Source organism: Lonchura striata, chromosome 4 (genome assembly GCF_050655825.1).
Source record: "Lonchura striata isolate lonStrDom1 chromosome 4, ASM5065582v1, whole genome shotgun sequence".
Lineage (NCBI taxonomy): Eukaryota > Metazoa > Chordata > Aves > Passeriformes > Estrildidae > Lonchura > Lonchura striata.
The window spans coordinates 28865997-29154354 of NC_140706.1; the positions used below are offsets into that span (position 1 = coordinate 28865997).

At 35.1% G+C, this 288358-nt stretch overlaps 1 protein-coding gene across 2 annotated transcripts; it reads left to right on the forward strand.

Annotated features, from left to right (window-relative positions):
* The first annotated feature begins 5213 nt into the window (after positions 1-5213).
* Positions 5214-120742, forward strand: TUSC3 (tumor suppressor candidate 3). 2 transcript variants are annotated; one of them, XM_021534976.2, is made up of 10 exons: positions 5214-5356; positions 42733-42902; positions 50531-50648; positions 53036-53176; positions 53768-53908; positions 63614-63703; positions 99025-99088; positions 111084-111158; positions 113916-114006; positions 120457-120742. In XM_021534976.2, exons 1-10 carry the CDS (start codon positions 5231-5233, stop codon positions 120470-120472), a joined length of 1032 nt encoding a protein of 343 aa, XP_021390651.1. In that variant the 5' UTR covers positions 5214-5230; the 3' UTR covers positions 120473-120742. The 2 variants fall into 2 exon arrangements, with proteins under 2 accessions (XP_021390651.1, XP_021390734.1); XM_021535059.2 differs by lacking the exon at positions 113916-114006 and having other exon boundaries at positions 120457-120602.
* Positions 120743-288358: the final 167616 nt, after the last annotated feature.

The following is a 288358-nucleotide window of genomic DNA, read 5'->3' on the forward strand; positions in this document are numbered from 1 at the left end:
ACACACCTCATGATACTTGAGGTAGTGACAGTTCAGTAACATAGAAAACAGATTGTATATTGGACTAACTATAAATTACACATCTTGTATATCTATGTATACTAGAATATATGGCACTGATGGAGAATATAATTTGTGATTATTAGATTAATTAGACTGCTAGGATGAATTTTTCAAGATACTCTATCCTTTTCGTGCTTCTAAACCATAAACAGTGATTAAACCATCATATTAATACAGAGCTAAAGAACACTTGCATTTCTTATTTTTGAATACCCCCTAACTGGGAGAGATGACTCAATTTAAGATTCCCATTAAAGCACTTAATAAAGAGTGCCAATTTTTTTCATTTGCTGTGATAATGGTAAAACAAGCATGACATGATAGGTACCTTAAGCATACATCCACATAAAAGTTTAAACTGTTAGATATAATATATATCCTAAGAAAATTATGCTTAGATTGCTGGTTTAGTTTCCCTGACTATGTGGATTATTCTATTCTATATGTGTCTGTTTATCCAAGATAACATGCAATGCATTCATCATAATATTATGAAAGTAATTTATGAATAAAGCAAAAGGAAAATTTACAAACCAAAAAAAATTAAAATGTATTGAGTGTTGGTGTAGATGTAAATTATTTCATGTTGAATATTAAATCCAACTATTAATTCTTTGCCCAATATTTCATGGATTCCTCGCTAAAGTCAGTGAAATAGGATGATAGAAATTTTTGCATCAGTACAAATGTATATACAAATAAGAAGTTTACTAAAACTAAACGTCATTAAAAAAACATAGTGAAGTTGGTATGAGCTTTTCTAGTCAAAATGGCTTCATAGTACTTATCTTTTATATGAGGGGTATAAAGCATGCTATTAAATTAATTGCAAAAGCAAACACAGTGTGCTTTGTTGCAACTACTATAGCTGTATTCCCAAGGAAGAGATTGGTGTGTCTTGTTCAGGAACAAAACATTATGGCAAAAATTGTTAGTCTGGTTTTGATTTAGGATGGTATTTTTCAGTATTACCAGCCTGACTGAATGTTCCTTTTTTTTTTTTTTTTTTTTTTAATTATTTTTTCCTTTCCCCCTTTTTCCTCTTTTCCCCCCTTTTCCCTTTTTCTTTTCTTCTTTCCCTCTGCTCCTCCCCCCCACAAAAAAAAAAAAAAGGAATGGTGAAATAGGTCACTCCATAAACTGATGACTTGGGATGGCTGACAGGGAGCTAGGCAATTTTATCTTATTTATGGGGAGTAAACAAAGCTCATAATAGAAATCAGCAATTGCTACACTACTGCCAACTATTTGCATGAGCAGATTTTTTCCAATGGCATGCATCAAGATCTGTGCAATGCCAAAACCCTCAGTATCCTGAAAAGCACATCTGTGAGAAGTAATAGTCCTATTAACACCAGCAATTGATTAATGGCAACTTGCCTCTCTGGGGGGCAGCTTCACTCAGCAGCTCTTAAGTTTTGTTGTGCACGTTTCATCTTCAACAGCAGAAAGAGAATATATAACTCAGTACACCACCCTTCAGACCTGAATTGGATGTGATGTGGCTCATTGGGTAGGGAGAGATCAATGGGGCTTGAATGAAAAAGGGCTCTCTGAAGGTTGACGGATGAAAGCCAAAAGAGGATATCTTTAACTTTTATTGTAAGAGAAATTCCATTTTTCAACATTAAAGTTTGCAGCTTCTGACTTGTGACTGTTAAATGACCATATAAAAGTAGTAAAAGATTTTCCTAAAGAAATGGTGTTTGTCCAGAAGTTTGTAATATATTCTCTTGAAGAAGTCCTTACTACCACCTTTGACTCTTCATTTGTATCATCACCTAAACACCAGACCTATCTCCTTAAAAGCAGGATTATACTAACTTGAATCACTTTGCAAGCTTATTTCTACAAATTTTAGATGCAAGAATTAGAACAGAAGACTGAATTTCTTGCAGAAAGTTCTGACGCACTATTTATTTTGATCCCAGTTCATAATGAAATTCATCCATTTTTTATATATATTTGCAGGTTTAATGAAAAGCATCATTAGTTTTAAGGAAACATATAAGGACTCCCAGAGCTAATATAGTTTGTCACAATTCAGTAAAATGATCACACTGTATCATTTCATGTCAGTTAAATGTTAACTAGTATTTGGCAAATGCAATTCCTCTTTCCATGAAGCTGAAGCATATAAGTTTCACATGACATTTCTCTCTTTGGGCCAGGTTGCTACTGTAAGTAAATATTCCATAGATAGGCTTCATAAAATCAAAGTGCCTGAATAAATTTGTCATTTTGGAGGTTGTAATGCTGTACTGCTACATAAAATATTTTTAGGGTAGTGGAAACTTTTTCCAGTTAAATCTGGAAAATGACAATATCTGAAAAACCGAGCAGTAACTTTTATTATACATGTCTGTATATGGCTGACACTAATTACTTTAAATCTTCTGTCAGGACTTGATAGGCTATAACAAAGGTCAGATTTAAATTTAAGGACACTACAAGAAAAAAAAATGCTGGCTTGAGTTCCACCTATAAACCTTAGGATCTTTCTGGTTCTGTGAGAGCTGATTCTCTTCACTCATGAATCAATAACTAAATATTCTTATAAAAAAAAGTATACACAAGATAGGAATAACTAATTTTCAAAGCATTACTAAAATGCTTTTAAACAGTTCGTGATTTAATTTTTTTTCTCCTAGGAAAGTGTTAGGCTAATGTTTCCCCTTCATGCAGCTGTCTTCAGTCTTTAAAACTTTTTCAATGTTTCTGGATTGCAAGGTCTGATCTGATCTGTTAGTGATCTGTTGACTTGTCATGTTCATGTTAGCTGCTTCTCATTTCATTCTCCCTAGCCAAGCTTCACATCACTCCTTGTCTCCAGAGCCACATATCAGGCACCTGCTTACTACTTCTTTTCATTTGCTGTGGTTTTAGGTATTCTCACTCCATTGTCTGCTCCTGAACTCTGCTATCTGAGCCTCGCACTGCTTTTGTTTTTGCTCTGATACCTCCTCTAGGCAATTCCCACAGCTCCTCCCTGGTTATTCTAGCAAGTCTTAGGAGGGCTCGTGTGATCCTAAGAAAGGCAGTTTTCCACCTCACAGGAGGCTTTTCAGCACTTTTATTTAACACATCTCACAGGAAAATTTAAGTTCAGAAGACGTGCATAGTTCACATTTTTTCTTTATTAAGCCTTTAGAAGTCTTTTACCCAAACTATACTTCCCTTGTTGTCCCAAGGTAATTTTCATTGCATCCGCAGTTCAGCACCCAAAAATGTTCTATTTTCTAAGGTAAGTATGCCCATTCCCCTCATTAGTCTGTTAACAGAGGTTAACTCTCAAGACCAATAAAACAGCAAATGTAAACCAGTCAGATTTCATTTAATCCTTTGCATTAATCTCACTTTCTCTAGCACTGCACTTCTTTCCAGGCTTATACTCCTTCCTCTGTCATTCCTTGAGGAAATAATAAAGAGATGTCTTCCTTTCATTTAAGGCCTTCCTTACATACCAGGTCCATGTTCACACACACCACGGAGCAGCAACTGTGGCTGCACACACAATCTGTGAGCTTCATTCTATCAGCATAGAGTATTACACACATGGGAAAACACTTTGCAGTTACAGGTTCCTTGGGTCACTTTTTGTGTGCAAATACTTCCTGTTACTGCATCAATTGTATGAAGTCTTCTTTATCCAGTGAGCTAGATAAAAACAGCCAGGCTGGGAAAGTTCTGGTTTATATGAAACTCTGAACAGAAAAGAAATAAAACTGTCCACATTGCTGTTCCTGCTTAAGGTATGGACTTCAGGTGATTGAGAATTGAGATTACTGATTAAAAATAAGTGTAAGAAATTGACAGAGTTGTGTCAAATGAGTTTTGTAGTCTTTTCAAGGAATTAAGATCTCCCAGTCATTTTCATGTTCTCAGTAGTTTTAATGCTCTTTTCATACAGTGACAGTGTGAAGGGTTCATGGTTTATTTGGCTCAGGAGGATACCAAGAGTTTTTCAAACAAGGTTCCAGTGAAATCACCTTCTAGATTTAGCAAGAGTGGCCTGAGATTTTCTAATGAAATGGTTTTTTAGCACACTAACTAACACACTAACTCTCTTGAACTTATTGTTTGGTAGAATATTTGAATACATTCCACTATTTCTAGGGATAGATATAACATCTGAAAGACACGTTGCAAATATAACTGAAGAGAGAATAATGGCATATTTAATGTTTTAACTGCTAGGTGCTCAGATGTCAACTGAGTAACATCTGACATTACAATAATACCACCTAAAAATTCTCTGCCCAAAAAAAGGAGATATTTTTGTATACATTCTTGGGGCCTCAGCTTTCTATTTCATGGTGGTGTTTTATTATAAAATGCACAAAACTTTCTAGTGCTACAGCAAGATCTCCAAAGAAATGAATAGTTCTTCTTTCTGAGTCTTCAGCACAGCTGTGTGTAAGTAACTAATGTAGCATAGAGTGTACTTGGAATTCTAGAGGAAAAAAAGGGAAGTCTGTGCTCATTAATTTAACATTACCTATCCTGTGCACTGCAGTGTGCACTTTCAAGAAATACACAATCACTGATTTGAGGACTGTGTCGTGAATCAGAATATCAATTTAGAGCTGCACAGTTAATGCTCTGGGATTTAAATTCGTATTAATTGTATCGGCATATTGCATTAATATTATTTTCTGCAAAGATGGCTTTGCGTGTGCATAATGAAATCTGAAAAGTGTATGCGCATAAACGTATAAGAAAGAAGTCTTCATAGTTTGGGTCGTTTTTTGGCGGAGATTTTTTGGTGTTTTGTCCTGTCTTGTTTTACAGTCTTGATCCTGAATTGCACGGCACGCAACCGGGAGCAGCGGTGAAGCTGTGAGCCCGGGCAGGGCAGAGCCCACGGACAGGGCAGAGCCCACGAGCGGGGCAGGCAGAGCCCACGGGCGGGCAGGCAGAGCCCACGGGCGGGCAGGGCAGAGCCCACGGACAGGGCAGAGCCCCCGGGCGGGCAGGGCAGAGTCCCCGGGCGCGCATAGCCCCAGCGCTGCCCGCAGCACCCGCGCAGAGCCGAGCGCGACCTGGCCCCGCGGTCCCCGCAGAACTACATTTCCCAGGCGGCGCCGCGCCGCGGGGCGCTGCGATTGGCCGGGCGCGGGCCGGCTCAGCGTGGCGGTGCGGCAGGTGCTGCCGGCGGGGGCGGAACATGGCGCTGGGTGCCGGGGCAGCGCGGCGGCTGCCGCACCTGCCGGCCGGGGGCTGCGTCCCCCTGCTGCTGCTGCTCCTGCTCCTCCTCTGCGGACAGCTCGGGGGAGGACAGAAAAAGAAGGAGGTAGAGACGTTCGCTTCTTTGGCCATCGCGCCCGGCCAGGGGTGCCCTGTCGCGCTGCCTCCCTCTCCGCAGTCCCCGCGTCCCCGTCCGCCCGGCGCCCCCGCCCGGCCCCCCGCGCTCCGCCGGCCCCTCTCCCTCGCCGGCCCCGAGCGGGGCGCCGGCGGGGCGGGAGGCGCCGGGCAGGCGGTGCCCCTGCCTGCTCGGGAGGTGATGCCGGCGGCGGCGGCGTCTCCAGGGCAGCGGCAGCGGCGGGAGCAGCGGCGGGATGGCGGTGTCCGGCCGCTGCCCGTGCCCAGGCCGCTGCCGTGGGCCCTGAAATGAAATGGCAGGTTCTGAGCACAGAGGGGCACGGGCCCCCCGCGCCGGGCGCGGCTGGGCCGCCTCTGCGGTGGGCCAGGGGGCTGGCAGCAGAGCGGGGCGAGGAGCCCGGGCGATGGAACTTAGACCCCTGCTTGTGGTGCCAACGGAGCGGAATGCCCAGCGTTAATAACCAGCATGAAAGTGATGGCAGCAGGTGTGTGTGAGTGCAGGTGTAGGTGATGGTACTCTCTGGGTAAGAGAGATGTGGAGGAAGGAGCAGTTTTAATTCAGGTTCATATCAACGGCTTATCTTCACCAACTCTTGTGTTTAAATAGGGAAGTGTGCAAAAATGTGTGGTGTACATACTTGCCTTTTCCAGATTTCAATGCTGCTAGAGCTCCCTACACTTCTCTTCCTAGGTTGCCCTAGATTTCAGGCTAGGCTTTTGCACACTATGTGCTAGGCCACCCAGTAGTGTCTCTTTACAGTGTCACTATAACTGCAGTTATGGAAGGAGTTAGCTTTTAACCAAACTGTAGAGTTGTTTTATTTTTTGATTTGTTTTGTGGTTGGTTTTTTTTTTTTTTTTTTTTTTTTGGACATCTGTTGGTATTGCGGGGAGGACTCATAAAGTCATTTCCACCTCTTCCAGGCTCATACAACTGATCCAGACACCTCCAGTCATTCAGACTTTATGCATACTTTTCTATGTAGTCAACACTTAAAAAGATAAATTGGTGGAGGAAAAGGAAGGAACAGTTTTTATAGCTGATTCTTTCTCTGAACTAGCAGCTTAGATAAAGAGAGTGATGGTCAAAATTTTTGTGTTTTGCTTGTTTTGTTTTTCTTTAACTATGTAGGTTATTAAGGCTTATAGGCCAAAGATGTAAAACAACAGGGATGTCTTACCACTTGTGTCCAGTGACAAGAAGGAAGGAATGGCTTAAATCTACTTCAGAGGGAGTTCAGATGTGATATTAGGGAAGAGACCCTAACTGAGAGAGTGGTTAGGCACACGAAGTACCCAGGGAAGTGGTCATTGCCTCAAGCATGTAGGTGTTCAGGAGACGTATGGACATGTTTTTGTGCATATGGTTTGACTTTTAGATTGCCCTGTGTGGAGTTGGGAGTTGGACTCAATGTCCTTTCCAACTCAAAATATTCTATGTTTTACTAAGCCAAAGTTAATATGTAAAATTCTTATTTAAGTATCTAAATAATGGTGTGACTCTGGTCTTACCAAGATAAGTAATCTGATCACTGAAATAAATGCCTTGGGTGTCATGGTGAAAAATTAATACCTTCATTCTAGGCATTCATTGCCTTTTCCACTTTTTCTGGAATGAGTAAGCAGTCAACGTGTTGCCCTTCTGCTGCTATAATTAACTTATTTTCAAAACTTTAACTTATTAGGTTTTCTTAATAAAATGTGTTTAATGTTTGACACTTGATTCTCTCTTGCTGCGATGTGCTGGCACTGCAACTTTTGTTGACACTTTCATGTGGAGTACCAGCTGTGCTACCAAGATAGCTGAAATAATCTTTCTTTTAAGTGAAATCCTTTTCCTAACAAGTAAATAACAGCAAATTAAAATGGATATGTACAACTACATTTTAGAAAGTTTCCCAGTCCTACTGTGGAGGTGGTACATAAAAGGATGGAAATGTTTGTTTGTCCATTTGTTTGGTATTACAGTTGAAGCAGGTATTTCTCCTCTGTAAAACTTGTTATTCAGTGTTTTCCTTTTTAACTGATTTAAGCTAACACATCTCAGTCTTCTGGATCTTTTTGCTGTCATTTTTCATTCCTGTTTAATATTTTGCTTTTAACACAATGGACTGCTCATACAGACAAACCCTTGGCTTTATGTAGACATAGCGTATCTATGACTCCATCTTTACAGAAACTATTAGAGTATTGTAAGTTCTTGCTTGACTTGAAATGCAAGCTTAAAATAAAGTGTAACTTGTTTTTTTCCCGGGGTTTTATACATTGTATGGTTCTGTGTAGCATATGTTAGGGCTAAAATCTGACTCTTCTTGCCCTATAACCTTCGTGTCCAAAGCTGTAATAGTTTACGTAATATATATATATATATATATATATATATATAATGAGGAAAACATCTGTATGTGAGAAATGAAACTTGAACTTACAGTAAGTAGTTTGGAAATAATGTTTTAAAACTGTTCTTAGGAAAATTTTGTGAATTGAAAGAGTGCAGGATCTTGTGCTGTGGGATGTTACTGTTCACACCACTGTCCATAAGCACAGTGGTAACAGGTAAAGGTGATGGAAGTTAAATGTGTAGAGTGAACTGAAGATGTTTTATAAAAGACTGGTAAGATTGACAGCTTTTTTCTGGAAGTTGGAGAAATGGTTGAACACACACTGAATTGTTTCAAAGTGAACACTGCAAGAGAAAAGCTAATGTAGTGGGGTTAAAATGTGTATCAAGTGAGATAAAATCAACTCATATCTCAGTTTCCTGTTTTCTCTGCGCTTTGTGTGTGTTTTTGTTTGGTTGTCCAGAAAGAGAGGTAAAGGACTAGAGAGAAGAAACTCTTAAACAATTTTTTTATAAAAAACTTGATTACTTGAAAAGTACTTCAAAATTACAAGAACTTGAGATGTTGGAGATTAATCTTAAGGAAGGAAGGTATTCTTGGTGAAGACATTGATTTTATTTTTTTTATTAATTTATCTTTTTAAGTGTTGACTACATAGAAAAATATGCATAAAGTCTGAATGATTGGAGGTGTCTGGATCAGTTGTATGAGCCTGAAAGAGGTGGCGATGACTTGGCAGGAAGAAGAGGACTGAGTTAAGATATTAGATGTTTCTGAAGGACTTGATGCTAGCAGTGAAAATAACCAGGGAAACTGGGAAAGATTGTTATAAATTTCTATGTTGATTGTGAAATACTACATTAAAGCTGTATTTAAAATATATGCAAGTTCTTAAATTGCTAAAACATATCATCCTATATAGTAAAATATTCTTAATTATAACTAAAGAAACTGTCTTCTCTGCCAGATTATTGAGAAGTGCCAAGGTAGGTTTTAAATTTGATTAAATCTGCAAGAATTTAAAGAGCTGTTTGGAAATACATTTGAATTAGATTATTAGTCACCTGGTTTCATGGAAGCTATTTTTAGAATGACTTAATGAATTTATAAACACAAAACATTCCTGTTGTTTTGCTTTATTCTTGCTATACATTTTCCATATTATGGACATTCCTGACAGCCTTCATAAATGAGGAGATAAATAGAAAATTGGAATGTCTAATTTGAAAATGAGATGAAGAACAACACTGCAGCTTTCCCCCATAGGTCACACTTAGAAGCTAATTAGATTTGAAAAACCTGCTTTTTATTTGGGTGCTAAAGAGTATTAAAAATGAAGTAAAAAAAAATCTTGTTCGTGAAGTAGCAGCAAGACACTGGAGAAGGACTGTTCTCTTGGACACTGTATGCATAATAAGACAAATAATAATTGACTCTTTTCACAGCATTTGAGATAATTGTATTAATGTACAGGCATTTTCCGTTCCCAGTCCTTGCAATGCTTTTTATATATGTTATACAAATTTGAGGTTGGTTAAACAATTAAAAAATTAAAGGCATCAGAGTAATTAACTTTGAAATATACTACTTGGCTTTCTGTTATAGATTTTTTTGTGACTGAAACACATAGAGAACATTGTCTTTGAAATACTAAAAGCATTTCTCATAGAAGATAATGTTTATTTTTGAGCTTTCATGTGGGTGGCTTAGAAGGTTAGTTAAACCACTGATAGGCAATTGGAGTAACTGTTTTTCTGCAGGTAGTTTGTCATTACTGCTAAATCTGACACAGGGAAGAGATCTGTTTAGATATAAGCTTTCTTCAGGTGGAAGTATTTTGTTGGGCTTGAGTCTACTAAAAAAGATGCTGAACTCATATAAAAATATTGTAAGGCAAGCTTCTGTGATATCTTAGTTTGCCCTGATTAGTTTTAAAGGATTTCAAGACACATACATTTATAATAGTTCTTTTCCTTTTTCTCCCTGTGTCATTTCCCCAGCTGAGTGTAGAAGCTATGGCAGTTGTAAGAAATTGTGGGAGATAGAGTTGGAAGGCCAATCTAATTGATACTTTATCCCAAAGCTCAGCCATACTTTTATTATTCTTGACAAATAAAAGTCTTTAGTGGTGTTAACTCTACAACTTCTGGCTTTTTCTTCCCCCCTAAAGATCTAACCTAAATTTCTGTGTGTTCAAGGCCTACATTTTTGCACCTGTTAATTTTTGTCCTCATCACATCCATAAAGAACAGGTTATTGTTTGTTTGATTGTTATTTTTTGAATTAAATAGAAGTAGTTGTGTATATTTTTGAGGCTTAAAGTACTAAATATGATAATTTTTCTGAGAGAATCTTCAGTCCTGATCATACTTCCCTGTTTTATTTGAAATGAACTGGGATAGATTGGCCCTATCCTGTTGTTTCTGCACCATGTGTTTTGGTTTTCCTTTAGGGTTTCATAGTGAGTCTACTGTGTTTATTTGCAGTTACTGATTATTACCATGTTGCAGCCAGAATGGCATCTTAACACTTTAAAATGTCTTTCCCATCTAATTTCTGGTAGTTGTTCACCATAAAGGTAGCAATTCGCACCCATTCAGAACTAGAGCCAGCAAAACATGTTGTCCTTAGTCTTGCTCCAAAATGGAAAGAATACTACTTAGTTTCTTACTCTATCTCTTGGTGCTGTTTTCAATGATCTGTAGCATTCTTTTCTTCTGTTCAGTGTTCTGCATGCTTATTTAATTGAAAGACATATTAGGAAACGTGGTAGAGCAAGTGGGGAAAAAGAAAACAGGAAAAAAGGTTTGTAATGAATGGAGAGTGTTTAGCATATATTCAATTTCACATATAGTTCAATAAATAAATTCTTCATTTTTCAAGATCTCTGATACTATTTAAAAAACAATGATAATTGAAACTTAAGTTTCTTCTCTTGGTCTACAGAAGTTCTGTTTAAAATTAAAATAAAGCCTTCTTCATCTTGTAATTGTAAAAATTTTGAGTTTGGTCTTCAGACTGGAACAATGCATGTTTTTGCTTTTGACACAGGATGCATGAAAGTGTTTGGCAGTTACACCAATTACAGATTTCTCATTAAAAACTTTATAAAAAATTGAGATGTGGCAAAGGTTGAATCTGTGGAGAGAAATTACTCACTGTAGATTTGCCTTCAAGCCATTTTAAAGATGTATTTTAAGTGGAGATTTTGTATGCATTTATGTAATTGGACATTTTAACTGTTGTTAGAGCAGAGAGAGGCTTTTTTAAAACAATGCTTTAAAATAAGTTGTCAGTTTGAAGTGAAATAACAGTTCTAAGCCATGCCTGAGAATATAAAATTCATTAAATGCAATTCTAAATGTTTTCCTCTACTCTGACCTAAAAAGAATAGGGACACTGTAGAGGAAAAAAAATGTTTGCAAAAATTCCTTGTTTTCTACTCATTTTGTACAACCCCATAAAGCATCTATATCCCTCTCTCCTTTATTTCTAATTAACTAAAGTTTTGCAAAAGCTTGACAAAATTGACTAGCAGATCTGGCTTTGACCAATCTGTGTAGAAAACTTCAGTGACTGCATACACTAAGTGAAATAAAGGATGCTTATAGCAGCCCAGTAGCATTTTGTGATTCGATTACTGAAAGTTTTCTGCCCCAGATGTCTCTGTTTGGCATCCTTGCTATCATAAGACAGATCAGTGGCATAATTGATCTTTTCCCCTGTTCTGTTCTATAACCATTTATACAGCACATCCTGTGCAACCACATGGAAAATACAGATTGTATCTGCTCGAGTTCTACATGCTCTGGAAAAATCAGTCAGTAAAATTAGAAAGCACTGGGTTTTTTTGATATTGGTTTGGGTCTTCAGATTTATTACCTTAATTTTTAGAAGTGTTTTCAAGGTCACATTTTATTGGCTAAGATAATGGTCAGAACTAAGGACATACCTTTACCTGGTATTTGGTTTAGGCCTTGTTCTCTTGCTCTAATAAATCTACAGATAAGAGTAGCTAAAATCACAAAAAAAACTATATTTTCTTTTTATCTAATGCTATGGGGTTTTATAAAAATATATAATAATATATTTTTCATTGTTTGTATATATAAAATATAATAGCTTTTTTGGTTGTTGTTTTTGTTTTTTTACAACTTTCAATAATAAGGGATTGCCATTAACCAAATGGAAAATATTTTATAGTGAACCTGAAAGTTACATTTCAGACAGGGAAACTCATCTTTTTATGTGTGATTATCAGAAGTCCTTCATATTCTAAGGTGGATAAACAAATCTATATGTGCATTGAGTGGATTGCTTCTGACAAAATTAAAAAAAAGGATTGGAAATAATTTGGTTACAGAAAATAGTCCTGTGACATGGAAAAGATTCGTACCCTTGCTATTCCAGGCTTCTTCATGAAAACATTCTTCTTCCTGAGTGCTAAAGTAGTGGCAGAAGTTGAAGCATTTCTCTGGACAGACTGTTTTCCCACTTAATAGGATTTGCTATTAGGATTTTACTTTCTTCTGATGATTGTATCTGATAATACTGTTCTGGAATACTGCACATTCATAATCTCTTCTTAAGGAGTTGTAGTCCTTAGCCTAACTATGCCATTCCATTAATTTTTCTTATCCTTTGCTGCTGAATCTAAAGCAACTAATTTTTGTAGTTTGGATGAACTGGTCATTAAGCTTAGCAGAATTTGGCTGTGTTGCATAGAACATTTTGTATATCAAGTTCATAACAGAAGTGGTAATTACAGTTATGCAGTCCCTCTGGAATGACATTTTGAGCTCACAGAGCTGCTCAAGGTTATAGGCTGTAGCATCTGCTGCTTGAAGGATAGAAACCGTTTTCTACTCTGCTTTTACTCTGGCTTTTTCATAGTTTCAAATCACTATTGCTGTCTTCTCTACTATTAAAAAACTAGCATATTCAACTGTTTTTGTTAGCCAATTGCCTTAAAAAGGCTGATTATGACAGTCTACTGAATCTTGGATATTGGCATTTCTGTTTAGCTTTATGAGATTTCGTTGTGTATGCATTAATGTCTGAGCCATATAAATATCTCTTCAATGTAGATTTTTGAGCTTATCAAGCAAAAGTTTAGGTAATACTGTAAAATTCCCATTTATAGTTTAAGGTTAATTTATGGGTCTTTTTTTTGTAATTATTACTAGGCATTTTTGTCAACTTGATTGTTTTGTGAAATCTTTTGATATCTAGCCTGTTTTTCATGAAAAATAATTGACAGTTGTACAGTTAATTAATTAGCTAATTCCCTTTATATTTTCCGATTTTGAGGTCATACATACACATTCAGACTTCTTCACACATTTTGTTTCTCAGATCTTGTTAGTGGCTGGATACATTCTGAATATAAAGTTAGGCCTTTAACTCAAGACTTTGCTGTCCTGCAAGAGTCTCTTAAGTATAATGAAGTGTTATATTGCAGTGGTTTTTCTGCACTAGGCTGAGGAATATGGTTATTTTAACAATAGAGTAGGAGAGGTGTTTTTTGGTTGGTATTGCTTAAACTTTCTTTGGTAATTGTAGCTGCTTTGTCTTTGTTTGCTTTGGTGGTTCAAATTGTTGCTTAAAATACTTTGTTCTTTTTACTTCTCTTACTTATCAAGTGCATATGACTATCTTCTATTTTTGGTAGTAAACTGCAGTGAAATACAAATTACATTTAATCCATAATTACTAGATTCACTGGGGTACTCATGCACTAAAAAGATGAATATTAAAATTATTTTTATTTTTAATCCTTTTAAAGTATTTTAGTGTGAATCTTTGTCTTTTTATAAAAGACATAGCTAGACATTCAGATTCTGCACTGGAGATTAATACAGGGAGTGAGAAAGCTGAGCAGACAGATTTTTTTGAGACACAGTTCCTTTCTCTACTTTGTTTTTTTCAAGGTTATCTAACAAGATAAAAAAGGTATTTGAATACTAAAAGAATACCTGTGTCTGTTTTGACTAACCCAGGTAATGCTCTTCTAGATACCCTAGGAGTTCCAGGGCTAGGACTGCATAGAGTGAAGGAATAAATTAGCTGTATCTGCATATGTTTAGATGTCTTTCCAAGGAGAGGAATTCAAGCTACAATAAGGTGAGGGAATTGTAGAGTAATTTAGTTAACAGTAGAGCACCTCATCATAGGTCACAGTAACAGCAGTCTTTGTAGTTGGTGATCTTGAACTAGGGAATACAAAGTGCAAAAGGATGTTTCTGAAATCTTGTAATTCTCCAGAATGTGGATGCTAAAGTCAAAACTGTAAAAGCTGTACTATTCAGAATATGTACTGGTAAAATATTGTGTACTTTTCAGCTACAGGAGGAGAAGGTAGTGATGATGACTGAATATACTGATTCTTCAGTGATGATTATGTACATGGTCCTTAACAATAATAATTAAAAAATAAAAGTAATAATACAATAACTTGGTTAGAGTAGTGTTTTTCCTTCATCACATAGTGATGTACTTAAGGTGATGTTTTTAAGGTATTATATATTCTGGTTTCTGTTCAGATCATGTGAAATTGTAAAAGTGTGCCTATTGATTATGGTTTATAGGATAGGTTTCAGGGATTTTGAGTTGTGAGACCTGAATACTTCCATGTGGTTGAAGGTGGTATCGAATACACTTCCCCTTACTTGAGTCAAACACTGAAATTTAGAAGAGTGCACAAACTCATGCAGCAATAAGTGGTTTTTGTTTTCAAGTGAATCTTTTGTGATACCTTTTACCAGGATGTCTTCCGATATCAGGTATTTTCAGATGATGCCTAGGGGAACTAATGCACTTTGCACTTTCTTTATCTGACTCTTAAGTGGGGCTACAGCTGGATCTCAAAGCCAAGTCTGACATGTTAAAGTGTAGGGCATGTTCAGAGGCTTAGAGATCACTGAGAATTCTTTCTCTTCCATTAGTGCTATGTCTGTGCTAATTAAAAGTTGGATGTGAAGCAGAATTACTGTGTTGCAGATGCCTGTGGTTGATGAACTTGGTTAGCTTCTATCCTCAGATCTAGTCAGTGATAAACAAGATAGCCTCATGTGCAAATCTTCTGTCTGGTGTAACATTGCACATTCTTGTTACTTAAATGGAAATCCCATCACATGTTTCCTGAATATTGTTTCCTGTTTTTCCTATGTTTTGGAAAATAAAGGGAACTTGCTGAACTTCTTTGGTAGAGCAGGATTTTTTTAAATCATTGGGCCGAAGGATAGAAAAAAATCTGCATGGGAAAAAAAAAAACTATGAAGCCAAGTTCAATGATCAAATGTACTCAGAAGTAAGTGTCCTTAAATCCTTCTGAAATCTGTTAGAGGGTAGAAACTAGTAAAGTTATCTGAATTCTACATTATTTTTGCATCACAATTCTAAATATTTAGCCATTATTTGTACTCTTGGTAGCTGATGGCTCAGCTCTAAAGCATTTCAGTGGAAATTTTTTCCATTTTTCTGTTTTATGCCCGATTTCTACTAAAGCTTCAACTGAAATGGAAAGTGAAGGGCAGGAATTTCATAGGAACTTCAAGAATTCCAGTCCCAGGAAGTTCAGTCCAAAACTGAAGTTGTATGACTGTTGTGCCTCTTACTTGTCTGGTGGATTCAGTTAGTGACAATGTGATAGCACATGGAGTAGATGACACGGGAATTGTTATGAAAAGGACACAAATGGTGCATTCATGCTGAAGTTATTGTGTAAACATTTTCCTTCTGTTGTGGCATACTTTTTCTTCTAAGCTAGGTATGAATAGAAGCTCTTGTCTATTTTTTTTTCAAATCTCTATTAGTTATAGAGAGCAGTGCACTAATTTCTTTAGTGAACAATTTTTTAGAAGAAAAAATAAAGCTATTGATATCTGTTGGACAAACTGTAGATATTATATTTTTTTTTATTTCCTTTATGCTTTTTTGGTTTGGGGTGATACTGAAATCATCCAGAAAATAATCTTTCTATCAGAATTTGAAGTATTTGAAATCAGGCATTCTTTATTACAGTGCTGCACACATTCACAGGATTTTTCCTCTTATTGAATGTGTATCGTGAAATTTTACAACAGGGTATTTATTCCATCATAACCGTAGTCATATGGTCACTACAACACCATAGCCACTACAACACACTTCCAAGCTAATACATAAATATCAGAATTTACACGCCTTTGCTCCTTATTGGAAGTCTTTTTATGGTCTTAGAGGATCATCTAAAGGTGGTTGTATTCACTGAGAGCCCCAAAATTTTAAGGGACTATGGCTTGAACTTCTCTTAGGGCATGCACTGTTTTGTTTTTGGTTTTTTTCTTTTACATAACTTCCACAAAACCACTTAGCTTCCTCATTTTCTGTTTATGCACTTCTTCCAGCTATGTTTACAATGTTCTATCTACCTCTACATTCTTTCACCTAATTTCCTGATTACTATTTAAGCTCTATTTTGCGACTTCAAGGGAGCTGAACATTTTTTCCTGTAGTCTGTCAAGGACATTGCTAATTGTTTTGCACTTCAAATGCATTGTAAGCCTTTTCATTTTTTTTTTGTTTCCTGTAAGCTGAATAAATTAGTCAGTGGAGATGTGGGGGTGTGTGCCTGTATATGCACACACATATACCTACACACATTGGTTTGCCCTGGTCTAGATGAAATAGCATTTGTCTTGGTGTTGACATGTGTGGGTTTTTGTCCTGTAACTCTAGATGCTATAATTGATCAAAATGCTTTAACCAGATTTATGGAGAATGTAGCTTTCAGAGTAAAACTTTAAACTAAAATGCCCTCATGTAAATGCATATTGGTTTGTGAGGCTGCTAACATAATGCAATTTCTTTAAAGGTAGTAGTTACCTGAAGTTCTACTTTAGTGCATAAAGGACAGACCTCATCTGATTTGACATCTTGTATTTTAGCCCACTCTGTGCACAGAAACTAAGCTTCTTTAAGTCATTCTGTGCTATGAACTTGTAACATTCACAATAGGAGTTAAATTTTCAATTAAATGTGGCATCTCAGCCTCTTCCACAGTAGAATTATGGTTAAAGCATGTCTGGGAAACTGATACAGTGTGAACAGTTGATACTAATTTGATTTCTGGGAAATTTTATGCTGCTTCACATAAAGTACCCTGAACACTTGTCTGTCTGTTCCTTTGGGTGCTTGTATCCTCTTAAGATGATCTTCGTTATTTTATTAATTCAAAAAGTTCCTGCTCTGAAGTATATCGGTTGTTTTACCCCTCTAGAGCATTGTTTGCACTCTGAACTGTCCTCTTACACTGACGCAGAGGTTTGGAGAATGTCGCAGAATTCACTGGGCCACAGAGGAGTGACAAGAGAGAAGTTAATTTTGTAGCTGAATGATGATCATTTGAAAGAGGAAAGTCCTGGGTTCCCACAGCTATTTATACATTTAATCCAATAACTGTTCAGTGTAAAACATTGTAATACAATCTGTTCAAGTAGGTTTACTTGTCCACCATCTGGACGTGAGTACTGCCTGCCAAACCAGCTGGGAGGGCAATGAATGAAATCAAGGTTACTTTAAAGTAGTGAAGGTTTCTCAGGGTAACCTCTGTACACTTGCTTTCTCTGTTTAAGTAGCTGTCATCTTCTCAGTTGTGACTGTCTGTGACAGTGGAGGTGGCTGAAGAACTAAGTACAGTGCACTACACCCAGTGCTCACAGAGCCAGCCCTGGAATACTTAAAGGTAATAGAGGTCTTGGTGGGAACATAAAGGCTCTAAAATCTGCACTTTTCTTTCAGTATTCCAGGCCATTTGGATATTACAAAAATGTAATATCCAAGCAAGGGGAGATTACACAAAATCTAAGTATGTTTTGTAAGTACCTGGTGGCAGACAGGAGAAGTTTGTTCAACTTTAAAATTGCCCACTCTGGTTTCCATTTCTGTTTGCTGTAGATCGAAATTCCTCAATTAACTGCTCTGTGTGGATTAATCTAAGTACCTCATTACTTCTACAGATAACAAGCAAAAGAGAGTATAGCGCAAGATTATAATGATTTCATCTATAGGTTGTCAAATACCACATTATTTTACTTTGTTTTAATGAAATGATAAATGAGAGGAGAGGTACTAATGCTGATAAATTTTAGTGCAAAATTTTTTATACTGTAGATAATGTATTAGCAAGTGAGCTACACCTAGAAGCAATAAAGCATAAAGTCACCCTACTCTAGAATTCTGTTATGTTAGTATTGGAGCTTTAGCCACCTGTAGGGCACAGTACTGATGAAGATGGTCCTATCTGTGTAACAACTGACTATTTCCCTCCTTATCCCCTTCATAAAGTTAGGACAGATATGATGACACCTTAGGTGTGTTCATTTTACAAGAGCTTCAAGTGAGCAATGTTAGGTTGTAAATTCAAGTATATATTGCACATTCAGATGACATGTAGAATCATAGACAATAAAACTTTAATCTTTCATTGCATTTTTTTGTTCCACCATATTAAAGTGATCTAGTTATGGCTGTGTTAGTATATTTGTCTATTGGCATGTGTCTTAAGTGATTCAAAAGTCTATCTGAAGCTGTTCAGTTATAGCTACATAATTTTTTTTGAGCAATGAATGCATTGTGCTGTCATGCAGAACTCATGCTTGCTTGGCTGTGAGGGAGAAAATTACAAGTTCATTAGCTGATACAGCAACTTTGTTTTCAAAAGTAATTTGATGTCTGTACTTCTCCCAAGTGAAAATGGAACTTTTTGTGAATCTAATGAACTGTTTTGATAGTAAAAATATTCTGGAGGAAACACATTTTTTACTCAAGTCTTTACACTGAATCTTGACTCTACAAAAACCTTAAAATATGTGCTTTAAAATGGGCTTAGAGAGACATTTTCAGCTGATTTTCATCATTAGAACTACAGCAACTTTTTCTAAGAATGAAAAATGGATAGAATTGGAAATTTAATTTCATGTGGATTTTAGAAGATGATTTCAAAAGTTAAAAATATAGACTTCATGATAGTGTGAGAATGTTTTCATGAGAATGAAATGTAATTTTGGTAAGCACATAATATTTTTATTTTTCTAATGTAGATATTAATTTCATTCCAAGTTTCCTCAATGTGATTCATTGAGTTATTCACTATAAGGTACCTGAATTTTTAATATTCAACATAGAAAATAGTGCTGAGTATTGCTGTTTAAACAGCAATAACATATTAACGGATGAAAACTATTAGGTTTTTCATTAAAGCTTCCTGACTGTTTGTACAGTCATGATTTAATATTCCACAATGAACTTCTGCTTTGGTCTTACCAATCTCATTTTTTAAATTTAGACAAACTTTATGTGGTACTATCTATGAATAGTTTTTCCTTAAACTACTCAGAAATAGATCTAAAAATACAAAGTAATTATTTTATATTAAAAGGATTAAGTGCTTTATGTGCCACTAGAGATTTGCTACCTCCTGTTTGACCATTGAATCCATTAATTAACTTAGCAGCATGCTATGTCCTTTCTGTTCTAATGAAGTACTTACGGGGAAGGTAGTATTCTGATTAAAGGAATTCCTGCTCAGGAAAGTGTGATACTTCTGTTTCTTAATGTATGAGTAAATGGCAAGTGTGCCAGAACCTCATGTGGATGGCTGAGAGAGGTTAAAGGTTTAGTTGTTTGAAAATGCTGAGGTACTAGGCATGAAGAAGAACGCTAAAATTCATGGTTCTATCATATTTATGTGGTTATGCCTCCTGAGAAACAGAATTTGCTAGGAAACTGTGACAATAAAGTGACCAATGAATGGACGACATAATAAAACTATGGAGAGTTAATGTCAGAGGTGGCAAAGAATTTATCAGTAATCATTAGCAATCAAATGACAGTGAAATAATGTGAGGTTAGATGAAGATTTCTCTCACAATGACGATGATGAAAAGTTTGCAGAAAGTATTAGGAGACCTAGTACTCTGAAACATACATTAAAATAGGTGCAATGGCTGTAATGTATGTATTTCCTAATTTTTAAAAGTGAAGCATAGACTCAATTAATTGTGATGCCTTCAAAACGTTTTCTACTGCCTACTTTAATAGCTTTTTAAAATTGCTTGTAGAATCTCTTTACTTAAATGTTTTATCATAAGAAAAAAAAGGATGAGGATGGATTTGCATATCTTGAAAATAAAGAAGGAAAAATCAACAGTTTTAATTTGTATCCAAACTGTAGTGATTAAATAGTTGTATCATATGAACATTTCTGTGTTACAATTTGTAATTTCTGGCAAGAAGAGAAAATGTGAATTTTCTTTAATACGAAGAAGGAGTTTTATTAGTTTGCATGCTTTGCTTTGGACACTTCCCTTTCTGGTCTGATAGTAGGTTGTCCATTAAAGTGTCTGGATCATGTTGCTATTGTAGACCATGTCAAGTGATGTATATATTTTTGATTGTCTTTGGTAATTACTCTTAGTGTCCTAAAACAGATTGACTGATATTTGGAGAAAAAAAAATTGGAAGTGTTGACCTTGAAACCAAAGTGGGCTTTCATTAATTTCGTGTGAAGCAATGAAACAATGTACTACTTTCTGAAGTTCTTTTAGAAGAAAGAAATTTGCTGTCTTACCTTTTCAGCTTGAGAGACAGACATTGCTAGGACTGCCCCTAATGCTGGAGTCATCTGCAGGCTTTAGGTATTTGAATTCAATTGTTAGATATATGACTGGTTTCCTGTGTAACTTCTTTAGTTGCTTGTCCATTTTATAAACTGTAAAGGTTGGTACTTCTCTTTTTTCTTGCTTTTTCCATTTGATAGCAAAGAAAGGGGTATACATTGCATTTTCTTTTTTTTTTTTTTTTCTCTTTTTTGTTGTTATTTTCAAGGTATGGCAACACAAATTCTTTTCAATTCTTGGAAAAAGTGGTCTTTATGTGCTCTGTGCCTTTCTTAGTAGCAAATAATGTGTCAAGTTTAGTAAATTTAATTTTGGAAAAAAGTTCTGTAAGTGCTCATGATAGGCAAAAGTCTGTTAGACTTAAAATTATTTATGAAATGTAGTTCTGTATGTTATGACTTTTTTTTCTAAAAGCAGAACAAACTGAATGGATAATAGAAGTCCATCAAATATTTATGATTGCACATGGTCAAAAAAACCCCAGTTTCCCTGGTGTCTTTTGAAACTTTGACAATGCCAGCATGATATGGTCTTGAAAAAGTGTGGATGCAAGGGTGCATATTTTTCTAATTTTATACAAATCTAGCCATAATGCTCAAAAAGAAAAAGCATAATAGTAGATCTGTCTCTTATAATCTTGTATCCTTCCTCTGATAGGGATTCTGCAAATTTTTGACATTTTTAGTCATCTTCTAATACAGTTTTTATTGCCTTCCCCACCTGTTTTTATTTTTTATTTTCAAGGTATAACTTGTTTTCCAAACCCTCTGGGTTTTTATAAAATGCAGATTCACCAGCTGCAAACTCAAGTTGGTACAGTAAAAGTTACTTCTGTTTTTCCTGTGACTACATTCATATTCTATTTAACCTAAAAGTCTCATTTCCTTCCTGTAACCCAGATGGTCAGGTTTTTTTTGTTTGTGTATGGATTGATTCTTATTATTCCATTTTTTTTATCTTAGCTTTTTCTGTTTTCTCTAGAAATAGAATATTCACATATATTGATTGCAAACTTAAAGTCTGCTCAATTCAGAGAGCAGGCTTCATCCTGGAACATTTGTGGCTGCTCTGGGGAAAGTTATCCATGTATTTTCTGCCAAAAATTGTTCTCTAGTCTGTTCATAGTCAAATTTCAGGCTGCCTACACTCATTTCCTCTATTAGACTGTATGTCTCTTGCCTTCAGTGTAATACTGCATTCTTTTTCTTTCAGTCTGTTTATTCATGTTGCAACTCCCAGTGAGTCTACTTTTTCCTCATATAATGGTTTTCCTTTGTATGTTCTTTGTCATCATACTTCTGACTTTGTGTCACACTTCTGTGATTATCTAGATATTTTTCCTTATAACCTTTAGTTGCATCTTTTCTACAATTTTTACAACATTCTTCTCAAGAATTTTGGTATTTTTAAATTTTCCCCTCCTTTTGATATTCTACTCTTCTTGGTATGTACAGATGGATTTTAAAAGTATTCCCACAATCTGTTTTTTGTCTGTTGTTCTAAGATAGATTGTCAGATTTTGCTATCCTCTATGGAGAGAGATGAATGAAATGCAAAAGTAGGTTGAGTGAAATTTTGATGTCTCTGAAGAAATTTGTATTTGTTAGAAAATTTTCTTTCGTTATTTCCCATAAAACCCTCTGGATTTCTATGGAGTGGGAGAGGAAAGCACACCTGTAATCATAATAATATCTGCAGACAAATGTGGAAAGGAATCAAGGGTTTGATTTCATTATTTGGTACTCATCTTTTCTCTTACCTTCTGATCTGTGTGATTTATTCTAAAATCAGAGACCACGTGCACATTTAGTGCTGGTATTTATACAAATATATCCTGTCAGTATCCAAATGAGCTCAGTTGACCACATTCAAGGAAGACTAGATCATACTATTTTCTTCTTCCTCCTAGTTGCCATCAGCCTATTTCAGCCACTATTCAAGTTCCTCCCCATTTCTGAGTTGACTGAGTGCTCTATTTGTTCTTAATTTAGTTATTTACCTTTAAGCTTTCCTTCCAGGTCTATGCACCTTGCAAGTAAAGATTTAAATTTAGGAATTCCTTTTTTTTATTATTTATTTTTGGCTTTTAACTTTTTAAACTTGCACTTGAATCAATCATTCATTTGTTTCCAGGTTGATAAATCATTGTTTTAGAAAGTTGTCTTGTAACTCACACTGCAGAAGGAAATGCTCGGTGACTATTTCATGTGATTCAGGTTTTCTCTGTGGAAATTCCTACTCATACTGTTCTGATTGTTAGTGTATACTAACAATCAGAATTGTTAAGTGTCATATGCTCTTCTTGTGTTTCTAAACACTGCAAAGTAACAAAAGAATAAATCCTTCAGATAAGATACTAAAGGACTTTCAGTTTTACAGATATTCAACACAGATTGTTATTCTGTTGGACCTGACTTTACTTATCATGGCATAAAATGTAGTAGTTCTCAGAGACTCAGTGTGATTCGTTTTGTCTGTGACCTCCTTTTGTCTTTGAGATGAAATAAGTTCCTTGCTTTTGGCTGAAGGTCTTCACTTGACTTGTAGGTTTTGATTTTGCATTTCTTCCCTGAAAATTCAAGCTAGGCTGTATGAATTAGCTCTATAAATTCTTTTTACTTTGCTACACTAGGAGAGGAAAAATGGGATGACGTGGTGTGAAATGCTATCACAACAAGTATGTTCTATTTCAAATGCTTTTATTTTTTCTGTTTCAGTCCTTATTGCAGTTCCCTGAAATACATAAGGCTAGTAATGGATTCTGATCTCATCATGACCACTCTTTGCTCTAATATATAAAAGGGATGATTCTTATTCATTAAGCTCTAATTGTTGCCTCTCTTATTATCCATCTATTGACAGGAGCCGTCATGGAAGGGATTTTTGTCCTGTTGCTGTGTTCTGTTGCATGAAAATGGTTCCAATGATATCTCTTCCCAGAATAGGAAACCGTGTGCCATATTGTGATAATCAGAAGACATATTTTCTTTTTTAATTTCTTTTCTGAGCAGTGGCTTAAAATTACTTTGTGCTTTGAATATTTTATAACATCTGATCATCTAGGATCTCAATATAATATGGGTTAGAATGGCTTAACTAATTCAGACTGAGTTCACCAGATCCAGTATTTTTTTTTTTTCTAACAACATCTGCAAACCGGTACCCAGAGAGGGGAAGCGTTACTGCCTCACCAACCTGTAATCTTCCACCCTTCCACTGTTTTCAGCTCTGGTGTTCTTGAGCCTTATGTTTTTCACAAATTGATCTCTCCATGAGGAATGCTCAGTTGTTGAGTAGTTTGTCAATCCTAGGTCTTGCGTGTCTCTTTCCATGCTTTACAGAATGATGCTGTTAAGGAATCTACATCTGCAGTTGCAGCTGCATCGAGAGAGGATTGACAAGTCTTATGGCTCATGCCTTGTCATTTTATTAATCTTCATCTTTGCCAAGTATTTTGCTGTCAAAGAAAGTGAATGCTTTTCATCTCCCCTACTATCTAGTGTAGTGTTGCCCATTTCACATACATCTGAATTTACTGAATAGAGTTACTATTCAAAAGACTTCACAGCTACCTTGCTTCGTAGTTAATTTGTTCTTTTACAAGAACTGCTTCTGGCCTGAAGTAGATTTTTTTCTGTCTCTTAGCCATGAATATTGAATGAAGTGAAGCTGCCAAATCATTTATATTCAAACTTATTATGTAATCAGACCTATATTTTGCCATGCACAAATTGGATTGCAATGATGTTTTTCCCATCTCCATGGAGGGAGTTTGTTTACATCTTAATCAATGTAGTATGGAAACATGTTCTTCACAGTGTGTCAGCATTCTTAAGTAAGTAAGAGTAAGTCAGTTCTCCTTTTCCCACTGTATACTGCATTAAGACTCTACCAAATATTGGCTTCTCTACTGCAGATGCTTAAGAGCCCATTCTCTTAATGAAGCACATACTTCTTTAATGATAATTGGGTTGATATCTGGACCTTTTACTGATGATGGTCTTAGACAATGAATGCAGTTTCAGCTTTCTGGGACTGAGAGTAATTAAGGAACATTGACCTAGGAGTAAATCTGTGGTTGTTTGACCTTTGAATTGGACATTACCCATTTGACTTAGAAGAGATTTAAATTTGTAGAACTGGACTTCTATGTTACTATTATGATAAACACATTTGGTTCTTCCTGTGCACACAAAAAGATTATATGGCATATCGTACTTAATCGGTTTTTAAATCATTTAAGTTTTATATTTTACGTGCTTTGAGTAGGGATTCTTCCCTTCTATGGATAACTGTCAATCTGCAAATCATGCGGTTTCTGAATTGGTGAAAGATGAGAACTCTTCATTTTTTCCTTAAGTTTTTTTCTAAGAAACATAAGGAATGTTATTCATAATCTAGTAGTTTGCATAATGAAGTGACAGAGACAGCCAGAAGGTGCAGGAAGAAGAAAATTTTCAGTGGAAATTTTTGGGAAAAAATAATTAATAATGAAGAGGATGTCTGTGGAAGTTGCAGAATCTCCATCCTTGTAGACTTTAAAAACTCTACTGGACAATGCCCTCAGCAGCCCATGGAAACTCCTGAATTTAACCATGATTTGAGGTGACCGTTGAATGGAATGACCTCTACAACATTTAAAATTGTAGAAACAGTAAGTATCAAGAATGTATGATTTTTAAAACCATTTTAATTGAAACTATATTACATTTTTATAAAAGGAATGGTGCTGCAGTGAATATTCATTAGGTCTTGAAGTAACTGATAAGAGATGTTCATTTCACTTGACTGTTTTGAATGAGATGATTCTAGAAGTCTTTTTTCAGTCTAATATATTGGTCATCTTACATCAGATATTTGGAGAGAGACAAGTAGGTTTATGCATGACATGGGTTATTTCTTGTGATTAAAAACTAATGGTGCAGTATCTCTCTATGTTGTACTCACCCACCTGATTGCTCTGTGTGCTTGGGAACAAAGTGTGAAAGTCACTTCTGCAAGACTCTCCTGGAATACTGTGGTCAGGGGGAATAAGGGGAGAATTGCAGCCATTTGAAAATAAATACCAGTTCTAAGTTGATGAGGAGAGGGCAATTTTTGAACAAAGAAATGAGGAAGTAATTAGCCAATTATATTATTGCATATGCTTATCATACTGGCATGGGATAGACCATCAGTAGGTGATGATAACCATTTCTTATATCACTGCTGATGAACAAAACATGCACTGCAGAGTGATAGACTAGATCCACTATCTTGTTAGTCATTGGGCTTTGGGTATTTGAAAGGTGGTTGGATATAGTTTTTTAGAATATTAGGCAAATGTTTTATCAGAGTGCTCAGCACTGGAATTTGGTGCTGACATTATAAATGCCATTTGTAGATCTCAGAGTTAGACCAGATGAATAATGCAAGTCATTCTTTCATAGTTGTTAAGTTTTCCACAACCTGAGGAAATCAACAGTGTGCAGTTGTCTAATCAATCAATTAATTTATAGGGTTTTCATGACAAGCCTCAAAGTTGGAATTAAGATTAATTTCTTTTTTTTAGAGCTCATGTAATTTCTCTAAAACTACTGCAGTTTTTCAACTATTTGGAACATTTGAACATTTTGTCCTCCTCTGTCCCCATGGCTTAAATATGTTAATATTATTTGAAAGTAGTGTTTGTTCTTAGGATAAAATTATTTGCATGCATGCAGTCATTAGTATTCAGTTGAGTGATCTGTCATATCTATCTTATGATCTTTGCTTGTGAAAGAGGTCTAATGAGTTATCTGAAGTGATTGTATTGGATTGCACTTATACTATCACCAGTTTCAACACCACAATTCATATTTATACGGTGTTAACACCACTAGAATGTCATTGGTAACTTCCTTGATGATCTTAAGCTGGTTTATATGCTAGCATATGAATTTTGTGCAAGCATATGAAAATAAGGCTGTCCACTTGCTGAGGGTGGGTAGATTTCATGCTTAATTTCACACAATGATTAAAACAGCATGATTTTAATCAATTACCTGAGGAAATGATCAGCTGTGGGGTTGATACCAAGTTCTGTAGACTATATTCAGATGCTCTTTTGTACCATGGTCCCTGCCATGAGAGCTAACAGATGGAATTATTGCAAGAAAAGAAATTGCTAGGTAAACTTAAACCAATTTTTTCCATACCATTAATTTGGGGAGAAATGCTTTAGGGTTTGCAGAAATTTAATAAATATGCATAAGGTGATATTATATTTTCCACATCCTTTACATTTATACTGGCTTATTAAAGATTTAATTAAGTTTTATGAAAAGGGAGAGGATGCAGTCTTGCAAAAAGTGTAGATGACAGTGTGGGTTCACAATAATTAGGGCTTCGGGGATAAAATAAAGATTCTCTACAGTTAATGAATATTAAGGTAATGTCTGCTTTGAAAACTTGCAAAAATGGCAGTGTTTTACTTACCACATCTGTCTTCTGTTTGTTTTCTAGCCCTAGTTCATCAATATATGTGACAGATTACATACCATTTACTTCTGCAGCTATGAATAGTAAAAAAAAAGTTACTGAAGATATTTTACTTTAGTCTTTTCATGCCCAAGCAATTTTTGTACCAACTTCTAGCTCTTAATTATCCTGCATCTTCTTTGTTGTCCATTCATTTAAATCCTAAACCCAAGTGGATTAATTTTATTAATATTTTCCTATTGAAACAGCATATCACAAAGCACTGCAAAAACTGATTTTTTAAAAATCCCTCTCTGAGTCCATTTTGCTTTCAAGTTTCTAAAATTTTGTCTGTGGTTAGACAAAAAATGTGGCAAAGCAGCTGTGGACCATGTTAATCCATGATCTTCATTGGTCTCTTGTATTCTGTGTGTAGAAAATATATAAATAAGCAAATGACATGTGTTTTGTCTTCTTTGACTTGCAGCTTCCAAATTCTTAGGGACCAGAGCTGTCTCTAATGTGCTTGTCCAGTAACACACAATTAAATTGTGCTCCTTGATTAGGATTTCTTAGTGCTCTGATAACATGAATAACAATACTGAAAGAACAATTCCTTTGCACAACTGGTTCAATGTAAACGGAACTCCAATATTACACTTGAATGCTGAACAATGCATTTTGGCCTATAGTAATATCAAGGACGTATATTGTTTTGCAGTTCAAAAAGTTGTATTCAATTGTGAGTTCAGTACAGTTGTCATGGATTCTGTTGTAGGCTTTTATTTAACACTTTAAAAGTAACTTCCTGCTTCTTTCAGCTTTGTAGCACTTATTGGAGTATACTGTTCAGCTATATGCTGTATACATGGCAGAAGCTTGCATCCTTTATCCTTATACCCCTCGACCATTTTCCAGGTCTCCTTTCCTCCCCCTATTATTGTTGATCCTGTGCTCCTTTTAGAATATCTCCTGGAAATCTTCCTAGAAGAAGAAATTCAATTTCTTTTTCATTGTGTATTCTGCTTCAACAGGTTCTGGTAGCCCAGTCTGCCATCAGTAAGTCAATAATACTTACCTCTCTTCACATTAATATCCATGGGAAAAGTGGATATTTTCCTGACAGTGGGTGACGATAAAGGTGTAAAATGAAAAAGGAGCAGTAGTATGGACTATGAGGAAAGATCAGCAGATAGTGGAGCTTTCTCTAAGGGATTTCTACAGTTTATTGAGGAACTGAATTCTCTCTAGGATAATTTTCCTTTAAAAGCTGCAGCCTCTCTGAAAGCATTGTCTTTTTCCATTAATGTTTTTAAAATATACCCTTTCCTGAAACTTCTTGTATTCATTGAAATTTTGAGTTTTAATTGTCTGAAAACTGCTTTATTTGCATATTGCTACTTCTCCCTGATGTTCTGTTTAAATGCCTTTTAGAAGTACCAAGAGAGTAATTTTTTCTCATTGATTAACTCTATTCTAAATGGGAACTGTTAATATGCCACTAATAGAGTATTTGATTTCATATAAATATGAAGCTTTACTTTAGTGTTACAAATTCTGCTAACTTATCCTGAACACAGAGCTGTGTATCTGCAAATTGACTTAGTCATGCTACAGATTATTTCTCCCAGTCCCTTTTACAAGCAGCTGGTAAAAAGCCATCTGGCTCACAAGCCATATCTGTTCTATATTATGATATCTTTAAATAGTTGCCTTTCTGCACTCTTATTTGTTATTTGAACCATTCATTTACATAGTTTTTGACAAAGCATTACTTTTTCAGAATAAATATAGTCTTTTCTAACCTTGTGCCTCAAAAATAAATTATTAGATATTTATGTGAGCCAAACTAATAGTAAGTCACTTAGGCAGTCACTGATTTCAGTCAAGTTGGATTGTGTGTATAAAGCAACCCATTTTTGTTCTTGGTTAATAATCATCCAGTTTCAGTCCTGCAAATGTACCTCCATGTGTATACATAATGCAGAATATTTAACTATGTTATTTCTAATTTCTTTGTATTTCTTGTGCCCTATATACATTGTTTTGCAGAGTAAATTCAATTCAGTTTAGCTACATTCTTGGAGTGGGAGATAAGGGCTTGTGTACCAGCAAAGTAAATTGGAAAGTAATGCCTCATACTTATTTTTAAATGTGATTCAGACCTAAAACTTTATAGCAAATCATGTTGTGTTCTTGTAAAACGATAGGTTTCTGTCAAATGGAGATAAAGTGTATTCTCAGTCTTTGTGTCTGTAGGGATTGGGGCAGTAATTGCATCTAATTTCTGGTGATGCTTTCTCCTCCCTGTGGTCACTGATGTATTATTTCACTGAATGTTCAGGGAGGAGTTGAAATGTCTGCAGTGTATTTCTTGAACCTGAATGTAATTCCTATTAATTTACTCATCTCTAAGCTTGTCAGAATGAGAGTTTTTCATAACTGTTTTCTTCTAAATATAGAGGGGGCAAACTAATTGTGTAAGTTGAGAATTTTAGTTAGAGACATGCACATACATAATGCAGGGGAAAGGAAATTTTGACAGCACAAATAGTACAGTTCTGTAGAAAATGTATTCTTTTTTAATGTCCAGTTCTTGATCTGTGAAACCCTGCCTTCCTTGAACAACGTGTAGTGTAAATTGTGCCAGATGAAAACTGGAATAAATTGATAAGAACTAGCTGCTTTTTCTCTGGCATGATTTTAAGACTGCAAGAAGTTTCTGTGATGAAAATCTCCCAGACTGACTATATTTAAAGAGGTACAACCAATGTCAATATTCCTGATTGGCATTTTTCCTTGTAATGAGGTGATTTACTGTTTGTTCTTGCATGTTCCATGAATATTCACCAATTTTGTTGCTAAGTATATTGATGTGCTTTGCACTTACTTATCACGTACAGTTGGGTTTGGGGCCATCTAACCTTCCTCTCTATTGCAATTATTCTTTATTTATCAGAAGATCCTCCCTCTTACTCTACTTCAGGGAGCAAGAGGGGTGTAAGCTTATCATAGATTTTTTCTCACTTGATTTTTCACTAGTTAACATGCCTCTTAGGTTACCTCTATAAATGATTTTGTCTTGTTAAATTGAGAAGTGAACAGATCAGAACCATTCTGTGCTTTTGGGTCAGTTTTCCTTCCAATAGCACCTGTTTTAGCTTAGACCATTGTGCTACTGTAAAAAATAGTAGTGGCAATGTATCCTGCCTTCTAAATGGCAAACTTTGTTAGTTCTTTATTATGGCTACTGTTGCAACATTTGTAAGGGAACTAGGGAAGTGGCTGTCAGTGTTCCATGGCAGTAAGTGCGGTACTGAAGACCTCCACACTCAAGAAGGAAAACTTTTTGTGGGGAAACTATTTCTGTTTTGTTCCCCAGGCTATAAGTAAGCATTTCTGAGGTGCATTTTTTATTTGCCAAACTGACTTCAAAATCTAGATTGAATGGGAGTTAAAAGGGGGGGAGCTGGAAAGTGGCGTACTTAACTAGTGTCTAATATTGACCTTAAAGAATGCAGATATCAAAACTAGAATATTTAAATATATAATATGTTAGCCATGTTAAATCTTTTTCAGCTAACTTCAAACCAAGGCAGGACAAGAATGTGTGTAAATTTTATTCACATATTAATTGTTTACCTTTTAAAGATTATGTTGCCTTTGACTTCAGTAATTTTCCATGTTAATTATTTGTGGAGTTATTTGAAATACAAAGATAGTGTTTTCTACCTTAGCATGTCCTTGACATGAAAATGATGAGGGCTGGGAAGAAATATACTAGTATACATGTTTGCTTAGTACTTGCAATAATACCTGAGTTGTGTGGGAATCCACTATTGCATGTGAACTAGGCTGGCTTGTGGCCTGAGCTTGTGTTGCCTTTGTTATAATCCTATGATGATGGACCTGGGATGTAAAGAGGACTTCAGAATATATCTGTGTTCATTAAGGTAATCAGGAAAAGTGATTCTTGGGAAAATTAGGAAAAGTGTCTCTTTTTCAGCTAGGAAAAAATAGGGGAAGTGCTTCTCAGATTTATTATTAAACTTGTTTTCAAAGCAAAGCTCTAGGATGTTTCTGTGGAATATTACATTTTATAGTCATGCTTCCTTTCTCCTTAATATTTTTAATTATTCTATATCAACAGACGCCTTAAAATCCACCACAAAAAAACAAACTGCAAAATAATTTTTTTTCTCTCTCGTTTTTCTCTGTCCTTAAGCACCCTACTGTTTCAAAGTGCAAATATTCTTGTTCTTTACCTAAATTTTAGATGCAGAATAATCAGAGATCTCTCCTTGGTCTGTTACAGAATTGAAGCTTATTAGTTCTTGACTGGTTTAGGTCTTGAAATTATGTTCCTCTTTAGCAAAAGAGTAATCTAAGAGGGTTCTTTGCTTTTTTGTTTGGATGGTGGGTTTTCATTGTTGTTGTTGTTGTTTGTTTTGCTTTGTTTTAAATCTATAATTGTTTTAAACCCTGATAGGTCTTATATTAGCCAAGTCTGGAGTTATCATTTTTGTTTAGTGAGAATAGTAATGATATTACGCACAATATTAATTTCTTTTCTACCTATGGGTACTTGGGTTAATGGATAAAACATAAAGAACAAATGGAATTTTAAGGAGGAGGTAAAAATTGTCATAGCTAATTACAAGATGTTCCAGTGCCTTCAGCAGTAACAACTTTTTCCACTCTAAAGATTAATTATTTTGTCTACAATTTTTCATTATAATTTTTTAAATTCTTTAATTTTACACAGACTAGTTTGTGCATAGTTAGGTATTTTATTTCAGAAAGTACTTAGCTGCCTTGTCACAAGACAGAAAATGTTAATTACTTATCATCACCACATCTTTCCTCTGGCATTACTCTCTTAATTCACTTCTTGTGAAGAGGCAAGTGAGAAACTTAATATTGTTTTTTTAGCTTCCCAGTGTACGAATCAGCAAGATGTCCTTTTATATTAAGGTGCCAATAAGAAATAGGTTCTTGAGGATTCTCTCAGTAGTACCAAAAAGACAAATTCATGACATCTGCCAATGTGTTGATTTTGGGATTTGGCATTTTTGTTGTTGCTCTTTTTTGTGTTTGATTTGTTTTGTTGTTTTTTTTTTTATTTTATTTTTTTAAATGTTTTGGAGGATGAAGAAGTCAGAGTACTCATACCCAAAATATGTTTCAACCAGATGCTTTCTGTATTTTCTGTATGAAGCTAACTAGTTGTTCTGTGCTTGTATGGAGAACTCTGCTGATTTGTTGCTTTTGTTAAAGGTCACTTAGCTTCCTCTAAAATTCTTTCATGTTATATAATCTCATTTAAAAAATGTGTTATATAATAACAAAGAAGGTTGAAGTACTCTTGTATTCCTTGTTGGAACAATTTTAAAAAAAAAAAAGCAAGCATTATTCTTAACGAAATTCTGTCAAAATAATTTCACTATACTTGATTGAGGTCTCATTGTTTTCCTGTTCAAGCAGTTATATTTTTGATTACTGAACAGTGCTTATGTGCTTTGGAACAATTTAATTTCTACCCCTTCATTCTGGTATGTTTTCACTCATAGAACCAAATCTTCTCTGATTTATTCTGTATTTACTCTGTGTTATACGTTGTAAATGGTTGTTGAATTGATTTGTCCTTAACTTTCTTTTAACAGTAGCTGCTACTGCCACTTCCCAGTCTTCCTTTATAATCTAATTCACTTTAAGTTCTTGATTCTTTCCCTAGCTAGCCTTTAATATTTTTTTTAATACAACTTCTTTTCATTGTAGTAGTTTAGTCATTTATTCTGTACTTCCAGGGATTGGAAATACAGCATCTGTGTTTTAACCTGGTGTTTGGAATAACATAGAAAGGTGAAGAAGAGGAAGAAAGTTAGTGGGGTTTTTTTGGTTGTTTTTTTGTTTTTTTTTTTTTTTTTAGCATTAGCCATAGTTTGGTTGTTTGGGTAATTTTTCAGTGTAGCACATGGCTTAAGGGCTTTGAGGGATTAGTCTCTGTGGTTCTTCAGAGAAGAGAGCTGAATTATCAATGGCTTTGTAAAATGTCTCTCTAGCATGCCTGTTTACAGAGAGCAAAAACAATCCAGATTCTATTTAATTTTTTAATTTTTCAGGGAGAAAATCCAGTAATACCCTGAATTTTTGCTGCTTTTTTGGCTTTTCGACCCCTTTCAAACTGTGATTTATTGGTAGCATTCCACCAAAGTCAAAGCAACCTCAAATTTCTGAGGTGAATTACCTCTTTGTGAAGTTACTATCATCATTACTTTATCAGCTTTCAGCATAAAATCTTATCATTACACAAATATGCAGAGAAATGGGCAGTAAGGGATAGAAAGAGAAAGATGATTGGGAGTATTTCAACAGCAATTCAGTTTGTGAATTACTTTATTGTGAAACAGGGAATAAATGCACTTAGAACAAAAGAACAGTTTTGTTGGTGTCTGTCCAAGTCACATTTTCCCTAGATGCTACCTGCTCTGTAAAGTAGAACTTGCTTTACATTAATAAAAAAAAAAAAACCAAAACAAAAAAAACCCACAAAAAATAGGATGGAATCACTCTTCAGTAAAGTTATGTCTTTTCATGCACATCCTTTAAATATCATGCTTTCTATCTAATGTTCTGAAGTTGAAAATGTTCTGAGGAAGGGCTGAGAGAGTTGGGAATGTTTATCCTAGAAAAGCAAAAGTTTGGGAGGAGTTATATCGATGTAAATAAATGCCCGAAGGGTAAAGATGACAGCCAGAATTGTTGGTGCTCAGTGACAGGACTGAGCACAAAATGAAACACCAGAGGTTCCACCTGAACATCAGTGAACACTTCTGTACTGTGAAGATGATTGAGCATTGTCAGGAGTTGCCCAGAGGTTAGGGGTTGTTTTGTTTGGATTTTGTTGTTACTTGATTTGGGATTTTATTCCTCCTGCCCGCCCACTCGTTATTAAAATTTTATTTGTTTTTGGTTTTGTTTGCTTGCTTGTTTTCCATAAGGAACATACTACATAAGTTATTTGAATTTTTCCCAGGGCAGCATGTAATTTGGGATATTTGGGGTGCTAGAGCTACATGCTCTGGTGTGTACAAAACTAGTATATGAGCTACCTGATCCTGTATTACCAGGTTCTTATGGCTTACTCTGTAACACTTGCTTTTTCTAATAGTGTAAGTGATTCAGCTGGCAAAAATATTTTGTGATAAAGCTGAGAGGGAACAGTTGGTTATATAGTACTGACTGTAGAACATTCAGCTTCACATACAGTACTTGAAAGTAAAAGAACTCATTTTCACATTTTTGAAGACACTGTGGACTCTAGTTTTAGAATGAAGAAAACAGAGAAGTATCTGTAGTGTCAAACCTTTGCTTTTAAGAGAAATACAATTTCTTCAAATGATCTAGGTTAAATAAGCTGCCTGCTGATTTCAGTGAATGCTGAAGAAGTGAAGGGAAGAGTTACTTATTTTTAAACATAAACAATGTTAATAATGTATTGAGAAGTCAATAGTCTATGTAACAAGGGAGAGGTACCCAAAGTATATATTAGTTCCCGAGTGGCTTTAAGTAGTTAACTCATAATTCTACTCTGTAAATTGAATGCTTGGAGATGACTCTTGCAGAAAGCTGAACTTCACAAAAAAACCCTTGGGGTCCAGAAACTCACAATGGCAATCTAAATAGCAACTAGCTTAAAAGGCTGTCTTAATTAAATTTAATTTTACCTAAAAATCAGAAATATTTAAAAATGGCAGGCTAGAGAAGTTGATATTAAACATTTTGATAATCTGCAGCTTTGAAATGTGTTCCTGGATTTAGAAAAAGTTTTGATTTGGGAAATAATAATTGTGCATAGAGCTTGAAGTATCTGCATAAAAATCAGAAACGTAGCACTCTGAAAGGTATGGCTGAATCCAATTCCCAGGAATCTGAAGGTTCAGAATATTGAAAAAAAATATAGTAGTTTAAAATTAGGAGTTTGATCTTAATGAATTGAAATATATGTGCAGAATTAGTTATAACTTTTTGTGCATAATTTTAATATTTAGCTAAAGATTTCTTCCCATCTTTAAGAACTTCTGCAATATTTTTGCTAGGTCACCCTGAATTGTTTTCCACTGAGAGTAAATGGAGCTTTTTTAGCTTTTGTGTATAGCAAGAACTCTTGGCATCATCCTGGATGTCCTATATTATGCTCTCCTGAGACTAATATCCTTCCAGTATAAAGGTGACCTAAGCAAAATGTACTTTGAGGCTTAGCTAGTGCTTTTGTTGTAGAATCTTTTCTCTAATTTATAATTCAACCTTTTGATATTTCTCATTATGTAATTAATTACTTTCATGCTTATAAAAAAAAGTAAAATAAAATAATAGGGGAAAATCCTATAGTCACATAAGTAATCTTACTTAAATTTATTTCTATAAAACTTAAATAGTTTAAGCTGTGTTTATTTAATGCAATAGAGTAGGTATTATCTTTCCTGAAATAACCTGTGTACTTTTTTACAGTACTAGAGTCTTATTCTGTAATTCATATTGTTGATCTTATAGGCTTTATTTAAATCAGATTAACTTTCTTTTTAAATGAATGTAAGTTACTCTAAAGTTTGTGACAAATTGTGAAAATTTTGAAAAGTAAATACAAAACGGTGAATTTCTTGATTTTGAAATCAGTTGTCTATTTTTGATTGTACTTAATGGAAATTGATGATCTTTGTAAAATCAACTGGACAAAATACATCAATGTAAACCATTATGCAGGTTATTTTTAATGTTACATCTTACACAGTGTAAAAAAATATTAATGTTAATATTTTCATAATGTTCATAAAATGACAACTTCATGTAATAGGAAATTAACCAGATTTTTCTGAAGCTGGTAATAGAACAACTTATGGGCTAAAACAATAATGAAAAAAAAAATCAAAAAGCCACATAGTTTTGGTTCTCTGTTCATTTCTCTACTCAGCCTGAAAAGGACATTTTTTGGTATAATGCCGCTATGTAGGCATTTTACATAAAGATGAAAATCAGTGTCTCATTTCAAAAAGCAAATTCTCAGTCACAGCTAAATGACTTTGAGTCAATGGAGCATAATATTAAGTCAGTCATACTGTGCCAGCTTACATGGCTTCTCAGTTATGTTCTGGCAATGGCTTTTTGTAAATAAGTAAATAATCTGGGTAGGAAAAAAGTGTCCAAACAGATTTTTGTATATCTTAGTCGTTAGTAAAATTTGCATTAATTCATGCTTTTCTTGCAGAAGAGAAAGCAGAGAAGAAAATATTTGCTGTACTGATAGTCATTCTCAATAGAAGAATTAGTTTATGGGTGCAGAATAATGTGTTACTGGAATATTCAGAAACTTAATCCTGGAGTTCTCTATTAGGCCTAGGGTTGAGAATCAAGAAATTACAGTTTGTAACTTTGACGTGACCTATGGTTTCTATTCCTGTTTAAAGACAAGTTCAAGATAGGGATTAAATATTTTTGATTAAGCTACTGGTGCTGCTTGCATTAATTTGAAGCTGAATAAATTTTGACAAAACTGAAATATATTTAGTTTCTCCAGGTTTTAGAACAGTGTAAAAAATATTTGAGAGAAGAGTGAAAATGTGGACATATCAAAGAAATTACCTTTCTTAGCACTTTCAAGTCCATGAGGTATTTGAGACTTTGTTTAGAAGACTTATGCAGGAAAGCAGCCTTCTATCTTCTCCCTTTTTAGTGTGTAGGAAATATTATATTAAATTATCTAAATAAATGCTGTGATTGTGTGTTGAGTTTTACAAATGATAAAAATATTTTTTATATATTCAAGGGTATGGTAGCATAAATGACATTTTTATGCAGACATCAGATGACCAAGGGACAGCAGAGCCTGTAAGAACACTTTGAATGTTGAATCCATCATCTTTCTGCCACCAATTTAATGGGGTCAGTAAGTTCATATCTGTGAATGTTTATCAGACACGCTTTTAGAGAAGTTAAATGTTCTTACAACATACTAGTGAAATGTGTTTATTAGTGCAATTAGTTTCTCTGTACTATTATTCTTAGTGTAATTAAAGACTAAAATGGAGACTGTTAAAGTAAATTGGAATTTAAGCTACATGCATTAGATAGATTTATTAGATACTTTACATGGAGTATCAGTGCAACCTTGTTTTGTGGTTTGTTTTTTGTTTGGTTCGTTGATTTTTTCCACAATGAGTGTTGTCCTGAAATAATTGTGTACAGAGCTAGCATTTTTTGGGGATTTGATCCACCTGAGTAAACAAAGCAGAATTTTCAAGGGTGATTTTTCAATCTGCCTCAGCTAGTGTTGGTAAAATACACATAAAGGGAATGTGAAGTCATCTTTTTTTTTTTTTTTTTAATTTGCAACATCATTTCAGAAATACTTAACAAAATCTGTAGTTAGATTAGAAACTCCTTTCTTTATTTCTTTCACTACGGAAACTGAAATTTGAAGTACTGGAATGAATTTGAATTTTTTATTAGGAAAGGGAAATGGCTTCATAATAACCAATACTTCAGCCTTATTAGTAGGTTGAGTCCCTGGCTATTTTATAATTCTCCTTGTAAAGTAGCTCTGCTTTTGACGCAATCTTTCTGGAGCTGAGGTCTTAAGTCTTCCAGGTTCACATATTCAGCAATATTCAGCAATATTCAGGACCCTATTACATCAGAAAAACCTGAAATATGTAAAGTGTTAGAGCTGGTATGTTTCAAAGGGAAGAAGTCTAATTTGAACACCAAATCATTGAGTAATATCACTGGGACTTTGTTTTTTTCCAATAGCCCTTATGTCTTAGGGGCATGCCTGTGTCATGTTCTAAAGGAAGGCAAAGTAAATGAAGTCTAAAGAAGAAATCTTGAAAATATCAGGGGCATCCACTGGACAGACAGAGCAAGCAGCACTTAGGATTTTGTTTTTTGTTGTTTAGTACCCCCTACCCACAACAGTCTTATTTGGACCGAAAGAAATTTAGAAAATCTGGCCAAGAAAGATTAAAAGTCAAGTGAGGCAACACATGTGTATACAAGGTGATTCCTGTTGTTTATGCTTTGTCTTGTAGGCACTGTGTCTTGGGAGAGTGAATAAATAAAGCCGTGTTCTTATTAGCTAATCTGCTAGTCACAGAGTATGAAAGGAAAGGTGTGTAGATGTCAAGCTCTATTGGGTTAAGAAGCAGAGGAGATATGGGGGATCACTGGGAAGCAGTCCCTAATAGGGAATTGCTTCAGGTGCAGATGCCAAAAGCTTGGCCTACCAACATCTTTAGTTTCATAACTTGTCACACTTAGCTTTTTGACAGGTAGCTTGGTTGTTTCATCACATCACTGGAAACCAAGATCTGTAACAGATTAAATTTACCTTTTTTTCTTTTGCTTTCTTTATGACTCAATAATAGGGACAACTGCAGTTGGAAAAATATTTTACTAGCCTTAGTGATAAAAGAGGAATTTTTTTAGAATTGTTTTCCCAAGCAGCTTTTATTTCAGTGGGGAGTGCTCATCTCCTTAACAGGATTTAGGGAAAGGTACCAATGACTGTCACTATTTCAAGAGCAAAGACAATTTTCATAGGTGGTCACTTTATGAAATAATCTCATTTTCTAAAAAATGAACAGGTTTATTGTTTTGTAAGAAAATTCCTGGATTTTGGATTTTCTCAGATTTTTAAGGTTTATTTAGTTTTGTAAAAATGTTGATGTGCCATATATTTTCACTTGCTACAAAATAGTGTAGTAACAGCAAGTAATGTTGTAGTTCTGTTTACAGAAATTAGCATTCATTTTGTTTCCACACATAGGTCATACATGTTCTTATATACTGCTTGGAACATCAGCTAATGAAAATAAGTCAATGATACATGGCTACTTCTTCATTCATTGATTTAATGTTTTTAGTGCTTTTACAGACTGTTTTCTGTTGATCCTTTTGTAGCTATTTGCAACATCACACCTGGAGTTTTCTTTTTACAGGAAGAATTTCCTTTCTCATACTTAGGGTTTTGGTTTTATGTTTTTTTGTTTGGTTGGTTGGTTTTGGGGTTTTTTTTCCCTTATTGTTTCATCTAAAACCCTTTCAGTTATCAACATAAATCTGGTAAGTGCTTAGAGGAATTCTATAAATGAATATATTTAAATATATGTAGGGTCTTTACTTGCAGGGACTATGGAAAGGAGCAGAAAATTAGAAATCTGGAGTGAAAATGAGGTAATGTCCCTTGTTTTCTGGATTCGAATAACAGTTGTTGTGTTTCTGTCATCACAAGATGTGTTTTGTTAGATTTAGTCGTTCTCTTTGTCTTCTGGATTTTCTCTGGCAGAAGACTTCCCAGGGCATGGAAAGAGGCAAGTTAATAAAAATTGTGTCTAGCATCTTAATGGCAATTCACTTTGGTGACATTTGTATGTATTGATTGTATAGTTGGATGGTAAAGGTTGAAAGAAAACATGTTTGGTTTCAGTATCTTCACAGCAAGAAAAATTTGGGATAGACCATTGTCTTTTCTACCAGTGCTTTCTAGGATATTAGTAGATTATTTTTATTAGGGTAATATGAAAAATTTTGCCTTTTTGTTCTACGTGGTTTTTTGTCAATTTTTCTTCACTTTTCATCACTCTTCTTTCTCACAGGAGAAAATTTTTGGCTGAGTTAGACCTCATGCTTTTATTCAACAGCATATTTTTCTGTTTTCTACACTTCTATTAAAAAAAAAAATCTTAAAAAAAATCCAAATTAATTCTAGAATTATGAAATCCTTAAGACTGGTCTGCTGGTTTCAGTATACTTTAAAACACACTTTCCCCTGCCCTCTGCCTGTTAACACACTGACCAATTTTCTGAGTGTAGTGTCTGTTAAGTGGGTGCCTTTTTGATCCAAAGCTGAATTAGACAGTTGGAATTGTAAAATGTGCCATATTTCCTTAAGACTCAGCTTTAATGCATGGCTAAAATGCAAACTTTTATTTCTCAGATGTATTTCTTAGATTTCATTATCAAATTAAATGAGGAAAAGATTACTAACTTGCTCAGGAGCATACACTGTGAAAATATTTTGTAAATGACAAAACCAATATTGCACCTTCATCTTTTTCTAAAGAATTACCAAGTCAGAAAGGCAGTGCTGTGAATTCTAGAGATGTCAGTCCCAAGGTCTTTTCGCTTAATTATTCTGCAAAAGAAATCCTCTGAAATAAGTGTACAAAAAATTGGTAGGATATTGAAGTGCAGTCAGTTACCTAAGAGAAGTGTAGCCTATAGTAGAATGTTTTATGATGCAAACCACTCTCTGCAGTCTATTTAATAACTTTCTATTTAAAAAAGATAGATTTCTTCAGAATGCAGTGAAGCAAGTGTATACATTGTACCTGAGGTCTACACTCCTGAAATATTAGCTTGATTTTATGTAGTGTAGTACACATCTAAAGTTAGTTCTGTTACTAACTTTTTACTTGTGCATATAGGAAAAACAACAAAAAGTGATAAAATGGTTGAGAATATTATAATGAATATTGCACAAGAACTATAGAAAGGTGACGTTACACGTGGCTGAATCTAAAGGAATCAAGACTAATTTTTATTGGCAACTAGCTTCCAAGTAAAACTAGAATTGGGAATTCTCTGAAAAGATTCTTCTATATAACTGTATTTTATAGAAGCAAATTATGTGTCACTAATAGGGCTGGATTTTTTCTGTCAAGATCATGCTTTTGCTTTCATACCCTTAATGCTATTTCATGGGTTTCTTTTCTTTGAATAAGGCCTAATCTGAAAAGTATTTGTTTTTCTGTACCAAGTAGGATATTATGCATCGTTCCTCTGATAATATAAGTTATAGCTTTTTATTAGTACTCTTTGCTTTATCTTTTTGCTTGAATAATTAATGCTTTTGGATATGCTAGTTCCCATCCTTTTTAGCTCCTTGTATTTTATTGTGCCTTTACTGGCTGGAGTGCCCTGATGCAAAATGAATGAATCTTTTGAAACTAACAAAGATTTAATCCTGATACTGCTAATTGAAGGAAATGTTACAAATGTGTAAGCTTCATGTTTATGTAATTTGCTTTATGATTCTTTTTAAAGAAAAGAACTTACATAATACCTTCTTGAGGCAAAACCACCAGAAACATATATCTTTTAGAAGAAGAAAAGTTAAAGTCTTCATTGAATCATTGATATTCTCATGATAAACAGAGTTGTAATCTCTCCTTCACATTCATGATTACAAATACCAGCTAAATTCTGAGAACAGGAACAAAAACCTAAATACTTGACCCTATTTTTTTAATAGGGTCAAGTAAATGCAGATATTTCAGAACTGTTCATGAACCACACTCATCAAAGCTTCTTTTGGACTCAAGCCTTCTAATTACCTGTGCCTAAGAGGCACAGCCCCTAAGGGGCTTTGATAATTTTGAAGGTGAAAGTTCTGATGTAAAATATAATTTTTCTTTATCCTTGCAGTTCATTCCTTCCTTCCCCTCATATATCTGTCTCTGCTCTCATAGCATTACAGATTTGTTAAAATTTTACTAGATGACCTAATTTTTATATTTTATTCAGTTTTTTAAAAAACTCTCAGAATAGCCACCTTGTCTCCTTGCTCAGTTGTTCTTGCACAGTGTTTGGCTTTTACTTGTCATCTGGCTCTCTTTATTGAGAGTGTCCCTATTTCAATATGTTCTTTAAGCTAGTTCTACCCCTCCACAGTGGAGCCTGACCAATTTGTAAACCTTTTCACTAATTTATATGTATTTTAACAGAGTTTTCGCATCTTCAATTTTCTGAAGTTAGTTTCCTCTTTGTTTGGGGTGCCTTCCTCACTTTCTGTTTCTGTCTGTCTGCACTTAGCTTCTGAGTTGTAATATTCCAGTTTCCTCCACTCTTATTTTTAGTTTTCATTTGGTAAAGGCAGCTTCCAGAGGGCCAGCGAGCAGGGAGCTGAAGACTTAAAGCAAGATAGATGCATTAATCCTGATATGCTGTATGCAGCAATCCACCTAGAGCATGGTCAGTACAACCTTGCTGAACCTAAGTAACATAGGAAACGAAACACTTTCTGCTGAGCATGTGTGGAATCAGGCTTACTTGATAAAAAAATAACCAAAACCCTAAATAGATTTTCACAGGAATAATTAGATAAAGATGGCTGTCTTTTACTGTGTCTCGTAGCTTGCTTTTAAATCATTCATGTGATTGAATGCTTTCAAGCAAAAGACAATGCACAAGCAGATTTTTCTTATACAATGGTAGTTCAATCAAAATATTTTGTGCTTCTCAGTCTTGAGATCAGCTTAAAATGTTGATCTAATAATGAAATGTACCTAGATGAGTTTATATGACAGTACGGTCTTGTCTCTAGTAAAATATAAAACTTGCATGAATTTAAATTCACTATGATACATTTGTAAGAAATTATAAACATAGTAACTATTTCTCTCTCTTTGTAGTTACATTTTTCTTTCATCTTTATACTCGAGTGACTTGACAATACTCTACTGTGATTTTTACTAAATAGAATAAATACAACATCAGGCTGCGTTTTTTAAAACTTCAGTTTTTAAAACAGAAGGTAAATGATTGCTGTACTGCTAACTTCTAGTTAGGCAGTGATCATTAATCTACTGCTTTGCCTTTGGTAGCAACCTGTTTGGTTTTATTTTATGTGTTCTTTCTGTTTAAGACCACACTGAGTTACTCTTTTATATACTTAAAGTCTTGTTGACTATATGAAAATCTAAATTATGCTATTAGCTAAACTCTGCTACATACAGCTATATATAACTTCCATCTTGAGCCCATAGGAGTTTTGAGAGTGCAAAGGCAGAATATAGGTACAAAGCACTTAAATTTTAAGCTTAAACATTCCTCATGCTTGTCCTCAATTACAGAATCTTTTGGCTGAGAAAGTGGAACAGCTGATGGAGTGGAGCTCAAGGCGTTCAGTCATCCGCATGAACGGAGATAAATTCCGAAGATTTGTGAAGGCTCCACCTCGTAACTACTCTGTGATAGTGATGTTCACTGCTCTGCAGCCACAGCGGCAGTGCTCTGTTTGCAGGTAATTTATACCTTTGTGACCTTTCTCATCTTCCTTACCTCGGTTTTCAAGGGAACGTTGGCATCAATGTGCAATATACCAAGTAGGGTTGTTCTTTGCATGGGATAGATGTTCACTAAGCAGCAGGCTCATGTGCTTTGTTACAGCATCTTTTCAACCACATTTCATCTACATGTCACACTTTAGAATTCTTCCAGGTTTTGATTTTTAAATTGCTGTTGAATAAAATGTACATAGCTGAGGAAGACTTTCTCTTTAATTATCAGTTAATCTGATCTTTCCAAAGACATCTTGTGGCAAAAGTGATTCATTGCCATTTAATAATACGACACTTCACTGATTTCTTGAGTTAAGAGGTGCCCAAGGTCCTCAGGCAGATGTCTTCCCCTCTGATTTCACAGTTTTGAACAGTTCTTACATGCTAGCACATTTTTCATGAGGTCATAGATATTGGGGAATACTGTCTGTCACAGAAATTTGATGTGTTCTGGTAGCTCCATTCTGAATATGTATTAGAGTGCCTCTGGTAGTCTTCTAAGTTCAAGATCTCTCTCTGCAAGTTCTTAGTGCAATAAGTTAATCCAAAAATAACTAAGTATAGGGAAAAAGGGCCAAGGCACTGAAAGGTAGTCATACACTTAAGTACCTCACTAAATGAGAAACTGTGGTAATAAAGCCTTCTTCAGCCAAAATATGCATTAGAAATTACTGTGTTTAGCAATAAATGGGATTATTGAGCAGGGAGCTCTAAACACTATTTAAATAGGCAGCAAAATATTTTGTAGGACTATGAAAAATGTAGGTTGTATATGAGGTAATACTATTTCTTGTTTTTAAATACATTTATTTAAATTATATGTGAAGTTGGCAAATGCAGCAGTGTGTTGGATTTCTGCTGTGTTGCAATGTGACATTTACAACTGATACTTTTAACTTGGATATCTGTAATTGTCTATTTCTTAATTAGATTTTTGGGTTTTATACATTAATTTTCTCTGATTAAAGTCAGTTGGTCAGTTTTGAGGGAGAGTATGTAAATTGTCTTTCCACTTCACCCTCCATATATGAACTGTGAAGCTGAAGGATTAGGTACAGAAATTGTCTAACATTCTTTAGTGAAGATAATTTTTAGCTCAGCACTTTCTTTGCTGTTGTCTCTTCTTTATGTTGCCAGAGTTCAGCTTCAGGAGATGATACAGGAGTTGAAAGTTTACCATATTGTTTTATATCATTCCTTATTTATCCAGTGGGTAAAGCTACAGGAGATGCACCAAGTTCAGCCTTGCAAGGGTCATTTTATTTATCATTATAATGGCCATGGCAAATTCTTTCCCTGGTCTACATACAGATCTTTTGTAGGGCATGTTAAACAACATAACTATTGCTGTTACTAAGGAAGTTCATTTTTCTTGCAATTATTTACTGTACTGAAAAAGATCTTATAAAATTCATCTTAGGTAAGACCAGACTAAATCCGTTGTACAGAAGCAACTGGAAATCTTTAAGCATAAAATGAAGGAAAAATAAGCATACTACTTTCAGTTAGGTTTGCTTAAATAAATGTGAAGTTGTGATCCACTTGTTCACATGAAATAAAAGGAATTTAACGAGGTTGATCATACTGCACATAAAACCATTATCAGGAAAATGGACATTTTCAAATCAATGGTTAATTAATGGACAGGAGCATTGAAAGGATATATAGAACTGAAATGCATGCATTACTTGATTGTTAGCTATTCACTAACCACTTTGCCTAAAGGATAAATTGATTTTTTAACTTAATCTGTAATGTTCTGTGAAGATGCTCTTGTTCAAGATTTAAGTTAGCTGCTACTAGTCAAAATACTTTCAGAATAATTGCATAGAAAGAAAAAAAATCTATTTCATATTTCAAGTGAGTGTATGAAGAAGTACCTAGTCTGAAATCTTTGACTTTGAGTAACTTTGTCACAATAATGAGAACTTTTTTCCTCTCTAAAAATTGAGTGTGGTTGGTTTATGCACCACAAGATTATCCAAAAAAAAAAAAAAGTTTTCCTTTTGGTGTCTAGATTTGACACTTCTGTATTTTATCTTTCTATGATATATGTGGAAAGCTGACCAAATTTGTCTCAGACAATCTGAGGATTTTTTTCTGTGCAGCAAGGAGAATGTTACACCATCAGTCACACAAATCACATGTTTTGTGAAAGTGTATGGAAATCATATCAACTTAGTGTTAAAATGCTGCATACAAAGAAGTCTTTGGGACACTAGATATTTAGATAAAGCTTTTCTATTTAAAAAATATCCTTTCAGTCAATCCTATCTGAATCAATCTAGTCCTAACATATAACTTCTGAAAACCAGCAGCTATGTATATGTATTAGTAGAGCCCCTAGTCATGCTTCTAGAGGTTTTTTTAGAGAAATTTTGTCTTTATTCTAAAGCAGAACTCTTTCATCTACCTTTGTGGACAAATAAGTTCCAGTTTTCTGGTCTAAAAGAGAGTATTGAAAGATATCTGATCCCTTTACAACTGTGTTAGTGGTAGCATAAATGTCAGTTTTCCTGTTGTTCCAGTTATTTAAGTTCAATATGACACAGCTGTTGTTAGGAAATTAAGTAGGAATAACTGATTAAGTATTCAATGTGCTCTTGAACAGGGCTGAAATGTGTTTCTCATGGCTTAGGATGGGTTTTTTTCCATGCATGTTTGGAAATGTGTTTGATTAAACTGTTTTGGTTCCAGGAAATTAAACTTAGTTAGTTTTAATTGATTTACCTGTTACTGCTGTTCTTGGTGTATATATTCTTCAACAGTACATTGGTAGATAATGAAAGGTCCTTTGATGCATTGTGATGATGAATCAGTTTGGATGAGCAGTCAGACATAAATAGTGACTCTAAATAGTGATTCCTCAGGATGTAAGATTAGCTTCCTTTTTCCCTTTGTCCTTCAGTCTTCACTCAACCAGATAGTTTATCTCACTCACTTTATCAGTCTCACAACTGAAAAAAATTACTTATGTATAAGGAGAAAAAACCACGTTCACTCTGACAGGACTATCTTCACAGAGATGAAGGGACTGTTCCTCAGCCTGTACTTTGTATTGCATGCAACCAAATGGTAACTACTGGACTAACTTGAGTGCATTTTCAGCTGAAAATTTGCTGCCAGCTTCTGTGACTTTCATCTTATTGCATCTTAGAATCTGCTCCCTCATTTTATTATCACTACATTTTTCTAAAGTAATCAGCACCTTTTATCAACCAGAATTCAGTGAATCCCCCCTGCCTCACTTGATTATTAGTGTTTTGATTTTCACCTACAGAAGGGCTTTAGCTCAAGCCTGCTGATGCTGACTGCTCCTCTGCATCTTCCATTGTTATAATTAACTCCTTTTTTGTTTGTTGCTGCACTATCTGACCACTCCATAAACATTATATGAAATATTTTAGTTTGCTTTCTAAGCTTTGCTTCTCTTATCTGACTGGAGGAAGCAACCATCTCTTTGAATACAGGTTTATACAAGAGGTGTTTTGTTTGTTATCAAACAGTTGACATTTTTGTCTGGTTCATTTTACAAATTCATTGCTGGGTTATTTTAATTTAGAAAGGGATATCTGTGTCAGAGGAATGAGACTGGTCACATGAGCTTTTCCTCAACAGCTGAAGTCCATCAACAAAAAGATGCATATTTGTGTTGATGTTTTTCTTAGCATTCCTTGAAAAGATGAGAGCACTGTCAGAGGAAATGGAAGGAAATGCAAATACATGAGAACAGATTCCAAATACTTTTATTAACATCTACCATATCAACGAGATCTCCAAGAGGAGGTTTTTTAATTCTGAAAAAAAAAATTGTTAGTTTCCCTGCTTAAAAAAAAATCTCAGAAGATAGGTGTTTTGAAGTAGCTGATGCAAGAGTAGATCAACAGCAAAAAGAATTGTGATAGTCAAGGAGCATGATCAGAAAGAAGAAACAGGATCCAGTATCTTTTAGTTTTTTGCTAGCTGGTAAAGAGCGGAGAAAATAATTGACAGGTCTCTTCAATGTATTGAGAGGGAATTACCATTTGAACTTTTGTTCAATGAAGGAATAGGAAATTTGGAACAAGCTGTTGAAAGTTCTACAATTGCTTTTCCTGTGCACTTCAGGACCTTGATAGAAGTATTGATGAGTCCTGCTTAACAAGGCAATAATTTTATACTTGAATCATAACAGCCTCCTTATTCTTCCTGAGATCACAATTTTTTTTATTCTTTGACTTTGAAACTTCTACAAAAGAGGACCTCATAGCTTCTTTTCATCTACAGAATATTGAAAATTTCATGGGATGCTGTAAATACAATAACATAGAATTTAGCTTGCTTTCCCCTTTTATAGATATGCGTGGTTTTCATGGGTGTTTATACTCTTTGTTGCATTTAGTGAATTTTCTAGACACATGTAGATTTTTCAGTGCTTTTCATCAGGACATTATGAGTCATCCTAAACAAAATCAAATAAGCATTCTGAATTTATTGCCTTCTTGACACTGAGAAGATGTCAAAATATGCATTTAGCTCCTTGTTCCTTTAGTTTTGGGGAACACCATTCCAAATAAAAGCCAGATGTTGTATTGGAAGTAAATTGCAGCACTGATCACAGTTTACTTTAAACAGATGGATAAGAATGTGTAAGTAACTTCTGTGCCAACTGTACATTTTTAAGTATTGTACATAATGTGCTAGAAAATAATGCTTTACTGCTTTCTTTTTAAAATAATTCCATACTCTTTTATTCTTTTCCTAATATTCAGTTTGTGTTTTCCTTACTATAATGTCAGACCAATAGAATAAAATTAATCTCATTAAATATAGCTCAAGTTATACAAATCTGATTAACTGCTATAGACACACACATAATTAATCTTTTTAAATAAAACTTTTAATATTTCATGAGCACCTCTTGCATAATGGAAGAATTTCTGTAGAACATTTGCTTAGCAGCTTACTTTCCAGTATATTGAATTTTCTGAGCAAATCTAATAGTAGCATTCCCTTTTGATCTGGCCACTATTTTCTGGTAGCTGGTCAGTATTACTGTTGTTGTTGCTAGCTCCTGTGTTGCTATTATGACAAAATTCTAAAGAGGTGACTATAGCAGCAATAACATTCAAATCTTCTCCATCTATTAAAAAATCCTGTCAAGCAAATAAGCAGTGCTAACATTATATTCTGTTGAGTTCAGACCCAAGTGTAGTTCTTTGCTTTTATGCCTTTATAGATTTTCACATAATTATTCTAGTAATTTTGTATAATTAACATTACTTCCTAGAAACAAGCTGTATGAACTAATTATAGAGATAGGTAGATAAAAACTTGACAGTTGATATTGTCAAGTTGATAACTGATAATTGAAGACTGAATTTTTTCAGTCAAGTGCTTATGCTTTTTACTGTTATTTTGTCTGAAAAGGAATGAACTAGTGCTACAATAAGTTACTAACATGATTCTATCAGAAATTTATCAATTGCAAATGATACAGTGGTGTGTAGGATGATCTTCAGTTATGTGTGTATGGTAATCCTTTAACTTTGTGTTCCTGCTGCTCCTTGTTTCACTCGTTTCCAGACCCTTCAAGATCTTCTATGAGGATGCATCATAGAATTGTTTGCTATTTTCACTGTGAGGATGAAATTGTATTTTGAGTCTGTGACAAAAAATGCAGCCTTTTGCAAGATAATACTTTAAATGTCACCCATTAATTCAAAATAGTTTAAAGATGCAAAATACATGGAGATCAATGGGACCAAGAAACCTCTCAGATAGTGGGCCATAAGTGGAGTATATGAATTTCCCAGAAATACTGGGGATCACAAGTGAAAGGTAGATAAAGAAGAATGGTGGCATCAAGATGAACTGATTTTCATCTTGTTCTTATAATAAAAATGGTTCAGCTTAAATATAGCAGCTTTAACAGAAGAGTGCATTACAGATATTGCTTAAGATTTTACAGCATTCCTTTGATGTTGTCTGACTGCCCTCTTCAGGATGACAATGAATGTTAGTCTGCTTAGTGATAATATCTGTTTCTAGAAGTAACCAATCTAATGCCTAAATTGCTTCTTTTTTTTTAATTGCAAACTGCCCATTAAGTAAGAGTGTTAAATAGCAAATTTTACCAGAACAGGTGAAAGTTGAGTTTTATTGTGCTTCATGTTTTCAATTCTTTGTGGGAGTAAGAGATCAACAATTTTCATTTTAACTCTTTGCATTTTATGATTTTTTTTTAAGTATAGTACAGATTTCTTAGTACTACACAATTGTGCTGGAATTTGTATGTAATATATTTAATGTCTAAGGTTGATCTCAGATACGGAGAAATACAGGAAAGTTCTTATGATATCTGTGATCTTGTGATGCTCTTCCCCTTCTTTGCTCTCTCTTATATATGTTTAGTGCAGAGTTTCTCTTGCAGCAAACAGATTTTTGCATTTACAACTTTTAAATAGTGTTCTGCACCATGAAACACATAGAACTGTTTTTGTAGAAACACTATTTTGAGAAAAGCTGCAGAACAAATTTATACTACTTCAGTATCTTACTGTATGTGAAGATGAGTTGTCAAGTGGTAAAACACTAGTTTGGACTTTACAGTGGATTGATTAAACAATAATATGGAAATTAGCAGAGAAACCTCTCTAAATCAGAAAATACTGCAAGCATTCCTTCCTTTTGGTTTTATTTTTTTCCCTGAATTTTAGTTGGTATAGATTTGTCCTGTGGAATACCCTGTGGTTTTATGGCGCTGTGTGTTTAGCAGATGTCATTGCTAGTATTATTCTCCTGGAATTCCCTTTGTCTTTCCCTTCCTCTTAGTAAAGTCAGGACAAAGTTGTTTGTATTGGTTTGTGTTCACTTTGGGTTTTTTTTGTGGGTCTTTTTGGGGTTTGCTTTTTTTTTTTTTTTGGTGTATTGGTTGTTTTTTGTTTGTTGTTTGGCTATTTTATTTAGGAGGATATTTAGTAGCAAATCGCCTTCTAGTGCTGATAGAGAAGATTATATGTTGTACAAAATTACCACATTTAAAACTTTTATAGAAATAGCCTGGAGTTTGTCATGCTGCTTTCAAGCCTACTTTTTATTCCATTAGGATCATTTCCCCAGTGCTTCATAGTTTGGCTCTTTTTGGCTCTCCTATGGCTCTGCTGTTTTAGGAACATACTGTTTTCACAGTTGTATGTTATTTGTCCCCTAGTTGCAAAATTCCTTATGTATAGCTGTTTCTAGGAAGTATGTCGTATATGATAGTGCACTCAAGGGCCCCATAAGCATATCCTTGCATGGATCTGTTAGCAGATCTGTTTGATACTTCCAACTCAGACTAGTCCTATTTACTGAGATTTTAAATATGGAAAACATTTCTTTTTCTTAATATCATCTTAGGATTTCTCTTGTATAGCTTAACACATTTCCAGTTTTGGAGGTGACAAGTTTGAAACAGAAAGTTGCATAAGGAGCTGAAACTTTTTAGTTCATAATATGGATGTTGAGAATGATACTGCAAATGTAATTCATCTAACCATTTCAGCTGATTGTAGTATATTTTTTTAAAGTGAAGGCATATGGATATATATTTGTTTCTTTTCCTTAACAGGCAAGCTAATGAGGAATATCAAGTGCTGGCTAACTCATGGCGCTATTCATCTGCTTTTTCAAACAAACTGTTTTTCACAATAGTGGATTATGATGAAGGGGCAGATGTTTTTCAGCAGGTAAATGTTGAATACTTCAAAGCATTGTCAGTTTTTAGAACTACATGTCAATTCATCAAATAATACAATACAAGATAAATTCTGTTTGTAGGTGTGTACCCCTGCTTTGCATACAATTTCCTCCTGGTTAAAAAACAGCAGTTTCTGTGACATCAGTGAATACACACTCTACTAGTGACCATATCTAGTATTTTCCAAGTGTAGTTTAGAATATTTTTTTATTGATTGCATTATATATATATATATATATATATATATATATATATATATATATGCAACTTTTTTTCTAAGCAATTTTTAGACTGTTTTTTAGAATTAAATACATTGTAAATAACATTTCATTTAAAGACTTTCTTTATTTTCTCTTTAGGGAAAAAACCTCTTTAGTAAAAGAGTCTTTTAATTGCTTTTATGTAATACAATATTCTTCAGCTTCAGTAATATTTAGTCTGGAAATTCTTCTGGGAAAAAAGAACTGACTGTTTTACATTTTATTTGTTGACTATGAAGAGTAAAAGTTGGAGAATAGTTTAAGGTCTTCTCTGAAATTGAAAAATCAAGGAAAGCAACATCTCTTGAAAATGAATACTGACATGCTTATCTTTGATATTTTTCCACTGATTGAAGCTAAAAGTGCAGATTAGAAGGAGTGGAAAACTTTGAAGGTATCTCTATATCTTAAATTCCTTTTGGTGAAGTGTGTGACTTAAAATGTTCAGAGGAAAAGATTAATATGTCTTTTTAAAATACTTTAAAAAGTTTAAATAGTGTGTTTAATAAATATTTTTACTTCCAGTTGATATATTAGAATGTATTGTATAAAAATGGTTATTAGTGGCTTAAGATCTTACTTTAAAAAATAATTTTTTTTTTGCTATAACCATACAAGACTTTATAGCCTATAAACTATGTAGACTGGAGAGCTTTATATATGTTGTAATCTTCGTGGTTATAATAATACAAAATACTTTGTTTGATGTTACCTTAAGCCAATCAACACTTGTTAGAAGAGTCCAGTTCAACTTATTCCTTGTGTAACAGGGCACAAATTCAGTTTATTTCAAATGACATGCAATTGAAATCATGTTTACATTTAGACAAAATCAAACATAAATATGTAAGGGGTTTTTTTTAACAGACAATGTTAAGAATAAGTTACACTAATGACTATTTCAAGATGGATTTGAGGAAAATGCAGTTCTGACTTTGCATTTATGTGTGCAAAGTCATGTAATAGTGATGCCATAGCAAAAAAAAAAAACAACAAAAAAGTAATGTGATTTTGATTTTTGCAGCTTTTGCCATGTTTCTAGAGAAATGACAGAGCAGTTCCCGATCAGCTGCCTCCAAACCCTATATGATGTCTGAATGTTTATCTTATAAAATATTTTATTTAACTATTTCATAACATGTATCTTAGCCTTTCTTGAAATATTTTTTATTTCCAAATTATTTCAGTAAAGAAGAGGGATTTTTTTTTTTTTTGCTTAGATGGAAAATATTTTAATAGTTGGTAATTTGTATTGATAAATTCAGCTGTTTACTTGATTTAATATACATTTTTGCTAATGTGATGTGAACTTAATTTTTCAGGAATTAAAAAAACTTACTTCTTTATTTAAAAAGCCCCATATTGCATCGCCTTTAAATATTACCCCTGATTTTGTTTATGTTAATTTTCTTTTTTTCTAGTGCTTTATTGCATTTCTGAGATGACCTGAATACAGAGGAATTTTATATAGTGAAATTACATTTTCCCATACTACCTTACAAAGCTAAAGTCAAAATTTCAAATAGCAAATGTGTATTTAGATCTATTTGTTTATCACTTTTGAGGATTTTTTAATATACAGTGAATAGTTCCAGTGGCATCAGCACATGAATTAACAGCAACTTCTAGGGCAAGTTGCACAGTTTAAGCTAGTTATCCAGTCCTTTTTGGATTCAAAAAAACCCTAGTCACTAGTGTTTAGTCTCTTGTAGCTAAACAATGTCAAGCTACTTTGCTCCCTTAGAATTATAAGTTAATATACTTTAATAGATTGGGTTAGGTGCGGGGTCTCTGTTTTACCAATTACAGGAAAGGTCTTGGAGTGTGTGAGAACATTAAAGCATAAGATACTGTATAAGCTTGTGAGGGAAACATTCTAAATAATTAAACAACCTGAAGAATCTACTGTAAGGAATATTGCGAGGACTCTTTTTGGAGGATATGAGAATATATGAGAATATTTCAAAAAATGTAATGTATGGAGGAAAGTGACTTTTTAATGCTAATTAGATTTATGTTATTGAGGCTATTGTGATGTTATATTTTGAGGATAAGGTTGCTCATTTTTTCCTGTAAGGTTACTCATTTTTTCCTGCTGTTTTTCCTGGTTTTGTAGCTGAATATGAACTCTGCTCCGACTTTCATGCATTTTCCTCCAAAGGGTAAACCCAAGAGAGCTGACACATTTGACCTGCAGAGAATCGGATTTGCAGCTGAACAGCTAGCTAAATGGATAGCTGACAGAACAGATGTTCATGTAAGTCTTTCAGCAATTTTAAAAGTTGAAGGTAAATGTATCTTTGTGGTTTGAGACAGGTTGATGATAAATTCCATCTTTCCTTAATAACTTTCTTTGTCAAGTGAGGGTTCTACAACACATTAAAAAAATAACATTTTTGGTACTTGTGAGAGCTTCTGCAGATTATATTCCATTCTTGCTTTGTTATAGCCTAAGTCTAAATAAAAACAGTAAATATTAGATAAAATATAATATAGGTAAAATATAATATAATAAATAAAAGCAGTAATAATTAGCTGTTAATAATTAAAATGTGCTTTACAAAATTCCATACAAAACACTTAGATTTGAAGGTAGCTGCTTTTAGTTCAGACATAGCCTGCAAATCTGTTGAAGAAATAATGTTTCAGAGTTGCACAGTTCCAAATTAAACGTGAACATTGTTCATAGTATGTGCTCATTAAAGAAAGAATTATTTTTTCTTATTAAATTATATTTCAGAGTCTTGCTGACTCTGAAACCAGATTTCAAGTGCTTTATTATGTTTACATGGAAGATCATCTGTATGTAAACATTTATTACAATCTGTATTTGCATTTTTCTTTCCAGATTAGAGTGTTCAGGCCTCCTAACTATTCTGGTACAATTGCACTGGCTCTTTTGGTATCTCTTGTTGGTGGCTTGTTATATCTGCGAAGAAATAATCTGGAGTTCATCTATAACAAAACTGGCTGGGCCATGGCAGCTCTGGTATGCAGATTTTCCTTATATGCTTTTTATTAATTTCTTATCTTAGCATATATCTGTTCATTATATGCAGGGTAGCTTAAAAACCATTGCATTAGTACATTGTTCAGAATGGTACTGTCAGAGAATGATTTATAATCCAGATTTTAGGTCTAGTTCTCATAAGAAGTGAGTATTAGTTACTATGAGCGACTCACTGAATATTAGCAAATTCTCTGACAGCTGCAGTTTTTTCTTTGAACTTTAGTATGAAAATATTTCCAATAATTGATACTGATGTTTATGGCTATGGTTCAACTTGCCTTTTTTGGATAAAATCCAAAATGTTGATCAATTGGTTTAGCATAGATATTCACTTTAGAGTAATGAAAGGTTGAGAAAAAACAAAGGCTTTTATGTTTCTAAGGCAGTGATAAAAGATCTGAGAAACAAAGAAAAAGAGGAAATTGTTTCTAAAACTGGTTTTGATAGTACTGACCTTAACGTTCTACTATTAACCTAAATGCGAATAGGATGATCTTAGTGTTAGCTCTGAGGAAAGACTAGATCTAGCCAAGTCTGTTTGAAATATTAGTCAGCTAAATCCTCAAAACCATAAATAATGAATGAAGCTTGATTTTGCTTAATAGTGTGTGGCACTGTGTTTATTTACATGGTGGTTTTCGAGTACCTGAGTAGACTGATGAAAAATGTGGGATGTGCAATTTAGCTGTCTCAGTTTTAAACAGGAAACAGTATCCAGGGATGGTAGATGTTGTATAAACAAGCACTCATTTCTCTGACATCATTGTGACCAAGAGAAAAGGAAAAATCTGAGGAGAGGCATCAAAGATTTAATTTTCAGGGACGTGGCATCAGAAGCATGGGTTTCAATGGTAGACTAGTGTCTGTAATTATTGAATCCAGTCCCATATTTTACTGCACTAGTAGTTATATCAATGGAGAACACTACTTTTTAGAAAGGCATCCATGTGTTTTTTGCAATATAAGCAAATCTTGTATTCTTTTGCCATTTAAATGATTATTTATTCTTGTGATCATTTTAAAGACTTTTCCTCAACTTGTATCAATATGAATTAACCTTTCTTGAAAGGACATGGCTAGAATTGTAGCTGGAATATGAGTTTGGTTTGTACATCAGCATTCATGTTTTATTTCTCATCTAGACTCCTTTTCCCAAGAAGGCTTGCACCAGGTGGTCTTTTGAGGTCTCTTTCAACCTGGGGTCTTTTATAGTTCTGTGTGTTTTAGTTGTGCTAGACTTAGGTTATCCTAAAACCGGTTTTTCCTTTTCAATATTGTATTACTGGTTTGCTATTCTGCTCTGATTCAACAATGTGAGAAGATATCTTCTTTTTGTGGTACTGTCACCTGATGAGTCTTTGGCAGACTTTGTCTCATAAAGGTCAAAGATAAAATTACCTAGTATCTGGTGGGAACTAATTTTTATGTCTAGATTATTAGTAAGATCTTAAGGAAAACTCTTTGTTCAGAATTATTTAATATTTGGCATTAATCTTGAATAATGGCTACTGATAATAATACTGTTTTCTCTCATGTGCTGTCATAGCTTTTCCTACTAGTGTAGGAAAACATCTTTATTCAAGCAGTTTGTTAATCTACACCATATATTAAGGGAGGAATACAGAACAAGTTTTCAAATAAACCACCCCTAAGACTAAATTTCAAGTAGAATGAATTTCCCTTTTGATCTAGAGAACCAGGATCAGAATGTCTTCCTCTGTTCTAGGATGTCATTTGGAATATCCTGAGATCTAGCACAGATTGTTGACATGTCTCTCCCAAAGTCTTTCTTATTTAATTCCATATATTTTTCTAGGTTACCATTATTTTTCAATGATAATACTTTCTAAAGATGCTCTACCACCAGTTAATCTCACATTTGATATGTATCAGTCTAAATTTTTTTTTATTTCTAATCTTTAGCAACAACCTGACTAAAACAATAATTATGACATGAAAATCAATACTTGTGTCAAAAAATTAAATAAAGATATGTAATCAGAGGTATTTCCTTTGTTTATCCTTAAACTCTCTTAGTAGACAGAAATTTAATCTCAAATTCATACCTCAGATTTTTCAGATTAAAAGTTTGTTTCAATGTTTTGTGGAATTGTTGGTTTTGTCTTACAGAGGTTAAAAATGTGTTCTTGAAATCATAGAATCATTATACTACAAACTGTAATAAATAGTTGAAGATGTAATTAAATTGAGAAAAGGAATGCATCAATTTTTTTTAGAATGTTTGCTGTTTTTTTTAGCAGAAGATCAAGAGTTTCCATCTGAACATGACTGTTAATTTCTGTGTAGAAAACCTATAATGACAGTCAGCTGTACTCCTGAGGACAGATACAAATGCAATCAAAGATTTTAAGAAATGTATTCATGTCATTCAGTAATTGCTATCCTGCCAATTGTAAAGACAAGCAAGTAACTAAAAAGGCATTAATGCCCTATATTGTTGCTAATACTTTTTCCTGTAAAATTCTGTTTACTTTAAAAATTAATAGCACTTAAAGGATGTTTTAGGATGTGGTCTTATATCTGAAAGTATGTTGTAATTAATCATGGCATTGAGCCAGTGCTTTACTATTTTAATTGTTATTCTTCTGACTTCACAATGTAATAAAAGCCCCATATCCTGTAAAATGCTGGTTTAGCAAAGATCATACATTCACCAGAAGTCTTTTTGGACTTCAGACCTGCACAGGCATACAGGTTATTTTTGTAACTTCTTTTTGGTGGAATCAGAAGGAACTCCAGATTGCAGACAGATGACTTCAGTTAATGACTAAAATTTGTTGTGATTCATAGAAGAAAATGGGCACTCACTAATATTATATTAATATATAAGGTAATAATGTATTCAGAATTGTATAGTTATGATTCTCTTACATAGTGCTTTTTTCTACCAGTAAACTTAGAGCTTTTTTTTTTTTTGATAAAAGCTCGTTAAAAGGAAAAATTGAGAAGATGGTGTCTAGTTAAGGAGGGAAAGTAATGCTTAGGAAAATGGTTGTTTTGAAGGGTATAAATAAGTAATAAATATTTAATTCTAAATAATTTTGTTCTTCATGATTTTTTTTTTTTTTTGAACTTTCAAAACCAAATTAAACATAGAAATTCAGCAAGATGTTTAAAAAATACAGAACACAAAGCCCTCATTTTCAGCAGAAGTATTGACAATTATTATGTTCCTTACGGGCAGTTTTTTCAGATACTATAGAGCTGAGAAAGCACAAAAACACTTTTCTAAAAGCTTTAGGTTTAGGGTTTAAATGCTTTTTGGATGTACTGCTAGGTAGCTAGTTTATAAAGCATACTGAAAATATTTTTTTTTAATTTCAAATGAAACCTTTTTATAGAGATTGTCATTCAGTGACTGAAAACTGTATCATTGCAAACAGAGGACTCTTGTTTTCTTGTTTTGTTAGAGCTTCTCAGTTCGCTCTGAACATTTTTATGTTCCCTATTCTTAAAAAAAGAAAAAATAAAAGTTGGTTACTTTTTAAAAGAAACATGGATGGTGTCACTCTGCCTGATGGAATGATCTGTTGCTAAAAAGTAGACGAAAATTCTCAGCATAAAGAGTCTGTGCTGTTTTGACAGGGGATCCCAGAAATGTTTATTTGATAACTTACTTCATTGATAGAAAAATGTTCTGTCTCATAGACAATATTTCCAGTACTGTTTCAGAAAATTATTTAGGAATACAATTTTTAATTATGCAGCCAATAGTTTTGATAGACTTGCAGAAGCAAGACCACAGGTTTCATCCCACATGTTGTTTCCAATGCCAGCTCACACAAGACCACATCAAATTGGTTTTGCCCCTCAGCATTAGATTGCACCACAGCAATATTTGTGGTTTCATCCCTTCATTGAAGTACTGCAGGCTCTGGTAGGATCTTGTATGCCTTAGGCATTTTCACTTGCATCGTTACCCAGAAGACTTTTAGGATGGCAAACCAGGATGACTGAGTCTCAGTACATAGTATCCTAAAAGATGTCTTTTGAAATCACATGTAAAATTTATCCCCTAGATTATTTTAGGCTTTAATTCAAATTCTGCTATTCATCTATGGATATTTTCCCTCTGAAATGCCAACACAAAGATGACAAAGGACTTCAGTCCTTAGATATTTGAAGACTCCTGTCCTTTTATGCTGGTAACAAGAAGCAATTAAGACTCTTCAGGACTCTACATTTCTTAAGCAGAGAGAAGAAAAGGTCAGATGGTATAAACTAGGCAAGGTTCTAGCAGTTTAGGTAAGGAATTGCTTCATTTTAGACAAAAGTATGTGTGCTGAGAGTTTCTGTTCTGTTGGCTAGACTGTTTTTTGATAGCATTTCTTTACAAAGCTGTTGTTTCCTGCATGTAATTTTCAGGTTTAATTTATGCATATATTTCAGATTTGCCGATATACCTGTGGAATCAGGGAAGACAAAGTCTGTGCTGAGGTTAGAAGGCAGCTGCTTAGGATTTAACTCTCTTGGGCTAAATATAACAGGTCACTTGAATGAGGAGACAATGTGTTTACTGTTCTCATAACAGTTAATGGGTATGAGAAATACACTCCCCAGTACTTACACCACATAGTACATTCATCAGCAGTTATTGGTCTAAAGGAGCTTGGAGAGTCTTATGGCTACTAGTGACTTTTTCACCCCTTTCTGGAAATGAGGATAAAAAATTAATGAGCTTTATTCAAAGATAAACAGAAAAACTAAGGTTTCTGTGTGACTAGGTAGGCATCCAAAAGAACATCAATAAATTCTGATTGTTAATTTCCTTTTCTTCCTGTAGTTAGTGGTTTTAGAGATGCACGTTTAAAGATACAGAAATCCATTCTCTTTGCTTCTGCATTGTACTCTGTACTTTAATTGTATATCTCTTAATGGAGAGTCTGATAAGTGATGGATTTAGAAAAAGAGTACAGATCTCATAGCATGAGAGCCTTGATTGAGTGCAAAAGCAAAGTTAAACTGGATAAGAAAGGATTGCATTTCTTTAAAACAGTATTCTGAAATGGTTTGAATTTACATATACAGAACAATATAGAAATAAAGTGTAGAACAAGCTGTCATGTGTCAACATTTTATTGAACTTATGCTTGAATTTAACTATATCCATAAATGAATCTAAAATTTCATTATTTTTCTTACATTACAACATTTTCCATGGTCTTGGGTCTAAGCTTGCAAAGAAATCTAATTATTGGTATTATATACAATCTGCTAATAGGAAGCTTCTCTTCAAAACGCATACTAAATGACTCTTTAAGTCTCCAGTAGTTTTGTTTAATGAACTAGCAGACAGTGTTAAACAAAACTTAGGCCTTTGAGAAGGGGATGTATAAAACCCAAATAAATAATTTGCAAAGTTTTCAAGACCAAAAACAGTTGAGAAATTTTGCTTATGTACCTGTGAAAGTTGTGTCTTGCTTGCAATTCAGTGGTCTCTGGGACTCTTGGTGCTTTTATCTGTTCTTAGAAACCTTGTGATTTACACACAAATGTGCCATGGGTGAGCTTAAAGTAGTCAACCCCTTGGTGAAACTAAGGATAGAAGCCATCAAGGAAGCATCAGTTGTAATTCGTTAACAAGGTCCTGCAGCAGATCCATCTACACATGGAGTGTACTCACCTAGAACACCAGTGTTTGGCTACAGAATCAAATACTCTGTCTGCTTGCTTTTATTATTTAGTTGCAAAATAAGCTACCTAAATCTAGAAGCTGTTAAAATAGCTTAAGTCCTGAAAAAAAAAAAAAAAACCAACTGAATTCCATTGATAAATCAGGTGGCATTCAGCAGTTAGTATTGTTCTTGGAGTCTGACAGTAAGAAAGAAGGAGCAGATGGAGGAAAGGTGTGTCTCTGTAGTATTCCTCTGTAGAAATGCTGAAATACAGACTTTACTGTGGAAAAGTGGCATTGTGATCAGAGAGTGCTTAACTTGAATTTTCTCCTTTACTCCTCTTTTCATCCTTTGAACTTTGACAAGATCCAATAAAACTGCAGAAAGGCGCCACTTCTCTGCATATGAAAGTAAATATGAACAAGCCGGTAATTTGTAGGACTTAATTTGGCAAAGTTTCTAACTGGGAAAAATCAACTCACAGTAATGGTTAGTGTGGAAACTTTTGGATCCCAAAGTATAGGATCCTATGGAAACTATGCCATTTGGAATGTTTCACTGTGTATCAGCAGGAATTACAGATGCATGCATCTGTTCTACAAATAATGGTGTGTATTTTACAAACAATAGAAGTCTGTAGTTTCCAATGTTTTTTTTTTTTATACAGATGATTGTAATTGGAGAATATAGAGCACAGCAAAATGAGCTCCAATGTCAAACACTGTATGTAGCATACTAAATTCTTGCATAAGGAATATGATGAAAATGCTCTGTTCTTAGGATACTTAAAATAGATGAAGATTGGAAAAGGACAAGGGAGAACCTGGAAAATGTATTTTGGCTGCTGAAAAAGTTTGTGGAAAAACACCATAAAAAGGAACATGATGGAAGGAAATCATTGCAGATTCAGTGTGTTGTAGACCAAATAAGTTTTTTTTGGTCACAAACAGTCTGAACTGAAAGAACATGAAAGATGCCTTCAGGTTAAATAACTGTATTGTTGAAGTGTTGCTTTTCAGTTATGTTTATACTTGACATTTTCTTCTCCCCACTAGTGCATCTCCTAGTTACTTTTTTTGCTAGATATTATACTGTCTCTCAGTGTGGTATTTAAAGCATGAAAGATCTTCAGTAATTTGGGAGATTTATAATTTATAAAATATATTACTATATATAAAATGGGGTAGAGTCTTTTTGATCTTTCCATACAGAAGCAGATTTGGCCCTAGAGATTACAAATTACAAACAGCAATTAAAAAATGAGAAAAATTATTTCTTATGGAGAACACACTTTTAGAGAGGCACAGTTTGTGTACTCTCTTCATCTGTTATGAAAATTCAATGCTTGAATTTTCAGCTAATTTTTTTCCTTTCTAAATATCTTTCACTTCACTTTTGATACCCATATTTTAAATTTCTAGTTTTGTGCTTTTGCATAAGCTATAATCACCAAAATTGCAATATAAATTTCTATGCTAAAACAATCTGCAAGGTATAGAAATAACTATGCCACTCTTCTTCCAATAATGTCGCTGTATACTCTTTTCATGTTGTTGCATATTATTAATTAAAACAAAATCCATTTGTTAGCAATCACTACCAGTATGTCTTCATCTGCCCTGTTAGTTATTATGCTGTTACATTCTTAATCCTGTAAAAAGCAAAATGAAACACATTTTATATTAAAAATAAGAACCTTTTCATATTGTAATTAAAATCGTAGCACTACAGCAAAGAAGTAATTAAGCCGTATTTGAAAATGTATCTTCTCTTTCTATTGCAAGAGAAGTTTCATTGACACCACAAGTAAATCATTCTGCATGCATTTCTTGGTATCTTTGCCTTTCTCTTATGTCATGGTTACTCTTCCACTGCTTCTCTCTAGATCTGCAGATCATTCTTTTGCTTTGGGGTGATGTGGTATTATGGTGAGCTGTCAGTATTCCATGGTCTTTGCTGGAAGGGGTATGATGCTGCTGCTTTCTTCCTCCTTGGCTTAGGGTCCACTTTGGGCTATTTTCACTTTTCGCTTCTTGACTTATCTGTAACAAAATTTCACATCAGAATTTACAGGGTCAATTGAGGTGATCTTAAATATGTTGGGTGCTTGTCCTTTGTTTTCTTTATTAGCACTAAAACGGTTTTCTACAAGCTCCCATGTCTGTGTTTCTTGATTCACTATTCTACTATTTATAGGCTTGGGATCTCCAGTGTAATCCTGTGCATCATTTCTTGTCATTCCATACTGACACATTGTAACCTATGTTTACACTTTGCCTGCCTCTGCTGTCATCACTACTGTAATACATCAATATGTTGGTACTATCTATTTCATCCTAAAGAGAATAAAGGGGAAAAAATAATATGCCAATTTAATGTAAACTAGGTATGGTCACCTGATCTTAGAGAAAACTGCTGTTTTAGCTAAATAGGTAAACCCTTCCTCTCCAACAACTACCAAACAGCAACAGCAAAAAAAAAGACCCAAAAAAACAACCAAACAAAAAAACCACCCAAACGCCACATGAAAAGAAAACCCAAAGCCAGGAAAGCCAAGACAGATTTAAATAAAGTTTGACCAGATTCCCTATGAAGGCCTTGTTGATATTTCTAGAGGTAGCAATGGTGCATTTACAGGGATACAGAGCTACACTAGCTTATATTCACTTCGCAAACTTGTTACTAAACCTTCTTCAACAAAAACACTCTAAAAGGTTTTAGTAAACCCTGGTTTAGTTAGTCACTATGGTGTCACTGCAGACCCCCAGCTGGGTAGTAATTAGCATTGACTCCATGATTGCAGAAGGCTGATCAATTGCTTTATTATATCATCCTATCCTATATTATACTATACTTATTGAGAAACTCAACAACCCTTCTAGTCAGTCCAATACAGCTTTGACCTAATTGGTCAATCAGCCCAAACACCATCCAGTGTCCAATTAAGAAATCATCCTTTGGTAAACAAACCTCCATGACACATTCCACATGTGCACAACAGCAGGTGCAACAAATGGAGATAAGATTTGTTTCTCATTCTCTTCTCTGATCTTCTGACAGCCTTCCCAGGGAAAATGCCTGGGAAAGTCTGTGCCTGCTCTCTGTGGCCAGAGAACTGCTGCCACACTATGGTACAAATTTTTACATCCATGATTCATCTGCCGTTATGGCATGATCCATCTGCCATATCTTCATGACTTTCTTATGCTATTTGAAATATTGATGTACAGTAAAAATTAGCATGTACTGTGCTTAAAAATGTAGCTTTTGTAAAGATTATCTGCACTGATAAAACAGAAGACATATTTGGATGATACATGTTTCCTATTTCTCTCACTTGATAATCCAAAATACTATACTTTCTCTTTAAAATAGTCTTAATGACTCTTGGTATGACTGCTGTTTGTCATGTGTATTCCACAGTATGATCTTCTACAAGCATTAAGGTCTGTTTCTACAGTTGTCACATATCCTAACCTAGCCTCACACTTTTTTTCTGTTGGGAATTTTCAACCTTTCCAGCAAATCAACCATTGCTGTTTGTCATAGCTAAAATTAATCTCAGTCATATAGGACACATCATAAGAATTTCATAAAATAGGACAGATTTTTTTTTAATATCTAGATTTTTTCTATTACTTCATGCATAATTTCAGACACATAAAAACAGAAAGGTAAGATAAATATTAGTATAAGATTTAGAGGCAGAAATATTTTCATGGAAGGTTGTATAAATTTGAGTTTCCAGAACATTTGCAATAAATGCCTTCTACTGCTGCAAATACTTGTTTTCATGTAGATATGGTGCATAAATTTAGGATTATTTCAAGTGAAATTTGGAAAATCTAACTTGAGCTAGCTCATTTTCAGAATGGTAGAAATCATGAAGAATTTTATGAATCTGAAGATACTATCTTAAAATACAAATAGAGGTAGATACTGTGTCTGGTTAGTGAAAAAATATTAGCAAGATTAAGCAGCAGAATGTTTTTCTGTTCAGTCATTCACAGTAAATCAATGAATATATTGTTGTTCTATCTTTTTCTAGTGTGTTGTGTTTGCTATGACATCTGGTCAGATGTGGAATCACATCCGTGGACCACCATATGCACATAAAAATCCTCAGAATGGACAAGTGGTGAGTTTATAATTTTATTTTGAGGGGAAAGGATGTCTAGACAGTCACTTGCTACAGTGTGCCTACAATTGTGAATAATTGCATGTCTATAGGTCTGTATTAAAGTCTGTGAGAGTCTTAAACTAGTTGCAAGCAGAGTCTGTTTTGGAATTTCAGATCTTTAGAAGGTGCCACCATCTCTGATTTGAGCAATGAAATGAGTGGTTGTGTTCTAATTTCTCTCCCTGCATCTCCTAGCTGTAGTGAATGTGTTAGAAATTGCTCCATACCACACAATTCCCACTACCCAAAGATAAATGTAGATGTTGTGTTATTCTGTAGGGATGTGCTTCCTCACACAGTAGAAAAAAAGCGTTTTGCTTCTCCTTTTAGGCTACACAAACTTTTTTTTTACACAAACCTTTGAGGTTTGTAACCTCTTACCTACCTCTTCCAATCATTTTAGCTAGAGAAGGAGATGCTGAGTATGTTCATGTGCTTTATACCATTTTCCATCATGTCTGTAACTCTTCCACTAACTTATAAAGTATGCTTTTTCCTGTATCTCTGTTCTCCTTCAATTTAAACTCTTTATCAGCTTTACTAAGTAGTTACCATTGACTCCTGCCAAAATTACTTTGATATCCTGTTATTGCTGCCTTTAAAGGATTACCTTATTTTCTTCTTCCTGCTTACAAGTTAATAAATGTTCATCAGATCTCAGAAGAATAAACTCTCTTTGCCTATTAGGAAAGTAAAAATTACTTTGGCTAGTTCCTAATCACTCCTTGTTGTTTATGACTTTTAAAGCAATTTCTTGAGATGGAATCTACAAAACATACAATGACCAGGAAGCTACATTTTTTATAACTTACAGTCCATTGAGTTTTGTCCATCACTGGTTAAAGGAAACTGTATTACATCTTAAAGAAAATAATTATTTTAAGCTCTCTTTGTGTCATATCTTAATTGGAGTAGCAAAAAATGATGGTTTGAAATTAATTACTGATCTGTGTTTTATCAGGAATGAAACAGAATATGGATGTCATAATAGAACAGGATTTCATCTGTGAACTTTGTTTTTCAGATAATGCATAAATAACCTCAATAAAATGCTGTTTATGAAAATTTGGAATTTTTCATTACTGCCTTGCAGTATTAAATTTATTACACTTTTCAATGGAGTGACACAAAGAAGAAATATTGTCTACCGAAAGCACTGTTTGTGACAAATTAGTTTGTACCTTATCCAGTTTTACACACATTGCCTATCTTAAAGCCTGTTTTGGAAGTATACCATACATTTAATAATTCTGAAATATTCCTGAATTTGTGCTGACTTGGCTACATTTTCAGAGTGTGAACTTGTATCCTGAATGTCTGAAGTGCTACTACTTTGGCAATGTTAGTACACACATCTAAGTAATGGAAATAATGGTAAAGATGGTTTTAAAATCTAGATAATAATCAATTGTACTGGTCAACATACATTCTTTACTGGCTTTTATGCATTTTATGACTTCAGGTAAGTTTTTTGTACCTCTGATTCACCTGTCTCTCCTTGTTCATATGTATCAGTGCTCTGACTGCTTTGTATGTCGCAGTAAGTAAAACCAGTTCGATTCTAAGAATTAAAAGAATAAATGAAAGATTACCAAGATCCTACTTTAATTAATCTATCACTGACCAGTATAATTGTCATTTAAAACTCTAACTTCAGAAGTGTTAGAAGCTTAATAAGTAGGCTATAAATATTTTCCTATTTTACATTGTGGTTTGGTTCTTTTCCCCTTCAAATAACACTTGAACATTTTCCTGTTTCATTTTTCTAATACTTATCTGTGTTTCTGTAAATTTGAAGTAATAAATGTGCTTGTCTAACCTTCTGTGAGATTTATTCAACCATGATAATTCTCTGTAATACTTTGTGAATTGTCAGCAGCTGCTGTCTTTACATCTAGATGAAATTTAACTCATCACTTTCTTTGCAATGTCTAGCATTTAGTAACAATTCCAAATTTGCCTGCCAATTTTTTGCAATTACTTGTATTTAGTACTCTGAAACTTTATTGACAGTCTTACCATGGAAATTTCTGGTTTTAAGAGGGTGCAAAAATAGCTCATTAAGCTTAATAGTTTGATTATTAGGTTCAAAATTATGGATTCTTAGTTTTTCTTATTTCATATAAGTTAGTGGTTCAGTTCTATACTAGCCAACACACTTTGAAAATGGCAATACTCTGTCTTCATAAACTGTTCTTTGCCTCCAATATCTCCTATTATATGCTTTGTTCTTGCTGTAATTTTAGATGGCATTTAATTTGTTATTAAATTCCTGGGGGTCTTTCAAAAGATGAAAGGACATCTATTTCCTTTGCTTAAACAACACTGCTTACTCTTGCCAGCATCTTGTGCGTCTAACATCACCAGTTCTTAAAACTTGGCTTTTGCATTGTGTTTGTGACTACCTAAGCTACTTTAACTACATGACTGTACTCTTTGAAGCTTTGAAACCATATTTTTATATTTCTGTGTGGTCTCTTCTATAAAGCTGAAGGTCTCTATTATTGCAGTTGTTGCAGGTAGTTCCTTTATTCCCTACTGCTATCAACTAAATTCAGGTTTTGGGTCCACATGGAAGAGCATCCATTTTTATGTAGAAAGCTGAATCAGACAGTAACATTGTTTTCTAATTCATTTTTGGTTTAAGTTCATAAAACTGTGCTAGTCTTCTATCTTGACACGTACTTTGTTTCTGTTTTATTTCTAGAGTTCTCCATCTTTTTGCCAAACTATTTTGTTAGGATTGGGCCCTTACTGAATGTGTGTTGCTAAAATCTGAACCTGTTTTACTGGGGCTGAGAGTGACAATTAAACATTCTGTTGGTGTCTGTATATGAAGTCTCGTGAGACTTCTGATTTTTATTCAGAGCTTGATCTGTATAGAGCTGATGGTGAGAGAAGCAGAAATGGAGAAAGCAATTATATGGGTTTGAGCCTTCTGTAGAGGTAGCTCTGCTGCTATTTAATTTACCTAATAGCAAATAATTCTCAGTAGATTTTCATTAACTTTTAAATAAATAGCAGCAATGGCTAAGAGAGCATTTCTGTATATCTGACCATGAGTTAGCTGCCTTTTTTTTATTATCATTATTATGCACACAAATTGTACAAATTTTATTGTAGAATGTGATCAATATTGCATCTTTTAAATGGTTGGAAAGTTGCTCTAAATGAGACCAGGGAAAAGGGCAAGCTTGATCTAAAATGCTGAATTAGCATGGCTTTCAAAGCTTGTAATTTTCTTGCCTTCTCTTGAAAGAAAGTATTAGGAGTGAGAAAAGTTTTTGTGTGAAGAGGAAACTATGGCATTTTATTACCAGATATTAGGTGGTTTTCCTGTGTAAATTGATGCTATGTGAAATGGACAATAGTATTATTTGCCACTATATTAATTGGATTTTTTATTGTCTTATATTTAAAAAGTTGTTGAAATTCCTTAAGAATAACACAAGTTGTGTTCTTAGGAAGTAGTTTGTATATTAAAAGATCTTTTACATAAAACACCTTATAATATCACATTATATATAAATATTTGTTTAACTGTAGAGCTTATTCACCCTGGTTTTCCCCTACTTACTTTTGTAGTTTTATAAACACTGATCTTTACTCACTTCTCTTGCTGTTACAGTTGTGTAGTAAGCTGTATGTTTCTGAAGTTAAATGAAAAATATATTTGACTTGTGGTGTATATTTTTCATTTGTCAATACAAAACAAAGGTATTTATATGTATTATAATATTATAAAATGTGTAATATTAAAAAATGTATGCTAAGAATATTGGGATTCTTAATTTTCACTATCCTCCACTGCTAAGCAGGATAAAATGTCACTGACCAAGGCTATTTCTTCTATGGTTTCTGTTGGTAATCTAATTAAAATATAAGGAACTGTTCCATGAAACTTTTTAAATAACAACTTACCTTTTCAAGGTCAGTCAGTCACATTAAATTGATTGTCCTTTGGCCTTCAGTGTATCTGGAAGCATGTTTGAAGTAAAATTTACCAAGATTGTCTTTGTAATGCCTGACTTTTCTAAAAGTAGCCATATTGATAGTAGCAGTGCAATACAGACAAAAGTCACTTTACTGTTAATATATTATTTTGTTTGTCTTGCTTTCATATAAAAAAAAGAGTTCATACAGGTTAATATCAGTACCTAACATAAGGTATCCAGATTGGCCTGACTTTTACCACAGCAATATTTCGGTGCATCTGTTGCCACAAATCATAGCCATAGTACTGTTGAAAATACATCATAATATTTTATTGGAATAGACAATTATTTATAATGGCATGCTGGATTGAAATGAGTAGTGCATTACTTATGAGTGCTTTTAATGAAATAGTTTGCCCGTTGTTACCAAAGCAGTGAGTCTGTTCAGAAGCTATAAGAAGTAAAGGGTTTCTAAAGCTTTTAAATTAAATTTCTGTCATAATTTAGTCAAAAAAGTTATCAATTGGCAGCATAAGGTTTGTATAACCTGTGTTTCTGTATAACGTGTGTTTCTCCCTTGACATTAGAAAAGGGGAACCTTACACAATATTTGGTACTCTTTTTATTGTGGGAAGAAGAGGTGGGAAGATGGGACAGAAGTGTTGCTGTGATGAGGAATTAGAACCTCTGTGTTCTTCAGTGGTCAACTCTGGACACATACATGCTGTAGAAATTCACATAGTACCATTCTGTTGCTGTTATTTTATCTGAGTAAAGATGGAACATGTTCTCATGTAGTAAACCCAGATTTCAGACAAGTAATCACACAGTAAGTAGTCTATTATGATAAAATTTAGTAAAATAAAACAGAAATCAAAAACTTTGCCAGGTTTTAATTGCTTCTTGTAACAGAAATTTTAATTGACTGATACCACTTTCAACTACCACAATAAACACCCCTTGCCCCCACTCTTTGCCTTCCTTTTGCTAAGTGTAAATGGGCTCATAGAAGCCATTTACTTTCATTTGGAAGAACTATTTTCTTCAGAACAGCTCTTATGTCAGAAATCAGGGAGGCCTCAAATACATGAATTTTTGCAGTATGTGGGTCTCAGATTCAGTCAAAGAAAGAAACTGAGAGTTTCTAACCAGGCAGAGGCCTGGGAAAGAGCTGGGAAAGAAGGTAAAGAATTATTTATCTCTCTTGTTTTTCACATTGTTTATAGTTAAGTTCTATCACTGTGCGTCAAGCACTCTGCACCAATGGTGGTGGGTTGTTTTCACTTCAGAACCAATGGATTTGGTCCTTGCGGAGGACCATATCCTGTATAAAAGAGCGGTGCATTTTGAATAAATAGGAGTTTACTCTCAACAGCCTTCTGAATCAGAGCTTCTTCATTCCCGTCCTGCCTTGACAGCGGTACATGAAGATAAAATGATAATGCAATGCAGTAAAATATACTTTAAGGCAGAAAACCAGAATGGCACATGGGAATAACTGGTTCATGTTCTTCTGTTACTAATAGAACAAGAGCCATTTTTGTAAGGCCAGCTTAAATGCCACACAGGAATCTAGTTTTTTTATCTTCCTGGGCTTTACTGGCTGGGGAGATATATATGGTAAGAGCCTTATCTATTAAAACAATTAATAGGTAACTTTGAAGATTGTGTAATCCAGCTGCTTGCTCAGAGGTTTCTTTTTCTCTTTGACAAAGGGCTTAGTCCAAGAGAATTTTGAATGCCTCCATGGTTAGAAATTTCCCAACCTATTCCAGTGTTTAATCATCCACAAAATTCTTTTAGTTTTACCTTTTAATTTACTTTCTTTTGTTTTTCATTTCCCTCAGAAACAGTCAAAGTAAATTTTATCTTCCTCTTCAGTAAAGTTGATTTAGCTGACTTCTTAATTAGAGTTTAACATTGACTTTAATAAAATTTGGACTTAAATCAATGGTAAAGCTTTTCAGAGCTTTTAACAGCATAATTTTGGTTAAGTGATACTATGATATCACTACAACATCCACACTGAAAACAAGAAAATGTTATGCCTGGAGTAGTCAGATTTTGCTCTCTCAATATAGCCACGCAGATGTTCTTGTATCTGTTAAATAATTGTTTTCTTCTAAAATCCTACAACTTGGAGACTGGGGAAGGCAGAGGAGTGGAAAGGAACATATTTTCCATGTAGTGCAACACCATCTTCCACTCTTTTTGATGGATTATTTTGTGAATCTTACCTATTCCCTACAGAAACATAGTCTGTAGTACAAGGCTGCAAGGTTCTTTTTCCTGAAGTAAAATTTCAGCAGTTGGGAATTGTCTTGTGAACTACTAGGAAAGTCTCATAATATTTTCTTTCCTGCAGAGCCTTCTGGTGCTGGTGTGTTTTTATGTTGGTGAGCTCTTGTCTTTCCATGTAGTTTTGCTAGTTAGCTCTAATGCTGTCATTTCAGTGTAACAGATCCACTTCTCTTATGCCTGTGGACTATGTCAAGAGAAGGAACATGCATTTAAGTGTGTTAACGTAAATGAAGCAGCATACCTCAGATAGTCCTCCATGGAGTAATTCACCCATAATCTCTGGTTCAGAAAGAAATCCTTTTATTGTTGTTACTCATTTTTAGGGTGGTTTTTTATTGAACATAAAGAACTTTTACTTTGATCTATATTTTTGGGTTTTTGTTGGGTTTTTTTCTGCAAGTCAATAATTACTGGCTACTTGATATTTTATTAAATATAAAATTATTTTTGTATGTTTTCATGGAAACAAAAGTTATTCTGACATTTTCTTTTGTCTAGCTCTGGTGCCAGCATTAATTCCTTTCTTTGGCTAAACTTTCATGTTAACTGACTGTTACTGAAGGAAGATACTATAGAAGAAGACATAAGGACTAAATTAAAAGGTAAACTAAAAGGTTTTATTGTACGTGCAGTCTGTTCTGCCTTCAAAGGCAAGTAGGGTGGTGCTATATACCTCACTTATTAGATATCAAATATTTTTGAGTTTCTGGGTGGCAGTTTATATGGCGTTTTTTTCCATTTTTCTTTTCTTTGAATAATTAGTAAGACTTTTTAAAAATTTATTTATAGATGTTGCCACACAAATCTTGTATCTATATGTTATAGTCAGGGATAGACACACATACCTGCTTTTATTGTTTTCCTTACATATTTTTTTTAAGCATTATAAATATTATCAAAGTTAATGCTGCTGCAGCTGCTGTCATTTGTTCCATTGGGGTTGAGAATTAGAAGAGTTCTGCTCTTGGTAGTTTCCTTTTTTTTTTTCCTCCACTTCTAACAGCAAACTGAATTAAAATTAAACAGCCTGAACCCTGGTAGCTGAGGAATCAGTTTTGACTTCAACTGGTTTGCTCAGGTAGGCAAAACCTATTCCTATACTAAAACTAACATAGAATAAGCTGATACTTGGCAGGGTTATGCATATGAACAGAATGTGAAAGTAGGTGCTCTGGTAAAGGCAGGAATTAACTGTTGGGTTCAACTGTATTTGTAGTTTGTTGGAGCAGAGGAGGAGTTGGTGTGTTTGTGACTTTTATAACAATAGACCTATTCAAAGCAACTGTGAAAATCAACTTGAAGGAGGAACATATCTTTTTGGCACAGTATATACTATTGGCACAGTAATGCTCCAATGGCAGAAAGAAATTTTTTTCTAGCTTTAGAAGAAACAATGAAACTCTTTCAATAAATTAAGGACCTTGTTTCCTGACTTTTTGTATTTCTTAGATTAATAATTTCTCTATCTAATGTTAATTGGTTGGTGTTGTGCTTCTGTTTACAGTAATTATTATAATTTTAAAAGAATTCGAATGTATACATATATACTTTTGTCTTCTCAGTAATCACTGTAAAATATCCTGGAAATCTGAAAACTATTTTCCAAATTCTATAAAGCTTGTGTTACCAGAAATACCATACAAAATGTGTTAGTAACATTAAAGCTTTCTGCTATTCCATTATGTTAAAAGCTAAACTATTGAATGAAAAGTTTGATTTATATTAGGTTCCAATTAGATCTTGCTCAAGAATAGCTTACATGGCTGTTACATTATAAATGCTTATCTTTAGAAGCAGACATTGCTAAGTCAAGTGTCTTTTTATTTCTCAAAAAGTCACCAAAATGTTTGTAAGGGAATTATTGTTTTCAGACTTCTTTGTCCTTATTCTTGGAGTATGGGGAGGACATAATTTAACTTCAACTCTGATTTCTGGTCAACATTCAAACTTCTTTTGTGTCCACGTTGTTGAGAAGCAAGTTCACAAAAGGAGTAGGCTTTACACAAGCTTTACAACAAGGAATTATTTTTGTTTCACACTAGCCTTTGGACACACAGACTTCTGTCTTTCACTTAAAAAAACATTGCAGAGTTATAGCCCATCTTAGGAGAGTTTGCTTGTGCATAGCAGCTGTAATTGATCTGCTCTTTAAAGATTTTAAAGGTATCTTGTGTCAATATTATGTACAGAAGTGGGTTGAGGAGCAGATTTTGTGTGCATCACCTACTCTTAGTATTCAGTACTCACAGAATCAAACTTTCACGTTTATTTGAAATAGTCTGTAGTTCTTTTGTATGTGTTTGTGCTGCAAAAAAGAGGTATTTTTCACTGTTCCCTATAGAAGTCTATCATTAATATTTAAACCAAAGCTGTTAAAGGCTACAGTTCTTCAACTTCAGGTACAGTGCAAATTAAAAAGATTTCTTTACTGACAGTCTTGCAAGTCTAGCTTTTGAGCAGTAAACAAAAGCATGAAATAATCCTAAGTGACCCCTAAGGTCCTGGGGTCACTTAGCATAGCAAAATGCTCTACATGAAATAAAAATAGCACTGCTGTTTAAAAGAAGGAAGTTGTCTGCATTTACACAGTCTCTTACACTTCTACTATGGGTCAATGGAATGAAAGAAGAATTTGGTTTATGGTTTGCTTTTTTTTTAATACTCAATGTTCTAAAAAACAAAGAAGAAAAAAATTATTCCATAGTTCATATTAATCAGAATAATCCCTGTCAGGTGTATAAAGGTTGGAATTTTCCCATTGTTTTCTGTGTGGCTATGTACCAGAGTAATTAAAAAAAAAAAAAAATCCATCATAGATCTTATTACTGACATTTTATTTGGTTATAGACAGATGTCATGGTTTGACACTGGCACAATGCCAGTGCCCCCATGAAAATGCAATCTTTCAATTGAATGCTGTGAAACGCAATCGAGAACAGAGCAAAGCAGGCCCAAGCTTAATAACAGAAAAAAACTTTATTAAGCTACTACTATAAAAGAAAAAAAAGAAAGGAAAAAAAAAAAAACCCACACAAAGATCAAAATGAAAATCTGGCAAAGCATTCCTCCTCCCACCACCCAACTCCAACAAACCACAGTGAGACACAATCTGGACCCCAATCAGGTTTCCACCCTCCAGACAATCGATACTCAGTCCTTCGAGGGAACAGAGTCTCTCCTATGCCACAGACCCCCCAAGAAACACAGCTGCCACATCCTGTGTTTCCATGTCACACATGGCACCGCCCAGAGAAAAAGTTTGCCATGGTGACCCTTCTCCTTTCCATGCACAGTGCTCTCAGCACAATGCATGGATGGACAGACTGCTTTTAGGATTTTTCCTTTCAAGGATGCCCTGCCAAGAGGGGAAAAAACAACAGTTCAGTTTTTCATTTTTGGGGACCACAGTCCCCCCCCCCATTTCCCCCTGGGGCTGAGGGTCCAAGAATAGAGATCTTCTTTTCTTCTTCTTTGAGGACAGGGGACGCCACCACAAACCCCCTGACTTTTCTCTGTTCGCTCCACTTCTGTCTTTCCCCAGCTGAAGCAGGTCTCTTGGCTCACTGGCATCCTCCCAAAATGCAGTCTCTCTTGGAGGAGAAGATTGATTTAGTTGGTGGCTACCAAGAAAAAAGTCCAGCCAAAAGCCACTCCTTCATCCCTTCCCATCTAGAATTTCTCATTCTAACATCCCAGGGTCCAAGCTGTCTCTCTTCCTCTCTTTCAAACCGAGTAGGGGAAAAATTTCACAAAGCTTTCATTTCTCAGGAAGGGTTAAAAGTCCTGACTCCCTGGCTGGCTCCCTGCCTGGATTCTCCAGCTCCCAAAGGCAGCTGGGCACCTTGCAGCCCCCCCGCTCTTCTCCTTCCCCGTGGTGAACTGCTGACAGAACTGCTGATGTCTCCTGAGAGAGAGAGAGAGACTCTGGGGGGGAATGGAGACATCCCAGATTTCTCCCCCCTTCCATCTGCAGGAGCCAGCCCGGTTCCAGTTCCTCCACCCTTGGATCTACCTCAGTGAGGCCATGGGCCTTCCCCTCCCCACCCAGCCATGGCCGGGCAGGGGAGAGGCTGCACTGCGGCTGACCGGAACCAGAGAGAGCCAGTTCTCCTGGGAATTCTGCTTTTAACCCCTCTGTGTTCTCAGAGGTGTGTCCACCTTCAATTGGTCAATATCCAAATTGACCTCTTCCTTCCGAGAAAATTCTTTTTCCATGTCAAACCATGACAACAGAGAACACAATCAAGTGTCATAATGACTTAATAAATACTATCTGGTCTTGTCCAGTACTGACATTTAATATATTCTTAATGCTGGAAATGAGGAAATTACCAAAAGGAGGGCAAGGAGGGAAGTGGCTTATTTGGAGTGTAATTTGCCTGCTGGTGTTAAAACCAGTACAAAATGATAGTACGCACAGCCCTTTTGTATAGCCCTGTAAAGAACTGGATGAGCATTTAGCTAGAAGTGTGCTACAGTAAATAGAGATAATGCAAGCATTGGATCAGCTGTACAGTTTAACAATAGACTTTAAAAATTGATTTAAGATCGAAATGGAATTTAAATAATGCTATTAGTTATTTAAAATCCCCAAAATTATTCACTTACCTTTTTTTTATTTAGCTCTGGAAAATACAAAACCACAAGACTGTGATGTGAATGTATATGCCACTTTAGGTATTGCTCACGCTGACTTGTGGTCTGCTGTATTGCTCTTACTTTGAAAACCCACTGGATCAAGTTCAGGTCTACAAATATTTTGAAAAATTTGAGTAACTGCAAAAAAACCCAACAGACTTTAATTTGTATTTCTTCCAGCTTCTTCTCCTGTTTGTTTAATTTGCAAGTTTCCTACCTCTGCTAAAATATTGGAAAGCTTAATTTATTGAAGAACAAACGATTGAAATCCCTCCACACAAGCTTCTTTAAAGCTGAGGAAAAAAATTTAGAAGAAGCAGATTAAAGACACATTTAAACCACTCTTAGTCGGAGGATTATTTTCTGTATAAATTTATGAACATCTGTTCTGAACATCCTATCTTCCAAAAAAGACAGCTTATATAGCACATGGCAAAATGCATCCTGAAAATAGACAGCACAGCTGGAATAGTAAACACAGAATGACAGTTTGAAAAAGAAAAGGATATCTGGGGAAAAACCCTAACAGAAGAAACAAAAAGCAGTAATACCTTCCTGCAGAATCCTGGATTTTATTGCTATAGGTGACAAGCACACGTCTGCTGATTTATTTAATAAGCAGTTTGTTCAGTTGGGTTATTAACATAAATACCAAGCTAAATAGTTCAGTCCTTAGTTGCTTGAATTGTCTTCTTTCTCTTTTACCCCTTTTCTTTTCAGTCAGTCATCTACACCATATTACATAGTTGTGATCTCAAAAATACCTTTAAAGCCTAATTCGTAGTGCATGGGTATGCAGTAGCAAAAGGGCCCTTATGCATTGTCCAGTCACGGGCAAATATATCCTATCAAAGCCTCTCACTTAAGATTTTGCTCCCAGACTCATTTTGCAGTGCTATTTTTCAACCTTTTGTATTCAAATGAAGTTTTTAATTATTGGATGGATCATGCATGCAACCTTGATTTTGACTTATTTGTTCATGTATATTAATCATATTCAGCCCATACATATAAAATGGATACTTTTTCCTGTCTGAGTTATTTTCATACAATGAGAACAAAATTTCTGGAAATCCTTCTGACTTTGGACACATACGACTTTCAGTTCTTCCTGTGTAAAGTAGTGGTGGCTTTTATCTGGCCTCATCTGAATTCATTAATACCAGTTTTTGCACTCAAGTCATCAACTTCAAATTTCATAAATTAGTCCCAAGATATAGATTTCCTTTAGGTATTTTTAAACAGTCTGTTCTGTCTCCTGTTGAGCCAGTTATTCAAGCTGCTTACCAAGTTTGTTCTAATCCTATTTTTTAACACCTGTAAATATAACGGATTGAAATGCCAAAGTCCAGATAAATAGTAGCTTTTTTTTTTTTTTTTGGTCAGGAGCATTAATTATTTTAAAAAAAAGATTATGTCTAATGGATCCTATGTCTTAGGATCAAATGTGCTATATTACATGTAATTTTTCATGTTCCTTCACATGTTTATTTGTTCTTTATTTCAAAATTTATTCAGAAACATTTCATGTTACTGAAAATCTACTTCTTTTCAGGATGTGTTTGGTTTCTGTATATGGTTTTCTGTGGATTTACACTAACATGGGCAGATAGATTTGTCTTGAATCAATACATAAAATTGTTACTGGGCTTTAAGACTCGTGTACTAGTTTTGGAATTCTGCTTTTTGAGTTTTCCAGCAAATTTTTGTGTGGTATAGATGCACCCTCTCAGCTATGGACACTTGTATTTCTTTTATTCATCATAAACATTCACCGAATTAGGAAATTGGATTATTACCACTTTTTACTGCATATTAACTTCTTTTGCTTTTTCTCTGCTTTAATGACTGAAATGTGAGCTACCTGTTTGTGTTTCATTTATGGGGCCACTTCCGTTTGCCTCCTGGCAACTTCTTTTTGTCCCTAAGTTTCTTGACCTTTTAAGAGGGAAATATATTTGCTAGTTATTTTCCTTCCATTCTTTCTGCACTCTGGTTAGTCATTGTATTGCACATGGGATTGTTCATCAGTTAGTTCTGCAGTGCTTCTCCAAAAGGTCAATAATTAATTTATTTGCTTTTTTTTTTTTTAAGTTGTGTGGGATATAAATACAAAATAACTTAAGGAACTTTAATGGTTAGTATCTGACTCACTCAATTCACCAAGTTTTTCTAGTGTGGGTGATTTTCCATGTTAATTTTTTCATTTCATTTGAGCTCTTTTGAAAGGTAAAAATCTTAAATTGAAAGGTTAAAATGTTTTACTATTATTACTTCAGTTTATTTTACTCATACAGCTCAAGTCATTTTGCCTGAAACTATTTTGTGCTTCCAGTATTCTTACAGTGCCCCTTTTCCTATCAAAAGACACTTAAAATACTATTGATTCTTGTGGAATCAGTAGGCAACTAAGAATGGAATCTGCCAGGTATCACATACTGATCATTGAGGTCCACTCTTAGTAGTATTTGCACTCTGCCTAGACAATTAGTCTTTAGTCTACCATAAGGAGCTCTTTTTCTGAATGGTTTTCAGTTCTTCTACTCTGCAATATCCTTCTCCTTGAGTGGGGTCTCAGTTCTATCTCTCAACTTCATTGTCCTACAAAGTGAGTGAAATGTTCACTCACATCAGTGCCTGGTTCAGGTGAGGATTGCTCTTTTAATACCCATCTTCTGTACCTTGGTTTACAATAAACAGGGCATGTGACCTGTGATCCTTTAGCATGAAATAATGCTAGAAGATGAAATTTAGGAATTTACCTATACACTCCCAGATGGTACTGGTTTGTTCAGTCTGTTGGACTAAAGAGGAACTAGTATGAAATAGAGCTATTTGAAATGTGTGCAGTGTGTATATTGCATTTGAAGAATTAATATGTACTACTTGCTAATTTTAGCATATTCTTTGAGTCCACTGCAGCTCAAGATAAGCATCTTTATATCAGTAATTGTTGTGTTCTTCCAGTCAAACTTTCTGGTATGAAGAGTGATTTTGTGCAAGAAGCTCTTGTTCCATGAACATCATTTCAATCACAGATTTGTATCCAATGCGCCTGTTCCTAAGAGAAGGTGTGTCTTATATTTTACCAGGTGTATTCTGGTAAAAGATCATTAAAAGAATATGATAGTGTATATGATAAATATATGTAAATTTATTATATATATATATATATATATATATATATTTATATATATATATATATATATATGAGCAAAAGCTAAGATACAGCTTTGAGTCCTGTCTGTTTTTATCTTAGTAGCACTGTACTGCTCTTTTCTCTTATTTCTTGAAAAGACCAAATGTCTGTAGGCTCCTCAGAATCTTGACTTAAATACTTTGCTTTCCTAAGTTAAGGGCTTTGTTAGGCTGTACATTGGATATAAAAATATATTGTTTACTTAGGTTGAAGATCCTTTCTCTTCAGTCTTGTAATTTTTTATTGTTGGTAAAAATGCCTCTTTAAATGAATGTTTAGAAAATGAGTATACCAAAGAGTAAACTTCCTTGTTCCAAATTTGTAAATTTTAGTGTTGAGAAGAGATGTGGTGGGAGTTGGGAGGGTATCTGTATGTAATTGATAGCTAACTCAAATTTTCCATAATTTTAATGAATATTTCAATTTAACTTCCTGTCTTACTTTAAGTCTTTTATCAACAAGTTTAGTATAAGGTTTTTTTAATTATCATATGGGTATTCTCAGTTCAGTCTGAGAGGAAAAGAGAGGTTTTCGAAGCAGGCTGGGCATGGGAAAGAGCTGGAAAGGAATGTAAATAATTCTCTATCTCTCTTGTTGTTCACATTGTTTATAGATATGTCCTGCCACCATGCATCATTCACTGCACACCAATGGATGAGATATTTTTACTTTAAAACCAATTAAATTAGTCTGCACAATGCTCTCTATAAAAGAGCGATGTATTTGAAATAAATCAGTTGGAGTTCACTTCATCTAGCCTTCTGGAGTTCTTCTGTTCTTGTCCTGCCTCAACAACGACAATTGTCAAATTTAATTTCTCAACTGAGAAACTGTAAAGCTAACTTAAAAGCTATTTCTGCATTATAGTAATTTTAAAACATGTTGCATCCCTTGTATGTAAAAAACTTTTCAGTATAGATTATTTGTAATTTTTGGAAGTATTACAAATCGTTGAATCCTGGCCCCTTTGTCATACATTATTTTTTAATATACTGTGAGGATAATTTGCTTCTTTAACATTTTATGAATAGTTTTTCTGTATTTAACAGGTCACACCATAGAAATATTTTTTTTATCCTGTTTCCTTTGACTTTCCAACACAATTTTCAGAACTTTAATATTTTTATAATTCTCTAGAACTTTTTGGAAATTTGAGTGAAAATACATATTTATTTCTTAAATCCTAGACATGATCAGTTTTAAAAGCTTAATCTTTTAACATAACTAGCAAACATTTTGTATGTAGAGGTATATTTCCTAATCTCAGTGCTGCTTCTTTTAATTTTAAAGGTCAGTTCTATTATTCCTGAAGGGTTTTTTTTAATATGTCAAGTTAAAAAAAAAAGGCGAGTAGAATACTTCCTGTCATGCAGTAGTTGCATTTTAATATCTACCCAAATAGAGTGCATTTCCAAAGAAAGAGTTTCCCAGGAAAGGCTTGCTAGATGGTATTAACAATACCAGTTTCAAGGGAGACAAAAGAATGACCTTCAAACTTTTTCTGACTTTGTCTCTTATCAGTCATGCAAGTGTCAGAGTCATAATGTGAATACTCAAGAAGGCTTTGAATTGTCAGTCGAGGGAAGCTTCCTCTTTGAGGTTATATTTGCTGGAACAGAAGAGATAACATTATTATCAGTGCTTTTGTAGTGTAGCCAATTTCTTATTGCATGTACTGAAATTCACTTTTTAATACAGTTTTGATATTAATGTAATGATAAATATGTCAGACTGTTAAAATAAATTCTGAATGTTTCTGTCAGTCCTGATACAGTATGAAATAATGCTCTGGTGTCCTTCAAAGACTTTTATGAGCATTTTTGGAAAAAAAAAAAAAGAATAGTAATTTTCAAACATGTTTCTGACCTCCTCTATAGTAAATTAATATTAAATATGTTTTTTCTGGTGTGTGTTGAATTACCAAACAGTTAGAACTTCAAAGTTTAGCTCTGGAATGTGAAACACAGAACAAAATCTAGCACACTGTGTAATATACAAATACCATTAAATGCTATTTGTGATCACCATTACAGGAATTTTAGAGGTTTTTTTAATTAGGTATTCAAGCCCCATCTTTGAGAATTTGTTTGAGTATCTCTTCCTTGGCTTGTTATTTTTATTTCCTAAATATTATAATTTTTTTTTCTATGGGCTAGCTAATGCACAAAATACCAGTGCATTCAAAAGTACTGTGCAAATTTTGCATGGTAATAAAATTGTGCTTAACTTTCATGTGTCCCACTTCAATATTGTTAGTATCTATACTGAAATTAATTAAGGGCTTAACCACTACTGATCAACTGTAGACAGCTTTGAAGACTATCTTTTCATTTCCATTGACTTACTGGTCATTGGTAGCAATATTTCACTTATTATTTGAGATCATTTCTGCAAGAATGATTGAATAACTGAACTAAAAATATAGGTAGTCTTATGAATAATTACTGCATTTAGATATTCTGAAGTAATATTTGTATTTTACTTAAATGAAGTTCAGATCTTCTAATATATAGGTTAGCAAATAAAGATTCACAGAACTTACAGTTTCACCAGCAATCGCAAATATTTCAAGTGTATGAAAATATCTCTTAAGATCTAATAAGTCATTCTTAGAAAATAAAAAAATCATCAAATATCTTAAGTGCCTGGAGAAGTCTATGTTAACAGAATTGTGGCTTTGCTGAAAGCTAGACCTTGTTAGTATTGCACAAAATTGACCATATTTTGTAGTGGTTGGAACTTTTATTACTGAAGATAGTTCTTCTTTTGGTGTGTTAACAATATGCCAAATCTTATAAAGTTGCCTGTTTTCCCTGTTATCATCACTCAAGAGGCTGATAAGAAAGATGTTGGTTTTGACAGGAAGATTTCAAATTAATTCAGAAATTGCCTTTAGATCAACTTTAGATGTTGTGTTAAGAACTCTGCAAGTTGTAAACTTCTGTCAGAGTATTGCTGATTTTAGTAAGGTACATGGTTGATAATATATATTTTATACTACATGAAAGGTTGGACCATAGTATTGATCTTACAGAATGAGGCTAAATTTGGGGTTATTTTTGCTTTGCAGTTCTTAGTTACTTTATCTCTTTCCCTGCCAATCTAGCTGCCTTCAGGAAAGCAAAAATAGGTGAAGCAGTGGTTAAGTGCATACTTTCTCAATTTTCCTGTTCCTGATGGAGTAATTAATTGCTCTAAAAAATATAAAAATATATATTGTTAAAATCCTATACTAAACTGGTATTATTTTCAAATATTTATTTTTATATTTCTCTTCATACCTTAGTATGAATCTTAGTAGATTTTCTCATTTTAGAAGGTTCCAAAATGTAAAAAAAAAGTAAAGACAATTGAAAGAAATGAAAATGCAGACACAAGATGAGATGAAAAATACTTCATTTATTATCCAACTTTTCTTTCAATTATTTCGTTAATATAATGATAAAGAACAGTATTTTTTGAGGAAGCGTCTGAGCACTGTCATCTACCAGAGTAATTCAGATAGTAGTGGTTCATTTAAGCTTTTCTGCTATAGAAGGTTGTTATTTTGGTTTTTTTTTTTCCCCAATCTGTATGTGAAAGACCGTCTTCAAAGTTCCAGGTACATAGGGAAATGTTGTTCAAAATGCTCTGACAGCAGCACAGGCTTACTGATAATGTTTTACGGGTTATATCATAGATTAACTTTTAAAAATAAAGGTATTGTGTCTTTAAGATAGCTAAGCAATTATCCATATTTGAAGCTGCTCTTAGCTTTTTGCTAGCCAGCTTACCTGTTTCAAAGGGCATTCTAAATCATTTACACAGCGTATATACTAATTCATGTTCTTTGGAGTTAGCAAGGTGTAAAGAGGAAAGGAAGAAGAGATGTGGACTGGTAGGGAGCAATACACAGTCATGCTAATACATGCAGTTGCAATGCATGCCAGCTGTTCAGATTAACTTTTGAGGGACTATAGATCACTAGAGACAGATCATTAGAAAAGATGTTCACTAACAGGAGGCTCTTAAACTGCTTAAGGAAAGACAGAAGTACATAAGGATGTACTTTCTAGTGCTGAAAATAACTTGTATTTTGGAGTACTTTATCGAGGCAGATGCCACATTCCATATCACTTGGAGTTTTAGGATATGTAAAAGATAGATGGATTTGGCAGAAACTTGCCTCCTACTAGCAGGAGTTGAGAGATAGTTGTAGTACTAGTAGTTGAGAGTAGTAGTAGTAGTACTTAGAGGGCTGTGACTGTTTACTTGTGTGTGATTAGCCCTTCCCTTCATAATCTTTGAGAAGGGTGAGCACACCCATTACATACAGAAGTTTCTAACCATCACTGTTCCTTCTTGCGGTAGACACTACTGTAAAAAGTTGGAGCTCCATCTGTTAGTTGCATTTTGGAGTAAGCTAATTATATTCACTCATGTTAAAAGAAAAAAAAAAAAGAAAAGTAACAAGCAGAGAAAAAACCTCAACTGAGAAACTTCAACTGCTAAATGTATGATGCCAGATTTAATGTGGAGCATTAGGAGGGTGTCATTAAACTTTTCTTATATGTTTTTCTTGTTCAATCACTCAATGTAAGTAATATTTTGGTTCACTAAATAATTAATCTCCTGGTCAAATAGAAGTAACTTGGGAGAGAGGCATTTCTAACCACCAAAAATGTGTCTGACTGTATCTGCTGAATCTCTTGCCCAAGGTTATTTGCAGAGCTTATTCTTGTATATTGAAAGCTTGATTTTTCTTGTGACAGCCAGTTTATCCTTCTGCAGCTAAATGTTATGTAGAAATAAATTTTATATTGAAATTCTTTAATATAGAGTAAATGGTTTTACTTTATAGTTTGTTCTGTGCAATTAAGTGGCTTACTCAATATTATATGTCTTTCTAAATATTAATGTTCTGAAATTCTATCAGCAATAAACCATCAGAATGAAATATTGGCTCGTTGAAATCAATACCAAAGTGCTTATTGACTTCTTTTGAATCTTTATTTCATCCAAGTTATTTCAGGTACAAAGAAATTTCCTTGCTCTTCTACAAATATGTGAGACTAGGAATCTGCTTAGGTCAAAGTCACCTTGAGCTGTTTTAACTAGATCTTCATACCTTGTATAAAGTAAAGAGGTGTGTGTTGAAATCTTTTTTTTTATTTTTGACATCAGTATTTTGCCTTTTTCTAACTAATTAATATGCTGTTCTTATAACTGAACCATCTTAAATTTTTTTGGTTTTTAACAATTTTGCCCAAATTTGCTTGCAAGCCACAATCTACTCAAGTGAAGAAACTTATTCTCTTACTGCAAAGAAAGAGAATAGTTTATAATGAGGTATTATTTTTGCTCTCAAAATCCTGCTTTGCATTTCAGACTTTGTTAATGAAATTAATTATATAATCTTTGCCTTTGGCCTAAAAACTTTTTTGTCCACAGTCACCTGTTTATTTATTTCAAAACAATTATTATGTTGAAAAGTACAACTTTGTTATTTTATGATTCAAGGCACAATAGTTAGACATTAAATAACTTATATTTGTAGAATATGACTAAGCTTATTCTCTCCTTTCTGAGCTGGAAGCGAGCTGCAATTTTACAATGAAGTACTTGTAATACTCTAACTTCCTTGCAAACTGTAGTCCAAGTATCAAAGTCTCTCATGAACAAGCCCTTAAAATATCATAGGAGTTTTTTTATTTCACATCAAATAATTCCTACTTTTCCTTGTCCCAAACACATGGACATTCACTGTTCAATTAATTTTTTTCCTCCCCTTCTAGGTATTAATTTATTTATGTTTCTTCTTTAGTAAAGCTAGCATTTAAAATCTTCAATATAAGCTTGAATGTAATGATAGTTTAGAATGCCTATAGAACTTGTGTTGCTTTTTGCAATCCTGGAGCTTTTCAGTGCTTGACTATTTGGGTGTTCTTCTTGGCACCAGCAGACGGAAGAAACTTGAAATGCAGCTTGTCTTGCTGACAGCAGTATTTGATTCGTATTCATTTCAGGCTGGAATACTTGCTAAGGATAATACAACAAATAGGTCTGAGGTTTTGTGTCATAACAAAATTTTTAGTTACTAGTGTTTTATGTTATATTCAGTGATTGCTTGACATCATAAACAAAACTTTATAAAAGACATCATCACAAATGTGATAGCTGCTGAAGTACAAGATTCTTAACAGCATGCACATCCTTGGAAAAAATGTTCTCATCTTTATTCTAATAATTAGAAAACATTTGCTAGTGCATTAAGCAATAACTTTAAATAAGTGCCTTCATAAAGCATGGATTCAAAGAGTTTGTTACTGTGAAATAAATATCTATTTGTCAAATATGCCTGCTCTCAGAGTTTATATTCTAAACATGGAGTGATTCTTGTATTTTCAATTTGTTCTACTAAAGGCTTCATTTTATTCAGTTGCTATGTCATGTCAGCAGTACTTCTTCCAATTTGCTAACTAGACCTAATATACCATACAAAAAAATGCTCTGGGCAACACTGAACACTTTTTTTATAACTCAGCTGTACAATTCCAAATAGTATAGTCTTTTTCTAGGATACTGATAGAAATTTTAAAATCGAGTGCAGCAAAACTTATTAGGAATTTGGTTTTGACACTTTTTTTTTAGGCATTCAGTTCTATTTTGATTTCTTTTACAGTCATGATAGGTCTGTATTTTTCCTGAATTCTTTTCCCCAAATGACTGCTTCTTTGTGATCTTAAGTGTTAATTAGCAAAAAACAAAGAGGAAATGAGAGAGATTGTACTGGGAAGATAACAAGCTGTTAGAGTCCAGTTATTGAGAGATGCCTCTGCAAGAATTAAGGTGCAAAAAAATAAAATCCCTACTATTGACTTTGGCATATGATATCTTTTCATCATGTGCCAAAGTCAATAGTATGGATTTTATTTACCAGTAAAATGGGAGGTAGAGAAATTAGAAAGAAATAGAAAAGTGAGCAGAGCAAGAGACAGGCCAGGAATTGGTGTTAACTCCTTTAAGGCAATCTTTGTTTTGGAGTGATCAAAAGGGGAAGACTGACAAGGAGCCCTACCTAGTAAGGAATTCTGTAATTTGATACATTACTGATAATAGTGTACCTTCAACAAGACTGCTTGTGCTTACAAAGTTTTCATACAAAATACAAAAAAGTTTCCGTATAAAAGGTTTTCATGGAAACACATCTTTACATTTACTCTCTTCTCCAGGACATAGAGTACAGCTCCATGTAATTTAATCCTGACATAAAGCAAAACCTGTGGCTTTACTACAGGTGGGGTCATAAAGAAAATTATCCTTTTTAAGTTTAGCTGTATTATCCCAGCTTGCTTTTTCTTCCTTTTGAATTTCCCCCTTCTGGTCTAGGAAGAGGTACTCAACCATTTTGTATGTAACATTTTCTTTTGTTTTGACAAGATTATTGTCATGGTTTGACACTGGCACAATGCCAGTGCCCCCATGAAAATGTGATCCCTCCCTTGAATGCTGTGAAGTGGAATCTAGAATAGAGCAAAGCAGGCCCAAGCTTAATAACAGAAAAAAAACTTTATTAAACTACTACTACAAAAGAAAAGAGAAAACTAAAGAAGGGAAAAAAAAAACCACACAAAGATCAAATGAAAACCTTGCAAAACATTCCTCCCCCCACCACCCAACTCCAACAAACCACATTGAGACACAATCTGGACCCCAATCAGGTTTCCACCCTCCAGACAATCGATACTCAGTCCATCGAGGGAACAGAATCTCTCCTGTGCCACTGATCCCCCAAGAAACACAGCTTCACATCCTGTGTTTCCATGTCACACATGGCACCGCCCGGAGAAAAGTTTGCCATGGTGACCCTTCTCCTTTCCATGCACAGTGCTCTCACCACCAAATGCATGGATGGACAGACTGCTTTTAGGATTTTTTTTTTAAGGATGCCCTGCCAAGAGGGGAGAAAACAACAGTTCAGTTTTTATTGTTTGGGACCACAGTCCCCCCCCATTTTCCCCTGGGGCCGAGGGCTCAAGAACAGAGATCTTCTTCTCTTCTTTTTCCTTTCCAGGACAGGGGGACGCCACCACAAACCCCCTAACCTTTTCTCTGTTCACTCCAATTTTGTCTTTTTCCCAGCTGAAGCAGGTCTCTTGACTCACTGGCATCCTCCCAAAACACAGTCCCTCTTGAAGGAAAAGATTGGTTCAGGTTGTGGCTAACACGGAAAAGTCCAGCCAAAAGCCACTCCTTGTCCCCCTCCCATCCAGAATTCCTCCTTCCAGCATCCCAGAGTCCAAGGTGTCCCTCTTCCTCTCTTTCAAACCGAGGAGGGGAAAGGAAAATTCACAAAGCTTTCATTTCTCAAGGAAGGGTTAAAAGTCCGAACTCTCAGGATGGCTCGATGCCCGGACATCCAGCAACTCCCACGCAGCTAGGCACCTTGAAGCTTCCCCCCCCTGCTGACTGCCGCTGTCTCTTTTCTCTCTCCCTCTCGGGAGAGACACTCTGGGGGGGGAAATGGAGACATCCCAGATTTCTTCCACCCTTCCATCTGCAGGGGCCAGCCCGGTTCCAGCCCTTCCACCACCCTTGGGGCCTACCTTTCAGGCCATGGGGCTTCCCCTCCCCCACCCAGCTTGTGGCTGGGCAGGGGAGAGTTTGCACTGCACGCTGACCGGAACCAAAAAGAGCGAGATCCCCTGGGAATTCTGCTTTTAACCTTCTGTGTTCTCAGAGGTGTGTCTACCTTCAATTGGTTAATATCTAAATTGACCTCTTCCTTACGGAAAAAATTCTCTTTCCGTGTCAAACCACGACAATTATTTAGTTCACTTATTATCTCTGGAAAATTTAGTCAAACCATAGTAAATCTAAAACTGTCCAAGAAAGACCTGGGAAGCCTAATACATTTTCTCTGATTCTAAATTTGAATTCTTGTACCAGCTCCAAAACTAAATTTGAGACAAAATTATACATCCATAAGACAAATATAAAAGCTTTTCCTTAAACCATTTTTTCAGTAAAAAGACAGAGTTAGCAAAAATCAAACCAATAACATATAAAATGTGTAGTCCTGCTAATATTTTTTGTCTCCCAACAAGGTGCTGATGATGAAAACACAGATCACAATCACATTAATAAACTGAAACTACAGGCAGTTAAAGTGGCAACTGAAAGTTTCATCCATTCATCACAGCTCAATTTCATCTCTTAGCAGGTTCCTATAAAAAGAAAAATGATAATTTCACCTACTATAGGGCGTTCATTAAAAAAGGAACAATCCATAGATTAGAATGAGATTCCTGTGTCTACGACAAAAGCAACCAAAAAAGTTAAAAGGGTCTCAATAAAAGAGATTATCACATCATCTTGGCTGTCTTCTGTGAGTTTTCTCATGTAAATTGAGAGAATGGCAGTTCCCCCACTTCAAGCTGGTTCCTTTAGTCTTTAGGTTGGGTGTTCTGGCTTTATTCTTGGAATAGGAAAGCAAGACAAGTTTCAGAGGGGTTTGTCCCGATAGAGAGATAGATTATACTTCAGTGTTTCAAGTTGTTTAACTGCCTGAACTTGATATCTCTCAAGGTGGAGGTTTAAGTTTTATTTCGTTAAATGCTTGCTGCACTGCTGATGGTGCGTCTCCCATTTTTTCAGAAGGGTCTTCCCTGTTTAATTTCATGTCTGGGAGGAGTGAGATAGCTTGTTCGGCAAGCTTGAGCTTGAGCAGTCATGGGTGAATGTTTATACTTATGCAGGAGCCTGTTGAAGGTGTATTGTCCTCCCTTCCAGATAAGCTCCAATTAAACCTTGTCGTGTTCCACAGCATTGGCATTAGAATTAGGAGAATGTGAAACCACCCCAAGTGCCTGTACTGTGGCTACTGGGTTTCCTCTGTTTGGTATTGAGGTATTAGTGGCACCAAAGCAGATATAACTTCATACACTCATTCTGTGCTGCAGCAAAAATACAGCACTGTGATAACCAGCAATTCTTGAATTAGGAAGTGCAGGCACCACACAGAATCAGTGCACTTCAGTCACTGCATTGCTTTTAGAGTTAAGATGAGAAGACTTTTACTTCTTGCCCCGAGCCACAAACTAACCTCAGCAGTTTGACAGATAACTCTTCTTGCTCCATTTACTCCAGTGATTTTAATTTAACTCTTTGCTGTCCATATCGTATACCCAGCTTCTCAGCACCCCACTGCAGTAATATTGGATGTTGTGCTCCCATATCTATTAGAAATGTTATTAATTGGTGACAAGACACAGCTGGAATCTGAATGTATGGCTTGCATTGGTAGTGTTATAGATAAAAATTGATCCAGCCAAATTAAAAAATAAAAATTTTTATTACAGTGATTGAATTCTCTTTGAGCAAGCCACAAGGAAAAGGGATTGGCGTTGGGTGCATCACAGAGCGGATAGCCTCAGCAGAGGGTCCCCTATGCCCACACACCAACCAACCGGTACCAGCGGTTTTTATAGGGAATATTTTGCCTGAGGGCATTTTGGCAATCAGCCTTTTCTTTCCATTCAGAGTCCCACATATTCATAAAGTCTCTTTTCTCTTCGTTTGGTTGCGTTGGAACAATTCAGTGTCCGGGTGGTGATGAATCTCCCTGATGTAGTGACTGGAACATGGTATTCAGATGTATCAGCCTGGAAAGTTCCAGCAAATCCCAATCTCGAGTTGTTGCTGGGATAATCAATGCGCTGGTGTTCCTGTATCACCTCGAGAAATGACCCGTCTCTGCATGAGCCACGTGTATTAGCTTGCAAATGAGGTTTTGTCAGAGACCGGTTTTCGAATATGTGGGGGCAACTCCCAATGCCGACTTGTATGTCCTCCCAGCAATATCAAATATTACATACATCATTATACATATTATACTGGTGCGAATTATATTCATTACATATAACAATAGGATTCCACTTGCTGGATTTCAATTCCACCTAATTTATGGCCAAACTTTGATATCTCTGTAGCTTTATACAGCAATATTTTAGTAACATTTTGCTGACCCTGGCAATCATCTGTGGTTTCAGCTGTAGTTAAGGGTCATAATGTTACTTCCTTATCATCAGATGTCAACGCAAAAGTTTCACTCTTTATCAGAACAGACTCATTCACTGTCTCCCAACTTCTTCATTGTTGTTAATTGGATTGTAGCTTTGAAGTAATTTGGCATTGATACCTGCTCTTGCTTCTGCTACAAAATAAACTTCTTTTTGTTTCTGTTTTTCACAGCCCTTTGATTTCAGCATATTTTGCAACTAGTGTCATAGTAGTCTGTCTTCATTTCTGCTTGCAGCACTTCAGTATTTAAGTGAAAATACCTTCTATGCCTCACAGCTTGAAATCCAATTGAAATAACACTTCAAAATTTCAAAAGAGAAAATATTGCAGTTCCTGACTAGGAAATTAAAAACATATTTTGAGTCATAAATACTATGAAAAGGTATATGGGGTTATGCTGAAGGCTTTATCCAAAATGGCTGTAATTTCTTTGTCAAAAGAAAATATTACTACAGACCCAGGAGAATAGAAACTTAATTTTTTTTCACTAGTTTTAGATTCTAAACCATAATTTAGATAACACCAACGATGTGAGCTTAGCTGAATGGCTCTTTCAGCTCTTCTATCTGTATAGTTTATAAGGAGACCTTCTGTTCTACTGTACTGTAGCTCTTTCCTGTTTTGCCATGACCATTCTTTGTCAGAACACCAATTTTGTGAAGATCATCACACTTCCACACTATGGAATAGATAGGTATATGGCAGATTCTAGGTGCATACTTTGCCAATATTTTTTTTTTCTTTTGAGACTAAAGAGATTTAACCCATATTGTGCTCAGCATCAGAGGACAAAAATTAAAGAGATATTTATGAAGTCAGGAAATAGTTATTACAAATATATTTTGTGTTTTTAGGGAAAGGACCAGGGAGGTAATTTTTCCCCTGTATTTGGCACTGGTGAGGCCACACCTTGAGTGCTGTATCCAGTTCTGGTTCCTCAGTTTGGAAAGAACCTTGAGATGCTTGAGCACATCCAGAGGAGGCAACAAGGCTGGTGAACCACTGAGGGAGCTGGGGGTGTTTAGCCTGGAGAAAAAGAGACTCAGAGGTGACCTTATCACTCTCTACAAGTCCCTGAAATGTGGCTGCAGTCAGGTGGGGGTTGGTCTCTTTCTCCAGGCAGCAATGGACAGAACCAGAGGACACAATCTTAAGCTGCACCAAGGAAAATATAGGTTGGATATTATGAAAAAGATTTTTACAGAAAGAGTAGTAAAGTATTGGAATGGTTTGCCTGGGGAGGTCCAGGGATATGTTTTTTTTAAACACATCCCTGGATGTGTTTAGAAAAATAACTGGATGTGGCTTGGTGCCATGGTCTAGTTGAGTTGTTAGGGCATGGGTTGGACTTGATGATCTTGAAGGTCTCTTCCAACCTAGTGATTCTGTGAAATGCTGTTCATGAAAAACATCTCAATTTCTTTTGTTTCCTAATTAGGAGTATTATGGTTTGGCTTCCATGGGTTGTGCAAGCAGTCCATACTCCAGAACAACTATTAATATTTAAACTTTAATTACAGCTTTTCTTTTTGTAGAATCACTGTTTTGTTTGTCCAGCTGTAAATGAAATGTTCAGGAGTATCACTTTTCTGTGAGAATTTTTTTTGCCTTTTTTTTAAATAGTCAAGTTATTAAGCAAGGCATTGTAATTGCAAAAAAAGTTTTATTTCCTTAGGCAAGTAGGCTAAGCTGTGTCACTCAAACTTCCTCAGCCTACCAAAATGCTGTTTGAGGGATCCTGGAAGTCTTCATCTCTGTTGAAGTCTCTGCCCTGGATACTGTGTGTCATATTGCACATTTAGAGGGAAGATATTGTTTGCATTTGTTTCATCTATTATGTAACACAGTAACTAAGGTTCTAAGGGTAGCAATGTTTTATTCCTAATGAGAGGTTTAAGTTCTGTGGTTTTTCTGAAATCAAATAAAATAAGGTTATTTGAAGACTTGCTGCATCTTTTGTTATCTTTTTTTTTTTTAATTAATAAATATGGAAGAAGTCCCTCAGAATTAATTCTTATTCAGCAGGTTATATCAAAGCCTCTTTATCTGAGCAGAGTGTTTACAGTTTCTAGATTTGTGAGATAATCCCTACTATCTCCTTTGATAGTATGTCTAGAAACCCTAAATAATTCAGTATAGCTATAAAAGCTGTCTAGGAACAACCAGAGCAGCAGCATAAACCAGGGTTTGTATGCTATTTTAAATTATACCAGTTACCCTTTCCAGCCTGCTAGTCTTCAAAAGTAAAGCAGCATTTTTCCACTTTTGTTCTAGGACTGGAAACCCAGATCATATTCTGTGCTTGGTGCCAGATGGACTTCATGGAAGGCAGCCAGCACAGGCTGTTCCAGGCAGCCAATCCAATGAAAAGTGTCTCTTGACTCAGTTTTTGGTTTGAGCATTGGTGAACACAGGAATGAGCTCAGGACTGGAAAATGTAACTCATATTCATTGAATTTAAAAATGAGGGAATCAGAGTCTGTATGAGATTGTTGTCTGTCTCTGTATTACATAGATTCTTAAAAAAAACACTAACAGTAAATATTTCTTAAAAAGCATTGATTTAATCCATAGCTATTAAACGTACCCATCAAAAGTGGCTGATATGATTTATGGTCTTGTTTAGTAAGTGAGTCTGAATACTTACACTAACTGTTGCACCAAGGATGCTGAAAAAATAATAAACACATGGAGTTTTATTTTAGGTCCAGCTGATTTTCTAGATATACTAATTTGCAGTGTAAGGTGCTTGAGTAAATTGAATGAAATTACTGAAAGTACATAAATGCAACATATAATAATTCTGCCTATTCCTCACCATTTTGAATGTACTGGTGTGTGCACTTCAGCTCTGTTAGTCCTGCTCTTGCTAGTCTATAACTGAGCTAGATGTTATTTCATGTAGAGACATTTCTGAGAGTGATTGCTTGCTAGGATTATAATACATGAAATTTTCACTAGGCTGGTGGACTGTTGGCTTATATTTGAGTTAGAAATGCTTATAAAGCTAGTAAGTGTTCAAAATTAATAGTTTCTTTCAGGTAGGTTAAATTAAAGTTCAGGTGTTAAATTAAAGTTAATTATTTCTGTTTATTGCTAAATAAAATGAAGATTCCTAGAAAAAATATTGTCTCAAATAACTGACTGCACATTTCTTACTGTCATATGTGGTCTTCATTTTGCTAAAAATTTATTTATTTAGGATTTCTGTTAGCAGTAAGTGAGTTTAGATTTATTTTGTGTTTAATACTACATTAATTTTTGAAGCCATTAAGCATCATTTGCAGATGCCCCTTTTATATCTGGTTATCTACAATAAAAGCAATTGCCCTTTAAATACTTGGACATTTTCCTAACTACTGAATATTAACATGTGATTAGACTAGTCAGAGGTTTCTTTTAGTAAATCAACTAGCTTCAAGACTTCTTGTCTTTCTTTAGTTTTTGAGATGGGATTCATATATTTATTTACTGAGATTCAGTGTTAAGTTCTCTAAAATAAACTCATAGCCATATTACATCCCTCTGTCCCAAGAAAACAGTTTATTAATTTGGCAAATTGCATCCATGTGCTAACAGATGTTCCCAGCTGGTAGCCATTCTCACACATGTGAATAATTTAGGCCCAAACCAGTATCATCTCATGGTTTTTCACATCATTGGTCACAAGAAGAGCTTTTGAGGGATGGCTGCTACAGGAAAAATAGGTCACCAAACATGTGCTATCCCCAGCAGATAATAGTATCTTCTGTGATGGAAAGAAAGCAGGGAATTAGATTAGGCTACTATTCTGAGATTTTGACAGACATGACTAGGCCAACAACTTCATAGGAAGTCCCCTATTGGGTTCATAAGTAAGTTAAAACTGATGTCCTGTATGAACTGAACAAATACTAATACATTGGAATTAAAGAAGCATATTTGGAGTGTATGCTTCAAGTGAATATATGTGAAACTGTGCTGGTTTTAGAAAGCATAATATTTAAATATGTAGCTGCAGTAACAGAGTCGGAAAGCTTGAGTTTTTGAGCTGTATAAGATTTTATTCTTAATCCTGCTGAGTAGTTTAAACTGGTTTTGAAGTGTTACATAGTTTGCTTAGAAGAAAACCTGTCTGGAGAAATGCAGGTATGATAATGAAATCACACTGTAAAACATTTATATGCCTTGATGTTTGGTTTCAAATTTTTTGCTTTTCTGAATGAATCATTTGTCCTCCATAAAATGTTTAAGCTTTTTCTGCACTCATAGTTCAAATGAAAAGGTCTTGAAATGATATTGTAAGACAATGTTTTAGAACTTCTCCTTTGTAGGCATTTAAATACTGCCAAAAGTCCTACTGTTCCTGGACTTAGAAATTATGTAAAATCTGAATTGAGAATGTTGCATGGTTCTTTTTCTCTCTAAATTAAGAGAAAATAATATCTGCTTATACCTAATGCATGTTCTTGGCAAAATTAGTGGTCTTTAATTAAAGTATGCCATTCCGAAGGCTCAAGCATAATTAAGTAAACCGTGGCTTTCTGTAATGTTCCTTTCTCTGATGAATTTCACCCTGAATATTAATGTAGTGAAAGAAGACAGATCAACAGTGCTTATCCTAATGGTGTGGAATTCATAACTCTCTCTTTGGGGCAGTTAACTACTTTGTTGCTTCATTGCTTTTTATATACGTTAGCTTGAACTTGGCCTGTTGTCTCCTTCAGGGCACAGTTTCTATCTAGGGATTTCTTCCAAACTACAATCCAAATTCAATTAATCATTTTCAAGAATAGTTATTAGCAAAATTGTCTGTTTTGGATCAGTTTTCAATACACTTTTTAATTGAATGTGTATCATATCTCATAAACTCAGGATGAGTTATTTCTCAGTTATCCTAAATTATACTTCATGAAGTAGCCTTACATTTTATATTTTAGGCTATTGCTAAACCCAGCTCAGTTTAATCAGCTCCCTTCACCCTAGTATCCTTCCTGCGCATACTAATGGAAAATAAACATTGTGATGTTTGTTTTTAAAAAGCACCTGAAATCAGGTTTTAATTTTGGGTAGTCCAAAATTCTTTTTGCTTAAGAATAGCACATGACTTGCAGAGGCCTTATTTCTCCTTACTTTGTTTTTGGTTTATTTACACTGCATTAACAGAAAGGAAAAAAAGAGCACAGACTATAGTTAAGTATATTACTGAACCATGACAGCCATCACTCTTGAAGGGAAATCACAAACATACATTGCATTTAGGGAAATTGAAAAAGAATATTACATTGCTATTATCCTTGAGTATTGTGGCGTGGGATTTTATATGTATTTATATATATGTGTGTGTGTGTGTGTACCATCTGCAGTTCAATAACACTAAATATTTAATGAGTTTATGAATAGTAGATAAACATTTAACACAGTTTTGTAAAAATATGCAGGCATTGAACAATTGTTTGTCACTGCCAAAGAAAATGGCCTGATTTAGGGATATGATTATTCCAGTTCAAAATTCAAATAGCTTCTTTGAAATGAGACCTGATACAGGAGAATGGTTGAGTTGGGGAAGGTCTGGTTGTTTAAGGTGAGACTCAGCCTATGGTTCCCCTATTAGTCCTACCACCATGACATTTGCTGTTGTTTGTTGTGTGGCACTGCTAATTGTGTGGCTGTCCAGTTTTCTGCTCAAACTATGGCTGCCTCTCTTCTGACAGACTTTATCTTTGCACATACCTGGTCCTCCCTCTTGATGCCTTTAAAAATAAAGAGAAAATCTGAGATTAGTAATGAATTTATTTAAAGCATTTGCCTAAAGCATTTGCAGCCAGATAGACTTCACAGTTTCCAAATATTAAGTGGATTCAGTGTCAAAAAGCAGAAAACTTGGCAAAACCAGAAATTGTATGTCTTAGTGTTTTAATGGTTTGTAGCTTCAAATAAAATTTCATTAGAATGTCATTCAGCAATCTTCTTATAGAAGGAAAGAAGTAGTATGAAAATAAAGAAACTTCACATATGATCAGTTCCTTTCTTTAATTTGAGAATTAATAAATTACTAATCCTTCAATAGTCCTTTAGAAATGTTTCTTTAAATACATTTCTATTTTAGGTAAGTATGAGTCACAGAGGGATATGAATTTCAAAACTTGATGAGTCAGTGGCCATTGCAGTGTACAGAACTGGTGTGTGGGGAGTACATTTGCATAAATATGTATCAATACGCATATAATCTATGCTTCAAGTGCCCTCAAAGTATTGTCATATGCCTGTAGGGAAGGACACAAAGAAAAATGCCATACAATTCTCACCATTCACTCTTCAAGAAAAGCTGTTTGCCATAATTTTTTACATTAAATACTGTTCTCCTGTCTTCTGAAAACATCTACTCTGTTTTTTGTCTTAGAAATTAGGTCTGAAGGTTCAGTGAGGAAAAAACACACCCTGCAATTCTTTAGTGAAGTGGTTAGTATCCATTCCTCATAAGAAATAGAATGAGGTACTGTCATAAATTCAGGTGATTCACAATAAGTTGTCACATATCAATTATTTTGGTTAATCTTCATCCCTGGAATAGTCTGTCACTTTCTTTACTTACCAAACATTGCTCCAGTTGAGCCATAGCTACAGAGATGTGCCATGCTACTGTTTTGAGTGCTTGGAGAACAATGTCTTGGGGAAGCAGTTTGAGGACCCTGTTGATCACACACAGATCTACTGCTAAGTAACTTTTAAGAATCATCTACCTAAGAACATTTGTAATAGAACAAAGAAGTTGGTAGTTAAAATAGTGATTTGTCTTGGTGTTTTTTTTTGGTTTTTTTTTGGTTTTTTTTTTTTTTTGAGGGCAATACTGTGCTGTGAACATCTGCCTTATTTAATACTTTAACAGAGTGGCTTTCAGCTAGTGCTTTCAATTACTTTAACTCTCTCTGTTGATCTCAGGTCTCTTGACCTCTCAAACATGAAACTTGGGTTTTGTGTTCAAACTGGCTACTCCCTTTGCTTTTATTCATTTCTGTCCTCTCTCTGGAAACAGAACAATTGTCTCCTACTAGCTTTTTATGAGATTTCCAGGACTAAAGCAAAGAACATCCACTTCCTTGTAAGCAAGGCTATGCCTTTAGCACCTCTCATTTAAAGAAATAGAATTATAACATGGATCCCTATGAGACGTTTAGCCAGAAATTAATATTCTAGTTTTTTTGTCAGGTTTGGTTTTTTTTGTTTCAGATTTTTGTTTGGTTTGTTCAAGTATCACATTTGCAAATACGCAGTATTGAGTTCATGTTTTTCTTTTTTTCCTATATACTAAGTATCAGATGGCAAGTATGACCTTATATTTCACCTAATTAATATTGGTAATGAGTAGATCTTTGTTTTCATGATTTTTTTTCCTAAGGACTTTTATCTTTTGAGAGACTGTTTGAATTCTTATATAAATATTCATATTTTGCATAAAGTAATAAAACTAATTGCTGTGGTAATTTAACCAAAAGGTAGGAAAAGATATTCTGCTCTAAATTCTTTATTGTTATTAGGATTTTATCACAGTGATTAACAATGAATTAGAAGAGAAGGCTCTGGGGAGACCTCATTACAGACTTTCAATACCTTAAGGGATCTTATAAGAAAGATGGGGACAGATGTTTTAAACCTGTTGCAATAGGACAAAGGGTAATAGTGTTAAACTAAAAGAGTTTAGATTTAGACAAGATACAAGGAAAAAAATTTTTATCATGAGGGTGGTGAGACACTGGCATAGGTTGCTCAGAGAGGTGATAGATGCCCCATCCCTGGAAACATCCAGAGTCAGGTTGGACAAGAGCAACCTAATCTAGTTTATGGTCCTACTCCTGCAGGGGAATTGATCCAGATGACCTCTAATGGTCCCTTCCAACAGCTGTATCCTTATATTATTGTGATATCAAGCCTGCTAGTACATTACATTAAATCACTATACCACTTCAGTAGCATTCAAGACCTTGCCATAAAGTTTTTAAAATCAGAATTTCTTCTAATACTTCTTTTTAAAACCAGGATATGATTTTAAAAGCAATAACAATCGAATTCATTTTTAAAGCATTTAGTATTTTTTGTGGTGTTTCAGCTTTGCATTATAAGTAGTATAATGGACAGTATTGCAAACTGGGTTTTCTGAAAACTCTGATCATCCTTAGATGATAATTTTTTTATATAAGATTCTTAAGATAATTAAGATTCTTAAGATAAATTTTAGTAATTTTTTCAAGTGTGAATAGCAGCTGAAAAATCATGTTTGAAATTTTCTGAGTTGAGAGCATATTTACTGGCATTTTTAAAACAATCATTATTGTACAGGTTTGACAGCTACATGGTTATAAAACTGTCCTATTTCATTAATAAAATTATTTGTAGTTTTTTCTTTTTTATTCCCAAGTGAAACCAGAATTCACACAAGCTGGAGTGATATTTTTAAATAACGTTACTATGAGGGTCAATTAAGACCAGCACTTAAAATGTGATTCCTCCCCATCATGGAACAGGTTTTGGTCATCAGAAGCAGTAGCATAAAATTTTTGGAAGTGATTCTTCATTCCTGTTAGGAGAAAAACTCAAAAATATAATGTCAAAATAATGACAGAAGGTCACTATTCACAGGACAATGGTCACAACTGAATCAGAATGCACAGTCTATCAAGCATTTTAACTTTGGCATTAATTTTTATTAATGTGAAATATTCTTATTTCCTTCCTTTCTGTTATTTACATGTGTTCATGTATATATAGCTGTGTGTGTGTGTGTGTCTATTTAGCCTTATACACTTAGACATTTATAAGAAGCTATGCAAAAAAATATCAAGAAATACAGTTTGGCTCATTGTCATGTCAAATTTCAATGAGCTATTCTTATGAGATCAGTGATTTTTATCTTGTTAAAGAAAGAGAGAAATAGAAATTTTAGGTAAATGAAGATCTTGCCTGGTTTAGGTTTGAATTGGTTATTTGAATGAGCATAATGTGATTGAATTTTGAAAACAATAGATAACAACCTACCAAGTAAATATAAATGACATGATCTGACACAGCATCTATCAGATTTTAACTCGTGTGCCTGAAAGCATTCCTTTGTATGCTGAAGCATCCAATTATTTCAAATCTGAGTTCTGAATCATGACAAGGATGCTACGAAGTCAAAATTATTCAGAACAAACTGAATTAACACATGTAAGTTAAATAAACAAATAAACTCCTCCATTCAGACTGAGGGCAAAAAGTTTTCTGTTTCTTTACCTTACTAGTGAGTGTTTTTCTTTCCATTTACTTAGGGTGAAAATTTGATCTATGCCCAAGAATAATATATATAAATATCATTTTCAGAAAATGAATATATTTAATTTCACATAGCTTGCTATGACAAACTGTACTCAGTGTTTGTAATTAATACAGGAGAGGAAGACAGAGAATGTCCCTCATTTTGTGCATGTTGTCAGCCCTTCAGATTTTTGCTTCCTTTACTGCTGTCATAGATAGTTAACAATAAACACTAACAACTTTTCACTAATATACTGCAGATTCTTAAAATAAATGTACAAAAGGAGCCCATTAACAATAGTTATTTTAGGTAGAGAGCAATAGATTGTGTTAGACTTAGTTTTAGTATCAGCATTTATTTTACAATATTTCCATATAAATCAAACGGTTTATGTATTAGGAACTTTGATGAACACAATTGTAACCTACTGGAGAAAGAAAAAATAGACTTTGTATGAAGAAACTTCACTCAATCTGAGAAAGACTAAAGTATAATGATTTGTTTGAGAAAGGCTTCAGTTTTCACTTTTGTAAAAACCATGCTGTAGCATGCCCTTGATTTTATCATCTCCCTTCTGAAAAATTGTATCACCTGAGCAAATAAATGCATGTTCTTTATTCCACAGTAGCAGCATTGTGAAAAAGAGCCCAGCATAATGCTTTCCTGTTACATTTACTCTATATATGTGTTTCGTCTAAATTTTTAACATTCCTTTTTACTAAACCTACATACATAAACTGTGCTATTAATTTCTAGCTGTTGTTGCCTGCATTTTTCTGCAAAACAGGTTTTATTCTTTTTATTCTCACATATCTGGTCATGCCATTTTCAATGGATTTCTTAAAGACTAATATTTTTCATTTTTATTTTACAGAGTTACATACATGGAAGCAGCCAGGCTCAGTTTGTGGCAGAGTCACATATAATTCTTCTGCTGAGTATCCTTCAACTGGTGATAAATATTAAAAACTAATATGAGGTACAGTGTGCTGTTAAATAAAATTTCTCTGGCAGTGAATATCATTGAACATTTAAGCAGGTATTGTATTTTGGATTACTTATTATATGTTGAAATAAATATTCATTGTTGTTTCTATTTACTGCCAAGTAACACTGGCATTGCTTTTCACCTGTGTGCACCTTGTTACCTCCTTTGTTAGTCTTGTGCTTACTATTCTTAATTTTTTTTCTTTTCAGGGTTACCTTTCCAGTGGCAAAACACAAATCTTTCTGATAATTAAAATTTCAATGAAAAAAAATGTATTTCTTTTTACTTACAAGAAAGGCATACAGTAATTTACCAAGCATGCATGAATATGATTTGCCCTCCAATAGTCCTTGGATTTTTTTTCCCCCACCTAATACAAACAGTTTACTACTACTTCTTGAACCAAATAACTCAATCAGTTTTGCTCTGACATCACCTCCTCACAGAAAGACTTTGAGACCTACTTTTGCTCTTTCAGTCTTAATGAGTCAGAGAAAATTAAGTTGGGTTTTTGGGGTGGGGGTGGGGCTGGGGTTTGGTATTTTTTGTGAAAGTTTTAATAAACTGTAAGAAAGACTTCTATTCTCTCTGGGATTTTTAACCCCTGATTCTTACCATCTTTCTTCATTGAATGAGAAGTCTAATCACCATTAACCATTTTTAAAGTTCAGTAGCTCCATTACAAATACCTTTCTCTAAGGGGAACAAGCAAAGAAAATAATATTTCCAATCTGCAGTAATAGATGGATCCAAGTTTTATGATCATGGCTACTCTTTTATTCTCTTGGAAGTTATGTTGCCTTAGAACCTGCCCTTCCTCTAACTTCCCTGTGTACCTTCATTTTTGGCATTTCCTATCCAAAGACAACACCTTCATTACATTCATTTGCCTGGCATCCATTTTGCTACCTGTGAAACCTTATATGCCTAATAAATAGCCATTATTAATTTAATTTCAAAGTTCTGATCATATTTTGTAGAGCAAATATAATATTTGCAATTGGACTGGAATGCTATTTCCGGTTCTGGATCTCTCATACAGGAATGTTGCAGGCTTAATTGAGGGATTACAGCAAAGAACCACAAAGATGATTAGGGGATTATCCTGTGAGAAAAGGTAGAGGGAGCTGGAACAGTTTAATTTAGAGAAGACTACCAGGGAGAGCACATGAAGAGGAAGGAGACAGACTTTCTCAGTAGTGCCCTTTGACGGGACAAGAAGCAGTGGATTAAAATTGAAAACCAGGAAAATCAGTCTGAAGATAAAAAGATGCTTCTTGCTTGTAAGGGTGCACAGACGTGCAAGCAGGTTACCCAGAGGGGCTACAGAGTTTCCACCTGAAAACTGCCATGTCAAAATTCAGTGATAATTGCTTTAAATGCTGCATTTTTTAAAAAGTACACAGAGACATATGAAAAGTTTCTTGTTTATTAGATAGAGTATGCATTTTACTGGTATCATCTTTATGCTTTCCCTTGTAGAGTTGCAATTTATGATTTCACGGTTTTCTGCTTTTCATGAACTGCCACAATTTAAACAAACCTGTTATCTAAAATAATCCCATTGACTGCTTGAGAATGAGAAAAGTAGACCCCCAAACCAGAAAATATTAAAAATAAAAATTTTATTGATGACATGTTTTCTCTGACTCAGGCATGAAAGTGATATATTTTTGTTGGCAGATACCATCTTTAAACCAGGAAGTTGGCTAGCTAAATTAATGCAGCTGTCTGAAAGAATCCTTTCAGTGATGTTGTTCATTGCCACTTGCAGAAACAATTCTCTAAGGTTTCATTTAATGGCTCAATATGTTGATATGATATTTTGGTCACACACAAATTTTACAATGAAATCTTTCGCACAAAATCTTGACAGAGTTTAACGGTTACTCATGAAAATTACTATTCTTTTATTCTTTCAATATTGCTAGTAATTTTGAGCTGCTCAATTTCTTCTTCATTACTTTTTTATTCAGAAAATGTTGATAGAAAATATGGGATATAGGAAAAAAATATGCCTGATTCATTTTATCCTTTGAAAGATGCATTGAATTTTAAAACAGGATATTACTATTCCAGTAATGTACATCTTTCATTTGGTTGCTTCTTTTTACTTTGTAGTAATAAGCTTGTCACTTCTCACTAGATGTTGAAATGCAATGTCGTATTTCTCTATAAAGTGAATTTTTAATACCTCAGATGAAAAAAATATGAATTCCCTTTGAATTTCTGTATTTTGTTTTAGATAGTGATTCTACCCCATCTGCTAGATGATTTCTGTATACAGATCTGATTTTCCATGCTGTACCTACATAATTAGGACTTGGGTAAGAAGGACATGCGAAGATATCAGATACTCAGTTGAAGTCATTTTATAAGGCAAAATTAAATTCAGTAAAATCTCTACAAAGTTACTGATTACATACCAGGTAGATGTACACGTACAGTGTGCTCGTCAAGGACTGGTAACAGGGTTGAATTTCACTGGCTCTAGGGGTGGGCTGACCCTGGCTGGACAGGGGCCTGCCAGAGCTACTCAGTCACTCTTCAGCTGATCAGGGGAGAGAAAATGTAGCAAAATGCTCATGGGTCATGATAAGGACAGGGAGAGACTGAGGGAAATTAATTGAAGTTACTACCAATCAAATCAGAGAAAGGTAATGAGAAATAAAAAAAATCTTAAAACAACTTTCACCCCACCCGTCCCTTCCTCCTAGGCTTAACTTTACTCCTGATTTATCTACCTGGTCTCCCACAGTAGTGATGGAAATTGTGTCCAGTTATCACAATTGTCTTAGCCTCTCTTTCTTCCTCAGGATGAGGACTCATCACACTCTTCCCTTGCTTCCTTCTATGGGAGAAAGTTCTCCATGAACTTCTCCAATGTGATCCTTTCTAGTGGGCTGCAGTTCTTCATGAACTTCATCAACTGCATATCTTCATGAACATGTAGCAGAGAACAGTGAAAAGACATGGTTGGATATCCAAGAATCATTAAGGTTGGAAAAGACTTGCAAGATGTCATGGTGCTTGTATATTATGCACTTCTGTGACTTCCAGGCTATTACTTTGAGCAGTTTGTGTTATGCTGACAAGATGACACTTACTCAGTTTTGTTCTTTGGCTCCCCTTTCTCTTGTATTGGAAAGTTAACTTCAGGAAATAATTATGGAAATCTTAAAAGCATTGGTTGAAAGGGATCTTGGAAGACTATATACTTCAGTCATCCTGTTAATGAAGGATTATCCCTAACACTGCCGCTTGCTTTCTTGGTCTTGTCTGGTGCAATTTTTTCAAAACTTAAGGATGGAGATCACGTAATCTCCACTTTCATATGTGAAGCTGTTTTTCATGCAGTCTGAACCTTCCAACCTAGAGTTCACGGTGCATTCTGGTATGAATTACAGTCTTGTCTGGCATGAAATTTGGCTTCCCTTTGGATTTTTTTTTGCCAGCCTTATAGAATTGGTGGAAGAGCTTTAGTGAAGGTTTCATTAAAAAATGAAGAGAACACTCTATGGAATAGAAGTATGTGATCCATTATGTTTTAGATTTTTATTGCCTAGAAATAAAACAAAAGGTTGTACATTTTTTAGTTTGCTTTTATTTATGCCACATTATACAACATTGTTCACCATAAATCAATAGGTTAAAAAAAAATTAATAAGAAAATATTTTTATCATTATTTCCAGAAAAAAGTAATATGGAATAAGAGTTAAGTATAAATTCAGTTTGAGGCTATATCTGTAAAAATATGCCAGTCTTTTCAGTCTGCTTTCAGCTTTCTTTGAAAATGGCCAATTTTTACATCCTCCCCAGAAACAACAAAACCTTGTTATCATATGCAATTGAGAAGGAAGTTTTATGTAATATATATCCTCACATCATCATTATAATCAGTGCTTCAAGCAACTGGGTTCAATTTACACACTTAATACCTTGGAAGGGGTTATAGAATTATTTCAGTATAGAGACTTTCTGTTGAAGTACCAAATTTATCAAAAAGTCATTATATAAATAGAAGTATAACTGCTGTGGAATAAATATGGCAGATGAAAAAAAGAAAGCATTTAAATAAGAGCATGGAGTAGATTTTTTTAAGTGAATTTTATTATGATAAATTCTATAAAAGCAGTAACATATATGGAGATGTGAACGTGCTAAACATTATGCAGTCTGTAATTCAAGGTTTTGCTTGTGAAGGGTTCGACTATCTGTAAGGACCCTAGGGCTACATAGTTTACAGAGGGCAATAACTTAGTTCACAGTCACAATCCTGGTAAGGCAGTCTAATTGTGTGCTAGATACCCAATTCTACCATGCAAAAAGAGCACATTTTCATTTAGCAATGAAGTTTAGCAAGTTCTCTTGTTTAAAGTTTAAAGTTTCTCAAGTTATCATCAGTTTGCAACGAAATGTATTAGTGCAGCAATTACTTTTAAGAACATAGAGAAAAATTGTGCAAAACAAAATTACCGAACAGAATAAATGATTCAGGGACTTTTGAGCCAGTTTGACTATAAAGAATATTATAGATTCTAGCCATCATTTAATAACTTCTTACTTCCTTTTAATCCTTTTTTTTAATTAATTGTAGGATAGTATTCTATAGCAATAAATTTTCAGTGTAAAATCATATAGTATGCGGAATTTATTCCTTTAGGATTTTTTTAGCCTATAATTTGCACAGTAAATGTACTGTGTGACTTCATTATATAAGTCATAGGAAGTAGTCTGTTCTCTCTCTTTTTTTCCCTTCTATTTGTAGCTTTATGGAGTTCACCAAATGTACTTCTCTTTTCTTCTTTTCAAGTTGAAAAATTATCTTTTTCCATGCAGAAGATGCTCCACACTTGTGGTGTCTATTCTTGCAACCCTATTCTGACAGAAATTGGGTCATAGATAAGAGGAGTCAGCAGAAATGATCAGGTATTAATAAATTTTTTTTAAATGCTGAGTAATTTGATATTCTTGGAGAGACAAGAAAGAGAAACTAAAGACATGGGTATTGAAGTAGTGTTGCTCGAGTTATTAAGAAGACATAAAGGTGAAAGAGGGATAACTTTGGAATGAAGAGCTGCCATTGCCTAAGAGAAATTACATGCAGTAAACTGCCCAATCAGTATTACTGATTAATTACAGTTGAATACAGATAGTGTATATGGCTGTTCTATCCAAAAACGCATTGAAGTGTGCAGTGTTCGGCTGTAAATATTGCTCTGGGTGTCAAGATACAGCAAGAAAGATAAGGAATAATAATGTTGGATAAGCTGTGTTGAATTTAAAAGATTTCTTAAATTCTTTTATTCCTTCTTTTTGTAGACACTACTCAGTATTTCTAATTAATTTTCATCAAGTTTTTATGTAATTCCCTGGAGAAACAAAACTGCTTTGAATGTGATATGTCATAGTTTTTTCCCTTTTGTAGTAACAGTGGATCCTTACTTTAAGGAGTAAATTTAAAAGTAAATATTTTCATTATCAAAGGAGTTTCAGTTACTAAGCAAACTATTTATGTATATATTTGTTTTATCTCCTATACAGGAAATAAACCTAAACCATTATTATAGGAATTAGCAGTTATAATTAACCTGGTATGTTTTCTCATTATTACTGTTAAATTTAGCATTGATGCTGATTGAACACATTAACCTAAGTAAAAATGGAAATGTCTTTTCAGTTTCCTAATTTGAATTTCCATGGCAAAGTTTAATGGGACACCTGCATAGGTAGATAGGAGATATTGATTGAAAGGGGAGAATGCTTTTTTTGGTAGCATTAAAATGGCACCTGTTATCAAAGAGATTTCCTGCCGTACAGAGGGAATTTAAAGTAAGTATATTTTGTGCCACTGTGGTATGAGGAAATTTTTCCACAGGAAGAATGTAAATAAATGACTTTATGTATGTCAGAGTCACTGAGCATAAGAATCTGAAAGGGAGGGGGGAAGCTGTCTGATTCCTTCTAAATGTAATGAAGCATAAGGAGACCATAGTTAGAAAAATCAAGATAGCTTTGTTACCTAAGTCTCCTACTGCTTGACCTTAAAGCAATTCATAATATCACCCTTTAGAAAAGTCATTGAATTTACAGTTGAACATTTGTTAACACAACATGGAACATCATTCATAATCTTTCATCAGCTAATTGCAGTACTCTGGAATTGGTGAACGACCTTCACATATGATGTGTGTCCTCTGAATGAATTTACCAACTCTGAATTTCAGTGATTTTCAGCCATTTTCAGTTTCTGATTTAAATTTTCCAATAGAAAAGTAGATCCCTGCAAAGCTAATTTAGCTGTCAGCTGCTCTGGCAATTGGCCCATTTTTATTTGCCTTTCACAAATAGCTGACTACTAATCCACACAACAAGAGGCATTCACTGATTACAGGCTGAAGACATTTTTAAGGGTTTTTTTAGGCTTCAGTTAATTATTTTAATGAATATTTTAATGGTTAAGGAACACATCTGCTTGAATGGCTAAAAGATGTAGAAATCTAGTCCAAAGTTCAATTTTTACCTTTTGGGTCCACATATACTTTTTACTAATGGAGTAGGCCTCAAGCGCATGCAGCGAAATAAATTATATTGCCTAGATCCTAGCAATGATGGAGAGTAAAATGACAGCCTTGATTCCCATTGATGATGACTTATGGTGTGGAAAAGAATATGTGGTATTCTCAAAAAAAATTTATAGGGTTTTAGAGAAAGCAAGAGTGATTGTGTCTGTATGCAAGTATCAAATGTGTGCTAACAGATGAGACATACTAGGTCTAGTGTTTGAAATAAAGTGTTTGAAAATAAGGGGGATGTAATATCGTTAGAATAGTGAGAGAAATTTCTATAGCCTCATAAATACTTAAAAATAGCTCAAATGAAGTTTGTTTTAGAAAATGTGTCTGCATTTAAAAGTTAAATTAAACTGTTAAGAAATCCCCTAATTTATTTGTTTCTCTGGTATGCTTAACATTAAAGAAAGTAAGTACTGTTATACATCTACCTGTTCTAGAGGTGTTTATACTTTTGTGATTTGAATATTTCTTTAAAATATTTATTTTAAAATTTAGAGAAACTGATTACAAAATATAAGCAAAGCTAAAAAAATGTTACTATCGGGCAAACCACAGTATAGACATTTGGAAGATGGACAGGACTAAACCTGAAATGTCATTAGATGTAATCTATACAACCAAAAAGGTCATAAATAATAAATGTAAAATTAATTTCCTTAGTGTTAGTTTTAGCTGATCCTAAATGTGAATAATTAGGATGTAAATCAGGCTGAAAAACTCTGAATGTTTGATTAGTGATTTAACACACACTTAATCAGGAATCTCTATGCTCCATTTTGCAGCTGAATTAAAACAGATTCCCGAATCTTTTTCTTCTTCTGATGCTTTTATATGGCCTTTCCATTCTGAGCTGTGTAAAAGCACCACAAGAGCAATGATTCCATCAGATTGTCTGTGGATTAGAGAGACAGATTCATAAATTGAAATGGAAACTAATGAAATTAATAATAAACTTTTTCACTATAGGAAATTCTATATTGGTGTGAACTCTATTCTCTGACTCTGTTAAAATTATAAAAAAGCATCAAAAAGGAAAATAGTATAGTGTAGTTGGCACTTCAGTGGTAGAAATGCAAACTTTGAGCTACTTCACTGTTGTGACATGCATATTTCAAGGAGTTGAGTAGAATTAATTGAGTGCCAAGACTTGTGTGATACTTCCTAAAATTACTGAAAAACTATTCAGTTAAGATGAAGCCAGAAGGTTTTAAACAGAAAGTATGTTCAGGGTTGTTGTTAGTATTATTACAACTGGATTCCTGGCCATATAAAAATACTTAAATACAGCTTGATTGTGTGTTCATCCATAAATCCATATTCAGATAAATAATTTTCAGACTGTTCTCCACTTTTTCAACTTCTGATTTAGAAATCATCCTTTTTCAGTGAGATTAAATATACAGGAGTTGGCATCTTAAACATAGAAGTTTAAGTCTCAGTAGGAAAAGGTTAAAATAATTATCTCTATCAGCATAATATGCCCTCTTGTAAGAGACCAGCAAAGCATTTCTCAATTTCTCATGTTCAAATCATCACCCTCTGGCAAAAAAAACCCAAACCAACCAAAAAATAAAATCAAAAAAGAAAAAAAAATAAAAAGGGAAAAAAAAAAAAAAGAGAGAAGATGACACCTCCATAGATCTTTCTGTTGATCATATTACTCCTTAAAAAAAAGTATGTGCTTTTATTTGTTCCATGTCTGACAAATTGAACTAGCAATTTTTAAAGATTGCATGATAATCTATCCCCATTTTAGGTAACAGTAAACTGAGCACAGACTCAAGTGGGTGAATATTTTGTTCTCTAGTTTTTCTTCCTCATGCATTATTAAGCAACTGCGTGATCTGCATTTTAAAGGTAGTTGTTTCTTTATGTTTGTAATGCTAATGACAGATTTTGCACCCTTGGCAGAAAAACAACTGAATATTAATGAGACCACCAAACTTTTTTCACAAAAGTAACCAAATGTTAGTCAAGCTATTTTCTCTCCTTCTTTCATTCCTCACTTACTACTAATTAGGAATAAATTCGTGACATAAAGATATGAATTGTGTATTACATTAATAAATTTTGGAATGGTCAGATTTTGTTTCTTTTGGGCATTCTGTGATTAAATTTTCTCTTTAAGTATGCTAATAATAAGCATCCCAAATGTACATGCAATTAGTTTCATTTTGTAGGCTATCTATAATTTTAGGTTTTATTGATCCAATATTTTTTGTTCTGTATTGTTTTGGATTTGGGGTCTGTTTTTTTCCCTATTTTTGGTCATACATCTTGATTTTTTTCAGGGCTGAATATTTTATTCTGTTACTACTGATCATTTTCTGTATAAGCTTATAAATTTTTATTATTACTATATTTTTTATTCTGCTTTAAAACTGTTGTTATTACTATATCAAAATTCAAAACCTTTTCAAAAGCCCTATATAAATAATATGTTTTCATTTTTTATGAAAACATGTATCAGGTGAGAAAAGGAAAAGCGGAAGTTTCATATTTAAAAGTGTTATAATTTGAAAAGGTATATAACAGGATTTACACAAAAAAATTCAATAGAGGAAGAAATTTATCAGAAAACATTTTCTTTCCATGGCGTATATGAGTGCCACATTCCTCTCATCTTTTCAAAATAGTTTCATACTGCATAGTGAGGCAGCTAAAGAGGAATTGGAAAATAATGCATCATTTTTTACAGATAAAAAACTGTTCAAGTAACCCACTTGCTAAAATTTTATTAGAGAATTGCAATACTGTAAAAGATTATTTTCAGAGCTGGGACTGTTGCTTTATGTTGTATAATATCAAGACATTGTAAAGGCATAACATAGAATGTTAGAAATGAGTGAAAAATAGTGAAACAAGCTATATGTTCTGTGGTAAAAAGCTAATTATTGTATCAAAATGACAACTCAGGTTGAATTTTTATTTTAGCAACAGGGACCTGAGGCAAGTACCATGCAGTGTTACAGTGCAGATATGAAGCTGATATCATTGAAGGTAAAAGGCAGCCAATGAGGCTGAAAGCTCAGCAATGTTGATTAAAGTTGGAAACAACTACTGAGGCGAAAATAGTGGTAGTGTGAGGGAAGCTTCAGGGGTAATGATGTGAAGCTCCAAAAGAGAGGGGGGGGGGAAACCCCAGCACAATTCATGTGGTTGCAGACCTATAATTCTCAGTTGCAGAGCAAACAACTTACTTTTGTGAGGTTGTTGTTCCTGATGGTAAGAAAAGTGAATTAAACTCATGGTCTGCTAAGAAAATAAGAAAGAACTGTGTTACAGAAGGAATGTCTCCCAAATGGCTTTTTAGTGTGTGGTTGGTTGGTTTGTTTCTCAAAAGCAGCCAGGTAAGAGAAATAGCTAAGAAACACATTATGTACCGATACTGCATGAGATAATCAAGAAAAAAAAACAAAACAACAAAACAAAAAACATTTACAAGGCATTTCACAACCTTTGCAAAAAGCAGCACTTTCCCAAGAAGACCTGGTGAGTTACCTTTACATCTTGGGACTGTGGGGTTTTTTCCTGTGACTGTTAAACTCATGAGAAAAGCAGTACTATAAGTCTAAGTGAGGAATTGGTAAAATAAAGTTATTAGGTAATGCTGCCTTAGGGGTTTTTTTGAACAGGGTAGAAATACATATGGAAATTTTTTTTCTCAGCCCTTTTTGTGACAACTGCCTCAATTAATTAATCTTTATGTTTTTGTAACATTGAAAAATGAATTGAATTATTCTCTTTACATTCTCCCCAATTCATTTTCCCTGCTGGGAGCAGAGCAGTAGAACAGGAGATTCGCAGTCTCATATGCTCGTGAATCTGAATCTTAACAAATAAAACTTTTAGAAAGCAATTTTTGTATCATGGATTCCAAGTTAAATTTTTTTCACAATATTTTGCCTTTTTTTTTTTTTTTTTTTTTTTTTTTTTTTTTTTTTTTTTTAGTATTTTTTCAAGTGCAGTCATAAGCTTTTGGAAGACTTGAACATAACCAATTATTCATAGACTGGCTCTATATCTTACAGCTTGTATATGTGTGAGGAATTTAATTTCAGCTACTAGCATGATTTTAATTATGGCTTAATTTAGGACTGTAGGTAGATGTCTGCATCAGAGGGTTGATGTTAAAAATTCTATTTCCTTCATGTTGCCTGTTTGCCTCTGCCATCTTTCACCATTGATGTTTACTTTTTAAAATCTTATTATTCTTCCTTTGACTTTTCTCAGTTTTCTCAGGGTGTATAAAATTTGGAAGTTAAACCTGAATCAGGCTGCTCATCTCTTAGGAAGTGTGATTGTGTTAGCATTGACAGTTCTAAATCCTTTTGCTCAAGTTCAGCTTAATTAAAATTTTACATTGAAAATTTCAGATGTCTTTGAATATTTTGGTCTTATTTTGAACATTCCTTAGATGCAAAATACTAATATGTTACAATATGCAGATATTACTGATGAATCTAGCACATTTGAAGTATCTTCTTGAATAGTGTGCATAAATAGTAACATCTTATTCTTGAAGTCTGTAGTCATCATGCCCTGGGTTAAGTAATGTTGAAAACTACATGATTTGACCATCTATAAAAAGGTGTTGAAGTTTGTGATTATTATTATTGTAACTTACTGTTCTCATGATTCACCCCTTTAGAGTAGCATTCAGGCTTGCCTCTGCTTCAGAACAGATGTTATGCACAGTAGTAACTGTTCCTTTTTGTTCATATGGTTTGAAATAAACAATTAGGAGAATGGCTTAAAAGCTTGCTAGATTAGTGAAATTGTTTTATCGTTATGTACTTGTTCACATTTGTAACACTTATAATGAGACAACAAAACACTGAAAGTGACTGAGGACTTTGCCTCTGAGATGTTTCTCTGCTAAACTGTTAAGCAATATGACACTAAAGAGGGAGTTAATGTCTTATATAAATGCAGAGGAAGATAAACCAGTCCAACTGCTTCAGTTTGTGTCAAATAACCGGTGAATTGTGTGCAATTGCAGTGAATGATTTCTGGATCTTACAGGTTTTGTTTTTAAAAATCTTTTGCTACCAATATACAGAATATTTTAAAATATTGGGGAATGGCTATTTCCATAACTGTCCAAAATTTGTGTCCTATTTGATGACTTGTCCTTTAAAGCTTCTTGAACCTGCTTTCATTTTTTTTAAATCCAGAATGCACAAAGAAAGATTCTATGCCTTTTTGCCAGAGGTGTGTCGGCACAGTACAGATTGTGATATGCAGTTTTTAAGTAATAAGTACCTTATTTCATTTTATGAACCTGAAAGCTGTAGTTCATAGATGTGCCTTTGTGACTTTCTGAGGTATCCACACATCTGCTGCTTTCCTTGACAATGGTGATTCAGATGCTGCTATCACCATGGGAATGGTACTCTTGAATGAAGCTGCTACCTCCAAAGGTGATGTTGGAAAAAGGAGAAGTAAGTTGTACTTTATAGCTAAGGAAATGCTTAGACAATTAGAAGACACTTGTCAAATTACAAGTGAATATCTGATTAAGTTTTCAGATGGTCTCTAACTTAAACCAATGTTTACCTTTAGTTGTTTGGAAAAGAGGAGAGCATAAAAATTCTGTCAATAAAACTGCATTCACATGAAGTAGAAACAGTAAAAAATACTTTAAGCATTCTCAGCCAAGGTACAGCTTGACACTACATTGTATAAATGCTTTTTGGCTCTTGAATTATGTCAGAAGTCAGTGATTTCAAAGAACAAGAGTTTAAAACATTGTTTTAAGATTATTCCATCCAAAAGTGTGTGAAAATTATTTTATTTGGTACTCTTGCCAGTATCATGTCTCCAGAGGAAGGTGGAAAAACAGCAATAGTTCTGTAATACAGAACATATGTAATCTGTAATGTCTAAAGGTATTTAGCTTGAAGTGCAATTTTTAATGTTTTTCTGATTTTTTTTGTTACTCAAGAGTATTTGTGAGATTTTTTTTGTCAATGAATCACATAAACACACAATATGAAAGTATTTCATCCAGAATCAAACTTCCTCATTGTTATGTCAAACAAGGTTTTACTGAGTATGACATAGGTTGAAACAAAGATGCCCATCTGCCTTTGCATCTTTTATATCCCCTAACTTATTTTTCTCATATAAGCCACTGAAGGTCTTTGAAACGTACCAGATTTCCTACACTGCCTCCTCTTTCTTTTGAGGTCAGTTCTTTAGCTTCCTTGTAACACACAGTATTGCAGATTGAGCTGGTCAACTATTTTCTTTAATAGCATTCTAGAACTCTTCATAATAGGTGGTTGCAAGGCCAAAGAAATCTCTAATCTATAGTGATTTGAGGATCTCCTTCAGCAAGCTGTAGATCTGTCATTAATTCTGAATATCTTCTACAATAACTAGCTTTAACAATGGTATCAAAGTGATGCCTTAGGTTTTAGCTTTTATATTTTTCAGATTTTGTGCTGCTTTAGTGTATAGTTCTGAGCTTCATATTAAGGCATGGTAAGATCTCTTCACAGAGTAGGTAGACAAAACAATTCCTTTTCTAGCCTGGGACCAAGAACAACCAATCCAAATTTTAGGTCCAAGAGCATAAACAATGGTGAGATGAAGAGAGAAAAACAATAAGGATGGGACTTAAAACCTAAAGCTATAATTGGACAGTTAACTCCAATATGCGAATGGACCAGGATTTATAAAAGTGAGAGACCCTGTGAATGGTAGTCCATTTTGTGACCATTTTGTGTTCATCTTGGGTGTAGCCCTGGCTGGGCTCTTGTACTGCCCAAGTTGTATCCATTGAGGCCTTCTAATAAATACCAACTTTATTCTTTGGCTCTGTCTAGCTTCTGTTCTAGGTCAGCCTTCACAAGGTATCAAAAGGATACAGTGAACTAACTTTAATTGGAATATTATCATAGATCTGGGCCTGTGAACACAGACACAGTGAAATATCAGTGGACTGCAGTAAAAATTCAGGCTCTTTGTTCTTTGTGGCCATTATGTGAATGCTGTCTGTGTATCTGCCTTGCACCGTTCATGCTTCCAATTTATTCATCCATGCTTGGAAATCATATTTGTGAGTGGTGATTTCTTTATAATGAAGTATGTTTATTAGGATTGTACCTGGCTAGCTTTCTCAAAATAACTGTAGAAATTTTATATTCCAGTTGACATGTGTCACTTTCCACATGGTCAGTTTTAATGAAAAAATGCATCATTGTCAATTTCCTTAGCTTCATGTTTTCTCATCCTTCACTCAAAGGCAGCACACTTTTGAAGCATGAATATTGCAATTAAATAGCAAAGAGTTGGCTAAAGTAGGAATAGTATAAGAGTTTTTAAAATCAAAGTAGCTCACTAGAATCAAAGTGTTATCTAATGTAGATGAGCTGCATATCAGTTTGTAACATGTCCCCCTTTTTAAAAAATTTATTTACTTGCAATAGAGTGGGCTATTACAATCAAGAAGGTTTTATGCTATTATTCCACAGAATGACAACAGATGTTCAAAATTTTGTTTGCTAATTTAAGCATTTATTTTGTTAGTTAATTTTTTGCCTGAAAAGATGCAAAGCACTTTCACCTGGATGGTGTCAGAAGATCTGCATCATTGTTTTTACCTTCAAAGCCTGAAGATTTATATTGCTACTGAGCTAAGAGTAAAAAGTGATTTAGCTGCCAGCCTTGGAACTTAGAACAGTGAAATTTTTAACCATTAGTAACTAGATAAAGTAGCTACTAAGCTGCCTTTACTGCTACTTCAGACATAGATGGTTGGCTAGAAACAACATGATTCCATTAGTCAAAGGAACTTGACTAAATTGCTTTTCTAAATGTAATTTTTTTTTTCAAAAAGAACAAGCAAATACCTGAAATGACATTATTTGATATATATAATTTAATGGATTATTAAATCCATTATCAGCAGTAAGATGTTTGCATCCACATACATTTGACTTTTAAATTTCTGCTTTTTTCTTGAAAATACATTTACCCTGACAGGTTATTTTTTCCTAATAACCATAAATGTTATTTCCATATCTGTTTGAAATCCTGTCAGAAGATAGTGGGCTTCAGTAGTCAAGGCAGTAACATTTTGTATTTAACTGTGCCAAAATTCTCTGTAAATGATTGATGTAAATAATATTCTTTGTGGAGATTGCAGTTTTAAATCTTTTATGTGCAAATAAACAAAGTTGTTTTCTTTCCAGTAATATGTCTGGTAGGCCTTGGTCTTGTGGTCTTTTTCTTCAGCTTCCTGCTGTCGATATTTCGCTCCAAATACCATGGCTACCCATACAGGTAATCTGTCTTTAAATTCTCATCCTATGGACTGTAATAGCTTTGTAGAAGTTTAAGAATTGTTTTCAGCTAAACAATCTTTAATCTTTACCACTGAAGTCAATGGAAGGTGGTAAAAACAGAAGAATGGTGATTAATTTAAGCAAACCAAAAAGGGCTGGAATGCAGCTGTTGAAGCAGACCAGTTAAAAGGGTTTGAGCACAGATGCATGACATACACAGTGCCCTCTGAAAAATGCAAAAGGAAAACATGCTTTAGTTTGTAAGGCTCTATTAGGTATTTATTTTTGTGTAACTAAGATGTACAAAAGACAGGGCACAAAACAAATAAGTACCATACAGTGCTAAGATTTGACTTCACTAAATATACCCTTTTCTTTTGTCAGCCACACCATGGAGGAGAGAAAGGATTATAGTTTTTCTAAATTATACATACACGTGTCAGTTAAACAATTGCAATTTTTCTGACAGGTGAAAAAGTAGATTTCTCTGATTAGGCCACATGATTAATACAGCTAGTACTAATACAAAACATCCAGTTTTGTATTCTTTGTTATATGCCACTAAAAAGGATTCAGCCTTGCAAATCCAACTTAGATGTAACATTTCAGCTATAATATGAAATTTTTTCTACTAGTTTTTGCTCTAAGACTTCAGAACTATTTTCATTTTTACAGAGCTTGGTCTCTTTATGTTTAATTGACATTAGGTTACTTCAGATTAGTTTTATTATTTAATAACACAATACTGAAGACAAGGAAACTCTTGCTGCTTTTTAGTAATTTCTGCTGAGCAAAGAGGTCTGGAAAGGGCCCAGTAGCATCATACTGCCATTTGGGATTGAATGTCCTGCTTCTCAGCATCCTCTCTGGAGATTACTTCCAGCTTGAATGATTTGAGGTGAAAGGCAGGATCTAGTTTTATTAACTGTGAGCTTTTCTTACCTTCCATTAACTCCTTAAGTCTTAAACATTAAAGAAGCAGGACTTACGAGCTTTATCTGCAGCTGAAAGCTCACTTGAGGAGCATTTCCAAAGAATGGCAACCCATGGTGTAAGCTCCCTTCCATCTCCTCATAACAAGTTTATTAAATGGAGAAGGCAGTGGTGGTGGCGTGTTCCTTGCCCTGAAATTTATCAGTTACTAAAGAGAACCTGACAGTTGTACTAGTTTCATTTTTAGTTCATCTTAGGAATCTTCATATCATCATCTATTAATTATCATGCTTATATATCTGTGCCAAACCTTGCATTGCTTTTGTGAATGTTTGCAATGGGGGTTTTTGGTCTGATACCTAGAATGTCTGGTGCTGAACAGCATTGTGAGCTTTAGTATGCTCTGTGTGTTTGCCTGCCAACATGATACCATTGGTGTTAGTGCAAACTGAATCACCGAGTATATCTTGTAGTATAAGGCATTATAAGCTTTGGGAATCTTAATTTAAATAATGTAGGGCTTTTTCCCTCTTTTCTTGCTAATCTGTTTGCTGTAAATACTATGTGGAATGGATTTTTAAATTTTATTCTCCCCACAATTAATCTAGAATTTATTGAAATATCAGATATTTTTTAATGGGAGTGTCTAGCAGAACATTCCCCTAGATTCTGTGTAGATTCTATGTAGATTTCATACTTCTCTTTTATTATCCAAGCTAAGCATAAAGGACAGCAAGATTTGGGTTTAGGGGGCAGAATTCTATTAAGAGGTTAATTTTTAAAAATGTGGTTTGATAGGTGATGCATATCAAAAGTAAGCATACCTGTTACTATGCTAAAGCTGGTTAAAAATGAAATAAATCCAGGACAATGAAAAAAAATAATTCATCACAATCCTGATAAAATAAAGTCATGCCACATCATGTTGTTACTGTGAAGAAATTAATAGATCCATAAACCAGATTCTGTCTTAAGGAGCTAAGTAGACTTAATACCACAACTTACAAATCAAGTAAATTCATAAAGAGATGAACAGTGTGCATTCCTAAATACATAGGAAATATTTAATAGCTAGCTAAGTGTTATGTGGTTTTGTTGGAGTTTTTTAATAATGTTACTTCTTCTGCACGATTAAGCAAGGTCTTTTGGGCTTAGTTGGTCTGTCCTAGGTGGTTCCAAGTTTTCACGGTAATAAATTAATCATTTAATCTTAAATCCTCACTCAATGCAGAATTGTTGGAAACCATCACTGGAGTTGATCTTTTTGCTCTGCTATTACCAAATCTAATTGACTAGTTTCACAAATGTGTAATTTGCTTAGTGGGTCCTTTGCAGTGTTAAATCTTTCATGTTTCTGTTGTTCTCTTGGGTAGCTCTGACCCAGTTTTGTGGTATTTTAAATAAACATACTGTTGATTCTTTGACACTTAGTGGTCTTAATGTGTCATCTTCTTCACAATCCTGTAGCATTTTTTGGAGAAACTTCTTTGTTTTTTGTTGATAGTTCTTACAGATTCTAATGAACATGCAAAACACTAAGGCAGACCAAGTATATAAACTCTGTTATTTTCTCTTTCCCCTTTTAATTTAGTATCCTGCATTTTAACTTGTCATATATGCTAAAATGCATTAATCTTTGTCTGAATTCCTTAAGATCTTCCAAGATGTTCCACTTCCACGCCTCATCAATTGATCCCAGTGCAGATATATCTTAAGATGTGAAATATGTCTATCCTTTTCCTTTCACTGGTTGTAGATTTCACCTTGAAACTATCAGTCTTTATGTGATGAATTGTCCTCAGGCTAGTAAAACTTTGCCTTTAACAATACTAACAACAATGAATACTAATGATCTGTCAGGAAAAAAGTGACATTATGTTGGCCTGCCTAAAGCAACAGTTAAAGAAAACTGAAATTGCTTTAATGCTATATGCATGACCTCAAGCATCAACTTCACTATCCTACTTAAAAAAATTCAAATGTCCAAAATTGTTTCCTTTCTCTGGCATTGAAAAACCGAGTCAGTCCTTTGTAAAACATCATGCAATGGTAAGTAAACAGTAACACAACCTGCTGTGCATCCTCTTTCTGCAGTGACCTCCATGTAGCGAAGACAAATCAAAACAGAGGTGGAAAAACATAAACTGGAGAAAGACCATTATTTCTTTTTCTAATGGGGTCTATAAGGTGCTCTTTAGAGAGCATGTATATAGGAAGCGAAAGTAATTTTGACAGACTCCTTTCAATCCACTTCAGACATTTCCAATTCTGATTTGATTCTTTCTTTCACAGGATTTTCTTTTTGAAGGCTAGGGTTGGGCAAAAAATTGTTTAATTAATATGCTGGTAAAATACTCTTACACAGTATGGCATTGAAATGGGAACAGTAATGCAAAGTGGGGGTCATCATGAAGGTTACTCACTAAGCAAACCCAGTCATGATGGATGAGCTCACATGCAGCAAATCTCTCTGCTATAGCCATTTTTGCCATGGCAGGACTTCTTCATGGCTGTATTAATCTACCTTTTTTATGGGAACGAGATTAAATTTTTCATTTTGCTAAAACTTTCACTTTAATTGATATCATTAACTAATGAAAGATTATGTAATAATTTTATTTTATACTGTTGAGCATTTTCTCTTTATAATTCTTTCTGGATAAGACAAGTGTGTTGATATATCTTAGACAATGTTTTTAGCAAGTCTTCTCACCATAGTATTTAAAGTGAATAAATGACATGTTAGATATCAGATACTCAGTGACCTAGCAATAAAATGCCATTATATCAACACAGAATTTTATCTGTCAACTCATACATATAGGAGTGGCACAGAGACTATTCTTCACTGTAAGTCAAAACCATGAGCTCTAAGTTGACTTTGCAAGTCAGGAAAGAGCTTGGCTCTCTGGAAACAACGCCTTAGGCAGTTTCACCCCAAAAAGTATACAGAATAGGAAAAAGAATGACAGCAGTACTAAGAACATAAGCACAATATTGTGTTATTGGGAATTTTAGGCATGTAAATATTTGTTTCATTGCTTCAAGAGGACACAGAGAAAAGTTTTATCCACGCTTTACAGATATAAAAAAAAATTATTGTTTTTTTCTTTTTTTAGCTTTGGCTGCAACTTAACTGCTCTAGATTGTTTTTTCAGCTTTGTTTTCTGAAAGAAACTTCTAGCACAGCTTCAATACTCACAACACTTTAAATTGTTCTTTCAAGCCTACATTTTATCATTTGCTGTTTTAATCTCAATTTAAATGAAATAAACACCTGAAAATTCTACATTTTCATAATTTTTTGTTAAGTAACTTTTGAATTTTTTAGAACTTGACTGGCAGTTGAATGTTTCATTATCCAATTATCCTTCATAGCCATTATATTTCAGTATTATTTACAAGATTAATGTGATTTTTTTTTAGTTAAAACATAAAAAATAATCAGCCTTCTGAACTATGTATTGATGGAAGAAAAATTCATATTCTTTTTTGGCTAGCAGAGAAAAGGAACTAAGCTGTGCAAAGTGTAATAGATAAGAGATATCTTATTTTCATCAAAACCCCATAAATGTTAACTCAGACATAAAGTATTCATTTATTGCTTGGGGAAGGACAGTCAATGCAACAGGACACAAAAATTGCAAGATGCTCCATAGCTTGAAAAATCCTCACATTCACTGTATACACATCTACCCGTGCTGTAGTTAAATTAGTTTCAGTAAAGAAATCCTGTATAATATTGAAATTGAAATTAAATGCAAGTAAATAGAATCATTATTTCTTTGAAATATACTAGAAGAATATTAATACACATAACAAATTATATTTAAAGGCATATGAAATTAAATTTATTCATAAACATGAGCATACTACTAGCAGCTTTTTAGATATTCCATGCACAATTAAATTTATTTACCTTAAGTTTATGAATTGGTAAACCTACTTCTGATAAATACCAGGATTCACAATTTGATCTATAGTACCCAGCAAAATTGGCTACTTTCTTTAAAACAGCAAGAATCAGGATTACTTTAAAAGACAGAAAAACAATAATACACAGATGTCAAAACAAAGCTTTTGCATTTAATATTTTCTATACTACTACTATTAATGTGGCTAAACAGTATATTGTTCAAGAAAGAAGCTGCCTGTGGAAATGCAACACAGCAGTCTCCCTCTGTTCATCTAAACATTGCTGAATTCATGAAAAGCCACAAGTCTCCATATTCTTCTCTAAGGGAAGTGTCAACATCAGTACTGATTTCTAATCCTTTAAAAAATGGGAGATCTGAATTCGAGATGTGTGGACCCAACTGCTGTATTTGTATTTCTTTGCTGTTACATTGAGTCTTTTACACCTCTTTAGCCTATCAATGCTAGGCTTAAGAAATCTTCAGCCCTTCCCACTCTTCTCTCCAAACTTTTTTACTATTAGTCCTCTCTCTTCTCCTCTCAGATCCTTTCCTATACATGGTCTTACACATCTGTTCTAAAATTGGGTTATGTTTTTAGTCACATGTGCTCAGCATTCCCTTACTTCCCCCTTCAGCCCTCTGCAGTTCATCTCTCCATGTTGCTCTCGCCAGCTTTTCCTTATCATTAATCCCTTCACCCTCCAGGACCCAGAGAGTTGCTGTTTTGCCTTGCTTTGTATGTCTTGCTTAATGATCTTGTCAGATTTTTGTAGCACTGAACATCTTAATACTGATAGTCTTTTAAGCGTGTGACACTTGTATTTATGTTTTGTAATGATTAATTAATTAATGCCATGAATGGAATAACTGGTGAAATTACTACATGTATGCTAGTGCACACTGCATATCTAGGAGTTGGAAGACCTACCAGGCAAAGCTAGAGGCAGTACTTCCATTTAGTAGTTCCATGCCTGTGTGTTTGTACAGTTAGTCCATAGTCACGCACAAGTCTCTGTCTCTCTGGGTTCCCACTTCCCAGTCCATAGGACTTGCTAAAGTACTTAGAAAGGTGTGACGTATATCTACATTTTAGAAATAAAAAATTTCCTTCCAGGTGTAAAATAGCAATATCATTGTAAACTTCTTAATTTATTAAAATACTAAGAATTTAAGAGTCAGCAACCCTACAGAACCTTGCCAATTGCTCTATACTCTCCCAACTCTGGGGCCAGTTCAGCAGTAAATGAAGATGGTTTTAAATAAACCTGAAACATCCCTTGGGAGAGATTTCTCTCTTCAAGTAGTAAGAGCAGATGCAGAACTTGATAAAAGAGAACAGATGTTTGAAAAGTGTTTTTCTTTTTAATTTTTTAATAGGCAAATTTAAGTTTCAATCACTTATGTTTTATTTAATAACTTTCATGCTTGCTTAATAATTACTAAATTGAATATAAAAACTTAAGAGATTATTACACAAATGTCAAATGACTTTTCAAATTAATGTTTTGAAGCCCTTGTTTATTATTCTTTTCAAATCATTTTGGTGCTGTGTTTTATATGCATTTTTCAGCATTTAATCATGTTTTCTTTCTTTTCAGCTTCTTAATTAAATGAATTCAAGCGAGATTCATTTAGAGCTGCTTACCATGAAGATAAGCTATAACTGCTATTTTCAGCCCACCAATGTTACATGTATTCAAGAATCTTTTGTTGGTTCATCTGTTTTTGTGATAATTTATATAGTATGGTGATAGAGAATTGAATGCAGTTTTATGCAATGAATGCATCATTTATAGAAACATAGAGTAAATATCTCATTGGAAAGTGCTCAAATGTTATGAATATAGTGTGCTCAAGAATTTAAATAAATTTCAGTATAATGGGCTTCTGTTTAAGTCTTCCTTATTAACTGTACTACATGGATCCAAAGGGTATTTCTGAGATTTTTCACCTGAACTTTGTTTTGAGATGTGTTTTTGAACAGTTCTTTGGCTAGTATTAAGTTTCCTGGTAGAAACTATTATTTAATGACTACACCCTACCCTCACTTTGCTTTGTAACAGAATATTTGTATAGAGTCTCTGATCAGCTCTGACATGCTGAGCCATTAACATAAAATTCTATTCTACAACATTTTCATCCTGGAGTCCTTTTCCTGACTCAGCAGTGTGTAAATACATGCATTACAAGTTCATCTCTGTCTTATGCCAAAGGATGAAATTCATTATGGAATTCATTATGGAATCTTGAATGAAAGAAGGCTTACATCTGTCAGAACTCAGATCCTTTTAAGCTGAGTCTGTGGTGACAAAATTGGAGGGTGGGGAGCAACAATATTTCATAACCCAAAACATGCTTCTTTCCTGAAGTAGCAACAGGAGGAAGGTATTATCCTGAATGATGCTTGTAACACAGTACAGATGAGTCTATTGGAACTGGGGTTACAGCAGTTGCCAGTTTTATGTGTCCATTGAGCTTTCTGAAAAGCTTATATAGGAATTAGTAGTGCCATTTAAAAATGCCGGTTTTTTTAGCAGTTCACATCTCATATTATGTGAGTTACTCATAAATCTTTGTATACACCTACATAGTTTATTCTCAGTGGCTTAGGAAACAACAACCACAAGATACTCTACCTCAGTCCTACTTCTTTTCCTCCCTATTGGCAGTTTTCTAACTGGAACTTTTCCAAGTACCAATTCACTATCAGTAGCATTAGGAATTTCTTCATTCATAATATAAAAATGCCTCTAAGCATGAGGATAAGATTGACTAGACTTTACAGAACTCACTTCATCTTATGTTTTTACCTATTTCTCCTCCAGAAATACTGGTATGTTAAGAACTGGGAAACATTTTAGGACAAGGAAAAAAAAAAAAAGAAAAGGGAGAGAAAGCCTATATCTTACACAAACACAGAGCAAGACCTACTCATTACCCTAGAGAAAACACTAGAAGGTTATAGAGTGATATTTAAATTAGAAGCTGAGTAAATACTGAAACTCAAAATGCCTGGTTCACTGACTGATGTGGACTGTGAAGGGGGTTGCAGCCTTTTCAAAGATGCTTCAGCTGTTATTCAGGAAGGCAGATCAGCTTGCCCATGATTCCAGTTGACTGGCACGTGCCAGTACAAGGAAGCCAGGAAAGAATTTGCAAGAGTTTTATGTCAGTGCTAGAGGCTTGAGAAAGGGATGGAAAAATTAAATTGTATGGTATTGAACAACAGCCCTGGTATAACAAGCATTCAAAGCTGTGGTAGGAAAATAAATAACTAGGACAGTTATTGGTCTCATGACTTAAGGATGGCACAGCTGGATCTGCAGGTGACAAAGTGGGGCTGTATGGGAAAGATTACATAGAATGCAACAGCATGGACATGTTGCAAGAAGCAGAGCAGTAAGTCTCCATGGTTGGAAATTGTATTCTAAAAAAGAAATTAGAACTGTGCTACTTGATCAAGATGACAAGTGACTTGAAAGAAGAAAAACTGCAAGTTTCAGATAGGAAGTAATAGTGAGAGATCCTAAGACCTTGTGCTAATGAGACTAAATATTTCAGCTTATGATGAGGTAAAGGATTCCAGTGACACATGGCTGCCTGCTGCAACAACTAATAGATCTGACATAGTATTCAAATCAAAAGCAGCAGCTTGAGTAGTGCCCAGGTGCTAATGTAAGAGGTAATCATGGGATAGCTATTCTGTATCAAGAACCACAGTACAGTAGGATAAATGTTGTTGTAATACAGGACAAAGTGAAATCTGAATTATGTTGGATTATATTAGAAATAAAGGCAGCTAATAATGCAAACAAACCTACCCCACTCAAATAACAGCAAACAATAAGCAAAAAGCGAGACACCTACAAACAGCCTGGTGGCTGTTTAATACTTCATTAGAAGCAGAGATAAAATATGTGCCACAATTCAAAAAGTAAAAACATAGCAGCACACAGGTCAATTGTAAAAATAACAGGTTCAAAAAAATTATCTGAAAATTATGCTCATCATAGTAGCATGGTAGCACAGACTTCTTAAAATACACCTAAAGCAGGGAACTATTCAGAGGGTTGATGACAAAGGTATAAGAAGGGGCACCCACTGATAAAGACTGTGACAGAGGAACCAACTTCTCTGTACCAGGTAGGCCAGAAGATATAGGTCAGCATGGTCTGGCACATTCTGTGTAATTGTTTTAAATAGATAAGCTAGGTGCTGGTAAGATCTTGAACCGAATGGCATTTATCAAAGAGCTCTGAAAGAAATCACATGTGAGACTGCAGAGCAAGGTGCCTTCACCTATCATTACAGATTGCCTCTGCATCAGAGGCCTGACAGATGGCCAACACATCTATCACCTATAAAAAGGAGAGTCTAGAGGGAAAGCTAAGCTACAGACCAGTGAACAGTTTCTAATTCTGATGGGATGGTCAGTTTGGCTATAATGAGTAAGCTTACTGAGAGCAAGGATAAACATTGTCATCTCAAAAAAGTGTAGGACTTGTATAAAGGGGAGTTTAAGTTCACAAAGGTTGTAGATGGCTAAAATAGTGTCTGAAAAGCACAAGGATAAAAATCCCTTGTTAAGGATTTATTAAATAAAATAATATGGAATTGGAAGAGATCTCCTTATGATTTGAAAGTTAATTAAGATACCAAGAGAAGGATAGGGCTTAATGGTCACTTTTTATAGCAGTAAAGTCAGAAATACAACCTTCCTGAAAACTGGTGCTGGGACCACTTGAATACATGATCAGTGATGTGTAGAAAACGCATTTGTAGTGCAACCTGTGTTACAGATAAGGTCACAGTACTGTGCTGATAGGGAGGAAAGTCCACTGAAACTTTGAGATGGGTAAGACTGGGATGTTTTGATGGGTGAAAACTTGGGAATAGATCTAGAGGAAAAAAAATTAATACCTTGTTCAGCTAACACTCAGGGAAAAGACATAGTCATAACTGAACCAATTTTAGCAGAGTTGTCAGTGTGCACTGACAGCCAAGGAGATGTTTTGTGTCATCAGTAGAGGGGTTTGGGTAACAAAAGGGGACAATATTAAAACTACACAGAATCTCTGTGAATTCCTGTTGAGTTCTGATCCACACATCTGAAAGACCGAGCAGTTCAAGTTACAGGTGGAGATAAGCAAGCAGCGTCTCTTAAAAGAACTCAGATTCTAAACAAGCAGGGTTATGGTACTAAAAAAACTAAAGGCACTTTTCACTAGTTCATAGTGACATAGGACACCTAAAAACTTTTAATAAAAGAAATCCCTACTTGAGGATTAAAGTATAGGAGATTCATAGAAGCAAAACCCTGCAATTTAAGTTGCAAAGAAAATGTAAAAAAAAAAATCACTATTGTTTTTTTAATTAAATTTAACTCCATATACTCTTCAGAAAAGCCAAATAAATCTCTCTCCACAGTGATGTTAAGTAACATTAACAAGGTTCAGTGTCCTATTAAGGACTTAGAAATGACCTCCACATGACTGCAGGTGTCTCATCAGGCAGAGTAACACATAAATCAGGACCTCATTGTTAAATGATTTAAGATATCCTTTGAGCAAGTTAGAAACTCTGGGAGTTATTCTTCCAATTGTTTGTAACACATGAACATTTGAGTATGATTTTGCTGTCTATGTTGGTAGTACTGAATAACTATATTCAAGAGAAAAATGTAATAAATATGTATTCTCTGAAGTTAGTTGAAGATTTTACATTCTTTTTGAGGATTTTTAGTCCCCTATATTTCTGTCCTAGAGGAATTTGACCGCCATATTTTTCATTTCCAGGTGCACACATGTACAAAAGAATGCCTCATTTAGGGGTTCTTAATGAAAAGACTTCTTGTTAGAACATCTCAAATCCAAGAGCAGACATTCCCCTATGCTCAGTCCATGTATGAACAGAAATACTGTTTTTTCCTCTGAACTATACATGCTACATATGCTAAGAGCTATGCAAGTTCAGAGCCTGTTGTCTGTCATGTGGCAAACTGAATCCTCATCATCCATTATGACAGGTCAAGCAACTCAAGTCTAAGTTTCTTTGACATTGTCATATGGAGACAGAGCAACAGAGCTTTATGGAGTTTTCAAATTCTATGTCCTCCATTTACCCCAGTTAGCTATACTACAATGCGCCAGATAGATGACATGAAAAAGCAATCCCAAATTTCTTTCTTTTTGCAACACAATAAATGTATGAAGCCCAAAGAAGCATCAATCTGTATTTTCCAGGGATTTTTTTTACTGTGCATTAACACAGGTCTGTATATTTGACATTAGTAACTTCCATAACATTAATCAGTGTTGGTCCCTCTAGAAGTACTTGAATGAAATAAGAGAATATTTTTCTAGTTTGTATTTAGCCTTTCTGCCTTGCATTTTAAAAATGCATCACAAGTATACAGAGTAATGAAGAAGCCTTAGTAGTTCCAAAGTTGGAAAGATTTGTTTTATCTTCTAATAGTTACATTTTTGCTCCAGGAGTCTTACTCTAGAGAGGAAAAAAGCCTCAAGGTAAATCATTACCAAGCAGTGTTTCAGGCAAAAACAGTGCAAAATAAGAGTTTACCTAGGCTGTTAAGCATACAGTACCATAAGTATTTGTTTCCCCTCCAGTAGCACTTGGTGCAGGAGTTTCATTCTTTGGTTTTAAGAATAAAGAACAGGAAGCTTTACATTGTGCTTTAAAAGCTGATAGAGTCCTGTTCAGTTTTAGTTTGTTTTGTAATAGTATGTATTTTCATTAGAAATTGAGTCATTTTAGCAGAATTAGGGTCAACATTCTGCTAAATTACTCCATTGTTAATTAAAATATTTAGTTTGTAATTATTTATCTAATTATTTAGCTAAATAAATAAATTTATCTGAAAATATTTTCACTGGTCAAAGCTGGTGGAAGTTATTGTTAATATTAGAAGAAGGTTGTATCCAGGTTTTGCCCTCAAGAGGGCTATCTGCCACCAGCACATCTAATAAATCACCTCCATTCTGAGTTTGGATGTGGCCATATATCTGTGCCAATGAAAAGTCCTTACCAGTCAAGGCATTTGAAGCTAGGAATAATCATACCTGGTGCTGAACAACCTTTAGCCCTTCCTTTTCTATAATTTCTCACTCTCCTCAGGTGCATTTAACCAATTCTTTCCTCCACCTACGTCTTGGATAGAGCCACGGTGGGTGAATGGCCCAACTATTATGGCCCTCAAAATCCTCATCAGATAATTGCTGTTCAGATGCCCTGTTTTCTCCAGGCTTTTGAATCTCAATCTTGCCACTTTTAGGGGAGAGGCACAGAGCTTGACTGGATTGTTATGTGACTTCTCAGAGAATTCCATTAACTCCAAGGTGGCCTTCCCCAGGCCAAAGCAACCTCTTTTCCTAACCAGCTTCCCTGCTGGTCTCCTTCTGAGGGAGGTCTGGGCAGGTCCAATCCCCCTGCACTTTGAAGGGGAATGATCTTTCCTTACTGCAGCTTGCATATTATAAAATATATTATAAAAGAGAAAACAAAGCTAAAAATTAGCCTCTGCTGTACAGAGCCGCGTCAGTCCAGAGACCTTCCTGCAGTTAGCAGCCCATTTGTTTCTAGAGGACAGGCTTAAAGCACAACAAAATAACAGATACATCTTGGCAAAAATAAAAGGTTTCAAACAGTATTTTCCACGCAAACATACAATTACATGCACCTAAGATGTTCTATTAACATACAATGCAACAAAAACTTGAATATAGAGAATATGTAGAAAGAGCAGAGTAAACATTTCTCCAGCACTTCTCATTCAGCATACTGTCACAGTTCATTGCTTTTTAATGCTGCCTCTGTCCTGAAGCCATTGGAGGTTCATTTCAAGCTTACCCTCACAGCTCAGTTATTTAGGAATTTTTATAAGTTTTGGGAATTTAAATTAGCATTTTAAATACCTCAGTTTAAGACATTACTGATAGTAATGGTACAACTTCATCTTATATCCTTTCTGTAATCACATCTGTCAAAACATTAGCCCAGCTCTCCTGCAAGGGCTATCTTATTGGAATTTCCTCAAAGGAAGACTTCCTGCTGGGCCAGTAGATTCTTTCCCAGACTGGTTTCACAACAGAAAAAAAAAGAAAAAAAAAAAAAAAGAGTAAAAAAATGTCTCGACCACACACACACACACATTACAGCAAATCTGAAGACTGCATTTTAGTTCACAGAATCAAAATAGTGAAAGCATTCATGCTAGTACATCATGAAAGTGAAGGTAGCCACTATAATGTATAACTAAGGCAGAGAGGTAACACTGAAAAATTTAGCCACCACAGATCTGGTTTTTTCATGCTTTGAACTGTTGCCAGGTGAGACAATTCTTTAGAGGGTCAAGAAAATTAGTCTTAAATGGCTACATAGCTAAATATCAAAATATCGTAAGACCCTAAGTCCTCTGCCCCACAGAGACTCCTGCTAGGAGAAATGTGAATATTATATATATACAAGTAACCTACAGCTTTTTTCCTATGGACATTTTTAATGCCTCTAGACACTCTGTTTATTATAAAATCTAGTTTCATGAAAAACTGGAAAAACCCATTTTGATCACTAAGAGATCTTCAAAAGAAGTCCATAGTATTACAAGGCATAGCACAATAAGCCAAGGAGTCCACTCTCCCATATTAAACCTTAAAATCTCCTTAAAATCTCCTAATTTAATGATCTTGCTTTCAGCCTTCCTTTTTTGCTAAATCTTAGGTATATAAAAAGCCCTCCAAATGTACTGTTCCTTCAAGAGACTCTCTACTGCTAGTAGTGCACAAGTATCATCACTTTTCTTTCTGAAGCGGCTTGGTATTTTCAAGTGTCATTCATACTGAGAGATACCTTAAGAAGTGCATTAAGAAACTTTGTTTTCACTTGGTTGTGCTTTCTGGGTCACACTTCATTTAAACACCTCTTCTGTCTGATTCATTTCAGGAAAACATTAATATTTAATGTCATTACAGGCTTAAGTAGATATTTATCATCCTCCTGAGGGAAGGAATTTCCTTTTTGCAGGCTGCAATTTTCATGACACTAATATAAATCAGCACTGAAAGGTGCTCTAGTGTGTCACGTATTAATAAAGACAAAAAACTAGGCAAGATAATAGAGATAAATTAAGATATATAATGAAATGGCTTGAAACAGACTAGCTTTCAGCACAATTTTCAGGTGGGGCAAGGCTAGCAGCAGTACTCCCAGGAATGTCAGAAGTCTAAAAGCAAGAGTACTGCTCAATATTTAGATTTATAATATTGTTATGTCAGTGGATTTATAAATAAATTGCAGGTACAAAATGTACTTTTAATACACAACAGCTCTCAATTATCACATATTCACTGCAATTCAATAGCAAGTATAAATATGCAAGCTTTCCTGGAGTCTATTTGCCATACTCCCCAAACCAATGTTTGCATTATGAAGAAATAATGATATTAGGTTTCATTCTCCCCATAAATATTATTTACATTCAGTTATTCTATTTGTTGATAATCCTTTCTTAAACTTCTACAGGTTAGTTGCGGTCAACAGTATGTGGTATCAGGTAAGTAACAGATAAGTCTACTCCTAAATAACAAGTAAAACAAGAAAGCTGTTCTGTATTTGTGTATGATGCAGGGAACTTGTAGCATTCAGTGCTCAGTGCTAACACATGCACAAAGAAACCAAGTGGACTATTTTTACAAGGCAGAAGACAAAATTAAGTTTTTACATAGTAATAATGATAGGAAATGTCTGGAAAGAGCTCATTCAGCACAAATTCTGTACAGAGAGGATGCTGTGCGTGATTTGAGTTTATCAGAACAACCGTAGGAGTAATTTGGCTTGTGGATCTGACATGCAGCCTTCTATGTAATTAAGATTACAGCTTTATGAGACACAAAATAATGAATAATCCTGGCTTATAAAAGCAACAATTACATTTTACATTAATCTTTTCTTATGTAAAGTAGTTGTCTTCCTACTTAGGAATAATTGATTGGTTTCCAATTTGCTTAGTTTAAGAGACTGCTGGGCTGAGTTCTTCATGCATGCACACATTTGTGCTAATTATCAGTATCATCTTCAAAGTCCTGATAAAAAGTGTCATGGCAAGAACAAGAGCACTTAGTGCTTCTGATAAAGAAATTAAATCAAGCTTACACGTCTCATAATATAAAGCAACTTTGTATTTACATGTCTCCTATACTTTCCATTGCAGTTATTAGTTTCAACACAGGACTATAATAGGAAAAGAAATCAGGCAACATGAAATATAAAAACATGGAAAAATTCCAACTATAAACACAAGTTACAAATTTCCAGTATTTGCAAGCAGATGTGAGCTCCAGAAGATGGTGAAGGTAACTGGAACATAAACAAGTAATGTTGCAGTGTAGCAGGGTGGTAGAAATGCTGCGACCTTCTTTGAAACGTCTCCTTCAGAAGCTGTTCAGAGTAAGGCCACGAGAACAGCCATTTCAAGTCCAAGCACACGCACGTGCCAGAGACAGCTCAGTGGAGGAAAGACAGGAAGGGTCTTTGCATGGTACATTCCAGTGAGATGTTATTGCATCCAGCATGCCAAAGGGACCAGCGACAAAAGACCAAACCATGTGGTCTGCAGAACTTGAATATGGGGTCAGTGACCAATGACCTGAGGGCACAGGGATAGGCAAAGGGCAGCAACCTAGGGGGAATGAGGGATGAATAATTGGGGAGAGCAGTGTCAATTGGCCAATGGGGGAGGCAATCTGATGTAGATTGGCAGTACTGCTGCAGAGCATCATGGGTTAAGTCTTCTCTATCAGCCCAGGAGGGAAAACTGTATGATATAATCTTCCCTGAGGCAGAGGAGTCAGAGGATTCCACAAAATACAGCTGATCAAAATAAAAATAGAAAAACCCCAATGCATCTATATACTGATTTTCCCCTCCATCTGCATGTACTTGCATGTCACAGGTGTTGTGATGGAAGGTATAGGCTGCTTTGCTCCCAGCCAGGCACAACACCAGGAGGGAAGGACGTGGCTCACTCTCCAAGGACGCTGCACTTCCTCTGCTGGCACAGTGTCAGGCAGCAGGCTGAGGAGAGGCAAAGAGAGCTGGAGCACAGGCACTCTTAAGAAGCAGAAGATACATACCTAAAACCCAGATATGTTAGAGCTCATCCTGTACAAGGAGAACACAGATACTTTGGTGGGATCTAAGAAAATCATCAATTGAGCAAGGATACAGTAGGAAAGATAACTGTGTTGAATGACTCGTGTGTTGGTGCATTTTCGTTGCACCTCCACAGAGGTACCTTCATAAAACTCTGCCTTTAAAATCTGCATGGCCTTTGCATCCTAACTTCAAGGAGAGAATAGAAACAACTAAATTTCAGCTATCTCTGATCAAGAAAACCAGGAATCTCAGATAAAGACAAGACTTGAAATAGCTTCATATGTCCTATACAGCAATTCTGACAAGGAGACTTGCATTTTGTCTTACTGGTCCCCAGCATAACACAAAAAGGTCTGAGTCAACAGGACATGCAAGGAGTGCTTTGATAAAGTTGTAACAAACATTTACATGCATGTTCACATATCAACAATTTTCAGAAAGCAACGTACCAGTACCATCCCACCACTGGGCTGAAGTCCCTCAGCTATGCCTGGGACAGCCTCTGCCCTCCAGAAGAGCCTCTCCAGCAGTGAGGACAGCTTCTGTCACACAACATTGTTGCTCATAGAATCCGCACCACCCACCTCTCTTAGTCTTCCTCACTCTCTGCAAAGCTTTGGGTGCCTCCTTCTGCTCTTTTATTCCCAGCAGCTGAGCCCATTTCCTTCAGCTGTACTTTATCCATGAGGTTACCTCTTGTCTTGGCTTCAGCATGTTTGTAAATCCTAGCAGTGCAAGTATAAGTGTTAACTGGAACCCTAACAGGAGCTGAACTTATTATATATGTGAGTGTGGCTACCTTTTAGAGTAGTTAAATTAAAATTAGCATTGGCTATTTTAATTTGAAAGTACTTTCCCTAAAATATGTGTATTCATTAATATACTATTGTATAATTAGATAGCTCTATTATCTTTCTGATTATTCTAATTATATTATATTAATTAATATGCTTCCTTTTTTATGGTTATATTTTGTTCAAAGTAGAGAACAGTTCCAGAATTCAAAACACAGAAGCTTTGAAACTGTCAATATGAACATAATAATGAAAGATACTGCTTGCACTTCTTTTTTCCTTTTTGATTGACATCATTGCACTTACTAATATATCTGAGCTATTGCCAGAATCTCCTGCAAAGGATGCATTCATTAAATTTTAAAGCTTGGGTGTGCAGTGAGTGACTGCCTGTGAAATGAAAACTCTGCTCTAGTGAGAGTCAAAGCTGAATACGAGCTCAAAGGAAAATTGCTTCTCTTGTCAAATCCTTCTTAAAACTTTGAGCAGATTTCCACTTAATCATCTTCGAATTCACTTGCCTCCTAAACCAGTAATGCTTAGTTGTAGCATGGCCAAGATTATTTTGTATTTATTGTTGAAGCTGGGCACTACTTCCAGGTTTATTGTCAATAAGTGGACACCTTTATCTGAGACAGTCCTGGAAGGGGTGTTTGTATGACTTGGAAAAAAAAAAAAACAAAAAGATAATCTGCAGGACTCTAGCTATAAAGATGAGGCTCTGATTTCTCAGGCTCTGGCTACAAGTGTATGGTCAGATAACACTTTTCACATGCCTTTTCATAAAGTATCATGCCAAGTACTTGAGCATAAATGTATTGGGCCTTTTCCTTCTTTGATCTAACTGCCTTTGATCTAACAGCTAGTTTTTAATTAAGACTAATCTGCTAACAAAGAGAAAAAAACTTGCAAAAGAGAAAATTAATGGTCATGCTGTCACACATAGGTTACCCTCTGACAAGGTCTGCAGCTTTTTCAGTGTGAATCCTTTTGATGAACTTACTGCCTGCCATTACTACTCTTGTCCAATGTCACAAGGGTACAGTCCATCAAAGTAACTGTTTATGAAGTATGTTATACTGGTGCAAGCTGCCAAGATGAGAGATGTAGTTACACTATTGAGCAGTTCTGTGACTGAATCCATTTCCTTCTTTTCCCTTTACACTAACAGAGAAAATGATTAAGAGAAAATACTAACAGCTTTAAAGAACTCTATTGTCCTTGCAGCTCCAAATATTAAACCCCTGCATCCTTTTTCTAATTGCAACGAAATTAAAACTTGTGAGAATAAAAATTAAATTATAAATATAATGCAAGTTCAGTTTCTGAGAGGTCTGAAGCTGTCAGTGACATCCTGCAGTTGTATTTCTCTCAGCAAAACCACCTAGGTGGATATCCCCTAACTCCTGTCAAAGCCCTTGATGAGTCCCTGCAGGGATTTAGCACAAATCTGGATAGCTACTCCACTATGTATCCACTCCCTTTCCCATCAGTCTGCACCAGGTGTACACACCATTATCTGGACCCATCTCAGGGATCAGAGAGCAGCCACCCCACCAGGCCCAGCTGACACATGGAGGGATGAGGGAAAGAGGGAACATTTCACCACTGAGAGTATATGGAGCACACCCTTTTTTGCCCTCTCTCTGGAGGGCTTCTGGAGGAGTGACCATGTCTTTCCCCACCCCTCCCCTTCTTACCTGCAGTGTTGCCTGCCTCTGGAGACAGCTCCAAGTGTGTCTATTCATAATGGGAGAGGTTGCTCTCAGAAAGCATAGTAAATTCTCTATGGAGAAGTTTACTAAAATCCAAACATTTCATCATAATGAAATAAATAATTAAATAACACTAAAAACCTTGCAGCATTTCCTGGATTGAATCCTACAAACTTTCTTAATGCTTGAGGAAAGGTAGGCCCTGAAATTGTCTAAAGGAATAAAATATTTTAGCTCTTTCTCTGGACATCAAGAAAAATTGATGAAAAGTAGCAGCGCCTATCCTAAAGAAATGTGCAAGTTGCAGTTGTGGTTTGCCCATTTAACTGGTAAGATGTAATATGGCCACGGAAAATGGAAGGTTTTAGATGCCAAAATCTGAGCCTACTTAGAAATATTGATCAGTTAAATCAATAAAATAAAGCAGAAAATATAATAGACTAGAACAGAATAGAATATTAGAATAGAATAGAATAGAATAGAATAGAATAGAATAGAATAGAATAGAATAGAATAGATAATAAAATGAAATTAAGTGAAACCAAATACACAAGATAAAATAAACCTGATAAATGGAACCCCCTTCATATTAAATGTCATTAACTGCTGGAATCTAATCAGTATCTTAGAATTGTATCAAGTCTAGTAAATTCAGTGTCAGTGTTACTGAACTATGTCTAATAACCTGTAATAATTGATAAAATTATCTACCATTTGCAATTATACATAAGTATTTTATGGACAAAAATCACAGTTGCAAAATTTGGCTGCTAGTCAGAATTACAATTTGTGTAAAAATTTCAAGGAAATTAGGTGTAAATTCTAAATAGATTTCCATTATTTATGTGGTTTTAATGTTTCCTTAAATGCTTGTTGATAACTTTTTCTGCTTAGTTGAGCTACACATTTATAAAATGTATATTACTGTTCGGAATAATCTTCCTTCTTACATTCTCTGTGTTAACTTTGAGCAAAATTGCTGATCTTTATGAATTCAAGATCATAAAGAATCTTGAAGAATTTAAAGGTTCACAAAATCTGATACTAAAAATCCCTTCACATGCTGATAACATGTGGAGTAGTGTCTGTGTTTGTTGTCTTATCAATAAGTTTGTAAAGTAATAATCTGCATAATTGTTTGGTAGAGATTGGTGTGGTAGAACTGCTGTTACTAGAAGTCTTTGCCTTTAGACCTTTTTCCCCTCTGATCACTGTTTGCACAGCACCAACATCTCTACTTTTGCCATAAGTGTTGCTTCCCAATTAATATAATGAAACATCATTGATGATAGATCCACCCCACCCCCCAAAAAAAAAATGTTTTGTTTCACATTTATTTTTACCCGTTACTGTTGTGTTTGCACTCAGTCAGGACTGGTGATATGCAGTGTGTGAGTACATGCAGCTGCTGTGGAAATAGCTGCAGTGTTCTTAGTCTTTCCTCAGAGTGCCACAAAAATCAGTGCATGAGATGTGTGAGCACATTTTGATGTATTTGAAAATATTTATGACTAGGTGTTTACAATAAAGTTCCAGGGATCTGGAATTTGCCCTCCTGATTGTTCTGAAATAATAAAAAGGCAATGAGCCTCAACTACATTCTGCCAGTCATTTCACCTTTTGAACCTTTTAAAGTAAATAAAAACCTTGCAGATGTTTATTTTCTAAGCATGTAAATAATCTGACTGAACAAACTGCATCTGCTTTGCTTTGTCTGCATCCCATGAAATCATTACATTGTCTTATTAAACTCTGCTAGATCCTGAAGGTCTCCGTGCTTGTTTGACAGAGTAATGTCCACATGCATCACTTGTAAGGGACCTTGGGAACTTGGCCCTATCTTTACCGTAATTCCGTGATTTTTGTGTTTTGTCAATCACTGATATCAGAATTGCACCTCACTTCTGTCAATGCCTCAAGAGGAGACAACAGTTCTAATGTTTCCACTGATCCATGAAGGAACAGTAAAACAATTAGAGAAAAGCTATGAATGTACTTGAAGAATAAAGATAAATTTCTCTTCGGGTGGTGTTGTGAGATGTTTTGCTCCTGACTGTATCTGCCTCTTAATTTACATTCTTTCTATTCTGTAAAGAGAATGGAGCTACAATTCATAACTACCTTTATTTGCTTCTCATCAAATTCCTTGGGATTTGCCCATCAAAGAAAATGTTTAATTACATTGTCAGGATTAATTTAATTGCCTTTTGACTTGAAATTCATTTCCTGGAGTGAATGAAAAGCTTTTAAAAAATCATAGGTCCCTTAGGAAAATTATTTGAATTCCTTTAACAGTCACACTGATATTTTACAGACTAAAAAGAGGCAACAAATCTAACTTTGTAAACACTTGGCACAAAAATCAATGTAAAAAATAATATGAGCAAATATTTATAGAATCTGGAAAGGAAGTAAATGTTGCATAAACAAGAGAAGAAAAAAGACCTTGAGAAGAGAAGGAACAGCCAAAATAAAATAAGCAACTGCTGTCAATATCTTGGCATCAGAGACAAAACTGCTCCCCTGACTCACCCTGTTGTGACCAGCGCTGGCTGAGCTCTGCAGCCAGGATGGAGCAAGCAAGATGACAAAATCCAAGAACAGCCAGGAAATAGCAGCAAAGCATGGCAGGTGGCCACTCCCTCATCTGGTTTCCTGACTGTGTTTTAGAGAAACATGTATTTACAGAGTTAATGGTAGTGAGTACCCAGAAAGCCTCGCCTATCTCAAACACTATTCCTGTTTAAGTTCTATCAATTTTTCTTAATTATTTTTTCTTAATTCCTGTGCTAAACTGTTGGTAGGAAAATGGAAATGGGTGGCCTCAGGTAGCGTCAGAGAGGGTATCCAGTGTGAGAATCCAGCTTATAGGACTGATGGTATCTACCTTCAAAAATCCTAGGTACAAGAAATAATTTGTTATAGTCTCCATTTAATCAGATTTCTACACACGGTATGTTCTCCAAAGTCTAATTAACCATTAGGTTAGAGATAGTCTTTTACATATAGGATCATTATAACAAACCCTTACGTATTTCATTTTTGGATACCCAGTGTACTTTTCTTTCACTTTTAATTTTTTTTTAATTAAATCAAGCAATCAGAGAAACCTGGCTAGCTTTAGACACTTTGGTTATAGTTTTTGAACGGTCTTTGACTGTTCTTTCTGCTGATTTAGAGAAGCTGACAGATGATTAAAGCTATGTGTGTCCAATCACCAAGAAGTTATTTCCCTTTCTACATTCCCTGATTGACATGAAAGGTGAGAAATGAAAAGTTCAAACAGGCAGTAGCAAATGAGATAATTTTAAATTTACCACTGTGAAGGGAAAGCAGCACTTTGCATTATCAGACAGACAAAAAATAGTGCCCCAAATGCCAAAATTCTGACAGTGTGAGGATTTTTATCCAATTATGGTTTTGACTTTCTTTTTTGACAGCATGAACTAAGATATTATTATATTGTATCTTAAGTTCAGCAAAATGCTTTGCATTATATTTATGTGAAACTGAGAAAATCAATGGGAAGGGAAGGGAAGGGAAGGGAAGGGAAGGGAAGGGAAGGGAAGGGAAGGGAAGGGAAGGGAAGGGAAGGGAAGGGAAGGGAAGGGAAGGGAAGGGAAGGGAAGGGAAGGGAAGGGAAGGGAAGGGAAGGGAAGGGAAGGGAAGGGAAGGGAAGGGAAGGGAAGGGAAGGGAAGGGAAGGGAAGGGGATTCTTGAGATACCTGTAGAAATAATTCCAGTTGAAAAAGATGACTAAAAGATGGATGATATAAAAACGGTAGAATAAAATCATCAGTGGGTGTATTTGTTCTTGTAACTTGTTGAGGGCTGCTGAAGCAGGAACTGCAGTTTAAATCCTGGAAATGCATTAGATGGGGCGACAGACAGACTCCTTGCAGAAATGCAGTCTCTCATCGCTGCAGTTATTCAGAAATTCCATATTCACAGACTTCTGTTCTTTAATTCCTAGTGGTCCTGGGTTGCAAAATACTGTATTGAGAATATGTGAGTCAATTTATTCCAGACTGACAACCTGTCACACAAATGTCTGCATCATGTATAGATATGGACAAATATGCACACAACTATGATGTAAATTTAGGTGGCTTTGGAAAGAGTACAAAGGCTCAAACTTCTTGATTATGCCTCTCATGAGACTCTAACTGAACAGTCTTTATGCTGAAATTCTATTTTAGTGTAAGATAAGCTTATTAATTTTCCTTATTTCGTAGCTAAACTTATCCAGCATACAACAGCTTAAGTCAAATTTGAACCACTGTTCTTGTCCAGATTATCCTTAAATTTGAAATCATCATTGCCTAATCGAGTGCTTCCAGTAATTTAGAGTGCAGCACAGCTGGTCTTCTCATCATGACAAAACAGGTAGCCAGTATTTTTAAGATGGATATTTTTTTTTGTGTTCCTGAAAGGATGTTTGCTTTATGTCAAATTCATTAAGCTGTGACATAACTAATACTAGAACTTTGTGCCTTGTCTGCAATGCTATATGAATCTATTGGAATATAAATTCTAGTGGTTATCTGTGTCTGCAGAAATAATTCATGCTATTGTCACATTTATACACCAGCAATAAAAAACAAGGAAAAAATCCGGAGGAGTGGGATGCAAGCAAATCCCTCTTGTCTTTGTGTCTTAGAGTCTCAACAGGTATGCACAGCATCCACTGATTTTTAGAAGTCTCTAGAGCAATCAGGTTTCCATGAGATTACATTTCCTGCTTCGGTGAATATTTGGAAATTTATTGACCCACTTAATCTCATTTGGGTTTATTTTAAGACTTGGAAGAATGAGTAAAAGAGAAAAGTAATTAGCAGGCTACACCCAAACTACCCAGTGTTGTGATTCTCAAGCAGGAAACTAGTGGCAAGTGACTAATTAGCGCTGTAGAGAGAGTTATGCTCTTTTGTTACACATTCTCTGAAAACATTGGGCCAGCTTCCCCCTACAGAGGGGTCACAGCGATGCAGAGAAGGAATTCAATGCCACCTCACTTTCAATATGTCTCATAGTCTCAGAAATACATAGTATGCCCAGGGAGCCTGTAATGGTTAATGTTGTGTTCTACGTGCAATCTTACTCCACTTTTTCATCCCTGAGAAGAATTCTTGTCAGAATTCCCTCATGATTTTGGGTTTAGCTGAAAATGCTAACATATTGGAATGCATTTGCTAGCAGAATAAGAACTAGTTATAGATTTTTATTTCAGTCCCAATGTGTTTTTATATTTCATATTTAACTCTTCTTCTTTGAGATAATTTTAGTAAGATTAACCCAAAATTTTATTCCAGCTATTTTAATTTTCATGTCCACTCTATGCAGTGTAGGACTTGGTCATGTTCCAGGCTCATAATTGCCTTACAGCAGGACCTTCTTTGAGAGTTCTGTGGGATCCAACCTTAAAATATTTCCCTAGTAAGACAGTATTTTTTTATACTTTTCCCAAAGGTTAGCTACTTGGTAAGGCTTTCTCTTTTTTTAATGGCAATTTTACATCTGCAGAGCTCATGGTACTACTAAGTCCACCTCATTTTCCCCATAACCCAGTTGGTGTGCTGGAATTTGAGCACACTGCATCCTTCTTTCTGTAACAAATTTGAAAACAGCCTTATGTTTCAAACTTTAAGTGTTTAAACTAATATTTCTTGCCTATTAAAAAAAGTTTCAAATTATGAGGCTATTGAGATTTGTATGAGATTTCCTTTAATGTGTCAAATAATTCTTACTTCTAGCATTATCCGTGAAAGACAAAAAATATGAAACATAAGCTCTATCCTCTGTGGGCAGATTGCCTCTGGCAACTAAAATTGGAGGAATGGACTTCGTTACCCTACATCTCCAAAACAGCAGTAGTTGCAAAAGTCACAATATTGCCTTGAGGTTATTTCTTATCTTACCAAATGCCTTGAGGGGACAGTCAATCTTTGTTCTCTCACACACATTGAAATACAGCTCACATTCATTTTTTAAGGGAAAGAGAAGTAAGAATTTTTTATATTTTTAAAATTCTTTAGATTTTTTTTTAGTAAATAGGAATAGCTGGTGTCTGGATATGGGCAGACAGAAGATGTCAAATATAATGGAAATATTTTATGTTTTTCTATAAACTGTGCAGTATACAAAATTCCAAAGTTAAAGCAATGATGAAATATATTTATATCTATATTTATTTTTTATTTTTATTCATATAAAAAATAAATGCTCTGGCCTGAGAGCGGAAGAGAGCCAGGAGATGATGTGCTATCATTTTAACAGTATCTAAGATACCACAAGGGCTTTACAATGGAAAGCAAACCAAACCAGTGCCAATGTTTTGCAGTTTTATAGTCTATAGGTCAAAGTTTCCAAACATCTTTTCTAAAATCATCCCAGTCCAACACCAGTGTCATGATTGAATGTCATGCTTGTATGGCAAATACAAAACACGTCAGTGATCTGAAGAATTACATTATACATTCAGTCATTTTGATTTAATATTGGGGTCAAGGTGGAGAGAGACAGCTAGAGACAAGTAAAAAAGGTAGAAATGTGCAGTAAGAAGGACTTTCTACCTTCAAGGTTACTCTAGTCAACAAGCTTCCTTAAAAGTTGAGCTTTCCATCCTAGGAAGAAAGAGTGGGGAAAATGCCTTTAAAGTCAATACTGTATCAGTTTTTGTATAGGTAAATGTCATTAGGAAGAAACAATGCAATTGAGAGTCAACAGGAGGTTGTGGGCATGCTGGAAATGTTCCTATATAATCTCTAACTAGCTCTGAGAGAAGTGAGAAATCAAACAGTGAGCCAGACTGAAAAAAATTAAAGGGTAATTTACCTTCAGAAAATGTGAAGAGAACAAGAAGTACAAAGAGAGAGATTTTATTAGAAATTTCATCACTTCTCAAGATGATGTGTGCTGAGTGTTGTACCAGCATGTGACCCAAGAAGGGAAAAGCATCTAATGTATCCTGTTGTCTGCTTGGGATGTAGCTCTTTCATCTATTCAGACATCAAAAAATAATTCTTCCAAGTACTTTTTTCCTGCTTCCTTTTGTGACCTGCTTGAATGAAGAAATATTTTCTGAGATGTAATTGAAACTTTCAAAATGTTTTAAGTTCCAGTTCAGAAGGATCCAGGCATAAAACATGTTCTTTTATAGCAGAAGAACCTACCACCTTGACAGCTAAGGCATCCTTGTTCTTTCTGAGCTGGAGGGCTGACAGGAGCCAAGGGGAAACCACCTTTCAGAAAGGCTGTGTCCTGCCTCTGCAAAAGTCTGTGACTTCCACTGTGTTGTGTGACTTCCACTCTGTCATGGAGTAATCACAAGGGATACTGCCCCCCCACAGAAGGAACATCCTGCACCTAGAGATAAGTGCTCCAGTCTTTCTGCTTCCCTTGGATTCCCATCTTTGTGAGTACAGGGATGCCAATTTGGGGTGCCTAGACTGAGATCCAAGATGGGTGGGAGACACCACAGATCATCAGGACTTTGTAAGTGGGAGTAGTGCTGCCCTGGAGACAGTCTGCTTCACCTGGAGCTGGGTTGGTACTGCTCCTGGTAGCACACCACAAAGAATCCCTGTCTCCAGGATGAACCTAGGGACAGGGACAGGAAAAGGAAGAGCATATCATTAGAAATATAAATCTCTCATGTATATCACCAGGTTTTTTTCATTTAATTTTCTAGTAAATCTCATATTTCCAGCTCTACCTTTATTTACATTCTATTTTGCAAAGCTGATCCTGATCATGAGTAGAGCAGGCAGGCACAAATGAGAGTACTTTTTGTGATAAAGGCTGGAACACATCTGGAGCCATACATAGCACTGTATGATTTATTTAATGTTTATCCAGATCACAGCAGCATTTATAGTGACAGCCATTATGCAGTTCTCATTTAAACTAAAAGAGCTGGTGTGCCCTAATATTTTCAACTAATGTCTGACTTCCTTCATTATCCTGCTCTAAGGAATGCCATCAGCATTTCTTTTGCATGGCTGTTTCTACCTAGGGTAACAACCTATATGAGTAAATACAGGTTCTAATCTTATAAAAAAGATCATTACCTGTTTGAAGAACGTAATGAAGATGACCAGTAAGTTTCACAGGAGATGACTGTTTCTGCTAATTGGCAATTCCTGGAAAAGGAAAATATGATAGTACCTATGAATTGTATAAGCTGTACTATACCGATGGTTCGGATTTTTATGCTCCTTTTAATCTTCTGTTCTAAAAATATCCCTTCAACTGAGAAACCAAAATTCTGAAAGCTTCCCAAAAGACAGAAATGCTATTACTAAGAGCATGGCTGTTCTGACAAGTGCCAACTGACATTGCCAATGGTTATAGCTGCATACATAAAATATAAAAGCATCCTGCAAAGAGTGTGATGTTCAACTTCTGTTGTGAATTTTAATAATAGAAAAATATGGTAGATGACTGTGCAAAAATAGTTACTTCTATTTGCCTGTATACATCAGTCTTAGGAATTTTGAGAGACAGTGATTATGTCAATATCTAAGTGTAAATGCAACCAACTATATTCTTCAGTTAATTCTGATCTATTTTGGTGATAAATATTGAAAATGAGTAATCCAATGCATCTGTTGTGACAAAAAACCCAAGCTGACTACACATGTACCTAGCACTGAGGCAGGCAATTCTGCTGTGGATTATTTTGAGTTTGGGGAAGATGTTTGTTGCATATAAACTTGACTTGACATTTAATGACATGAGAATCCCCTTGGATCAATTAGTTATTTTTTGTTTACATTTCCATTAAGTAAAATTGTTTCCCAGTTTGGTGCTGCTTACCACAGTTATAGAGCCTATGCAGGAGTTATGCTGCTCATGTTTTCAGCAATGACAAATCTAATAAATTCAGAGAGATTTTTCTCTACAAACCAAAATTATGTTATCATTTTTTAAACTTCTGCTTCTTACTGAGGATTAGGTGCAAACTTATTGCTCTTTCTGCCACCAGCATTTATGGTGTTTGATGTTTTGAATGGAATATGTATTAAATATTAACTTACTTTGGTTTGTGTTGGCTTGAGTTTAGAAGGTGTGTATGGGCTGTGAAAGGATATATTGCTTTTAATTACCTCTAGGAAAAGTGGTGGAGGAGGTAGTTGGGTAGAATGCCACAGGACATAACTTGCAAAACAAATTATCTCCAGTGACATTACACCAATAAGAATGTTTACCTGCAATTTTTGCTCCTCTCTGAATCATTTAAAGAAAAGAAAACACTACAACTTCCATTTTCTTGCTGTGACAAAAAGTTTTTCAAACTGCAGTGAGGTTTTTTTAATCTTTTATCCATTTGCGTGTGTAAATTTAATTCAAGCAGTGCAGCTGACACAGGTTAGAAGGCAAAAAACAAAGATTTTTTAATTTAATAAAATTAAAACAACATCTGATTATTCATTCCTGATAAGGATCTTCAGAGTCTTCAGAAAATGGAATTGTTGGAAGGAAAGGAGATAAGAAACTGGATGAGGATGACTCGGGATCTACTGCTTGGACAACTGAAACTGGCAATAAATGATGACTATGAAAGAAGTCTACATGCACCGGAAAAAAAATTAGTATATTTCAAGTATAGGCAAACAGCATCCACTTTAAAGGGTCTTGTTGCATATGATAGATGAAATTTTGTTGAAAGGAAAATGTATGTAAAATGAAATAGTGGTAGGGGTCTGATCTGATTATTTTTTTCACCTGATTTTTTCAGTCCAAGGAAGTACAGTAAGTGCTGGTACTTTGGGATTGGTATAGTTTATATTTTCATTTATACAAATACTCTAGTAAATGGCTATGTGACAGTCTCATATATTATTGTTTCAATATTGACCAATATTGCAGAGGTTTAGGTGTGCTGGAAGATAAAAAAATCATTCCAGCTTTGAGTAAAATTGCCAAAATGAAGCATTATCTTGACAAAAACTTTCAGATCCTTGGATTTGAATCTAGACTATAGAGAAGCATGAAGACCACATCATGTGAAGACCATGTTCCATAAATCCCACCCTTTCAGTTTAATTAACTTTCATACTTTATTCTGCTTCAAAGGCATTTAATCATCTATGGCTTGAATATTGTACCTAGATTTTCCACAATACAATACAGTGAACTAGGGTCTACTTGCATTTACTCAAAAGGCAGTAGGATCATGCCCCAAAACAAATAACTCCCTGACAGGCAGGGACAAAGACTAAAATTAATTTTCAATCCATAATGCTTTTACTCACAGGGCTTAGTCTGGTGGGGATAGAGTTAGCTTTCTTTATAGCACTCTCTGTGCTCCTGTGGTTTTGATGTGTGACTAAAATGCTGGTGTTCACACACTGATGTTGGAATAGGATTGCACAGAGTCAAGACTTGCTCTGTCTTTCACTCTGCCCCCCACAGTGAGGAGGCTGGGAGTGGACACAATCAGAACAGCTGTCCTGAGCTGACCAAAGGTTGTTCCACGCCATGTGGCATCATATGCATTATTGAATGTGCTGGGGCAGACTTTCCAGTTCTGGATGCTGTCCAGAGACTGACTGGACACTGGTCTGCTTCTGAGAGGAGCTGACTGATTGCCTTTGTATCACTACAGTTCTTCTTGGCCTTCCCTTCATTTATTAAACTCTTTTAATTGCAACTACTTATCAAGTGAGTTTTTCTCAGTTTTGCTCTGCCAGTTCTTTCCCTCACCCCCTCCCACATTTCCTAAGATGGACTTTTGATCACATACCTTTGCTTCTTTGTCAGTGACTGCATCATTGTTTTTCTGTGTATGACATGCTGTAAAATGCCAACTGTGCTGAGAAATTATTACTTATAACTTGCAACTTTGAGGTGGCTTCTAATTTTTTGCTAGAAACATCAGTTATAATGTCTGGGCAAGGTTATAAGATTTTAGTTTTAGAGTTTTAATTTTCAAAGTGGTGCAAATACCTTACCTAAATTCTGCCTCTGATGGTTTTCTGGTAACTAAACTTTGCCCAAGTACAAATACAGCCATTTTCTCAAATGCAGAAGTGCTTAAAAAAACTCATTCCATAATCCATACCATAATATTTTCCTAGCTTTTGCTTGTACTCTATGTTATTGTGCTTAAAAATTGATGGGTGTTGCAGAAATATCCAAATCTATACAGGGCTTAAAAGTCACCCAGCCTTTAGCACTTTCTTTTCATATATTTTTCATTGTTTCAGGCAAACAGAACAAAGTAATCTTCAATAATGTATGTTATATACATCAGATACACTTATATTTCTAAATTCTTACAGTATATGTGTACACCTACATTCAAGTTTCAAAATTACTGCCGAATCAATACAACATTTTAAAAAGTGTGATAAAAAAACATAGCAGCTCAAGGCATTTCTGTCCAAGTTGCTTTCCATTAAAGGTATTGTTTCATATCATTCATCTTCACCATGTTGTGTTTCCTTTGGGCTTCTATTACTATACCTGTTATGTCAGTCCCATTGTAGCAATGACAGTGATTTATCAAGAACATTAAATCTGCAGAATCTCTAGCTAGAAAGCTAGTTTTTCAAATATTAAATCTCAAATGTGTCACATTTAACCTGCCCTGAACTCCTGAAAAAAACTCTGTGCTCCTTTTAAATGAAATAATATTTGATTTCATTAGCAAACTTTTTGCCTCAGTGTAACATAAAACATCAGCTGCTGAAGTTAGATGTCTTGCAGAAGCTTAAGAATTATTTACGCAAGGAAAGCCAACTTATCCCAAAGTCTGTGCCTCTTAAGCTTATCTTTTCTTTTACTCTCTGATATGTCACTGTCTCCTTCAAATTTCTCTCAATATAAAATTGCCTGGCTGTCTCCTAAGATGATTTCTGCCATTTGCCTCACTGGGCACAGTATGCCAGGCTGTGCAGGCTAGCCTGTGTTACTTTGTCAAACCAATTCCTGATTTAGAACTATCTATTAGATCATCCTGAAGTCTTCCCTTTTTCTGTGAGCACTAATGTTGACACATCTAAGAGAGCACAGGGAGGAACATAAAAGACTACAAGATGCTAAAGGAAAGATGAAAAGAGCAGAGCACATTTAGCTTTGTCAGATACAAATGAATAGATGTAAGATGACAGATACAAGTGTAAGGAGTTAGAAGAATTTTTCAGGTTGGTCAGAGGAAATAATCAACTTTCATGAAATAACCGTATATGATGGATGTTTTTATAATGGTATATATAATGATGTCAAGTGTTTTCTGAACACACTAGGAAAGAAAAATTTATTTTTGAAGACCTTTTAAAGTAAGGTAGACATTTTCAGGAGTGAGGTCAAGAGAATAACCAGCACCTACAGACCTCCTTCTACTGTATGTTGTGGGGAGTATCTATCCTTCTGAAAGTCTTTTCTCTCTCCTAACCCTTTTTCTCTGCAATAGATTAAGAATAATGAAAATAAACACAAATAAATTAATATTGACTGAACTAGATATACATAGAAGTGCATTTTCAGAGGAATAATTCACATTTTCTTTCACATACTTTCTGATAGGTGTAAGAGATCCTCACTAGCTCCTTTTTTTAGAGCTGATAAGACTTCTTTGGGGGGAAGAGTTGATTTGTCCTTTGAAGGAAAGATATTAAAGTAATAATAACCTATCTACCTTATAAAATTATTATAACATTTTCCAGCAGTGAAATCTCTAGACTACAGAGAGTAGTATAAAAGCTTTTTGCTGACTTGATACACATGGATGAGTTTCAGCACCTAATAATAAAAGATGTATTTACTATATTTCTGATGTAGCTTTAAAACTTAAAGCCACTTTATCCTACTCATAAGTAATCTCAGTGCCAAATCTCCATTTTATTTCAGTCAATTGAAAAACTCCTTTTACCTGCAATATAATAATACAGGCCCAATAGATATAGCCTTTAGATAAGTTATCATCCATTCCTGTTAGGCATGGCTATCACTTTCAATGTAAGATTGTATGCCAGTGGGCTGAACAACCAGCCGAGGAAGATGAATAATGTTCTCAGCAGTGCCAGAGTTTCCATCCCTGTCCTCAGGGCTTACTGTTACTGATTTATAAAACAAAATATTTCAAACAAAAAATCCAGCCAGAAAGAGCCAGAAAATTTTCAGTTTCATCCCAACTACATCTGCCCTTCAGGCAGAGTTGATAAGGTAGAAATTCTGGCTATTACCACCTTGCCTTAATGATTCTGCAACAGTTTCTGTGTTACCTTCTCTGCATGTAGGGGATCAGGAAATCCTTTAATTTCTCTGGAATACTTTTCACAAGGGTGCAATTATTACTAATTTCAAGGGGAACATAAAAACAAATATGGAAGATATAGTCATGCGTTTAATCTTTCTTTATTTGTTGCTCATTTAAAAACACTGAATTGCTGTTTATAGTTATCTTGGTCAAATAGTAAATATAAAAAAATTCAGCTGCTGGGTTTTTTTCACTGTACCAGCTCAGCATCTTGGGAATAGTCTTTAGGTTTAAATTTATTCTCTGCAACTCTTCAATTACCATTGGAAGATGGTGATGAAAAACAAAATACTATTATTAACTCTTTCATGAACATATTTTCCTTGAACTCTGATATAAGTAGGGCCTAGTTGGAAATGAAGGTGAGAAACCAGGCTAAAGAACCACTGTTTCACAAGCTCCAGTGAAAACATACAGCATGATACACCATCCCTTATTTGCTTGAATTTATCAATAATCCTATGCTCTCACAATTATTTTACAAAGAGATAGCATTACATAAACATACATTTTAGAGCATGTAGTTTCAGAGGTCTTCTGAAGAGCTGGAGGTTTCCACCTTCATTAACCTGCCTCACCTTTGGGAATAATGCCTGGCATTTCAGGAGACTTAAAGAACATGGTAGCTTGCATGAAGAACTAATTCCATATTTTTTCATTCACTGAATAAAGTGTGTTTCATTAGATGAGAACTGTACTCCCACATTCAGGACATCAGAACATCTAAGAATCAGGATGGCCCTTTCATCACGTCATTTTCCTCTGCAGTTCCAATTACGTTGGGACAAATTAATGTCTTGCTCAACATAAAATTTATGACTGTTTTTCTAATTCTCTCTTTATACTAACCTATTAATGCATAAACTATCCAGATTAATTGATTGCTTTTGCACCAACACAAAAAGAAAAATAAAATTGAGAGAAAATTAAACCAGTATAATTCTGGTTATGATAGTTAATGAATTAAATCTTGCCACAAAGAGTGTCTTTTCTACCAGTATAATTCTCTCACGTTTGCAATCTCTGCCAGAAACTTTGTTTTAATTTGGGAGAGGAGCAGATCTGACTGACAGGAGCAGAACTAAGTTTGGCTGAACCTTTCCTCTGATAACAAACCCCAAACCTCCTTGAACTCTGGCTCTGCACATGATTTGATTGGGTCAGCTTGTCCCACTATCTCAAGAACAGCAATCAGAGAGTTGTCAGCCAGGAAAAGGTTATGTAGCAAAAGCAATGTAAATTTCATAGCACAGAGGAACTGCTAAAACTTTTCTGCTTAAGTGGAAGTGGCAGGGAGTTTGGCAGTAAGAATGCAGCAGCCACATAACACTTTGTGCTCCCTGAAGAAAGGGTTCCTCAGGGTTATGTGAGGACTGACATGAGCAGCTTTGAATTTGAATACATTTCCTCATCTCCTGGGTATCAGTGAGAGGAACTGCCTTGATAAGAATGATCATCAGTCTTTCATATTTTAAACTTGGTATATGCATAAGTTTTAATCTAATGTTGTGGTTGTAGAAAATGACAAGAACTTAATAAGGTCAGATACAGAACTTATGAATGAGTCCTGACCTATAAAGCAAGCTATATTCTCAGAAGTATGTAACAAGCTTTTAATCTTCAGATACCAATGCCAAGTGCATAGCTGGACCATTTCCTTTGGACTAAGTATGGAGTGAATTGGTTTGCAATGAAGCCAGCAAAAAGTTGGCAAAGTAGTCATTAATTATATGGAAGGGACTCAAGCATCTTGTTGAATTGAGATAGGCACTATGACTTGGTGTCAAGAGACAGTCTGTGAATTTTTGGCATTCTGTATTAGACAAGTGTTCACCAGCCTTGTATGAACTTCAGAGAGAACTCTCTTTTTTATTATTATTTATCTTTTTTTCTTCGTGCTTAATGCATTTGGTTTTTTGTAATACCTCTTGATTTCATCCTCACATTTTCATTTTTTAGTAAGAACCTTAATAAAAAATTTCAAAACATTGAGTCCCAAATTTCTCTTAAAGAAACTCCACTAACATATCTTAGATAATAAACTCTCATCGTGTTATGTGAGTTTTTAATCTGTTTTATAATTTCTCTGTTCTCTCTTTACCATCAGTTATTTCTGTTCAGTCAAATTAATTTACATATAGAAAAATCAAAGGCAGTATTAAATTAGAGTGGCATGCTATAAATTTGTTAGAACTAATCTGCATTGTCTTCAGTTTTCAATTTGCATCCAGGTTGTATTATATTCTTTTTCAAGCCTTTTTATAGTTTTTCATAATTCTTTGTGAGGGGATACATGATGGGAAATCCCTAGGACATTTTTCCCTCCATTAATATAGCTTCTCTCTGCCTTTGCTTTTGTCAATGCCTGTGACTGTCCTCAAATTAATAGACTGGAGAAGAAAAAAAAAAGGAAGGGAAGGGAAGGGAAGGGAAGGGAAGGGAAGGGAAGGGAAGGGAAGGGAAGGGAAGGGAAGGGAAGGGAAGGGAAGGGAAGGGAAGGGAAGGGAAGGGAAGGGAAGGGAAGGGAAGGGAAGGGAAGGGAAGGGAAGGGAAGGGAAGGGAAGGGAAGGGAAGGGAAGGGAAGGGAAGGGGAAGGGGAAGGGGAAGGGGAAGGGGAAGGGGAAGGGGAAGGGGAAGGGGAAGGGGAAGGGGAAGGGGAAAAGGAGAGAAAAGAAAAAGAAAAAGAAAAAGAAAAAGAAAAAGAAAAAGAAAAAGAAAAAGAAAAAGAAAAAGAAAAAGAAAAAGAAAAAGAAAAAGAAAAGAAAAGAAAAGAAAAGAAAAGAAAAGAAAAGAAAAGAAAAGAAAAGAAAAGAAAAGAAAAGAAAAGAAAAGAAAAGAAGAAAGTCATCCTCATAATCTTGTACTAACTTTTCCAGGCTGTGATTATCCAGCCTTCTCCAAGCATATGCTTGGCAGCATTAAACTCCATCTCCATGTTCATGTGTGTCTGAACGGCCAGCACTGCCTGTGAAGCTAAATAGGAACCATCTTAGGAGCCATACACTAGCTCTTCTCTCACATATCATTATTTATTTGACTGCATGTTCTATCCAAAAGACCAAGCTTGTTTTAGCACTTCTTTGTGCTTCTTCACTTCTAGTCTGATGTACTTTGCTGATCGTCCCTCCATTTCCCCTCTCAGATTATATATATATATATATCTCAAGGTGTTCATGCTGTATGTGTAGGGTTTTTTCTCCAAGGATGGCTCTCATTTCCTGAGATTTAGAACCTGAGTATTTATAGTACCTTCAACTGAAATTAATTCTTGGCTTCTGTCACACTTCTGTCCCTCAGCAGTTTGCTTCATCTTCCCCAACTTGTTTCTGGTTTCAGTTTTTTCTTTTTCTTTTTTGTGTTTTTTTCCCTCCCAAGTCTGTCATTTCAAAATTAGGTACTTTATTATTTCTACATATTTACCATTTAATTTACAATCTTGCAGCTCTGGTTACTTTTAACACCATGTGTAGTTTAAGTACTTACTGAAATGAAGTTTAAAATATTTCCTCTTCTGCATGTTAATTTTTTTGAGTTAATATCTCAACTGCCATGTCCAGGATTAAACGATTCTGTGAATATTTGCTTCATTTATTTCTATGTCTATATCTAGTAACGAGATTCTCATAGATATATTACTATTGGAGTTAATTTTTTCCTTCTAGAAGCAACATGAAGCTCTCTCTGCTTATATATCTGACTCAAAACTTCCCAGTGTCATGCATGTAATTAATCTTTTATCATATGTCTCACTATTACTTTGACTCCAAAAGATTGTGCTTTATACCACTCATCTCTTTCTTATTTCCTGAAGTCTTTCATATGCTTAAAATAAATCACCTAATGTCTTTATTTCTGTGAGTTCTGAGCAAAGCAAATCTTTTCATACCTGTGTTCCTGCCATGGCTATTCTAACAGCTTCTGCTGCCGGGAGAGTACTATTTCTCAGGTCCTGCACCAGGAGTTCTTGTTTTTCAGTTTTGCCACTGAGACTGCTGGCAATAATATGTGGTATTTCAATTGCTTTCTACTGACCAGAAACTAATTTCCTCAGCTGGATTAATCTCTCACTATCAGTTTCAGCTAACTGGCTACAGCTCTCATCTGTATGAGTACCTTCTGCTTACTATCCATTCTCCTGATCACTGATAATCTCTTATCCACTGCTGTGCCTTATCTATCTGATTTCTTTCCCCCCATATATTAAAACTACAAAAAGATGTGTGGAAAGGTTAATAAAACAGAATATTAACCCTCAGCAGGGAAAGCAAATTTTTTTTACTTAGCTTAAAAATCCATTAAAAATTTATTTTTTATGAATTTGAACAAATTTGAGGGAAAAGGAAAAATACTATTAGTCATAAACTTATTTTATCTCAAAAAATAAGCATTAGTGAAAAATGATAAACTTTAGAAGCTGATGATGATCATCCTCACCCCATTTCATTCTGTTTTCAGTCATCATGAATTGAACCTGAGCACAATGACAACTAAGGAAGACTCTTTCCTTTCCTTTCCTTTCCTTTCCTTCAAGCATTATGGTGCAAACTATCTCATTTAAACTCCTTTCTGAAATGAATGTATACCAGGCATCTGTAGAACATATGAAAGCCAGCTATTACTGAGATGCCTGAGAGGATATTTACAGGACTGTAAATTACTGAGATACCACCACTTTTTGAAATACCCCTTGTAAGCATTTTATTCAGATTTGCTGTTGAGGTGCAGTAAATGCATACAATTTGTCCATTGCAAGTATAAGATAAAATGCATTAATTTACATAGCCTGAAGACTGATTAAAAATAAAGAAATAATTTGAAATTTCATTTAAACCCATGCCCTTCAAGTTTCTGTTTAGTACTATGAAGGGATGGATGGCTATACTTTGCTTAGAGTAATAACACAGCAAGTTAAGAGCCAACTGGCTTACAAGACATAAAATTTTGGTTTTTTAGTGATGTTATTTAACCCTTGACTGTTTTGAGGTAATTTACAATGCTTTAGTTTTAGTATTTTTAATTGCTCTTTTCTTGTTTGCTATAAAATTGAGGTGACGTGGAGTTACTATTGGTTAAATAGATCTTGGGTCAAGATCTGCATTAATCAGCCATTCAGATACTACAAAACACTTCCTTACACATGCCAATTGATTTTTGTTACCTAAATCTTCTTTTAAAGATTTTATTTCCCCTTTTATTACAAATATCTGGCTGTTTTAAAACAAAAAATCACTTTAAATGAAAATGGATTCTTACAGTACAGCAGACATACTACAAGTATTTATCTGGGAGAATCTACAGGTACTGAAGTTGCTCAGAATATTCTGAATTAAGATTTTCCACAGGGTTTTGCAGAGAACATTTCATTGTTCCTCTGAGCCTTCTGTGTTGAAAGGACACTGCAACGACCACAGATAATCCTCTCTTTTTGTGAGGTGGATTCAATCCACCCACTGCAAGGCTCTGATGGTTACAGTGTGCTGTTTGACCTCTTTCAGGGCAGGAAGCCCCTGGCGCTGTCTGCCAGCAGCTCCCCACAGCTGCGCTGCCCTGCCCGGAGCAGCTGGACATGGAGAGCTGCCAGAAGCCTTCTCCTTCACAGCTTGGCAAAGCACTGACTGCTCCCTCAGCAATACGAGGCTTTCCTCTTCTCCTTGCAGCATCTCCACCCCAGGTATCACAGAATCACAGAATGTGCTGAGTTGGAAGGGACCCACAAGGGTCACCAAACCCAACTGGGGCCCTGCACAGGACATCCCCTGGGTCACACCCATGCCTGACAGCATCGGCCCAGCTCTTGCTGCTGTGACCACTTCCCTGGGGAGCCCAACCCCTCTCTTCATGAAGAAATTTCTTTTATAATATCCAACCTAGCCCTCCCCTGATGCAACTTCAGGCCATTCCTTCATGTTGGAAGGTTCTGTCACAGCATTTGACCACATAGCTGCTATGCTTTCACATGGCTTGATGCTAAGCATGATACTCAGTAACTTCAGGTTGCAACTGTTTTGTATATTTGAGAGGGGAAGTGGGAGAAGAATGAGAATTTGTCCAGAAAAACGAAAATCTGGCTTTGAGAGTTTCAGTCCAAGGCTGAAAAGAAACTATGACAAAGTAAATAACAGGTAACTGAAAATCTATTTTGCTGGGATGATAATTGTAAATTGATTATGGTTCCTTGTTTCTACAGTATTAGCACATAAGAAATTACATTAAATAATAATGTTTTTCTAAAAGGATAAAGTTCATTTCATGCTACAGTACATTAATACAGTAGCACACTGCATTAATACTTTAATTCAATTTTATAACATTCTTTCATTGCAGAGCTCTGTTAAGGTACACAGCTTGGCTTTGCTAAGCTTTGTAGGAGCCTCTTCATTAGTTTCAATTTACATGGATATATGTCTCTTGTGGTGCACTTTAATTTGTGAATTCAAAGCCACAAATAGCACCTGTGTTCCCTTCAAAACATAAATTACATACACAAAATTAGATCCAAAGGATTTAGACATAGTCAAACTTCTAAATACCAGCTTCTGTTTAATGCTGGAGATGCTTGAAAATTCCAGACACATCAGGTGCCAATACTAATTTTCACTAAGTCTCTCAAAATCAGCTTTATGATAAGCCCTAAAGCCCTGACAGATAGTGCTGAACAGCTGGCTGTGTTGCTCACACACAGACTCTGACAGATGCCCTCAGTACAGGTATTTCTGTTCCCTCAGAGGTCATGCCTTGGCAACCTCGCTCAGGTCCACATAAGGGAGTACCCCTAGTTCACAGTCCATGGCCAAGAGCACCATCCAGGCTGGGGAAGATGAAGGAAGCCCAAAAGGAGGCCAAATGTTCAAGGGAACAGACTGTCAAAGTAAAAATGTAAATACTGAGAGCATGGCCTCAGCTTACCTCCCATTTTCTAGTCAGCCTCTGTTTACTGCTATTTGCTGAATCACCATCAAAAGAATAAAGAAGATTTATCCGATAACAACATTCCACCTACTCTTCTGGACTATTGGCTTAGACCAAAAAATACTTGCCTGTTATGGAAATATTTGAGCATGTACATGGTGGGGGTTTAGAGAGGAGAGGAGAGGAGAGGAGGAGAGGAGAGGAGAGGAGAGGAGAGGAGAGGAGAGGAGAGGAGAGGAGAGGAGAGGAGAGGAGAGGAGAGGAGAGGAGAGGAGAGGAGAGGAGAGGAGAGGAGAGGAGAGGAGAGGAGAGGAGAGGAGAGGAGAGGAGAGGAGAGGAGAGGAGAGGAGAGGAGAGGAGAGGAGAGGAGAGGAGAGGAGAGGAGAGGAGAGGAGAGGAGAGGAGAGGAGAGGAGAGGAGAGGAGAGGAGAGGAGAGGAGAGGAGAGGAGAGGAGAGGAGAGGAGAGGAGAGGAGAGGAGAGGAGAGGAGAGGAGAGGAGAGGAGAGGAGAGGAGAGGAGAGGAGAGGAGAGGAGAGGAGAGGAGAGGAGGAAGAAGATGGAAAGGAAAATGTCACATCCTGTCTGGGGTTTTTGTCCTGATTGTGAATCAAAAAAACTAGTTTGTAACCTTCAGGAATACACAGTGCAGTCCTCTGATACGTCACTGCTGCGCCAGTTTGTGTGAAAGTCCTCCTCAACAGTTAATCCTGGAATTTAGAGTAGATTCATTTCTCTCCTGGCTCTGTGGGATGAGCTCAGTAATTTGTCTGAAGCAGGATTTTTAAAGAGCTACTCTCTTTGGTGGTGTGAGGGAGAGGCAGAGAGACACACATGCACTCTTGAGATCTCCAGTGCCTGAGGGCATTTCTTATTTCTTGCAGCAGTGAACTTATCTGTGCTCCTTCAGAGGGCAAAAAACAAGATGAAATAACTTCTACTTTATCACCAGCCTCGGAATGTTTCTGTGTTACCCTTTCCTGTCATCCAGCGAGGGCTGCATTCTCCTTAGCAGTCCCAGGTGATTAAATACTGATTTCTCTTAGACTTGGGAAGGCTGCTTTTGAGTTAGGGGTATTAAGAGCTAATCACAAGGGATAGTTCTACATGAGAAATCTTCAGCAATTTTCTGGCCTCATTATCAGTGGAATAATCAACTGAATTATCGAATCAGCTTTTTTTCAGACAATGAAATCTCTGAGGTAAACAAAACAAGGCAAAGGCTGTTCACTTTCCTCAGTGATTCCTCTGGGCCACCTGAATTGCATTTATAGTCCTAATTTTCCAAGAAGTCAGCACTTCTGACTCTCAAGTAACCTAAATGGCCTGGTCACAACTTTCAGAATTGGTGGGATCTATTACCTTCCTGCATTTCCAGCTGTGCAGGGTGAGCTTTCTATCCTGATCAAGAGAATGCAGGCAGAGTATGCATCTAGGTCACACAGAAAGCATGCATTTGTGCTTGCAAATCCATATATTTTTCTAAGCTGTTAGCCACTGTAAAATTCAAGATCTTCCTGTACCTTGGTGAAGCAGGTCAGTATCATTCAACACTATTCTACAAATAAGTTCTTTAAAAATTCCGCCATTCTAATTCTCTGGGTATTCATTTCCCTGAGGAATTTCACAGAATATGTCCCACATCTGTGAGTGACCCAGGAACATTTAGCACACTAATTCCCACTGAAAATGAGAGGTATTTTGGCATATGAATTCCTTACAAGATTTGCAATATGTATCCTTTACAACTTGCTAGAGGTCACAAAGGGATTATTATTTAGTGAAATTAGGAATGTCACTTTTATTTCCAGCCATTACATCTGGTATTCTTACCACCTCCACAACCTGTCAGCAATTCTAACATTCCTAAGAATACTGTATTTCTAGTGATATTTTAGTGAAAACCACTGCTGTTTTCTGATGTAGCTGTCTGTTAGCACAACTCAAATCTGTTTTGCAGAGAATCCAACCTTTAATTAAAGCTTTGTTAAGACAGAGACTTTTTTTTTTTAAGTGAATGCAATGTTTGGAAAGTTGAGTAGTGCACAGCAAAGAGGAATAATGTATGTTCTTCTGTCTTAATTTTAGCAGATACATAATGATTTCTGGGTATATCTTGGAAGGCCCTCATGCAACTGACCCCTCCCTCCATGCACTTAAATATGCCCTATTTATTTTATCCTGATATGCTGGCTATTTATGAGATTATTTAGGATATGTAGCATGTGCAATAAGCATATGTTTTTGAAAAATTCCAGAGTTATATTATTCTAAGGCTGTACATGAACCCAAAAAGCATCACAGATCTAAATTTTTGGAGAGATTGTAGAAAGGAGGTGAGTTAGAAGTATAGTCCTTACTTCCAGGGAAACTAGAAAGAGTCTGTTGAGGTTTTGAACTGCAGTGAGGTTTCTGAGCTGCAGTGAACTTAGAATGAGTCAATCAAAATTCTAGACAAGCTCTAATACTGATGACATTGGCACAATTTAGTTAAAACCATACAGTAAGAAAGATTATTTGGATTATAAATTAATTTTTATTAATTGATATGAAGACATATCTAATACTCTTAGTGAAGTTATAGATTAAATGGCAATTGAGTGACCAGGCAAGCAAGAAGCTCATAGCTGAGGCAGTTATGTCTGATGTCCAGCAGCTCTTTTTTTTGAGGCCATGGTATGTCTATGGCACTACAAGGTAACACATCCATGCTTGTCCTTCAGAAAACCTGCACACCTGACAAAATGTCATCAGTTTCATGCAGGAAGAACAAGTCATCAGTCCTTATGATGTCCTTACAGTCCTATTTGTGCTTTTTAGGTTGCCTGTGCGTGGTGAATCAGGACAAACCAAATTGCTCTTACAGAGAAGAGGTCTTGTGGGGCAGCAGCACTGGCTGTGGCCCTGGAGGAAAGAGCAGATTCAGGGTGGGTGTCTCGGTAACAAAGACAACTTGCTGTTTTCATATGCTGTATTCTGTTTTGCAGACAGAATTTCTGTTATATCTCCTGGAAGCTGGCTTCATTCACAGTGAATTTTAAATAGTTGTCTTCTTTCACAGTAAATTATGAAGTTCATCATTGGACTGAATGCCAGAATTTTAATTGCAAAACCATGTTTGTTGGATTTCCTAACCACCTGTATAATTTGATGAAAATCTCTAATGAAAATGAACCTAACTATACAGCTTTTTAACAGAATTTAAACAATACCAAATCCTGCTTTCCCAAACGATCTCAGTTTTGAATGGGTATTTTACACTTTTCACAATAATAAAGCTTCAAATCATTCCCTAAAGAGAAAGACTTAATTCTGGCCAATACTGCTATTCCTCAAAGTTAAACAAAATAATTATAATAAAAAAGTATTTTAGACATTTCCTGTTATCTGAGAACTAACTATTTTAACCTTTAGTTTTAGAAGCTTAAGAGAGATCAGAGCTGAAGAGAGTCCTGTTCAAGTCACAATCAGATTATTTTACCACATTCAATTTTCCTGATATGGTAAAAAATTTCCTTGTGGATTTTTTTTTTTTTTTAATTTGAGCTGGATGTTTTTGTGGCACTTGGACCAATTTTTATGTTATTTTCATTTCTGTGCCATTTGTAATTAGCTTCTTTGTTTGCCCTAGAAGTATGTGCATAAAAATCATCTGATTCCCAAGTTCCCCAAGAGCCCAACATCTCCTTGGAATGCGAAGAAAGCAACAAGAAAAAACTCAGCAAGAAGTTCTTACAGAAAAAAAACCTAGTAGGGCTCAGATACCTTTCAGATATAAGAACACTTTGAAGAGTGTGAGGAGAGGTTATTCCTAGCAGGGCAGCCTTAAATGTCTGGCTCTCCTCAAGGCTCTTGGTGTTAGCACTTTTGTACATGCACAAGAGCTCATCCCCACACAAAGGCATTTACGTTTCTAAGGCCTGCTGAGTGGTAACTGGTGGAATTTCACGGGAGACCAGGTTAGTTTTAAACTAGAAAGCTCTCATTTTTCACTGCATAAAAGTCAAGTACTAGTTTTCCTTTGCTGGATATCAGCCAGCAGTGAAAAATAACTCTTAGGATTTATTTTAAAGCAGGACTAGATATAAGTGCAGGGTCAAAATGACTATGGAAAAACAGTACTTTTGACTCAGGAAATATAATAAGTCTGTTTGACCATCAGCATCTCATCTGATTTATGAGAGCCCAGAAGTCACAACTGCAGAGGGCAACTAAAATATTTTATGTGACTGATAATTGACCACAAATTCACCTCCCGAGGTAGAAATGTCTCCTTTGTATTCATTAGATCAGAAGTAACTCTCCCACAGCATTGTCCTTTCACCACTTGCAGTCTCTGTACCCTAAAGGCAAAAGACACCAGGTTTTTTTGAAAACAAAAAGTTTCATGTTTATAAACATGCCAACCCATACAGCAAAATTGACATCTGACTATGGTGAGATAAAACTGCAATAATGATGAATTACCATAACTACAATAAGTCATTTATAAGAGCTATGAGTTTTTCACAAGGGCCAGACAGAAAAAGCTGACATCACAGACAAGCTGAATTAGGTACATAGTTTCTGCCTGGAATTCTTTTCTGAATCTTAAAATAGGTAAAGTTGTTCTACACTGAAGGTGTAAAAAAAGCAGTGTGGCTCTAGTTTGATTTCTTTCTTCCAATGACTGCTAGTTATTCTATTTTTATGGAGTAATATTATAAATTAATTTTTGTCCATGTTTTTTTAATTTTAATTCCTATGGATTTTGTGTCTATTGACAAAAGTCAAAAGAAATAATTTTCCTAAATAATTGGGAAACTTTCAAAAATTGTTTGCTAGTAAACCATTAAGCCTATGAAAGATTAATCCTTATGTTGTACAGCACATTAAACAATCCTGAATTGTAAAACCATACATTTTTTCACCTCTGCAGTAGAAACAAAACACTGTACAGAAGGAAGAATAGGGGCTATGGAAAAGCTCCCAGGTGCTTGCATTGTATTGCTGTCTTGTGTAATTCTGCTAAGTGGGAAAGAGAAAGGAATTACTTTACATGCAAATCATCTGTTAGGGTCTAGTAACTAATAAACCAAATAACCATCCAGAAATCATGATTTCATAACATGTAGGGCAAAACTTGAGTACACAGAAGTCACAAAGCTTATGGATTGCTGGTAAAGGGAGCTGTCAGGTCCTTCTTCACAGCAGCTACCCTGTGAAACAAAGCAAAGCCCCAAAGCCACCATCTGATGGAAGAAACACAAAGTACTCTGTGTGATCAAATGCATGACCAAGACCTTGACTGCGCCAGCTCAGGATATTCTGAAGCAAGAATAATAAAGATGAGGAATGTGTAAGACTTCAACACACTCTCAAGTTTCCAGTAAACATAAAAGCTGGTTTTATACAGGAGTTGTCATTGCACACCAGCATTGTATTATAAAGGGAATAAAAAAAAATCCCCAACAGAGCCCAGAACATACAAAAATCTCACTACCTAAATGATTTTCAATTTCCTGGAACCTATTATGGTTTAGGAGCTAGGAATACCTTCTATTTGAAAAATATGATATTACTATATAATAGTATGAATAGATTTCTATTCTTAATTTTTCCCCATTTCTCATTCTTATAATTCTTACTTTACCTGCTTGGAGGCTGGCAGCTTGCAAACAGCATTAAACCTTTCAAGGTTCAACTTTTCTATGTTAGCAGTCACTTTAATTATAATGGTAATGCTTTAAATTGCCAGACTTCGTTTTTATTTAAGTTAAACACTGTACACACATTTTAAAGTAATGCACAATTTCATTGAAATAATTTGATTTATATTGATTTAATGATGAATTTTAATGAAAAATCCCAAATATTAATTAGTCTGTGATACAAAAACTAAAAATAATGAAAACCAGGTGTAATTCACATAGAATTCTCCACTAGGTTAAGTTTTCTTACTGAACATATGGAAAGTTTTTATAAATAAGGTGAATGAATAACAAAAGAGCATACAAACCTCAGCTTCAAAATATGTTGTAGGCTAGATTTTGTATTTTAGAAGTCCTTAAAAAACTTCAGATCAATCTTTTCCATTACGAAAGATAAGCTTATCTTTCAGTTGTTTTATCATCTACTAATAAATGGTGACTGGTATGCAGTGGCCTTAGTTCTACCAAAAGAAAATAGAATACTTGCATATTCTGCTTAATTAATTTTTGCATGACTCACAAAAGTCATGCAAAAGAAAAAACCGATGCTCAAAACCAATGTCTGCAGTATTCAATTCACTGCATTCCTTTCTGTCAGACAGAAAAGAACACTTTAGCCGTTAATATGTCTCAGTTAAAAAGATTAAAATCTACAAATAATGACAGAAAAATGTTTGCCAAAAGACAGGGGCTGGTTGGTTTGATATACATTGGATTACCTCATGTACATACTGTGTCTCTCATATGTACATTCCCAAATAATTATGATTCAATGTTTGTACCTAAAATCCAGCTTCTGATGTGCATTACTTCTCATGGAGTTTATGTCTACAAGGTCTGCTACCACAGGGGCAAAAAAACTCTTCTGGTTTTCTGCAAACCTCTCTCTGGAGCTCACCACGATACCCCAGAGCACATAATTCTCATGGCTGCTGGGTCTCCTTCAGCCCTGTTTTTATAAGGTTCCACTGCAAGGCTGCACATTTTTGCTTTCACCTTTTGATCATTGTTTCCTGAAACACTCAGCCATCCTTGCCTTCGCTGCTTTCTGCAATACTGCTGAACTCAAACACTGAATGTTCTGGGATGTTACCCCTCAAAAGCACTGTGCTTCCAGGTATCCTCCAGGAAGGTGAAATCACTTTGGGATTCTGAAATTTTATGCTGTGTTTGAATCACATTTCAGCCTCTTACTTACAAGTATTATGTAATTGCTAATTAGAGTTGAAGGACACGCAGCCACTTGAATTTCACATCTGAAAGTGACTGTATGTAAGCTGCATTTCCTCTCACTCAGCGGGAGGATAGAGACATTTTTCTTCATTTAATTTGTGTGCAATATACAGCTTACTTACATAAGTGACTAAAGCTTGAAAAAAAAATATCTTTAGAAAAATATACCAAACCATTTATAAAAATTGAGACCATCCTCTGGCTGAAAAAAAATTACCAGGGGATAATGAAAACTTCAAAATGCTTGATTCTACCATTTCAAATAAAAATGTTTCAATTTCTTCTCTGAAGATGAATTCCCTTCCACAATCTGTTTTAGTTTAATTAAAATACAAGGACAGAAAACAGAATGAAAATTTCATATTTGATCAAATAACATATTTTCTCAAGCAGAAGTTATTTGGGTGTTTTTTTAAGTGTGTTATTTAATTTAATAGCAATTATAAAAGAATTAACTTCAGGTCATTGCAGAAAAATATCTGCCAACATTTGTGTTTGTGCTACAACAATGAAAACAATTTTTATATTTAGCCCAAATTTACTTCCTAAAAAACTGATTTGGATTGCAGCTTGGACTGTGGATTTACTTGATATATACTTGGTTTCATGTCAATTATCTGGCATGCTGAATACTTCTTGTAAACCCCCAGATACTATTATATAAAAAAATTGAGATTTTTATCATTATTGTTAAACTTCCATTATAATAGGAAATAACAATTAATTGCTGAGCTAGAACATACACTTCTGGATTTATTAAGGTTTAAAGCAATCTGTTATTCTATAATTATCCTTCTCCCATCTCAGACTCTGTCCACTCTTTGCAAAGATGGTTCAGGTAGCTAATCCTGTGCTGTTGAACTGATGAAGAACTTAATAACCTTTCCTTTCAGAGTAGCCTAGACTCATCCTGGATGTGCCCCTACACATCTGAAGTCAGTATTATTGGAATGTGACAGACTGGTATAACATTAAGTAATAATTAAGAGGAAAAGAGAAAGAATAGGTCACCTGAAAGCATTGTGTTCATACCGTGCAGACTGACCCCGTCTCTTCTGAGCCTATTACGAGCAGAAGAGATCATTACTGAGACCTTGCATTCCCTAGCTTGCAGTGTCAGGCTGGGTAGCAGAGGCCATTTTCTCAGTTGTGAACTCAGAGATAACAAGGCATCCAGCCAGCAAATAAAGCATCCAGGCAGAAAAGGCAGCTCCTGCCTATCAGCTCCCCCCTGCCTGCAGTGATTGCTGCGGTTCTGCCATATTCTGCTCACATCTGGTGCTTACATTATTGGTGTCAGGTATCAGGCAATTTCTCACAATCCTTCCATTTGCAAGTTAATTTTATGTTATGATGGGACTGATATACAGGCAGACAGATAAAAAATAATTTAAATATATATATATACATATAGGTGATCAGTCATTTTGGGTTTGCTGGTTTTATTGTCCAACTCAGTGATAAGAACCCTTGACAAAACCATTTGCTTACATGTTGAAGCCTGTAGTCTCTTAGGGTGAGGGAAACTTTTCAGAACTGAAACCTGTCTTTGAATGAACAGTTTCAAGAGAGATCTGGAAGATCACAGAACAGAAGGAATCCCACAGAATTTGTCCTTTTTTGATAAATTAATCTAATATAAATGTAAATCATGGAAGGCAGTTATTAATAAGAGTAAGTCAACTTAGAGCAACCAAATGTAAAATAGAGAAATCAAATGTAAAAAGAGACCATCTAACTATACACTGCAAATATTATAAATATACACTTTAATGTCCTTCTTCCTTCATTCATAGTCCAAGATTGGTGCATTAATGATGTCTCAAATAGTAAGGTCTCTTGTAAAATTGTGCAGCATGAGGTTTTTTAAAACATGTCAAAGTTGTTAGTGAGACAGATGCATCAATAAAGTGAGCTTGTTTTAATATAACTTCTGTTGAATTCATAAAAATGGATCAATAAGTGTTTCATTTATTTTTGTGATATGCCATATAAGCAGGGCTTTGTTAATGCATTGTCTTGGCAAAAATCACATTCAGTAATATTGAATAATTTAATTGATAAACTACTATTTTCAAAACTCTGGGGAAAGGTCACACAAGTTTACCTTTGTTTTTTAAATTTCTTGTAAAAATAAATCTATACTGGAAGCAATTATATTTTAAACAAAAAGTCCTTCTTAAAACAGAGTTAGTAAAAAAGGTCTAGGCTTTATTTTCACATCTGCTAAAAGGTTTCATGCCTTCAAGAATATTTTAACCCTTCCAATACCTTATAATCATGCTGATATTTTTCAGAATTTGTATTTATCTGATCCAGAAAAGTGGCAGAAAACCAGAAATTAATAAATACTTTTGTGTCAAGGATGATCTTTTGTTCTTCACCATGCAGACTGTAACCATAGTAATTCATACACTCCAAAACCCCCTGCTTAAACAAAGAAAACAAACAATAGTAAACCTGAGATAGTGATTGATCAGGAGTTCTAAAATAAGAGACATCTACATGAAGAAAAACACATTCTGCGTCTGCTTACATTAAAAGTATTATCTGAACTAAATGTTTAACACAAGCCCCTTCAAATTACCTTGGATGTCAGTTTTCAGCTATTGTGCTAGAGAGCTAAAACTGGATGCTTGTGTATTGTGTAACTTTAGTAAACGAGCCCAGTTAGGTTATGGGTCCACAAAAAATGCCACCTAACTCAATGAGGGGAATAAGGATGGCAGTATTATTGGAAATATATTCTCAAGTAATTATTGGAAATATGTTCTCAAGTAGTATATTGCTATAATTAATTAATTAATTAATTAGATATAACATATGATTATCCTAGATTTGCAGTACAGAAACTGACACAATGAATTGATACTAAAAATGTGCTTAATGGCCTCAGTTCAAGTTACTTCCATTTCCTGAAGCCCAGTAATGCAGTACCTGGCATGTGAATGATCAGCAATATTCATAGTCAGTGACAAGAAGTTTTGACTAATATCTGAACTGCCTCAGAGGGCACCTCTCCCTATTTCTTGATTTGGATTTCAAATTTTAAATGAGAAGGTCAGAGATGAAATGCCATCAAAGTGCCCTTTTTTGGAATAGGTTGAGCTATTGGCACTCCCACTATGAAATCTCTAAGTATCAAGGAAAAAGTAAAACACTGTTCAGTTTCTTCAAAAAAAATTAAACCAATTTTATTAAACACAACTCAAATGCTGACAGAATTTCATATCCATGAATATTGGATAAATAGCTTTTAAGGATGTTCAGAGATACAATTTCTAAATATATTATTTTAAAAATTAGATTTCTATTACACCAGGCAGAGGTGATATGAAATAAGCATGTTCATCTAAATTAGACAAATGTTTCAGCTATGTAGGGGAAGCAGTTTAAAACTACAGATATATTTATTCTTTATTTAACTGTCTTTACTCCAAAAGCAGATTAATTTAGATTATTTCTAGTCATTTGGGTAACTTGTGTTCACAATTTTCTCCAGCATTCTTCTGCACATGAATTCACATTGGGAAGACTCATGCTTTCTATTTCGTTGTGTCTTTGAACAAAGTGTTCCTGGAGTCTGATGCTTGATTGAGAATGGCTATCTGGACTTCTAGGTTATCAGAGCATGATAACTTTTACATTAAACACATAAAGCTGGGATGATATGCAATCTGTCCACAAAATCATCATTGTGTCTATATCAGTTGAGGTCACCATCCTTTCAAACAAAAGTATCTTGTGAGGCTGAGATGGCTGAAGGGTTCTACAATAAAGTATCTTCCTTCCGTTGCTTTGTAAGACTCTGGAACTTACATTCAAAATTTTAGAATACTAGAAATTCCTCATGAGTATGAAAAGATTATCTAATACTCTTAAACAAACCCCCAAACTGTGACATTTTAAAGTGGGAAATAAGAACTGCCTTTGAGGGTGGAACAGCAAGACTGTAAAGTCCAGTTTTAAAGAAAGAACTTTAAAGAAAGTTCATAACCATGCCATGGAGTATGTTGGAGAGACCAGGAAAAGTTCCAGGTGCTAATACCTCCAAGGAAGGCTTAAAGATTGGAACTAAGAAAGGTGGTCAATGTAAAAATAGAGTGAGAGTTTCAACACAACTTATCTGTAACTGCTATCCAGAGGTAATATATCCCTACAGGGGCAGTGTTGTCATGAGGCAACAATGCAAATAGCTACCCCTTCTTCAAAGACAATCTTCCCTCTCCAAACTTCCCTATATTTAGTTTATATCACAGCAATGATGTGTGAAGCAGGGATGAGATTTATCACTTTAGTATTATAAGATGCTAAAATTATAGTACTGCAAATTGCATATTCTGTTAGTTCTACATGGCGGTTGATAACATCAAAAAATATCATATAGAATATTAAATAATATTAAATGTGTGAAAAATCTATCACTAGACATTTACTACTACACCAAAACATTGTTCAATTGTCTAGCAATCACGCTGGTAGTTATCAGCTTCAAATGGGATACCTTTTGCTTTATTGCCAAAGACATAATTTAAGTTTTCTAGTTAGGCACAATTTCCACATCAGTTTTCTCAGCAAATATAACTATATACTTTGTGTTTATTTGATGTAAAGAAAATAAAGATGTTCATCCCAAAAGATGTTCATTCTAAAATATCCTACCTGTATAATTATTTCTGATGTTTACTGGCAGGAGAAGAGATTTTTAAATTATAAGATGAGGTCAAGATAACAGACTTAGCATGACAATTTGTAAAGCTACATTACTTAAAATATAAAAATATGAAATATTGAAATGCTGGTTTGACAACAGTTAAACTAAACTAAGATAGTAAGACAGAACTGACAAAAAGAACTCACATTGGAGTAGTTCATGGAGAACTGTCTTCCATGGGAGGCACCCCACACTGGAGCAGGGGAAGAGTGTGAGCAGTGTGTGCACCGAGGGGGAGAGCAGCAGAGACAACATGTGATGAGCAGAATGCAGCTCCCCGTTCCCCTGGGTTGTGTAGGGAGAAGAGTCAGAGAATTCAGGACTAAAGCCCAGAATGAAAAGAGAGATGGGGGAAGGTGTTTTTAGGATTTAGTTTTATTTCTCATTATCCTACTCTGATTTGATTTGTAATAAATTCAGTTAATTTCCTTAAGCTGAGTCAGCTTTGTCCATGATGGTAATTGCTGAGTGATCTCCCTCTGTTCTTATATCAACCCACAAGCCTTTCATGATATTTTCTCTCCCCTGTCCATCTGACAAGGGTTCTGTCAGAGCAGATTTGGTGGGCACCTGGCAAATGAGGTAAACTCATCACACTCTCAGAGTGGGCATGACTGAGAGATTCTCTCATGAGAGTTTCCAGATATATTTTATTGAAATGTGGATTGACATAGCAAACAGTAAAACATATAATGTAATGCAATACATTGCAATGCATACAATGCAATTACCCATAAGTTCCCTACTATACACTCTTAAAAAAAAATGAACCAACTAAAAAACCCAAACTATACATTTAAAACACCTAATTTTCAAATATAATGTACTGTGTGTAAAGTGCATAACTCTAACAAATACATTACATACATTATTCTTTTCAGAAAACCCTCCTTTATAAACAGGTTCATGGAGTCATCAGAATCCATATCTGTTACCCTACATCAGTGCTCAGACAGCCTATCCATCCCACTGAGCACACTCATCACACTCTGGAAGGAAATACTGGTGGTTGGGGTTGGCTGCACACTGTGCAATGCAGAGGCAGAAGTGCCCTCAGATGAACAATGTGTTCAAAACCCCTGGAAACACTTTAGAGACAGGTCAGTGAGAAACCTCTAATGTGACTTCTGGGGTTTGCCTATTGTACCATATATATCAGTCAGTAAAATAGTCTTAATTAATTTTGGACAGATTCTCTAGAGCTTCATTCTAACTTTTTCACATCAGTTTTCCTTTTCGACATTGAAAAAACATTTAATGTTGTCCACAGTCAGCAGTGTTTTAAATCTTTCCTCATTTCTGTGGTAACCAGAAATAAGCTATTCTGCCTAGGACTAATGTCTAGCAAATTCAAAAATTGCTGTAAAATACGTTATTTCCAGCATAGCTGTTCCTTGATGAGCTACAAATATGTTTCTTAATTTAGGTAGAAAGGAAATGAGGAGGTAAAAGCAAAGAAAATAAAATAAGAAAAGGAGTCATTGAAATGCTGAAAAGTTTGGTTTAGGAACATGACTTTAAAGATATAAGATCCTCTGGAGTGACATTTCAGGCGGTGGAGATAGATAATTCCTGACAGATCTGGAACAGGGGTATTACTGCAGTAAGTATACTATCTTTCCTAATTGTTAGAAAGTCATCCTACTGCCTGGCTTAAAGAATAGAAATATACTCTCAATATTCTCAATATTTCTAATAATAGACATATTCACTAACTGAAAGTCTGAAATCTTAGCTAGCTTTGACACCCAAATACACAAAGCCATTCCCTGGAGTTCAGTATGGCCTCAAAGCAGCACAACTGAGCATTTGTCCCAAATACCAAAAAGGCTATTTGGAATTCAAGGTTCAGACTTTGAGTAGGATTAAAACTTCCCCATTCCAGACTACTTGCCTATATTAAATGTCTTCATACACAGAGTGACGGGTCTACTGATATTCTGTGACTTTACTGCCTCAGTGATCACCTAGAGTTGAAATGTGTTCCCAGCTCCTTGGAAAATCAAGACTGAAAGTATTAATTGCCAGGAATTGATCAGATCAAATTAATTTGCACTTCTGAAAATGTGTCCATTAATTTTTCTTGATATGATTAACTTGTCGTCTTTATTGGAAAAGAAAAATTGAACCTTGACATCAAAGTAAAGGAAGTAGGAGTGTAGTAAGATTGAGAGATAAAAAGTAACTTTTCATTTTGTCTATATAAATGGGGAGTGGTGGAGAGTTTCTGGATTTGCCCATAGTGATTGTTGGCCGTGCTTAGAATTCACTAGGTTTACCTAGTTATGATATAGGAATCTTTCTAATAAATAGAGTACCTAATAAAAACAACAGAATACTGTGTCTAAGGTGGGCTTTTTTCACTAAAATTTGATACAACTGGGAATACTGTATGAGCAACTCAGTGAATCACATACTTCAGAAGAAAAAGCCATCACAAGCACAATTGGTTTTGATCTCTCAGAAGAGGGTTCTTGGAGGGTCAAGAATTTCTCAGCTCTCATGTAGAAACAGTCCCTATCATTAACAACCTCGGCAATGCAAGCAACAGAGCAGTGGGAATGGACACTTGAAAGGAGGAATCCTTTTCAAACCTTCCTACCCATGCAGACAGTATGCTGTCTGACCCTAGCTGCTTTTTGAAAGGATTCCCATTTATCATGGGAAAGAGATAACTCAAAATACTTGACAGAGAAAAAATTAAGTACATCTAAGAAAGAAAAAGAAAAGATCAAGCTCTTTATCAAACCCTGCATTGGAGGAGAATAATTAGCTTTGTTTCAATACTTCAGCAATATATTTAGAAAGTTATCAGCTTCTTTATAGCACCTCAATCATAATTAAAAATATCACTAGGAAAAAGTTAATGCATATGCAGCTACAAGAAGGCTTCAGGTTCCCTCTGATTATGTTTTCAGGAGAAAAAGTATTCTAATTGTCTAGCAATTGTTTACAGTCCACTTAAATAGAAGAGGAAGTGAATATTTGAATGGTTTGCATATATTATGTATATATACAGGTGTGAAAAGAACATATATATCTATAAAAGACCAAAATGGACCAATATTTTTATTTTCTGTACATTATGCTGTTTGAGGTGAGAGGTACTGTTTTGTTTTGGCAAACAGGCAGGTATTCTCCATACTTGGAGGGTGAGAATAAGTTTATGCAATCAGCTCAAATGACACATTTCAGAGTTATCAATGATCCTGTATTCCAGGCTGTCTTTCTGAAGTCCATTATGCAACTGCAACTTTTGTTTGTGTTAATGTGTGTAGGACTCAGATTCAGTCAAAGGAAGAAACTGAGAGTTTCTAGCCAGGCAAGAAGCCTGGGAGAGTGCTAGAAAAAAATGTAAGTAATTCTTTATCTCACTTGTTTTTCACATTGTTTATAATTAAGTTCTATCACTGTGCATCAAGCACTCTGCACCAATGGTGGTGGGTTGTTTTCACTTCAGAACCAATGGATTTGGTCCTTGCAGAGCTCTGTATAAAAGAGCAGTGCATTTTGAATAAAAGAGAGTTTACTCTCAACAGCCTTCTAAGTCAAAGTCTTCTCATTCCCATCCTGCCTCAACAGCGACAAATGTGCTCTCATTTTTTTCAGGATTTTCACCTTATATTTCATATGCATCATCTTATTCCTTCCTATCTACTTTCTGAAGTCTGCCAAGGTCCTTCAATAGCAGCATTCGACCAAGTACCTGACAGCTCACTACTGACTTTGATGGCTGTAGGCTTGGAACTTATGCTGACGTTCATCAGCATTATTATTCAAGTTTACCATAAAGCTCTCAGTTCTACCAGTTCTAAGATTCATCCTTATGTCAGCTGCCATGGAAATTTCTCCATTCAATATACCTCTGTGCATGACTGACAAGCTGCTATAAGGCTGAAATATGTGCATTTGTTCACCAACGTATACTTTTTGAGGCCTAAGTGTCTCAATCTACCTTTCTCCTTAATCTGTTGTGCTAGTCAAAGTTTTGTGTGGTTTTTTCCTGGGACTAATTTTACAAGATTAAAAGCAATTCTTTTATATAATTTTCTTGGTATGGAGAAGATAGGTATTTTACTTAGTTCAGGCTGAAGTTGAGAAATAGTAGCCTAGAGCTCATGCTCTTGGGCTGAGTCAGAACTCTAAAAATTCTTCACTCTCTACAGAGTTCTGTGTTTGGATGAAAACAGAACTATTTTCTGTATCGGCCCTAGGTTGGGTTTAGGAGGCTGTGGGAAAGAAAAGTATCCAAGTAATCAAGCAAGGCATTGATTCAAGGATTTTTGCTCCTGCAACTCATCCCACAGGTCACTGACAGACTGTGTTTTAGCTCAGAAGTATGAAGGGCATCCATGGGGATGTAAGTCACCTTTACCATGTAACTGGTTAAAATTTTACCTCTCTGACCTCTCCCCCTTCTACATATTAGTTAGGAAAGGTCTGGTTGGTTACACATGCTCTCTGAAGTTGCAATCAGTCATGCTCTAAAGGAAAGAAGAGAGCTTTCAATTATCATCTCTTCTGGCTCTACAAATGCTGTCAGTTCAGAAGGATGCTATGGGACACAGGTGGCATTTATTTTGTTCAAAAGAAATCCACAATGTGCTTACTGGTATGCTGGTAGAAGTCTCTCTACTTCTTGCAATACATTGGATAATGCCAGAAACAGAAACATTCTGATATTGATGAAGCTTCTAGTTATGCAAGGGTGGCATTTTTAAAAGGAGCATGCAACTCTGAGACTAATGGTGCTGTTAGAGCTGTTTGAAAGTGAGAAAAAAAAAATTTCCTGGAAAATACCTCACTTGAAAGCATGATGTCACTGCAATGATTTCAATTTCTTTCCCTCTACTTCATAAGTCAGAATATCCAACTTCTGCAAAATGTAATCCACATAATATATCTTATTGAATAAAATATTTTATTAGCTGAAATACCTTACTGATTATGTTTCAGGTGATGATGTGGGGCAGTGGATGTTACTGAAATTTTAATACTGGTACTTAAAAGTTAATTTTTGCAATAGATAAAAGCTTATTGTGCATGATGGAATAGAGTAATATCTTGTATGCTAGCTGTGTGTTCTTCTAAAGCCACTGTAAATATTGAAAAAAACTTCTTTTCAATTTGAAAGTATCAAAGAAATTACATTTTAAAATCACACTTCTTTTTTTTCCCCCATTATGTATTTGAAAAAAATATATAGGCAAGAAAAAAGAGATCTTGTTCTTCTCTGTTCCTAGTCAGAAACCTGAAAATGTCTATGACTTGTAGATGGTAGGTTTGGCTGCTGATTTTTTAAAATTAATATTTAGCCTGGGAACAGCAGAATGATCTATATGCAGAGAATGCAGTTAACCACTACTATTCACCACCAATACCACAGATGGATCTGACAATTTAAGTTGTGAAACATATGGCTTTAGTAAGGAGGAAATGACAGCTGAGCTAAGTATCTTTGACAGAGTAACTCTAGAAAAAGAATATAAAGTTAGTTGCTTTGAAAGTTGCCTTGCTTTCTTCAAAGCCTACACTCTTCACTTCACCCTCTGTCACCTTAATATCCATGAGTTCTGTTTCATGTAAGAAGTTTTTCATGTCCTTGTACCTTTCAAAATTATATGAGCTACATAGCCAGGAGCAACTGCCAGAATAAGCATTACTGAGTACAAAACATGCTATTTCTTTCAAGTCTGAGAAACCAATTGGTTTTATTGCATTAAAAACTGACCATGGATTATATATTTTCTTCCATTACACTTAGCCTTTCTTTTGGAACTATTATTAGTATATCATTTTATTAAATTCCAACTTGTCTCTGTAATAAAAATTTCAAAATTCTTCTGATTAAAAAAAAGTAAAAGGCTCTGTAGCACTTATAATATTTATTTCACCAGTCACTGAGGCTATAGTTCTGGGGTAATATGTCTGACACATAAGTACAGAACTTTTAGAATTCCTAGTAAGTTTTGTTAGTCCTGTCAGTCTGAAAGTTAGGAAGAGATGTCACATAATTAATTTTATTCTTTTTGTGCAACAATTTTACACAAATTATTTTCATTTGGGTTAATTGATATGGAGAAGATACTGTAGTTTTTCATGTTCCACAGAGACTAAGTTCTGTTTCAGTTTTAGACTCAGACAGTTATGGTTCACACTGTCGTTTATACACTAGTACAATTACTAAGGTTGCAAACTGTAAAAACAGGAAAGAGCTCCTGATTGGATATCAAGTATATATGAGGTTTAAAACTGCTTCATGATTCTGGCATATGTAAACACTAACACCACAAGGTTTTTTTCCAGGATGCTCCCTAATGCCCACTAAAGGACTTCTGAGAAAGTTCAGTAGCACAAACATCTGATTCTCTCTCTCTTGCACAAGTTCCATATACAAATCCTGCACTTATAGCCTGTCCTATGTTCTTCAGGCATACGAGATTTTCTGCTTTAATGTGACAAGTAAAAATGCCTCCTTACTCGAGGCAATATTACAAAATTCAACAACTCAGCAGAATTATTTTTGTCTAATCCTGTACATATAATGATTTGAAATACAGCTATCTATGACTAAATATTGTAGGTATTAGGAATATTACTATAACCTTATTAAGAATGAAGGACGACTAGCAATTTTATTTTTACTGGATCCGATTTTTACAGTCATTTGTATAGGATATAGACATACATTTCAACAACCTTTTTTGAGGAAGAGACCTTTATTTTTAAGATCCACAAAAAACTTGTACTCAAGCCACAGAAGTTTGAGTCTCAGCCAGCTATTAATTTGATTGAACTATTCTTCTAAAAATTCATTATAGTTTTTCCCTGGCATCTGTAGATAAAGGGTTGCTCATGGCATTCAGAGAGAATTTTGGGGGTCCCAGAGCTCTAAGTATTTCAAGACAGGAAACACAGAAAGGCACTTGGTGTCATTTCTGTGTCTAATTTAGGAGTGTTAAAGTTCTTGCTTCTATAATCAGAACAAGAATTTTGACTGAAACATTTATTTTAAAATTTCCTAATAGACATGGAAAATTTGCCTTATCTCAAGAATGTGGCAACATGCTGCTGGTATGCCAGCAGTGTAAGAATATTGAAGCTGAGATGGGAAAACTTGTTTGTTTTCATGATATTTTTTTGACCTTCACTCCAGTTTCTTATTCATGAAGGAATAGCAGCATTAAACTTCCCAAGATCTGAGTTCCACCCTAACAACACATGTCCAAATCCGGGCACTATAACTATAGCATTAGAGGATTTAACATTAGGAAGGAGAAAGACATTACACCAAAAGTGTTTTATATTTCCTTTGCATTCTTAGATTTTCTTTGGTCTCAATGGAATTAAAATTGTTGCCATTTTATTTTTGCTGCCCCTTGTCCTTATGTAGGGATATTATGCAGTGGTGTTTTTTCATATAACACATTGAACTTTGCCATGCAATTGGCATTGGCATAAATAAAATGTATTACCATAAGAATTTAAGACATTATCTGTCATTGCTACAAATAATTTATTTTCAGAAAAGAAATTGTTGCTGTGTCTCATACCCAACATGTATCAAATTATATACAATGTGTATCATTGTCCTCCGTCTTACAATGTGTGTATGCCTCAGAGGAAAAGCAATACAGCAATGAGACTAGAACATTTTCTTCTGAACATCTAGCTCACTGCAGCATTTTCAGTCTTAACTTGTTATTATTTACTAAGGTCTCTGCATCCAGAGTGTTGGGAGTTCAGATCTTACTCCAAATTTTGTATAAATTCTTGAGAAATGTTACAATACCAAAAGTAGACTTGGTTCAAGAATGACTGAACTTTACTGGCCATTTCCAGAGACTTAAAAGCAAGCTTCAGTTTGGTACATGAATATAAGTCTATTTGCTTAGCTCTTGTGTGAATCACAATGCTTCTTGTTATAGAAAAACATATTGTGCACTAAGGACAAACAATTTTCCCAAATTGTTTGATATATTAAATAAAAAACATGTGTACATGTTATCTGTGTGTACAATTATGTTACGCACTTTTTTCACTTAACTTTATCTACCTTATGATTTTAAACATTTTTATAAACCCTTAATCATTACTTAAAAACAGTTTAAAATAACTAATAAAATTGAAATCCAAGACTAGAGAAACAGCACAGATAAAACTTATAAAAGCATAGAAACACAAACAATAGTAATAGCTAAATAGAATCAAATGACACCTTACTAGGGATATAATATTTAGCATGTGTAATTCAAAGTAAGAAAAAGGAGTGCATCTGGATTTTAACAATAAAAATGGAAGAAAAATTGGAAGTTCAGTTCTTTGGCAGACAAAAAATGTTGTTCATAAGCTGGTCATTGTATGGGGTCAAAACTATATAATGTAAAACCAGATGCAAATCATAGCTCAAGAAAAAGAATCAAAATTAGGTAGGGAGATAAGAGCAGTGATAAAAGCTTGATTTGATTTAGATGTTGCAAAACCTGTGAGCGATCCTTAAGTATTCTGAAATCATACCCACTATTCCATGTGAGAATGGAAAACATATTGAAACAAAGTATAGCAAGTTTATGTGAGAAGGATAGGAAAAAGCAGCATACAGGATGAGCATGAGTTTCCAGTATTCTCTAGAAAATAGTTGACACTGTGGAAGTCAGGCATGGGACTCATCAATTTTTAGCCTTAAACATGATAAGGTCTTCTGAAACTTATACTTCCCCTAAAGCTGTAGCAGATAGACAGCTGTTCCCAATGTCTTTGATGCTGCATCTGTCTCTATGAACACTCTGTGCAAGATATATCTTTTATTTGACAATTAGTAAAAGTGAATGTTCCACAAAGGACAAATAATCAGTTTCTACAGACCATCTAATACAGTTAATGCCAGAAGGAGAAAATCATAACAGCACAAGACTCTTGAAAGCTTGATTAAATGTTTAGTGACACTATATAAATGCCTTTATTGATTATTGTAACATTCCTGAACACGTGTCATTTGAGACCTATGATAAGTATTTCATGCATTTGTGAAAATTGAGCTGTAAATCTGAGAAAACAGCTGCCATTAAAACCAAGGTGGCTGTATTACAAGCCAAAAAGACATAAAAGGATTACATTTAGGAGGTTAAATTCAATGTCATTCTTTTTTCAGTAAGGAGTTGTAAAATCCATTCAGTTGGCTAGAAACCAGAAGTAATTCCTTTGAAATATATATTCAAGGGGGATGGGGGCAGGATGACAATTAGTTTTGGAAACAAGAATGTTATTTCCGATTGCAGCTATAAAGATCCATGAAAGCTGTCCTTGACTATTAAATAAAGCCAATTGTGCGTGTTCTTGTCATAGTTCCACTTTGTTTCTGAGATACCACCTATTCTGAAAATTGCAGCAATCTGGTAGCTCTCAGAGCCTGTGAATGTGAGGAACAGTTTGGATACTTCCATGAACTCTCTCTATGGTTTGTGAATTTTTCTGGTGGGTGTCACAGACAGCCAATATTGAGAAATATTTGCTTCTGTGTCAGCTAATAAATGGAGTGTATTTTTAATAGGGGAGGGTAAAGCTGAACTTGTTTCAGTCAAGAAAATGCAGGCTATGGAGGATAACTGTTCATAAATATATCAAAGCAAAACCTATCATGGGGTGTGGGGTAAATGTGTGGTAAATGACAAATATTGACGCAAGAATAAGTGGGAATGAAGTGGTTATGAACAAGCTTCCTTATAAATTGGAAAATTTCTTGTCAGGCTAACAGGAAGATAACCTAATTGCTTTTAAAATGGGTCATTTCTTGAAGGAGTAATATGAGAGCAGCAAGGGGAATATTCTGAATTACCAGCATGTTGTTTGAATGATTTCCATGCCCTCACCCTACAGTCCAATTTTTCTAGATTTTTACTGACCTCTGTAGTTTTTGTGCTATGTCCATTTTGAAAGGATATAGAAAAGAAAAATTTTAACTGCAGTCTGAAACAGAAACATTCCTAAAAGGTGCAACATTTAATATGTACTTAAAATTTAAATAGGTATTTAAGAACATAGTTTAGATGCAACAAATTTTATTGAAACAATCACATTCTCCTCTTGGGATAAAATAAATTGTTTGTGTGAAACAAGGTGTTCAGTTTATTCATTATCTAACCATTATCTACACTACAATTTCTATCTTACAGTGAAATGATTGTTCTTTCATTATGTACACTTTGCTGCTCAATTAATGCTGTTTTTTTTCTGTAATAACATGATTTTGAAAGGCAGAAGGCATGCACAGACTTGACTGACCACAGCTATCAATATGATCACAGCTATTAATACCATCATATTAATACAGTTTTCATTGAAGTGCTATAGGACAAAAGCCTTAAGAATCCTAATAGCAGAAAAAAGAATCCAGGACTGTTCCGGTGTGATCTTATCCTTCCCACCAGGCATTCTGTAAACACTTATATTCATGGCTGCATAGGTGAGGAATGACTCAGACACAAGAGGATTGAAGTCCTGCCCTCCTGAAAGGTTGCAGCCATTGTGTTGCTACTGTCCTACCCCATCACTCAGAGCATCAGAGATTTCTGACTGAATTCCAGATTCACAACTATTCCTCACTGCTGCCTTTGGTTAGAGCTCCAAGAAAGGAGCTATAGTTCCATCTCTCTATCATTTTCTAGAATTGTATCATCCTTGTCTCAATTCTGTGATTATCCTGAATGCTATTCCTGGTGTCTGGTTGAAATTTAACATCTACATCTTAGGCAGTCTGACATTGGCTCATGAAATCTGGTCCTTAGTGCTTTCTTGTTTCTAGTCAGATCAAGATCTATGCTTTGAAGTTTCTTTTCCATTTAGTAAGCTGGCTCCTAAGGGGAGAAAAAATTTGCCAAATATTTCTCAAAAAGGGAGATTGTGTAAATATTTCAGCCAAGGACAGAAAGTGTTGTTTGTTCATGAATACAATTTAAAACTTTAGTAGGAAGCATTTTAAACACCTTAGCAATATAAGCAAATATAAGAGAATACATGGAAAATATCCACAAAGAACTGAGCCAGTAATAACAAGGCAAGTCAGGAGCTGGAGAGAACAAGGTCAGATTCTTCTTTTTCATTCATCAGTATTTCAAAAATTATAGCTGTGTTCAAATCAGTGTTAAGAGTGGCACCTAGAAGGCAGCTGATTCTGAAAACAAATATGTCATCTTATTGGACTGATAGAAAAGACCAGAATTTTGAATGGGTCTTGTATCTTTGACATCATATGAAAGCGTTATATTTTTATAGGATAGACAACAAAATATAAGAGTTTAATAACATCTGAATCTCATTTCAAGCAATAGAATTGAAGGAAAAAGTCAGGAATCTGATTTAGGTGTATGTGCTTAGCATAAGTAGAGTCATAAATGTTTGGGATATTATATTCAGACAGACAGAATGGAGCAGAGCATAATGTAGTGATATATTAAACAGTTGCATTTCTACTGTATTGTAAAGGGCACTGGTTGTTTCCCAAGTATAATTTTGAAAAAGGCTTATATAAAATTTTCTTTTGTTACAGTCATTAGGGAATTAAAATGTGACAGTAAGCAAGCTCAGGTGGTTTTATGAACAAACTAGCATACATTAAAAATGCTGATTTATGCAATATTACCTCAGGTTGCAGTGTCAACAGAATATAGAGTTATTACAAGAAAAAAAACATCTTTTCAGACATGTTTGCTTACATATCTAGCATTCTTGTAAATTAGTTTATGGCTCATGAAAAATACCAACCTAGAAGAGAGGAGTTCTGGAGCCATTTTTTAATTCTAGGTGGGTATAAAATGGACAAGACAGCAGCTTTTTTCAAACTGGTTTTCCAACTTATTTTGCTTGTGGATGAGTAACCCAGAATGTGCCAGAAAGGAATAGTGGGCAGTGCTAGCCAGGACATCACAGCAAGTATTTGTGCTGCAAGTATGTTAGCCTACACCCCAAAACCCCAGTGCTCAGCTGAAGCACACATCAAGGCTCCTTTGTCTTCCACATCTTTTCAGAAGTACCTAGTAAGTCTATTGTGTTTAAAATAAAAACGTTAAGAGGTTTATGTACCTTTATCTCACTGAACTTTGTTCCTTCTGAGAAGTGACATATCCAACATTTCCATTAAGCAGCTGATATTTGAACACAATTTCCATAATCTTCATAGTGTCTTTACAAAAACCTCCCTTCTAACTCTTCTTCTAAAGCCATAAAACACACTGTCATAAACTGCACATGAGACTGACTAACAGATAATGGCCAAATTTCTTATATCTGTAATTTGAAGTAACACTAATGTAAGAACTCTTTAACACTCTCTTGTTGATGGTTGTTTTCCTATTAGTACTCATTTTCTGCTGTGGTTGAACGTGATGTCAGGGACTGATTAAGCCTTTATGTAATCTGATTTTTCTCTTGTTCTGATCGATGCACTTCCACTGTTTTCCAGGCCTATTCTATTTCTCAGAGGTAGCATTTTACCTTACAATTGCTTAACATTAATGGATGTCTTAAAAAACATAGGAAAGGGATTCAATCAGAAGAGATAGTGAGAGTGTTAGGAGAGGTGGCTCACAGACACACACATTCTATCATCCTTTTCATTTTGGCCCACCTCCTTCTTTCACCTTTTTATCCCATTAAATGGTAAGTCACTAGCAGTGAAGGCAAAGAATAAATAAAAACAAAAGGGACAAAAGATGGCCAGTGTTCCAAGGAGCAAACCACTGCTGTATGGATACTATTTATATCCATACAGCAATGGTTATGTAATAGATATATTCATATATATTTCTTGTTCTCTGTAGGAAGAGCAAATTTACCTCAAACATTATTTTTCAGATCTTTATTAAAAAATGAGGGGTGGGGGGTGGGAAGGGAGCATTTTCTAGCACTTCCAAGAATAGATACAGAAAAACAAGCAGCCTAAGAAATAGGATTTACATTTGTAAACATGATATTTTTCTGAAAAAAAAATATATATATATACATATGTATATATACATATATATATACATTATATGAATCTCCTTTTTAAAAGGGACTATAGTAGGGCTGTGGTGTGGTTTTAAAAAAAACTCCACCCTAATATGTTTGTCTTTGCCTAAACATTTATATTAACTAAGCTGAAATGATAATTTTAATTATAATGTTCTTTTTCCTTTCATGTATTGTTTTGCTGGAAAAATGAGTGATGATGATTAGATTAATTTATTCTTAAATTTCTGTTTTAATGGTACCTTGGAATAACAGTAATGAAAAAAGTCTCAGAAGCTTAATTGCTATACTGTAGCTTGAGAAGAAAAACATTTCAAGTGTTGATGAAGAGACAGACTAAAACTTGCTATAATAATTGTTCTGAAAGCAGTTATTTTGCCTTTATTTTAAAATAGAAATTTGTTAATTATAATTATAATCCTATATATATATTACTGGTTTAATAAAAAATGAAAACCTCAAATATGAAACAGCACCCATAAGAAGCATCTGAAGCTCTGAGGAGAAAGCTGGAGCATTGACAATATTATGGTCATATGAATATTCAACAGAAAACTTATATGCAGCACTATGGCAAAAATGCAGTAATTTTAGAGCCTTGTAGTAAAAATAAAAATAAGGGGGTACTTACTTTTATTCACTATAATTACTACACCACATTTTGCATTTAGGATATATAGGTAGCATAAATTGTGTGGATGAATCAGGGACATTTTAAGAATGTCTCTGAAGCAAAAATATTTTTTTATATTTTACAGAAGCTTCTAAGAGCATTAGTAGAAAAAGCTAGCAGTTTAAAATAATATAATTATTAACTATATTACTTACATAAATATATTACTAATACAAATACATTATATTAAAAAGGTAAATTACATTTACATTTTGGTTTCCATGGGAAGAAACAATAAATAACAAGTTTGTAGGTATTAATTTTAGGTATTAATTACAAGTATTAATAGAATTAATAAAATAACAAAGTATTTCTAGTTTCTACTTCTATGCTTAAATTCACTTAGGTTAATGAATATATCGTTTTCAAATTTTTCATTTTTTTCAGTTCAAAAGAGTGGATTGGATATTTCAGATTACAAAAGGGACTAATTTCTGAGGTACCTCTGGGTGAGATGCACACTACACATACATGATTCTCAGTGAAAAAAGCCACACCTCCCTCCCACATCAGTCTGTTAAATACCACTCATGGCTATTGATTTTGAGAGAGTGGGACCTCACACCAAAGAAAAGTATTTGTATTTCAGTTGGATTGTACTCTCCATTCCAGGGACTGTCTTTAGATACAGCAATATTTAGTTTGAAGCTTTGTATTCAGACTTATGAGTGTGCTCTCATATCAGACTTAATCAGAGCAGTATCTGAATTATTGACTAATATATATTGATCCCACAAAAAGAGTACTTTTATATGTTTCTCCAACTTCCCTGTTTTCTGTAAGAAAATGGGAATATCTGTTGCTTTTAGCTTTGCATCTGTAAAGTATGTAAACTATTCAATGCTCACATTTCATATTCCATGCTTGTTATGTCTTCATATTTCAAACACTGTGAATGCTGAAACAAGTAATTCATGCACCTTCAGCTTTGGAAATTCAATGCCTTTCAGGATAAATTCTTTGCTTTATTGCAATTAATCATCAACCTAATTAATTAATCCATCATCTATTAAAATGCTTATGCCTGGAATGCATATTTTGTGACTCAGATATTTCATTTTAATGCACCATGCATTTTTAATGCAAGGAATTAATATACTCTAGATAAAAGAGATGGGATACTGCTGGGTACTACAGCATGGCATTAAAATTTGGTTGATATCCCTTTGGGAAGTCCATGAAGTTCACTGAGGAAGAGTGAGCAAGTACCCTACAGCCACTTCTGAGACAAATATCTGCCATTCCTTCATATTAGTGTGCTCCTGACAGATACACAGTGTGGGAAATGGTGGTATGCCTTATGAATTTGAAAACAGAAACCAAAGATAAACTTGCAGAAAGTTACATGAAAAGCAAAACCCACAAAAGGTACCTACACTCAAGACATCTGCCTGAGCAGTCAAGAAGCAGGACACTTCAAGCTTCCCAAAGCAGAGAAGCAGGTGCTGTCCTCAGTCCTCAACTCCTGACCTTTCAGTTATATACTCAGTTGTAACCTTATGTCCTTGAAAAATAAATATTGCCATTTTGTTACATATTTTAAAAAATAGTTCTAATTAAGACTTAATCTTCAGCTCTACAAGGTGTCAAAGAATTTATATGTCTTCACTGATTATAGTCATAACAATAAAAGGGGGATAAGAGCTTATTCAGGACACTATTTTAATTAAGACTTTGGACATTGGGAAGTTACCTTTTATTAAGCACCCTGAATACCACACTAACCTCATTATACACTGCAATAAAGTGTAAATTAATATCCTGAAAAAAGGATTCACTTGTCCAGACTTTGCTGTTCTTAAGTACTGTCATAATTTGTGAGGGTTCTATAGATGCCATGTCTCACTTTTGCTGCTAATTCAACCTTAATTATGCACAAATTCATGTTCAATTTCTCTTAAGCTCTAATGAAGAAATTACTTTGAGATTTTTTCGACTCCTGCTGGGAAACTCTTCTATTTCATATCACTAATGAATTACATTCTTAACTCTATTACTACATTTCTTGAACAATCAGAGTTTCTGGTTCATGAATCATATCATTATTATTTTATTGTGATCTTATTTTATTTGATACACTGTAGTTCTGAATTATAGGCGGTCTTTGTTTTCATTCTGTTGCCTGCCAAGAGGAATGCACTGCTTTTTTCTCTGTTGTCACAACTGCAAATCCTTAGAGTAGCATGTGGATGTGTTTACTTTCCCCAGGAAAAAAGTAAAAATAAAAACATAGTAATATGTAGGAAAGCTTCAGATACTTTTTGCAAGAAGAGAAGCAGTTTGTTTCCATATTTATGTATAGAAGCTCACAGTATATAGACTGGCACACTGCCATTTAATTTCATAGAACTATGGAAAGCTGAATATTTTTAATCCTGCTGAGATTCCAGCCTTTTTCCTTCCTGCAACAAATCAAAATTATTAAAAACTACCTGCACTCAAAGTTTCCATAACTGGAAAGTTGTTTAATATACTCCAGGTCAGAAGGAAACAGAGGTAGAAGAGGAAAAGTTCTTAAAACTTGATCAGAGGAGATTGATAGAAGCCACATCATAGGGTAGAGTGACTAATGCTAAAATTTAAAGGAAATCTGTTTCACAGGACCATACTGGATAATGTAACAAGACATATCTTTTATCTGAAAAATTATAATAAAACCTGTAGGAAAGTTTAGACCGACAAAGACAGTGATATGACTGACAAAATATAACACCACTGATTTTAGAATGATCAGCTTATCTGTGATTATAAACACCATATGACACAAAATACTTCTTATCAAGTATTGCAAAAGCAAACTCACTTAAGTCATTTTGCCTAAGTTCAAGTTACTGGGTTCCTTTCTCTGCTGCATTAATGTATCTTAATTTTAGTGCAGAAATACATGGTAACTTGAAGTAGTAGAACATGATCTAGCAAAGTAATTTTACCTTTTTTTATCATTGCTGTAATCTATTTAACATCTACATATTTCATACACTGCCCATCAACCAGGTACTCCTTGTGACTATTAATATTTCTCATTCCTCTGGGGCTGTCCAGCTGTCAAAAATTTGAGGAGGTGAGGTCACTCTTGGCCTTAACACCACATTACCTAACTCAGGCAGAATTTAAAAGGACACCTTTTATAATTTTTATCTACGTGGCCAAATGAGCAAAACCAAAGCTATGCAGAGTAGCAATTGTGCTGAGCATTTGTAGACTGCAGACTGAATGAGGGAGCTTTTTCAGCAGGGACCCCTATCTCCCCTTCCATGTCTCTCCAGCCATTCTCTCTGTTCTAGTCATTGCTCAGGCTCAGAAGAGTGAAAAGTTCTCACACAGCACACAGATTGCTTCACACAGTAAAACAGCATTTTATATCTGCCTAGTATATGGTTTTGCTCATTAGAGAAAGACTAGGCAAGATGCAGGATAACACAGGATCAGACCTCTAATATTTGACATAGAAAATGTGATTTTTGTTCTTGATTACTTGTATTTTGCCCTGATAATTTATCCTATATAGTGGTAGCTAATGATGCCATATTGTGGAGTATCAACAAAATAAAATTCTTGATTGTGAAATATCTTTCCATAAATAGACTCAGTTAACATTCCTTTTGTCTGATTTCTATTCTTTACCTTATTACAACACTGCAGTAAATTGTATTTTTTTCCTATGCTGTTTCTTTTTCTATTTTAAGCCAGAAGGTTTGGGATTTCCTAGTCATAGACACATAAATATATATTTTCTGCTGGAATATTATCACAGATTAACTGCCTTGTTCTGATCCCTCAATCTAAATATAGGCAAATATAAATCTAGCTGCTCTATAAATTTTGTATCTCTTCTTAGCATTACCTTATCTTGCAATATGCCCTTGTGCTTTAACTTCATTTCCACATTTCATTCCAAATCCTATTGATAACTCCTAGAGCAAACATAAAGGCACACAAAAAAGAAGGTTAACTCTTCAGTCTCAAAGGTAAAGTGACTTTGTCTGGATTAGTGGAGAAAATGTCAGTAGGGAGGAAGACAGAAGGCACCATTGTTTGAGTAAAGGACAATAAATAAGCACCCAAGAAAAATGCTGCATAAATAATATGTATTTACTGCTAGCTTGCTAGTGCAACATACAGATTTCCTTTTCATAATAGGCCATAATTTACATTAAAAAATCTGTATTTTCAGGTTGTAAACAATCTGAAAATTTTTTAATATATTAAAAATATTACCAGTAAAAGAAATATAAGTGAACCTATAGTATGCTTTACCTGGAGGACAGAAAACAAAAGAGCCAAATTCTTCCCCTGAATAATCTCCCTTAACTACAGACATTGATTGACAGGAAAATTACAATCAGAAGAGACCTTTTAGATCATCCCACCCAACTTCCAACCCAGCACCACAATCATAACTCAGAAGAAAAGAAATATCACAGGTCTTGAGGTTCCAAATTTTTTGAAGCCTCTTCTGCTACCTAAACTACATTTGCCTTTAAAGTCTAGTGGAACTGAACACCTTACTCTAAGTCTGCCCATGTAATGAACAAACACCAAATTCCATCTATTCTATTATTTGGACTTTTCTACACATCCAGCAATTACAAAAGCCTTCTATTATAACCTAATTTAACTTTTTGGGCACTTTTTGGGTAAGTTTCTATAGACAGTCTCCTTTAATTTTGAGATACATAGTTTTTTTTCTATCTATATAATGTTTCATTTGGTTATGTTAAAGCACACAGTGTTTGCTGGTATTCTGTGACCTAAAATACACATTTTTTATCAATCTTATTCCTTATGTCATCTGCCAATGCCAATACTGATTTCAAGGGTGTTTTTCCCACTATTTATAATATTAAATAGAATGAGACCAAGAATGAATCTTTGTGAGACCCAACTGGAATCGACCCCCTCAGTGACAAGTACTGTTGTCTTTTGGCTGTTGGTTAGTCAATGTATGTTATGTTGACTTTGCATCATTCTGCTTTCTTAATCAAAATGCCATGCAGAAAGAAGACAAATGCTGTACTGATATTTACTTTTTATCAATTGTCTTATAATCTTTCTGGCAAAATCAAAGAATATAAGATTATCAGTATTGATTTTGAAAATATTTTTCATATTTTCATTTTTTTTTTCATATTTTAAAAAATATTCTATTTCATTATCATTAACTACCCTACCTGACTTTAATTTTCTATTGGTCAAATATCACTATATCAGTCATTCAATTACTTTGCTGGGGTTGACACTTAGGCTGTACAGCTTTGTGCAGTGGAAATTGCCAGTCAGATCAAATAACTAACTGTTGTCTTTCACTTCAAAAATAAGCAAAATATTCATATCCTATGTTCACTTAGCCTCTTACAAAAGATGGACATTAGAAAGATATTTACCATTTAGGGAAGTCAGTGACAATTTGGAATGACACATCAAATATTCCTGCTATTTGCTTTGATACATGACATGGAGTTTTCTCCTCCTTTCAGCCATAACACAGAATCTATTATGTATGGAAAGAACAGACTGAGCTACTCAGTTAATTTTTTTTTTTTCTCTAGTATAGCCTACCCATATAATGTCACATGTCTTTTCTCTCAGTTTTCCCGAGGTTAACCTTTTTTCTGGCTATGCTGTTAAACTGTTAGAACTTAAACCATTATTAATTGATTAGGGTTGTGAAGAAGCATCTGCTAGATATGAACAACCACTGTATGAGTAAGCTCAAACATACACTGGTATTTGCAACCATTACATTAGTGAGTGAGCTTGCTACTTACTTATATTATCATAGCTATTTATTGTTCTGTCTTTTCTCTTTTTGAATATTTTTCTTCATTAAAAGATAGCATCCCTGGGCAGAATTCATGCTCCACTGTGACAGGTCACAAGCAAGAACACAGCATGTATTGTGCCTACATTCAAGAGGTCAGTTTGATATGCATACATTTTTCATCTCACAAAATCATAGAAACATGGGGTAATTAACAATAGCAGCTATACAGCTATTTTATTCTTCCTAACTCACTATCTAGAGACATCTCACAGATGAAAACAACCTCTGTTCTGAGTGGATGCAAAATAAATCTGTGAAGTCTCCCTGTTTTCATTTTAGTGACCATAATTTGGTTTTAAATTTGTACTTCAGTTGAACATTTTGCACAGTAGAGACAATCAGGCACTCACTCATAAAGCAGTGCTGGTTACCAGTTTAAAGAATGTCACCTTTACACTGCACTAGCAAAAACAGACTTTAGAGTTAATTAGGGAGCAAAGTGGCATCCTTTAGTGTAACTATGCATCTAACAGCAAATACTGGGTGGGGGGGAACATTTCTTGATGAAACCTGAAGATTTTTAAGAGCTAGTTATGCCATCAAACATTCAGTCTTGTGCTTACTGAATTTAAAAAAAAAATGTTGATTCATTAAGTACACTGGTTTCCAATACCTCGACTTCCATTTGTCACCAAACATTCCTAAATATATACACAATGTGCATATCACCTTTCTAAACTCTATGAGAATTTCAAAAATGTACATTCAACCCCTAATCTACAAGGAGATATTTGAAAAATATATCCTAGATACAAATCCTTTAAAAGGAGCATCAAGAGAAGGTGGGTACAATAGGAGGCAAAGAAATTCCTTAACTGTTCACATTTTTGCAGAGAAAATAATTACAGTATATATTTTAGGCACCCAATTATTAAATTTCAAAATAACTAAAGTAAGTAAAAGAGTTTTCCTATAAAAGACAGACATTTTAACAAAGAACTCACAAGTGAAATACAATGTATTTTTATTCTTCTAACATTTATTTTAATAGTAGGCAATAGAATAAACTAAAGAAAGCAAAAGGCAAGTAGTGCATTTATATTTTCTGCATCAAATTTTCAAAGAAAAGTCCAACTTAACTAGCTTGCAGGCTCCCATTCAACATCTGAGTACATGTAATAAGGACAGAAATAAACTCCAAAGGAAGAGGAATAACATTGACATCAAAATGTACTTCTCACAAAATTCTATCTTGTTTACATGGCTTGTGAATTAACTGCTTTTAGGTCACTCCTTAACATATTTCTTTAATGCATTTAGTCTTAGCCCCTCTTGTCCAAATTTCTTTAAAACTACAGGTCAGAACTGCCCTCAGAAGGTCAGTCTATGTCTAATCCAGAACCAGACTCAACCCTTGAGTAGTCCGACAGATTTACATCTGAAATGAGTCTAAGTGAAAGCCCACTGGGAGTATTGTGCTAGGCAAGTAATAAACTCACAGACTGTAAAATAGTTCTAGTGATGAAAGAAGAGATAAGAGATACTGATAATTTTCCCCTGATTTATTCAAGTTAGGTTTTTATTTAGTTCTCCCAATGCCACATAATATTAGGTTGTATAATCTCTGTGTTCTCAGTGAAGTTTGTGGTGCTATCCTGCAAATGAACAAGGCTTGTTTCACTTCTCAAACTCAGCCAAATCCCTAAAATTTGTTTGGCTTTGATCATATGGGCAAAACCTCTTCATCCAATAGCACTTGAGCTATGTGCTCAAGTTCAAGGGTGAAAATGACACAAATCAATTTCAAGTATTCAAAAGTTATTTGCTGTCTAAGACAGACATCTAGGCTGATTTTATAGTAGATTATAATATGCCTTCACAGACTGATTAATTCTCTCCAAAGATGGGCCCTAATACAGATGATGTTAATTGTCCTCCAAAAATGTTTTCTTTTCTGCATTAATTATTGAGGAAGCTTAGACAAGGCAGGGCAAGGAATACAATGCCTTTCAAGGAGAAAGTAGGACCAAATATCTTCAGTGGGATTTAAATAATTCTAGTTCCTGTACTTAAGAACAATGACAACATTTCTACAGGATTATGCAGAAGATAAAGCAGGTTAATCACAGTTTTCTGACTTGGGAGTTCTGCAGTTTTTAACTATTTAACCAGTGTTGGTATAATGTCCATACAGTGTCCCAACCCAAAGTAGAATTTTCTAAAGTAAAACTTTCTTTCTGTACTCTCTTCTTTCTGAGACTGAAATCTATATCACTTTCAGGGGTCATAAAGTACTCTGAGCTCATTGTAATTAATCACATTTTTAGCTTTCATCATTTTTTTAATGGATATTTAGTTCTGCCTGCACTTAAGCTTTTTTTTATTTCCAGTGACACTACAAATAGAAAACAACAGTCTTTCCAACCTGTTTTATGTGCTTTTTTTTTGCTCACTATGCTTCCACCGGGACTCTTTCACCACAATTTTTTCTTTACAGAAAGCTACTATTCACTCTCCACTTTGTTCCAAGCTATCACCATGGACATTTGTTACTGGGTGTATAATTTTATGCTTGAGGCTCCACCTATCAAAATTTGCTGCATCAACATCTTGTCCTCTGATCATAACATAATTATCACTTTCAGAGATAATGAACCTCATCAAGGTCTTCTCATTTTCATTTATGAATAAGTTTGGCTACTGCTAGGAGTTAATGAAACTAAAAGGGAAAGAGAGGAAGCATCACTCAGACTGATTGCTGAGAGAGACATTGCTGAGAGAGAGACAGGGTGGCTTTGAAAAGAAGATCACTGACATATATTTCCTGCCAAATATTCAACTAAACCCTAAATGGGACCAGGTATCCTGCTGTAAGATTTACAGGATTTTATGGGTTATTTAAAAATGTGTTATCCATTATAATTATGACTAAAAAGTTTTCTGATTTCAGAAAAAAAATTGATGTGGTTATATAATGAAAAAATACAGTGATTTTCTACTAAAATTAGTATTTTCAAATATTTAATGATAGGGAACATAATAATCCCTGCTACAGCTAATAAAATCTAGCAATTCATACATTTCATTATTCTCTTTTTGGCAACAGTTGGCACCAAGAGTTTGAGAGAAAGATGAAAGGAACATAATAATGAATAATTATTGAAGGAGGTTCTCCAAAATCCATAATCAGCTTATACAAAAAGGCAGGTGAGCCATTATTATTTTCAACTTTTTCCTATAACCCAAACCAAGTAAATAACATTTTCTGTAATGTAACTTGTTCCTTGACGTTTCATTTTCACATAAACATTCTTTTCATGTAGAATCAAAGAAAACAGTATTAAATGCCATAATATGTGCAATCAAAACCACATGTTGTGGTTCCTTTTATTTAATGGATGAACTTTAGAAGAAAAAAATTTAGAGGACTAGTTAAAATAAGTGGGGAAAATGACAAAAACCAGCACTGAGAACTTGATACTTTGTGAAATTAATAGAATAGCTCCTCAGCTCTTTTCAGAATACAAGCTGAAATTGCTATTCTATTGTTAATGTTATATTATCTTAGTGAAAAAAAAAAATCTTTGATTCACAATAAGCACATTTTTATATCCTTTTCTGCTCTGGGGACTTTTTTCACACAACTGTAATTTCAACATCTGGCAACACTAGTTTGCAATTTATATTCCTTATATCCAGGTTATAATATAAAATATAGAAAAAAGAAATACCAAACAAAATAAAAGCAAAAAAATCCACAAAGGCAAAGGAGAAATGAGCACTCAAGGAAAAGGCAAAAAACCAGAAATGTAAAAAGAAGACTCATGTTTATTTAATGAGTTCTCCTGCTGGGGAAAAGAGCCAAAATAACCACTGACATTTTTGTGATTTTGACTTTTTAATTGCTTGTTTATTCCTTTGGGAAACCTGCTCAGGCATCCGTTAGATTTTTGCTAGCTAAATAAAGTGGTTGTTCATGTACTTCAGATTGCATTTGTAACTACCTTCATTTCTTATTTGTTTTTGAATTCATTTTGAGTTGCATGCTGATTTGAGTCATAATGCAATGTTGTAAAAAATGAAAGTAATTGTACATTAGAATTTGCATATTCAATTAAACTATGTAGAAACATGGAAGAAAAATAAATGCCATACTGTGTTAAGTGAGTGGATATTTTATACAGTAATTTATGTTTAAAAAGTGAAGAACTAAGAAGCTTGAAAGACTGATTCAAGCATTCTGCAGTTGACATAGGTATGCCACAATCTATCCCCCTACATAGATCACCATCTCCTTTCTAATTTTTAGAGACTGATTTAAGTATAAAAAACATAAAAAGCAGAATTTAACATCCAAATTTTTATTTATTACTAATTTGGATAACTTTGACTTGGTCATCATATAAATACTCAGTTCCTCTTTGAATCTCACTAAATCTAACCTAAATAAACTCTTGAAAGTAGAAGTCTCACAGTTTAACTGCACCATATGTGAAAAGTTACAGATAATCTTTCAGGTTTCTGCCTTTGAACTAAATTGAATGTCTCTGTGTTCATGTCATTAAACAAGCGGATAAGTATGTTCACTCCATCTTGCCTACCATAGATTATATTGTAGATTTTCCTCATATTGTCTCTTACTAATTTCTTTTCTAAGGCAAATAATCCTAAACTTTTCAGCCCCTTTTCCCCCTAGAGCTTCAGTATTTTCACCCTTCTTGAGCTTCCTTCATTTTGAAGTATCTTTTTAAAGCACAGTCACCAAAAACCCAGATGAGAATTCACTATTGACTTGTAGATTTGTTAGCAATTTTATATTCACAAATTTTCATTTATTACTGTTATTTTTGAGAAGAAAGATTTGCATTTCTCTTTCTTATGCACTTTACCTTTTGATAATATCACATAGCTGTCTGCTTGTCACGTTGCCCACTGTCCCATTTGGTTATAGCTTTCTGGAGCTCCTCACAGCTCTTTCTGGTCCTGATTAGCCTAAGTAATCTTCCCATTTTTTGTTCTCAGTTCTCACTTGCTTTCCAGGGACAGCTCTTGTATGAAAGACAACTATTAATCATTTCTCACAATAAAACATTTATTCTCTCTTGTCCTCTAGGTAGATTTTTATCCATAACAATACTTGGCCTTTCCATTCATGTTTAATTCATTTCTCAGACTTCTCAAGTCTTTGACAAGACAATTAAAGTCTACCTAAACTATACTCACAGGAATTCAAAAAACCACATTTATAGAATTCTAAAAGATTCAACAATGTGTATTTTTTTTTTCCTTGGAAAAGGAACATTCTTGGCAATGTTAAGATTAGAGGCCTTATTAATATGTCCACTGCAAGAGAAGACACAGTGTGTTGAAACTGTAGGGGAAGGGAGATGAGTTGTCGATATTTGAATCACAGGAGAAACTCCTCACAGCTTGCACCTTACTGGATATTTGAAAATCTACCTCTCCATGAAAATACTTCTTTTATGTGGCTTCTTTAATATCTGGTATAGCACAAGTTTCAGTTGATGTAATTAGCTAGGATGAAAAATAAGGGACAAAAAGCCAAGCTTGATAGGCTCTGATGATCCTGTTCATCTATCAGATAGTTGTTTCCAGGTCTTTTTCACTAATTCTTTTTTAGGTTTGGTTGTTTTTTTTTTTTTTTCCAATAATGTAATTGGAGTCAATATTCAGATATTTTTCTTAGTTTTACGTTTAGCTGTATAAGGGACTTTCTGATCTGGCCCTCCACTGATTAGTAAAATGTGCCACTCTTTCAAAAAACTAGTTTTCCCCTGTATTATATTCTGTATAATATAATATAATATATGTTATATTACCCCTGTATTATATTTTCCCTTGTGCTTATATTCTTCTTTGATTTAAAAGTTTCTTTCTCTCTAATTTGTATATTACTTGGCTTTGAGTAATTCTGATCAACTTAAATTCTCTTCCTTCAATATACCATTTCACTTTATACAATAGCAGGCCTGAAAGGAAATAAAAAGGATGAAAAAGAATTGACTGCAGTGAATAATAGTGGAATTGTGACAGGAAGGAAATACTGAAGGAGTTGTTTTTTCCTGGCTGACCAGGAAAGCCTCTTGTTCAGCTTTTATGGCTATTTAGGATTAAGTTTCTACTGCAAGTATGTTGCCAGAGTTCTAGGGTAGAGGTCTGCAATCTGGCTGTTCCTCACAAGGACAAATTCCTCATTTCTTGCTGGGATTCTTTTGTTGAAAACCTAAAGGTTTTTCTTTGCAACTAAAAACTCTGAATGACTTCTCAGGTAACAGGAAATTCAACGTCAGACTTTATTTTTTATGGTAAAATACTTTTTTTTTTCTGAGTTCTATTGTGGAATTAGTAGAAGTTCCTGAAACTGAGAAACTGAGACGAAATAATAACTACTTCTGTTTTAACATCCTTCTGTAAAGTATGAGACTACCTTTCTCACAAATGAAGCAGATGTTTTGCCTTTCTGGCATGTAGCTGCCAGTAAAAGTTTACAATATCTTGCAAGAAAGGAATGGTAGATTTCAATATACTTTTTATATTCTTTTTAACAATAATAATAATAACTATATTAATATTTCCCCAATATATTTCTCTTGGATTGTCAGGGGGGTTTATTTAAGCATCCAAAGCAGTTAAAAAATTTTGTCTTTATTTTTTTCCATTTTTTACCTCTGATTCTGATTTGAATACAGTGAAAGGGATGAATTATGTTCCTGAAACTTAACACTGAGGTGCTTCCAATGAAATATGTAACAGAAACTGGTCATTTTCAAATAATAGCTTTCAGCATAGCAGCAAATGAAGGAAATAAAGGGGTCTATTTCTCCTCCTCTACTGATGCCAAAGAGCCTTGACCAGTCCCTGAGGGGCTGTGTGAAAGCATGGTTTGAGTAGAAAGCATTTCAACCTCCAGGGGAGAGTAAAAGTCTTGAGAAAATCTTGATTAATGGAAGAGGATAGAAATTCTGGGTACAGATGGTTCCCAATACTGGTACCATTTATGTGAAAGAAGCCATACAACTAACTACAAGATATTATGGTCAGAAAAAAAAATAGAAGAACATCCAGGCATAGGGAATTGTTTGACATTCCCATGCATGAAGGTTAGACAGGATCCAGTTACAGAAAACTCTCCAAATAAGGAATAAATCCTGATTTAACCGATTTCAAAATAAGAAATATTCTGGTCAGAAAAGATGGTGGAGTTGATTCTTTACTGAGGGCTGAGTAAAACTAGAGGAATTAGAATCAAAATCTGGAGATTCAAACATCTCCATTTTACAAGCAATTAATTGAGCAATTGGAGAAATGTGTTTAAATAAACTGCAAGAGTGAAAAATGAGATAACACAAAGGCTTAGTGCAGAGCTATGCAGAAGGCATCCATATATTTCTAAGAATGGAATTGAATATGACCTAGCTGAAATCGTGGTAGATGAACAACAGATTAGTTCGTAGAGTTAAAAATAACCTTTTTTTTTCAGATATTATAGTCTGAGCATTTGTACTCAACAGCTGTGCAATATTAATGCTTGATGTATTTGAAATGAAGCTAGGACACTGTCATCAGGTTTTTCTTTTTCCCCTTAGGGTGATATTGTGCCACTCCTTGTGGCCTTCTGACTTAGAAGCAAATAGTAAATCCCTCTTACAGAAAACACTTATTTTGTTTTGATCACTACTTTTAGCTATTTTACAGTGCTGTACATCACAGCCCTAATGATTCTGAACTAGTCACTTTTATTTACAAGCAGAACATCATTAGAATGTAACTATCACCAGAATACTAAGAAATTAAAAATATCCAGATATTCAAATGCAATTCTGCACTGATCATGCCAAACTTATTTATAGAGATGGATGGAATTTCAGCATAAAAAAAGGTATTTGTTGTTTATTTATTTTATTACTCCAAAACCACACATTCTTATTTTCCACTTGTTACCACTGAAATTAAGCAAAGCAACCTTTTTGTAATAAGAAAGATATCAGCTCCATATAGTACCACACACATTATATGGCCATTAGCAAGTGCGTAGCAATTGGTATGGATTTCTAGAGAATTTTATTAGTTTACATTGGAGTTTTTTGTAATGGTTTGGCAAGCATTGGCTATAATTGTACACAGTAATATTAGTACATATTATCTTGAAATTTATAGCATGTGGAATGTCCTACCTTGATGCAATCTATCAATTATATTAGTGTAAATAGTACTATAGGATGGGTGAGGGTTATAACCATTCCCCTCATTATACACTAGCAAGCTGGTTTCCATAACTCTTCTCATTTCATTATGTTCCCTGGATTTTTCTCTGCTTGTTATCTGTAATCCTAATAATCACATATCTTCCACAGCAGCTTGTCTTTCTTAATTCACTTATCTCTACTCTATGCATTCCCTTGCAATCTTCGGCTTTCCTCAGTTTGTCAAACCTGTCAGCCCAGTGTAGAGCAAAGAGTTAGTGGCAAAGAGGGAAAGATGCAATGCTCCAGAAAGGAAATGAAACAATGTACAGTGCAAGAGAGCTCTCTCGCTCCATTATTCCTGACATATCCCTTACATGCAATTATTCCACTGGATGCCTCCATTTGTGCAAAGAGAGAAGTCAGTTGTAGGCCAACCAGATTCTAGCACACACAACTAAAATTCTTTCTGGACGAATTGCATTGCTGTCAGCATGTGCAGGGTTCCCTCTTTTCCCCTTAGATACTGCAGACTCCACAGGATGGGAGTCAGATGATGTGCAATGAAACAGCTTAAGCCAAAGCTTGCTTCAGAGAATTTGAGACACTGCTCTTCTACAAATGCCTTTGATAAAGAAAGTGCCTGCATTTGCTGCTTTCCCATCCCACTCCTACCACTGCACATGCTGCAAGCAATAGTCTTTGTTAGAGTCAGCTGTTTGCTGAGATGAGCAAGAGTTGCTGCCTAGTGTGAAACCCTCCTCCCTCACTGTGATTGATGAGGCAGAATACTTTGTATTTGGAATTCAGCTTAGGATTTAAGTGACCTAATATTGTCCCAGAATTCAACTAGATATAATTTCATTTTCTATGTTGTTGAGTCTGAATAATCTCTTTTTAATGAAATGTATCTCAGATTTAGTTTCATGCTTTTTGTGCAAATATATCCAGCATATCTTGTGCTATAGTTACTACACACAACAAGCATTAGTATTAATTTTATAGTACATTTTGATAACAAATAAACAATGCAATAAATCAAATTAATGGAGCGAAAATAATTACTGTTCCATATATATCCTTTCTGTAGTATTTTGGTTCCACTAGGTTGTAGTATTTAAGAGCTGATTTTAAAAATGTAGCATTTTTCACTGGATAACAGTCATTTGCTGTCACTGGACATACACACTGAAGTGGCAATTGTAAGCAGTTTCATTTGCAAAAAATGCATCACTGGTGCCTCTTAAGTGGCCTGAGTATTACAATTGAGAAATTATTCACACTAATTCAAAAAATATTAATGAAATCATAGAAATAATACCAAACTGTCAACAGCAGAAACAGTAAAGTTTAAAAACCTTTCAGGAATATTTGTGGTTTTCATTACCTACTATTTATAATTTTCAGTCAAAAGGGAGTTATAGACAGTTATTTCTGTAGGGATTAGCCATTTTAATAACTAAGTTTCCCATAATTATGTGTCTATAAGTTAAAAATATCAATTTTTCTCATCAGTAAGTTGGGTTTTTTTCATGAAACATATATGTTCCTAATTATGCATGCACCTATAATCTACTTGAGTTGGCACATCAACATTTTCTTCAGCATGGCTTGAAAATGTGGGAATATTAAACTATTCCCATGGCAATTAAACACATTCAAGTCTTCCCCTGGTATTTAGAAGTTTGGGACAGTCTCTCTGTAAAGCAGGAAAGCTGGGATGCCTGCTGCAGTCTGACAAGGTGTTCAATGAAGCACAAAGGCAGAGCAAGTCCCAGATGGAGTATTACTGCCTTATAGATGCAAAAATTGGAAGTTTTAGTGTATCCTCTCCATCTGTTACATCTTTAACTCATATGCTGTAGTCAGCAGCCTTATCACATCTGACCAGATGAAATAAAATATACTGTCAGAAAGTTCATTGGCAAACATTTTACAGCAAAAGAGAACTAGACTTGCTTGACTGTAAGTTTCCAACCATGGACATTGTAAAAACTGTCCTTGTTTAAGAGTTTTATTCATTGTACTCATTCCAGTCACAGATGTACAATTTGTGAGTGTGGTCTCAGCTATGGCATCTTACCCATAACCTGCTTTGTGCAAATCCTTCTTGTTTAATACATCTCTTTCTCAAAAACAATAAAGAACAAGTAGACTGTATCCAGGTACAATTTTATCACAAAGAAAAAGACGCATTATTTAGTGCCTTTATTCTTTTCATTAAGAAGAAATCACAAACTAACAGGAGAGGCTTAGTTAGGAGCCAGTCTACAGATTTCAAAACCCTGAAGACAATTCAGTCTCCACATAGTCAATGTAGTAGTGCCCATTAAACTGAAAAATAATTCTCTTTCTACAGTGTCCTAAAATATATTACCACCAGAAAATGGAAAGCATCATGCATGGAAGTCTGAAATATCATCAAATTAACTTACTAGCATTGCTGGATTCAAGCTAATTCTTTGAGAGAAAACATCTAGAAGTTAAGAGTCCTCCTCATCTGTCCATTCTCCTTCATTTTAAACGCACTAAAGGGAAAGAAAAATTACAGTGAAAATGTGTTATGTTCAAGAATAATGAGTGACTGCACTTCTATCAATACAGCAGGAGTAATAAATAGTTGTTTTGGGATACCTTCTCTGTTTCAGAACTGACAGAAGAGCTCTTCTTTAAGGAGCTTTTCATAGTGTACAATGGTGCAGATTCAAACAGTGTGAATGCTTCAGCTAAACTTCATAGACTGACAGACCTGAGGGCCTCAAGGGTCAATCTGATTGTAAAGTTGGATCACTTCCCACAGGTCATTGGATTTTACCCAGTTGCCTCTGAACTGAATTCAATAACTTGCATTTCAGCTAAAGTGTATCCTTCAAGAGTAGAATTCAATTTTCATCTGAAAAGAAGGAAAAATTATTAATTCCCTTTTTAAAAAAGGAAAAGATACTTTGGTAGATGAATCATAACAGTTTGAAGTTTCTTGATCAGCAATGTATTAATATCCAATAGTGGGTCAGTGACCTCTATGAAATACAATAATGATCTCAGGGTGCATCACAAAATCTATCTTAGCTCAAATTAATTGGGATCCCTGATGACAGTTTTGGAAGAAATTGCAAGAACTGATTGAGCACTGAAAATTAGCCACTCTCTCATTCCCACAAGGTAGTCTTTCCAGCTTAAAATTGAAGGTGTTTTGGAAAACACATACAAAAATATGCAGAACTAGTGACTCTGTAGTATTTTCCCTATTGGAAAATAGGGAACTGTTTTCAGAATTCCTGTGTTTCAGAAATTCTGTGAGTGCCACAGATATTTCTATTAACAAATGAGAAAGGATGGATTAAACCAATTCATTATACAAACATAAAGACACAATTCTGTTTTACCTCCATGGCTGGATATTAGAGAGGGTAGGACAGTTTTTTGTTTCTTTATATCTTGATATAAAGATATAGTGTATTTAAAACAAATTCTTCACCTACTGTTCTTATTACTTTAGGGAATATTGAACAAGCATGCCAGTCTTTTTACTGATTGTTGTCAACTCCACTTAGTACTTTGCTATATTAGTGTAAATTAATTTGTTATTTTATTGTTGCTGCAGGCTGTATACACGTCATTATGTTTTAGGGTAGAGGCTCATCCTTATAGTGATTATTCAGAATGATGTGTTGATAGGTTTAATGGGCCAATAATCCAGTAATGAAGGCTCTGTAATGGAATTCAGTGCTGTTGTGAAATTTTTCAGTACTCCATAGTGGTATGATTTGCAGAGCTGTAAAGTTCTGCAAGTAGAATAATAAGTTAATATAATTTTCTATAGGTTTGCAGGTTTGCAACCTATGTGTTTATTTAGAATACTGGCTTTCACAGATGCACTATTTCCTTGAGTTTCTGAAGACATTTTTGATAATATGGTAATTTGTGCATTATTTTACTAGTTTTTTGCAACTAGATATTTAGAAAACCTGATTGTTTAAGATAATAATTATAAGAAGAAAATATGACATTCTGTGAAGAAAAAAATTGTTTTACTTTGCAAAAGAATTTGTGCAATGGACATTCCTTGTACCTTTATGAAAATGAGAACAAATACAATGAAATGATAAAAAATTGACATACCTGTCAAAAAATTGACGTACATTAAATGTTTGGTAAATGGTCAGAATAGGTTACATGTAGTGTATATAATTTGTCATAGCTAATGAGGTCTCTTTGTTCAGGTTGTATAAAATGGCAGCACTCAGTTTGTGTACCCCCTGGCAGTAGTACATGGGGGATTTTTGGATATGCAACCCTGAAGAAAACCTGGCATAATCTAGTGCTCATATATGAGATTTAATTTTTAACAAGTCTTTTCCACTATTTCATACTTTTCTATGTTCAAGAAAGAAATTGAGTGGTATTGTTTAGAGACTACAAGTTTAATGCATCATCTGTAATAATTTTTAACTAAGAACTCATCAGCTAGTTTTAAAGCATAAAGTTCATGTTATACTGCCTTCACTGGGTACTAAATTTTGCAACCTGAATTTACTGCTGGGAAGCTAAGATAAAAGCTAAATATAAGGTGATAAGAAGTGATAGTCATTATTTTATCTTAGTGCAGTAAATTAAAGACACTTCGGAATCAATCTGATAACATGAGAAACTTCATAGAGGTCGCTATTAAAAACAATTAGGGTGAATATTGTAAAAATAATATGCACTCAGAAAGAGGGTGTTGGTTTCGTGATAAACTGTGAATATACCACACACCATAGATTTAAAAAAACACCAAATCTTTAATAGTTGAAGGTATAATCACAAAAACATTCCAAATATTCCAGAAACTGGTTCCTAGAGAACAGAGAAAGACAGCAAAGTTATTCCTGTGTGAATGAGCACTATCTGTGTAAAAGTGGAAAAGTCTTTGTGTCTGTAGGAAGGTTTTGTTTTTGGTTTTATTTTTTCATGTGCATCAAGTAAAAATATCTCTAATGAGAGAGAACCTGCATCTCAAATTTCCACACATCTTTGTACAAGTTGCCCAATCTGATCATTCAGATTCTAATAGAAAGAACATGTGCTGCAATTAATTCAAAAGGTAGCCAGCCTGAGAGTTTTAGGAAGCTCTGTGGTTGATGGAATGTTGGGTATTTTCATGGAACTTGACTAAACAAGAACTTAATTCCAAATACTACTCTATTATCATTTATTTTGTAAGCAACTACTGATTTAGAAAGCCTTATCTGTAAAAGAATTTTTTTCTTTATTTCTTGCTAATTTTAGTGAAGTTATGGTTGCTGTGTGCTGTATTGATTATAAAACCCAACAAAATAAAAAATGTTTGCAAGAAATTGTGAACAATCAATGGGTAAAAGACAAGCTTTCACTGAATGAACACACATTTCCTTAGTAAAAGGCCAGAAAAAAAACTCCTGAGTTTCTATTTGTTTAATCTATAATTCACTTTGGTGAGGCATTGTACCAGAATACTTTGACTGGATCTCTTGGATACTGTAAGGAAATTTCTCTATTTAAGTGAATTAAAGCAATCAATCAATAATCTCTGTTGTTCAGTCTGTCAGAACAGAAAGGACTTCTGAGAGTGTTCAATATATAGTATCCATCTGATACCAAAATAAAGGAAATAGATGTTTGTACTTCAAGTTCAAAGAATTGCTTTTTGTATATATGTGTAGATACTTTTAATCGTAATTTTTTATTTGGGTACTGGAACAGGCTCCTCAGGGAAGTGGTCTCAGCACCAATGGAGTTCAAGAAACATTTGTAGACACTCTCAGGCATGCAATGCCATTCCTGAAGTTGTCCTGGGCAGGGCCAGAACTCAGACTTGGATGATCCATGTGGGTCCTTTCCAACTCTGGATATTGTATGATTCTGTCAATTGAACTTTCCTATGTGCATAAACTTTCAGAAAGGTGTTACAGAATGGATACTGCACCAGGAATGGGAATTATTTTTTTCTCTAAGTACTGGTCCACACGGGTAGACTTTTCAGACAGAGACCAAAGTTCTAAAACCTAGAAACTCTGTCAGTAAATACCTATATCAGCTGACATGACATCCATACCTAATAAAGATACTTCTGAAACCTGGTCCAAAGAGGCTACAAATCTTCAACATTAGGATGTTAGATTAACTTCACACAACTGTCATTACCTTGTGATATCAGGGGTTAGATCATTTTTATTCTCACCCCTTGTCATGGTTTAACTCCAGCCAGCAACTAGGCCCCACACAGCTCCTCACACAATATCCTCAGGTGGGATAGGGGAGAGAATGGGAAGGGTAAAAGTGAGAAACCCCATGGGTTAAGATAAAGGCAGTTTAATATACAAAATAAAAGCTGCACATAGAAGCAAAACAAGCCAAGTAATTCATTCACCCCTTCTCATGGGCAGGCAGGTGCTCAGTCATCTCCAACACAGCAGGTTCCATCATCTTTAATGGTGACTTAGGAGGACAAGCACCATACCTCCCATCGCTTCTTCCTCCTTTTTCCCCCATCTCTATATGTTGAGCGTGATGCCATACAGTGGAGAATATCCCTTTGGTCAGTGAGGATTGGCGTGAGGAATTGTGCAAGACCCACTCAACAGTGGTGGAAACACTCTGTGTTATTGGCCCTTTTTTCTGCACAATCCAAAGCTTTGTACCTACTGCAATAAAAATTAACTCTATCGCAGTCAAAACCAGAACTCACCACCATAAGGATTGAATTCTATCACGATTGCAAGCCCTTACCAGAATGTAGCTGCAATTACAAAATTTTCTTCTATTTCCTTGTTGCCCAGTGCTTCAGCCATTGCATTAAGGTTTTGCAGAAATTCCAATCATTTGTATTATTACTGGACTTGATGATGCATAAGGTTGTGCTTTTTTCTTCTAACTATGATGATGTATTGAACATATTCTTCACCTTCACAAATAGGGCATTCATGGGCCAGGAGACAAGCAAGCATCATTTTCACAACTCTGCTAGATTCTTCCTAAAAGACATGACAAAACATTTAACTACTCCGTTGCCTGTTTGGGCATTGGAGAAAAACCAGTCATGGCAAACACACTTCTTAATATATTGTCTGAAACAATGAATGACTCCCTAAATTAAAATAGGTAGAAAATGCTTCCAGCCTTGAAGTAATCATAAATAATGCTGGTGTGCTACTTAGCTTTTCTGTGCACTGTACAAAAGCCTGAGGTAGTATGCCAGAGATGTAATCTTGTACAGTGTAGTGCAGGGTGAGGGTGAAGCTGTTGGAAAGGACAGTCTCATTCAGATGCAGCTCACACTGTGTTGTGTAAGAATGCATCAGAGCCTTTATGACTTCCTGGGGTAGTAAATTTTCATCTTGCTGACAACAGGAGAAATTCCTGTATGCAGAATAAAAACTTCTATTTTTATGAACTATGCTTCCTTATTTCTGTCAAATATCATAGTTGCTGTTATTGCTAATCATTATAGCTATGTTTGTGCAGAAAGCATAGAATATTTTGTGAATGAACATGTTACTATGGAGGACAGAGAAGTAATGTCATTTCCTTGGGTCTGGAAGTTGTGTATTCCACATTATCCTTTGTATTAATTGTGATGTTTTAAAACCCTTTTGGCACTATGCAAGTGTCTGCATTGAAATCTCTGCCAAGGAGTTCAGGGGTCTCTCATGAAATTATGTTATACAGGCTCTCCACTAAAAAATACACAAATTAAAGGAATGCCTTAATTAATAAACAAACTCTATAGATATCAGCCTATGGTAAATTTGGCACAGATGTCTTTGCTTGTACTATAATTGTGGTTTAAAAACAGTAACATGCACACATTGGGTAAGAAGAAGATTTAAAAAGTGAGAAAGTGAGAAAAAAGTTAATATGCGCTAAGTGATATGCCACAAAGCAAAACAAAACAAAAAAGAGATTCAGGATGGCTTTGTAAGCAGTGGCTCAAGCAGAGCTAAAAAAAAGCCTTTTTTCTCCTTTAGAGACACTGAAAATTGTGTATATTTGCCCAGTTGTTAGGTTTTTTTATATCAGAGAAAGCTTCTGTATCAGCTCAAACTTCCTTTGAATTAAATAATCCACTTTAAATATTGATTTTTATAACTTCTTTCCTAGGGCAAGAAAAGAATCATCAGTTGCGGCAGGCCTTAGAAATGGCCAACAAGGCAGGTATCCTGGTGGGAGTCTGTGTTTGACCACCCAAGCTGGGCAAAGAGGCAGCTGAAATATTTCATAAGCAGCGGGGAGAAGTCTCAGTCACTGGCACTTGGGGGGGATTTCAGCTGACCAGATATCTGCTGGCAATACAACACAGCAGAGGACACAGCCGAGGAAGGTTCCTGGAGTGTTCCTGGCTGACAACTGCCTGACACAGCTGGTGAAGGAGCCAGCTAGGGAAGGTACCCACTGGACTTGGTGTTTGTGTACAGCAAAGGACTGGTGAGGCATGTGATGGTTGAAGACCTCTTGGCAGGCACGGAACCAAGGAGGTGCTCAGCAGAACCTTGGGCTTCCAGAGAACAGACTTGACCTGCTTAGGAGCCTGTTGGCAGACCCTTGGGGGGCAGTCATAGAGAGCAAAATGACTTCATGACTGGCCAATGTCCAGGGATCCTGGATGTTCTTCAGGATCTTGAAGGTGGAGAACCAGGTTGTTCCCCTGTGTTGAACTCATAAAATTCCATCAAGTTCTTTTAGGTAGATTTCTGTTATTGGTAGGAAAAAAGCATGCTGCTCACATGAGGAATATGATGGCGGACCATAAAGGAAGGTTTCATCCATCACAAAGACATTGAATAAGAATATAAATGAATTGTTAATATCTCTCAAGGTGTAAAAATATACTATTTATATGATGCTATGCTTTTTCCATGCAGTGAGATATTTCAAATCTGTGTCATAAAATCACTTGAAATTATTTTTTTTTCTTGAATTAGAGTTTAGCCTGTTGGAATTTAAACATTTTTTTGACCTCACACATAGTTTCACAGAAAGTTAGAGTCCTAAATAAATATTATGGGGATCTTTTTTTTTTTTTTCAATAAAAATCCATCTTTTTAGGAGAATAAAGCTGAAAATATTGGTATTTCTGTATTTATTTAGAAAATTATTCAGAGTATATAAGTGCATCCTTTTAAGATTTCAAAGCTCAGAAATGCTTCATCTAATTTATTACTCTCTCACACATCTCCTTCTTTCACATTTACCAGTTTGTAGATGAGCTTATTCCTCTCCCATATTTCCCATGATATTTCCTACTTTGAAGAAACAGAATTGAGGTCAGTTCTTTCACATAGGATTTATACATCCAGTTTTAGCAATGCCTTTAGCATACCCTGTTCTGACAGAAATCTTTTGTACCCCAGGAGAAGAGAGGTTTCTTTCTCTGATACATAGAGTGTTCATTCCACAACTAAACAGCTTTTTTTTTCCCTGTCAATTTTTTCTTGAAATTAGTTAAATATCCCTCTCTAAAGGCAACTAATCTATGCAATTTGTAAAAGAAAAAAAAAAAATAAGCACTGTACCTATTTGAACATTGTATATGTTTCTTTTTTTTCATAGAAGTTATTATGGCACTGTTTATGTATTTCACATGTCTAGTTATGAGTATTCAGGATTTGCTCACTGAGAGGTGAAGCACTGGAATGGGCTGCCCAGGAATATGATGGGGTCACCATCCCTGGATGTGTTCAAGAAATTATTGGACATGGCACTTAGTGCTTTGGTTTAGTTGACATGGTGCTGTTCAGTCAAAGGTTGGACTCCATCTTGGAGGTCTTTTCCAACCTTAATGATTCAATGACTCTACGACAACTATAAAAATATAATACAGTGTTTCTGAATTATTCACATTTTTGTTTCTGCACATACAAAAGTAAATATCTTCTGTGAAACATTGGCCATTTTCTAAAGCACCTCCCTTTCTGTGTTTGTGTATAGAAACATTACCAAATTAATGTGTAAAATAACTTCATAAAAAGTATTTAAAGCAGTTAAAAATAATAAAATAATTTAATTGGTTCAAAATACAACCTCTACTGCAGCTTGTGAGGAGGCACAATCTTGATTTCAACAGTTTACCCCTGAGATAATATCCAAATAAACTTATTAAGGTTTCCACAGATAAATGCCTTAATTAGCAAAGGTAGGTAATAGAGTCAGAATTTTGTAAGGTAGAAATAGAGCTAGAAATAGAGTAATAGAGTCAGGTAATAGAGTTAGTTTTCCTTTGGCTTTTCCTTTTATCTTCTTTTATGACATTGGACAAATAAATCACCTGGTTTTGGCAAGAAGATGTTGTATAATATCCTTTCTAGATGAAATACTGTTTCCAATATGAGATTATGAAGGGGAGTACTAAAAGTCTTAAGAAAATTTGAAAGATGCCCATACCAAATATTATAGTTAAGACATGTTCACAGAAAACAATTTCAGAAATATTTTGGTGAGCATACAGTGCTCATAATAAATAGATTTTTTATTATTTGTAAGTCTATATGTTTTATTTATGCTTTGGATTTATTTCTGTCCAAAAAATTATATTATTTAGTTGCTTAAAACAGAGGCATTGTTTTTAAGATACAGAAGAAATTAGAATTATCTAACCCCGAAATCGTCAAATGGAGATTTAACTAATTTACATAGGGTTGATTTCCAAACTACACAGTCATCATCCAAAGGTCACTTTTATTAAGTAAGACCATGGTTTTAAAACTATAGATGAGGACTTTTACCAGGTACTGATGACAACAATAAAAGACCTAGTGACACCCATAATGATTGTAGCATCTAAACTCTGTCCTTTCATCTTCCTCAATTTCTTGCATAAAGATAAATTTAGTCTCTCTACTTGGATTACTGGACCAAAAAATTTTGTCTTCTCTAAAATGAAGGAGATTTTGAAAATGAAACCTCATCTTAAATACAAAACGTACTCCAGACAGAATGAACAGAAAACACATACTGTTTCTATGCCCACTAGGTCAGGTGTCTAGATTTATTACCAAGAAAATAAGAAAATGGAGCAAGAAGGAAAAATCTATTCTACAGCAAGAGAAAACCCAATGCACAGCAGCTTTCACTGCACTACAGGACAGGGATGTGGCTATGTGTAAACTCAGACCCAAGAACCACCACAGAGTTTTGTAACCAATGCACAGCTATACAAGCACAATGCCATGGAAAAATATGTGCCCTTTGTGTGCAAGATGCAGACAGACCATATGGGGAATCATGTTGATAAAAGCACCTATTTGAATAGACATTTGGCAGCTGCTTTTTTTAAGGGTATTGTATTTCATATGTTCACAACACTGTGCTTATTTCTGAAATATTTTTTTTTTTAAGACTCAACCAAGCTCACTTGCATCAATAAGCTTTATACTGAAATTGGATCCCTTTTTTTCAAGCCATTGAAAAAGATATTTGTTTCACTGTTGGAAAAATTATTAGCAAACTTTCCTCAGGAGAACCTCAAAAGAATACAGATTGTTTGCAGATCTATGTTCATTTTTATTATAAAGTGAAAATGTTTTATCCAGGTTATGCTTATGCTTTTTTTTACTGCTTTTACAAAACATAAACTTCTGAGCTGCTGTGTACATCAGGGTTAAACTCAGCAATATGCTCTTAAATATTTGCTGAGAAACTTTTATGCTACATTATTGAAGTCAGATGAATTTTCCAGAAACAGAGCCACTGAAAGTCTTTGTTGCAGCAGAGAGAATAAGATAAAAATTATATAAGGTGTATTGTGGCATATAATATTTTTTTTTCTTTAGTGGCTTAACTTACTGCAGAAAAAAAAAAGGTTTTGTGTATTATACAAACAGTACATGTTTACTGTCCCAGAAAATATAGCTGGAAAAACTAAAAATACTGTGCTCTTCTGTGCCTGTTACTGCTGATAGCATCAGTTATTATTTTGTCTTGTCCTTTGCTCCATGTCTCTGTCAGAGAGATTGCCATCACATATCTGGAAAGGGCACGTGTGAAATATATGACATGATTCATTTCATCAAAGGTCAAAATGAGATGAAGCTTTGTCTGACCCTACTAGAGCAAGTCACCCACCATAATGACAACATTTGCTACTGAGAAAACAAGACTGCTAAGGCGCTGAAGGAGAAAACAGAAACCTCTGTGGAGGTAATCCAAATATCCGTGGCTGTCTCATCCATGCAGTATGATGGTCTAAGGGCAAACACAATAGCCAAAAGGGGAAGATAAAATATACTTCTATGAAGCTACCACACAAACTGGGGAGCAGATGCAAGGGAAATCAGATTTCTCTGCTTTCCCTCAGTATTTGCATACAGCAGCTGTTTTAAGCAGGAAAAAAAGCAGGAAAAAACTGTTTCTCCACATGGAATCTAAGAGACTTTGAAGCTAAAAGTAAAGTTTACATTTCTCATCATTGATGGGTCTTTGATGGGTCCCTTACCACTCTGCATATTCTGTGATCATGAATGAGGAAGCCAAGAAAAAATACCCAAGTCACATATCTTGAGCTTTCTTGTCTGGAAAAAAGAACAAAACCACACCCCACTCTTAAGTATTACATTTATATCCATGTGTTTTGTGGGGTCAGAGATCAGAGACAGACACATGACACAACACCTGTTGGTCATCAGCAAACAGCAATGAGTTTAATACGGCTTATTGAATTTATCCAGGGACTTGTTTTCTTCTAGATTTGTTGAGTTTAGGGGGCAGCTTCAGATCAGCTGCAATGCGACAGCATGAAGCATCATTACCTCTTGTATCACCCTCCTCTTGGGAGGAGAAAAGCAGATACTTTTAAGGTTCACCTACAAAAGTAAAACTTCATATCTAGACATCATTTTACAAAAGCACACCATCCCAAAGCTGAGATCAGCTGTTGATAGGGAAAAGGTTGGACAACCTGCTTCATAGACAGCTCACTTAAAGGAACTAACTAATGGAGCATTAACCTATGTAAATATTTGATTCACATGGGGTGAATCAGAGCCCACATGTTTTATGACCCCACAGGTTTCTCTAAGAGATTGGTACACAGTACATTGTCAAATTAGAGCTTTCAGCACTATGTCTGCATTATAATATCTCTCAATAAAAAGAGCAAGCTGGAAATGAAGTTGAGAGCTTGAAATCTTCCCAGATCCTGTGTATTGCTTGAATTTCTCAGTAACCAAGTCAGAAAAGTTATGTGTCATGAAGCATTCTGAATTTTCTGGTTACATCAATTTGTCTAACAAGTATTCTCCTTTGTGTCACTCATATTCTCAGACAATCATTCCTATATTAATAAAACTATACACAGCTGTACTGATATAATCAAGACTTGGTATTTTCTGCTTATTTTACTTTTTGGTGCATTAAATTAGGACTTTAGTTTGTTTTGGTCTAATTTCTTCTCTTTCAGGCAAGGCATGAGGATGTCTATATCATTATGAATTTCCCTTCAGGCTAAGAATTAGGCCAGTCTTCATGTGAGATTTTAGCTTCACTTACACAGATTCCAGTGTTGTACAGAATGGGGTATTTGGCAGGTAGGAGAGGTAATCAGTATACCTTTTGTCACAGTTATATCAGTTAGAGAAAATAGATATTGTTAACAGCTGCTTAACATTGCTACTTCCTTCACTTATGTAAAATGTTCTCACTCAAATATCTTCTAACAAAAAAAAAATCATTGCAAGATTTATTCTTTGGTTAGATGTACTATATGTGATGCAAAGATACCATTTGAAGTTCTATTTCTTACTTGAATTGTATGACTGTTCATCCCCCAACTAATAAATGTCTCAGTGTGTTTTTTTATATGAAAACAGGTGCAATATTTTTGAAAACTACTATCCTTTATTAGTCTTTCCAGCCATCAGGAGTGACATTGTAATTTACACCAGGTTAAAGCTTTTAACTCAAAAACACAGACTCTCTCACTCACATAGTATCTAATTTATGTACTCTGAAAAAACCAAATAAAATTACAGCAACATTTCCTTTTTGATATCATACAGAAAAAACCTTTCAAAGTCAGCCATGCATTAAGCAAATATACAGGAAGGGACCTTAAATTCTAGCTGTTGCTAGATCATGAACCAAAACTGCCTTTTATGTATCTTGAAGAGAAAACTATGTAATCATCTATGCCATCAGTAGTGACAGTATAGTCACTGAAATCATTATACCAAAGTTCAAGGCTTGGGTTTATCCAAAAGGGGTTGTTCATTTATTCATTAAGTAGAACTGAAAGGCTTCTGTGTAGTATTGAGACTTTCTTTAATTAGTAAGTCAGGGAAGTTAGGCATTAGTTAAACTTTCCCTGAACAGATGTTGATTGTTTAAAAGAGAAGAAAGAAATCAGAATATTTCTGATGGGAGAACAAACAGATTAATCTCACGTATTTATTCTTAAAAGGTCTTCAAGAATTGTGCTACACCCAAATGCATTTGTTAAGCAGGTAAAACATAAAGGATGTTGGATTCACTCTAACAGTGAGACTAGGAAAACAAATGACTACTCACATTTAATTTTTTTCTAAAGCCCTGTAGATAAGAATTGCTAATCTCCATCAGAGTTAAAACAAGAACAGGTAGGAGACTTGACAGCATGTGTCTTCCACAGACTCACCTTAGAAATGCCAGCCTCTAGAACTGAGATGAACAGTTTTTTAACATCCATTCAGCCAATAAAAAAATCCTATGAGATGTCCTGCAGGAATCTGGTTCATATGCCTCTAAATCACTGTTGACCAACGATAGTTTTCAGTTGTTCTGAAGCATCATTTAAAGAATCTTACTTTATCCCTTCCAAAGATGACTTATCTCTCATTAAAAAAATGTTTGCACAGATTTTGCCCATGAGCAGGTTGCTTACCATTAGTAATGACTTTTATCTATGTTTGTTTTCCATCAATGGGTAATTTACAAAACACTGGAGTCCGGTGTACATCAACATTTTTTATGAAGAGTGTAAGAAATTTTATTCAAAATACAAGTTTGAATAAACCTAAAGTCATCTGAAGACTCAAATGTTGACAATTTAATTTTATACACACCTTGATTCCTAATTGATAGCTGGCATATTTTTGTGCTTTAACCCTAGAAGAAACATGTATTTCTGAGATTGTCAGTTGCCACAAAATAGAAGCTCAGAGTACATAAGAGGTTTTCTGAAATATTTGTATTTGTAATAAATCTAGGAAAATTTTGGACATCAATAGCAATTGCCAAAAAACTCTACTTAGCCTTATGACAATATCCAAGCAAGTTTATATTCTGGCAGGCTCTATTAGAAAATTTCATACTCCAGAGAACATTATCACGTGCTGTCTCAACAACAGAAGTGAGCACTGTTTACATTTCCATTGTATTATCAAATATGGCCATTGTATTATCAAATATAGTGCTTGCTAGAATAGAGACAAGACTAATGGGAGTACAACAATCAAATTAATTTAACTTTAAAGCCAGACAACTTAATGTTGTATCTCTTTCACAAGACAACTTTAAACATCATAAAAATATTTGTAATCCTTGACAACTTTTAAAATCCTTTAGAGAACATGTCATATAGATTGCAACCATGATAAGCAAATAGTTGGTAATTTCCAACTAAGAAATTGTGACCTTTATATAACAGTTAAGACTGTTTGAAAATCTTCAAAAATCTTGAAGCAATTTCATAGTATTTCCATGTTAATTGTATTATTAATTTCAACAAAAATCAATATAAAAGATTTTTCATTAAGTGTTTTAGAATGACATTTGCACTTGTGAATGGTGTTGAGTATAATCAAAAGGACAAATACAACACTCATAAATCATTACGCTTCAAGCAAATTCTGAGGGAAAAAAATAGATCTGCATTAACAAGTCAAAATGGATTTTGACAATCACACTGTTCTTTTGGCACAAAACCAGGACCTATTCCTACAAAACGACCTGAACAATGTATTATTATATATTGTTCTATCCTTAGATGTCCAAAACCTGTTTAGGACCTTGAACATTCATTTGCTTCATAAAAGTTACAATTTTTTGATGTAGGATAGTCTACAAATGTTTGATGCTATATGTACTGTGGAACTAAGCAAAAATCCTTTACTGATAAAATTTGAAGTGGAAGAAGACACAAAGCATAAGTACAACAGAGAGTGGGAGGAATGGCTGAAGAATGACAATGTAGGGTCCATACAGGTTTTCCCTAGACAAGTATAATTTTCTAATGACACCATTAACAGTTGTTAATCATATAGGAAATCATACAGAGTTGTTAGTTCCATAGGGCATAATGTTCTAGTTGATATTTTCTTCTCCTTTCCAATCTCCATCTTAGGTACTTCCCATTCACAATGTTCCATCCAAGAATTTTTGTTTATAGCTGCCAAGAATCTATTTTACATGAACTTGACAAATCTATTTCTGAACTCATTTGTAGTGTTGTAGTTTTTTCTTTATTATTTCCCAATTCCTCTGACAATCAGATTCCCAGTTTAATTATGTCCTGTGGTTGTATGGGAAAGTACTTCCTTTTGTTTATATTAAGCCTACTGCTCATTATTATTTTTGAAGACCTTTATATTACTACAAAAGTAAAATCATCATTCTTTAGTCATGTTTGTCATGTCTTTTAGGCAGTATAGGTTACATTTCAATAGTTATGTCTTTCCTGAATGAGATATTATGTAAATTCTTATAACGTATGATATTATGTAAAGTCTTATGAAGTATTATTATATATATTTTTAAAAGTCTTGTTTAAATTACATAAGAAACTCCTTGTCTTTCTGATAATTCCTTTTTGAATTGATTACAGTTATATGGTATTCATTTGAGGTTGGATGACAAGAATTTAACTTTAGTATAATTTCGATCAGTTAGGCATTTTGTATTTGACTTAGAAATATTTTCTTTTATGACATTAAAAATACCTTTTATAGTAATCTTTTTTTTCTAGTATGTTTTCTGTTTCAAGTATAAACACAGCAACAGATAAAATCATAAATTAATTCAGGATGCATCTTAATCTTCAGTTTTGTGGTCCTCTCTATATTCATTTAACTACATGACTTAGCCCACTACTGCACAAAATGCAAGTCACGTTATCTTTTTGTAATGCTTGGTATATGTCACCAAAAGGATTTCAATAATTCTTTCATTTCAGGATAAAAAAACACTTTAACATTTTAGTAACCAAGGGATATGACATACTTTTCTTATTCCTTTGAAGTGCACAATTGGCTTCTAAATTAAGGAATTGCACATTTGTATCTGCACTTTTGTATAAAGTCTGGGAATGCAGCAACTCAGTTCTTGGGGTAATGTAATCCCTGGGGTAGTTAGAAGAGAACTTTTGAGAAAAAGTGCTACCAGTGGGATTTTACAGGGAAAGCCACTTAGGTTATAAAGAGATGTCAAAGAGAAAGAGATAAATAAATAGAGGGTAAAAATGCATTTGTCAACTCTGGTTAAGCTATGAATTTTTATTATAATGTCTTCTATGGAATGAGATGTTATTACTGAGTTGTGCATTGCTCCAACATAGCCATCCATTACAGTAAAACAGAAATAGCACATTCCATTAATCACAAGCACGAGGTTAAATAAAGATGTAGGCATATTGGGAAAGCAAAACTTCAAGTGCACAGCACCTTGATATATTAACCAAAGGGCTACTGATCTTAGAGAATTATTGTAGTAATAATAAGCAAAATTTCATTAGCCATGCTTAATTCAGTAATACACATTTATATTACTGCAAAGCAATTGATTGTTTTAGAGTAACGTGGTACATAACATTTGGAATCAGAGGAAATTTACTGAAAAAAAAGAGGAGTTCAAATTGAATCAATCCATTAGTTTTGATAAAAATTCCTTTCAAATCTATTTTTTTTTTCTTACACTTTACTAAGCTGCTCCTTCTATATTACAAAGATGTATACACACAGAATCCCTGGTCAATTTATTCTCATGTCAGTGGTCATTCCATTCTGTACTTTTATTAAAAAATACCTCCAATATGAGGCAGGATAACTTTGTGGGATATTATACGATGGCTGTCTGACTATTATATATTAGGGAAGGCTGCTGGGACAGAAGCCATTCCCATTTTGTTCCTTGTAAATTTTCCAATTTTTTTCCTTATTTTTTCATGCATCAATTCTGGCTTTTTCTTTTGAGATGTTGTTTCTGCATCCTTCCCATTCAACATCTACTTCCATTATCTTTCCAGCATAGTTCAAAAGGCATAATTGCTCCTAGTTACTGTGGTCATTTATGGTGTTCTGCAGGAGTAAAATAAAACACTTAAATAACAAAGTCCACACGAAAGTCAAGTTGCAATCTAAAGGATCAGAAATGTAGTTAGGCAAATATAGTTAGGCATATATTTCTTGCTTACATATGAGCTTTGAACAGATTTGGTCATCCGGGGATATTTTTCCTTAGCATTATCAAGACATATTCCCCTGCATAGGAGTAGTTAACTTCCTAGTTCAATTTGAACACTTTATCATCAACTTGACTTTTGTAATACATATCTACTGTTAGTTTTTTAGATGGTTCATTGCCAAGCATTCTATCCAAGTGTTCTAAAAGCTTGACGTTTGGTGTTTTTTTCATCTTATCTGTAATTATAGCTAATATAGTCCATATATAACTTCTGTTGAACTATCCCAGTATTTTGAGTCAAAAGAATTTTTGTAATGCTTTTCCTCACAATATTTACTCCTTACAGCCTTATAGTTATTTTATTTTTATGTTTTACTGCAATACAAAGTCTCTGTGTTGGTGTGGCCTCACCCAAAGTCCTGCATTCAGTTTTGCACACCACAATATAAGGTACAAAGCTTTTTAAGAGCATCCAAAGAAAGACAACAAGGGTGATGAAGGATCTAGAAGGGAATATGTGTCAGGAATGAACTCTTGAATTGTTTCACCTTGGACACTGCTCACAGTTATCCATCCTGGGCATCACCAGCCAAGGTCCTGGGGCATCCTCTGTCATTCAGCTTCATGCATCTACCTCATCTTCGGGATCTGCACCCACTTCTGAGATATTCACTCCAACCTGTCTTTCAAAGACTGCTTCTTTTTGGGAACTCTTCTTTTGGTTCCAGAAGAAGCCCCCACCTCCCCAGTTTTCCCATCCTCTGTACGCTCTTAGCAATATGCACAGAAACAGCATGCGAATTTAGGCTCCTAAGCCATCCTATCTCATGACACTGTATCAAATGGAAGAAACTGCATATGCCAATTCTGTTTAACCCAGGCACTTTCAAAATTTAAAAGTAGCCTATATAATTTGCATCTGGGAAAGAGGCAGGCTTCAAATTGAGAGGACAAAATCTCAGTTTTGGACAGCCACATACACTCAATTCTTTATTGTCTGTTAGCATTCACAGAAATTATATTTTCAATAACACCCACTTATATACATCCTGATATTCTCTGAAATAAGATTGTCGAACAGTAAAGTCATTCTCTAGTCCTGTATAAAAGGGGTGGAAACCTCTTTTGCACAATTTAGTGTGACTTCTAAACTATCTGAAGTGTTATAAATTGTGACACGACAATTTGAAGTGTCTTAATCCAATAAAGCAATTTTATTGAAAATAGCAAGCGAGTAAGGCAGGCAAAGCACAGCGCTGGGCGGCCGGGGAGTCTCCTGCTCCACCAACGGCGCGCAAAAATGTTCTGTCCCAACCTTCCTTTTATCCCCCCCCTTCTCCTTGCAGGTGTGACTCTCCAGATGTAGTCTGAGTCTGGTCGTTGTGATAGCTTCCAAGTCTCTTCTTTTGAGATACAGCGAGCAGACCAGATACACACACCCAGGGCTCTAATCTCAACCTCCTTATCACCTTGTAAGCAAATAAGCATTTCAAAGACACACTAGTACATTCTTATGCAAACCAAGGTAAGCGAGTATATCACAGTGAACAAATTATTTTCCACTTATCTTATGAAGGACTCTGCTGACATTGTCCTACAGAAATAATCTTATATGCTTTGATCATGGGAAGGGCAAAGTGAGGTATATTTTTGAAGGTGCTTTTAATAAGGTTTCACTTTCTACTTAAACCTGAATATATTGATGAGGAAGAATAGAAGGTGAATTTATAGAAGACTCAAGAAAGAATAAATTAAATTATTCAAACTAAAAGTTTTTAACTAGGCATATGTCCTGGGTTGTAAGATAAGCTTGTATTCTATTTGCCATCTGTTGAAGGCAAACCTGTTGGACAGGTTTTGTTATCTTTTCCAAGAACCGGTTTTGCTCCTAAGAGGTAATGGTTTGTTAGTGGGCCATTGACTGATTCAATGCAGGGCTGGTAACGTAACACCATCCTATTGTGAGATGTTCCACCCAGAGGGGGAAGCCAAGCACTCTTTTATTGGATATAAGGGAGTACCTTTTTGGGGACAGAGCAGCTCTTTACTTTGGGGAATTCCCAGAGAAGCAACTCTCTTCGGCGGCACTCGCAGCGAAGCAGCCGGAGCGCGCTGAGGCGACGGCGGCGGAGCTCGGAGGCAACCCCGGCGCAGAGGAAGACCGGCCCCACTGCCACCGGATCTTCAGAGGAAAACTATACCCTTCTAAAGATCACCACTGCAGCTGCAATTCATCAACCACTGCAAGGGGATCAATAGTCCCAGCAGGACTGCTACTGGCACCCCGAATCCTCAGGTTCTGGACTTTTTCACTGGTTTTGTTTGTACCGATTTCATTTGCCTTTTTAAATTGTTGTCTAGTTTTCTCCTAGTAAAGAATTGTTACTCCCATTCCCATATCTTTGCCTGAGAGCCTTTTGATTTAATTCGGAGGGAGGGGGTTTACCTTCTCCATTGCACAGGAGGCTTTAGCCCTCCTTCGCAGATTCCTGTCTTGTTGAACCTAGACAGCATAATTTCTTAAACCTTCACATTAAACATCATCAAAGAAGTGAACTTAGAGTTTCCTGCTTAGAGTTTCCTGCTATGTGTGCATGTGTAAGCCCCAGAGTTTTCTAGAATCTCTGGCAACTGGTGTGTTGTGATATGACTTCCACATATATATGGTTAGCTATTTCCCAAAATTATTGCTTTATGTGTAAAAATCTTAAACCTTTTTCTGAATAAGGTTTTGGATATTTTTTGTTTATTGGTCTGTTCAACTTCTAGCACTGATTTTGCCTCCTGCTGGGTAACACAAGCAAAGATATCTTTGCAGTGTTCTTCCAAATATTAAAATTTTATTTCATGCTTCTCCCATTCTCATCAAGCTTTTAAATCTCTTATTATCCTAATTTCTCCTTAGCCCTTTTAATACACCTTTGTTAGTCTTTACTTTCATCCACTATATACCCCATCTTCTCAGCAAAGCCATAATTTTGTCATTTCAGGAAACATTTTTCTGACATGTCTGCCTGCTCCCATCAGTCTCCACCCTTCATTTCTGTTTGGTACCATCATCAGTGTTTGTTATTTTTTCTTTTTTATATATGTTTATATTTTGCTATTACTAAAGAATTTAACATTTGAGAACAGTTTGTAATGGCATAAATTGACATCAAAATTTTTTTTGGCTGATGAGTTTGTCTCATCACTGTCTTCTCTATTTCAATAATGACAGAAAAAAAAAACCCAGCACGTAGCCAGTAGGTAAGTAGAATAAGAAATCAGACAGAAAAAGTGGAAAAGGTCCTAAAAATTACCAAATCACATTCTGTTTCATGTGCTTTTTCTCCTTAGGTGACTGAGTGTATCAGTAAAAGGTTTAACAGAAATTTCAAAGGAATTGAAAAATTCTGTATTTCAGCTGCATCTCTTCCCACAGTGCTTGAGAAAAGCAGTCAAGGTTCACTTAGTAAGTGAAAGCAAAACATTGATCTTCTACACTTGGTTTTCTTTTTGTGTTGTGCTTTTCTTTTTATGTTAGGTACTCAAGACAGTATTTGGATAATGTGTGAGTCAGTTTTCCATGTATTTGAATTTCATATATATATATATATATATATATATATATATATATATATAGTTAGTCAGATCTGTCCTGTGGCCCATGTCTACTAATTTTGAAGAAGATTCCAGGCATTTTTTGCCATTTTGGAGTCCACTCAGTGAGAATTAGAAGTGCTCCAGTCAAAGCTCACAAAGAATACGTTTTTGTAACAGCTCGAGTTGTATGGATAATCTCCAGTGGCTTCTTATCTAAGTGGCTGATAGACTATTAACAGGGATTTAATATAAGCCATACCTGGAGCACAAGTTATAATGAGTGTAGAGGGAAGGAGATCATATGGAATGGAGCTGGATGTAACACCTCACATTTGCTGTTTCAGGAAGACTGCAAAACATTCAGACTTTTATTGCAAGCAAACAATTTTAAAGCAGGTCTTATCTCTATTGGTCTACAATTAGGGCAGAGGACAGGATGTTCTGAGAGTTTTTCACACATGTCAAAGAGCTAAGGGGAATATAAAGCCTTACAGAAGATCCAATTTCAGTGTCTCACTTTACAATCTCTATCACAGTAAGAGGGAAAGATTCAGAACTGCTTCTGGGGTTCTACTAAATCTGCTGCTTGTGTCTCTCTCAGAGCAAGAACTTTTCTTTCTCTCCAACCTGTAATGACAATGCAGTGGCAGGCACAATCAATTAAAGCTCTGTTCAGGTTGAGGAGGGAGAGGCAACAGCTGGTGTGACGTAAATCTGAAATCTGCAGCATTGACAAACAAGCAACTGCCTTACAAAACACCTCTGCACACTGCATTGCAGAGTGCTGACACAGGCCAGGGTGACAGCTACTTCACCAGTTTTGTGTCATAAGAGGAAAAAAGGAGTAACCCACCAATCAACAGCAGCAGAGTGAATTTTCTTTGCTCTTTTGGCAGTAATGAAGCCAGTAAAAACTGTGAGTTTGATTTAGTGCTTTCCATCAGTGTCATAATGACTCCATACCAAACATGGGTGATCCAAGGCTACCCAACACTGTCTGTACTCTAGCATACCTGAAGAGTAAAGTGGTTTTTATAGTCTGACTCCAAGTGTTATCAACCTCCCTAATACTCTATTTTATACTCTGAAACACAAAGCAGACATATCTATTAATGTATTATTTTCTGCCACATTAAAAATATCAGTATTTTATGAAAGAATGAAAAGGATAATGGAGAGTTCAACATAAGGACAAAGATGAAGTATGGTGCATCAGGACTGGGGGCTAATCATCACCAACATGGTGAACACCAGCACATGTGGCTCACAGCCACATTCCCTCAGGAAACATGCATACCATGACAGTTGATTTTGGTGCATCATTCCTCTGGGATTTTCAAGAGATGTGTATATAAATTCATATTGAGTTAGTGGTGTAAATCTGTCACCCATTCTCCCATGTTAGGAAATTATACTCTCTCTTAAAATGTGACAACAAAATAGCTGTAGTTTCTCCACTTAATTTTTATTTTAATTAGGTATGAATTTTGCTTAAGCAGTTAGTTTGCATGTGGATATATGTCCATTTTCTGCAGGGGGTTAATCGCATTTATTAATACTACCTACCAGTACTTATGTGTTATCCTTTGCTATCTAATCTGTTGCTAATGGTGAATTTCTAGTACTTCAAAATTAAATGAGCTTAAGAAATTTATTTGATTAAATTGAACATGATGGGGAAAAAAGAATGCTATTTAGGTAAAACTCAGCAAGGATCTTTTTTGTCAGAGAAAAGAAGAATTTCTGAAAAGGTTTGGTTAATGGATGTCACACTGTTATTAGCAGATGATTAGTAAATGGGTTTAGAACAGTTTTGTACTAATATAGCCTAGAAAAAAGATTTTAAAATTTCATGGCAGGATGAACCTTAATATTCCATTTAGCTTCATTGTGCCTAAAAAGACAAGACAGATAAAACATTGCTTAAAGGATTTTTTTTTCCCATCAAAATGCAAGCCATTTTTTCTCTTTCATCTCCATTTGTTATGTTGCATGTTTGCAGAAAGAAAACTGAGAGCCAAGAGGTGATACTTTGTATTGCAACCATATTTAATAGCTTTTTGAGACTCCTAGAATGCCCTTACTAATTTTCCTACTTCTTTAAAATTGGCTCATCTTCATTCTTTTGCTACTTTATCTACAGCAAAAACTTCCTTTCTGCTTCTCTGACATTGTCCCTTCAAAAGCTTTTGCATTATCACCCCCTTGTCTGTTGATCCACCATCCCTGAAACTCGTGGCACTTTATAGATTCAGCTACTGTAATGTGGATCAGGTCTCTGCAGACCCGGTACCTACTATCTCTTTTATATTATCTAGTTCATCAATCTGCCTCAAATCACTCCTTAATGTATTACCTCCATCACTCCCTGCAAAAACATTTTAATTTTAACATCTGTAAAGCTTTCATCACTTTCTCACCACTTTGAGTATATTTTGTCAGTCAGTTTTTAATGCTCCTAAGCTGGTTTGCTTGTGTCTGACCTACTTTGCAAGGTCCTTGGGGTAAGCTCTGTGTCCTTTTACTTGTTTGTACAATGCTAAGAATACATTCACCACTCAGTCAATAATACAGTACATAATAAAATAGAATCTATTTTAACACCACAACTCTAAGCGTGAACTTTGGGGACAAGAGGATGTAAAAAGACAATTGGCAGTTTGGGAAATTGATGAATTTACAGCCTAAGGGTAGAAGAAATACAGTTTTCCCAGGTAAGTGGTTTTTTTCCTCCTTGTATATCACTTATGCACAATATTTTTTAATGTAATATACTTGAAGTTACCATCCAGTCTCAAGGAGATGTTAAGGCAACTGTGTTTCAAATTCTTTCAAACTTTTTTCTACACACATTAAAAAATAATTTGGCCCATTAGCTTCAGAGCTGTACTGAAACCTTACAATTAACCCTGAAACTAGATAAATTAACTTTATGTTTCATTGCAACCTTAACACTTGAACTCCATTTACTCATCTTCATTATTTTCCCATCTGTTTCTTGAGTAGCTAGAAAACCTCCCATCAAGATTATTAAGGACAATTTCATGATAATGAAAAATTTTTTCCTTTCCACAATTTCAAACCAAAATGACCCAGCATGCTGTTGGGCTACTCACTCTTCTCTTCTAACCTTGATACAGAGATGTAAGGTTTTGGCTAGTGTTAATATAGTAGCAATAACCTCTTGGAACAAGTTTTGACTATAAGAGTCGATGCTTTACCACATATATTTCTTGTATGAAGTTTTAGGAACCATATTACTTCTTTTTTACACAGGCATTACCTAAACATGCTAATATGCAATCAATTTACTCCAAAGTTAAATAAATCAGAGACAGCAAGAGCAGATTAGTGTTCAGTGTAACTAAAGAGACTAAAATTGGGAAGGCAAGAGAGCTCTGGAGTTCTCAGCACAGCAAAGACATGGATGTGTTGGAGCAAGTCCCAACAGGGGCCATAAAGATGATCACGGGGCTAGAACATCTCTCCTACAGGCTGAAAGAGTTGGCATTGTTTATCCTGGAGAAGAAAAGGCTCCAAGATCTTACTGCAGCCTTCTAATACCTAAGGGGAACAAACATTCTCTAGGGCCTGTTGCAATAAGACATGGGGTAATGGTTTCAAACTAATTGAGGGTAGATTCAGACTAGGTATAAGGAGATTTTTTTTTTTTTTTAATGAGGGTGGTGAAGCAATAGAATAATTGTCCAGAGAGCTAGCAGATGCCCTCTCCCCAGAAACATTCAAAGTCTGATTAAATGGAGCCTGATGTAGTTAACTCATTCTAGGTAGCTTGGGTGAAATGACCTTGAAAATTTTCTTCCAGCTCAAACTATTATAGGATTTTTTGATTCTACGCATTTCGTATTTGCACTTTGTCCATTCAAGACGTAATCACTCTAATATCAGACATAGACTGCATAAGGAAATAGAGGTCAATGAAAAGGGTTTCATATTACACAATTTTACCTCTGGCAGTGAAATCCAGTCTGTTACCTAAACACGAATACACACAGACTATTCCAGCATCTGTTAGTATGGGCTGCTACAAAAATTCCAGTCACATAATCCTCTTTTCCTTTAGGTGTTTGCAAACAGGTGAGAAGATGAAAGTTAACTGTTTGAAATTTACAGAATGGGGAAAGTCAGAAGTTATGGCATCTATTCTTTACTCTGTTAACAAGACTGATTGTATGACATTGGGAGGCTCTTAGGTTCTCCATTTCCAAATCTGCAAATTAGATTAGTACTTGGCTATCTCACTAGTCAGAAGGTAAATCCAATTATGTGTATGGAGTGTTTAGCAGTTTTTAAAAGAAATGTTTCCTACAAAAGGTGTCACCTAATATTACATGGAGTCATACACTTGCAGATAATCTCTTTTCCAGATATTTGATTTTGCTAGTTGATTTGAGTACAGTATGTCTTATTAAATACTCAGGGTACGCTTTCTTCACTGTTTATGAATGTCTATCTGCAATTAAAGATGTTCAGTGTTCATTCGCATGTATGACTTCAGATGATAGTGCCATATAAATAGTGATTATGCCTCATGTTATCTAATTTTCAATATTTTTCCAGATTCTAAGGTAAAGAAATTACTTTTTTTGACCTCTTTGTGCTCCATCAAAACATTTCTTGCCCCATCCTACTTGTAAAACCAGAACTAGTAAAATTATTTTAAAAGGAACCTAGAGGCCATGTATTTCTCATGTCCAGTTGAAAGCCAACTCATTCCATTTGTTGTGACAAACATCCTTATTCAAAGACCTTAACACAGGCAGCAGAGACAGGTACATAATACTTGGTTCAGATAAAGCAAAAATTATACCTTTGTGTCCGGAAACAAGATGATGTGAGAGGGTTACTTCTGCTCCTCTGTATATGTAGCCCAGAAGTCTGATTAGCTGCACAAGATCCAATAGCAATCAGATAGCCTCTGACATCATCTTTCCTTTCCATTTCCACCTTTCTTGGTATTTTTTCAAAATGCTGATCAATATTTTTTCCTGAAGATGTGATTATTACACGCCATTCTGTCCAAATTTCCTCTACAATCCTACTTGCAAGTGAAAAATTATGAATGATAACAATGAATGGTTTTCACATTTGTAGAGAATTACCAAAGTTTGGAAGCTTTGCCTTTCTATTGCCTTCTAATGAGAATTGCTTGATCTTTAAATTACATCTTTTATGGTATAACTTGACATCAGAGTAGGGTTTAATTGCAAGGTATGCATTTGTTATTTCTTAAAGCTTGGCTGAATATTTCAAAAAAAGATTAGTAATACCGAAGACATATTTTCAAGTCTATGAATACTTCAAATGGTTTCTGTATACAAAAGTGACAGAAATCATAAATATCTTCATAAATAGCCTTGAAACTCAAGAAAGTATTCTTGAAGATTATTTGTGTCACAAAAATAGCTAATTAAGTCTGCAAGAGTTATCATTTTACTAGGCAATTGTACTCTATTCACCCTTTCTATAATCTATTAAGGAGAAATGCTGTCAGCATGCTTCTTCTCATATCCATTCTATTCATAAGTTTTAGAAGCTTGAACACTGTAAATCAGTTTAGTTCATAAAAATGAGAGGTTGGTAATAGATAGGCACACAAGAAGCATCACTGTATAAGCTTTTTGTCATATCAGTTGTTGTCAAAGTTGTTCAGTGAAACACATTCATGGCAACTCAGTATGCTGCTTCAATAAAGTCTAAATATATGCAGCCTTTCAGCTCCTGAAGTTCAGTCACCGGATTTTGGGATTTTTTTTGTCTCTTTTCTCTGTCAATAAAACACCACTAACACCAGATTTTTGTATAGTACATTAGGTAGGAAAAAAGTAAATCTTCATAACTGCTTCCTCTGCACAGTTCCCATATCTGATGTCATGTGACATGGTATCTAAAACATTTTGATGTCTATGCAAGTTGATTTATATTGTGGATATTCCTGTACATCTCCATTTTATGAAGAAGCTTGCCTGCAAAAACATCTCACTCCTTGTACTTGTTCTGGTTTTCATTTTAGTGTCCCAGATATAGTGCATTATCCAGGTAGTCTGCATTTTAGAAGAGAGAGGAACTGCTTTTCTTTGCATACCATTTTTGTGAAGACTTTTCCAAAGGTTCCACAGCTCCTTTTGAACATCAAAATCTGTGCTAGCTGTAATACCACTGTTGCTAGAAGCCTTTGCATTACCAATGGACCAGAGCAGAGTGAGTAATTTGTTGCTCATATGGTTTCAAAATCACAAGTCCACTTCATGCCTTAACCAGATGTGACACTTATAAATTGTCACTTGCCATTCATAGGCATCATGCATGTGTAGAGGTTCTGGTGGATCCTGTGCCTTCATTTCAAGTGTGTACCTGTAGTTGGAGCCCTGTCAGGTGGCTTCTATCCCAGTTGTACCAGGAGGGGAATCACTTTGATGTCAGCAGTGGTGTGCCCAAGTGAATATTGAACAATATTCAAAATAATGCACATATAAGTACAAGGCAAGTTTGCAACTAGAAGCAAGCTCCTAGGGCCCTATATAGCTAATTTTAATATAACACTTCTTCATCTTGTTTACTAATGTCATGTCTCATTGAGATATTTAAAAGTATAAGAAAAAAGTCCCAGAAAATTTTGGTTTCTTATAACAGCAAACCCTCCAGAATGCTGCCAGATACCCTAATTAAGTCCAGCTATGCACATGGATCAACAATATTCCAGAGGAAATTTATTGTTTAAATTTAGCATTGTCTATATGAAAGTTAAATCACCAATAAAAGAAGTAGATGGAGAATCCAGTAAATATATTGATCTGAATATTTATAACTTTGCCAATACAAAGTGAGCATTAATTGTTCTAGGAACCACAAAATCTACTAAGGATTCAGTCACCTTATCACAGATTATTTTTAGTTCTGTAATGAACAAACCCCACCAGTTTCCCCTTCTCTCTTGACTTCCTTCTCGTTAAATCTGTAATATTTTCAACACTGCCACTGTTTAGAACTAGGTACATTCAAATCATGTCTCAGTGTTAAAAAAGGATATTTATTCTCCAAATGAAATTCCTTTTCCATTGCTCCCTTTCCAGTGGAAGATTCAGTTCATCCAATACTAAAAGTTATAGAAAGAGTAAAAAAAATTGGGGTTGATTACATCTTATTCAATCACATTGACAGTCAACAAGTACATATTTTAATGCTTTAACCTCTACTGATTCCTTCCTTCATTAAATATAGCATCCAGGTACATTATCTGTATTTTTATATTGACATAGTTCCATAGATTAATGTCATACTAGAAGAGAAAGGAAAATATAATAAAAACTTTCATAAAATATGAGAAAGATTCCTAAAGACTTTGTCATATTACAAGTTAAAAAATGTGTGTGTGAATGGCACACCAATGACATATCAAGGCAGGAACTATAATAAGACATTTTGAAACTTTCTAATTGTAAGTTCTAGGGAAGAGACAAAAGGCAAACATCAAACTCTGGCATATTAATTAAACTATTTTCAGAAAAATACATTCAGAAAAACATATACACAATTGCCATTTTTATGGTAATAATAAAAAAATGAATACAGACTTGTAAACATTGCTGCTATTTGCATTTTCCATTATGACTTTCATTCTGTAAATTAAATTATATATTTATGTATTAGGATAACTTGTTTTCACCATATTAATTTGTTTATTAATATTTTTATGCTTAAATATATAAATAAATCAAATGGAAATAAACATATCCAGCTGTTTAATCAGATTGAGTGCTGAACCTCCAGTAAAGTCAGTAGGAAATTTGGACTTATATCTACAGCATAATGAGAGGCTGAAAGAAATTACTACTAAAATTATTATATAATAATATCATATAAATATATGCATAAATATCCTGTTGGATCCAATGTTCATCTTGTTGTCCTGAACACAGACTTCTTACTCAGTGCACAGCACCAATTCACACAGCGAGGTGAAGTATTTCTGTATTTTAGTCTAGTTTGCACAAAGTAAGGAGCAGGCTCGGCAGTCATCAAAACTTTGCACTCTTTATACATTTTAACAAACAAAGGCATCAGCATTCATTTGTTACAAATTGTATAGCTTTTCTATTAAAAAGTACTCAAACCCCTTTTTTGCTAGTTACATCTCTCACTTGTCATGCTAATTAGTCCATAGGCACAGTTCTTCTCCCCATTTGAGCCTGGGGTCTGTTTTGAGTAGGTGGTCAACAAGTCAGTGGTTGCAATCAGCCACTGCCAGAATTACCTTCCCCCTAGTTACTGCTCACTTCTGCTGACTTCACTCCTGGCGGCTCTCATAGACAATTCATCTTGGCATAGTCTTCTCTTTTCCTTAAAACAAAAGATTACCTAAGCATACAACATTCAAATGCAATTGCTTAATCATAACTTTCCAGCTATCACTACTGATAAACACCAAAAAAAAATTGCAGTTTGATTCAAACCTTGAGGGGCTCAAACCTCAGGGGAGGGGCTCAATAGCAATCTGAAAGATTAAACACATGGCTTGCCATCTGCCACTCAACCAGATGGACTCAGAAAAGCGTGGTGATTGAGGTTCTGTCTGGATAGGTAGAAGGCTTGGTGGTATTTATGTACCAACTATCTGGGAAGGAAAATAAATGTGTTTATCTGCTGAGCAATTTAACTGAGGTATGAGACAAAAGGGGAGTGTCTTTCGTTGGCTGGATTTAAGGTTTCCTCTCTTGACTCCAATCAGAAAAGTGGATAACTTTCCCAATACTGTTTTGAAGACACAGAAATATAAGTTGTTACACATTTAGAAATGGATTTTTTTGAGTGCTTGTGCAGATGTTGCTGCTAATCTACGTCATGTGATCATTGGAAGAGGATCTATATTAGGAACATATTCATTTAATTTACAGAAAAAAGAAAATTAGCAGAATAACTGTTGAAAATCCACCTTTTCATAGACTTGAAAGCTGTAATACACCTGTGCAAGCACAGAGAAAAAGGGTAAGCACCCAAGAACTGACTTAGCGTGTGATGGTTTTGGTAACAGATTTTGCATGATTCACCAAAACTGCCGCATAAAAATACAATTGGCATATTGTAAGAGTGAATGCCATACAACATACAGCAGCAAAAGGCCTGATTGTTTTTGTATCCGCTGAAGTATTTTGCAGCATGATAGACAAAGCAAAACTACCTTGTGATTTACCAAGTTCAAAGTAACCACAACAGCAAATCTGGTAATATAACTTAAGCATATGTTATAAAATTGTGCCAGTGGCACTGAGTGTCAGTATGGGACAAACATTTTGCCGCTGCCATCTGCACTAGTGAGGGGAAAAGTAGTTTAAATACATTTAGCATGGGACGATGATACCCGAAAGGCTTTATCTACAAGTTAAGGGAAATTGAAAGGAAGGTGTAACTAATCTATAACCATAGCACTTTGCAGCAGGAACAGGTCTCTAGCCATGAGGCAGTTGTGGGTGTTGATCACATAGCCAGCTCTAAAACTATCTGACATGAGTCCTGCTAAAAAAAGTGGTATTTGAAAGAAGACCATATGAAAAGAATATTGAGCTGGACACTTGTTGCTCCTGACTGCAGCCACAGTTCATCATACTTCCCAGGCAGCTAAAAAAGAAGGTATCCTTGATAGACAAATCCTGCCTAGAGAAGATGACCAGAAGAATGCAGGATTGTCTTTCTCCTAGCCCTGGCCCTGCTGGCTATCTGGGGAGTGGCCAGAGACATAGGTAAGAGTTCAGTGCAGAAGGTTCCCTGACACATGGCCTAAAGAAGAAAAGAAAATACAGCTAGAAAATTTGCACCAAGGAAATACTGGCCCTTGAAAGCAAGAGAAATTTTTTTTTTAGGATATAATAGATTAAAACATTCTGCAGCTGGTGTAAAGGAATTATCCTCTCTACAGTTACCAGTTTTCAGGTATTGTTGCAGAGCTTTATTATTTGTATTAGGTGTTTTCTTTCCAAAGGTATCAGTCAGGACAAACATAGTAATGTTTGAAACTGTCTTTCTGCTTGAGAGGCAGTTCTTTTAAAAACATAAATGGAAGGATGATGGGTTTCTTATACCTTTATAAGTTTATATTTAGTGCTAACATTGTATTGAAAGAGCACAAATACTTAGAGTATTACAGATCTTGACTCAGTTGTTGAAACAGGAAAAGGAGAGAGGTATCAGCATTTGAGCTTAAAGCCTCTCCAAACAAATGCAATTATTTTTCAGTAATTTTCCTGCTTAATGACAAGTCCATTACTATTCTGGGATGAATATCACAACTTTTTATAAATATTTTACCACCTCTATTAAGCAATGAAGGAGCAGAAAATGAAAAAAACTGTTAGGAAAAAAACCAAACAAACAACAAACAAACAAAAAACAGGTATGAATTCCCACCAAATTGCCAAAGACCTGTTTCAAATTCTCAAGCACAGGTGGAAAATTACTACATGTTTTCAGCTTTGATAGTATGAAATACAATTATTATTACTATATGAAACACTATTTTCAGACTTCCTTCTTATCTACTCTTTTACAGCAACTACAGCAGCACCCAATGAGAAGAGAAACACTATAGTTTTCTTTTTCTGACATCATTGATTTTAATGTTTTCTCTTATTATTATTTATTAGGTCTTTCAGTCAGGGCTCCAAGTTAGCTTCCACACTTGTTCACAAAGCTCTGAGTTAAAGCATTATGCTGTTCAAAACCTTTTGGCTCTACTGCCATTGTCTTCAGCAGTGAGTTTCAGTATTCCAGGGAGATGTGCTGGTAGGCAACTATATCTCTAATATCACATCAAGATGTTTTGTAGTTCTTGACTTTTTTCTTTTGCTTCATATTGGATTAATAGACTCACTGTAAGTGAAGGCGAAAACACTGACAGTGGCTATGGAAGGACCACATGTATTGCCCATATTAAGCCAGCAGAAACTTTTTTACAGAAGAACCTCTGCCAACTTGAAATGCAGGTAAGAGCCAGGAAAAAAAACGTCCAAACTTTCAAATATTGTTGCTAGTCTTATCTGCAAACTGCTGTAAGCCTATGATGTTCTGGCTTCAATTTTAGCTCTGTGAGTACTGAGAAAATAACAAAAAATTACATAAACCATGGTATGTAGCAGCAGTGGAATGCCAGTAGTGTCAAGGAAAATGGGTAAGTTGTGTCAGTTCCCCATGAAAACTTTCACTGTAGCCGTGATATTAAGGAGGATTTATTCTGTAAGACTAAGTTCAGCATCACACTATCTTAGGGAAACCAACTGTGACAATGTGGCTTTTAAGCATCAGGGATTACTTCCCTCTGTGTGTTTGCAACTGAGGCAGGCTGAACATCCTCAGAGCTCAGGGGATCCAGTCTCCCAGGGTGCATGGGTTTTGTAGCTGTTACCTACCCATTGCCAGAAAATGAGAAAATGCTCCAAATTCCCAGTCAGCCACAGACCTCTCATAACAATGTCATGTCAAATGCACTTCCTTACACTTCTCAGCATTTCCTGTTGGTTACCAGCAAATAATGCTGTTAAATGCAATCACAAAATTTTCATTCATCCACTATGGCAAGGTCATGTAGCAGCAAAACAAACTGTTGACACAGAATTACAGGTTCTCTCCTTGGATTATCCTTTCCTTTCTGATCTTTTTCCAAATCTCTATAGGCCAGACTTCAGCGGCAGTGAATGATTCACGTTGCTTACTGCATGGCTGCCAAAACCTGGCTCCATGTAAAAGCCATTGTGAGAAGCAGTCACTTCTAAAGAACAAGGCAAAGAGATTTTTTTTTAGGAGTTTATTTCTCTCTCTGATAAGTTTTTGCATGTAGCAGGCCTGTACAATAGGCATCCATGCCTGTTGCTATTTCTTGCAAGGTTTCAGCTTATAGATGAAAGTGGCATGGCAGGTTTTCAGGCTCACTTATTCAAATCCAAAGAGGAGGGAAGCAGATTATGAAAAATAAGATTTGATACTGTTCTAGGCCTAGATCAACAGGACTCAGAGGACAGACTGCCAAGTTTCAAAGAAGCAGGGTCATTCCGTATGGATGACCACATTGTTTAAAATCTCTACTTCATGAAGAGGTAGGTCTTGGAGACTCAGTGTAAATACAGGAATGTAATATTTTTCCTGGATTTCAAATGTAAAAGCACCACTTTTTCCTCAGGAGATAACATTTCCGACTAACTTATGCCAATTTGTCATGTATTTTATCTACACCAAAAAAAAATGTTTTTCAAACATACGCTGTATTACTGTAAATATAAAAATTGGTGTTACAAAGTTGTTACTAACTGTTGTATCAGTCAACTGCACCATTTTGTTGAAAATTATGAAGGTATAAGTAAAATGAATAGAAGATATATACACATACTCCCATCTAAAAAACCAAAAAACCAAAACAAACAAAAAAAAGCCCATCTATTTTTTATAGTGATTTAAGGAAAAAACTAAAGATCTGCAGGGAAAAGCAGGAATCACATTCAGCTGCATACTTGATAGCCTGAAGACCCAAAGGATACATGTCAGCGGAATTTGGTGTTGCATCATTACTTGAAAGCAATAACTATCTTACTGCATGACTCATCTTCCCGAGCCACAAACATATAAGCCATTTCCATACACACACTCCGTCAAGTAATGAGGTACTTCTTGGTAAATATTGGTGCTACAAGTGCATTCAAACACTTCCCTGACAAAATCTGTCTGTCTAGTGCTTACAAATCTGTAGTGACATATTTCCTCTGGAGCTGCAGTAAAAATGCCTGAGAATAGAGAAATGTTTTATATGTCTCATAATAAGTTATTTATTTTTTCCTTTACTTTGATGCTAACTAGATATCTTATATTAAGAAGAGTTGAACATCAACAGTGTTCCCAGTTGACTCAGCCTAGAATTCATCTATGAAGATGCATTATCAAAAATGTTTTTGAGTAATGGCTTGTGATATGCCAACAACTGCATATAAGGGTCATGTTTTAGTGATGGATATGGCAATGGCATGTTAACAATTAGACTACATGCTCTTAAAGGTATTTTCCAATCTAAATGATTCTATGATTCTATGAATTGTTGTTATCTACATATAAAGTATGATTAAAAAAAAGAAGACAACAATAAAAGTAAAAAATAAAACAAGATCTGATTCTCTATCCTAGTATTTTTCTTTCTCCCCTGCGCCTTTTTCCTTATCACTTCCTTTCTAAATTTCCTTGTCTTTTTCATATTTTTCTTTGATGTCATTGTCTTTCACCTTACAAATTTAATTTTTACATCAAGTTATTTCTTTGCTTGGTAATGAAAAAGGCAAATCTTTCGTCAAAATAATTATATAAAATTAATATAATTAAATGTGGTGACAAATTACATATATTATTAAACTACATAACAATTAATAGCTAGAGGAAAGCTTTGAAAACCATATCACATTATGAGTTTCTAGGAGTATTTCTTTTAAGAGATTTTTATGAATCAGGTAATCTTAGTACAAGGTTATAGACCTTATGTTACAATTAAGTAATTTGAAGCCATGAAGTAGAATACATAATATCTCTTTGCAATTTTATTATAGAAAAGATACCTAACAGGCTGTATTGGCAGTCCTGTTGAATTTGTTCTTTAAGCCATCCTTAGCAGCAAAAATATAACTCCACTTTCTTCATCTGTATGTACCTTTGCTTCAAAATTACTTGTAATTGTTTTTTAAAGTATGATTTCTCCATTCTTTGAAAGTGTCTCTTTTGAAAGTCCATTTCATTAGTGCAGACATGAATGAAAATTGAGTATTTTATAATATGGCTTTTTAGATGATGTTAAGTTCTGATAAATAGACATTACCAGCATCTTTAAATGCATAGTGTCAAATTCAGAGATGTAAATATTGTGCTGTGGCATGGATTTCCTTGAACTCTGAGTTGCTTGTAATGCACTGTATTGAAATGGTGTTGTATTGTATGGACTCCCTTAATCCTGCTTCCCTCAATGCACGTTTAACTCAGTGGAATTATAATCTACATACAAAAGGAGGCAAAAGTTAAATTGAAAAGGGGGTGTACACATGTTATACCTATGAAAGAGCCGATCAAAGAGGAGGAGTTTATAGCCATCAAATTACAGATCAAGTGAACATTGGCAATAGAAGGAAAAGAACCAATATAGACAGTTTTGAATTAGAAAACAGAAAGATGGTGCTAAACATAGAAATGGGAGAAAATGAGAGTGCAAAGCTTTAGGGAAAACACCTGACAAATTGGTAAGAACAATGTCAAAACACTGCAAGTCAGTTGTCAGAACAGCACTTTACAAAGAAGTGAAATGTAAAGAAAATCAAAAGTACCCTACAGAGGACAAAAAATAGATGCCAAAAACTTGCCATCTTTGCTACCATGGAATAAAAAGTGCATGAATACCCACTTTTATGTCTGCCAAACTTACACACAGGACTAAAGGAGAGTTTGGCATATATAGAAGTCTTCTAACTCTTCACTCATTCCCAAAAATGATAGCCTGCCAATGCACCCTACAGTGGCAGCTACTGCTGTTTTTAGACATATCCTTCTTGCAATACCTACAGGCATGTTAGAGAGACTTGCCACAGGCTGTCCAGGATAGAAAGAAAGTAACCTGATTTTCATATAATTTTAGAGGTCCATAATGATGTGAATCCAGGGGATTAAAAATGTTCTTCCTTGGTATATCTGTTTGCATAATTTTATGACTGGCTAAGGCAAGGGAAAACTACTCAGTAACATGGTTGTATAAATTGTGGATGTGGTAGAGTTGAGGTTCTCAAGTTATTATTCTGATTGACTTTATCAGGGAATTATCTCACTGTTAAAAACTTGTCCTTCTTTAGAAAAACAGAGGACAAGTATCATGTTTGAAAATTGTCTCTGTTTCTTTTAATTACTTGCTTTGGGCATTGCTTCTTGAATTTCTTTTAATATCTGTTGGCTGGGATTTCACAGAGAACAATGATGTCCAGCAAACCCTTAAGGTGTAAATGAAGCCTATTTGAACCAAAAACATGGGTCACTGGGAGTTTCAGTATGAGCCAAATTCCCTGTTGGTGTAAATGGACATCTGTTTAATTTGAAGATTGCATTATAAAGCACCTTTATGGAAACAAAATTTTACCTGTCATAATTTTGTACTCCATGAAAAATATTTTTGGTCCATGAAAACTTGATCACTTCTTCAAATGAAAATGTGTCTATTCACATTTAAAAATTGATTTTATGGCTTTACGTGTGACTTTAATAAGCAAATGCTATGTCTGGCTTTAAAAATGCTGTTTACATACATATAGATTTTAGGGAATTAACTAATGTTGCTGACCAAAAGTAACTCTATTGTCACACCTAAGCAGCCAGACAGAGGCTTTGTGAATCAGTCTGAAAGAGCTGAGCTGCCTAAGCTGCATTGGAGTTACAGTTTAGCTGATTAAATGCTGATTTGGCTCTAGGCTCTGACTCCCAATGTCACAGTGGCAAACCAATTTCCTGCCTGCTCTACACCACCACAGTTCATTTAAAATCAGTGTAAGAAGTTAATGCACTTTAAGTTAATACTGATCCAGACCAGTACTTTTCTAAGAAATTATTAGAGTGCAGAACATCCTAATTAATTATAGACTGATTTGAACTGGTTTTACATTGTTACTGAATGCAACCTTGATTCTGTTCCACATTTTAAAATATATTACCTTTTTTTCCATTTCTCACAAACCGATGATGCAACTTCTTTTCACCATTAGGGAGGGATCCATCAGCACCTGTGTTAAGCTAACCTGTGGAATAAATAAATAGAGTAAAAATTTTTTTCAGTACTCAATTTTTCATACTGTATAAAATGTATTTATACATTTTATACTAGTCTGTGAGTCTAATTGTATTTAGACTCACAGACTGTACTTGATCTGTGGGTAGCTTCTCAATTTTCCTGAGAGCTTCACATGTAAATCAGTCTGAACCACAGTCATTTAATAGTGAATCATGGCTGTGAAAATAATGATTTTGAGTTCTCAGTGTATGAGTTAAAATAACACAATAATTTAATATTTTTTTTTAAAAAAAAAGCCCAACTGGTTTTTATTTCAGCTGTATTTCATACTTTTTTATTTCATAAAAATATATAGGAGCATATATTGAATTGGAATATATTTTTCAATATGTTTAACTGTAAGAGAAAGATAAATAATTTCATTAATTTCACAGATCTGTAAAATTAATGAACATTAAAAATATTTGATTTAGATTGTTCCCTATTTGTTTGTTTGTTTGCTTGAGTAAGTTTTGTAACACAGTGGACACACTCTAGAAACCAGAAGTCACTAACAGAAAACTAGTTGTATCATTTCAAAACAGCTGGGCAGAGTGTTCTGAGAAAGATCTAGATCAAATCCTGATACCAAAGAAAATCAATTTTTACATAGTACAGATTTTACTTCATCAAGGAAATTTTACCTAACCTTACAAAACATTCTACAGTTGACTCAAACAACCAAATAAATAAATGTTCAGTTCATTACCTGACAAACAACTTACCTTTGAGTCCTTCTGCTGTTATCTGTTGGTCTGCTACACATTTTTCTCTTCTCTCTCCACTTAGGACTTTAGGAGACAAACAGGCCCTGCATAAAGACAGACATGATAATACTTTCATTTATGTTATTGAAGTATAAACTTATTTTCTTTTTTCATTTGTATTGCTTAGAAGAGAGTTAAAATCTGTCAAGTTGATAACTAAAACTTTCAACACATACAGAGATACAATTACACAGAAAAGTTAAAATTAAAAAAAAAATCTGATTTTCATAGAATCATAAAAAGCTTTGTGTTGGAAATGACCATAAAGATAATCTAGCTCCAATCCTCCTGTTATGGGCTGGGACACCTTCCACTAAACCAGGTTGCTCAAAACCCCAACCAGCCTGGACTTCAATTCTTTCCTCAGATGGGACATCCACAACTTCTCTGGGCCGTCTGCCAGTCTGACCAACACCTCTGTAAAGGATATTATTATCTAATCCAGATGGTCCCAAATCATGAAGTAGAAATTAAAGGAAGAATAAAGTAGCATTTTCTCGTTTACAAGATAAAAACTAGAAGTAAAATGCAACAAGATCAAGGCTAGATTTCAGGGAAGACTGCATTAAAAAAAAAAAAAAAAAAGGACAACAAAACATTCAAAGAATTGAATAAATTGCCTTAAAGTCTTCACCTTTACAAGGTTTCAGCAATTGACCAGACGAATATCTGCCAGAAAAAATAAACAAATATACCCAGAAAAGTGAACCAACAGCTCCCTTCTACTTCTTTTCCCTTTGACTTTTTTTTAACTGAATGTGAACCTCAGCCTCCTATATCTAGTATGCCATTCAAAATTCTAAAAGTACCTGAGATTCTATCCCTGCTCTACCTCTGCAAAGTACAGCTGTTGAGGGTGCACATCATCCTTTAGGAACATTGCTCTACAGCAAACTGGATTATTCATGTTTGCAATAACTAGAGCATGAATTTGGATTTCTGGTAAATGTAGAAAATATTTATCTACTTTCAATGTTTGTTAGGAGTATAACCAAATAGCTGAAAAATATTCACTTTTTTTCTCAAGATTTAGTTAAGTTCTTATCTAGTTCTCGCTGTTTGTTATTTTCAGGTTCCCATGTTTGCTGCATTATTAACATTAAACTCAAAAACAATAGGAGTACCACATCAGGTGTCTACAGTTGACTTTGTATTTAGAATTGAGTTTTAATGTATCTAAATCACTATAAACACAATTGAATAGAAAAACATGTAGCCAGTTTTGTACTTTTATTCCTGATTTCAGAAGTATGATCTTACATTTCCACTGACACCACTGAAAATCTGTGATTGAAAATTACACTGGAAGTTATGAATGACCAGAATCATCACCTGTTCCCAAAGTGAATTTGGCTTCAGAGGCATCCAACTCTTTGCTGAAACTGCAATGAAAAGAGCAGTTTTGTAAAACTGGACTAACACATTAGAGGCAGAATGATTCACAAACAAAAGATTTACCATTAAGCAGCAACACTTGTAACAGCTTTGGTATTAGCAATTCTGGCAGTTCAGTGCTCTTCAGCCAGGGCTGTCTAGGATAAGGACAATCATATCTGCATGATATATTACTGCATCATTAAGTAGATGTGAAGCATCCATCACTGGTCATCACTAGAACAGGATATGGAAATCGCTGAACCATTATTCTGCTCTGGAACAACATTTCTTATGTGCCCAAGCTCTCGAGCACTTGACCTTCAGCAAATACATGCATACCTAAAAATAAACTCATGAGTAAATGTTTGCAAAAGTGCCACAGAAAAAATACTGACAGTTTTGGTGACAAATTTCCACTCTGTACTAACATTTAAATATAGTTTTAAACAGAAAATATTGAAGCTTCAGTACAAACTGCTATTCTTAAGGCCTCTCTACCTGAGGACTTAAAATGTTTTTTCTTATTTATATAAACCAAAAGATGTGAAAGCAATGCTGCTGCAATATGTTACAACATATTGCAGAACAATGTGTCAATGTGAAATAACACAAAGAGATTTCAGACTTTTAATGTGAAATTGCTACTGATATTGAAAAACATAATTTCCCATCTTAATTCCAGCCCTAAAATAATTTGATCTTCTTCTGTGGCCACAATAGCTTCTGATGTACTGTAGAAATGATCTCACATTTTTGTGATGTCCTGTCAAAAACCATAACAGATACAAATAAGTTGCATCATCCTTTATTGTCAGAAACTGATAACTCTAATAGACCTTTTCATTAGACAGGTTCTGTTATTAGATTCTTAAAGTTTGGGCTAACAGATGTGTCTAGCAGAAGAGAACACTTCCATATTGAAGCGGTCATTCCAAAAAAAGCAAAATTTTTTCCACCAATCAAAGGTTTACAAAACCACTGCAAAATAATTTTAAGCTTCCGTAATTAATTTTAAATCAAGCAATTCTTTACACCAGTTAAGATTTGACACAGAAATACAGAGTTGTTTGATTTTCAAGGACATTTTTAGACACTTTTCCTCTTTTCATTTTATCTAAATTTGAGCAACCTGCCCCAGAAACTTTCATAAAGACAGAAGAAAATAACCAATGCAGAACAGAGGAAAAGTAGCTCATTTTGGATTTACTTAGTCCACATACCTGAATTGTCCCAAAAAAGCTGTTCCTCTGGGCTTTTAGAAGTTTCTCTAGTAGACATAGTTCATCTTGCTTCTTTTGTAATTAATGAATCATAGCAACTACTGAAATCTTGTGGAGAAAAAGTAATTTTCTACCTTGCTGATTTAAGCTCTCTTGGACATATAGCATTCCTGAACTTGGAATCATAATGAAAGACAGACAATATAGCATAATTTTGCTCCCTATCTTTCACTTGCCTTTGGCCATGGATTGTTGTAACTTCAGATTAAAATCAGTATCAAAAAATTTTTGTTCAATTTTTATATTTAGATCTTATAAATATTCTGACACGATTAACAAATTGTTTTGTTTCCATGTGATATGCCGTTGTTTTTCTAAGGTCTTTTTCCAAAGACATTGAAAATGAAAGTAATAGATTAAGTACCTTTCAAATTTATTTCCTCTTTCAAAAAAAGGTTTCCAATGAACAAGTTCTGAATGAAAATACAGTGATATTGTTTAATCTTTGGCACTAGCTGACATATATGCTTCTTAAAAAATTAAATCAATTGTACAGGTATCAAGTATCCCCTTAGAATTTTGGGATAGGATTTGTCCTCCAGTTCCACTGTGCTGTTTCTTACTACAATTTATCAGTCTACTGCTTACTATTCAGACACAAGTAAAATAAAATCTTAAGAAATGAAAGTAAATAAAATAAAATAAAATAAAATAAAATAAAATAAAATAAAATAAAATAAAATCTTGAATCTAAAAGAATCATAGTCCCACCTTAGGATGATTTTTTTCAGCATATTTCTCTTTTCTTACCTTTTTTTTTTCCTTACCCATTACACATCCTGAATATTTTCAAAATTGATTCATAGATTCCCACATGGGAAGGTATTTGGGTTGCATAAAGCCTCATTAAAGTCAATAGATGCCCCAGGGCATACTAAATTCTCACTACATCAAGCTCCTTTGTTGGATGAGTTTCTTGGAGGAAATACTGGTATTTTCAAATTTGTATGCCTAAAGCAAGTAATTTATTTGAAAGTGGCAGTATTTCCATAAGGACTGACAACCAAAAATGCCCAGGAAACTAATGTGAACAGCAAATGATTTTGAAATAATTGAGCATTATGTATCTGCATCATCACCAGTGAAAATAAAATTAGAGACTGCAGCTCATTGAGACATCTGCAGTGTAAAAGGGAGATTGACAGACTGAAGAGAACTGAACAACCTCAAATCTTAACTGAGGTACAAATGCAAGAAAAGATAACTAAGGAGGCAAACTAATTTCCTTCATCAAAAGAGAAGCCTGAGATATTATTTAATCAAAGTATTGGAATACATCCAAGAAAATACAATACCTTTTATAGAAATAAATTACTTAATAGGAAAAAAAAAACCTGCTTTAAAAGTCTGGGCACTAAATCCATGGAGATTTGTATTAAAAATAAAAGCACACATCTGTCATTATGAGAGTGGCCAGTAGGTCAATTCTCAAAATAAATTAATGAGGTAAAGAATAGTTCTTCATTTCTTGACAACTTCATTTCAAAACTGATTTCCCTTTTTAAAATGCATTTTAGGCAAACAGAAATGTGACAGTTTACCACAAATATAATTGGAGGAAACTGTGTGGCATGTGGTTCCTTCACCAAATTTGATGAACTTCCTATATTTTAGAGTGTAAAAATCAGTGAAAAAACCTCAGAAAAAAATCAGAGGTGTTATATCCCCACTTGAAAATTTGCTTTTTAGGTAGAATAATGAATGATAAGGTATAAATCCAGCACACAATTCAGAAGAAAAAATTGTGAAATATTTAGGGTATTAAAACATAAATAAAATTTTTCTATTAAGGTATATAATTTGTGTCTGGGTACCTACTTAGAGCACTTTTTGTTACTGACTTATTTTTCTTCCAATTGAAATGCATTTTGAAGGAGAAAAATCATGATGAAATTCTGGTACATTAACTAAATGCCCTGAAAGATTTTGGGGTGACAACACCAAAGTGGAAGTTTATAATTTCATCCCCTATTGCATCCTTAGTCACATTAAACCTTCCTATATATAAATAACAATATCTTAGCTGAAAAAAATGCTTGTGAGTCCATCTTAGATGGAATATGCTAACTGCTCCCTTATAATCCTGCTCCTTTATGCTACTGAGAAACCTCTGGATAAGTTCCTAAATGCAAATTAGCTATTTGCCAGTCTGTAATAAGGCTTTCTCCCAGATCTATTGTACTGTACTGCACATTCACCATAGGAGAATAAGAACCAACCTGCTGTCCAGCAGAACTAGATTGTTTCTTCTAGTTGTGCTCTTCCAGCTGTGAGGAGATATTGCCTCTAGACATGACTGCTGCAGACACCTGACAGCCCCAGGCAGAGAGCAGCCAGACCCTCCTCCTGTTTCACTTCCTAAAGGCTTTGGAGTGTCAAGATGGAGATCCTGCTGAAAGGAGGTATGAAACTTGGGGCAATTGCTCAATGAGTCTGCTGACTTAAGAGAAAATGGCTTAGAAAATGAACAATATTCAAGAACAATATTTTTCATCCAGAGGTGTGTCCTTGGCAAAATAAAGGATTCATTTCTCTTAGATTCCTCCATGGATTTCTAATCCTCTTCATTCTTTCTGATTTGCCCCACAGAATCTGAAAGAAGTTCACATATTTTCCTAAACACTTAATTGACTCTTCCTGCATTACCTGGAAACCTGCAGCCAAAAGAGCTGGGGAATAAGGAATAAATGGCTTGAAATTAATGAGACTTTTGCAGCCCTTCCAGAGATCCTGGGAGAAGAAGATGGACCAGAGATAAAGAGAAGGAAATATTTCATAAAATTAAGTGAAATATAGGCAGGAGGTTACCAGAGTGCAGCATGCTTTATGGAGTATAAAATAGCACCATTGCTATTAGACCTGGTTCAAAAGTGCAGAGCTAAATATTTTACACTGTGAGGGAGACTAGTGGTGTAGTTTACTCTGAGGATTGTATTCCACAAAGAATGTTGAGATAATATCTCTTCCTGGAGTCCAGGATATTTTTTCTCTCTGTAATGATGAGGCTTTAGTACATTCAGGAATTCTGATTTGACTTCTGCATTCTTCACTTCTTTATTCTTCAGTCTTCACACACTCTGACAGGTTGGCCCCTTGTATACATACGTAAGTCATTCCTATGAATCCTACATTCACACTACTCTGAGTTCTCTCCAGAAGGAGAAGAATAAAACTCATCTTTGCTTTTGTCTCAGGTCACATGATGCTGGGAGGAAAAGATAATAAATAAAGCAATTGAGAATTTTGGTTTTATCAGCCACTTCCACCCCCTTAAAGAGGCAAAAAGAAGTGTTAGTCATAATCATAACAAAAGTTCAATTTCTTAAAAAGTAAGTGTCATGCAGCATACTTTTTCTATAGCAAAAGAAATCTGAATGCTTCTTTGAACTAAAAATTACATTAAAATCTAGTCTCATATAATATTTTCAATTGACTCAAATTAAATAATGTGTCCAGTCATACTACTGAATAACAAAAAATATCTTTCTTCCCCAAGTATCATCACACATATCCAGTTTTGACTATCGACCCTTTGCAAAGTCTTATTCAAACCAGAGTCTGAGTTTCTTTGACATCCTGAAAAAACTTTGTTTAGCCTCACGTGGGAAAAAGGTGCTTTTCTTTCTCATAGCAATAGTTCTTGACGTTCAGAAGAAGTATGATAGGAGCAGTTCATTGAGGCACAGAGCTCTCCACTGCCCTCAGCACCTTTGTGCTGTCAGAATCCCACTGGATGTCAGCCTGTGCAGCAAGAGAGCATTGCTATTCTGCTCTGAAGAGAGGAGCACAGGGCTTTGCAGAGCTCCCTGGGAGCAGGGGCACAGGGGGCTGAAAACAGCCACAGCTGGGGCTCAGAGAGTGCAATGGCAGTGAGCTCCAGCATCATCCTAAAGTGCATCATCCCGGAGGCTTCATATTCATCTCTCATCCTTTAACAATTCTTTGGTTCTGTAAAAATGATCTGTGGTATACACATGATCTAGTGATACTATTGTTCAAGTTTATTCACCACAGATGCCTTAGTTTTTAAAAAATGAACAGCAGGCTTTGTTTACCTGCCTAATGACTGCAACAATGGCAGCAAAAACAAGCAAAGAGGCAATGAAGGTAATCAGAAATATCCACAGTTCTTCCTGAGTGACTCGATTAAAACTAGAAACAAGCAGATATGAAGGAAATTCTACTGTTTCTTCTTGTTCTGCAAAGAGAAAGTATTTTGTCTGAGTCAATATAAAAGAATTCCAGAATATAAAGGACTAATTACTACATTTATCAATATGGACATCCCGAAGAGCTAAATGAATATGGAAAAGCCTTCCTGTAAACAGCCAAAATAATTCAATAAGGACTTAAACAATTCAAAAATAATGCCAGTTCTCATAGAAAGACTAGCAGTAACTAATGTCACTAGAAAAGATGGATTTTCAATCTCCTGCTAGGAATATTCTACAGATTGAGTGCTTCACTGTCTCCATTAGAAATTTTTTCCCTTTATATTTAAGCTCTTTCCCTTTTGGATGTTGTTTCAGACCAGTTCTTTATCTCTCATTGGACTACCAAAAGAGAGAAATCTTCCATTCTTCTGAGAAATTAATTTGTTCCTTTGGGGGAAAAAAATTGCTCAGGAGACCCAAAATAATAAAAATTCTAAGTCTTAGCAGCTTCGGCTGAGAAAACATCAGGAAATCACTCAGGACTCAGGCTGGTCAATAATGAAATATTCAATGTATCATTAAGCCTGAAAATACTGCTAGTACACAGAGTAACTTGGGCCAGATTTGGAAAAATGGTCTTTTTAAAGGGCTAAAACCAGAATCCTTAATTAAACAATTTAGAAGTAGTCAGCAAGGAGATTATTAGAGTGATTTCTTAATTAAATTATACTGATCCAGAGGACTGGGAGTATATTATCACTCCAAGGATACTAAGAATTCAAGATAAAGAAATTATTAAAAATCACATACAAATTCAGAGATATTGTAATTGTGCAGAGAAAGTTTTCTCTGAAACAATATTCACAAATATATAGACTAAAATAATTGCCTCAATTTATACCATTTATATCTTATTTATAATCTGTACTTGGTAGAAAAAAAAGCTTTTTGATAAATATGTGACATAAAGCAGCATGATTGTTTATAACATTAGAACAACCACATTTTCAGTTCACAACAACTAGAATAAAAAAACAGTTAACTTGACTTGTGTTTTAGTTAAGCATTATTTTTCTATATACATATAAGCATATCTTCAATGTTAAAAGTTCTTTTGAGCAACTATAAGTAATTCAAACTCTTAATAGAGATTGCACAAACTTAAGAACTTGAATCACTTCTTTGGAAATTTGATTTATATTAATCAAATTAATAGGTGTGTTTTAATCACTAAAAGGTGCTATTTATGGTATAGATACCAGGTTCTGGATAGTCTGATTGTGAAAAATAGCTTTAAGATGTAACTTACTGAATAGTCAAAAACTTTTTTACTGTGAAAAACAAAAACAAAACAAAACACCCCACAAACCTAGACTTTGATGTTCATCACTCAAAGACTTTCCCATATTTGCAGGTGGTGCATTCCTGCTGCCCCTTTGGTCTGACTGAAGGGCTGCTGGGGAAGGACCTCTCAAAACTTTTCCACCAGCCATCCCAACTCCTGCAAGGCTTCCAGCTGGTTTGATGACCTTGGTTGTAACGTGCCAGTGGCTGAGGTCAGATCTGTGCTTACAGGCATTGCTGCCCAGCCAAAACAGACAGATGGTCATGCGGGGTCAGGTAGTGCAGATGAATTTCTCTGTCAATGACAAACACAGTCAATGCAAAAGAAGAAATGCATCTTTTCTAAAGCAGGAATTAATTCCCGATAAAGTGCTCAAAACTGGTAAACAGAACTTTTTAGGCTCCTGGCTTTATCCTTCAGTTTTATAAAATTAGTAAATTATCCTATTAATTGTAAATCAATTTTAAGGTAAATCAATTTTATGTTTTCCCAGACAAAAAACCCAATGGGACTTGACAGAGTTAGATTTTTTATCCAGATGTGATTGTGTATGAGGTCCTTCTTACAATTTGCTGTCTTTTGAATTCCAAAGAAAAAAACATGCACCTTAAGAACTTCAAGCTCAACATCTTCACAAATTCTAATGCAATCTAGGATTAATTAATGATGAAGAATCTGAGTAGCTTAGGTCTCCTAGTTTGCCATGTCAGAGACAGAAGCCACTTCAGAGTGGCAGAAATGTAACACAGAGAAGCACACAGATGAGCAGCTTTATTGTGGCTGATGTACCAAAACATGCCATGTCAAAGTCCTGTGACAACTTTGAAACATAAGAAATTAGTTATATTTTCAGAAAGCAAATATTTTATACTTTCTAGATGGCCTAAAAATTCACTAGACATATTTCTAATTTTCTGCATTTCAGACTTCTGTAACAATTTGTCTTATTCAGAGTATTCATCTCTACACAACTACAGTAATTTCCTACAGCTTGTCTTCCAATAACATCAGAGAAAGTGATAGGTTATTAACTGCCTGCTTCTATTCCTCTTTCCTCTGGTAATTTCTCTGTTAGTAAGTTAGCTTTCTCCCACACTGTTATAAATGTACAAGTATTTTTCCCTTTGAAACACAAACAAGAAAATGAGAAAAAAATCGGTATCAGTACAGTTTTCTCTCCTGTGTGCCTGGAGATAGAATTTTGAAAAAGTCTCAGTTATTGACAGCTCAGCATTACAGTTTGACAGAGAATTATAGAGTAAATGTTTGGTTTTTGTGTTAAATAAATCTTTTTTTCTCAATGTTTTCCAATTTTTCAATAAGACACTGCACAAGAAAGTTCCTTACTGCCATAAAGTCACCCCTTCTCTTAAGAAGACACCTTTGTTATTTTTAATTCCTGAATCATTTTCACTTTTGCAAGAGCTTTTTTAATGAAAAGTTATTTCATGCATAGGTGAATATTACTCTACATGTTTTACAAATAGAAAATTCTTACACTTAAAAATTACCCAGTGAGCCAAAGGTCTTGCACCAAAACATGGACCCACAAAATCCTAATTGCCAGGACAGTGCGTGAACTTCTCTCCTTCACCATGCCTTCTTTCCAGAGCAGTTTAAATCACAGTCAAACATCTGTTGATATGAAAGAAGAATTGTATATTTAATATTTTGATACAGGAAAAATACTATCCTTTCTTAAAGATATGAAGTGTAGATTAAAATGGAAGGAGATTTACTAGACTTCCTAAAACTTCCTTTGCATATAGCCCAGAATGCAAAATGAGAAAAGCTATGTATTGTACTGCTTTTTTGATGTCCCTTTTTTTTTTTTGATATTCAAAATATAAAATGTTTCCTTTAAAAAACAAAGAACTAATTGTCTTAAGCTATATAATAAAAGTTCAATAATTAAACAGTCTTTGGTAATTTTTACTGTATATTGGATAAGACTTAATCGTGGTCTTTACAGTTTGTGAAGAATTTTGGCATCTAGTATTTAGTACAAATTGGATGCTACTGCTAGATGAACCACTCCATCTAAAAATATGCTACATTTTGTCAATGTTCAAATGAAATAATAAATGAAATAAAATGTCACATGGGTTTACTTTCCTAGATTCTAAAGCAATTTAACTGCATTAAAATATTCCATTTCAAACTTTAATCTTCAGGTTCTAATTAGATAGTTACAAGATAGATCCAATATGAATGGTTTCAACTGAGATTTAATCATCTCCACTATGGCAAGTGACTTAGCATGGAATTCCTGATTACAGGTAAAGCATTTCAGTGACTGCTGAGGGTGCCTAATCTGTTTGCAAAAAAAGTACCCTCAACAAAATGAGCTCCATCCTAGCAGAATTGAAGTACATAAAAAACTCAGTCCATTTATCTATAGAAATTCAATATAAAGTGTGATTAACAGCAATAAAAAAGGCTCCAAATAATATTGAAAAATGTAAAATTTAAGGGTTTGGGAATAAAAAACTTTTTGAAAGACCTGCAGATTCCTTTGGAGTAAATATTCACTGACAGCTGCTTTCAGTGTCAAATGACAGTGGAAGTACTACAGATTCATAGGTTAATGTGCAATTTCTAGATTAGTCAGCAGGAGATCATCACACTAAACAGCACTTCTCTCATTTATTCATACTTTGTGAGAATGGGGCGAGAGAAGAAAATTACTGCTAAGGGTGTTTGCAAGGCCTCAGAAAGCACAGCAGGACTTTTGGGGCAGTGACAGCTGCTGGCACTCGGGCATTGCCACTTCTCTCCCAGTTCCTGGGCGTGGGAGTCAGAGCAGCCCTCGGATCCATCCCAGCAGAAAGGCCTGGCAAGGCACCAGCCCGGCACAATCCATTCCTGGTGAAATACGGCCGCAAGTGCAAAGTAACACATTCTGTTCAGAGTGAACACGCCAGCACATAACTAATGGAGACTTGCAAGATTTATTAGAGGGCAGAAAACTTTTCCATTCTGTGCTGATCTCACTGGATATAAAACTTTCTGTGAGTCCCATATCATGTATAACATTTTTCTATTAGGTAAGGAAGCAGCTTGGCTGTAATAGAGATACATGTCTCACAATGCTGTGAGAATGATAGGTTCAGAAATTTAAAAATAATTAAATAAATTCAATTAACATATTAATTGTATTAAAAATTATATATTCTCTTTCTGCAGTTGGTGTTTTCTTAGTATCACATCTTCAGGATTAAGAGAAAAATGCATTTGACTCTCACAATAACTGGTTTATTGTCCCATTTTTTGATTTTGTGAGCTGACAAAAATATACACTCTATGGACAAGAACAAAATGATATACAAAAAAATAATTAAGAAGACAAATCCTTTTGGGAAGGATTGAAATAGAAATAGTAGAGGTGGATCTGGCAAAAGGCACCAATCAAGGAAGAAATAATTCAGCAAGAGATTCTGGCTGAAAACAGTTGCCATGGACAAGAGCTTTTGCATTAGCTCCAGGGGGTTTTGTACCTGCTCCATGTTTGGAGATGCAGTATTTTAGAGTGAAAAGAGATAATACCACAGAAGAGGCACGAAGCCAATTTTCCCCCCTTTTCCTCAGCAAAAATCCAGACTAGTTCATGAAAGATTTACCATGATAGACTAGTAAACAACATTTGATCCATAAATTAGAAGATATAAACCTGAGATGAAGAAAGGAGGAAGAAGAGGCAGAACTAGACTGTGTTCTAAAGGACAAAAATTAGTGATAAAGGAAAAAATTATCAACTTTCAATGAAATATAAATGTTAACTATCCCTAAAAATAAAAAAAAAATACCCTTGCAGTACAATTTTGTGAAGTGTCTCAACACAGGGTATATGAATAGTTCTAAGATAACGAAAAAGCACTTAAAATCAATAATAAGGAACTGTCCTGAAGAAAATAATTCTGTACTCTATTTTGCAACTTTGCACCTCTTTTTCTAGTGAATATTTCTTGATCTGCCTCTTCTTCATTTCACTGGTACCCCAATTTTTTCTCTCTCAAAGAGAAAAAGAGATGTAAATAAAATTGCAGGGGATAACTGAATAATAACGTTGACTGTACAGCAATTCTATTGCTGTATTCCATGAAAAAGTGTTCAATAGCCCATTTAAGATATATAGGTGGAAGCTGGAATCTTGTTTCTTAGCAAAAAAGACAGAATGAGCTTGCTGAACAGCCCAAAACATAAATTAAGGTATATGATAGATGCAATAAATTTGCTTTTGCACTTTGTCTTTATGCTGTTTTGTCTGCCCTTATTACCCATCTATAAATTATAGTAGCCTACATTATCAAAGCCATACTGTCAAAAAAATAGCCACATATGGTCTATACTAAATTAATAGAAGGGTCAAACCCTTTAAAATGAGAGGCAGAGATTTACAGAAAAATATCTACTCTGTCTTTTGGTCTAGGGGAATCTTCTTGGTAGGAGATATCTCCATGACTTACCATAGTTTCTTGGCAGTTCAATATTTATCTTAATATTCAGGTTAAGGAAATATTTAGCATTATCAAAAAGTATCTTTTCTTATTATGACAGAAGGTCACTTTTGGTGTAAAATGTTAATAGTTTTTTTTTAAATGTTGTTACATAAAAAAAGAATGTGGAAAGGCAAAAGTGTCCATTGGGCACTGCACTTTAAGCTGATTTACAGTTTTTAATTGAACTGACTATCTTTATACTTGTGTTGTCTTGATTATGTACTTCATTTCTAACTCATAGAAAAATTAGACCCACAGGGGTCTGGTCTGTAATTGAGGTTTTGGTAACACAGATATGAATTATAATAAAACTGTCTTGTGTGATAACGTCAGTGGTGTTGTTTTTAGCCATAAACAGATTTTTTAGAATGAATATGAAAATAGAAAGATTCAATTAAATTATTCGTCTTCATTCACTTATTCTGAAAAAATCACCTGTCCTATTAAAATAATATTGTGGTATAAAATTTTTATTGTAGAATCTGAAAAAATTCATTGTGCTAAATGAAAATAGCATGGTTTCTGTCAAGGTCATAGTACCATTCATCATCTATCCAAACAAAAAAACAAACAAACAAAAAAAAAAGCATATCAGTGAAGACTGTGAATTTTTTTTTAATTTTCAGTGCATAGTACAATATTAATTATGAATATTTAGATTCAAAACAGTTCATTATCAGAGATTTTGACTAGATGTTTTGGAATCTGGATATGTTTTGAGGCATGACTCTGGCTCCACTGCTTGCTGTGTGTCCTAGGGCATCAGGAGAAAAAACTCACACAAGACTCCAGTAATCTCAGGGAAATTATCAATTGATTTTGCCACAAAATTAAGATTACTGCATTCTGTGTCTGTTCCTACATAGGTCGCCTCTTGTTCATGAGGTTTTCCTGATCCTCACTGTAGTTGTGGCACTACAAGCAAAAGTAGGACATCAGTGAAACCCTTTTTAAAGAAAATTACTTACTGATGACACGGCAAATGTTTAAAAGTAGTGATAGGTTGGATATTTTCTTGGTGTGCATACCAGCCTTCTATGTATTTAAACTGACTCAATTTTTAAACTGTCCTAGAAATCTAAATGCAAAACATCCTGTATTTATGCTACTTGATATTGTATGACTCTTCTTAACCAACTTGAGTTATGACATTTCCCCTTACTAAGAAAGCCATACATATTCAAAAGTTAAAAGGCCCTAACCTCATGAAATAATTTTCAAAATGTTCTTTTCTGTTCTTCACTGTAGCCTAGAAGGCTCACTTTTCCAAGCTTTTATATTTAACTTCAAGGACTAAATCTTCCAGAGGGAGGAGTTTTGGGTGGGTAAAAATGACCGAAGTGAGGCTCATGGTTTGGTCATCTGATTTAAAAAGCAGGATATCAAAGTAAAGCATAAAGCACCACAGCTAAAATCACATAGATTGATATAATAGATTTCCTTTATAACAGGTACTCTTTCAAATTATTCAGTTTTGTGAATTAAATCAAACTGCAAATTCCTCAGGGCATGGCACAATCCTTTTTCAATAGAACATTAATACAGAAGGGGCCTATTTCTAATTGGAATTTTGTAATATAAATAAAAAGCATAATTAGAAATGTACTGAGATAAAAAGAAATAAAAGGTCTTGTAAATACCATTGAATGTTCCTATTATCCTTGTGGCATTAAAAGTTCACTGCTTATTTTGTTACAGAGCAATTAAAGGCGGGTAACTTTCAAGGCTCAAAGAAAAAGGAGTGAAGACTTTCTGTAAGCATGTTCTCTTTCATGAAGCCAAGGACAAAGATAGCAGACCTGAACTGAAAGTGAGAGGAACACATTAAAATCAGTCTGGAGGATTGTCCTGAAGATTTGTGAAACTTCACAGGTCATAAAGGTAAGAGGAATTTTATTCAAATAGTGTGCTAATATTATTGAGGGTAATAATTCATATGAAAACAGTAACTCATTTTTCAAAGACCAGTGCTTAACCAGTCAATGCCTGAGGGGGTAGGCACCTGTCAGACAGAAATGCTGGAAGACTGGAAGACAGGACAACATATTAGCTACTTCCCTACGAGAAGTGAATGAATAAAGTCTTTTTCATTCTACACTCTCTACAAATAAGTCAAATCTATCCATCAGAGGGTAGATTCATTGAACATGGTTCTATTTGCGCCTTCCCTCTAACAGAGCTCTGAAATTTGTACTACAGGCAACAGAAGGCATGAAGGCATTAATTTATTTTCTAAACATAAGGCTATAAAAGTGGCAGTTTAGAAGCAGAAAAAAATATGCAAAGAAATGTTCTATCTCACTAACATTAATGCATAACCAGCATTTACTTTATATACATAATGCAGTGAAAATAAATTAGATGACAGATGTCTTCTCCCTCGCCCTTGTGAGTTGTAGCATGAGTACACAAACAATCTAAATCACTGGGAGATATGTGCTATGGAAACACTGTGCAGAGGTAGTTAATTATTCCTGTCATAGAACAAAATGCAATTGCATTTTTTATTTTGAAATTACAAACACAGTAAACCATAAAATAAACATTATTGACAAAAAGGTAACTCTGTGTTCATCTCTAGGAGTAATCAATAAATCCATGGATTCAGTAACTGATATTTCTTTATAAGTGAAAAGGAAGTGTCTAAGTGAAAATTATTTACAGAAGGTGTATGAATGCTGCTGACATAAAGCCCCCAAAATTAATAATTATCTTCTATTTAACTAGACCTCTATGCAGGTATATAAAATACAATAATATATTATGTTTTGCTATAACTCTCTTAAAGGTAGAGCTATCAGTACAATAAATGCATCTGTTTCTTAGTCTTAAAAGAAAAACACCACCCTTAGAATTGAGGCTTAAAAAAGTATTTTACACTCACACCTGTTTGATTTTCTAGTTCAGTACTACTTCTTGTCCTTTGTCAGAGTCACTTGGAGGCACTGGTATTTCAAGACAGTGATGCACCTAGAGTACATTCTCCTTTCCACCATGATATTTAGATGATGTGACTTGATGGCAAAGAGCATGCAGACCCTAGTTGGGAGTGAGACTTGAAGTTCTTTAACATCTAAGGAAACTCATACTCTGATAAAAATCAAGATGAGAGAGAATGCAGCAAAAAGTGTTTTTCCAGTTATGTTGTGTATTTGTCCCTCTTTTAAGTAAAGCTGTCTCTCACATGACAGTCTGTGTCATCTCTTACTGCCAGAACATGGATTAATATACAGTACTGGACAAAAAAGGAACCAGAATTTTAATTTTCTGCATAAGTACTTTCAGAAAGATAAAAGTAGATGTTGAACATTGAAATAGAAGTGCTGAAGAAATATGTGATTAATAAATATTTCTTTTAGATTGTTAGCTGCCAACCATCAGTGCATAAATGTACCCTTAAGCATATGTTTTTACCAAACAATAATAAAAATGTATTTCTACGATGGTGTGAATACTATTCTAAACAATATTTTTCTGATTACAACAGTAGGAGGTTATAAATGGAAAAAAAGTATATATCACAGGTAGACAGACTTTACATATTGCTATTAGTGCTTAACACAAACTATATTTGTATCAGCTACTATGGTTTAAAATGCCTGAATATTAGAGGAAGAAATTCTTTAGTAAGTAATTTACCTCAGCTTTGTCAGACAAAAACTGAATTTTGCTGACCGGAAAGAATTGGTCTCCATACATACAGACTCCTCATACACAGGCTTATGCAGTCTGGGATTCAATTTCCTTGTTACCCAAAGAAATGCACTCTTTGGTTTACAAAGCAATTGGAGGAGCAAGAGACTATTGACCAAAATCATCACATCTATTAACTCCATGGTACTAACTACAACTGTAAGTCAAACTCCCTGTCCTGTAGTGAAAGCCTTCCGATGAATAATCTCAAGATACTAAAGTGGCTGTCTCTGTAAATACAGCAGTTATGTTCCCCTGGGCCCATGATGAAACTGCTGACTATTGGAGGAATTTGAAAAACAGTATTAAAATTGAAATGACTACCAGATTTATTTAATTTTACTTTGGTTTGATATTATGAGAACTTATATGAAGGAGATAAGCATGTGGACATGATGGCAATTTCTTTCCTTAAACACACCTAAAACATAACTGCATTTGAATAGTCATTTTTCAGATGGTGCTTATTTAATAGCAATTAATTAATGTTTTCTGGTAATCAGAATATGTATTATTATTTTACACTTGTAAAAGAATGAGGTTTTTTCACCTTCAATAATGGACCACTTGAGATTAATTTATTCATCTTTGCAGCAACAGAATCCCTGGTACATTTGTGATTATAATACTTACAAGTCAGATAATGTTGAAGACATGGGTTTCAATAGAGATTTTAAAGAATCCTGCAGATCTCAGTAGGGTAAATATGTCATCCAAAATGCACCCCACCAAGAAAAAAAAATTTAAAAATGGGATAATGAAAAAAAAAGAAATCACTGTTTTTGATTTGTAGTCCAAGTGTTAACCTTCGTCTCTGCACAGGACAACACAAGAGAGTAAATTATTAGTATTGTTCTATTCAAAAAGACAACAGAAGAAACTGAAAGAAAAAAGAGCTCATAAGATTTTCAGAATGTAATTACCATAATTTCATGGTGATTTAATGAGAACTGGTCTTTAACTCTCATCTTAAAACAAATCACTGAAAAATAAATATCCAAGAATTAAATATGTTGATAAAGCAAAGGAGAATTACAAACATATACAATATTGCTATGATATACCATTTTCACAACATTAAGCTTGAGGCTTCATTATACCACAAGATCAATTTCCATAGGATTGGCCACAGCCTGCTCTCAGTCATATAAAAAATTAGTTCACACTAAAAAAATTTTGTTTTACTGTCGTGTCTATTTGATACCTTTTAATAAAAATGCTGGTATAATTTTCTGGACCCCCAAGCTGACCTATCTTCATTTTCTATATGTCTGTATTCAAAGAAAAACAATCCCCTAAAATACAAACAAACCAACCCAACAAAATCAAAAATAAACACAACAACTAAACCAGACCCAAAACAGGTTAATTCATTACTTCACATCCAAAAGGTAACATAATGCTTTTCCTTGTGTTTCCATAAAGCTAACCAGAAGGGTGAAAATTTAGGAGAGATCATGGAAAGCTTTTCCTGAAATTTACTTCCAACCACATGGAAGTCTAAAGAGTAGAACTGAACATAAGAAAAACTGACTAAGGCTAAAGTCCCAGCATTTTTACTCTCTGAAGTTTTTTCTAAAATCTAATTTTAAGGAACATGGCTTATTGTAGCTGCTGTAAATATTTTCTAGACATGATTATGGAGGACCTTGGCGAGTTGGGAGCTGTCTGAAATTCAACAAATGCAAGTGCAGGGTCTTGCACCTGAGGAGGAATCACTTCCTGCACCAGCACAGGCTTGGGGCCAACCTGCTGGAAAACAGCTCTGCAGAGAAGGACCTGGGGGTCCTGGTGGACAACAAGCTGTCCATGAGCCAGCAGCTGTACTGGTGGCCAATGGGATCCTGTGCGGCTTTAGGGAGGACACTGCCAGCAGGTCAAGGGAGGTGATCCTGCCCCTCTGCTCAGCCCTGGTGAGGCCACATCAGGAGTGCTGTGTCCAGCTCTGGGCTCCTCAGGACAAGAGACACATGGAGCTCCTGGAGCTGGTCCAGTGGAGGGCAACAAAGATGAGTAAGGGATGGGAGTATTTCCCTTATGAGGAAAGGCTGATGGAGCTGGGTCTGATCAGCCTGGAGACAAGTGGGAGGGGACCTCATAAAGATAATGGAGCCTCTTCTCAGTGGTGAAAAGAGGGAACAGGGAGAAACTGATGCACAAATAGTTCTACCTGAACATGATGAAGATCTTCTTTACTGTGTGGGTGACTGCATGGGAACTGATTGCCCAGAGAGGTTGTGGAGTCTCCCTCACTGGAGATATTCAAGAACCATCTGAACACAATCCTGTGCCCAGTGCTCTAGGATGACCCTGGATGAGCAAAGGGGTTGGACCAGATGACCCATTTGACCATTGTGGTCACTTTGAACCTCACCTGTTGGGGTGTGTTTTAAGTTTCCCCCACTTATGGTTGCTCCCTCTCCCCCTCTTTATGTTAAATGGTCTGGCCTCCCTTCTTCTCCTCCCCCTCCATCTGCCAGTCACCCCTCCCTGTACCCCATCGGTTCATTCACGCTGGGTCACTCCCCTGGCCCCTCCCCAATGCCTGTCCATTACTCAGAGGCCCCTCCCCTTCACCCAGAGAGTTCTACCAGGGCCTCGGGTGATAGGCTGCTCCCGGCGCCCCCTCCCTCCCTCTCACCCCATTGGATGTTTCCCCTGTTGTCACCTCGGTTGCCACCCCAGCTGTTATCCCATTGGTTGACTGTTGTTCCCGCCCCTTGTTCCTCTCCCATATAAAAGGCCGTGCACGCAGTGCTCCGTGCCTTTTGGGGCACAGGTCCCTTTGAGCCACGGCTATCTCCTCAGACCTCCAATAGACTCGGAACCCTGATACCCCCAAAAGGACGCCTCCCTGCTTTTGTCAGCGTCGTATCACACCTCCTCCAGTCTGGTGGCTTCGGGCCCACAGGCCACAGTTCTTGCCCACAGTGGCATACGAACGTGGCCCTTGCTGCCTGCAGTGCCAAGGGTACTGGGCTGCCGGAGACTTTGGGAAGGCACCGCGACGCTCACCCATTCTGTCATTCTGTGAAATACATCTGAATCTAAGATCCTTCACAGAGCCTATCTATGCATATGTTGGAGAATAAAGTATTCTACTAGAAATCCTGTATATTGCATATAAACTGCATATGCATAACTGAAAAAAATTCAGAGAGTTTGGAGACATATTTTAATGCAGAATATGAGCGGACTGAGTAATGACTTAATAATCCTAAAAAAAATGGTAAGTAAAAACCATGCATAAGCATAGTGGGAAGTGAATTATTTCATACAGAAAATAATAAATACACTGACTAAACTGTCAAAATTGAAAGCCTGGATTTTGCCAGAAGATAGATGAATTTCACACACTAAGCAGCAAAGCTTTGAAGTGACTATATCAAAAAATTGGAAAGGGCGGCACAACAGTTCAAAAAAAATATGTTCCCTACAGAAAAAAACATCTTCACACCCAGGCTAAAAAAATAAATACATAAAAAACCCCTGCCTCTAATTCTGGTATTGCTGTTCTTTGCTGTAAGGGAAAGGCCTGGGGAATTTCCTATTTAAAAATGAGCAAATGAACAAAATCTATGTTTTGATCATAGTGTTTGAAGTCTGAGTCCCAAGAAAAAATATCAGCTAATGTTCCATATGTTCAAAAAAGGAAGAAGAGGGAATAGTTTATTAATTTACAAAATAGTTTCAATGATATTCAAAAGTCTGTGAATATGAACATTTTGAAGGCATTCATTAAGGAATTTAGGAAGTTTTCAAAATAGTAACTCTAAGAGAAGAGGAAGATCCCATGCTACAAAGGAGTGTATAAAAATTCCTCTATAAAGGTTACCACAAATAAACAAATCAATGAAAACTAAGATTGATCAAGAAACAAAACTACATGTAAGAATAGAAAATTAAGCAGGTTACCACGAAATCTGAAACAAATAAGGGAATTTGTCAGATAAAGTAGAGAAGAATAAAGAAAAAAGTTAGCTACATCTTAAGGCTAGTTAGCGACTTGAAATTCCAAAAATTAAATTAAAACTATGGGTTTAATTTCTATAGCATGGAGCCACAGTCAGAAAGTGATCAATCTCATTTAAAGCACTCAAGGAAATATTTGAAGCATATAGGAATAAATGCCTCAAAACCTCCCAAATTACATATCAATAGAATGGTACTTGGGACTGATTATATATGATATTAGGCATACCCTGTCCCTCAAAATACATATCTCACTAACTGAAGTAACTGGTAAGACAACATGGTTAGAAGGTTTGGTTTTACATAAATGACACTTCTGTCATTTAAAACACCTCCTTTATAAACATTGTAAATTACATTCCAGTTATATTCAGCAGTTAGATTTTGAAAAAGTAGCTATTGTTGCATAGGAAATAATCAGCAGTGCTGCTAAGAATAGCATGCTGATACTCAGCACCAGCTCCAGAAGAGCGAATTGTTTTGACAGCTTGCAGGGACATCAGAAGCCTGCAACCAGCTCCCCAATTCCACATCTAAAAGGGAGCAGCTGCAGAGAAGGACGTGGTGGTGCCAGGTCACTGCAGCAGCAACATCAGAATATGCAAGAGGGTAGACACCTGACCTGAGACCTGGATGGGGTCCTTCAAGTTTAGGAAGACTGGCAGTGTCCCAGAAAGGAAGAACTCTTTTTTGTTGTTAGCTTTGCATATTTTTTCCATTGTAGAAAATTACAGATTTCCCATGGAAATTCATTGAAAAATGTGTGAGGATGCAGGATTAAATCCAGTACTGAGATGTGCACTACAACAAATACAGAAACTGTTCATAAATGCAAGTGTTACAGAAATTAAATGGAAATATAAAGCATATATTGGGATAAATAAGAAGTTTTACTTTAGGGACCATTTTGAAAAAGTCTATAGCATCAAAAAAATAAATGAGAGCATAACATTACAAACAGGGAGAAAAAAATGAAGGGCTTCATGCCATGACTGCAAAGCAGGGAAATTTGCATGATTTCTTGCATGATAATCTTGTGTTTGAAGAAAATATAGATAAATTAAAACAGTTACAGGGCACAATGGTTTTTTCTGAATAAAAAAGATATTAAAGCAATTTAGAAATAAAAGAGAACTAATCTGTCAACTGAGAAATTACATCCTTTCATCTTGTGTTTCATTAGCAGGTCCCAAACTCCTACATACTACTGGTGACAGTAAAGTGAATCCATACTTTAATATGTCAATTCCTTCTGTCTCTCCCTTTCCTAGTCCTTTTCTGGTGTTGAAAATAAGTTAGCTGCTATTCAGTCATGGCTTGTAATTGTATAGTTACACAAATACAATGCTTTTCATGGCTCCATGGTTTTAATACAGCAGTAGAACATAATATCAGTGAGAAATAGAAAACTATAACCCTTTTGGTCCCATGTATGGTGTGAGAAATATATTGTCCCCACTCCCTCTTATAATGTAGAATAAAATAAAAATGAGCCATTACCAGAGGCAAAGAATGGGTTTGTAAAAATTGAAGTGGATGGATGAATTTTCCTTCATTTTGCAGTAAGTTATATATACCAGAGGCACAAACATTTGCATTTTTATGAATATAGCACATAATAGTTTATGAAAAATTACGTTTGGATTTCACTCATGTCATGATTTGAGCCTGTTACAACCTCCAGAGCAATTTTGCTCTTATGGTATACCTATATGCTACTCCTCTTCCTGGGACACAGACAGAAAAGCAGATAAGGAGGAAGCTAAATAAAAAAGAGGCCAATAAATCACATAAATCACAAGAAACATTTACCAGCTGACAGAAGGTGTGTATTGAAATCAGCCACAGCAACTATATTAGAGGTAATGTTCCAAAAACACACTCCAGGCAGAGCAAACTATTGAATTATCATTTCTAGTGAATTACTTCATAAAGTATCTTGCTATTTGAAAATCACATATATCTCCATGTTTTTTTGGTTCATTAAATCAATCAATCTGATGCAGTAAAACATTTTAATAAAGACTGTGCTCACATATTTTAAAATGATACTGTAGAAACCTCTTGCTGTTACACAAGGATAAAGGCAATTATATGTATTAAGAAAATTGTGTAAGGACACGTAAATTTTCATGCCAACACTCCAGGCTCCCACACACTCTAAGACATAGTCACTCTCATGCTTTATCTAGTAACACTTCCAAAGCCAAAGCTTTGAAAATTCTTCATATCATCTAAAAGATGTAAAGTGGAATTCCAAGATGATGTTTGAACATTATTGTAATTTTTATTTTAGAAAGCATTAATGGCAACAAAGTCATAAGTCTGACATCTTGAACTTTCCATACATGCCTGTGATTACTGAATTTAAACTCATCCTCAGATTTCATAAGGATGTAAAAAACCACCTAGATTTTCCATAAGAAGACTACCTTTCTTATTTTATGGATTGCTTTTCCCCATTATATTTTGTTTTAAGAATCTACCTTACCCATAGAGGAATTTCTCCCTTAGGTCTCATTTGGTATTTATTGAAATAATTTGATCATTGTCATTAACTTCCATGGAAATTAAACTAGTTGAATTTAATTCATTTGCAGAGAATTGCACACTCGTATTTACAAAATCGTCTGCCTAAAAGTTCTAAAATCTACTAAGAAGCAATTTGTTTTCAAAATATATTTAAGCCTTTGGATAAACAATTTCAAGCATTGGCTTATGCAGCATTTGTAATATCAGATAAATCCTGAATCAGAAAGAGGGGTGTGGATAAGGAGTAAGAAATTAGAGGACAGGTACCTTTCCACCAGACATTTTATTAGTATAGATATGGTGTAAATAACATGTTGCATCCTGAAGTTAAAGTCCTCAGTCTGCAGCTGGTAAGCTATAGGTACATGAGTATTAGAGTTGTGTCTGCTAATATTTTTTCTCACATATTTCTTAAAAATTATTACATAGAGATGCCAAAATGACAATAATACTGAGAGCATGTTTCAGAGCTTGCAAAGAACATGTCTTCTTCTGGTTTTTAGAACTCATAGGGAAAAAAATTAGCTATCTTAATACCAATATTTTTTTGTGTTTTATGAATCAGATAAAGCACAAATACAGAAAGGCCAGATGTGTCTCATTCTCCAATATGAAGTTACATCAGGGATGAATTGAGTCCACTACCTACCTGCAGCACAGATTTATTAGTGCCACTGTGTGTTTTTTTAATATGTCATCCTACAATATTAGCCATTGAGTTGTTTAGTGTGGCTGCTGAGCTCTTGCCACAAAGATTTTGATCCAGTTCCCAAACAGAAACAGACAAATAAATGATCCTTTGTTAAATGTTTGACCCATTGAAGTCTTTCTTTAGTCTTTTAACTAACAATATACCATAAAATAACCTGGCATTTTTGTATTAAATCTCACCAGTCTCTCATTGATAGTGTACTGGGTTTGTATGGAAAGGTTTTGGTAGCAGGGGGACTACACAACTGGTTTATGTGAGAAGCTGCAAGAAACTTCCCCTATGTCCAGTGAAGCCAATGCCACTTGTCTCCCAGACAAACCTGCTGCTGGCCAAGGCCAAGTCCATCAGTGAAGGTGGTAGCACCTCTGGGATAATGTATTAAAGGGAAATGAAATTATTCTACAACAGCATTAGCAGCCAGAGAGGAGTGAGAATATGTGGCAGTCACAGCTCTGCAGCACCCAAGTCAGTGAAGAAAGAAGGGAAGAAGCTTCACTGCAGCCACAGTGAAGACCATGGAGAGGCAGCTGTTCCCCTGCATCCCATGGATGACCACGGGGATGCAGAGACCCACCTGCAGTCCATGGAGGGCCCCAAGCTGGAGCAGGTGGATGCCCAAAGGAGGCTGGCACCATGTGGGACGCCAGTGCTGCAGCAGGCTCCTGGCAGGACCTGTGGAGAGAGAAGCACACACATGCAGGACTTGTGACCCTTCAGGGTTTAGAGCAGCCTGTTTCTGAAGGTCTGCACCCCATGGAAGGGACCCACACTGTAGTAATTCATAAAGAAATGCAGCCCATGGGATGGAGGAGAAGGGTGAGGAGTCCTCACACAGAAAAGGAAGAAGCAGCAGAATCGACATTATAAACTGACCACAACCCCAGGTCCCACCCTTATGTGCTGCTGTAACATGGAAAAGGTAGAGAATTCAGGAAAGTGAAGAAGGGAGGAGTGGGAGGAAGATGTTTAAAGCTTTAGGTTTTATTTCTAATTACCCTACTCTGATTTGGTTGCTAATAAATTCAGTTAATTTCCCCAAGATGTTCCCCAATTTCCTGTGTTGCCTCTGACAGTAACTGAGGAGTGATCCTTATCTGAATTGACAAGTCTATTCTATTTTCTCTCCCTGTCCAGCTGAGGAGGCAAGTGACACAGCGACTGTGGTGGGAATCTGGCATCTAGCCAGGGTTAAACCACCACAGATACAGAGAAATATAACTGTGATAAATTAATTTCCATAATACAAATAGAGAGGAAATTATATTAGAAAGTGAAGATCTGAGCAGATAAAAGGCAAACAACAAAATACAAAACAAATAGAAAAGATAGCTAGATTTCTCACCAATGCAATAGCTTTTCCCAGCTGTCTCCTGGCCTTTTTGTTGTTTTTCTTTTAAACAAGATTCTTTCTGTGGGGTATTTATGGTCAAATGGCATATACTGCGCTTGAATGCTAAAAAGAAATCTTAGCTAAACAAATATAAACAAGAAAACAAAGTCACAATCTATATAATAAATAAATTCTCTAGTTGCTTAATTTGAGGCTATGTCTTCCCATTTATTGATAAAATATGTTTCCCAGTTATCCCAGTTTCCCAGCTTCACAGATTTGTAAAATATCATAGAATCATAGAAAGGTTGGATTGGAAGGAACCTTAAAACCCATCTACTTTCAACTCTCCCTGCCATTGACAGGGAACTACTCGAGACCTACTTGCACTAAGCCTCATCCAGCCTGACCTTGAACAACTCAAGGGACCAGGAGTCTCTGGGCACTCTGTTCCATTTCCTTACCCCTCTGAAAGAATTTCTTCATAATAGTTAATCTAAATCTACCCTCCTTCAGATTAAATGCATATTTTCATACATTAAAGGCCTACTTTCCCAACTTTCTAAAAATCTTCTTACTTTCACTATTCCCCACATTCTTGTACTATCACCTCATGCCCTACTAGATCCTTCTGAAATGCAGTGTTTTCTTGATCAATCATCAAAACATACCATATATCAACTTATGTGCAGATGAAATCTTTCTTTTGTTGGCTTTTAACCTTTTATAATGGATTAAAAACTGCATTCATAGTCCATCTGGATGATAATGGTGGGATGCTATTTTCAAATATGAATTAAAAGTGCTCCAAGAAAGCTCTCTTATTCAGAAAAAACTCAACATGAAAAAGTATATATTACTTGCAGGGAGAAAAAGAATAGCGAGAGGAAGTGTTGCACTCCTGTGGTATTACAGTGTGAATTATTGCCAAAAGGTTTCTGTGAGATTTTGTTGGAGCAAAAAGTGACATCATGTAAAAAGCTATTGTGATTAGTGGCCTTCTTAAACCATAGCCTTTTAAAACCTTCTTAAATTTACTGAAAACAGGGGACACTACAATTAATGAATTAAAGTATATATGCAAGTTTATTAGTGACTTCCCTTTTGTAAAAGAAAGCATACATTTATGTATTTAATATGCTTAATGTTAAAAACTTCATTGTCCAAAGAAGAAGTCACCTCTGAGCTTAAAGAACCCTAATGCTACACAACCAATAAAATTAAACAGGAACACAAGAAAGCATTTTGAATACAATGGCCTTTGCATATACTGTCCCCAGGGGAAAAAAATAAATTAGTATTCAAAAACAGCACCAAAGTTCAAAGAGGATCAGAGAGAAAAAATAATTTATATTATTTTAGTCTTTTTCATTCTTTGTGTCTCACTTCTGCTGTTGTTTTTTATTCCAATTTTTATATAATGTATATTACTGGTACATGTGTCATTTTATGACCCTTAAGTAATGCAAAGGATTGAACCAGGTAGTTAAAACTAAATTAAAATATGTGTTATCTATGGCCTGAAAGTCGGCAACAGGAGTAAATATATTTGTGTTTTCTGACATAGTTTTTGTATTGCCTCATAATAACACTTTGTTCTTCCACTTCATTAACTAGTACCAGCAGTGGTAGCTCCATGTAATTGATATTGTTGTCTGCTTGAGCTGGAGTAAAATCAATTATTAACATAAGTAGTTTGAGTGTTTTTTATGTCTCGTTTATGGTACATTCTGCAAGCTCTACAATAAGCCTTACAGAAACTGAAATTAAAGTATTTGGAATGCTGCACAACACTGTAGAGATGGGGTGGTTACAGACATGACTTGTGTCAAGTGGAGAGCAAAAAAGAAATATTTTGAATGGCTTGAAATTAAAAATTTCTTGATAAGTGAATAAATTGGTGACAGTGTGGTTACTTTCTTCTGTTGTTTCTAGGGGTCTAGGCATGCTTGAATATTCCACACAAGGGAAAAAAGATCCTGTTTTAGGAAAGGTGGAGCACAGCCTTTTTTTTGGTTCATTACATTATGCACCTATTGTCAACATTTTGCAGAAAACACAAATAATTTAGAAGTTTTTAAATACATTACACTGAAAAAGTGCATAACAGTAATACAAGTGTTAAAAATAATAATACAATAAAACTCAAAAGAAAAAGACTGTCAAAGTTCCAGTAGAACTCACTGAACCAGAACAAAAAATATTCTAAAATCAAAAATAAATAAGCAGTTGCTGTGAAGATAAAATGAAAGGGTTTTAAATTTATGTAGTTTGAAAAAGCATAGACACCACAGCCTCAGATGCAGGTACAAGTTCTGTGCATTTTAGGAAAGGGAATGGAAGACTAGCCTTAATCTGATTTTCCAGTTTTTTAATTCTTTCTATGACAGAAGCCATTACAAACTAAATCAAAATTTAACCCACCCCTAGAAGGCACTTTAAATTAAACGTGTTTCAGAAATCCCACAGAGCCCTGGTGCAGCTGAGTCTGAGGAGGACATGATGTCCAAACACATAGCTCTGAGGAAAAAACATGATTCCTAAGAACCAAGATGTTAGGAGAAAAATCCATTTATGAAGAGCCTAATATTCTTCATAACACTCTAAAGCTCAGCAACACGTAGCCTGGGAGCTGTCATTCTGCTGTTTGGGTGTCACGCATCCATTTGGAGACTGGGATAGTTGTGGAGCACGTGGAAATGCTCACAGTATGATCAGCTGTAGCTGAGATGACGGATGGCTCAGGTCTCTGCCACAGGATCCGAACATTTCAGTTGCTACGGACCATTAGTACAAACACAGCTCTGGATGCTCTGTCACTGACTAAAGTTGTGGTACGTGGAAAAGATTCATGCACAGCTCAGCCCTCTGCCTGAGGCACTGCCTCTAAGGGCACTAGGAAACAGAAATATAGGGAAGAAAAGAATACTCTGTTTTTTGATTACATTGCAATTCTCCTGGGTATGTTTGCATAATACTTCCATCGTATAATAACATTCTAGCCTGTTTTTAGCAATCTGCCTACAGTAGAGGATGAATAGCAGGATTAGAAACGTCCTTGTTACAATTTTATTCCCTCTCCGTGCCATTTTTCTCAGCACTGTACTTCTTTTCCTCTTCTGTACAAGTTAATAAAAGAATGGAATACCTTTCCTGTTATCCAGCTATTCAGCTGAAAATAAGAGGATAATGAAAGAATTATTCAATGTCCATTTGGAAAGCCAATCAAAGTGAATTTTGATCTATTCTCAAAGGCTTACAAATGAGCTGAAAAAATCATTACATAAATCCCGATTCACAGTCCCTTTCAGTAAAATGGATAGGCATTAAGTATACATGACATGATTTTTAAGGGAACTTCTAGCTCTTAACAGTCATCAAATGAAATTTTCAAAGGTACCTAAGTATCTAATTCTCACTGGTGCTTATCTGCATCTTCATGAGCCTAAGTACCATAAAAAAATTCATCGTTTGATCATCATCAAGTACACAAGGAAACTCTCAAAAGCATGTAAATAGCTGGCAGATACTCATTTAGAGGTGAAGAGGTAGGAGGTAGAAGAAAGAACAAAAAAAAATCACAGAATCACAGAATCAGCTAGATTGGAAAAGATCTTTGAGATTACTAAATCCAGCCTATGACCTAACAACACCTTGTCAACTTGATCATGGCACTAAGGTCAACTAGACCAGGACCAGGCTCAACACTCATTCCTGGGGAACACCATGAGTGACCAGCTGCCAGCTGGATGCAGCACCATTCACCACCATTCGCTGGGTACAGCCACCCAGCCAGTTATTAACCCAGCCAGGGACGCTCCTGTCCATGCTGTGGGCTGCCAGCTTCTCTGGGAATATGCTGTGGGAGACAGCAGCAAATGATTTACTGACACGCAGGCAGACAACATCCATCAGTGGGTCACCTGCTCATAAACGGAGATCCGGTTGGTCAAGCAGGACCTGCCCTTCCTAAATCCATGCTGGGTGACTCTGATTCCCTGGCTGTTGTGTAGGTTCCATGTGATCATGCTCAGGATGATCCGTTCCATAATATTATTGGGTACGAGGTCAGGCTGACAGGTCTACAGTTCCCCAGATTCTCCTTCTGGCCCTTCTTATGGATGGGTGTCACTCTGGCCAGCTTCCAGCCATCTGGGACCTCCCCAGTGCATTAGGACTGATTATAAATGATGGAGAGCACCTTGATGAGCTCTTCTGACAGGTCCCTCACCAGCCTAGGGTGGATCCTAGTTTTTGTCCATCTAGTCCCATCGATTTATGAGCATCTAAGTGGCTCAGCAGCTCACTAACTGCTTCCTCCTAGCTTACAGGGAGCTGTTCTGGTCCCTGTCCCCATCTACCAGCTCAGGAGGCCAATTGTCCTGAGGACAACTTGGCTAGTTGTTGTAAACTGAAAGTTTGCATACATAGTTCAAAAAATCATGCCACTTCATAAATAATATGCACTGTGTGTCAGAAAACAATGGCTTATACAAGAAGTTATATAATATGCATTTCCCCCTCCCCCCAATGTCATTGGTCTTATTTAGGCATAGACCCCAAATCATAGTATATTGTAGCGTTTATACATTCCATTTACCCTAAAGAAGAAGAAAACAGAAGAAACTTGTTTCCTGATTCCATTCAGTCTTTTGCAGTAAATTTAGGTTACTGCAGTGAACATCTCTTGAATCCTTTAAGGGAGAATTTTTTTTCCTTTACATGTCCTGCTCCTTTATATTTTTCAGACTGTCATTCTGCTTTTCCACAGCAGAAATGTAATTTCTTTTCAAAAGAGAAATAATTGTTCTTCCCAAAATTTCAATAGCTTACTTTATGCCAAGAATTCAGCTAACTTTGTTTAAAATCCATTTTCCTGAAAGGTGGAAGTGTATCAGTCTTCCAGATATCACTTGAAAATTACATGTAACTTCCTGCATATCTTAAATTTAGAGAAATTAAATTCTCTTTGCCCACATGCTGGTTTGGGCTGGGATAGAGTTTTTTTGGTTTTGTTTTTTTTTTTCACAGTTGCTGGTGGTGTGTTGAACAAGATACTAATAATACAGAAATACTTTTGTTACTGCTGAGCAGGGCTTACACTGTGCCAAGATCTTTTCTGCTTTTGGTACTGCCACACTGGGGAGGAAATCGAGGGTTCTTGGGTGGCTGGGAGGAAACACAGCTGGGATGGGTGACCCCAATTCACCAGAGGGATGTCGCAGACCATATCATGTCAGTATATACATTGGGGGAAAGAAGGAGGAAGGTAGGAACATTTGACTTCCCAAGTCACCGTTGCACATGATGGGACTCTCTTGGAGGTGGCTGAACACCTGCCTGCCCATGGGAAGCAGTGAATTAATTTCTTGTTTCCTTTGCTTGTATGTGAGGCTTTGCTTTCCCTATAAAACTGTTTTTATCTCAGTCCATGGGTTTTCTACCTTTCACCCTTCTGGTTCCCTCCCTGATCCAGTTGGTGGGGGAATAAGTGAGTGGCTGTGTTGTTGGCTGGGGTTAAACAAGTCTATCAAAATTCAATATCATTCAAGGATAAACAAAACTAAATTAAAGTCAGTGTGGCAGGAAAAAAAAAAGGAGGAAAAAAACCTATATTTGATAGATTGCATCAACAAAGTTCCAGTTTACTCTCTGCTCTTATCATGCAGCCTTAATGATTTGTTTCAATACACCTGGATGCTGATTCTTCTTGCATAATATTTTCTGGCTGTGTAAGTGAAAAAAATTACTTTATACAGTTAGTGTGAGAAATTATGGTTATGGTTATAGACAACAGAAAATAAAGAAAGGAAGTGTCTGAAGTCATCACTGAGGAGACACAGAAGCTTTTTAATTACGCAAACTCACAATATAGTTATCATCATGGACTGCAAACTTTGGCTTCCTGGCACATAAATCAAAACAAAAGCTGACTTCAGCTGCTCACTTCTGAGCACCAAGTGCCACGTGGGACCTGCTGAAACATCAGCATGAATTTGGCAGATACAGTACAGAACCTGTGGGAAACTCATTCCCTCCTGGATATCTATTTGGAGACTCAGCGGCAGACCCCACAGCACCTAAGAGGCACTAGATAGATATGCTCAGGCAATGGAAGAAAGTCTCAGGAGTCTTCAGTGCTGGCAAACTGCAGATTTTCCTTCTGACAGAAAACTATAGCAATGCGCTGAAATGGGGATGAAACGTGAGAGTCATACCAAAGCCTTAATGATGTCAGAGGAGGCAGAAGAAAGAGAGATGTATAGGATTTTTCTGAAACCGAAAAAAAAAGCCTCCTAAAAACTGACTCAAAAGAATGAAATTTTAATGAAATTTGAAGTATTTGTGATATTGTTTATAGTAACGTATACAATCAGTTTGGGGTTTGCAAATGTCACAAAAAACTATTAAGAATAGTCTAAACCTCAGATAAATCAGGTTAGATTTAGGGAATAAATAAAATGCTTTTCTTGGACAGATAGTGGAACTGAAATTCTACTTTTCCTATAATTAATTCTGTGTTGAGAAGTACAGCATTTTACATACAAAAAAAATAAATATTAATAAAGTATGGAATATTCAGCTTCTTCTCTAAACTATTTTTTATGAGATCATCCAGGCCTAAGGTTAGACATTAATAGCAAAGATGCTAAACCACTTGTGCTTATAATGGGATGATAGATTCACTACTGCAGGATTAGTAGAATTAGCAATGGATTAGTAATAGTGGAATTACTAATTAATTTACAACTGAAGAATGTTTTTAAGACATCTCTAGCTGTATTTAAATAACTGATTCTTTGACAATGCTGTCTTTATTGACTACACAAAGCTTCTGTTCAGGCTAGGAGAAAGAGACACATATGAGGCCAGAGATTTATTTCATTTTACATAAAGCTTCTTCGGTATTGTGCCAGATTGCAAAGCAAGATGTGTTCCATTTTCCATCTGTAGGGCAGTTGTCCTCCCAGAAGGAGGAGCCAAGCATTCCTACCTGGATATAATCTGGAAAGTCTAGAACACCAGCATGGCTTTTTCTGCACTGGATTTCCCAGAGGAACAGCTGCCTCTTCCACTGCATCTTCAGAGAAAGACTACATGATTTTCTACAGGATCACTGCTCCAGCAAACCACACCTGCCACTCCAGGAGGACTGCAGCCACAATTCCAATTGGACTGCTACCAACACCCTGTCCAGCAGGGTGTCAGGTTGTATTCTGACTCTATCAGTGTTGTTCTGGTTCACTGCATTGTTTATTTTATCTTTTTATTTTCTTTCCTAATAAAGAACTCTTATCCCTGCTCTCATATTTTTGCCTGAGAGCCCCCTTAATTTCAAATTTATAACAATTTGGAGAGTAGTGTTCTACATTTTTTCCATTTCAGGGGAGGCTCCTGCCTTCCTTAGCAGGCACCTGTCTTTCTAAACCAAGACAAGTATCTACTTTACTTTGCATGTTTTACAAACCAAAATTAACAGTTTCTGCAATCTTCTAGTCTTTGACAAGTACAAAATACAACAAAATTATTTTCCAGGTTTTCAAAATTGTTTCTATTGCTGCAGACTACTAATATCTAAAATACTATTCTAAATACCAATAAAAACAAATTAAAGCTAATCTTCTGCTTAAATCATCATGTCTGTAGATTCATTGTCAAGATAACTACATTAAACTTTCAAAATTTTGAAGTGGAAAACAATTTACTACAAAGTGACTAAAAATCTAGGGGCAAAGAAAAAGTCTAGATACGAAAAACTATCAGAAGGTAAATGATCATATCTACAGGAATTTTTAAAAGTGAAGGTGAAAAAAGTAACTTCATAATACATAGCACTTTTCACTGATAGTTTACCTAAAGTAATGTGACAGATAAGTTTTATTAGCATTACCACAAATTTTGTGAAACTGTTGTCATGGTTTGACATGGAAAAAGAATTTTCTCAGAAGGAAGAGGTCAATCCAGTCAGGGGTCTGGTTTGGATACTGACACTTGGGGTGACCAATTGAAGGTGGACATGCCTCTGAGAACACAGAGGGGTTAAAAGCAGAATTCCCAGGAGAACTTGCTCTCTTTGGCTCTGGTTATTGGAGAGGGCACACCTCTCCTGCCCAGCCATGAGCTGGGTGGGGGAGGGGAAAAGCCATGTGGCCTGGGAAGGTAGGCCAGGGGGTGAAGGATCGGGAACCGAGCTGGGCCAGTTCCTGCAGACGGAAGGGTGGAGAACATCTGGGATATCTTTGTTCTTCCCCCCCCCAACCTAGAGGGAAAGAGATAGAGAGCCTGCAGAAACCTGGGAGTTTGCTGGCAGAGGAGAAGGAGGAGAGGGGGGAAGATTCCCAGCGTGGGAGATGGGAGACGGAGTCCTGGGCTGAGATTTCAGCCATCAGGGGAGTCCAGGACTTTTAACCCTTTCCTGGGAAATGAAGGATTTGTAAAATATTACTCCTCCTCAATTTGAAGGAAAGAGAGACAGCCAGGGACCTCAGATATTAGGGAAAGAAGGTTGGGGGGAGATGATGGAGTGGCTTTTGGCTGGACTCTTCTTGTTAGCCATAGAGTGAACCAATTTCTCCTCTAAGAGAGACTGTATTTTAGGGGGATGCAATGGTGAGCCAAGAGACCTCCTTCAGCAACTACCAGTTCAGGAATGAACAGAGAAAAGCTGAGAAGGGTGTGATGATGCCCTCCGTCTTCAGAGAAGAAGAGATCTCTATTCTTGGACCCTTGGCCGCAGGGGAAAATGGGGGGGACTGTAGTCCCAAAATGAGACACTGGACTGTTGTTCCTGTTGGTCCTTTGGCAAAGCATCCTTAAAGGGGCCCTATGAGCAGTCTCTGTGGTGGTGAGAGCACTGTGACATGGAGAGGAGAGTGTCACACTGGCCGGTGTGTCTGGGCGGTGCCATGTGTGACATGGAAACACAAGAGGTGGCAGCTGTGGTTCCTGGGGATCTATGGTGCAAGGGAGACTTCTCTCTCCCCTGATGGACTCAGTATTGATTATATTGAAGGGTGAAGACTTGATTAAGGGTCCAAATGCGTCTCTGTGGTTTGTTGGAGTTGGGTGGTAGGAGGAGGAATGTATTGAAAGGTTTTAATTTTGAACTTAGTGTGTGTTTTTTTTTTCTTTCTTTTTGTTGTTTTATAGTAGTATAGTAGCTTAATAAAGTTTTTTCCCCTTTGTTATTAAGCTTAGGCCTGCTTTGCTCTGTTCTCTATTGCATTTCACAGCATTCAGTTGAGAGGTTGCATTTTCATGGGGGCACTGGCATTGTGCCAGTGTCAAATCATGACAACTGTAAATATATTTTACAGAGGAATCAAAAAAGTTGCTAAGAAACCAAAATATTTCAGTTAAAGTGACATTCTGATGCAAATTTATTAATTAGGTATCTTTAAATAGAAAATATTTTTATTTAAGCGACTAAAAAATCTTTCCAGTGCTTATGGCATCTATCCAGCCTTTTCTACTTAAACTTCTTTTAACGTCTGACTAATTGATAGGCACAAAATTAAAGTCTCACACTCAGTGTTGCCAATTCAAGGCATACACAAAATTTGATTCAAACAGAATAAGCCACTACAGTTTACATTAGAAAGATGTCAAAGTCCTAGGCTTTTTTTAAGCAAATAGTTCCAGCATTTACAAGGAAAGGGGAACAGCAGAGCAATAACAATTTGTCTGGCATCAGTCTGTTCAAAATTCCTTCGAAGGCACGTTGAGAGGGAAGTCTGCAGCACAGTCCCCCAGGAGGCATTGGCATGTTTCATTATGACAGTCCTTGGCAGCTCATCAGTTCTACTCAGGAAGTGATCGGCCCCTTCCAGCAACCAAACTAATTTGTTTCCTATTCCAGCTTTTTAGGTTCCACACCCTCTGGCCTTGTTCTTTTCTCTACAATATATCCAAGGCAAACAATTCCATCTGGGCTGACCAAACCAACCCTTATCAAAGGGTAAATATGCACCATACCCAACATCACCTACTGTGCTGTAAACACAAGAACTTGAAGGGAAAAGGGATGGCAACCACTTTCCTTGATGGTTAAAGATTGTTCACTAAACTGCATAAATGTCTGTTAAATGGTTTAGGAGCAAAGCAAGCTTGACAGATATTCTTAATAGTGTTCTTTTTTAATGAAATGTGTCTCATTAAATTGATCATGTTTCAGCTTTTCAGCACAACAAGCTTTGAGCTACCTTCAGAACAGTGCTCCCTGAATGGAGAGCCTTGATATCTTTCTTCATTTAAATTTTGATCAGTCTGAATGTAATTTCTATGATGCTTCCTTAGCTACATTCTGGATTAAATTACATTGATTTGTATCCACTTGATATTAAGTATGCAGGTGCAATTAAACCACAACACTAAATTTCTGTACTGAAATAAAAACCTTTGCATAAGTAATCTTTCACTGATGTTGCCACAAAGAAAATTGTCTGCATTTAGCCAAATAAAAATCATGAGATGCCCCTTGAGAATTTTTTGAAATTCAAACCATTCCTGTCAAAATAGACAGAAATCCTGTTCAGTCCCATTTTCCCTGGTTAGTAGGATATAGGAGCGTAGAACCTGGCATAACTCATTGATTGTAAAATACCTGTTCTTGAAAAATCAATAGCAAATTTTTGTCCCTAATATTGGAATTTTATTCAAGGTTTTTGTATGTTCTCATTTTCTTCCGGGTAATTTTAACAGATTATTTCAAAACCAGCTATTTTTACCCAAAAGTTTTAAAAATAACTACACAAAATGCTACAGTTATAATTCATGCAAGAATACTGACCACTGTTAATAGTTGTTGCTGGGAATTGTTAATGAATTTGATGAAGGTGATGGAGACAATACAGTAGATCTCATTTATGTGATCTGGGAACAGGAGCTTCTGTGTCAGTACTGAGCCTTTCCGTCATTATAGCACATTTGTACGTTTTTTTTTCCTCTGTAACTTTTGTAATTGCATTTAGTAGATTCACTAATAAATGTCTGGTCTGTGCCAAGAAGACACAAAAAACCCACAATAATTCACACTCATGAAGTGTTTAATTTGAATCTATCAGTGCAGTTGCAGCTATCTGCACAATTACCTTGTCTGATCACAGGAGAGGAGGAGGAGGCTTAGCTTGAACCTGAGTTTGAGAAAGGAACATGATTCTGCACACAGGTGAAGGATTTTCTGTCAAAAAGGTCTCTAAAATGGCATTCCCCAGGACTGTCTTTCTCTTGGCACCCTGGTGATTAAGGAAGCAGCCACAGTAGGTGAGGCAGCAACTGAAAAATGAAACGCAAATGTATGATCTGCCATACCCAGTTGAGTATTCAACAATATTTTACCCAGTCCCAAGAAAATTCCGCTTAAGAATGACATGGATTAAAAAAAAACTCAACGAAACTGTAGAACCTACCAAGCCTTATTTTCAATACTATTATTTTTGTTGGGTTTTTCCTCAATAAGTATCTCTTTTATTGATACAGCTCTTTGAAACGCAGAGCTGGCCAATTCCACATGAATGACACTATCATTAATCATAAACATGACAGTAAAGCACCTTCTACTGTATGAAATTCAGACATCCAAAGAGTAATAGACAGCATCACAAGCCTTAAGTCTTTTGACTTTGCTGTATTATCTTTCTAGGTATAAATGTTGTACAATAATCATCAAAACTCTTTTTCTTTATGCAGATGTAATTTTGCCTTCTTTAAAGGGCCTTGCTTAGCTCTCTGAGCTTTGAAATCTCAGCTCAAAAAAAAATTTGTAATCATTAATCATTTAACAGATATTTTTCACCAGCATTTCATATCTTTCTGTGCTGACATCCTGTTACTCTGCTCTCAATGCAACAACAGCTTTCCCTTGCACAGGAAACACTCAAAAGGAAAAGATAGGTCAGAAATAGAAACAGCAACAGTTCAACTCACCCAAAGCTGCACAATTTGGTATAAATTATTTTACTGACATAGGCCAGTGCTGTATACTGCAAACCACCCCTCACCCTCAATATGGTAATGCCATCCTTAACTATTCTGGGGGAGTTTTAGTCTCTGAATTCTCTTCTAAAGATCATCTATTCTGATAAAAAAAAAAAATAATTTAACCAGTATTTCTAATCTTTGATGCATCATTTTAAATTTAAATAATCTATTTATCTGTCTACACAATTGCATCATGATTCAAAATATTGGTCTGTGTTTATAAACAGTACAACAGTCTCCAGCCTTCTTCTTCTGTGAAAAATGTGTCAAAACCTCAAGATGATGAGAGGGAGAAAGACAGAATGTGATAACATGATCAAAGCAGTGATGGAAAAGTAATAGAGTTGTGTGGTTACTGTCAGTGACCTGATTTCAAGGGAAAGTTCTCATTAAATGCCTGAACCCAGTTAGAGCATATTAGCAGAAAGAAGAGATTCCACAGAAAAGAAAATCTCAGAGGACTACGATTATAGATAGTGCATCAAAACTCTGAAAAATTATAATGCAATAAAAATTTACTTATTCACAGATAAGTAGACTCTAACTATGCAGACAGTTGCCAATACAAGATTAACATATAGGATTATAACACATTCTTTTGGGTTTCTGTTCTTAAGAAAGAAAGTCTCTGATTGTCCTTATGACTCATGTAGATTTGGTTATATAAACTGATCTCCAGTCATCTGTTTTTTAAAGTGAATTTCTGCACTATAATAACTAAAATAAATGCAACTCTTGGAAAAATATAAAGCTGTAAATATGCAGTAATCTCTTTGTAGCTTGCTCAAATTTTCCTTTAAATACACTATCTACCACATCCCAAATCTTGTCAAACATCTAGTACTGTTAAACCGAAAAAGACAGAAATAGCAGCACTCCAAGAGGTCTGATATTTTTCACATGGTGTTCTGGCAGCTCAGCTGAAGGGACAATGACTACCTACTGTCAGGGCACCAAAGGTAACTAAACAAAATTTCACCCTGTATTTGCATCTGTATCACATTTTTCATTTACTGGCAAGAAGACTGAAAACAATTCAAGTAGTTTAAAATTATATTTAGAACCTAGCTTTTATTTTGAAATAATTCTTTAATTATTTATGTATTGAAAATTAATTATGAAAGAAAATAACAACAGACATTGATTATCTTGTAAAGTGTTTAAGAGTCCAGGAGCATAAAAAGGTTCATAACTGTTCTCAGATTCTGGGATTATTTTCCATCTCTCTTAAAATCTTTCCTATGGCATTTTTAAATAATCATTTCAATCTGTTCATTGCATCCTTCAGTGAATTTTTTTTAAAGTATCAGCAGTCTCCAGCTGTTGTTCTAAAATTCTATGACTCATATGCAAAGCACTGGATCATGTAAAATCTTAGTGGATCCTAATTAAGATGCTATCATTAATAGTTAGAAAATTATTAAGGAATCTGTATTAAAAGATATTTCCATGCACTATCAACAACTTTGAATCATAATCATGGAATATCATAGAATCACATAACATACGGAGATGGAAGGGACCCATCAGGATCAGCAAGTCCAACTCCTGGCCCTGCACAGAACAATCCCAAAAATCAAACCATGTCCCTTAGAGCACTGTCCCAATGACTCTTGAACTCTGCCAGACTTGCTGCTATGACCACTACCTTGGGGAATCTGTTGCAGTGTTCAGTCATATTCTGGCTGAAAAATATTTTCTTGGTATCTATCCTAAACCTCCCTAGTAGTTTCACATCTTTTTATATTGTGGCACCTGAAAGTGCCCCCAGCACTCGAGGTGAGGCAGCCCCAGCTCAGAGCAGAGCAGGACAATCCTCTCCCTTGCCCAGCTGTGATGCTGTGTCTGATGCATCCCAGGACTCTTGGCTCTCCTGGCTGCCAGGGCACTGCTGACTCATGTTCAACTTGCTCACAGGACCCCCAGGTTCCTTTCCAGCATTCTCATTCCTTGAACTATACACACAACCAGGGTTGTCATGTCCCTGGTGCAGAATGCAGCACTTGACTCCATAAACATCGTATGGTTGGTGATTGCCCAGACCTCCCATTTGTTAAGGTATCTCTGCTTCCTGAAATGTAAACTTCTACCTCAATGTAGTTAGAGTCCCATCATTTAAACTTTCCCTGATTTTTAACTTAAATCCTTTATCAATCTAGTTCTATTCAGTCATCACTTGGCCCTGCAATCAGAGTTACAGGTTCATCTAGCAAACAAGCTGTTATAACCATCTGATTTTTTTCTTTTCACTGCTTCCTTCTCCTAGATTACAGTGCAGTAAATACCCATACCTTGACAAATAGCCACACATGATATCATTTCATTATAATGACATGCATCTTGTTCTCATTGAGATCGCTCAAAAAATGCTTTTAATCTTGCTAGTTTGGTCAAAACATCATCTACTTTAATTCTCCTGCTGGTTACAGCCTTAAAAAGTTGATATAGTTGCCTCATTTCTAAGATATTGAATAATATGATTTCTTTACATTTACACCCTTGTCTTCTTCACCTATACTTTTATCTTTCTATAATCCCATGTAATCCAAATTACCTCTCTTTAGGAGTTGAATCTGACATCATTCTCACTTTCGTAAAATATTCTCAGTACTAACTTCTACATACACTCTTGCAAAAAAATAAGTAATAATAAATGTATACATATAGGCACAGTTTTTAATGTTCACAAGTGTACACAAAAATTAAGCCAATGACTGTACTTAATTTCTTTCCATGCATTCAATATTCATTTTATTGTTTTTCTTGTACCAAATCTAAACTCAGTTTTGTGATTCTTTTAAAGAAATAATCAGATATATGTAAAGTCCCAAAGTCTTTGGGGACTTTTTGAAAAGATAATACTGTTTGCAAAATTCACCTAATCGTATTCAGATTAAAAATAATGCATGCACCCTGTGCAAGTGATTAGTATATACAATAAATACTCAAGAAAAGAATACTTCCCATATATTCCTCATGTCTAGAAATCTCAGGGCTATTTTGGTTTTCTTCTAGAAACAAACAATTCACTCTGCAGTTCTCTTGTCACAAGTTTGATGAGCAACTCTACTAGCTAGGTATTGATTATGTCTTTTACTTCACAAACTTGAGGTGTGTGTTACCTCCCAAAGTGTAAATACATCAGTCCACGTCTCATAGCTATAGTCAGGAAGATTTCAAGCAAACAATAAAACAGTGATTAAGATATTTCACTGCATCTCACCATGCATATAATACACAGGATATCTTTTAGCCTGATAAAACAACCAATTTATTTCTGTCCTTGGATAACATCAAATATCTGCTTATATCACAGCTATTACAAATGCACAAATCCAATGTGGTTTTCTTTAGAAACAGTTCTTTCAGGGTAAAGTTTTTAACTGGGCTGATAGTGGAATAGTCACAAAAGTTTCAGCAACAAGATCAGGGGGTCACATCTAGAGGAGAGAGTTTTCATTGTAGCTGGCTTTAGAACTAACCTCAGATCTAATTCTGTAAATTTTATTATTTTTATTCTGTTTTAAGCTTTAGTCTCACTTTTCCATTGGTAAAATAAATGGAAGCATAAATCAAACTTGTATTTTAAATCTCTCTCATTTTTCTTGGACCTGGTTTCTAACAAAAAGGCAAACTATAGATTTCTGAAGGTTATTCAAAACTTGTTTGTGAGTTCTGAATTAGGTCTTCTGTTTCCAAGCTAAGTTCTGTTGTACAGCTGCAAGGAGGATAATATGGATAACTGATAGCTGTTTCTTTCTTCTGATACAAAAATAATCTTTCCTTCTTCCTCTGAAATATTTGCAACTTATTGAAGCAAATGACTGTCTTCTATAAAATATATTTTGTATCATGATTTTACAGGGTCATAAGCTGTGAAATCAGAAAAATACAAGAGGTTTACATATCTTTCAAAATCAACAATAACAATTCTGTTATATCAGTTTTGCAACATGGCTTTCACCAGGCCTAATGCTCCAATATGTAATTATGTCGTTCAGTTTGCAGTTTTGTTTTCTTTATCTTTAAAGTATTTTAAAAGCAACATCTTGTGAACTTCAAAGTTGATGAAATCTTGGCCCTCAGATGAACACAGAACTCCCACCGATTTCAGCAGGCTCCAGGTTGTTTATCCCAATAATGTAATATAATACAAATATCAAAGATATTAATAAAAAGGTACTTTTAATTAATTACACTTTTTAAAAATCTTCAAAGAAACACAATTTCTGGCTTTTGTTTCTCAAAAGAGTCTAAAAGACAGGTCCTAAAACTATTGAGTATAATGACAGAATCCACATTACCTCCCCTGCACTTAGGGATAAATGGTAACATTTAATGAAATAATAAAATTATTAGGGACATAAAACTGTTATTTCATTCTGGATTGGACTAATAGCTTATTTTAAAATGAAAGAAAATATTAAAGAAGCTCTCAAAAATATGTCTTTTCCCTTTCAGTTCTCTAAATAATGAACCTGATGGTGCTAACATATTAGCCCCATAAAAGACAAAATATCATTAAATTTATTTGCAGTGCTTGACAAAAAGTAGTGAGCATATTGAGCCAAATTTTTTTGTCTAAAAAATCAGAATATATATATATATTCTCACCCAGATTAATACTTCTTAGACCTTTGTTTCTGAAATTGACACTCCCTCCTCAGATGAAATCACAGAGAATCAACCACGGTATTTTTCACTGTGTCTGTCACAGACAGATTAGCCATCCAAAAAATCATTTTCATGTAACCTCTTTCCTAAAAATCAAGAACAGTCTAAATATGAAGGACAAATATTTATGGAGTGTATAATCAGTAAAGTGTGGAATGGTGAGCACCACAATAAATTTAAAAATACCTGGAAGCCTTACATAAACTATCCCATGTGTAGGTGCTGTGGGGAATGGTGATGTTACACAGAGGCTTTTCCCTTCACCCGTATAAATTAGTACCAAAACAAATTTCCTCTTTGTCCTGAAGCAGGCAAGCACACCAGAGAGTGGTAGGAGGAAAGCTTGGCTTCTTGTGTCAGCAAAGCAAATTATCATGCTCCTGACCAGGTAGCATAACTATCCCACTTCTAACATATTCCCTATTCACAGTGTGAAGCAAATATTCACTCTTCTTTTCACTAAAGAAATTGCTTTGATTTTATACACCTTTGCTTCTCCACCACATATATTTTCTTACTCTCAGCCCCTCTGCTCATAAAGAAAAGGAATACTCCCGGTCACAGTGTGAGCAGCCACCCTGCACTGCCACCCACTCTCTGCACTTCAGTGCATTAGCTCTGCATGTAAAGCATCTCACTTAGGAAGGCTGGGCTTCGTCTCCCTCATGCTGATGTTTCTGCCAACATTCTTCATGTGAAGGTGACCACTGACTCAGCCAGCACTGACCTATGGAGGAAAGCTCTTTTCCTATTGCTCATAAACTCACCTAACCTATGACACCACTTCTGTCTTCAAAGTACCGTAATGCAGAGTTATCTTGTCCTGACAGTACATTTGGGATGCATTTTCAACCAGGTCTTATTTTTTAATAATTTGTTGACACAATTTTAAAAACTCATCACTGAAATAATTTAAATAAATTACAAAAACCAAGACATGCTGTTGGATACCAAAACACTACCAAATACTCTGTCTAATTAGATGTTGTCAACCTGTATTTAACTGTTAACTGCTAATATTTTTTATGTTTGTGATAAGATACTCAATATATAAAGATGTTAAATACTTCCTCTAATTTACAAAGTAAATTGACAAGCCAGAATTAAAACTCAGGCATTAAAGAGCTTGTCCAGGTCTTGTTCAACTATGGTTCGAGTGCTTTCTCAAGGAAGTAGCAGAGTACTTTGGAGGACCACAATAAATAACTTGTGATGGCAAAGCAAACTTCTCTAAACTTTCCTATAGAACTCTGTCTTTAGTTGCAGAGAAAAAAAAGCCATAAGCCTGCTAAAAAGTAACTTTGTAGTATCTGGTTTTCAGCTCAGGGACTTTTTATCCAATATGTTGATTCATTAATTCTATGGAGCTGCGTGCAGGTTTGCATTCATTATTTTACCTGTTCTGAACTAGAATAGGTTACAAGGGTCAAAAGCTCTATTTGGAAAAAAAAAAAAAAAAACCAAACAAAAAAAAAAAACAACCATGACAACAAACAGCATATGAGATAAGGAGGCTCTACACAACAGCATTTGATGTATTACATCTCACTGATATCTGACAACCTTTACTCCCTGGTGATGCAACTCTTTTCTAATAATTTAGTCTCAGTCTATTAAAAGACAATTACAGATAATGCAGCCAGACAAGTGGTGAAGGATGTCTAAAATAGTATTTGTAGAAAGGTTATCAAAATACAATTCTCAAAAGAGTGTGGTATTGATTTTCTAATCATTTCAGATAGAGACTGTTATATAGATTTTCTAAAGGATTGATCATAACTAGAAAAAGCTGGAAATGGATTTTCCTCTTGCAACTTCATAAATCATAATAATATATTATATATATATAATATATTTACTGCTAAGTAAAGAATATAGTTAGCCATTCAGAAGTTATCTTATAATATCTAGAGGTTTGATAGACATTCATGTCTGTTGTTATTTTGAATGTTACCAGACTTCATACTTCACTCAGCTCCAGATGAACAATTATTTCCACATTATGCATAAATTAATACAAAAGCAGAAGTATTCTTTGAAGCTTTTGTTCTGTGCTGGTGTCATCTGAGCTTTTAATTATGTGCTGCCCACAGAGTAAAATATGATCTTAAAGTAGCATTCTGTTTCAGAAAACACCTCTGACAAAAGAGGTTAGGTTGACCTTCTGAACCTGAAAATCAGGGGAACTTGGAGCATGCTTACCTTTTTATTTTGATACACATTATCATTGTTCGGAATCATGGTTGTCACTGCAGATGGGAGTTCAAAGAAACAAGACCTGCTCAATAAGACTCAGAGATGACAGATGTATTGCCACCCACTCGCTTTAACCACATCAGTCCATTTGACTGTCCAGCTTGAAAAGGGGCTTTTTCAAAAGGAAAACTGCTCTGATGTGTGACAGGATCTGTATATAAAGGATTTGTGCAGTCAGCTGAATCTCCTTGCCCAACATGTTGGCATATCACTGCAGAAGCAGCCATGGGTCTCAGCCTGTAGTGGCCATAGCCAGCTGTACTTCAGCAAGGAGTCTGCACACATGTCCTGTTTCCTGCTGCTATCCAGTACCTACCAGCCAAAGCAGTGATTTTAAACCAGGGTATCGTAGTCTTTGAAGTATATTGAAAAACTTTTCAAAGAGTTTTGTCAAGATTGGTGCAGACATAAACCTAAACATAAATGCACATCTGAGCAGGAATAGATTGGGTGAGCTATGCAAACACGCACACATAAAGGAACCCAAAAACTATAGCTGTAATTTTCTGCACCTATGATAGACTGTCAAACCACTGGTACTATGTTTGTCTGTGTCCTTAGGCTTCAGGGAATCTGCTTGCTTGTTGGGTTTTTGTCAGGTTTGCAGAAGACACAAAACCATCAGGATGCCTGGATGAACAGCGACAGCAGTTCCACCATAGTCTTCAAATTATCAAAACACTGCCTTCACAAACAAATTTCTGCATTTCAAGAGGCTTAAACAGGAACTAGCTATGTGGTACTCAACCTCTATGCTGAACCCTCCATATTACCTCTCTTTTCCTCTGAACTGTTGATCTGAGAATGAAATGTAATCAACATATTCCTGAATATACTGTTTATCTCTAAAATCTAGTAAATTATATGCAATTTTATTACAATATGACCATCCTACCTATAAAGTATAGCTAAAATCTTTTGATTTCAACAGCATTTCTTTTTACCCATCTTCACAGTAAAAAAAAGTTTGTGGTTCAAAGCACATCCTTGTCCATACTGATAAATAATGAATTTATCTCAAAATCTAAGATATGGAAATGTCATTAAATGTACTCCTTGCATATTCTAAATTCCCCAACATATCAACATCCTAATGAATTCTAGGACTTCCATGAACATCAGATGTTTACAGTATCCTGACAAGGTTGTTTGAACACTGTCCCAGTGCTTCCTGCTGTGTTTCAATATGTTGGCCACAGGTCACCTAGCAACCATTAGTTTGGAGGAAAATGTAATATAAATCTCATAAAAATGCTGTTTATTCTTTAATGACTATGATTTTGCAGTATACATTTTAAGTGAGCATGCACATGGCTCCCTCTTCTGGAAAATCTACACAAAAAATAAGAACTACCCATTTAGAAAGGAAGAAAAATAATCATAATAAAAAAATGAGATAGAAGGAACAAAATGAGAGTAATGTAATCTTTATCAGAGCTATATAAGTTCAGTCACAAAATTGTTGAGAACAAAGACATCATATACATTGTACTCAAAACACTGGTGTCAAATAATGTGTAAGAAACTGAAAAAGAAGATGACAGAACAGATTGGCACTACAGCCAAAAAATGTCTGAGTACATTAAAGAAACCAAATAGTGGAGCTCAAGTGAGTAGAGAGTTTCCACTGCTAACACAATACATAAGAGATGAATGTGGCCCATATTCATAAGGCCCGGGAAGGCAAAAGTATATTTTAAAACACAAAAGTTAAAATAATAAATTTTAAAAATTAACTTAGAAATATTTCTCCTATAAAAAATGCATTTTATATATATTTTAATTAAAATTGAATGAAAATCCTTTACAAGAAGCTAGCAAGAAGAGATTTTTTTTTCAAGTGTGACAGAAAAGTTTCTATTGATCTTTTCTTTTCAAGCTTAAACACTTTGATCAATATACTCCATATGACAGTTTTGCTGAAAAATTGAAGCAGAAAATCAACTGTCTATGTACAGAATATTTGAAGATGAATACAATCAACAGGATAAAGCTTAGAGCAATCTCACTTAAATGCAACACCTTTACATTCTCACCTTTGATTATAAGGAGTTGGAGAGGTAAACTGAACTAAAGAAACACCTAACTACCCCATTTAGATGGTTAAATGCAAGGAAATATTATATGGCTATTCTATGACAGATAAATAAAAATAATTTAATAGTAGAATAAGAACAAAGGGGATAAAATTCACCTTCTGAATTCAGCTTAATAAGATAAATTAGTAATATAAATTAGCTTGAACTGCAACATTGCATTCTCATTATGATTGTAATTTCTTAAGAGTGTTAATAGTTGAAGAATTTCCACTTCATATAAGCCCTGGGAAACAGGATATTTCTCTTGTGATTTTGATTGGCTAAGCCAATGTAATTTATCAGGCGAGCAAATCCTGTTCATCAGTATTTTCCACACAGTTTTCACAGAAGAAAAAGATCTTTGAGTACAGATTTAAAGGCATGTCTTCAGGGTCTTAGTTTTTATTTTTAATTTATATCTCTGGGTTTTCAGATTTCCATAAATTACTCTATTTTTCTCTCACAGATCTAAGTTCTTATTGAAAAGTAGTGCTACATATTAAGTTAAGGGCCAACAGATAGCTAGTTAGAAAGAATATTGAATATGAGATTAAATCTTTGAATTTCCTTGTTTCGTTCCTTAGTTGAATTACAAAAATAATACAAACCTTCCATCATTCTTCACAGAAAACATGAGAAAAAGGAAAGTATAATCCAGTTTTTCTCAAAGAGAAGTACTGTGAAAATAAGTACTGTGAAAATAAGTCACTTTAATTAACTTTTAAAGGGCAGACTTAGACAAAAATTAATAAAAGTACAGAACTTAAAAAGCATATTTTAACAGTGTAATGGAACTCTTTAGAAAAGCTGAAAATGAAATGAGAACTCCTTCATAAGCAGCATGAAAATATTGCATGATGATGGATAAAGATGACATTTACAAGGTTTGGGAATGCAAAATGGTGAAGTTTACAGGAAATTAATCTAATATGCTAGACATATCATTTCTCACAGAGGCTGGATCATAATTCACCTGTCTTCACCTGACAAGGTCAAAATTTACTACAGTGTACACCAGACAACTGTAACTTGAAGAGGCTTCATCACATCTTAAATCAGTTTCTGCATAATTTCAGACATAAAAATCTAATTCTGTGGCAACCAGAGGATGCATTTCTGCTATATTAAAAATAAACTCTCAAAAACTTTTGATTAATGAAGAGAAAAAAGCTTTTATATATTTAAAAAGGCTGTTCATAATTAATTTGATTTATTAGAAAGCAAACGAATATACAGTTTCCTCAGAAAGATAACACATATAAAAAAATCATCCCTTTCTTTCAGCATATCAGCTTTGTTTCAGACTAAAGTTTCATTCTGATTAAGGTGAAAACAACACAAATAATTTAATAAATGCAGAGGTGCTCTTTAGGGTATCGATTACAAAATCAGCATATCTTGTATATATTTGACCCTAACCACAAATTCAGTTCTTATCTATTTCTATGGGTTTTTCCAAAAACAAGATACACAAAAAACAAACAAAAATACAAACCCCAAAGACAAAAAAAAACCAAATGTAATGTATTCAAGTAAAAATCATCATTATTTTTGGTAGGATAAAATTTTAGGACCATTGAAGAGGCTCTTCTGATCAACATTTAGGGCCTCTCATGCCCTGCTGTATCTTTTGCATTGACCTACTTAGTAAATGACTCATACATATTTGATGGTACCACATATTGAAGGAGTAAATAATTGTAGAAATTATTATTTTTGTTATGTATGACCCTGGTCAATTTATTATGATTTCACAGGAAATTACTAGCATTCCATAAACAGGACCAATGTACTTAAATTCTGGTGGAGTTCTTCACTTTACTGTTGACGCATTAGACCACTGCAGAGTCTGCTTCTCCCAGCAGGCAGAGCCCAGACCCATGACTGATGTCGCCTCTGGAACTTCAGGAAAGGTTCCAGGCTGCCAAGCACCAGTAATAATCGGACAAGTCGAAGCAAGTGCTGCAGACAGTCCATGAAAATCAAAATTCTTTGACACTTTCAGTGAAGCAGGACAAAATATTGTATCAGCGTTTGCAAGGATCAGCACTATGGTGCAATGTCTGATTTCCTGCATACAGAAGCTGCAATCATATGCCAAACTTGTCAAAATTTCCAGAGAATGAAGATTAAAACAAGACAAATTTTAACAGTGGTACTCTGGTTTTCATGCTCTCAAATCATGATCATCCACGAGAAGACTTCAGGGCCAAAACATTTTAATTACTTAACAGCTAAAAAGTTTGTTTTAGAAGGAAATTTTAGATTTATCAGCCACCTTTCAGGTATCCAAGATTATCTAGCCTCACAGAGTTCTTATTTTACATAATATACAGGAAAATATAGAAGCATCAAGCTAATCAAAGTGCAAATAGATAACAGATGAGTAGACATCTTTACTCAGATCCTTTCATCTCTCTTTTCAGCTGGTAAAATGAACAAAAGAGGTGCTCACTTATAGCTCTGCAAGGAGCCACAAATGACTAGATGATGATCTTAATGAAATTAGGAATATTTTCCCATGCTGTTCATCTATTACAATGAAAAAGAGGTGATGACGTTAAAGGATAAGATCTGGTTGAATCCCAATTGTATGTTTAGCAGACAGAAAACAGGTGGACATGGGAGGGAGTTTCCCATTGCTACTGCTCCATATCACATACTTGTAAAGCTATAGGGAAAATGCTACTAGCAGGAAAGTGAGATTAGATATCTGTTCAGTAGAACAAGTAGCAGAAGAGTGAGACAATGACCTGAAACCCATGAAAGTGCAGCTGAAGGAGACCTTGAAAAAATGAAATATGGGCTTCAGCCTGAAAGGGAGTTTCCTTTTGAAAATAATTACTTTCTCTCTTCCTTGGTCTTCTGACAGACTCTTTTAACATATACTTTTATCTGTAAATAAATATGTCTCAAAATAAGTCACAGCTTTTCATTTTTTAATATTTCAAGATAAACATGCCATATATTATATATTGAAACCATATATCAACAGTCTGTTTTTTCTCTGTGTAACAGAGGATAACTAGGTATATTATCATTAGAGTTTATTAAATATTTTTTATTACAAAAACAACAGTCATTTCCTCAGATATAATGATATGACTACATAATACCAAGAGCAGTTTTTTACTACATTACTAAATTAATTTTCTTTTCCCTGGCAGTCAGGGAACATAGCCTACAATTTCTTTGCAGAGCCTGCAAGTGAAAAGTAAACCTTGGCAAAAGCCATTCTTTGGACTGCATCCTAGGAGTACATGGCAGAGCAGGTTAGGCTAATTTATTGTTGGTTTAGCTTTTGACTCAAGACTGCAGCATGAACATGAAATATTCAAGGGATATTCTGCCTGAAAATTAAGAGATAGTGCCTTCAACTACCCCAGAAGCATGACTGCAGTCAGAGTGTATTTGATTGCCTTATTGATGGTCCCAAAGTGATTTATATTGTTATAAGGTAGACTTTAAAAGACATTCTATGAAAGAATTAAATCAGTGATTTATATTATCCTATTATGCTTTAAAAGCAGTTAATAAACTCCTGCTGTTTTAAAGACAAGTTGGGTATGGATTTGCTATAAAGATATGGCATCATGAGAACATCAATCTTGATGCTTTCTCATTCTTTCCTTATTGAGAGGGGAAGTTTTAAAGGTTAGGAGCAGAGAACTTACAAGAAAATATGTAATTTTTTTCTGCCTTTGACATTCCTTATCATTGATATGCTCTACTGTACTTGGAGTGGACATTGCAATGTTTTTTTGGTTAGCTAATTGAATCCTGCTGATTGAGTATCAGTGTCTTATATTTTCTTTGGGCTATAAGGTTTTCAACTGCAAAAATTTGCTTTTCTGAAATTTTTAACATTAATCTGAGGCAATAGCCTCAAAGAATTTCCAAGTGGCACCAGTAAAAATTATACCACAGGATCTGCATTCTGATAGCTGTTCTCAGCTCTGTTTATGTTCCTTATCTATTGTAATCTAAATTTGCATTCTACTAAACCAAAAATTAACTTTAAAAATAAGGGTTAGAACCACATTTCAGGATTAAAATCTAATTCTCGCTGGAATTAGAATCATTACATTTAATTTCTAATGCCACATTTATTATTAAATATCTGATATTCAAAGATATCCAAAAGCAGTGGATAAGAATAATTTATTTTACAATAATATCTGTCCTTCACCTTGTCTATCTTAAGATACAGTCATAATTTCCACCTGTAGATAAAAGCAGTAGATTAATTATATGGTTAATATTTTGCAAATTTTCTCTGGAGACAAATATTCAGTAAACAGAGAAACTGTTCTTTCTTTTTTAAATGTAAGTGCAAGGAGTTATATGTGTAATCTGTTAAAAGATTACATGTTGATTCAATTTTCAGAAGTATGTTTTATTAAGATATAAAATTCATATCTTGATAATATAAAAATTCAAAAGCATAACAAAATACAGAGAATAAATCTGGTGGAGTATTATTATGTAATACTAATATATAAGTTTTTAATTATTTCAAATTAAATCCACACAGAAGCAGAGACTTGGCTTAGTTTCTCTGTTTAAATTTCCCTTTGTTCCTCCACTTAAAGATAATTGTGCAAAGGTCTGTGGTGAAGCTTAACGAATGGCTGGATTTCACTCAGGGCAATGACCAGTGACCTTAACAGCTGCTTGGAACATGTTTCGCTAATCTGCATTACTAAAACATCCATTTTAAGTTGTGAAGTTGCTATGGACAGTAGCAATTTGATTCTGTCTCCATCAACTCTCATGATTTTCATATATTGATTCTTTGAGTAGCGCTGTTATGTCACCCTGCACTAATATTTACTGTCACATTCATAGCATAGAAAAATAAGAGCAGAATATCATAAAGAGATTTTTGAAGGTTCCTGTTTCTTAAATAAATCACAATTTCTCATATTAGAAGCATTCATATAGAAAAAATTTTCTTCACCTCTTTCAAAAGTTTGCCAGTCATTTGGTATATTTGCTATAAATAGGAATTGCACTGCAGAAAATGTATGGGTTTAGTCAAATAAAATTATATGGCAGCTAGCTTTCAAATATTCTAAGTATGGCAAACCTATTATACATTTTATTTATTTAAAGTCTGCCACTGCTTCGCATGTGAAAGGGCAGCATTAACAGAAAAGATTAAGATACATCATACAGACAGGATGTCACAAAAAATATTCTCAGAGATCCAGAAGCTGCCTATCATAAACAGGCTTGTAGGTATAGCCTGCTCTCTATTACCTATTCTGCAAATAAAATCAGACATAGATAACATACAAATTCTCCCTTGATTTGGGTGACAGAGACTTCCTGGATCAGGAAGAAGTGAGAAGTGGTTTTAGAGCAATCTTTTTGCTGCCAAATACATAATAAAAGTTACAGTAGCTGTCATGGATGCACGCGTACATCATGGTTGTTCTCTTTCCTCCATTCATCCTGTTGGAAAACCTACAACAGTAGAATTGATTTTGAAACTAGAAAGTACCATTAAATCATATACCCTACCTCTTCTGGCAATTCAAAGATATACATTCCTCTCTAATGAAGCCAACAATGGATGTAGCTAAAAAGTAATTTCCAGTTATAGCTTAGAAAAGATATACAATTAATCATTTCTCTTGAGAGTTTGTTAAAATGCTTTATCATCTTTCCCATGAGATATTTGTGCCTATTTCTAAACTGCCTCTAAATTTCAGCCAGTACACCTGTTATGTCTTTCTTTGCTGACTCACTTTTTAATGTCATTTTTCATCAATATAGAATGCTTCAAAAAGGAAATCTGTGCTCTTATCTGTTTGATTTAATTTTTTGGTATGTTTCTCTTCTATTTGTAATTGATTGAGAGGCCTGGTCCCCTATTTTCCTTCACAAGACTAGTTTTGTTTCTGCTCATGTTGTTCTGTGCAAAACATATCAGCCTTGTAATTTTGATGCAGACATCATGGATGTTAAATTCAATCCCTAATTTGAAACAAAAATGTTTGTAACTAATAACTCTTTTATTTTGACAGAAATCTAAGTCTTACCCTGATTAAAAAAAAATTTTAAAAAGCCCAAGCAGATTAATGGAAGACAGCAAAATTCTCACGGTTTATCAGCAAAATTTCAGAATTAGAGTAACACAGACATTTAGCTGGCTTATGGACTTGTAAACCAGTACCTTCACTGGGCTGCTACCACCTTCTCTCAGTTTGTGAAAAACCTCTGCCCCACTGCCGTGCCCTACTGCAGGGTGGACAGCCTTTGGGAAAAGGAGAATAGATCCCTGTGTTTTCCAAACAGAGACAAAAATTTCAGGACAGTGAAACCACAGTCATTACTTTTACTCAAGGTACAACATTTATATCCATGGGTAAGTTATAACACTGTTTTCTCCTTGGAGTATATATATATCAATACTATTCAACATTAATAAATACTGAGAAAAGAATGCTTATATGCATTCATTTGAATAAAAACTATTAATTAAATTTGACACTGTTGAGAACCTTTTTCATTGTTAAGAATATCTAAATAGGTTATTTTATTTCACTTGTCAGAGAAATATAGCCTTGCAATTGTTGTGGACAGTATCGGGGCGCGGCTCTCCGGTATGGAGGCTCCGTCGATACGGTGGTAATAAGAATGCGTACACCACGGCAGGTCGTCTCTCGGACGCTGCTTTATTCGCTGAGGGCTGGGTGTCAGGGAGGATCCGCGACCCGTCCGCTCGGCAAGGGAGCAGGCTCCGAGAGCCCCGAATAAGGGGCGGGGTAGGGCTTATAACAGGTGGCAAGTAGGAGGGACAGGGTACAAAGGGTCCAGTAGGAATGGGGTTCGGAGGAGGAGTTGGGATGGAATAATTGGGGTACAGCAAATGGGGATGAGGGAAGGGGGCGATAACCGGGGAAGAGCCAATTACAGACAGAGAACTTAGGAACATTCTGGAACTAAAGGCAAGTACAAAAATGATTGACATAAAGATGGACATAACTGACAGTTACATAACATAAGGGGGGGTGGTAGATTCGATGGGCAGCTTGGAGGCGGGAATTTATACAACAGCCTCCTCCCAAGGCATATTCGGGGGGGCTTTTCCCAAGTCCCCTACCGCAGTGGACCTAGTTCGCAATTATCTGTATGGCTAGCAGGAAATGTTGTTTAACCTGCAATGAGCAGAAAAGTAAGCAATAAAATACCACTGCAATCTATTGCAATCCACTGCAATTGTGCTACAGAGACACAAGACTTCAAAGCAAAATCAAAACAAATAGTTCATGAATAACTCATAGCTTGATATGTTTATATAGAAGTGTTCAATGAATAAGTTCCAAAACAAACATGCTCATACAATCAATTTTTTTGTTTAATAATACATGAAGAGAGACATGGCAAAATTTGCAAACATTATGCACTGCAAATAGCCCATCTTGTACACACTATAAGAAACAGAACAAGGCACAATGAGACAGGAGATACAAAATGGCAACTAATCATGGTAATACCTCACTTTAAATTTTTATGGTCCCAAGAAAGCACTGGAAAGATTCCCTCAGGAGATGTTAGATTGAATGCAATGCCTTGGGCACCCAGTAAGCCACCTAGAAAAAAGTCTCCAGGGGGAAGAAATTAAGATGCATATGACAGCTGCAAAGGCTGCTAATGAGTGAAAATGTCATTGGCTTTGACTGGCTTATGCACACCACCTACTGATGGGCCATGTGCTTTAGTTATGCCCCAAACCTTTCTAGATCTTTTCATGCTGTCTCCACACTGCTTTGTAGTCACTCTTTCATCCCTTCAATTCTCCCCCTGGATGATGTTCCCTGTCTTTTCCAATGTACTGTCACTATTCTCTAGGTGTCCTCCTAAACAATTCACAGCAAAGGAAAAAAATAAAAAAACAACACACAGATAAAAGCCCCTGTAACATTACAACATTATGCACTATACCTAAGGCATTTCATGTTATACCTAACATCACTTTATGTATCCAGCATTTGCATTTTGTATTATGTAAAAAGATTTTCAAAGCATTAACTGTCTTGGTCTGTGTTCCCTTTGTTTCAGCTCTAAAAGCCTTCAATGCACATTCTTCTTCATCCTGCTCATCTTCTTTGGCCTCCAGACCCTTTGGTACTCATAGTAACAAGGAATTTAGTACCAACCTATCTCTAAGCCCAAATTCAAATCATGACTCAAATGTCTGAGTAACTTCCAAAATCAAATAACTTACAATGGATGATAAAGTTTTATTCCACCTTCTAGACTTATACCTTAGCAATAACTTACTGGAAGTCTGAGATTCCCAGCTCCCTGGGTGACAAAGCATTCCCTCCCTCTACTGTCTCTGATCCTGTATCTGATTCAGTTAAAATAACTTCAATCAGTGATCAGGTCTTTGCACATACAGCATAAACTTGGCAACATAAGCATAAATGTGCATTTATCAAGCTAAGAAACTTATTCTCACCACTTCCTCTTTATGAGTAAAATATGATCGCTATCATTTGAAGAACTGACACTAAAAAATGAAAAAACAAAAAAAAAAAAACCCACAAAATTTTTTTCTACTGAGGGGATATTTCTAATGTGCTTATGCAACTTACTGATCCTGGAATGAAATCAAATATTGGCAGAATGACTTTTTTTGAAAGGTTTGAATACTTCTGAGTTATGCAGTGTTTTGAAGATTAACAATGGCTTAGCTTCTAAACAATCATTTTAGAAATAATCTAGGAAGCCAGTCAAATTATAACTTTTCAATTTTTATTCCAATGGGTGTTTCATAAATACTTGCATAATTATAGCTTAATTGCTTATGCAATTTCAGCTTGGTCATTGAGTTTAGAAACAATATTGTTGATTGTATACTGAAGAGTGGTGAAATGGAAAGGATCCTACATTCTACACACAACTAAAAAATATTAAAATCTACAGAAAGCAATTTTGTTGTTTGGTTGGTTGGTTTTTTAACCACAGGAACAGCAACTTTTCTTATGCATGACACATTTCAAGCTGGTGAAAAAGATTTATGTGTGCCTCAGTTGTTTCAAATAGTAAGTTGTCACTTTCCTCTGTGAGTAAGATCCAGTAATTTAATTTTTTGGGGAAACAAGTGTTTCTACTGAAACACTTCAAAAATATTCTCAAGTAAATCATCACCTTGATGAAATTTTTTTCAGTTTGCAGTAAATTCAGCACAATAATGCTTTACACATACATAATATCTCCAAAATATTTGAAATTATGCTGCAGATTTCCCAAATACTCCAGCATATCAGAGTGTAACTATGAACAAGAAGTTGGCCCAGTCTTCACACGTGACAGCTTATCTCAGACCTTCAGAAAGACTGTCTGTGCTGTTCCCTGTTGCTGTTTAGCTGATGGGCTTTGATGTCACACTGAATATTTGCTGACACCAAAAGGTGATCTTTGTCTTCTGAGAAGGTGCTTGTCACACTTCTCTTGAGAATATCTTTGCAGTGTGTCATTTGCCTACCTCTCAGTCACTTCCTAAATGTAAATGGTTATATAAAATAGCCTCTGGCAGCTCGCTAACAGCTGCTTTCAACTTTGCAGGATAAAACTTTTACCCTATATGTTGCAAGCGTTTGGTGTCTGACAGTGACATCCAACCTTGTATTAACTGTTGATCAGACGAGCAAATTGCATCACACAGCAGTCAAGCAACTGACACTGAGTTATAAAAAGGCTTTCATAAGGACAGCATCGAGGAAATGTTAACTTTTGATTCATTGGCATCCCATCATCATGTCTTAATCATCTTTTTGAAATATGGCTGTCTACCTCTAATGCTTTAACAATATGAGTTTTCCTGACATCTCTGGGACTGTCTTGAATTGTGCCTAAGATTCAACCACTGCCCACTTTGAAACCATTCAGAATTGCTTAACTGTAGAATTCCTAAGAGAAGTTTTTTACCTTATCGGTACACATCAGCTAGTACCTTATCTTACCTTGTTTCCTTTTAGGACTTCTAGAATCAATCACAGCTGCATCAAAATGCAGAATTGCAATTGTTACAGGCATGTAATATGAAATGGGAGCTAGTAAGTAGTTTTCAGACCTTGAATAATTGCCAAGATGTTACATCTTGTAGTCTTGCAGTCTTCCTGGTGCTGAGTAGCTTCTTCAGCCAACTAAAGAACACCAATGTTATGTGACTTCAATGATATTTTCTCTGAGTTTCCCCAGGGTGGGTGGGAATCACCATTTTTGGTACAGCTGTTTTACCATTCAAAAAGATGTTTCTGTGACCCAAGGAGAATTGAAAGCTGGGCTGTAGCCCAAAGTACTTCACTTAAAACTCAGGCTCAATCCTTTACAGAGTAAATAAAGTTTCCCCATTTGCTCATTGTGACTGGTAGGGGACTACATTACTCTTCAGGAAATCTGTTCATCAGTTAAGACATCAATCCTGAAAATTTCATGACTGTCATAAAAGTAGTGCACACAAAAATATATTAGACTATCAATGACTGTCTGGTGTGTACTAAACATGTAATGTTCAGAAACAGTACTAGATTTCAAAAAAACATTTTTTATCTCAAACTATGGACATGTTTAAATAGTCTATTAATATATAAATATAAGTATATAAAATAGCTAATATTACTATCTGAGATTCAAAAATTCTCATATTCAGCACTTTTTAAACTATTGATACTCTATTTCCTGTAGTCTGGCAGTCTACAAAACAAGACTTTTTTTTTCTCCTCTTAAACTGGTGTAGTTTATACCACTATTTGATTAAATAATTGTTTTACACTGAACAAACCTTATTTATTCCAATTTATTCCAAATATTTAATTGAAATATTTATACCAATGCAATTTTAGGGAAACTTAGGAATCCATCAGGATGAATAATCATTAATAGGTGTGATTACATTTTCCACAATGTATGTATTTACCTACAAATTTTTACAGGGCCTAGATAAGGGTCTCAGATGTACACTTTAGAGTTTCTATTTCAAAATGAGGACAAGTTGACAAGTATTTTGCCTACCCTTCTTTATTTTGTCAATATTCCCATCACCTTGGCCTTTTGCATAACGTTTTTCCTAAGTGATAATCAAGTAATCCAAGTCATCATTTTATCAAGACACAAAGATTCATCATCTTACTGCCATGATATTTACGGTAAGATCACTTGGCTCCCAGCGTGAGTCACAGACATTTACGAGACATGCATATGAAATGATTAAATGCCTAAAGGGTTAGATTTACTGCAGAGGCATTTTCATGGAGGAACACTCTAGAAAAGCACATCAGGAAACTCTTTTGTTCACTGATCTTTATATGTGAGTGTAGCATCTTTATTGTTTAAGGGACCTGCGTGTTTTACCACTGTGTTAGTAGCAAAGGATGGCATGATATATGTAAAACAGTTTTTGAGTATAACTGATCATAACCAGCTTAGATTTCAGTGATAAGCACTAATACATTCTTTTTGAGGTGCAGCTCTAACTGCTCTGGAAATTTCCATAAAGCTTTATGAAGCAAATTGAACCTACCATATACCCAGGTGTACATTTTTATATTGAGATAGTAATATTTAGAACACTATTTGAGTACCTTTGTCAGAGTTCTGCTGCACTTTACTCCACATAGAGAATCCAGAAACAGCAGCTCAATTTAAACTCTTTTACACAGTTTTGAAAGGATTTAATGTGAAAGATTATTTAGCTACAAATGATAAACAAAGCCCAGGGAAACTTCCCAGTCTTATTACCAATTACTATATTAAAATAGTCCATAATATATAGATTAGGATTTATGTATTAGAACAAGGTGAATGAATGTTTTATAAAAGTTAGTAAGGGACAATAAGGAAATTTATATATATATATATATACACACACACACACAAAATGGATTTGTG

What these genes read in the sequence shown, in the direction of transcription:
- TUSC3 (XM_021534976.2), top strand. Translation starts at nt 5,231, where the DNA reads ATGGCGCTGGGTGCCGGGGCAGCGCGGCGGCTGCCGCACCTGCCGGCC. An exon ending in CGGCAGTGCTCTGTTTGCAG is followed by an intron (nt 42,903 to 50,530) that starts GTAATTTATACC and finishes TTTCCTTAACAG; the next exon opens with GCAAGCTAATGAGGAATATC. An exon ending in ACATATAATTCTTCTGCTGA is followed by an intron (nt 99,089 to 111,083) that starts GTATCCTTCAAC and finishes ATGGTGATTCAG; the next exon opens with ATGCTGCTATCACCATGGGA.